At 39.3% G+C, this 266,219-nt stretch overlaps 4 protein-coding genes and 1 long non-coding RNA gene across 15 annotated transcripts; 1 reads left to right on the top strand and 4 right to left on the bottom strand.

Moving 5' to 3' along the window:
• Nucleotides 1-5,920: 5,920 nt before the first annotated feature.
• LOC136360888 (uncharacterized) lies at nt 5,921-7,777 on the bottom strand. Its single transcript, XR_010743531.1, has 2 exons — nt 7,744-7,777; nt 5,921-6,319 (listed from the first exon to the last, which is right to left on the bottom strand). It is a non-coding gene; the product is annotated as an uncharacterized lncRNA (long non-coding RNA).
• Nucleotides 7,778-27,031: 19,254 nt separating this feature from the next.
• Nucleotides 27,032-39,512, bottom strand: NDUFA12 (NADH:ubiquinone oxidoreductase subunit A12). Its single transcript, XM_066319284.1, has 4 exons — nt 39,358-39,512; nt 36,057-36,139; nt 34,998-35,085; nt 27,032-27,303 (listed from the first exon to the last, which is right to left on the bottom strand). Exons 1-4 carry the CDS (start codon nt 39,444-39,446, stop codon nt 27,123-27,125), a joined length of 441 nt encoding a protein of 146 aa, XP_066175381.1. The 5' UTR covers nt 39,447-39,512; the 3' UTR covers nt 27,032-27,122.
• An 11,231-nt stretch (nt 39,513-50,743) lies between these two features.
• On the bottom strand, nt 50,744-98,785 carry NR2C1 (nuclear receptor subfamily 2 group C member 1). 8 transcript variants are annotated; one of them, XM_066319286.1, is made up of 16 exons: nt 98,678-98,784; nt 87,604-87,660; nt 84,159-84,234; nt 79,586-79,693; nt 74,957-75,187; nt 71,513-71,594; nt 69,467-69,646; nt 67,249-67,396; nt 67,057-67,147; nt 65,699-65,883; nt 62,194-62,356; nt 60,654-60,775; nt 57,469-57,608; nt 55,512-55,649; nt 51,824-51,929; nt 50,744-51,297 (listed from the first exon to the last, which is right to left on the bottom strand). In XM_066319286.1, exons 3-16 carry the CDS (start codon nt 84,210-84,212, stop codon nt 51,123-51,125), a joined length of 1,923 nt encoding a protein of 640 aa, XP_066175383.1. In that variant the 5' UTR covers nt 84,213-84,234; nt 87,604-87,660; nt 98,678-98,784; the 3' UTR covers nt 50,744-51,122. The 8 variants fall into 8 exon arrangements, with proteins under 8 accessions (XP_066175383.1, XP_066175384.1, XP_066175386.1 ...); XM_066319291.1 differs by lacking the exon at nt 50,744-51,297 and adding an exon at nt 55,101-55,158; XM_066319287.1 differs by lacking the exon at nt 87,604-87,660 and having other exon boundaries at nt 98,678-98,785.
• A 2,909-nt stretch (nt 98,786-101,694) lies between these two features.
• FGD6 (FYVE, RhoGEF and PH domain containing 6) lies at nt 101,695-175,189 on the bottom strand. Of its 2 annotated transcripts, XM_066319308.1 has the most exons (21): nt 175,061-175,189; nt 163,304-165,704; nt 145,746-145,893; nt 142,951-143,018; nt 142,828-142,858; nt 134,217-134,368; nt 133,314-133,470; nt 132,566-132,653; nt 126,420-126,470; nt 123,392-123,450; nt 123,183-123,254; nt 122,614-122,682; nt 120,925-121,008; nt 119,697-119,776; nt 115,284-115,386; nt 114,649-114,795; nt 113,727-113,829; nt 111,706-111,833; nt 110,013-110,141; nt 107,305-107,453; nt 101,695-104,765 (listed from the first exon to the last, which is right to left on the bottom strand). In XM_066319308.1, exons 1-21 carry the CDS (start codon nt 175,071-175,073, stop codon nt 104,729-104,731), a joined length of 4,269 nt encoding a protein of 1,422 aa, XP_066175405.1. In that variant the 5' UTR covers nt 175,074-175,189; the 3' UTR covers nt 101,695-104,728. The 2 variants fall into 2 exon arrangements, with proteins under 2 accessions (XP_066175405.1, XP_066175406.1); XM_066319309.1 differs by lacking the exon at nt 126,420-126,470.
• A 268-nt stretch (nt 175,190-175,457) lies between these two features.
• Nucleotides 175,458-226,285, top strand: VEZT (vezatin, adherens junctions transmembrane protein). Of its 3 annotated transcripts, none has more exons than XM_066319294.1 (12): nt 175,458-175,557; nt 191,548-191,682; nt 196,843-196,932; nt 198,938-199,113; nt 201,555-201,830; nt 207,222-207,359; nt 211,497-211,644; nt 214,423-214,754; nt 215,395-215,588; nt 219,711-219,811; nt 220,997-221,204; nt 225,112-226,285. In XM_066319294.1, exons 1-12 carry the CDS (start codon nt 175,522-175,524, stop codon nt 225,672-225,674), a joined length of 2,397 nt encoding a protein of 798 aa, XP_066175391.1. In that variant the 5' UTR covers nt 175,458-175,521; the 3' UTR covers nt 225,675-226,285. The 3 variants fall into 3 exon arrangements, with proteins under 3 accessions (XP_066175391.1, XP_066175394.1, XP_066175392.1); XM_066319297.1 differs by lacking the exon at nt 225,112-226,285 and adding an exon at nt 224,328-225,076; XM_066319295.1 differs by lacking the exon at nt 225,112-226,285 and adding an exon at nt 224,328-225,075 and having other exon boundaries at nt 207,210-207,359.
• Nucleotides 226,286-266,219: the final 39,934 nt, after the last annotated feature.

Below are 266,219 nucleotides of genomic sequence, written 5' to 3' on the forward strand. Positions count from 1 at the left end.
AGCCTGAAGTCTCAGCCTCATTTGTCTTGGTCCCCTTTATATCCTTGCCACTATCAAGTCTCCAAGCACAGGAAAATTTTCACCCCATTTTGATCTTTTTTTGCATTATAGACACTGTTGGAAGGGATGAATCCTGCTGCTAATCAGTTGAATCACAATTCAAAACAATTACAGCAGTGAGGGGAAAGATGAACTCCTTAGCAAAGAGGAGCACTTGAGGTAAAGGCAGGAAATCCTTCTAGGCCTTCAAAACCGATGCAAAAATCACTTAAATTCACACCTGTCACAGCATGCTCAACTGTAGAAGAAATCTGACTGTCTGCTTCTCCCGAAGGTGGGAAACCCCTGCTTGAACTGCCACTCTATGTTTGGAGCCAGGATTTATTCAGGGCTCCCTCGTGCCAGGGTGGCCTGTGTCTCAGCCAGTTCAATTGACTGCATGTTAACTCAGCTAAATCTAATGCTTAAGTAAGTTATCTGTTGTCATGGATTTAACTGCTAACACATTTCATATTCCCTGAAGGCAGTCAAAATAGTAGAGCCTCTAAAATAGCTGAAAAGGAAAATCTCTGTATTACCTCAACCCTGAAATTTAGTCCTTGACTGACACTCTCATATACTATTTGAAAGCTATTTCTGAGCAGATAAATATTACAAAAGGGCATGCTTCTTCCCCAGAAGAGCCACGGTGCCACTCTCTCCCATTAGCACAAATTGTCCCAGTTTTTTCCCAAGAAGTTGTAAAGATCAGATAATGACAACTTGGTTTAAAAAAAGCTTTCATTCTGCTCAAACACCTGATGAATAAATTTTATAGCAAACACTGTTCTGTACCCGGCAAGGTATATTTGTCCCTCCTCACTAACTTTTCAATTAAACAGAGCATTAATAAGCCAGACTTTTTGAGTATCAGAACACAAACCCATATAAGAGTATTAAATGATACATAATAAAAACAGAAGAAGCACACAACTTCATTTTCATTATAGACTTTGTTTAGCCCAGCCTGGATTTTCAGTATATTCTGCTCATACTACTTTCTTCTTTTTGTTGTTCCTAATTACTAATTTCTTGTTGATGTATTTGATTTTCATTAATTTTCAAGTGTAGGTGCACCTTGCCTGAAGAAATAACACTGGCAGTATCTGACATGTGAATTTGTTTACCCTAGTGAAAATGAACAAGGTACACAGAGCTGATATTCAGAGAGATAATATAAGCAGACACTAAGTGAGAATTTGTATCTAATATGTACTTCAGTGATCTGCTGAGACTGAATAAATTAACTCCTAATACGGTCAATTAGGACAGGTAGGTCATCTGGCAAGAGAAACTGAGAGGAATAAATCCAAAGAGACAAGATGTTGAGGTCTGGAGAACTGGCTTTCCATCTGTTACCTGGAAATGTAGTCTGTCCTCTCTGTTACCACATTCCTGCAATATCTAATAGACAGCTTGTCTCCATTAACTACAATGCCAGTCTACGTATTTGAATGACCAGGAAGGAGGAGTTATGCAAAAGCAGGAAAACAACCTCAGGGATTTTCCTCTAGCTTATACACGCATTAGTATTTTACTAATAAGAAACTAAGTGAGAAGAGGGGCATATAGAAGAAAAAGAATCAGATCTTTCATGTGGAATGAAATCAAGTGGACCAGCCTCAGCTGACATTAGTTGCACATCCAGCCACAGCATCTACATATTATGCAACAGGGTTCATACAAGCAAGAAAGTAAGTGTACATGTCTATGCTATCTATGTCATCTCTATTTTGAACAGCTTGAAGAGCAAGAGAAGCAGTGGTGGCCAGGAAGATCTGTACACACAGCTATCACATTTCTGAAATCTGAAAAGAGTGTGTAGAGACAAGGAAAGGGGGGACTCTATCTAGAAAGATCAAACTCCCAGAAAGCATTTCAAATATGGTGTTAGGTTAGTTACTAATCAGTGACCTCACCAGTACTCCAAGGGTTTTAGAAAGTGCTGTCTTTGTGAAGAACAGGTTGGACACAAGTAGCTGGAGGAGCCAGAAGGGGTGGTAAGCAGAGGCAGGCACTTGTTAAGACCTGTTGAGCTAAGCTCCAGGCCCAGCAGAGAACCTTTAAAGCAGCATGCTAGCAGAGCATTGCTACTGCCCATCCTCTGTCCATGGTGCTCTCTGTGCCGTGCTGCACAGCCCTGATACAAACCGTGTCAGATCTCAGCCTGGACTGCTCTGCTTTCCTCCACAGACTATGGCAGGGACCTGAGGAACACATGGAGGGCTGTCTGCCTACGATGTGCTTCTGGAGCCGGCAGCAAAAGTGCAGAGGGTGCTGCACAGAGCATGGCTGTGTCACTCTTGAAGGACTGCCAGCCTCTGCATACCACTGCTGGCCTCAGACCACCAGCACCTGAAGGGCTTCATCCCCCTTCAGTGGCTGAAGCACAGGGAGCAGGCAGGCTCCTCAGGGAGATCAGCTCACCTGGGGAGCCAAGGGCTCACCTTAGGGAAAGCCCACCCCAGCCACACAACTCCAGAGCAGCTCCCTCGAGGCACCAACATTTCACTGATTCCACCCATCTTCACAGATCCATTTTCTCTGCATTACACTTGAAACTCAGTACACCCCAAACAGAAAACGACATTATTTCACACCTCCAGCCACAATCCCCAGGTTGTTGTTACGTTAATGAGGCACTCAAAACAACTCTCTCACTTATTGCTCTTTTATGAGCACGGATTGCATTGGAAAACATGAACCAAATGGAAAGTGTAGATTTGACACAAAGGTTTTGACCCGTACTAAATCCTGTGCAAGAGCTTGAGTTTTCCAGCTCAGTGGCCCAGCTTTTTAATTATTTATTTACTTACTTTTGAAGCAATCACTTAAACATAAACTGCATTTAGGGACAGCAAATCAGAGGGGTCTCAAATGTCAGGCTTCCTCTTGTTGGCAAAAAAATCATATTAAGGGGGAACAATAGAAAAACAGGGGTTTCTCTGTGTTTATGTTCCCTTTCTGACAGATAGAAAAGCAAAAAAAGGGGATGTTAAGATGGAAATGGTAGAAAATCCTCTGGAAAAGCAGAGAACAAAGAGGAGACAAAGCAGTTAACACTGAAGTTTCATACTCCATCCTAGAGAGCCATGACATGAAATTAATTTTACTGTTGGTTCTGCACATGATTACTGTTTTTCCAAGACATGCTAAGGACTGTGAACTCAGTGAGGAAGGTTGCTCAGTGGGATGCCTAAAGTATAACCGGAGCACTCCTGATTCAAAGTCAGAGCTGCAATTCCTTTTTATTTCGTGCTCCATTTGCGTAAAAGGAGAGTTCCTTTCTCAGACGATTTGTTATGCAGCCTTCATTAGCGCTAAGGTGTTGCCTAAAAATAAGGAATTACAAATTTTATCACTTTAAGCTAAAGTTAGCTTGGTTTAATGCCCCTTGGCAGTGCTCTAGTTGTGTATAGTAGAGGAATTTAGTACAGGTGGCCCATAATTCACATGGAGGTCAGTCCGTGATGAACAGCTCATAAACATGCAGCACAGAACAGGCTGACGGCATAAACCAACATTCAAAGCCCAATTCAGCCCTTGAGCAGCCACAAAATTTGGTATGAAAGAAAAACAAGGCTCAAATACTTTGTATCTACAACCCCCAAGGTAATTTTGCTCTTTAATAAACCCTTAATTTCAAATCTTGACCATATCTGCATTTCCTCTCCTTGTAGCAAAGGACTATGATGGGCAGTGGAAAAAGATAAAATTCAGAAAAAGCATTTGTTCCACATCATTCACTAAGAGAGAATGGAATTAATCAGCTTTCTCTTAACCAGCTTGTCCAAACCATCTAACAAACACACAATAATTAACACCATGTGTAAAATACTGCTATTTGTAAAAGAGATTAGCAATTATCAGGTTTAGGGAGTCCAGCTAAGCGGAGGATTCCTCCCAAAACAAAGAGAAATCATCTTGTTTCTCTGTTCCCTGGGCTCTGCCAAACCAACAGCCTTTGCAACCTGGATCTGTGGCTCAGAACAGCTGAAGAGGAACCCAGGCTACAACCACCTCATTCACCAGGAAGTGATGGAAGAGATTTCCCATGTCTTTTAACATGAATTTTGTGAGATGTCTTACTCCTCCAGGTGTCTGAGCTACTGCACACTTAGGCTGATGGGCCTGAGAACGTAACAACAAAATTTGGAAAGATCACACAAAATGGGAGCGAGACAGGAACAACAGTGGGACAAGAAGCCCGAGCAGTTATGTGACTCACTCTTTTGATAACGTGCCTTCTACACTGGCACTATCCTGTTACAGCCTGTTTCAGGACGCAGCCCAAGTCTACCTAAGAAGGGGAGCTTCCCTTTTCGGAAGGAGCAGTGAAAATTGTGATTGGAGGTGAATGTCAGGGAAAGGATCCCTACTGCCTTTAATACCCTTTGGTTGCAGTTCCAAAGTGGGGTCTAGTTCAGTACCGCGCTCTCCTCAGCTAAGAGCTTCGGGTTATTTTTCTACACCTTTTAGCAATGCCTTCGGCAGTCATGGGAGCCTTGCGTTCGCCTGCACACAGCAGCACCAGCCGCTGTCTAGTGCGGATGGAGAGCTGTTCCCTTCGCCCAAGTCTATCCGTGCCCGAGATCTCGCAGCCAAGCGACCGTCTGCGGCCGCGCAGGGAACAATAGCGGCGGGGGAAGCCCCCGGCCGCCCCGCCGCACGGCCGCCGCTCGCTCCCGCAGCCCCGGGCGGCTCCGGGCGCTGGCCGCTCGCCCCACGCCGCAGCAGCAGCGTTCGCGGCCAGCGGCGGCGGCCTGCGGGGGGACCCCGCGCCCCGGCCCTCCGCCGGCGCTGGCATCCATGGCAACTCCGGCCGGAGCTCGGCCCGCCCGGGGAGGCAAAGTTTGCCGGCACCTGGGACCGCGCCCGCGGCTCCGCGCCCCGCCCGCCCTCGCCGGCACAACTGCCCCGAGGGCCGCCCGGCGCCACGGCGCCACCTGGCGGCGCCCCGCCGGCCCCGCCGCTGCCCCCGCTCCCGTCCCCGCCAGGGTCGGCGCCCGGAGCAGGACGGCGGCCCCGCGCCTCCCGCGCCTCTCCGGCCAGCGCCGTGCTTACCTTGCGCAGCATGCTGGGCGGGCAGCGCCGGGGGCTCCCCGCCGCGGCGCCGCGCTCTCCCGCCCCTCACGGCGCGGCGGCCCCTCCGCGCGCGCCGCCCGCCTGCCCGCACTGAGCGGCGGCGCAACGGCCGCGCCCGCCACGAGGCAGCGCGGCCGCGGGGGGGCCGGGCCCAGCCTCCCCCCCCCGCCCGGCCCCGGCCCCAGCCTCCCCCCGCCCGGCCCCGGCCCCGGCTCCAGCCTCCCCCCGCCCGGCCCCGGCCCCGGCTCCAGCTTCCCCCCCGCCCGGCCCCGGCCCCGGCCCCAGCCTCCCCCCGCCCGGCCCCGGCCCCGGCTCCAGCCTCCCCCCCGCCCGGCCCCGGCCCCGGCCCCGGCCCCGGCTCCAGCCTCCCCCCCGCCCGGCCCCCGCCCGCCCGCCCCCGCTGCCCGCCGCCGGGGCAGCCGCGGCCGGGGAGAGGCGCGGAGCGGGCGCCGGCCGCCTCCTTGTCGCGCCGCGCGGGCCCCCGGAGCACTGTGGAGAGCCCCCCGCGGAAAGCGGCGCGCTCGCCCCCAGCCCACCGCCTTGGCCGGTCCGGGGCAGAGCAGGGCAGGGCTGGGGCTACTCCCTCTGGGGAGCGAGCAGACGCCGGGCTGGATGGTCCGAGCTGCTGGATGGTCCGAGCTGCTGGATGGTCCGAGGTGCTGGACAGCTGCACCGCCCCTGCCTCAGGTTCCACCGTGAGAAGCTCCTTGGACCACGCTGCTTTTGGTGCTCGAACCCCGCGAAGCAAACCCGCTTGTTTCGTAGCGAAACAAGTGTCACCCGAAGCAAATTACACGCGTTCCAGCAGCGATTTACTTTTCCTGAAAGCTGTAGTACACTGCCAGAGTTACTAGCTGTTCTGAAGTTAAAATAGAATCCGATCTCAAAAAGGTATTTATTGTTAATTATTACACACTTTCTGTAATAATGTTAAATGCAAGAATCCAGGGCTCCCGCTGTCGGCTGTGTGGAGGTGAATCGTGGCATGTTCCATCTGCACACACGTGCCCCGGGTGAGCAGCCGAGTGTGTGCCGAGCAGCCAAAAATAGAGCAGCAGGTTGTGCTGTGTCTCGGGAGAACAGGACCACACATTTCAGATTCCGAAGGATGTGACTTCTCTTAGGGCGACCCATTATTTCAGGTTTCTCTGTGTCCTGGTACATTGTTCAGGTAACTTTTCATGAAACTTCAGTCCTGTGAGCATATAGCAACCCACAGAAATTAATTTCTAGCAAGACAGTTAACAAATAAAAAGCAGACAAGTTAGGGCGAATCGCCATCACATTTACACTTGAACTTAGTTTGACAGGAGCAGTTCAGCTGAAGCAAGAGAATATTCAGTGGCAGATTAGTATTAGGTTTGTAACATTGCGTCATGGAGAGCAGCAAGCCAAGAGTACTTGGCCATCAAATTTCGGCCATCATGTTTGTGATGCTGAGCCAAACGTTGCTGCTTTTGATCTTGTGGTGTCACTCAGCACAATGTTGCCTTAGGGCAAACGGAGGGGTTGTCACTTGAGTGGAAAGTGCATGACTAGCGGTTAGTTATGTTGGATATGGTCAGTGTCAGCTCTTGGGCTAAGATCTGCTGTGCTCATTTTAGCATGTTGATTTGTGTCTCCTGATGCTGGTTGTTAGGTACTTCTCTCTCTTCTGCCATCCAGCTTCAGCTCTCTCTCTCTCTGCTCTACAATCGTCTGATTGCACAGACTTCAGTAGTGCTCCTATTCACTTGCTCAGGTTGCCTCTTCCCTTTCTTTTGTCTCCTGAAAATGAAAAACCCTGAGTTTTGTCAAAATGTCCATATTACATGTACAATGGGATGTTTTCAGAGTCGCTGTAGATGACTATGCACAGAAGCCAGTGGTGTTTCCAAGAATGCTGCCTACTACAGTCATGAACTCTTCTTGCTCACTTCCCAGTGTAAAATACTGAGACACATCCCTCTTCATGTACCTGCTGTCACCCCGCTTGGGATAGACTCTCAAACAGATTTCTTCCAGACATTTCTCACTGAATTGCACATGTCTTGTTTGCATAAGGTTTGATTGTGTAGGCTTGATACAACTACTAGTTTACCAATAAGTGAAATAGGATAGTAACAAAGAATAAGAACATCAGCAATAATCCTAGACCATAGGCATAGGGGAAACTTCTCTGGGTATTTAGCTTGTTATCTCTGTAGTTACACTTATGAAAATATATGTGCTCTGAAATCACTGTTTTCTGAAGAAAATCTCAGAATGTGATTAAAAAATAGTTGAAATGCTGAGATTTAGATGTTGCAACACTGAAATTACCTGTAGGGGGTTCTTAGCATCCTCCAAACATCAGTGCTTGGTACCTTGGCCTTTTATCCATTAGTAGGGTTCAATACTTTGGAACAGGTTTCATCTCCTGATAAGCCAGAAACTATCCAACTATCCAGCAACTGAGAGAGATTTTTCAGAAAACAACCTCCTTGGGATACCTAACAACAGATTGTGGAAGTCTGGTTCCCACCTCAAGGCCAGAGCTTCTGTTTTCTCAATTCAGGGCTGAGCCATTTGCCCTGGAGATGGATCCTGATGTCCAAAGCTGTGTTAGATAACTCACCTCAGTGCATGTTTCTAAATTACTTTCTGGTAACAGCTCTGTCTCTTTCTCATGCTGACCTCTGCATTTTTTTTTTTCCTGGAGATGTAAAAATTTAAGTACATCACTTTATTTTGAAAACATAAGCATTTTAAGTTAGATGAGAAGTTTGGAATCCAGACCTATCAAGAAATGTGGTGGGTAGGGATTTTTGATACAACTCCAGGCCATCTGGCCAAACAGCAGCAAATAATTGAATTTACTGACTTGTCTTGTCTTGTCTGACATAACATCATTTCAGGGCCTCAGGACTGCTTATGTTTCCACTCTTTCATCCCATCACTGTATTTTTGGTTTTTGTGGTGTTTTTTGCTGTTTTTTATCAGTTGTTATGACTGTACATAGCTCTTGGCACCGACGTTCTCCTGCCCCTCTGCTGCTGTAACTTTATGTTTCTCCTCAGTACGCTCATTCTTAGATCAGTCCATGTGCCCCTTTTCTCTTACAGTTTTAGCCCACTAATCATGCTTGTTCAATACCAGACATCTTCAGAGGAAGTCTGGACACAAAGCAATGTGTGATTTGGTGGAATTGATCCACTGTCTCCAGGAACAGACCCTGTACGGAAACATACTTCCTCCTCCAAAAACCCTCTAATAAAAATTATGACCTATAAGAATTGTATAATTATTTTCAAGTTTGTTTTGACAAAGTCATGTTAGCTTGCTCTTCTTCAAAGAACTTTAGCCACATGCAATAATGCCACTTAATCAGAATATGACCAGTGGGAATTCCACCCCATGCTGGACAGCTCAGATAAGTCTGGATAACTGGAGAGCAACCAGCATTCAGTATGAACACACCTGCTTCTTACTTCCTCTGACTTTCACTCATATTTTTCTGGTGTTTTCGTTCCACAAAACTTGTTAAATCATTCTGTCTGTATTTCCTTCCCTCCAAAAAGCTTTAGGTAACAGTTTGCTGCCTTCTCATATTTGAGTAATTTTACAGTTTTTCATTACTAGCTGAATGGTGCTACACTATAGTCCTCTCAACTTGTTCCCACTAAGAAATTTGCCAATAACACCAACTTTTTGTTATTCTTAATGTCATACTTTGCATATCAGTGCCCAAAGCCAAACATGAAGAAAAGGTGATGCAATTTCCCATAAAATATCACTGTATACTACTGTAATATACAATTCTTAAAATACTCAAACAATACCCTATATAACAAAATACTATCTGTGTGCATATTGTTGGCAGTTTTGTTGGTAGTTTTGTCCTTCTGGAGGAATTCATCATTTTTTCCTGGACCAAACCACTGTGCTTCTGACATGTACTGTCCCACTGAGCTGTTTATCTGCCAAAATGAAATCCTGGATAAGTACATGGAATCTCCCAGTTCTGCCTGAACAAGACTTGTGCTGATTGAGAGAGTCTGTCTAGAAAAATACAGCTGGATGGCAGCCAAAGAGGTAGGGCCAGTGTGTATCATCTTCCCTAAAGACTACTACGAATTTCTTCTGCCCTGTCCTTATTTAACAGTTTTTCACAAATGAACCAAAAGTCCTGAAGCAAAATACATTCCTTATATTGTCCCTCTGTCATTGAAGTCCAATTCCCACAAAAATTACCCCTGCTACTGTATGATCAACATTGAAGGGGTGAAAAACCCAGAACATAAATTACTTTGTTCCTCCAATCTTTGTCCAATGGTGTCTTCCTTCAGCAGCTCCTTGTATTGGGAAACACTTTTTTTCTTTCATCCTGTTGGTCACTTCTGCAAGAATTCAACAGCCCATCCCCTAGTGCTGCCCCACCTCTCTGATGTAGAACCTTACACATTGGTTTTACTCTTCCTCAGCCCATTAGCCAGTCCCCTCCAAACATCTTGCTCAGTGGTATTGACTCCACTGAAGGTAAAAGAACTCTTACAAAAGTGACATCTGAGCTTTGGGCTGATGGCTTTTTACTGAAAGTTCTGGTGTCCAGAAAACTGATAGTACAGAGCATTCTATGAGAGCAGTCCAAGGGGTGCCCTAGAGCACACCTAATATCATCAGACTCTAGTTTCACACATGTGGATGCAAAGGTTTTTCTTTTTATTTTTTCCTCTGGTGTTTGCTGAATAATTCTGTCAGATGCAATTTTGAAAACACATTGTAAAGTGCAACCTGCTCTTTAAAGGCAGCACGTTTGAAATGCCTGTAGCCAGCCTCATTTCTGCAGGTTTGGATGCAAAATGTTGCTATGGGAACAAAACCATCTCTCCACCCAATCAGCTGAAGCAAGAGGTGGGGTTTTTTTTAAACAACGTGATTGTCTTTATCTGCCCTTCACCTAATCAGTCAACACAAGAATAAGAACAATGATTTTCACAGCCAAACCATTGAAAATGTGACTCACTGCCAAAAAGCCCTATGAGCTTCTTAGGTCTGTGAGACTGACATCTTATTGTAGAACATGAACAGACAATAAGACAAACTGACAAATCAATCTCATTTGACAGTGCAATCAGGGAAAGAAATGGGTGTGAAACTGTTCAAATCTAAGTAAACCTTGCTTTGGGAGGGAAAGCTTAAAGAGGTCTCCAAAGGAATTGAAAGAAGAATGGTGCTAACAGAGGAAAAGACTTTAAATGATTTTGTGTTTGCTTCCTTTACCTTGTGCATGTTGAGGTTGGTTTGTGTGATGATTTTCTCTTCCATAAGCTGGTCCTGCCCATGCCACTGTCAGCATTAACTTCCCTCAGTGACCAGTGGGACAAGGCTTGGGTCCGCTCTGTCAAATCCTTCACAGTGGTCTCTAGCATTAAACTCTTCATTAATGTTTTAATTCAGTCAAGGTGAGCCAGAGACCTCCATCCATGGCAAATTAAAAGTAACATAACCTAGTTTCATCCTCTCTTGTCTGGAATGGTGTACTAGCCCTGTGGCTCTGCTAAGGTTTTGCAACATGTTTAACTACAGCGAGCATTTATTTAAGTCCTGCCTCTGGTCATTCTGTAAGCAGAAAAGATATTTCAAAAAAAACCCCAAGCGAAGTGGGGTGAAACAGTGAAACAGATCAGTAAATTTGGGGTAGTTTTCAGACTAATTCAAACTCTGTTTGTTGACAGTGACTTTTAAAAACTTTTATATGAGGGGAAAGTACTAAATATAAATATTAATATCAATATTATAATTATTATTATGTTTTTAAATCTGACTAGCCGTTTCATGAATGGGAATAAAGTCAGTCTTTATTAATGAGTGACTGAACTGTCAATCTTCACTCCTTCTTAGTTATTAAAATGAATAAAAGCATACCCTTATCAATCTTGGATTCTGTACACATGTCACATGCTGTCTCTCTCCTCCAGGAGCTGCCAATTTAAAGCTATGAGACAGCTCACAGAAGAAAGGAAGTAGCTGTCTGCTCACAAGGCCCATAATAAAAATAAAATAACACTATATGCAGAAATACAAAATAAAATGTGAGCATCAACCTAGTTACTTTCTTCATACTAAATGTAGAAAAATTATCTGTCCTTTGTCATTAAAAATCTGGGAGGTACATGATGTTTTTCCTGCCTGTATGAACACTCCCACCTGTATTTACTCAAGGAATTTGACTGTAACTGTAAAAATTTGGTGTTACTCATTGTTCACAAAGCAAAAGAATTGGCTCATCCTTGCTAAACAGTGTGTTACCACAATTATAGTATAACTGTTAGCTTGGTGTGATTTTTAGCTGTTGTATTCAGGATCAATGAAAAGCACTTCATGTTTTCACTTTTCAGACAGCTATTCAGGTGCTTTTGCTGCTACTGCTGATTCACCTAATAATTTTTTATACACAAAGCCAAATCCTGCTGTTATTTAGTAAAACTTCTGCTCCCGTTGAAGGCAATCCAGATTCATAATACCAAGACATTTTGCTGATGGCATTGGCTGAGACAAATACAAAGCTTCTCATGCTGGGGCTGAATTCAGGATCTTGTTAGATCCCAGAGTATTTCAAGTCAGAATAAAATTGCCGTATTTCAAACAGAAACTCAATAGATTGTGTGTTTGCTGTGCCTGCAGAGGAGGGAAATACTACAATATATCCCTTTCAGCCTCTATAGAGAATGGAAATTCTAAGAGCTCCGTTAGAGATGCCTCACACCTTCCTCAGTCATCTCTGCTGCTTTTGGCTGGAATAGAGTTAATTTTTTCAGTGCTGTTAACACAGAGATGTTGTAGCTATGTGTGTAGCTATTGTTGATCAGTGATCACACAGCATCAAGGCCTTTTCTGCTTCTCACCCCACCCCACCAGAGAGAGGCTGAGGGTGCACAAGGGGCTGGGAGGGAACACAGCTGGGGCGGCTGAGCCCAGCTGAGCACAGGGATTTTCCACACCATATGGTATCGTGCTCAGTGTATCAGTCTGGGGAAAGGAGGAGGCAGGGGACATTCAGAGCAATGGCATTCATCTTCCAAGTCGCTGTTATGTGTGATGGAGCCCTGCTGTCCTGTAAGGCTGCACACCTGCCAGCCCACAGGAAGCAGTGAATGAATTCCTTTTTTGCTTTGCTCGTGTGTGGTTTTTGCCTTCCCTATTAAACTTTCAAGCTGTTACCTTCTGATTCTCCCCCAATCTCACCGGAGGTGAGCGAGCGGCTGGGCAGGGCTCAGTTGGTGACTGGGGTTAAACCACAACACTGTCATTAAACAGATCATACATTCGGAAGCATATGTTTGTGTTCACTCACCTGTGAACTCAGAGCAAACGGCCAGCAGTAGCAGGGAAAGCAAAGGAGTCCCAGCAGTGCCAGCTGGGCTGACTTAGCTAATGAAGTGTGCGTAAACAGCAAACATCCATCATCATAAATTATCCTCAAAGTCCCCTTTCACATCCACTCATCTCCTCGCATCTAATGCTTCTTAGACAACCTGTGACATCCGTGGCCTGAATGCTGCAAATGACTAGACTGAGTAGGAAATGTGCTCTGTAAACATGCTGTTCATTACAGCTATTTTACCTACTGCCAGATGGATTGATTTGCAATGGTGTATTGCTTACTCATCCTTTTGCGTATTTGAATTAGAAGAGTTAACAAATTGCCTAGTAGTCAGGAATCAAGAGCTTCAGGCCAGCAAAATTATGAAACTGCCTTTTCTGCCTCCATAGGCTGTTGCAGGGGAGCTGAAAATTTTACATGGGGGTATTTTTATCTGAACAGAGTTTGGCTTTGTTAAACAAGCTGCACGTTGCAAATAAAACCTGTACTTCAAGACTATTAGTAGGAAAAACAAATATGAAAAGATTGTAGCTTATTAATTGTCTATGGTGTTGTTATTTTGATATATTTTAAGCAACAGACATAAAGAACTACATAGATAGACTTTAGTAAAAGAACTCAACTGGACATAGAAAGTTGATATTAGAAAGATATTTTTTCCCAGAAAAGACAATAGTAACAAACATATATTCATTCAGTATCACTAGTTCAACATCATCCAGTACTCATGAGAACAAACTTATTTCAGTGATGGCATTAGTACCAGCATCCAGCACTTATTAGTAAAGCAAATACAGACCAAGAGGACCAGATGAGTGTGTATTTTGAAGCACATGAGTAAGCTTAAGGAGCAAAAACCTATTGAAAGGAATAAAATATCACAGATAGGTAGAGCACAGCAGAGTAAATTGAAATACATTATCCTGTGGCTAAAGAAACAACCTGAGCCAGACCTTACACTTGCCTCCAACATTTTCATGATGGTAGGAATGATGGAATGATGGTAGGTAGCTACCCTGCTACTTACAAGATTAGCTGCATGTAACTTCACTGAACTCAGCACACTGAGCTGCATTTGTAATTTCAGTAACTGCTATTCTAGTTCAAGTCTGTAAATTTTCTAAAAGATACAAAAATATGTTTGCATTTGAGTTTACCTGCTCCATAGATATAGTTAGTCTCCCCTCAGCTGCTGCAAAAATAAGCCCAGCTTTTCCCAGAGTTGGCTAACTCAGATACAGAGCTGGTGCATCCAGGAAATATTTTCTATCTCTTAACTGCAGAGACATTTGAGAATGCCTGCCCTCCAGAAGGCTCCCTGGGCTGTAGATCTTTTATCAAACTGGTGTTTGCCTTCACTTTGGCATTCTCTCTGAGCTTACAGAATTTTTGATTTTATTTAAATGAACAGATATTAGTCCCAACTCAGGACAGCATTAAATAATATCTTTAATCACTTTCTTAAGGTGCTTAAAATTTACTCTGTGTTGAAATGCTTTCTTGTACTGACTCCATACAGGGCAAGACTGTTCTGGAATGACTTTTGGTCTTTCCTAGCATTACTTTACCTGCCTCTGTAGAAGAAATGCAATTTGGAAGCGTCATTCACTGTATTCCTTCCCAATCCACTAGCAGTATCTTCTCCATGTGAAGGGTATTTTGAGGAGCAGATCCTCTTTCATTACAACTTACCATACAGGGCATGGCTCTCAACAGCCCAACACTAAATCCACACCAAACTGTGAATAGGACATAAGATAGGGCATTGAAAGCACCATGGTTCACTTCAAAATCATAATTATGACCTACTTTTTGTAGCAGCAAGGATTTGAGAACATGGCAATTCACAACAAATATTGCAATTCAGAGAAATATTGTTCTGCCTTTCCCAGTTGGTACCTTCTGGTGGGTATTTTCATATGAGATGCTTATTGTGTAGCTCAACTGATGGAAAGTTGTTTACCTCTACCTTGCCTACAGGCAGGCTCCTTTCATGAGAAATGAAGAAAATTTGCTTAAAATAGGTAGAAGAATATCCACTCCACTCAATACTCCTCCCCCACCAGTAATTGAAGCTGGTTCCCTTCTTACAGAACAAAGACTATTTTAAACACCAGGAGTAATAAGGCATAAATTTGGCCAAAAAGGTGTGACTTTTTCAAGAGCCATGGGAAACAAGAAAGGCCTTTTAATTACCAAGTAGAAATAAAGCTGTCAGGCATTTACTGACAGTTTTTCAAAATAATCTTTAGCACACAGCACAGAGAAAATGTAACTTCAGTGCCCAGTGTTTGATCAAAGTTTGTCCACCCTCGGTTAGAATGAAAGAAAATATGAAGTCTGAGTGTGACATCTGGTATTTCAACACAAAAACGGAAACTCAGGCTTCAAACATCCTTTGTCAAGATAATCTCAATTTAAAGCTCAACAATGTGACCAGACTGAAGGCTGCAAACACTAGAACACACAAAAGTGAGACACTGAAAAGATGACTTTTATTTAGCTGGCATTTTCTTATCTGTTACTACAGTATGCTGTGAGTGGTATATGGGCTGTGCAGAGCAAAAGGGAACGCCATGGATGGCTGCCTTGAATTACCCAAGTAGTGTAGTTTACTGCTCCATAAAACCCATCATATGGAAATTAATTCCGTCACAGAGGTGGTTGTTATATATTTTGGCTGTTGAATTGTAAATCGAATAGTGGAAGATAAGTTCAATATATAATGTGTCTTAACATAGGAGTTTCTTTTGTTTTGTTTTTAGCAGTTTTTAGCAGTTTTAACTGTTTTTAGCAGTTACTTTACACAGCTATGACTTATTTTTTTGAACTAATGCAAAATATAGATAGTCTGTGGCAGCATGTAATAAACTCATTCAACTCTTGTAGTCTGGCAGGAGAAGGGCAGAGAAAGGCCATGTGCCTATTGCAGTGGCATTCAGTCAAGCCCTAGAAGGCCATTGCTTTCTGTTAAGGAAAAGTAGGTGGGATCTTGGCCAGCATGAAGAACTCATAATGATGAGGCAGCCTTTTGCTTCATGGTTTGGTTTATTATTTTCAAAAGGTTACCTGTTAAATGTAGGTAAATACAAACACTGTTCCAGAAGAACTGGAACTAGGAAAACCCACATGGCCGCGTGCACCCACCAAAATAGCTCCAGCTTTTACTCCCATGAACTGCTCACATGGCCTGTCTCCTCTGCACACCTGGAATTCCACCACCCCCCACCCCACCCCACCCCCCGCTCCCAGTGCTCACTGCCTGCAGTCCTCCTGGCTCACACCCCATGCTGACTGACCAGCTGGGACATCTAACAGCACAGGAAAGGCCACAGAAAGCAGAATCTAATGAGATACCTGGCTTTGACTTTATTTTAATTCTGACTTCCCATTTTTCTGTATGATTTTAAACTGATGGGGATCAGTGTGACATACAGTATCACTGACGATCTGGGAATGTAGTCCCAGCATTGCTCTTGAGTCTGTAGAAATGGAGAAAACTGAGGACAGCAAGAGACTAAGAGCAGAGTAGGAGTTTCCATCTTTCCTTAATGGTCCCTTGACTCTACCTACCCCAATAAAAAGCACTTGCATATGAGTCATCAATCATTTTAAAGCCTGTACTAGCTTGTGAGCAGTTTATGAGCTGAAATGATTAACAGTCGTCAGAGAGGGCTGGGGAACAATTGCTGCTCCATGGCCTGTTCCTCCCCACAGAAGTCACTAGCCTTCTTGAACCTCTAAGAGAATAGATTGCCTAGTTCACAGGTTCCCCTGAGTGGAAAAATGAGGTATGCAAGCACTTATCTTTCTCACCATTGCTTCTAAAGGTCAGACAGCTCCTGCTCAGGAGATTTGCATGCCAGGTGTGAGGTTAAAGTCAGTACAGAAGTACATAAAGAGCCAAACGTCTTGGGAGAGTAGCTGGTTCAGAACTGAGTAGTGAAATAGTAATCGTAGCTAATAAAACAGAACAGCTTATTATTTTTATTTGAAAAAATATAGGATTCCTATAATCCATATAAATTAGAGAGAATTTGTTCTTTGATCATCGGGAATTGAGGAAGTTGTGTAGGATGAACATGTAGGATAACTTGGCATGTTTAGATGCCCATGAACCTCAGGAGTAATAGAATAGTTGGCTGAGGATTCTTTTCACTGACCTTGATTTTGAAGGCGCTGGGGGAATTCCAGGAGACTGAAAGGTATTTATGCTGTGCTAGTATAGAAAGTTGAAGCAACTTGATTCAGATAAACATCCCCTAGCAGTGACAGAGAGTGTAGAAAAAATGCAGTGGTAGAAACAACTAAGAATGACAACAATCCAAGAATGAACAATAGGCACAGAATGTCAATTCTGGTGATTTTTCTGAGACTTGCCAAAGAAATTGTCTTTCATCATTTCAGATTACAGGTTTATACAGGTACCTGTGGAGATGTAACACACCTAGGTGATTGCAAGAGGGTTAATTCTGTCTGTGTAAAACCTAATGAAAAGTTAGCAATATACCATGTCAGAAAAGCCCTTGCTAAGTGATTTAGAAACAACAGTTCCCATGAGTATAGTTTTATTTAGCTCTTCCCTCTATATTTCAAATATATGCTCCATGTTGTCCTCCCTCTCAGTGTTTGCTAACATATAATTCAGGATCTCTTAGCTAGAGGGAGACGTCTGAGAGTGGAGCTGGTGCTGCAGCCAGCAGGATATAGGTGCGATGGGAATGTCAGGGTATAGGGTAGGTCTGGAGCACATGGTGAGCAGTACTCTGCACTGGAACTAGAGGAGCCCAGGCCTGCTCCCAGGTGCCCAGACCACAGCCGAGCTTCTTGGATGGACCTGTTCATCCACTGCCTTCAGAGCAACCTGAGTTCCCTGTGCAATCCTGCAGCAAACAAACAAAAATGGCTAGTATGTCCTTGAGTACTTGCTGGAGGCTTGAGGGGAATAAAGCAAGCGTGAGGAAAAGGATGAATTTTACACTTTTTATACAGGATTGGTATGATAGGTAGTCTTCATTCTGAAAAGATTGATGAAAAAATAGAGAGGGTAGAGAGCCACAAAAAAAAAAAAAAATGACAAGGGCAAAGTGCTTTTCATGGAGAGATGGAAGATTCCATCTGTTTAGCTTGTCAACAAGAAAAGTGAGAAGTGACTGGCTTACAGTGTGTGAGTGCTTTCCTAGGCAGAAAATACGGGGCAATCATCACTTCTCATGGCTTGCAGAGAAAGACAACAGCAGGATCCAGTGGCTGAAAGCTGGAGCCAGCCAAATTCAATTAGAAATTAGGCCCAGCTTTGTAAAGATGCCTGCTTAGTAAACACATGAACAAGGAGAGACTGTTCTACAGAGCAAGACAGGGTGCTTTGTGAGAGACATGCTTGAGCCAAATAAGACATTTCATTCAACTTTGAATAAAATAAATGCAAGTTAGTGATTTCTAAGAGGAGGGATTAAATTGCAAAACAACAACTTAAAAAAACCCCCAAATCAACATCTTAGGTCTACTTTGCTCAATTCATGGACATCTGTCAGACTAGAAGAACAAGGGGAGATATTTCCAGTCTCTTTTCCTAACAAAAGAATCACAGACAGCTGAGAGGGAAATGGTCAGGAATGACGTGCTAGGAGGACAAAATGGAAATCTTACATCTCTTGCTCCTTCATACTGGTAAGCAATCATGGAACCTTCCTGTTAGGATGTCTGGGAAAAGAAAATGAAAGACCATCTTTAATTATATTGGCCATTGTATTGATGCATTTGCATTAAGCACTCAGCTCCATTGGTGATGAGCATAGCATCATTGACATCCAGAAGGGGCAGCCTTGCAGGATTAGATGAAAGGAGGGAGGCAGAAGGCTACTGTTGTGGGAAGAGACAGCAGATCCTGGTGCAGGAAAGTCAGGGGTGGCACAAAACCACTTGGCTGTGGCTGTGGGGAGATGGACAGCAGGCAGAGCTGCAGTGGCAGCCCCTGGAATGAAGCAACACAGGATGGAAGGTGGCCGATAGTGTGCAGGAAATTGAAGGGAAGCAGGAAGGATGCGCAGATGTACCTCTGAGTAATAACACAAGCTCATTGACTGTTCAAGAGAAGCAAAATTATTACCTGCAGAGAGCTTCCCCTGCTTTGCCCTCAACTACAAAATCTGTTTACACTACTGGCCTCCCACTGCCGGCTACAGTCATCACTGTAAAAGCAGTATGTCCTGCTGTGAAGAAACCAAGCTGCCTGGAAAAGTTTGCTCCTGGATCTCACCAGCTATTGCTACAGTGCTCTCAGCACCATGGGGCTTCCCACCAAAAATTGAACAATCCAGCACAGCGAGTGAAAAGCTTTTCAGAGCTCTTGGAAGCTTCACTAAAATGCAGAGACAAAACATTTATGCAACTCATGGGTTAGGGCTTTCTTGACCTAGTGTGGCATGGCTTTTGGGGATTAAAGTAAGAGAAGGGAATTTCAGGCAATGCTGGAGGTGAGAATGGCTTCCCTGTAGACTTAAGATATATAAAAGCTAAATAGCTACCAAAAGACAATTACAGCCTTAAGCAAACTCATGTGATAAGCTCAAACATTCCTGTATAACATGTCTATATAAATGAATATGTGTTTATTAACTCTAGGAGGTTACTGTCTTTCTTAGAAGATTTTTTTTCAATTGATAATTCTTATTTAAATGTTATTTTAACTGAGGCAGAGGGGACAGACAGAAAGGAGAGGACAAAAAGGAGGACAAGACAGTCCTACAAATTCACTCAGGGCTCCTTGTTAACACTGACAAGCTCAGAAATTATCTGCCTGCTGATGTCTTCTCTGAAAGCCCTGTATGAATTACAATACACAAGTGCTAGTCTACAGCAGCTTTTAAACACTTGATTTTAGGCAGCTTACCGTGGCTGATAGAAGTGGTTTGTTTCCTTAATATCTTTCTGTAAGAAGATGCTATTTTGTTAATTGCAGAGCATGAAGGTAATTATACTGTGGAATCACGGGTTGTGACATGTGGGTGTTCATTTTGCCCAGCCTGGAGTTAGACAAATGGATGGTCAATCATGGCTTGCAAATTTCCCTGTTGCTGAGTACCAGCAATTACAATCCTGATTAATAGGAGCTACAAGTACAGATAAAAACCCACTTGGGCTTTAAAAAAAAGCAAAGTTTACTAAGTGTAGTTAGACAAGTCCTACAACACAGATTAATTGCTGCTCACTGCTTTTCTTTTGCAGATACATCACTGCCCTCACAGGCTGGGTTTAGAACATCCAATCAGTGCTTCACCACGACGGACACATTCACTGGTTTTGATGTTTCCTTCTTGAAAAACAGTTTGTGCTTTTCTTCAGCTGCCAGAAGCAAGCCTGCAGCCATAGCACGGGTGAGTGGGTGGCAGGGTTACTGCCAGCTCCCAGTAGCTCTGAGGTGGCTGTTATGGGGGTGAGTTACTCAGCATCACTTGCTGTCCTTTCTTTTGTAAACTGCAGTGCTGAGTGGCAAGCAGCAGAGAGGACTGTGCTTTGGAGAAGCTTTCCAGCTCTGGGGAGGAAGGCTGTTATTAGCACAGAGTTGATAGATGTTCTAACAATTGTTTATATCCAAGTGAGGGGCTGCCACCTTGCCAAGAGGACAGATTTGTTGGGGATGAAGGGTAAACAGAGCCAGGTATCCGCTTTCCAATTCTGTGCTTTGTTGGGGAGTGGTTGCTGTGGATTTGTGTGAGCCACAGCAGAGACAGTGCATGCAGATCCAGCTCCAGTGGGTAATACAATTCCCCAGTCACCGGGCAAAGCTGCACGTTAGACTCGGGGTTAATCTCTGTGCCTCTGTTTTGTTGTTACAGATGTAAACAACCACAGGGAACTGCAGAAGAGCAGAGCAGACAGCCTTGGTGCCGAGCAGGGGCCCGTGCTGCTGTGTCCTGAGCAGCCCCTTCCCGGGGCAGGCACAGCACTGCCTGCAGCCAGCGCCGGGCCCCCAGCCCGGGGCACCCACACATGCACCTGCCTAGGACTCACTGCAAATTTGGCAACCCACTTTGATGAGTGCAAACAAAAATATCCATGTCAATTTAATTCTTCATGCAGCTCTGATGATTGGTCACAGCAAGTGATAGTTGGGTGCTGAATTAATTTTTGCCCTGTCAGGTTCTGTACTTTAAAATATGTCAAAAGACGTGTTGCTATTTGCTGCATTTGAAGTGGTCTTGGAAATACCAGCATCTGTTGCTGCTTTACAAATCCTAAACTTCAATGGGTAATTCAAGCTTTAAAAACTCAAAGACTAACAGATGTGTAAGGATTTTTTTTTGAAGAAAAAATCAATAGGAAAAAAATCAATCAGAAATTATTTGAAGTCTATGATTTGAAGTCTATTGGAAAGAATTTCAAGTTGATAAAACACAAATTAACTTTTGCTGTCAGTATTTACAGCAACAACACTCCAGGACAGAGAGACCCAAACTGAAAAATCTTATTTATAAAAATGATACCAGAATCCACTGGAGAGGAATGCAAACCAAGTAGCAGGAGTTAAAGGAAAGCCCAGTAGATTTTGGTGGTAGATAGCCACCATGACTTCCAGGTGCTGGGCAGAGCACTTGGTACCACCAGCATCTTGCCCTATCCATGAAACAGAAGAAAGGTAGTGTGAATCCCTTGTTGGCCTCTGTTTCCATTTCCAGACTAGCTCTTCTGCTTTGGATTCACATTATTAATGGGCTTTCTGGGACACAGACATCCAGAAATTAAGCTTTGCTATACCCAGAAGGCCAAGAGCACTGCCAAGAGTCGGCATCTGATTTAAACTCATGGTGATGAGACTCAGTTTGAGATTCAGAGGTGATGCCTCCTGTCAGAGGCAGAGATGTCCCTTTCCCAGGGTGGCTTTGTGCTGAGTGGACTGAGCCACCTCTAGACTGGGTCCCAGAGAGATGTGAAGGTCAGACTGAAGATGTTCAAGGTCAAGTGAAGATATGCTAAATAACAAAAATGTCCTTCCTGTGCCAGTGATCTTGCTGCTGTGTTGCAGGCTAGTGAACTGTATCTGAGGCTCATGCATTTATCTTTTTTCTCTGGAAAGTAAAGCAGATCCATGAATTCCCCAACATCCAAGGTAAATAAATCCTTTTTTTTTTTTTTAAACACAGCTGCCTCAAATGAAAACATGCTATGATTTTCTTGATTTCTCTGGCCACTGCTAGACACAAGCAAAGTGCCACACACATATTGCTGAATTTGGTTTTGCCTCACTGGATTTTTATGGATGGTTACTCTCAAAAAACAAACTATTAATAGGCCTGTGTCTGAATGCTCAACCATGTGACACTTCATCTGTTACATTCAGGCTGTGTTTTGATAGATTGTTATTCCATTAACTAAAAATCCTTTGGGCTATGAAGGATATAAAACAGTCCTACAACCACTTACCCTAAAACTAATATTTAAATACCACAGGGAAAAATGGAGTAGTCCATTAGAGGAATGGGAAAGGAATTACAACATAGACAGAGAGAACAAAATAGATATGACTTCTAGCAGTAAAAACTAATGTAAAACAAAAGTCTTTGGAGGTGTGATTTGTTTAAATGATACTAACAATACTACAGATAATTTAAATAGATTTTGTAAACTCTGTCGTTGTTACAGAGTTTAAATTACACTGAGATAATAATGTACTTTTAGGGTAATTTACATAAAGATAGGCTCCTAAAATTTCAGTTCTCTGCATATCCTTCTTAATGGGAACAAATTCTAAAACAATTTTGATTTTAAAAGCAATTTGTGAATCCATCCAGTGATCATTGCTCCTGCTCTGAATTCCCAGGCAGAAATTAGCCAGTAACTTTTATTTTCATTCATTCACACAAACAAAAATTCGTGCTTAATCTCTTCTGCTTTTTCTGGTTTATAGTGCAGGACAAACCACTTTAAATTAAGAGATTCATGATTTTAATTAACAAGTGAGAAGTTTTGATTAGAATATGAGTTTTTAACTTGCATTACACATCTTTGTAATTTGATTTGAAGAAAGTTTAGCATTGTTTGTTGGAAACTTTGTAACGCAAATTTCCACCTAAATATAATCTTGATGCTAAATGTGGTATGTTTTTTCCTACCTATGTACCCATGCACATTTGTGTATACAGATCTTGCTTGGTGTACATGTATTTGTGTTGTAGTTCTTTTTTACTCTGATAATATTTAAAACCAAAGAAATCATTAATCAGAACCTTTAAGTAAAATGCAGAGAGATGTATAAATCTAAGTCTTAAAGTGCTTTTTCAAAAAAACAAACCATCTCATAGATGATTATTACATACATATATTTTGAAAACAATGCCTTTTTTTTTTTCTCTCAAAATCCTGGTTCAATTCTGCCCTTTATGTTTGTTGCCTGTGAACAAAGTTAAGACCTCATCAGCATGTGAAGTGACATTGCATGGGTTCAAGATTCATGATTCAAAAACATAAGGAAATAGCCATAAAACCCCAAACCTGGTTTTGGCTCTTCAGCAAAGGGAAGTCTCTGGCAGCTCTGATTTCTTCTGCAGATTGAGCACGGTCCTGCTGGCAGCTGGGTATGGTGCACACAGCAAAGCACTCCCCTTCCTGGCTCCATGCTGGAGCTAAGTCACCATCAGCTCTGGCACCAGAGCCTTGCTCTGCTTGGCAACAGAGGGTGGTGTTGAAAGCCCAGCAGGTCTCCAGGACAAAATGCCTGCTGGGCTCTTCCCCACTGACATGGGCTGCTCTGATATCTTCACTGAGATAGGCTTCCCCTTGGTGCAATCCAGCATTTACTGTGGGATTTGCATGAGGAACCTGGAGCGCCCTTTGAAGGTTGCCACTGTCGCCCACACCTTGAAGTACGGCTTTTGTACACTCCTCATAAACACCACGTGAAAGCAGAGCCTTGAGATTTGCACGCTTTTTAACCTCTAAGCAAGCCAAGGATCTGTTCCCTCTCTTCCCCCCAGCTGCCATCAGAATAATAGGCCCCACAGAATTAGTAAATCAAAGGTTTCACTCTGAATGCACTACAGCTGTGAAAAACATATACTTCAGTTTTCAGGGCTGATGACTTCCAGCTCTGTCCAAAATAATTGCCCCTGTAATTCCCAATCAAGACTGCTTCTCAACACCAACTTTAGCAGTTGCTTAGTTGCTTCTCAACACCAACACCTGAAGGCTGAGGTTTGATGACATAGAAATACAAGTTAGTGAATCTCTAAATGTTCTCAGTGTGCCCTCAAAGTGTCAGATGGGCACTGTGTGGGAGTCAATAGTACTGCACAAGTTGGGGAAAAGTGACAAGGCCTCCTCCCCTCTCCTTTCAGCATCCTTAAATGCTCTAGGATGTCCTTGCCTGTCAAAAATTTCTTCTCTTGCTGTAGCTGCAATGGTTATGAGATGGTCTCCTGAAGCTCCTTTCACCATTGTTCTCAGCTGCAGCATGTTTCAGCAGGGAGGGCAGAGAGGTGCAGTGGCAAGGCAGGATGCAGTGCCCCATGGAGGGAAGGGTTGGCACAGGGCTGAGCACAGCAAAAGCCTGCAGGCAGCTACAGCAAAGGGCTGCCCAGCACCCAGGGGATGTGGAAAGCTACGGGTACAGACACAATTTCAATATAAAAGTGTGTCTCAGCATTCTGCTGCTCCTGGAAGAGGTACCTGTCTTCTTAATGAGCCTGTTCCCATATCAGAATTTTGTGTCTTTTAAAACTCACTTTTAGTGCAAGGGGAGTAATTTCTGTCAGTGCTTCGGTTGCACTTGAAGACACTGCTGTGACACTTGGCCAGCTTGGCATTTAAAACGTCATTTAGACCAGAAGGCAACTGAACCAGACTACAGGAGACAGATATCATGTGCAAAGGTGAACATCCATAGCCGAAAGAGGTTGCTGATAAAAAGACTGATTCTTCTGCATATGCTTTATTTCCTGTATTGTGCAATTCACCTTGGAGGAGCAATGGCACAAGAGATACAACTGAAATTTTGCATTTAAAATCCAGCATTTGTGGTCTGCTGGTTAAAGCAGGATGAGCATTTTCCTGTCCTCTCCAGAAATGGGATTGATGATATTTTCTAAACCAAGCTACTGAGTCCTAGACTTGCTTCAGCCCAGCAGGCCAGGAAGACCTGCCCATTTTTCTCTCTTTCTGTGTAGCATTGCTGCACACAAAGTTGTTCAAAACTGTTTGCTACCTCAACATTTCTGTTCCAGATGACAGCAAAAGGACAAGCAAGCTGAGATATCTTCTTTCAGCATCGAACATGTAGGAAGAGTTACTGCCTATCCCCTAAGTTCAGAATCTCATTCCCAAATGTACCTCCTGATGTGTGTTTAGGATGCACTCCAAAAATCCACAGGTCAAAGAAAGAACAGGAATGAAATTGGTAGATAACGTATTAAAGAGAAATAGAAGAAAAAAAGAGTTAATTGCTTTACCTGTGTTTGAGCCCACAGGGCTTGTATAGATGAGTGTTGGCAATGAAGCTCTCCATTGGTGCTGGGGCAAACGTTGTTCTTAAGGTGAAATAATCTATCAAGAAAAAATTGCTAAACAAGTCCTTTTCACTTATGCTTCTCAGTATGGCTCAAATTGCTTTTCAACTGTGCCCAGTGCTTTTGCTGACATAAAGTAAATTAAATGTTATCCTTTTTTAATTAGATAGGTTAGGAGATGTTGGTGCTACTTCCTACTAATTTAAAGACTAGAACTAATTTCAAGAAATTAAAGCTAAAAACCCCACCTTTAAACAATTAATTAATCCAGAATTTGATTTATTATAGGAAGGAAGCAACTGAGGGTTAAGTAACCCAGGCAGGTGGGCATGCAAAGGAAAATCGGCCAGTGTAGAGTCAGTGGTGCAACCACTCTGGGGGTTATTGGGAAGCAAAGGTGGTTTTTTCTACTTGAGAGGTAATTGCAAGCATGTAATACATCTAAGCCCTTTCTCAGTCATCTTTAACAACCATTTCTGTCAGTCGTTACACGGAGTGCAATTGTCTAGGTGCTGGCAGCAGGGTCTGCAGGAGCCTTGTTTGGGAGAGGCCAGGGCTGCCCTGTGCTGGATGCAGCCACTGCACCACAGGGCGCGGCTCAGCCCGGCTGCCAGACCGGGACACCTCTGGGAAAGAGGATATGAGGTGGGGAAAAAATATTGCACAGGCAGAGGATGAGGCAGGAAGAAGTGGGCAACAGTCACTTGAACACCAAGTTGAAAGCAGGAGGAGGGTGAGGAGGTGCTGCAGGTGCCAGAGGTGAGATTCCTGGCAGCCCCAAGAGGAATCCACACCAGCAAGCAGGCATTTCCCAATAGGAACCTGAGCATTTCCCAATAGTGGAAAACCCATACTGCCTTTGTCCAAAGGGACTGCAGCTCATGAACAGGACCCAGGCTGAAGCAGCGGGCAGGAACAGCAGAGCCCACAGCAGCTGTTATGGACTGAGCACCATTCCCTGAGGAGGAGGCAGAGGAGTCAAGACTGAAGGTGTGAAGCAGTGGGAAGAGAGGGCAATGTTTTACAGTTTTTGACTTTGTTTCTCACTACGTGATTTTAACTGGCAATATATTACAGTCTCTTTTGCTCTTGATGGTAAGTGGCACACACTCTTCCGATCTTTCTCAACCCATGAAGTTTCTCTTTTCTTCCCCAGCCAGCTGAGATGCTGGGGTGAATAAGAGGCTGGGTGGGCACACCCCCCATCAGTTTTCCAGAGAGTAGGGCATCAGGTACAGGAAGCCTTGTGGAGAGGGCAAGCTTGGCTAAAACACATAAGGAGACAGGAATATAAGTCAACCATTAGCAAGATACAGAGAAAAGCCACAGATCCAACCAACTCTCTTTCAAACGTGAACCTGCCAGCTTCACGTTTTTGAAACTGGATTCTGGCACATTTTGCTTCTTTACCTCCTAAGGTGTGCAGACCTTTAAGACCTTTAAAAATCTTGCCACAAGAGAGCAAAGAGTCCATCTCAAACCCTTATGACAACATCTTGTAATGAACCTGCACAGCAAAAGAGATTTTTGTGACAGAGGGTCTTCTTATGGCTGAGTTCCCTTAGGGGTGAGATGTCATTTGATTAATGTGGCCTTACAAGTTTTATGTTATGTTTCATCCCATACTGGAATACAGCAATGCTTTTTGCATACTCATGCATATACTATGAACATTTTATGAATGAAACCTATTGTCCTGACTGGTCAAACTATTCTAACTTCTCTTATAAAAATTTGAAGAGATGGCTTCCCAAAACAGTACGTGAAGAGTGGATTATCTGCCATGCAGAGACAGTAAAAGGATAATGTTAAAGATGAGAAATCTGTATTTCAAATGCGTATGTATATTCTGCTGAATTACACAAATATGAGGAGTAACTATCACAGGAATGGTTATCATGCTAAAAAGAGTTTAAGAGCTGCTTATGTGAAGACAGGACACCAACAATATGAGAAAAAGCACCGTATCTTGATGAGATTTAGACTTGTCATGTATTCTGTCCTGGTCCCAAAATTTTCTTACTTGTTCCCCTGCCCCAAATTCAATAAACTAAACTACAACTGCTATAGGAGGCTTTTATTCTGAACAAAACCAGTGAAAATACAATTTACACTGAAAGCCCAAGCTGAGACAAGTTATGTTGTTGCTGTTGTTATTCACTGGCTGTTTTAGGTGGGATCCACTCGTGTATCTTCTTGCGAGTAGTAGAGTAAGGCACATACTGCTCAGGAGTGCCACTCACATTGAATTTATGGTTCTCCCAGATAAATTTACGAGCAACTGGAGGATGAGTAGTTGGAGGGTCATCCGTCATTGAGTGCAGCCAGCGATGCCTTAAGAGGAAAAAAACATATTGTTACTAAGGAACATCACATGATGTCTACCAATGCCTATCTCCTGACTTCCAAGGGTCCTCCTTGGAAGAGACACTAAGTATTTATTCTGAGAAGGGAGAAAAATAATTTTAATCCAGTGTGACTTTGAGACTACAGGATATTGGTTTAAGTTAGTTTCACAAGCATAACTGATAAATAACACTTCTGCTTCCAAACAATTGAAAGCACACCTAAGTTCAAATTTCCTGTTCCTCTGTATGCTCAGTATTTAGGCAGAGTATGTTGTCACTTGTTTGTACAGCCTTCACCAGGCAGCCAGGTTAAGGCAGGCACTACAAATGACAAAACCACAAGGTCTGGGTTTGTTGCCTGAGCTTTTTCTTTGTTAGGTTATGGAGATTTGTTTTGTTTTTAATTACCAGAGGACTACACTGCACAACAATTTCAATGCCATTTTCAAAGCATATATGAGGCTGCCACTTGGGATACAGATTAATGACGTAAGTACACCTAAAACAAGCACATAAATATTTACTGACTGCACAACACAATGATTAATACCAATCAGTAATAGGATAATTAGCAAGTGATTCCAGTGATTAGCCTTTACTTATGAACTAAATGTCAATTTTCCTCTGTGCAAGCAACACTAATGATCAAGCAAAGCATTCTCCCAACACTGCAAACACTGCAGCAGGGACCAACTGAATTGATTTCATCCCTTTCCTATTTCAGTGCCTGAAGCAACTTTCAAATATGAATTATATTCTAATTATCTGTCAGTTTACATGTACTTCATACTGTGTGTAGCTACGACAAAAGTGAAGTTATGACATTTTATGCAAGCTTATGTATTTTTTAACTGAGGTAGAATTAAGGAGACTTCTGCTAATCAGCTTTTGCAAAGACTTGACCTAAAAATATGAAGTTCTCTTTTCTGGTTCTATTAGAAAACCTAAAAATTGCATCTTCAGCCCTTAGCAACAAATCCAGCACACTTCATTTGTACAGCAAAACAAAACCATGGCAAAGGTGGTGAGAAATAGACTGACAGGTATATTCTAAATCCAAAGAGCTCTACAGAAGGTTGGTAATCTTTTCAAATTACTTCTTGACATGTATTAAAAAAAAAGAAGAAAAAGATCACAATGCTGGCTATAACTTTAGTACAAAAATGTCACTTTAAAAAAAGTGTCAGCCTAAACTTCTTCTTCTAGAAGTAAAAACCAAACCAAAACCCCCAAACTAAAGCACATATTGTAGCGCTAAGTCCTGCCAGGAAACTGGCTTGAATATCAAACCAGATAGTACCATAAAATCATTTAAAACTAAGAAGAAAAAATTGTGTTTGGAGGCAAAGAACATCTTCCTGTGGGAAAAATGATCCACTTTGGAGTTTGTAAGTCATACACGAGTATAATGCTCTCCTTTGCAAATCTGGTCTCATGCAAAGTACACATTTTCCACTGCTTTTATTAAAAGAAAAAAAGATAAATGGCTAACAATTTTTGTCTGGAAGAAGGTGGCCCCACAGCACTACTAATCATGACGTGGTCTGATGATACAGGATCAAGTCTTGCTCGATTTTAACCCTGGTGTTTTAAACCAGCCTCTGAAATGCCCTGGCCACACCACACAAAGCTCTCACCTTGGGCGAACTCTCTTGCCCGATTTGCACCTGTCAGAAGAATTCTGTGTACTACATCACCTCAGGTATCACGTGTCCTACGACAGCCTGCAGCAAGGTTGGCAGAAACGCTGCAGAAAAGCTAACTTGACAGAGCAGGGATCCTGTGCTCACGCCCAACAAGCTCTCCATTGCTGACACAGAAACACAGAGTTTGTGGCATGAGAGAAAGGGCAAAAGAACAGTCCATTCTGCAAATACTGACTCGAAGACTGCATTTCAAAATGCTTTGCAGTATCACTCCATAGGAGCCCCAGCTTTTCAAAACTGCTTACTGTAACATTTTATGCTGGCTTTAGCCAGAGTAGAGTTAATTTACTTTTTAAAAATAAAAATTAAGGCTTATTGCAATGTGCAATGAATATTAATAATGTGAATGAAACTTTTATGTGACCGTATTGCTTTGGGCTAGGGTACAGTTAATTTTCCTTACTGCTGGCTGGTACAGGGCCGTGTTTTGGATTTGTGCTGAACATGAGGCTGGACAATACAGAGATGTTTTTGTTATTGCTGAGCAGTGTTCACACCGAGCCAAGACCTGCTTTTTGTACTGCCATGCTGTCAGGGAGACTAGGGGTGTATGGGCCTTAGGGGAGAGACACAGCCAGGACAGGAGACCCCAGCTGATCGAAGGGATATTCTGTACCACATGGCATCATGTTCAGTATATAAAGCAGGCAGAAGAAGGAGGTAGAAGGGGATGTTTGGACTGATGATATTTATCTTCCCAAGTCACCATTATGCCTGATGGAGTCCTGCTCTCCTAGAGATAGCTGAACACCTGCCTGTTCATGGGAAGCAGTGAATAAATTCTTCTTTTGCTTTGCCTGTGTGCAGCTTCTGCTTTCCCTACTGAACTGTGCTTATCTCAGCCTGCGAATTTTCCATCCTTTTCCCTTCCTGTTCTCTCCCCAGTCCCACTGGAGTGGGAGTGAACAAGTGGCTGCCTGGGCCTTGGTGGCTGGGCCTGGGGTTAAACCACTACACAAGATACTTAGAACACACACACGTTCACCAGTGATGCTTCTGGTAACGGTGGATAAGGATCCTGCACACAAATCCCTCTTCAGGCACCTGTCAGGATGCCTCACCATCCTCATGCTCCCCAAGTCACACACACCACCAGGACGGACAAATCTTGTCAGACAGAAATCCAGTTACAAAGGCCCTGAAAGACAGGCTGGAGCAAGCACAGCACTAGAACTGTAGTAATGCTCAGCTAAAATCAACTACATTCCAAGCTTGAGTGATGCCTGGCACTTCTGTCATTACAAGTGTACCTGTCACACATTCATTCCTTGAAACACCAGAAAAAAAGTTTCACAATATCATTTAACAGAGTAGCTTTACCTGTCATTTAAACTATTGCTTTGCAGCTTTTTAAGACTAAATCCATAGTCTTCTAAAATACAGCATTTTTGAATAATTAATAATAATTAATATCTTTAGGATTTTCTGGATTTCTATAACATCAACAATGAAACCAGGCTCAAATTTAAATAGATCAGCAAGACCAATCATCGAATCACATTTTCTCACTGGAAAGAAAAAAAAATATTGCTCACTGACAAGACATGCCAGTACAGTTACAGGTACTGAAAAACATGAAGAGATTTCAGAAGTTTGTTAAGACAATCAATCCACTATGAATTATGCTTATGCTTAGGAGTTTCAGGGCATAACCTGGTCACAAAAAATTCCCCTTAGAAGCACATCATGTGACTTACAAAAGCATTTTGGTTTGCTGAGTCTGTTCTCTTGAACAAAACCTCCCTCTTTCCACTTAAAATCTTGAAAACTTCATTTTGGGAAGACTTTCCCCTTGACACCTGCCTCAAAAAATGGTTTGAAGCTCTGGTATCTCAGACTCTACCCCCAGATGCTCAAGAAAAGCTTTTCATGCACTAGATTGAACAGCATGAATAAAGAGATATGACATCCTGCAGATGGCCAGATTTCTATACAAACTCCGCCTATAAATCCATCTTAGAAAAAAAAGGATTCAAAAGCAATTAATGACTGAAAACCTACAAAGCAGTCAGCTTGCACAGAGCACAGAAAAATCAGGAGGATGCAAGCAGCTCTGAAGAGGCTGAAGCAGCTTCCTGAATCACTGAGCAGTCACTAGGAAGCAGATTGAGGCCAGCAAAGCCTTTGCACTTTTTCTCGCATAGATGGATAAAAGACACCTCCAAGTATCTTCAAAAGCGCTCAAGACTATATAGAATTTTTTCCGAAGTTTTAACAAACATTTAAAAGCAAGTAGATTTTAAACTGAAGCTACAAGGGACTGGAGCCAATTATATGATGTACAAGCTGTCAAACAAGAACTAATGCGACACAAACTCAGCAGCCTTTACCATATGTGCATCTGCAAGGTTCAGGCACAGCCTGCGTCAGCTCACCATGTTTGCCAACTTGCAAACATCCACTTCTTGCCACAAGCTAACCATGTTGCAATGAGACAAGAGTAATGAAGATGTGGGTTCAGGTCACAGGGCGGAGAAGGAAAAAGGGAGAACAAATGTGTTTATTTGTTTACACATGAGAGATAACTTTAATTTCCCATGCAAGCTACTACACCATAGTAATGAAATAGAAAACACCAAATTAGCATTTAATCAATTTATAGAACCCCACAAATTTATTGTGAAACTACAAAAAGGATGGAAATTTTCTCATTCCCCTTCCTTTTCTGTTCAATCCTTCTGTTTTGTTTTCCTTGAATGCAGACTTGAAAAGCAGCATTTTTACAGGAGAACTGCACATTTCCTTACATCTTCTAGTGCGTTGGCACTTTAGGCCTGAGGTGCTACATTCCTCCCTGTCAGATCAACTAAAGAGGATGCAGACTATTAAACTGAAAGTAAATTTGCAATAATATGAAGTAAACCCTCCTGGAGCTCCTTCCAAAGATGTCAGATTTGCACCATAAGGAAATAAACCTCAAAATACAGGACAGACACCGCAAATACACAGGACAGTGCTGGCAAAATGAAGTGTCCCTACAAAAGGAAAAACTATTCTCATATTACAGCTCTTCTTTCCCCAGAGGATGACACTGAAAGAGCAATTTATTTTTAACTAGTCCGTACACTTACACCAGTTGTCAATTTGTTTGTTCAAAAGATTTGGCCAAAATGCAAACCAAAGTACATTACACCAGAAATACACTAAACAAATAACTTACACACACAGGCCAAGGATTAGTGATGCTGCAATGGAGACATCCATGAAAGCACTAAACAGAGTCCCCACAGGCATGGCTATAAAGGGATTTAACTTCCATTGTTTATACGTTTGCAGAGCACACCCGATCACTGTGCTCAAAAATGGAAGCATTGAGCTCCTGCAAACAACACTGACTAGTAAGAAACAAATCACGCATTTGGTTTCTCTCACTGTCTAAAAGTGAAAAAGATGGATCTGTGTAGGGAAAAAAAATTGTGCCAAGTATCTTGTAAAGCATTATAAGAAGATTAGTATTTGTCATTCTCAAGGCAAGTATTAAAGAACTCTTTAAAAAATCTAATTAACTTGTCTCCGACAAAGTAGATACCAACATCTGGATCTTGGAGACCAAAAAAAGAATAAACCCAGAGTAAAAAAGAAGTCAAATAACAACTAAATCAGAATAAACCACAAGCCTACATATTCTAGTGTGGAAACATTTTTAAAAAGCAACAGTCTCGATTCCCTGGAGAGTAGACATATGCCAAAACAACACTCTGATTTCCTTTAGACTGTACAATTTCAGTACATCCGTTGTCAAAAGACATTACATCAATTATTTCAGAATACTGAAAGTACTCAGTAGTTGTTTCCAGAACTTTTCAACATACCAAAATGTTTTTTTTTTCAGTTCATCATTCATGAGCTTCACTTGATTGCACTTGAACAATCATTCACATTCTATAATCCTGAAGGCACACAACTTACTGCAAGAAGAAGATACAGCAACATACCCACAAAACTTCACTGAGCTGAGCTAAATTAACTGAATTCCAGAGTAAAACCATCAATATTTAGAGGAAGCACTCAGATCACCTCTAACAGCAGTACTTTAAATACTTCCCAGCTGACCCAAGCATGACAAACTTGTATCATACTATTATACTATGGACTAATTACTCTCTTTGTTAATATACGTAATTTCATGCAGTTTATTTCCAAGAAATTTCTGGGTCCAAAATAACCACTCATTACTTGTTGCACAAATCTAGTGTTACACTGACAGCAGCTTGTGCAAAATATTGTCAGTCTCAATTCAGAAGTCTATGCCATGTTAAAAATTTAAGGCAGTATAGCATCAGATTAAAAATTTTTAAAAAGTCTTAAAAGACAGCATTTATTCCCAGTCAAATATTTCTACGTTTAAAGATGTCTCTAAGCTGTATGGAAATACACATCAGTGATTTAGATGTGTCACAAGGCTAGGATTCCTATGTAAGAACAAACATGTATTATCATGGGACATACAAATTTATCAGCAAGAAACACCACTCCCCACCTTATCCTCAGTCCCTCCAAAAAAACCCCAAACCTGACAAATCCGACTGGCACTGCACGACTAAGTTTCCTGACAAAAAATACCTTAGAACACAAGACTGTTTACCCTTTTGTACCTCATTACATGCACCAGTCTTGAAAATAACAAAATCTTTACTGCTTCTTTTGAAAGAATTTTTTTCCACATTGATAGGAAAACAAGTTTTTCTACCTCATTAATTTCTGTGAAGTAAACAAGCTACCTAACCCTTGTCACATCACTTTGATTCTCAAGAAGCAAACCTTTACTGAGGTTTGTAAAGAGGCAACAAATATCCCACAAACACAAGCAAGGGGAAAAAACAAAATAAAACCCAAAACCTGTGTGAAACAAAACCTGTGCCTCAAAATAAAGAAAATCTTAAAATCCAGCACTGTCTAATAGTGGATAACAACCAGAACCAAACAACAGTTATGCAGAGAGCAAGGCACGAACATCCTGGTGTTGGAGATTCTAATGTCACTTCCAAAAGCAATGCCATTCAGTTCTTAACAAGTAAGACAGAAAGAAGCGTTAACCATAAACATTAAACATAATGTAAGGCTAGGAAAGCCTGAAACAAAATTGACCAGCTAGAGAGTCCACCCACACATACCTCAAATGTTCCAGTGAGAGCCACAGTTTAAGAGATTTTATAATCAATATGAGCCTTGGCACAGAACATCTGTCACAGGAGTAATAGAAAACAGTGTTTGCTCAGTCTACCCAAACACTTCTCTCTTGATGTCACCTTTTGCTGCTTTGTGGCTGAAGTGCTATTCCTGCTCCTTAAGAATTGCACAGAGATTGTTTTTACTAGTATACACTGCTACTTTACATGGTGTGTTTTCTGGGAAAACAAAAAAGGGGTTAACAGCAGTGGCCAGAGACCTTCTGGAACTCAAGCTTGTACAGAATTATTATTGAAATGCATGAACTGAAAATAAAACCTCAATACAAATTATACTCAAGTAACAGTCAACCTATGGAGCCACCTAGCCCATTAGTGTTTACTACCATATCAATGCATATAAATTGAAACAATTATGCTTTTAGTGGCTGTGGGTTAAGGAATGTTGTTCCATCATTGCCATATGTTCCTCAGGCTCCTGCTTATGATGGCAGTAACAAATATTTTATTTCTGGTGGCCCAAGGCTTTGCATGAACAGGAAATCACAAGCAAACAAGAAAATTAGAAGGTTGTCTTGACCTGCCCAATCTGGCTGACAAAATGCTTTTCTCAATCCAAAAAGCAGTGAGCGCTTCTGCCAGGACGGCAAGCAATAAACATGAATGCAGTTCAACATTAGAAGTGACGAGTCTGAAATCTTCTGGTTGTAGATAAGACAGATTAGAGAGATAAGACAGCTACGACCACAAAACCTTTTTTTCTAGTATCCTGCTTTGTAATATAAGAAAACATAAAGCAATTACACAATTAGTATCTGTCCACATCATTAAGCTAAATAGTTTACCATTCAGGGGGCACCATGCTTCCATCGACTTCCCAAAAGGTATTTTTGCCATTCATTTCCTCAGTATACACAACCCATCTGTGCCGACCTTAAGTAAACAAACAGAAATACCACATTAGCTCCAAAAAAAATTTTCTTATGAAGGAAAGAGTTCAGGAAAACCAAGGAAAAACATTTTGAGTGATAGTATCTACCATAATAGGCACTTATTTCTAAGCCAGCACAGCTTTTATTTTTCCAAGTTTTCTGTATTTACACTGTTACTGTAGTTTTAGATGATTGAATTGAATAGCAAATATTGGCTATTGTATAAATAATGGGAAATAGTTATAAAAACTTATAAAATTTTTAGGCAGAGAAACAGGCTTAGGGTTTTTTTTCACCCCGTTTTGAGGAGTCTTTTCCAAAAGGACATTGCCACTTATAATCTAAGACTAAACTAAATTTTAGCTACACAAAACTACCAAGCAATGTTAACCAGCAAGTGCTTTCCCTGGTTACACTCCAAGTGAACCTACAGTCAGCAGTTAGCCTGGCCTGACCAGTGAGTCAATTGCTTATGTGTCACCTGTGTTGCTTTAGGCACTGCCTTTTCCAGTACTCTACAAGCTTGACTTAAAATCCCATGACTGAAGGTAATAGTAAGTTTAAGGTAACCTGTGCTCTTTTCCCTCAAGGGATCATATAAGCGAGTAAAGCTGTGAGGCAATTTTAAATGTAGTTCTCCTCCTTTCCTCACCTGTTAAACTACCAGCCTTTAGGTCAAGGAGCAAGTTCAAGTCCCAATCACACTATCATATAGCTTTACCTACACAGAAACCATATGACTGGCTTATATTTATCTCATATTCATTGTTTCAGGTTGACTGTTTTTGCAAGTGAATTGAGGGATGCATCAAAGAAGCAAAAGCTGTCAAAGCACTTCTATAAGTCTAAGATTCACACAAGACAAGTGCAGGAAGTCAGCCAGGCAACAAGTTGTATTTCACTAGCAGAAAGCACACAAGCTACGTGGGAGCTGCACAGTTGTTTGGGAGGTGTTCACATTAGCACACGTACCAAAGAAGTTTCTTTTGTCTTCATAGTATTTGTTTCCATATTTGTCAATTCCTATCAGATTACCAGTCTTCAAATCATTGACCCTGTGAATTATCAAAACAACAGTTTCAGTTGGTGTTCTCTCAGAATGAAATTGTGACAGAGGTTTCTTAAGGATTACTAAAAATCTGATTGCATGTATGCAACGATATTTGTAAAAAAAGCTTTTCAAGCTTATGGATTGCAAAACAGTCCCCAATTCCTGCAGTCAATGTGCACCCCACTGACAGGATGACGAAAGCCATAGGAGACAGCTTTCAGGCGCTCTTACTTATTTAACAGCTCATTATAGTAGAAGATCAAGCATCTCTAAAATATAACAATTTAACACCTTGAATACTGTGAGAATCCCAGAGACAAGTTAATCCACTTAGTAGTTAATGTTACCATCCTTCTCAACTATTAGTAGCTATTATTTCAGCCTGAATTGCCATTGGAAGTGGTCAGCACTGAAACAGCACAAGAGACCTCACATGTCTGTGTGGGCAGTAACTTCCAAGAAAGGAATAGTAATATTTTAGGCCACCGCAGCTGCTTGCCAAGGAAATACGTGCTAAACTCTAAACTATAATTGTTACTTTCTTGTTTTCGTATAATTGTAAAAGATCCATGCATTTACCCTGCAACTCTGAGAGACTTACACTGAGCCAGATAAGGTACATATGAGTTCCAAATCTCTATACAGAACATATTTTAATGTTATTGTAGAAATCAATAATTAAACTGGACCTGTGATTTGCATTCTAGTGATAAAACCTTAAAATTAACCAAAGTGCTCTACTCTCTCTATATTTGCAATTTTGCTCTTCTTTTTACTGGCATTCATTCCAGGCAGAATTAGATAGGGAAGTTTCCTCTCAAAGGTTTTAGTTGTTTGTAATATTAAGCACACTCTCAATCCCAAGTGAGAGGAGGAATGTGCTCAGATGAAGTTTTTTTGTTGTCTTTTCTCCCAGAGAGCATGCAGGTGACAATCATTCCAGCAGGTACTCATTTTAAACCCCTCTGGGGGCAGGCAGAGAGATTCTCTGACACATCTCTCCTCTGTCAAAGAAACATTCACAGTTCTCTGGCTCAAGCCTGAGCTCCCAGCTTCAGAAAAAGAAGAGCGATTCCACTGCTGCTCTTCCTTCCTTTTTCCCTCCCTCTCTTGTGAGAGTTCTTACGCCCTTGTCATGACTTCATGCCCTGAATACCAATATCAGACACTAACAGTTATTTATGGCTTCTCAAGAATATTTTCCAGCCAATTTCACTGAATTTTAAGTAAGGAGAATGTTTCCAGCCACAAAGGCTCTTAATAATTTGACTTGATAGTACATAAATCTTCTGCAGCTGCCTCAGTGGAAAACATATAGAGAAAAGCAGGGCAGTTCAGAGAAAGAGTCTCCTGACTTGGGTAAACATTTTTTTTTCCAGTTACCAATGATTACTTCTGAAAATCGACGGTTGCAAGAAAGAACACCTTGATAACTCTTCCTTCAAACACCAAGCCTATTTCTTGAGCTGCAATGGAGGATTTAATGCCTTGAAAGGTGAGCAGGAGGCAGCAGCTGTTTCTGGTTGGTGTGGTTGTGAGGATTGTGTATGATTCCCCACCTAGTCCACCTACCTTCAGTCTTCTGAAGGAAAAAAAAGGACAGCACTGTCTCCAGTCTAGCCTGCCCTCTTTTTCTGTGTGGTAGAAAGGTATCAATACAGCCTGCGATCTCAGATTCACAAAAGATCTCTGAGGAGACATTCATTAACCTATGCTTAGGAAGAGGCACTCTGATGACGCCTAATACTCAAACTCTTCCACATTTTCATTTCCCCAGCTCTATTTCTTCTTGAGAACTGTGGGAGTAAAAGCTACAGCCTGAGAAGGAAAACAAAGTGGAGGAAACAACCTGGGGGAGGGAGGGGACATAGGTGTGTGACAGAAAATAATAATCCTAGTAAAGCACTAACCAGAAAAATCACGTATTGTCTAACTGCTCAACAAGGACTAAAGCCACTATATGAAAGTACTGATGAGGCCTCATAAGCAACTGCATAAATGTTATGTTTAACTGTTTAAAACAGATCAATTGAAGCCACAAGAAATAACAGAAAAATGGCCATTATGTGTATGTGCAGGGGGAAACCCTTCAAGACAGCTCAGAAAGCTTCGCTTGTTTGTTCCAAGATAAGAAAGCCCTTAATAAATAGCAGGGAAATTTATATTTGCAAATCACCCCTATACCATATTCCTGACTTCCCAATATTGATTAAAAAAGGCTTTTAAGCATGTGGTCAGGCCTAAAACATTTACTGGATAATAGATCCTAATATTTTTCCAGGACTAACTACAAAGATAGCACAGGTTACTGACACTGCTGAATTTGGATCATGTACTATTTAGACTTCCACCCCACATTTCATCAAGGATCTGAATGAAAAAGAGTACCTTCATAAACCTGAAGCTCCTGTTTGGGAGCAGCTTCAAGCATGCTGTATCACAGTTCAAAATACTTGTCACAAGAAAGAGATGAGATGTGAGTGAGGGAAAAATCAGGATAAAGTTTAATGTGGACAGACGCAATGTTCTGTAGTTGGGGCAGAAAGTAACTCAGACATGAATGGAAACAAAAGCTGCAACTTATTTTGCACTACATGCCACTGGGGCTGGAGGGCATCCAAAGCTGAGCATAGGTCAGTGGTGACAGCCCATTGCCAAAGAGCAGTTGTGACCCGCAGTTTGAAGAGAATTAGAAGAAAGAGAGCCAGGTAATTCTCTTGCTTTACACCACGGGATTTCAGCAGATGCACGGCTTTCAGATTTGTACAGTTCAAGAAAGCCACTGCCAGAGTGAGGTGACCCAAAGCACAGAAGCACTGACTGCAGCTACAGCAGAGACGCGGCTGTGGCAACAGGACCACCGACTGGGGCTGGACACCAGGACAACCGGCCCGGACAACACCGACAGCTCAGCATCCCGGAACGCTCCAAGGCGCCTCGAGAAGAGAGAAGAGCCGTGGGCCCTGCCCGGGACCGCTCCGAGCACAGCGCCCACCGCGGACCGGCGGCCGTCGTGCCCTCGGCGGAGCGCCCTGCGGGCGGGGCGGGGCGGGCTCCTCCCGAGGCCTGGCCCCCGCGCACCGCCCGCCCGACGCGGCGGCCCCCCGCCCCCAGCCCCGCCGCCGCCGCTTGGCTCCTGCCCGGCCGCCCCCTCAAGGTGACCCCGCGGGGCGGCGGCGGCGCAGCGGGGAGGGCCCGCCGCCCGCGCCAGGGCCGCCTTACCTGAGCAGCTGCAGGATGGCGCCGCGGGCGCCGCCGTGGCCGCCGATGTGCTTCAGCGCCCGCTTCAGCACCTGCACGTACTCCGCCATCTTGGGGCGGGCCGCCCCGCCCGCCGCCCGTGGTGACAGCCACCGGCCGGAAGCGGAAGCGGCCCGGGCCTTGCCCACGGCACTGGGCGGTGTCTGCGGCCGGGCGCGCCGCCATTGGGCCCCCGAGGCTGCACAGGACGGATTCGTAGGACAGTTCCCTACTGCTTACACGTGAAGGTCAGCAAGATACAAAGAACTTCAGGATAGGGAGAAAAGCCTCTTTATAATAGAAATATCTACTGACGGTCCCATATTACATACAGGTCACAAGATTTGCGGTGAGACAAGTTACCAAGACTTGGCAGTAAGGAGTCCAGGACTGCCCGGGGGCAGGACAGGTGACTGCGGCTGATGGTCAGAGGGGAGCTGAACAGTCTTGTCTCTCCTGGCTCTTCCCAACCCTGGCAGGCCAAGGAATGTGTATCTGTTGTCTCTCCCACCTCTCCATCTTGTCCCAGTGCCTTCTCTTGGTTCTGCACCAGCAGGAGGAAAGACTTTTGATTGCTCTGCTGTGGATGTTGGTAGGACTTTACTATTGCTGCTACAAGGCTGAGTAGGCAAGCTGCAGAAACTTCCCCTGACCTTCACAAGGCTACTGCTACACAGGCCAGGCAAAAATATATCCACTGTACTTTGTCAGAGCAGGTAGGACTTGGAAAAGCACCTGGTAAATATATTATTAGTCTGCAACCACTGCTAGCTGATGAGCAGAGACCAGCTGTAAAGCATGGAAAGGCCAAGCTGCTGGACACGGTCACTATCGGAACTGGGGTTTGGGGAAGGGACAAAAGAGAAGCTGGAGTGAAAAATTAAGTAGGTAGTGCTGAAATTGAAAGGAAAATGAGACTGGGAAAAACCTGTGTCAGCCAAGTTCACAGTGTGGAAATATATCCATTTCAACGTGAAGTCCAGTGGTCTGAGTTTCCACTCAAAATTTTTTAGTTTTAACACAAGTGGTTTTGTTTTCAAACACAAAACGTAGGTCCTGCCTATTCTGTGCTCTGTGCTCAAACGACATCATCTCTTTTGCTACAAGTCTTAGGCTTCTGTATACTCATGGCAGGTTATTTGCATTTTCACAGTCCAAAGTTAGAAGATTTATTCAGGATATTAAAATGTGGTCAGATCAGTGTACATTAGGAGGCATATAAACAGGGAGAAACATTTACAGTCAGAATTCACTCATTGTCTTTAATTTCATCCACAGATACCATTATTTTGATAAAAACTGATGATGGAGTGTAAAATATGAAAGAAATGTAGTTTAAATTAGGAAGCCAACTTTGGAAACATTTTATAGGTTCAGTGCTTATGCCAGTTTCTAAGCCTATTCTCGATTAATGTAACTGTGATAATTTTTACTGACTGTGAGTATAGTTCCATGAGCATTTTCTCTGCTGGCAGTGAAATAATATAGTTGTTATAGGGTTTTTCCCCCAGGAGTTAAAATTATCTGGATCTCGCTTCACTGATCCATGTGGCACTATGGTTCTTTGTCTTAGAGCACTGTGGAGGACAAGGCATTGTGACATGAAGCTAGATCAACTTCTTAATGTGACTTTCATGCTACAGAAGATTTTGTGGGGAATACTGTCTTAGCAGGAACATTTTACAGCATCTTCATCCAATTACATTTTAAATATTTTTGTACTATTTTCTACATTACTTTAGTCAAGTGAGATCTCCACTAAGAATTTCATTACCTCCTAACTGCTGAAGTCCCATCACATCTACTTAAATTGCTTCTGTTAGTGCGTCACTGTGCATGAAAAAGAGAATCTGACTACTATGTTTAAAAATTCTTCCTGAACTCAGTGCACATGTCACAGTTGAATACAGGAATGCAAATGCAGCTGTGTCTCCCTTAAGGATTTACTGGGACATCTCTGGGAGACAGCACTGAAATGCTGTCTTGTCACTCAAGATGCTTGTCAAACTCATGCACCCATACGAAGTATTTAATTCCCAGGATTTTTAAATTTAAGACTCTCAGAAGATGTTGCCTTTTTACCCCAAAATTAGCACACTGAACCTCACTGCCTCAAAAATTCTTGCTAAATATATTTAATGCTGCCTTGTTTTTCTCCTCTAGTTCAAATACATGTCACAAAATTAGCACCAGAATTCTTTTTCAAGCCTAAAAACCCCCTTTCCAAGTCTGAACACAAGTAACTGGCTTCCTTCCTAATAAAGCATAACAAACAACATATTTTTTGAAAAGAAACAAATCAATTTCCTGAATTACTCAAAGAATGACTTGTAACTTCCCTTCATTTTGTTAGCACACGGCCATCTCACTAAATCCTACACAGTTCAGTTTCTCCTTTAAATAGCTTTATTCAGTGGTACAAGTGATCTTGAAAAACTTAAGTCCATATATTCTCAGAAAGTACAAAAGTCAACTGATCTACAGAATAATTTAGTGTTTATATTTTACCTTAGAAGAACTCGTTTTATTAAATTTGCCTATTTCACTGCCATTTCCTCCATTCTTAGTATGGAAAATCATGTAAATTTACAATTTACACTCTGCAGTGGTTCACAACTGTGGAACATACATTTGCAACAATAAATGGAAGTCCTTTTCTTAATTAAACTAAGAAAAAATCCAACAGAAGAAAGACTAACAAGTAAGAGTATACTATGCTCTTATTCCTGTCCCATCCTTCTAAAAATTCTAAAATTCCAGAAGCAAAGTCCAATCCACAACACACATCTCCACAATTCAGGGTCCAATAATAATCTAGTCCGGTCTCTAATCACAGTGTCCTTCACTTAAGTCTAAACAGTGAAATCTCTAATGCTTTCATTAAAACATTTTTTTAGTCCTGTCATCCATATTTATTTCCCAAAAACACAGTGGAAGAAGTTTTTGTCACTTGGGTTCCATTAATTGAAAAAGTTAGAAGATAACTTCATAACCTGGAACTAAGTGAAATGTTACCAAAAAAGTACATACCTCATAATTTTCAAAAACATTTGAGTATGTAAACTGTGAGAACAGTTTAAGTTAAAAACACCTAGAATAATAAATTTACTGGCACTTCCTGAAAAACACCTGCCACTTTCTGGGAATTGTCTGGGTTATTTCTTCAGCACTAACTCCACCTTTGATTTTCCAATGGCAAAATTCTCCTGGTTACAGAGTGAAAGAAAAATTTCTTTGCAACTGTTCCTCAGGTAGCTTTCATTAGCCAAACTACATGGTTGTTCAGTTTGCTCCCTAGAATGAAGGAGAACTGAAGTCATCATAAAGGAGCTCAGACTCCTCATGAACAGCTTATTAGAAGGGATTAGACTGCAGGTCTGCAAAAGACCAAAGCCACAGGTTTGGCTGCTCACGTCTCTTGCCAACCAACATTCTTGTCTGGGCAGTTGCCAGGAGGTTCAAAGCGTGGCAGTTTGGTTCTCTGGATGTCCAGCAGACAGTTCTGAGTGAAATACACTGTATGAACTCAGAAGAACCCATGATGGAGGAGTTTCATCTGGTTTCTCTGTTGTCACAGGCAAATCCACCAGTTTAGTTAAAAGCATTCCTATAACATCACTTCTGTGCTATCCCCTTCCCCCTACCATTTCACACAGAACACAAATATTCCTGTCTCCTTAGCACCCCACCACCTCCCCTTAATCCAAGCAGAGTTAACTTGAAAATATATTTGAGCAAGCATTATTACAAGATCCAGCTACTAAAAAAATCAGGAAATGCATTTGTTCAACCATTAACAACAACAAAATCCCTTAACTGTTCAAATGTTGATGCTTGAAGATGGTGGTGATCTGGTGGTCCAAATGACTTGCTTTCACCTGGAGCACAGTGCCTCTGAGGGCACAATCACCTTTTACGTTGAAACTAAATGCACAACCCTGACTTCTTCTCATAAAGATTCACCTAAGAGAAAATTCTATTCTGTATTAGCCGTTGTGTATCAGTGAGGGTAGGGCTCACTGCATCCACAGCATGCAGTAGCACAAGACTTGGTACACATGGGAAGAAAAACAAAGCAGCCATAGACGGATTCCTGTGATGAAATAGAAAGGTTCTCTGCAGTCATTTGACAAAGGTATTAGGTAAAGCAAGACTGGGGTCCAGGGATGTTTGCTGACAGAAAAAGACAAATGCCGCAGAGGTGGCCAAAAGGCTGTAGAAAGTTATTATTAGCAGAAGAAAGAGTAGTTCATTAGCAGACTGACGGAGGAACAGGGCCCTGTAGAAGTTAGTGGATCCAGAGTAGGGCCACAAAAATGGTAAGAAGGCTTAAAGCCCCTCTCCTATGAAGACAGACAGAGAGTTGGGGTTGTTCAGCCTAGAGAAGGCTCTGAGGAGAGCTTCTAGTGACCTTTTAGTAATTAAAGGAGGTCTACAAGAAAGGTGGAGAAGGACATCAGGGCCTGTAGTGACAGGACAAGAGGCAATGGTTTGAAACTGCAAGAGGGCAGATTTAGACTGGACACAAGGATGAAACAGTTGGATTTAATGATCTTAGAGGTCTTTTCCAACCTTAACAACTATGATTTTATAAAATTCTATATGATAAGGGTAGTGGGCACTGGAACAGGTTGTCCAGAGAAGTTGTGGATGCCCCATCCCTGGAAGTGTTCAAGGCCAGGCAGGATGGGGTTTTGAGCAATCTGGTCTAGTGGGAGGTGTCCCTGCCCATGGCAGGGGTTGGATCGATCTACATGATATTTAAGATTCCTTCCAACTCAAACCATTCCGTGATTCTAAGTACCAAGAAAGGTTAAGTCTTCAAAAAAGAGGCCTGGAGTAAAATTTCTTGGGAAAAAGACTCTAAATTAATATTTCCAGTTCTCATAAGTAGTAAACTGATGGCATTATCCAAACTTTATCTTCTACCACTCCACCTTATATTTTCTCTGCAGTGTGTCAGTGGGTAATTAATTTACTTCATGATAAAAAACATTTCAGAATTTAAACATGGAAAGAATGGCAATTAGTTTCTCATTTGGGATAACATTCTGGGTTATCTGCACATCCATGCAAACGCCACATTCATCTATAACAGAAGACAACAACTAAAAACCTTACACTTTTAAAATTATCATAGAGAAATCAGTTCTGAAATACACCAGAACTTGTGCTGATTTCACAATTTTAAACATTAATGAATTCATTATTCATCCAGTACTATTTAAAACTGAGATAAGTTTACTTGAACATTTGAAGTTTGTTTCTTTGAAAAGAAAAAACGCTTTGTTCAACCATACTGTAACTTTCAACCTAAAACTGATCCATAATGAATCAAATAGCAACTTCCAAATATCCATTATTGCATTATATGACATGAAGATCCACAATCGAGGTTCATTACAATACATATTTCCATACAGCATTTTAAAATCCAAGACACTGGTAAATTAAATTTTACAATAAATTATTAATTGTCAAATGCATAGGCCAGAAAGTAGTAAGCATGGAAACAAAGGATTAATTGCAACAAAGATTAGCAAACAGCAAGATATTGCAGCTACCACAAATCCCAGAGACAGAATATAACTGAGAATACTACACTGTGTAATAAAAATGTGAAAGATCCACAAACTATTTGTAATCATATACAGTGTTCTAGGTTCATATGACAATCTGTATAAATCACTAATGAAGTAATAGGATATTGCAATTGTTTTCTATAATAGAAAGTTACAATTTATTTTTAAAAATACATCCAAAATAGAATTTTCCAATTTAGCCAAGTTTCAATACATTTAAACTGATTTCTTTTATACAACACCAGGACAACTACAGTGACACTATTGCTTACACTGAAACTGATGTACTAGCAAACCACAAACGCTGAATAAAGTGAACAGGACCAGTTTCAAAAACAACAGACTGACTTTCACTGACCCTGAAGGTCACACAACAAGAATAAATGTGTGGACAGATAGGTTTGTAACTATGGAAGGTATTGCAATGAAGGTACTCTTGAAAAAAGTTTAAAATACAACAAATATTTGCACTAGGAACTTCAGCAGTATGAAACAAGCAACCTAAACCCCCATACACGTGTGCAACATAGTTTCATGAAAAATATTTGAACTAGTAAGCTTATTATGTAATAGTACTATCATCATTAAATTATAGGACTCTAAAATGTATAAAACTGTCTTTCCTTTCAGGTGATTTTTATTAAAATTATTTTCTTCCTCTCAACATTGAAAATTTTAAAGCTGTTGAAACGAAACTTTTCCTTTCATTGGCAAAGACTTTTTGGTTGGTAAATGCCACAATTTGGTTAAATCCTGACTGGCTCTGAAAACTGTCAAGGCTTGTAAAGATCAAAAAATTGACAAGTAACTTAAAGCTGAAAAGAAATCACAAAAACAATGAAATATACTAACATGCATGGTGGAGCAAGTTTATGTACTCACATTTTTGTTACTGTATTGACAGTGGTACTGACAGAACCCAGTAATATTAGCCAGTCTGTCATTCAGTGCCAAGGAATATTCATTCACAAGACTATAAATGATGATAAATCACACAGGTGGTGAGATCACGTAATCATAAAAAAACCCTGTTAGAAACACTAAGGGTCTCGGTTGAAGGTAACCTGATATATTCCATTTAACTTAGAAGCAGTTATCTTAAAGTAACCAAAACAACAAAACCAGAACTTCATGGTTTGGTTCTTCATGAGCTGTTGCATTGCTCTTAGATGACTGTAATAGTTAACATGGACGAATAAGTATAAACCATGTTATTCCTGTGTTTACCTGTTTTAAAGCTCCCATTCCTGAGAAAACTCCACTATGCCACATTCCTTACCAAAAGGACAAATTTATAGTTTAAGAATGATTAATGAAATAATTTGAAATAATTAATGAAGATCTTACTGAGCAAAGTGAGTAACACTGAAGCAACAAACTCCTGAATAGGATGCATCTCTTAGATCATTATAAAGACAAAAAAGATTACTTGGCAGGCAGCATAGATCAGCTGCACTCCACATTTACATCAATCTTGAAAATGTATTATCATAAAAATGTAAAACTTTGGGGATAAAAGGTCACTTACCAGGAGCCAGAGCTGTTTGCTATGTGTGGTATGTATGCACTTTGGCTCTTTAGAGGTCCAAACGTCAGAGGTATCCAAGATCATAAAATGCAGGGGTTTTTTGGCCCTCACAATATACAAACACCTGAATTTAAACAACCTGATGTGAAACATGACCAACATTTCTCTGCTTACGAGTTAACACATCCTAAGCACGTAGTCTTGACCCAGCAGTCCGTGGTAGTTGCAGTCCATGTGTAACTGAAGTTAACTTGCATTTAAACAGACTAGGGCACAAAGAGGAAACAAGGACAGGAATCCAGAGGAAAAAAGGTTCTGAGGACATTGTCTCCAAAACAGTGCTCCAATTAAAATTAAAAAAGGGAAAGAAAAAAAAAAAAAAAAAAAAGACATATACTAGCTATGGAAAGGCAGCCTAATACCCATCAAGGAGTGCAAAAACCTTGGTAGGGGAAGCAGAGATGCGGTCAGGAATGCTAAGGCTCAGCCAGAACTAAAACTGGCCAAAGATGTCAAGAATAACAAGAAAGGTTTCTACAGATATGTGAGTAGTAAGGAGAAGCACAGGAAGATACAGAGCCATTGCCTAATTAGGCAGGGAAACTACTCACTAGTCATGCTGATAAGGCAGAGGTTCTCAGTATCTTCTTTACTTCCACCTTTACCAGCACAGCTGGACTGCAGAGCACCGGATCAAGTATCTGCAACGCATGTGTCAACCCAGCAGTAAGTGAACAGCTGGTGTGCAGCCTCTTGCAAGGGCTCAGCCCACAGAAATCCATGGGCTAAGAAACCCACCCTAGAATATTAAAGGGATGTCGCTGATATTGGTGCAAGGCCACTCTCTTTAAGAAGACTTGATGATCTTTATAATAGACATTTCTCATGCTGACAGCAATCAATCACCATGAGATGAGATTGGACAGGGTACTACATAGTCTCTTCTAGGGTCCTGTTCCCATGAAAGGTTGGAATGAAAGATCATTAAAGGTCCCTTCATGCAATAAAGATGGCTGAACTGAGGGATTCAATTGCTAAAAATTTACATCTGTAGACACACTGCTTCCAAAACTGGACAGTACCACATGAGAGGCTGCATCAGCTGCACCTTTTGGTCAGCTGTAAACAAAGTACTGCATATCACACCTGAGGCTCAAGCTACGGAGTGAAAAGTTTCTTCAAGGATGTGAGAGAGATTTGCAGTGTATCACATTACAAAAGGAAACAGGTTTTTATTTCCATCTTACTATTACCTGGGTTTCATAAACCTGGAGAATATTAGAATAAAACTCTTCCAAGAGTACTGTAATGCCTGGAAAACTACCTCCAATATATTCAGGAGTAATATGTTGTCAGTTTCCTTTAAACTTTTAATGTAGAGGACTGTAAATCTCCTGTGCCTGCTAGGGCCAGAAATGGTCAGGGATAGCAAGAGATAGAAAGCAGGGTCAGAATTTCTGAGGAGAGCTGATCAATTTCTGATGAGAATGATCAACCTCCCATCTGCAACTTGGTCCTACAGATCAAAAGTGGGCCTCTAACCTGTTCAGAGAGAACAAGCACAGCAGGTTGGCAGCAAGAGCCCTTCACACTTCCATAAACTCTGATGATGACATGCACACCTCCTGAGGCATAGGATAGTCATCTTCATACAGCTCTCCAGGAAACATAGATAAAGAACTTGAACCCTAAAACCTTCAAAAGGTGTAACATGAGAAGAGCTCAGTGGCCATGGCCAGTTCCAACACTGAAAGCAAGTCAGTAAGTGCCAAGGCACAGCAAAGGCCCACACACATTGTTCCATGCCATCAGGGGTCCCCAGCACTAAGTGCTTTGATCTATGGGATTAGATATGACCAGTTGTGTAGTACTGTCCTCCACAACATTCTTTCTGAACTGGAGATGGATTTGACGGGTAGACTGTTAAATGAATAAGAAAGTAGATGGATGGTCACAACCAGAGGGTAGTGTTCATGGCTCACAATCCCAGGGGACATCAGTGATATGTGGGGTCCGTATCAAGGCCAGTGTTATTTATTATCTTCATTTATGACACAGATGAAGAGATCAAGTGCACTCTCAGCAGATTTGCTGATGACACCAATCTGAGTGGTGTGGTTGACACACCTGAAGGATTGGATGCCATCCACAGAGACCTGGACAAGCTCGAGGAATGGGTCCATGGAAATCTCATGAGGTCTAACAAGACCAAGTGCAAGGTGCTGCACCTGGGCCAGGGCAGCCCCTGCTCTCAGTCCAGGCTGGGCATGAACAGATGGAGAGCAGCCCTGCTGAGGACTTGCGGGTGCAGGTGGGTGAGAGGCTGGGCATGACCCAGCAGTGAGCACTCACAGCCCAGAGAGCCAAACGTGTCCTGGGCTGCACCCAAAGCAGTGTGGGCAGCAGGGGAGGGAGGGGATTCTGCCCCTCTGCTCTGTTCCTGTGACACCGCCCCTGCAGTCCTGCATCCAGCTCTGGGGTCCCAGCACAGGAAGGACATGGACATGTTGGAGAGAGCCCAGAGGAGGACACCAAGATGATCAGAGGGATGGAGCACCTCTCCTGTGAGGAAAGGCTGAGAGAACTGGGATTGTTCAGCTTGGAAAAGAGAAGGCTTAACTGACCTAACTGCAGCCTTCCACTACCTGAAGGGGGCCTACAAGAAAGGTGGAGAGGACTTTTTACAAGGGTGTGTAGTGACATGACAAGGAGGAATGGCTTCAAAGTGAAAGAGAGCAGGTTTAGATTAGATATTAGCAAGTTCTTTACTGTGAGGGTAGTGAGCCCCTAGAACAGGTTGCCCAGAGAATCTATGGATACCCCATCCCTGGAAACATTCAAGGCCAGGTTTGATGGGGGTCTGAGCAACCTGGTCTAGTGCAAGATGTCCCTGTCCAAACAGGTGGCTGGAACTAGATGATCTTTAAGGCCTCTTTCAACCCCAACCATCATCTCATTCTGTGGTTCTATGATACAGTCTCTGATTATGAATCTTTGGTAGAACAAGATCCAAGCAGCTCAGTTAGTGGAATTGAGAAGAACACAGACATTCAGTGTCAGAAGCAGTTCTCATTTTTTTTGTCTGGTAGTGATCCTCAGGTGCTGAGAAAAACTCAAGAATTTTAGAACCCAAGCCTCACCTAGCAGTCTCTTGGTGTTAGGGTGGCCTTGGAACTGCCACTGCAGAGTGGCCAAAGGCCTCCATTTAATCTGATCTTCTGGCTAAGAAATTTCTGGTGCAACCATGTGTTTCTTGATTGGGTGAGGCTCTTCCTCACTCAGTTTTACCAGAGAAAGAAAGGGGTCATGCTAAATAGAACTCAGCCTTGACCCACGATTCAGAAAATGGTAAATACTAATGTCTGAAGAAGACCATCACTTTCACTAGGATACTTCTCTCATTTTAACCAACAGGAAATAAACATGCCAGGGGTGTGTAACTTCCTGTTGCAAAAGGAAGCAAGAAGCAACTGCATGTCGGTGTTACTTGTCAAGTGAGCCACGTCCTCAAGACAGAAGAACATTTAAGATTAAGAACTCATCCTTCGATGGAGCTATGGAGAATGATTTGGGCAACATGTATGGAGTGTCCAGACCCATTTCTAATGATGGAAGGAAAAGCAGCAGAGGCTATGCTCCCATATGGAAGGACACTGGATTTGACAAACTCAAATTTGAAAAGTAATCATACAGGACTGGTTGGAAAAGAGAATTACATACTCAAGGGCTAGCTGTAACAAAAAATAAAGACATGGACAAAGGTTAAGAGGCATCTAGAATACCTCCATCACTGGGCACTGAGTATGAAAGAGGAAGGGGTAGGGTGAAAAAGCTTTAAGACCAGAAAACGCAGGAGTATGCTGTCTCTGAATGCCTGCAATATACACTTCTCTGTTAGTTCTTTGTAGTATAAAACAGCTGGTGTCTACCATGTTATTGCTACAATACAGTATTCTGTTGCATCTGCAAAACAGTCACTACTGCCTTCTCAGCCGCTTCTCTTAATCAACTGCATCAGTGTTAACATCAGAATATTTTAAAATGTGAACGTCCTTTACTTTCCCTGCACTTGTAATGGTATCCAGCAAGAATTCAGCAAGAAAAAAATTCAGCAAGAAAAAAAATCTCTCTTCAAAACAACAGCCAAAACTAAGTTGGGTCTTGTCTGCATGGAAACTGCCCTTTTCAGGATGTTTGATTATGCATTTTCAATTTGATACGTGAAAAAGAACTAGTAGCAAAACACTGAAAACAAGACTCAGAGAGGAAAGTTAATTTATTTGTCTAAAACATCAAACTAAGTTGAGATACCTTAGTTCAGTCAAAGCTTCTTCAGTTTCCTCATGAGCCTGAACTTCATAAATATTCCAAGTCTATCTACCTACAAAAATAGGTAGATCAAATTCTTGACATTCTTCAGATATCAAGTTAATTTACAAGTCCTTGAAGACAGAGGAAGAACAGGAAGTGATCCTATATTCTAATACACTCCACCGTATTTCCCAAGTGTACTGGAAAGGAGGAATATGAGCCTTCTTTGGAAAGGTGCACTGGAAGGCTTATGACCATCTCTTGGAGACAGGGTATGCATTTACATCACCATGATTGCCATGGTACAGAATCCTGGACTGCTACTTTTACACACCATGACCTATGATCTGAGAGTTGTAGTCTGCTGTCTCCATTCGCAGAATGTACGGGATGATGCTGTCAATCTGAACATTTCCAATTAGTCCTGCGAAGAACAGCTCCTCAGTGATGGCAGCACTCATCAGCCTAAGAGCAGGCAATCGGAGAAGAAGTCTAGATAGTCTGGAAAATAAGTTTGATGAAAAGTGTTACTTAGCAGATCACAGATTTTGCTGTTGTTCTCCATGCTGTTAATAGTAAAAGAAGAGAAAAAACCGACAAAGGACACTACTGGTCAAAGTTAGCTACATCTAGTCCATGAAAGGCTTAAATATATACATCAGTACAGCATTAAATTTATGTTTACTCATATCTTGAACAGTATGGAAAATGCACAAATGCTTGTCAACTACATGTACTATGTATGTTTGGATTTAAAACTAAATGAGGAAATAGTCCAAATAGATGAAATTTGAATTAAATGCTTCTAATATTTATTTCTGATATTTAATTTTAGGAATTAATAATGAGATGAAAAATACCACTCGTAATATGTATGACCACAGGCATAATATTTGAAGTGTTCTAAAGGTAATTTCTTAACTTTAAGCAGTTAAGAAGAAACTGTATATGTCTATTACATGCAAAACTGTACAAATTAGTGACTCCAAAAGGAGAATCAATCAAGTTGGCATTTAAGTTTACAGACCTGTAAGTATCGTCTGGATACGCCTTTGTTACATAGTCTTGGAACTCCATGTAAGCTTTTTCTTGAAATTTCTCAATCTGTACCACATTTTCTAGACCTGGGTGATCTAAAAACAAAAAACAAAAAACAAAAAACAAAACTCTTCTTTGTTATATCCGTTCTACACAAAATGAACTAAAATCCATACAGACTATCTAGTTGCCAACGTACTAAAATAATTATGTGGTAGCTGCAGCAACTTCAGTTTTAGTGGTAGACACTACTTGACCTCCTTGTATTTCTCTTTCTTCACATTTGTATTTTACTTAACTTTCCATAAATAAAATCAGACATTTTAAAGGGTTCAAATAAACTCATTGCTTGCAATGTTTACATTAATCTTGATGATACAACTCTGTTCTCGGTAGCAGTAAAACAGGATTGTTTCAACACATGGACATTTTCTGGAACACTGTATGCACAAATAGTATTTAGGTGAAAAGTGAAGGATAAAATTAGGATCAGTGGAAGAAGCAAAATAAAAAGCTGTGAACTGTCTGTTTCCTAAGACATCTAGAAAACAGCACTGAATCTTAGAATATGCTGAGTTAGAAGGGACCCATCAATATCATTGAGTCCAACTCCTGGGCCTGCACAGGACACTCCAAGAACCACACCATGTGCCTGAGAGCATTGTCCAAATGCTTTTTGAATTCAGACATGCTTGTATGTAGCAGATTGTTCTTTCTCAACTATTTGGTGCAAAAATTTCAAATGTGCTAATCATAATTTTTAGCAGTAATTTGAAATGTAAGTGTTGCTAAAATGAAAGAACATCAACCTAACTGCCAAGTCTCTCTTGGAAACTATTATCCAGTAATTCTGAGCTCTCTACATGGTCTATAATTCTATTATCCATCTATCTGAACATAAAAATTTTGCTGTCATACTAGCGTGACAAATTATGTAGATGAAGAGTTAGAGTTGATGTGCAAAATGCATCACTTCATGCTGCTGCTTTTAGAGCCATGTCAGGAACACAGTGAGAAGTCAACTTCTGGAAACAGTAGTTTGAAGGCCACTGCTTGTACATGCCATTAACTAAGATGTCAAGTCTTCTTGGCACACCCTTTATACTAATCTCTTTGCCCAAGGCTGTTTTGCGGCAATCAGCTGGCTTGGCACAGCTGAATCACTAGGGACTACTAAAGCAGAGGTTCTTACACCTTAAGGCTCTGCTGCATGAACAGCCCAGCCCCATCCTGCAGCAGAGCAATAAAACCCTGCGATTTTAATTTCTGGCCTGTGAGTCATTGCCAGGACATCCCTTCTCTTCAAGGTTCCAAACATGACTTTCATGTATATGATGATTTTGTTCTATGGCTCAAGGATCAAGAGTCCTGACAACATATTACCATTAAAGCAACTACTCATCAGTATTATGACACTGGACAAGAGTTTTTTTCCCAATGTATTTTTCCTTCTACCTTTTGTGTTGTCAAATATAATTGGAAGGAGACAAACTTCAGACAAAACAAACAGTTTGCAAGTGCGAGGTTCCTAAAGAAGTATTTTTTGGTTTCTAACAGGACTGATTTTTCCACACAGGCCAGAGGATTCAATCATAAATCCTAGTGGACATAATTCTAAAAAACGGACTTGAGGTATTCAGCCAGAATTGTGTTTCTTTTCTGGAGTAACCTGCATCGGTTCTTAGTATAAGAATGCCATGAAAAGGATTATTTTGGGGTAGGGAACAAGTGCAGGAGAATTAGATTTCCTGCAAGTATTATTTATTAAAATTAAGTCAGCAAACATCCTCCAATCATCCACTTGGAGAAAGCCTCTTCTGTAATAATGGTGTATTTACAGCTGTTTGGTCCTCAGCAGAAAAGGAAAACTGCAAAGGTTTTCAAGCATGCTTAATATTATGTTTAAACTTAGTGGGTTTAATGGTGAGTCCTGCTTATTAGGAAACTGAAACTGTTTCAGTGATACAATGAACTGTACAAGCGAACACATAAAACCATGCAAGACTCTCCTAATCATAAGGACTAGCAGCAAGATTATGTTTTATTATAAAACATCCAGGATATGATTTTCCTTAGTGATCCACAACAGAAAAATATCTCAATAGGAATATCCTCTGGAAATTTATTATCTTTCCTGAAGGGTTCTGACTCTACTTATACCACCTTTTATTTGCATTAATGTCTTTCATCTCAGAAGTCTTCCATTAGTGATATATATATATGCATATGTATATATATGTAGCAATGGAAGATATGCAGGGTTTTGTTTGTGCACTTCGATGAATACCATGAATTCCTGCTCATGCTGCCACTTTTACTGGTAGATACTACATATAGAAAAGATCATGCAAATCTGAGGAAAACTGCAAAGTAAGAACCTCACAATACATGGATTCCATATATTAGAAAACCAGCTTAAAATTTACATTTTGGAAGTGCCCAAGTATTTTTCTGTGTAAGGGTGAATTGCAACTGAATGCAAAAAGGAAGTTCTTGGATCTAATAAGTCTACAGAACTGACAAGAACCAAATACCCAGATCTCTCCATGCCCTACATTACTGACAGGGGTCACTAAGATTCTATGAGCATTTCAACATCTGCTCCAATCTTTTCTACAAGACATCAGCATCTACAAAAGGCAGAGCAACAAGGATTAAGGAAGCTGCTGGTGCTTTTAAAACCTTCTAATGCAAAATGAAGTAACTGAAGACTTACTTTCTAAATGTGAGAGTGAAAAATTCTTGGAGATAGAGGAAGTTCTTGACATTTGTACATTTTTCTTTAATCAAAAGACTTGGTTTTGGCTTTGTATTAAATCCCCATTCTGAATGATGAATCTAAGGCCTGCAGGATACTGATACACAATACCTGAAAGCCTTTTGTGAAAAGTGAATTCTACAGGTTTCAAATATAGAAAATTAATTTTGTAACCTTCTACAGTCCAGGCATATGGGTTACACAATTAATTACCCAGTAAATATCTACTATAACCAGAGACTCTTTCCTCCCTACTGTAAACTAATCACCCAGAAGGGAAATTAAGTTGTATTACCTTCACTGTCTAATGTATATCTAGTAGTGCTACTGAGAGTACTACCCTAAGCAAATACTATTTAGAAGACAGAAATAATAACAAGTGAATGTTTGTGGTGTTCATTCATCAGAAATGCTATATGCTTTGTCTGTGTGGAGGGAGATGATGCTTCTGTAACTCTGAATGTGAGAATTGATGCCCAGATAGTCATTCATATATTAAAATGCCAACCTCAATCCATCTCATCTCGATGTGCAAGAGCAACACTTCAGAAAATTAAACTGCAGGTCTTCAGAAAATATACCCCAGGAAAGAGACACATAATTAAAAACAATAAATAAATGAAAAGAAAAAAAAAGCCTAAACCAACCAAAAACTCAAACCCAAAACAACAAAAAGCATGAGTGGCACAGCCAAGAATAAAAATCTACAAATAAAAAGGATCAAAGTCTCCCTGGGCAAAAAACATCCCCAACGCAACATTCAGCTGTTTACATTAGAAGATTAACCTTCCTCTTCCTAACAATCCTTACACACCTTCCAAGATTCCTCAACAGTTGAGGCAGTAACTGCATGTAATGAAATAGTTATATAGCAACAAATAGCACAGGTTAAAATTTTACATTTGGAATAATTACATACCAGGACTGAACAGGACAATTGCTTTCAAATATGCATATTCATATCCATCTAGACACAGTTTAACCATGCTGTTACAAAACTCTTGCAATTTGAAGACATGCTCCATTACTAGTCTTCCTCTGTCTGTTGGCAGCTTATCTAAATCAAGACACACATTAAAAAAATATCCCAAGTTAACACACAAGCAAAAAACGTGGTCACACTGGATTTTTAAAATAATTATTTTATTAGATTCAAACAATGGGAAATCTATGGCATCTATAAATTCCTACTAGGTCTGAATAATCTTGACAACAACAATTATGGAGTATTTTTTCCACCTCTTCCATTTAGGGCTCTTCCTGCCACTAATGCTTCCAGTAATCAGGCATGGATTAGAGCTTGAAATGATCAAGGAAGGAAGAGACTACTTGTAAGTAAAGCATACACTGCTACTGCTGGCCTGTGCTGTGTGTCTAAGGTTCAGGTGCCACATGGTAGGATAGTGTACAGCTTCCTGGGCTTAGTCAGAAACCATGCCATTGCTGGAAAGGTGAACACCTCCCCTGATTTGCACTGAGGGGAATGTGGTTGGTGCAGAGCTGTTCCCCTTGAGTCAGAAGCAGCCTGAAAACCCCATTCCCTCCATAACCTATCAAACAAGAGTCTCTAGACTCCACAAACTTGGTATCTCCTGGAGTTACTGCAGCTGGCATACTGCACAACTGGTTCTTGCAGTCAACCTGAATTCTCAATTTAAATGGCAGAAATATGTATTTGTGATAATGATAAAAACATTACTAATTACTACAATACCTTTTCTGGTAAACATACTTGAAATATTACATAGACCAAAATTTCCAGATTCCTTTTGTATCTGCCCTAGAGACAATTACATATTTGTTAGTATCTTCAGCTGACCCAGTACATCTTGTGATTTGATCAGTTTGTTTTAAGCTATCGTTATTTATAGGAGGATCTTGTGGATGTTTTTAAATCACAAAGCCCCCTTGGAAATAATTCTTTTAAATTACCTTATCATAAAAGAAGATGAAAAATCTATAGTCTGGTAGGTTGTTTTTTTCCAGTTTACCAATCTGCATTTGCATAGCATCAGCAACAGTGAATTTTCATATCCCTAGCAGCAAACAACTCAAGAATTTAGTTAAATCTGAAAATGCTTAGATTTTTGTATGTGCATCTACCTTATGAATAATGTGTTATGACTATGACTATGAACAAATGAAGACTATACTATTATTGACTGGTTAGCTTTTAGTGCTGACAACCTTGTGAGTATCCACAAGCACACAAAGCTTAGCTGAAAGTCTCTCCTCCTGCTCAGAAGAACAGAATTAAAGAGGCCAACTGACATGTCCTTAATTTGAATGAAAAATATGCCAAAGATGCAGGACATAGGATTAACAAGGAACAAAGTATACTTAGTGGAGATCTGTTGAAGATTTCCGTGTAGACTAAAACTGATACATAGAAGTCAATAAGCCATGTTACGTAAAGGAACTGTAACACCAAGTTGACATTCAGCTGCTTCCTGTCACAGCTATGAAGAGCAAGGATAGGTGTGTCATTCTTTACTTTGTATCCTTCATACACAGGGATCATGTTCACAGTACTCTTGTGTTCTTAACGTTGATACTGCCCAAAATATTCCTAATTTGGGCTGATGATATAAACAGACAGCAGAACACTATTAGACATTACAACACACACGAGTAAAAATGGGGTTTTTTTTCATTTGGAGGTAAATATTAGCATAGCTGACTTTTGCAAAATTGCTAAAAAGATCTATGTTGCGGACTGTACTTGCTAATATAATTTTGTTTCAATACCAACATGAAATTCTTTAAATAGTAAATTTACAATAACAACTGAAGGATAAATAGCTTCTGTGCACTTCAAAAATTAAAAAACATCAAGTAATTCCCCAAGTCTGGCATGTGCACAGTATATAGCTTACCTTGTTGTAAACTGCCTTGAAGGTGATTAACAAAAGCAGCTAAGATCGTTGCCACATTCATAACTTGTGAGCATTGTGCTAGACCAAGCGTAAAAAGTTCATTCCAGCAGGCTTTTACTAATGATATGCTGTTATCCTGTCTATTAAAAAGCACAGTAATTTAAGAAAACCAGCTATTTTCATTCATACATTTTTTTAACATTTGAAGAACACTTCATAAAACATTAATCTAATTCAATCATTACAACCAACACCAAAAAGAAGTTTTGCATCACTTTTCTCTGCATGCCAGAATTCAATTACCTGGTTTAACGTGACTTTTGTAAAGCAATAAATTTTTGTTCAAATTACCTAAAAGGAGATATATTTCTATTACAAAAGCAAGCTGAAGTTACAGTAAAATGACAACTGTCAGTGTATTCCACCATGCAAGTTTTCTTAAGATTTGGGACAATATTTACATGCAGGGACAAAAAAAAGAAAAAAAGATTGCACTGTTCCTGTACTGTGGACATAGAACAGACTCAAGAGTCTTTTTTTTTTTTTAACTTGGAAACTGACATGTTGGTATGATTTTTTTAATTAAAGATACAGTTGAAAAGGACCATGTGTGATCAAGCTTCTGAGGTTCCTGACTGCTACTTTCTGCATGCCTTTCAAGTTTGGAATAACGTTTGAAATACAGACTTCAAAGTATAAATACCAGTCATAAGGATTTCTTTGCTGTAGCTTAAAATTAAACATATCAATTCATATTCAGCCACTTCTGTATTAGTAACCTAACTTACAGTAATGCCAAGCATCTCTAACTCACAGAGTTTAACAAGAGCTCAATACCTTAGAAAGCAAATCCCACCAGAGAAGAGTCAAATTCAGTACCACATTTCACAATTTTAGCCAGTGAATGTAAATAATGGAAATTTCAAAGAAGTACAAGAGCTATCAAAGAAGAAAAGCATATTAAAGCTAGGACTTCAACTACAAAAATACAGTGGAATCCATTTTTGCAAGAATGTTGATGTAATCTTCAAGAACAGTTCTGACGATTTGGTGCAATACTAAGATGCCAAATGATAGGTGAACACAGACTTGTCCACAACTGAATTACAGGGAGCTTACTGAGAGCAGTATTTTTGATTATGATCAAGTTCTTGTTATGGTAGGCATGATACTGTACATGCAGCTGCTGCATGTATTTGTCACATCTTTGTTCATCTCCTTTAACGTAATCAAAGGGACTGTTGTGAGCACCCCTGAGAATAGGATATACTGACTACTCCTCTGATATTGTGTGTAGATAAACATATCACTTACAGCATCTTTATGCCTAATCAAAGTTACATCAGAACCAGTTCTTAAGTTTGCTTAAGCAGCTTCACAAAACCAAGAGGCTGTAACCAGCTTGGTGAAGGCTTCAATAGGAAACTCTCTTGTGAACAAAGATGCCCATGCAGGAAGATGAACTAATCAGTATCTGGCATAATTAACTACATCATTAGGTCAAAGGCAACTATTCTGCTGTGACTAAAGGAGAATGTTCCTTCCTGTGGAGGAAACAACTTAGGTACAATTATCCATCTTCCTTACAAAACCATTACTCATCATGCTCCATGAGTTTTCTCTTCAGTTTAAAAGTGAAATGAGTCACCCTTCTGAAAGTCAAAATTATAGGATATAATGTGTTCCAACTATAAAGGCTGCATTAATTTTAAATAAATCTCCACTTGAAAATAGTTTACATCTTAAGTGCTTCAGAGGAAAACTGTGAATTTCTGCCATTTATATACTGTTGCCCATGATCTTGACTGTGTCTATAAATGCTATTACAGGTGAATATTAACACTATTATGGCAGCTTATTCCTCCGTATTTTTTAAGCAGAAAAATATATTGTGAAATAACAGATAAAAAGAGCATATGCAGATTTTTCTTGTTACATCTTTTTGGAGAGAGAGGTCTTCTGTACTACATTTTGTTTTTAAAAAAGCAATTCCCATTTGTTGTTAGAATACCAATTTGTACTAATTTGCAGTGTCTCTGTAACAAAAACCTTTTTAAAACTTAGAATGACATAATGTACTGTGTTTATTTGCGATACATTTTGCAATTCTGCCAAATTACCAAAATAAAACATCATATTTACCTATTTTTTTAGCCTTACTATTCTTTAACTTTATATGATACTCCTTTCTCCTTCCCCACACAGGCTTAATTACACACAATACAGGATCTTTCCTTAAAAACTGTAGAATCATTTGGCCGAAGCATCTGAGTAAACACGAAAGGTAATCACAGATCATCCTGCTTTTGAAAGCTTTCCTGGAAAAGGGGACAATCCCTCACTTTGAAAAGGAATTCTCTTTGCTGCCAGTCACAGGCTATTTTGATATCGAATCAAACAGAAACACTGCAGATGAGAACAAACGAACATGATTTATTCACCATTTGTGTCAGAGCTGATACAGTATCTTTATTTGTTTGATGTATCTTCATAAAATTACTTCTGAATATAACATCAATCAGTTTTTCCCATGCAATTTGGACATGTTTTTCATTATGATCAGCCAAGGACTACAAAATTGAACTTAAGAATTTTAAGTGATACACTGAATTATGATGGAGAAGCAGAATGTTACACAAACTGTAAAAAGAATAGTCAGAATTATATTTTGGTTACAGGAGTCATTTATTGTTGGCAAATCTTCTGAAATTAGACAACTTCATTCTGAGTGTTTGCTGAATCTAGCTAACCATTTTCTTCATGTAGGTTATATTAAAGGCAAAATTATTACAAGTAATTCACCTTGTAAGGATAAAAATTTTGGGGATTCAGACAGGAGCTTCTTCCTTGGTGATTGCCTGATAAGCATCAGGATGTAGCATAGAGCTGTAGCTATTAAAAAGCTGATAGAAATTCCTATTTTCTCAAAATATATTTCAGACGCAGCAGTGTGAGGGCATTTGATTGTTTTAAATCTCCTTTTTCTTACGAAACCCAACCAAAGTCCTGAATTTGGACTCAAATTGGGAGTTGTTTTGATTCAGAAAATTTACCTTACAATAAGATTTATAACACTTTTAATTAGTAGTTTTTTATTTTTAGAAGTCCCTGAAGAAGACAGCAAAAACCAAAAATTCAGAAGCACATATCCACAATATAAGTGAACAGAGTAACTGAACACTTACCCCAAAACCTGGAAAGATGGAATGGAACGTGCCCAGTGCATAGACAAGAAAAGCAACCTGGAGGCAGATTCGCAGATATAGTGAACATTAAGATAATCAGGCATAGGAGAAGGCATGGTGAGCTGCAAAAAAAAAAAAAACGTAGGAAGAAAAAAGAAAAAAAGAAGAAAGTGTAAGACAGTTATTTTACTTTCTTCATGATATGTTTAGGAAGAAATCCATCTTTTGAGTTTCTTTTAAGTGAAAAATATGTTCTTTAAATAAAAAAGGTATAATCCTGACACAAAACGGAATGACTGCCTTTTGCATTATTAGCCACACCATTACACACTCTATGTTATATAACTACAAAGCAACAAAGCAAAAAAGACACAAAGTTTGATTTGTAGATAAAAATTCACTTGTCTGGGACAACTGGACATGGAAAATCTCACAACTCAACTTCTGAGACATTCTCAAAGAATAAGAGAGAAAAATCATTGTAACTAGAATGAGTTGCTTGCATTAGAGGAGTTACAACTCCTGCAGTGAGAGGGAGGGAGGGAGAGAGAGGGAGAGAGCGAGGGGGTGTGTGAATTCTATTTCACGAAACATCTTTTTTTACTTTTACTAAATATTTTACATGAATAAATACATGAGGAATCTTTTGCTGTTCAAGTAAAATACCTAATACACAGGTGCTCCCAAGTCCAAAAAATATAACCAACATACATCAGGAGAAAGACCCTTCGCAATGTTAGTAAGTAAAATTAGTGATGTTACCTGCATATGTGAAGAAAGAGATTTGACCCAAAACAGCTTAGAACTTGTAATTCTGTCTTCAGAAATTAATACTTTTGAATATAATGTTCTGGCTAATGCAGTTAAAAAAAACCCCTGACATTTCCATTAGAGATGGTCATTTGAATGATCAAAACAGATCCGAGGGTTAAAGTTGAACCAAATGCCTGTTACTCAGGTGACCAAGTATTTTGATTTGTCCATGATGACGAAAGATAATGAAAAAAATAGACAGAAGGAATTTCTGCAAGCTTGTAAAATGAGAAATAAATCCAGAAAATATATGGCTAACTAACACACAAACTGTATTTAAGTCAATTACTACCATGCTAAAATATGGTATCTACACAAACAAGAAACTGACAAATACACTTTCAAGTCTCAAAATCTAGTTGCAGATTGCATCAGATCCACCAGTTAACAAGTGAGAATGTGGATGCTGACTCTGCTTCATGCAATGAAATGCTGACTCTGCTTCATGCAAATACTCCACCCATGTAAATCCTTTTGTACAGATTGCCCAGTATTTTTAAGGTAAGAAACTATAAAATAACCAGTGCTGCTAAACCACTTCAGAGTGCAGTACTTTCTGCCAAACAAAGAATTAACCAGTGAACAAAAGCAGTTCATTAATTGGAAATGAATGCCAATACCTGAACAAATACACCTCTGTGAAATTTAAAATAAAACTTAGATCATTATTGTATATCACTATGTCAAAATAGTTATAACCAGTCAACAATAAGGTATTATTCAGTACCCTGAATGCTACGTGAGCATCACTGAGTAGTGGCCCCTCTATTTCAACGATGTTCATGCTTGTTTCTCCACCAAGCAGCTGTGCATTGCCATCAATACTTTCAGAGTTCTGGCATGCTGCACTCTCTCCTGGATTTAATGCTTTTGCAAGAGTATCAAATGCCCTGTAAGATCACAAACAGAAAGAAATTTATGTTTCACAACCCACAAAAAGAAAATTATGTTTTGGAGACCATTTCAATTTAAGAGGAATCTGCACAAGTCTGAAACCTGTTTGTGGAAGTCTGTTTCAAAGAGTGAGATTTGGAAAACAAAAATCAGTAGCATGCTTTTCCTGCCATTCCACCGAACCCTGAAACAAAAATTAGCAGTCTGTTTACACTAGTTGCCAAGAAATTCACAGTTTTGACATACTGGCTGTGCTGCTGAATCACAGTTTGCTTTTCAAGATCTCTTCCGTGATGTTCACTGAGAGCGCTGGCATGAGCGTTTTGAGGACATGCTCACCAGACTGCTGTTACAGTCACTTAGTGCAAGTATAAATTTTACAGGCTTTTACTGCTATGAAGCACAAACAGAGTAAGATTTATTTTTTTTGTTAAGTGACGAGTTGTAGTTAGATTTTTCAACTTAATTTGAAAAGACTGCTTCAAAACATGTAAAAGAAAGCACTCCCATGCTTTCAATACAATCCTAAGTACCCTCTGCTGCGTGGCAGGGACTCTTGGCTTTCACAAGCACAGATGCTGAAGGACAGATGTCAGGACAAACACAGATATGCTACTCAATATTTTGCTGCTTCATAACACGTGTTGTCTTTCTGTTCATAAATACACCTGAGAAACACAACTGACACACCTTCAGTCAAAAATACAGACTTGATCACTGCCTAGAGACAGATGACATATCCTGGGAACAGCAACATATACAGCGTTGCATGGAAAACTTATGCACTGAGGGTTGAAAACCTTACAAAAACCAATTATCCGCTTGTATGTAGAGTTCATTCTCAATTTATAGACATGTTTATTACCACAGAGTCTAAAATCATTGATTTAATGCCAAAACCTGGGACAGAACTTGGCCACCTTCTCTACCCCCACACTCCAGCTATATGAATTCACTAACATGCTAGAAAAATCGAGCTGTCTGACATAACTATACACAACCAAATGAAATATCACAGTGAAAGAGCTGCTGACACTGCCTCAAGGCTCGGGATGGTAAATGAACTACTTTTTGGTCCTCACTAGCCTGTGTACCTTGATGTGTACACATGAGGGTGACTGGGGCACACAGGAGTGGACTACACAGACATACTTGGGCCATCTTCTGTCTCTGGTATGTGCAAAGCTGGCACAAAGGGAAGGCATTCATGGCTCAGCTCTAGAAACTATACTATGGATTCCTGCTAGAAGATCTGAGTTTCAGGTCTTCCACAATTCACTCTTTTGCAGTCTAAGGTAGAACAGGCAAACACAGCAGCTCAGTGACAGCTGCTTTTTAAGAAACAACAGAATCTCTGCAGGGCTCTTCATGTGGCCGGAACAGAAATTTAGGAGAGGAACAAGACTTCCCCTTTCCCAAAAAGGTAAATATCATATGCATCTGTTACTATCCTGTACCTATTCTAGCACAGGCTGAGGAGTTCTTTTTAAATAGTGTGGGCATGTACACTTGTTAACCATGACACTTTTTTCCCAACTCATTCTTCAATGTTGCTTTCAAAGAAATCTTCTCCCTCCTATCTCATAAACTGCCAGCAGTAAGTCAGCAGAAGTCAGTAGCAGCTTTGCTTCTTCATGGCTCAGTAATGTGAGTCCTTTCCTACACAAAGCCCCAACATGAGCAACGACTGTCAGATACACCATGGAAAACAGAATCCAGAAAAAAGCCTGCCTGGGAGCTATGAAAATCAAGCCCACAAAGGGAGAAAACAAGACATAATCAACATTAAAATACATAGCATTGATATCCTTTGCTACAAACAATTTTCGTTCTCTTTTTGTCAGGCTCAATCATCAACAGATATATAGGACTGCAGATAAACTGCAAAGAAAGAACATTATGAAGCATTAGAGAACAAGGCATGTACAATTACAATGTAAAAGCAGTGGGGTGCTTGCAGCAGAAGTTGTACTCTATGTCAGCAAAAGTGAAATTGTAACTACTGCAAGCAATGAATATAATAAATTACATGAAAAGCATGGATGGATGAAATGTCTCCAAAGTCCCTAAACTCTACTTCCTCAATAAACATCTGTGTCTGTTAGATCATGCTGGTACAGGGAAATCAATAATTTAGAGAAAAAAATTAGTTTCTGTTGGAGTAACAACTTCCCTTTCACAGCAGTGTTTAACCTGAACCTCCCCACTGTACAACTATTAGCTAACTTACTTGACAAAGAGGACATCAAGTCAGAGCTCTTTCAAGCTCTCTGGCTGAGAGAACCTGATGCCTTTTCATAAACAGATTTTTAAAACTGAACAGAAACCCCTGAAGCTGGCAAAAATCAGTATCTAGAATTGCCAGCAAATGAAAGATTACTACATCTCTTTGAATAGCCACAGTATTGAATGATGTCTGTCAGCACATGCAACAATACTACTTACACAGCATATTCTTTACATAGGAGGACACAGCAAAGGCCCAAATCAGCATCTGTAAGAAGTCAGACTGACTTTCTAAGCAGATATAAAGAAAGGAGCAGAAAAAATGTAATCTGCTTGCAGTTTTACAAAGCAGTACAGACCACAGGCCGAAATCAGCAATTTCAGCCACTATATGCCCACCTTTTCCCCTCTAATGGATTTACTCCACACACTTTCACAACAGCATGTAAAATGTAGATGGTATGTAAAAGAATATTGCTGGGACAGCAGTCAGAAGCTTGTATGAGATGACAACCAAGGAAGAACACAACTGTGATCAATGGAATTAACTGTGGGTATTCTGTATAGTTCTGTATATACATCTTACACATATGCTCACCACAATGGCTCAGTTAAAACCAGTGCAAGACACAAGTCTGTAAGACTCTCTGTGAATCCACTGATAGTGAGAATTCTTTTACTTCTCCTCTGTAGAAGGAAAATGCTTTTCAAGCTTTAGAGATGATTAATAGTTACAGGCACTTAACTATCACACAGATGAGATCTCTTAAGAATAAATTTTCCAGGATGATGCAAAGTACTCAGACTATAATAAAAGACCTAACATACCTTAGTATGGCCAACCAAAAGGTAAGAAAACCAGCTGTAACATTAATACTGAAATTAATTTCAAGTACAAACAACTAAAATGATTTATTTCTCTAATGGAACTTCCTTTTGATTTCACTTGGAAGAATCTTACAATATTTATTTTCTACATGAGCTTATGCTGATATTACTATTACTTTTAAAGCAGATAAATTTCCTACATTGTGATGATTTAACTAATGAACTGGTCCGAATTGACAGAGACCTCTAGAATAGGATGGTATTTTAAGTGTAACATGCCTTACCTTGTAACATCACTACTAGCTTGTTCTTCTTGCTTGATTTCAGATAATGATGCATCTCCATTACTCAAACTCTCAATCACAGATAGCTCTGTACTGCTTTGTGAAATGTCTTTGCATTTACTGAGGTTTGCTAATGAAGTCACCACATTTGCCAGTGTACTTAAATCTCCTTGACATGCTTCTACCTAAGAGAAAAAAAACCAGCCTTTAATTCTCAGTTAACCTGGAAGAGAAAAGCCTAACTTTCACATAAATGAAGAACAGAGCATATGCAAAGATATACCTGTAAGAAAACTGTTTTCAGTATATGGGTAACCACAATACAGCAATTAGACACTGCACTGCACCTCAAATATGGAATATTTTGACATTTACTTGTAAAAGTAATAGCTATCTACTTCTTTCAGAAAGAATACTGCTGATGGTAAGCAAATGCAGGAAGACTTCACATCTCTATGCACTAGTCCCTCTCCAGGATATAAGACTGCTCTAGATTGTATTTTTAGTGTCTCCCTACCCTTCATTACCCATGTAAATGAGTCAGTAGTAGTAGGGTAGGAGAATGTCTGAGAAGAAGGAACGCATGAAAAGTCACCTTTATAAACAAAGCAGAAAAAGAATTCTGCTGTAGCCTTTATGGTGTTTATGTCTTTGTTTAACTGCAAAGGGAAAAAGTGATTCAGCACTGGCTAGCAACTCAGAGAGGCAGTAAGACGTGTCCCACTCTGTCACAGCAAAAAACAAACACAAGAAAAAAGAAGTACAGACTGCTGCTAACACCAGAGAGAGCAAACAAAGCAAAATGCATGAAAACAGTATGAAGTAATTTGGTATCAGCTAGCAAAACACAAATGCTTCCTACTGGGCATACGTGAGGAAGCTACCACATGGCTTTAGTGGATCAGTAAGTGCAACAAAATAAAACCAGCTCAGAAATAAAACTATTGATGACATAGGTCTTATTAGCTTTGCCAAAAAAATAGTGATTCAGACAACAAAAAATCCAACAACTATATTTACACATCACACGGTGATAGTGCCATAAGAAGTTCTGTGAACATCTCACTTTATTTGTACAAAAGAGCAAGCCAAGTGTCAGGATTATCCCAACATAAAAATTAAAATAATACAGTGCTTAAGGGTCTCTAAAAATGTGAAGGAAGGGCATTTACTTTTGTATGTTTTTAGAATTTTTACTGTGTGAGGCTAACAGGATTCCTGAAAAGAGAAGGGCATTTTTAACACCAGTGAATGTTGTAAAGGAGTGTTTTAAAAATTAATTTAACCAAATAGAACACCCTTCTCTCCTTACATATACAATTAGCTCTACTTATTATATAAATCATATAATCACATACCTTATCTGGAGTCATCAGCACAGTAGGCTCACTTTTTATTGCAGATGGATGAATGTTAACAAACATTCCCGATTCCAGCAAACCTGTTGATCTGACAGAAAACAGCGTAAGTTTTAACTTTGATTAAATTTAAAATTGAATTTTGATTTTTCAGAAGACAGAGATAGCCACTTCTGAATACAATTTACATACCTTGCTGTTTCATTGTCTGTTACAAAAGTTGGGGTTGCAGCTAATGGACTACGAAGATCTTTCCGAATGTAGATCTTTTCTGTAGAAGCTGCACAGTTTGAAGATTTTTCTCTTGACACTTCAATAGGTTTCCTCTCACACTGTACAGCTACACAAATAATACCCAACCATTAAATTACATCCTGAATTACATAATAATTTTTCTCTATTTAATATTTTATTTTAATTATAATTCCAAAAATTACTAAAATACATACAGAATATATCCCATAACCAACAAGCTAACAAGCTGGATAAAAACCAGCACACTGAATTGATGAGCTCTAAGTGAAATGATGTGGCAGTCAAAATCTCAGATCAAACACATATAACATTTTTAAGTTACAATTAAGGGAGACATCCCCTCATTTTTAATTTGAACCAAAGTGGGAGCTTCAAGCATCTCAATCTCTCAGCTTCACTGTCTCACACTCTCACGTCCTTTGTAAAGGACACGTGATATGTTTTTCTATGGACTGTGGGTCTGTGTTGAACCTGCGTAACTTCATTGTTCACTTAAAGAAGGAGGTTAGGACCTCAGAGGGAAAGGTACATTCACAAAGTTCAGTTCAGACCATTTAAAATCAATCTGGGCAACATCCTGACCCTGACTTCAGAGAAGAAGTGGATTTTTAATTTGAATGACTCAGTGAAACAAGTTGGAATGAATCTGGGCTTTAGCCTACAGATATATCACCTTGCTTTGAACATTAAAAATGAAACTTACAGTATTATCTCCAATGGGGAAAATGTGGAAATGTGAAAAATGTGTAACTTCAGATAAAAAAAATTTAAAACTTTTCAAGATAGCAGTAGACTGTGATGCTATCCCAATTTTTACACTGACAAGTATCCTAAATTCCAAACGTTGTAATACTAAGTATCGACAATATCAACAGCCTGCAAACCACAAATAGTGCCTTAAAGGGTGGGAGATGGAGGCAAGTATTTAATCTTCCTTTGCAAATGCTGTACTTTACAGCAGGGTCTCACCTTGCTGAGAAAAGGCCAAGACTTCTTCAGAGGACAAATAAACCTCACTCACAGCGTCCAAGACCATGCTAAGTTTTCTTTCCTTTCCCTACCTCATTGAGGAATGAGACTTCTTATCACCACACACTACCCAACTCAGTATTCCCTCATGACTCTGAGATTATTTTCCTGCCTTCTGATCTCTAAGCCCAGTGATCTTGTTCTGCTTAAAAAGTCTTCCATGGAGGGGCCTTTTCTTACTTACTGCCAGCTGGACTAGAGGGCACTTTCACTGCCCCAGCTTTTCCTCCCTTTCTAAATTAATTTCCTCTGTGTTACTGATTTCTGCTGACAGAAGCAGCGGCTGTAAGGAGGAAAATGTCCACAGAGGTTCAAGAGCAGTGCAGGATGACAGAGAGCAGAGAACAAGACCAATACTGTACGTACTGCAATAGCGTCACAGTATCAGGTCTGAACAAGTAGACCAAATGCAGGATGTAGAGAGCAGGATGTAGAGACCAAGTGCAGGTTGTAGAGAGCAGGATGTAGAGACCAAGTGCAGGATGTAGAACAAGTGCAGGATGACAGAGAGCAGAGAACAAGACCAATACTGTACGTACTGCAATAGCGTCACAGTATCAGGTCTGAAGAATCTGTGGTTTGTGTGATCTTCTGTGTATTTAGTATTCTGATACAGCTGTGATATTGCAATACCACTACATCTAATGTATGGAAAGATAAAAAGGAATTTGGAATCTGCAAGAATCTGTTAAGCACTGAACTTTAGATCACTATGGATCTGTCTTGTGAATTACTGTCTCTTTGCCAAAAGTGAACAGAAATTGCCAGTAATCTCAGCTGCGGAAAAACTGAAAGGAAGGTAGAGTCCAAAAAGTTCAGTAGTTTAATCTACACATTAAAATGCTGAACTGCACCAAAAAGAAAAAGCAAACATGTTTGATATTTGCCATGTAGTGCCAATTCATTCACTTTCATCACATGGGATGGAGCTTATTAAGCTTTTAAAGCAAACACCTGAAAGCATTTAATATTTCTGATACACAAAACTTGTAAAATTCTTTAAAGGAAAAAGACACAGCCATTTAAAAATATGTAACTAAGGTAACAATTTGTATCTATACAAAGCATATCTTTTGTAGCAGGAAGTGGTTGCCAAGTAAAGCAGTTTGCTGTTATTCACACTTACAATCTTGTTTCATCCCAAAGGCGATGCATCTCTGCAGCCTACAATACTGACAGCGATTCCGGTGGTGTTTGTTAATGACACAGTCTTTTGTTCCTCGGCAGGAATAAACTAAATTCTTCCGTATACTCCTTTTAAAGAATCCTTTGCAGCCCTCACAGGTTACTGCTCCATAATGACGCCCTAGTTACAAAATAACAGAAAATGTGACATTAATTTCACAGTGTATTTTTTTTTTTTAGACTTTACGATAATTAAAAACAAAGTATTAGCTATTTTACCCAGAAAAGAAACACTTGTTTTTCCCCATGGATTGCAGATCTTAAAATATATTGGGTCTATAAAACAACATAAAAAAGCAAGTGAACCATTTTTCTAGTTCAAAGCCTTTAAACAGGATTTGACAAACAGGGAAGTTGCTCATTAAATTATTTCCTTATCTGTTGACAGTAGTGTTAAAAAAGGCTAAGAAAACAGGTTAGCAAGAACACAGAAAAAAAAATTGTAGATTTCTCTAGTAATTTTTCCTACAGACAAGCCCTGTGATTGCTCATTACAAGTTCAGCTGTTGAAATTGTATGCATTAAATCTAATGGAATCACGGAAAGTGCACACATGGCATTTGACAGCATGAGGCAATTGCTTCAAGGCTTTACTTTCACCTTTCATTTTCCTAACAGGGTAATGGTACGTCTGTAATTCTTGCAGTAAAAAAATCACTGAAAGAATAATCTAGAATAACTACAACTTTTTTTTTTTTTCCTTGAAGACCAGTTTTTCAAGTTTTCTGTATAACATAAAAAATTCTAAGATATAGTACAAAAAATAAGTTTTAAAATTATTTTTAGAAGTAAATTATTTTGATTTTGCATAAGATATAAACATTACTAAAAAGGATTGATGAAGGCATGCTTGGCATGCTACAACAGTTTTAATTTATGAATCCTTAAAATACCTATGGCACATTACAAAATAAAACACAAATATGACCTAACTTAAGAGAGAACACTTAGATTCTTTCCCAAAATTTCTTGAAATTCTGACACAACCTTTTTACCACTACTAAAATTTCAAAAGCATCAAATGTATTAAAAGAATAATGTCTGAAACATTTTAGTGGCAGCAGGATTACAAATATTCATTCTGCAAAATAACAGGGCTGCTTCTTCATCTACTCTTTTGATGTAGCTTAGATTCCAGTTTGGAAGTGTCTGCAAATCAGTTTTCATGACAGTGCTTGTCACATGGGAGGCTTCCCAAAAGCTGCAGCCAGAGGAACATGGCACTCTACCCAAAGTCATTACCACTACCCAATATTCCAAGGGAAAATCTCCTTGGATCTCTAGCCTCTCAAGAGCGACTCAGCCCTCCTCTGGGGAGTCAGAGAAGTTTTAAAAATTAGAACACACCAATCAGATCTTTGTCTTGAGTTTGGCAGAAATTTCTGTGAGATGGGTGAGGTCTGACAAGTATTTTGAGCTCTAGCAACTGTATTTTCTATGTTAAACTTTGCCAATTTTGGGGGGGGGGGGGGAACTAATACATTTTACTTTCTAGTAAGTTTGCTCCCTGCTGAAGACAAGCAGACACTGACCTATTGCCTCTGTGCCAGGACCCAAGAGAATGGCATGAAGCTGGTCAGGGAAATTTTAGGTAGGATATTAGGAAAAAAGTTCTTTACCCAGAGGGTGGCTGGACAGTGGCACAGGCTCCCCAGAGAAGTGGTCACAGCACCAGCCTGACAGAGCTCAAGAAGCACTTGGACAATGCTCTCAGGCACATGGTGTGACTCTTCGAGCGCCCTGTGCAAGGCCAGGAATTGGATTTCAGTAATACTTGTGGGTCTCTTCCAACTCAGGATATTCTATGATTCTATGTAAAACAATGATAAATCCTATCCACGGACACTAGAGTACCATTTAGTGAAATTCTGCACTGCATGCAGAGAAATTTATACATGTATATGCATGCAAACTGTTACACAGCTTCAGAAGAATTATAAACTGCTTTTATAAAATTTAAAAATAAAGAAAGAAAGAAAAAAAATACCTGATGCTTTGTCTCCACATACAACACACAGATCAAATACTTTATTTAGGCCCTGTTCATTGGAGGAATTGTCTGTTAAAATCTGAAAAAAAGCATGAAAGAAATTAATTTCTCTTGCCATCTAGAAATAGTAAAATATATCTCATGCTTGTGGTTTTTGTCTAAGATAGGGAACTAAATCTACAAGGCATCATGTTTTTCTTGATTATGTCTAATAGTCTTCAGAGACACAAAGTCACTACCTGCCATGCCACTGTGCTCCCTTCAGGAGGGAACAAGAATTTTACTTGTAATGCTTTTGAGAAGAATTCAAGATTTCATTTCTCTAAATACTACTTCTCCAAAATGGAGTGACATTTTGAAAAACATTGAGCATTTGCATACTCTTACCTTTTGTTCAATTTTATATTTAAATACTAATGGCTCATTCACAGTACAAGAGAGACAGAAGCACTAGACAGATGGAACAAAAAAACCCTTGTAAAGGCTACTAGAACTACACAGAGATTTATTAACTACTTTTTTAATAATACACATAAATATGGACCAAAAGAGAATGTACTCTGGACGCTAACATTAACTCCCAACTGGTATAAAACTTGGCTTTCAGTAACAGTTTGACATTATTAAACTATCTTGTTTCATTCAATTATCTCTGATACCTGTAAAGCTTTGTTAAGCACATAATTTTAGAATCCCACTACTACAGGGCAGGCACCAGAACATTTCACCTCATCTTTGGGAACTATCCCACCACAACATAAGTAAAGCACAGCAAAAACTCCATTTAGAAAAGGAACACACAAATCGCAAGTAACAACCAAACATCATCTTGACATAGAAAAGAAAAAAATATTCTTCTCATTGAAAAGAGAATATAGTTTAGAATCTTGAAGAGTTTTTAACTTCTACTGTGCCTTAAAGGGAAGCAGACTCCTCATTCTTGCTTCACATATTCAGAACAGGACCTCTGATAAAAAGGGAAGTAACCAAAACAGAAAGTACTCTCTCTTCCACAAAGAAAATTTAGAAATTTGATTTTCAGAGTTAGGAACAGAGTACAGATGATATATGTAGGAAAGTTTTAAAAGCATATTTTTCTAGTTAGCCTTGTTAACAATACTGCCTCTAAGATTCATCTCTTAAGTTTTCTTTAAAAAAACACCAACTTTTTAAGAAAAGTAAGATGATGAGTTATTTTGATCCTTCCAAATTTTCAGTATTAACATTACGTATTTTCATGATATTATATAAAATATATAAAAATAAATTCTAAATCCTTTTATAAATTAAAGCTGCACTGAAACAGGAAATTCCACATAAGGAAGGACTACAGAATCGGCCCATGAGGAGACAAATTCCCCAGACTCAGATAACTTATTAACTAAAGAACATGAAGAATAAAAATTGATTATTAATATGAAGAAGAGCCACTGAAGTTAAAATAGATGATGGGGAAAAAGGTCTTGCCAAATGAGTCAATGTCAAGATAAGATGCAATAACAGGTTTTTGGCAGAACAAACAAATGGGCAATTCAAGTGAAGGCTACAGAAGAAGGAGAAGAAAACAGATAAAACTGCAGATGGAAAGATAATTTGAGGGAGAAAATACAAAAGACCCCAAAGGGATGCAAATGAACAACAAATGAATGGTACTCTGTATTCCATGAACTCTTAAATGGGCAAAGGAAATCTTTATCCATACATATCAGTGGACAACAGAACAATTAAACTGGAGTGACAGAATACTCTGCTTCCTCTCAAACTGACCCATTTTGCCCACATGATACAATCAGAACTATAGCTTTCAATTTTTGTACAGATTTCCTCTTTTCCTGAATTTTGCATTTAAAACCAGTGTGGCACACTTCTCATCTCTGAAGTTGTCTTTGAAAATAGTTTTTATGTGGACTACTCACATCCCACTGGTTTATATTTTTGTTGAAGCTTACGTAAAATACAATGTGTATGGTTACACTAAGCATGCTTCAATGCCTCTCAATAGGATTGGCTTCTGCTACTGGTCCCCTATTCACAGTTACCAAATTCTTTGGAGCAAGGACCCAAGATGTCAATTTGCAAAGAACTGTGAGTTTCAAAAACAAAAGTACTATATAATACAGAAATTCTTTCAAACTTACACAATGTGTGGATAGTGAATCAGTGGACTGGTTCACAGAAGAGCACAAACTAAACAGTTTAAGGGTATGCAGCTGAAAAGAGATTGCTTGAAAGAGGATTTTGTAGTGATTTATAAACCCCCACACAAGTCCTTAATAGTATCTTATAATGCAAGAGACACCTAATTAAACACTTCTCTCAGATGGTCAAATCATCTAATGTATTCTTTGTACACCATACAATACTATAGGATATTATACAGACTAAAGCTTACATGCTCTATATAAATAACAAAAAGGGTTGTTTAATAGCAGCTATCAAATATGATGGTCTTACTGCAGTCTCCAAATCAGCAGGTTGCTCTGTATCATCAGCTAATGGAAGTAAAAGGATATGCTCAGAAAAATCATTATTTACTTGGCCATCTTTTAATATTTTTCCTTAAGCAGCTGTTTATGTTCACAATGTTTAAGTGTTTCACTTGAGACTAGAGAGACTGCAGCTATCTGAACATTGTCTGGCCTACCACTGTATGCAACAGCAGCATAAATGTCTGTGGATGAATTATATGCAGTAACTGTACTTTAGCTAGAGTGCAATAACTTCCTACTTCATGCTGAAGGAGGGCCTATCTCCCAAATCTTCTTGCATGTTTTTGACATTGTTCATATCAGTGCCATCCCACCCCTACCAGGCTGAGGATATGGGATAGAAAGCTTGCAAGTTGGAAGTGGAAACTAAGGAAGTGGCACATACAATGTGCATGGGAGTAAGGTGCAGCGGGGACCAGTTCAGGGGTTACAACCCTGGCTAGTTACAATATCACATTAGTAAACCCAAAATCATTAGTGTTATTTTCTCACCCCCATGAAGTAATGTATTTCTCTACTAAATAGTCTGAGCACTGCTGTGGACTACAATTCTCACAGCTGAACAGCAGTTCCAACAGTGTACAAAAAGGAAAATGAGCAAAAGGAAATGTTAAATGAGAAGGACAATGGAGAAAAGTGAATATTTTTCAGCAATACATGAAAACAGATGGAGAGTTAATGAGCAGAAATAAAGGACTGTTGGCAGAATCTGGAAATGACAATAAAAATAACTGTATTCTTCCTAATGTTATGAGCCAACATATAAATTTAAAAGCAAGAAATTTACTAAAAAAAGATTTTTCATAATTTTTAAGTATCCACAATGAGTCGTAGTGCAAGGAAAATTATACTTTTTAAAAAATCAAAAAGGAGAACCCAGACAGACTTATCTGGAAATAAAACATCTTTTCTTATCCCATTTGAAATATATGAAATAAAGTGGATTATCTACCTGGATGTGTTGTGCAGATATGTCAGGGGATGCAAAAAACAGTTGGTTGACACCTGCAGCATCTGGAGTTGCTAGGATAACTTTTCCTGGAGTGGAATCTTGTCTGGCAAGGATCACCTTGCTTGGGGTAGAGCCATCATGATTTGTTAAGATGAACTGCTTGCCTGCTGAGCTCTGATCAAGTGCTGTAACAATCTGAATCTTCTGGCCCGTCTGCTGATCTGTGACAATCTAATAATACATTTATCTCAAATTGTTATGGCGATTTAAGTTAACTTTCTGGACCCAATCCGGGCACTTGAAGAAAATGGGAATTTTGCCTTTCACCTTTGAGAAGCAGGATCATCTTCCCCTCCATCACACAAGAGCAAATTAAACTCAGGCAAAAACTTGGATTTTCATTGTATTTGAAACACATTTCAATCAAGGGTGTTAGAAGTCAAAACCTGAGTTTGTACTCAATTTTACAACTGGCGCATGCTCTTACAACACTACTGAAACTCTTCACAATTCTACCATCCAGAACTCAAGGCATGTCTGTAGCTGAGCCCTAAGACTCATCAGGTTATAAGAAATCTTAAATCTTGAATTCACTGCATTCTACATGAAGTGCTTGCAGCACCTCCAAGGTTTCGTTACTTAGCAAAAAAATTCTTAAAATCACAAACATAGATGTCCAAGTGAAAAAAGTAAGCAGCAAACAGCAAGAAAAGCAATTATATTGTTGCACCTGTGTATACATTTTAGACTTCATTTTGTGGGGACCTTTTTTTACATATACATTTCTAAATAAAGTGAAACAGAATCTCTTTCCCTGCCTTTTTTTTCTTTTCTTTTTTTAAGGAAAAACTGATTTTCATTTTATAATCAAGAACTGATCAACAGAGGGTTTTTTTTTCCATTTGATCCCTATTTTAAAGCATAAATTCAGCAGAATTTTATTAAGTAATTCTCCACTTTCTGCCAACTTTGTCAAAAGATTATAATCCTCAGAGAATATAATCAAGATTATATATATATATATTCCATTCTAAATCTCACTTGTAGTCACTTCATTTCTCCATCAAAATGCCTACATGGAGAAGTTTTCCTATGCCAAGAAAACTGCCTGGTTTATTCTGGAGACTCAGGAGAATTATCCTATGAAGACTGTTTCCTGCAAACTATTTGAATTAGAGATCAATAAAATAGCTCCTATTAATTGTTTTTAAACTAAGGCCAAACATTTATGTTTATTTACACATTCCCAACATTCATATTAAAAATATGATTGTTATTTTTGTTACAGATGACATTTATTTCATTGTCCAATATTTACCATAACTAATTCCATAGTAATTGGGGAGCCAATATTAATTCTATTTCCTAGGTGGAGAACCATGGCACAAAGAAACTGAACAGGGCATAATTTCACATGAGTTTTTTATCAACTTTACTACTGCACCTTCACAACAGGCTCATTACTTTCTCTAAATGCTCAGTACATGCTCAATACAATACAGTAAAAAGATAAGCAATAACAAGTATCCAATTTCAGCAGTTATAATGCAATCAGAAATCATGAGTTTCAATACAGAAAATAAATCTCTTTCCTTTAAGTAGCCTTGTGCTCTTAACATTTTAATGGATCAAATATGATCAAAATCATATCTAAGAGAAAAGTGCAGGTAAAATGACAAAATTCTAAATGCTAAAAATTATTATGAGATTTGGAGTGTAGGGTGAGAAGATAATGCTAAAGCATGACAACAATTATCAACATGATAAATTTTCTGTTCAGTTTTTTCACATATATATCCACGTTTGGGACTACAAATGGCTACAGCAGACCCTTATTTCTTCTTTAAATTCCTTTAATGATGGTTGTATAGTCTTTAGAAGACAAACTTCCTTGCCCTTTTAATTTCCTTTATTCCCTAATTTCCTTTTCTTTGTTCCATTTTCCTTCATTTACAATCTTGATTTCTCCTGTGTTATTTTTGGCTATTTTCAAAGTAGCTGATATTCCATTCCCCTTCTTTCCAAACATCTATTTTATTTGGATTAGGAGAAATCCAATGTATGTTATGCTCAACAAGGTGCATAGCTGTACAAAAGCCAAACAGAAAGAACACTGTGCTGTTTTTTTGAATTTCCAGACCTGCTCTTGAAAGACACCCTTAGCTAAAATCTGTCTCCCTATCAAATCTTAAAAGCACAACTATGTGTATCCCAAAAAAGGAATATACTCCATCCAGTTAGGTTTATACACAGTATACTCAAACCCAAGCATGTACCAAACAGTAAAGACACAAACTTGAACTACAGCTGAAATTATTTTTGGAACATATATACTAGGTTATCTTTTTCCTGTTGCAGCCCAGCTATGTAATTTAAAAAAATGTATCTGCTTGTAGATAAATATGGCAGGACAGCAGGCAGAAGAATCACTGCTACTTCATCCAATTCACCTGACTTCTATTTAACAAATAGAGTCCCAGTCTTCAAATCGGTTCCTGCAATTCTAGGAAAATGTCCAGGTAGTTTTCACTACATGATTTGGTAGGTACAGTGTTACATTAATATCCTTACAGAGCTATTCACCCTGCACAAGTGAGTTCTGCAGCTGACAAGGATTTGACAACTGACAGGCATAAGCGAAAGCAGTTTGAACAATTAAGGATGTTCTGTCTGCAGCTGACCTCTTAGGGCCATACACCTGCAAAACCTCCACCTACATTGCAATGGGGACACTGAAAAGTGGAGCAGTTCACCAGAGTACAACTTGCAATACCTAAATGTCAAGGTAAGAGAAAAAAAAATCAGAGGGAAGAGGAAAACACTTATCTTCTGACCACAAATCAGTGACAACACATTATCTTTCTTAATAATCTGAAACTCAATATTGCTAAAACAATAATACTATAAAACAGGAATATATAAATTCAGGATTGACTGCATTAAAAATACACTACCCTCATATATTTAATTTAAGCACTCTAATGATAAAGGAAGGTATTATTTTCCTTTACTGCTTTTAAGCCTTGTCTGTTAACAAGTTTTGATTTCTATCTGAACATCATTTCAGTAAATTAAACACCTCAGTAACTGTGTGTTCCTGTTTTACAAAAAAGAAAATGTCTAAACACAGAGAACTAACACACCTGTGTATAACTGCCAATGTTGAGCAGAAATACCTGTTGAACAAATGTAAAATTTGACTATTCTCCCTGAAGAAATGCTAGCATTCCCTAAGAAGAGTGACTAATGAAACATGTTTTAAAGAACCTTTTACTGAGGATTTTCTCTTTCAATATTTCAGATAATTAGGTGCATTTAATAATAATAAAGGAAAAAACATCCATTGAAAATATAAACTCAAAATTATTCAATTTGTAACATTCATGGTGGACATTTCACTGAGGTACTTCTATTCCTACAAAGTACTTTTCTCTTCACATAAATTCTTCTCTGAGCAAAGTTTTATTACTAAGTTTGATATTAGTGATATATTCATAGATGTCTCTTGCAGCATGAAGGTTTTGACTGAGTATTGTTCCACACATATCAAGAGACAACAACCAAAGAGCTTATTGTCCTTTTTGAAGACAGGATGACGGTTAATTGATGAGCACAAATTAATTAATGAAAAGTACGGCTGTACACAGCTACAGCTGAAGTGTAGAAACGTGGTGGATGTAGCTGAAAGAATGAAGACCTACTGGATTGGTAAGACAGATACCACGACTAGAGCACAGGTGGGGGTAATAAATCTAAAAAACCCCATCATGTATGGGGAATGGTTGTGAAAAGTCTTGGAAGGTTGGCAGCTTGAACATAATGCACCAGAACAGGGAAAAAACAGAAGACAATGTTTTAAAGTGAAGCTGGTAAAAGAAAAAGCAGCCAAGATTATACTAGCAGCTGGCTCACTTAAATGTATGCTTTTGTATGAACAACATATATCTGAGAATATTTCTACATTTATTCTGCAGTTGGCATTTTTTGCTACAATGAAAATTCAAAATAAAACTGATGTGCACTGACTTCTAAGGCATAAAATATAAAACTTAATTCCTCAAATCTTTCTAGTTTCCATATACTTCTAAGTTGATTTAAGTATCTACATTGCCAAAACTTCACTACCCTCACTTCAGCTGGAGGTTATTACTTGGCCAGGCTATGGATTATAATATCAAGACATATAACATGGGTTAGGACAACCAAAAACCAGTATTCTTCTCAGACACTAAGTTTTCCTGCACTTTAACACTTCAAAGATAAAATGCAGTATTTCACACCCCACTTCTGCTCCAAAATGTAGAAATCCTTCCAACTTAGTTGAACTACAAAATCGACAAAATATTGAACTTTGCTTGACTTGCAAAAAGTATTTTTTCTGTTCAGTGATTTTTGGATTAGGATTTTTGTAATGTTAAAATTCTTTCAAGGGGAAAAAAAAAAGGAAAAAAGAGAGGAACAACTGAACGTTGTTTTATTCCTGTTTATATAGAAAGGGTCTCTGCCATCACGGGCTGAATATTTACATTAAAGCAAGTAACATGATGAAAACCAAAAAGAATCACACGTGAAAACTGGCAGAAGTGAATAGGTCATCTCTGCTTTTAAAACACACCAGATGAGGCATACCTGTATACGCTGTGATAACGAGAGGCCCGAATCTGCAGGGACAATCTGTATTCGTTGTGCTGTCCCATCCATCAGGGTTTGTGTACCACCTTCCTGGGAATGTGTCACCTAGAAAGAAGAAAAAAATGTAATGGACTGACAACAGACGTACTATTTTACTGGATCCACTATCTTAATGGATTAAACCTTAAGGTTTCATCAACCTCTAATTTCTGTGAATAAGGCCATGGAAAGTCTGACACTCTTATTCTATAAAAAATGCGAATGCTTGTAAATCTAATTCAACACCTTAATTTTTCTAGTTAGAAAATTCTGATTTAAACCCATTTTGAAGTACCTTCCAATGTGAAATTTACAGACACTTTAAGCTACTCATTGCTGACAAGTCCATGTATGTCAACCGAACTGAAAATTTACTACTGTTGATGTTCATGAGACACAATACCTATCATCATAGCTGTGCTATGTTTGCAATAAACATACGTCAATGGCTCGCCTGAAATGACAGAAAGGTTTTTTGTATGGAAACACAGCAATTGTCAGTATCAATTCTGTTTTACGTTAAAGAATTCTATACTGGGGAACAATTAATAAAGGTAGGGAAGACTAATAAATTGCCTGAAGTTTGTAAACAGTGTATCTTGTATTAAAATATCTGTGTGAATGCTCTTCATGGAAGCCTATTAACGATTATCAAGATTTTTAAAATTCTTCACATCCTACAGCCAACGACATATGGGGGAAGGTATTAGTCATTACATTACCTGTCAATAAAAATTAAGGACAGCTGCTATTTGTAGAGACTTGATCAGAAAGGCCAGACTTTTTGCAGTACAAAGAGAAATTGTCTTCACAGAGTTTACAGACACCTTCAAATTGAAATTTTTGTCTTAAATTCCCAGATAACTCCAAAGCCTTTTTGCTATTTACAAAGCTGCCTGCAACATCTTGCAGATCTGTACTACCAATAATTCCCAGTATTTACACCATTATACAAATACTCCTCTGCACCTGATTGTCCCTCTGCCCCTCCCAATTAATATAGAGAATATATATGTATATTGCAGTAAAGGTACTGTTTCATAACAGATTGTGAGGGTTTTTTGTTCCTCCTGGACCAGCTTTCTGATTTTGCAACCATACCAACATCTAAATGGTAGCACTAGCACACAAAAGCAGGCCAGAACATGCAGCTAGAGATCAGTATGAGAAGGGGACAGGGTGGAGGATAAGACTTCTCCTTACAGCAGAAATATAAGCTCCCATGAGCCTATGTTGACTTTGAAATTTTGCCCAAAAAGGTGTTACTTTTGGTAGCAGTCTCATAATCTACTTGCTCCTCTCCTCTCAGTTTGGCAGGTAAAGCTGGCTGGTGAGTCATTCCGTAATCTGGAACAGGACACCAATGCAGGCTGAAAAGCAGCCCAGCAAACAAAGGCTATTCTTAGCACAGATCAAACCTTCAATCCAGTCTCCACAATGCTCAGAAGCAGATGCATAAGAGCAAAGGAGTGAGGCTAAGCTGCTGGGGAGATTGCTTAAGCTGCCAGCACCACCAAAAGAAATGCTTCTCAAACTACTGCCCAAGCCATTTCTGGACACTGCTTTCTAAAAATACCCGATTTTTCTGAGTACAAGTACTTTTAAACAATTCATCCACTTCTCTGCTTAAGTAAAGGACAAAAACCTGCTCATTACACAGCAGCATTTTCAGTTCAAGAGAGATACTTTCAAGCACTGAAGTTCTGCATCAGCCACCCAAATTGACAGGTACACGAGGTGATTCAGAAGCAATTAAAGTTTTACGTGCATTTACCTTTGCTTTACAAACTATGCTACATTTTATAGAACTGCTTTACATTTGGTCCCTTAAAATGTCATGATCCACATGTTGTGTAAGGTAAAATGGCTTTTTAACTCCACAAAATGTCAGCCTGACAGTTTTACTTCTATGCAAAATGCAAGTTCTTTTATTGTGGTTAATACTGATAAGAGTAACTGCAAAATTTGTCCTGAATTGTGATTTTTATGCATGTGACAGGCAGTTTCAAACCTATGTAGCTTTCCTCTGTTACAGTAAACTAGCAGAACTGTGGAAATGAACTGCCATATATTTAGTGTACCCAGCCACAGATTAAAGAAAGAATAATGCTGCAGGCTCTTGGCAGGTAGCTTCCCTACATTAATCAAGAAATGTGGTCTTGATGTAGAAATAGGAATTATCTCGCACTGAGCAAAAGATGACTAGCAGATGGCAGAATCTGAGCAATGACAATCACTGCACAATGCGTCATATAGACTATTGAAGCTATTTTGCTTCAATGTTTTGGTTTCATGCAGAAAGTCCTAAATTAACTGAAGTATGTTTGTAAAATTGTAAAATTGTTGTGGTAATTTAGTGATTTAAAATGCTTCATGAAAAACAATTAATATTAAAAAAAATCAAAATCTATGTACAAAACACTTCTGACGATTATTTCAATGAGACACAGAAGCATTTCCACTCTCCTTGATATTGGAACCGTTTTCCTTTCAGGTTCTACTAATGTAATATTTTCTTGTAAATTCAATTAAAACTACTTCTACATTCAAAAGAATTATAAATGGTAGTAAAAATACTGCTGAAGTTCTCTAGATCTTAAACTATGATTTTTCAGTGCTTAGAGTGATTAGGAATGTCACCAAGCAATTACAGCCTGTAGGTAGGCAGGAATGTAAGTTATTGCATGGAGGCCCTGGTGAGACTGCTTTCCTTGCTGATTCCACCTTTCAGGCAGCCCATTCATGCATGGCATGCACCTTTGACAATAATTTTGGCTTAAGGAGTTCCAGTTTGCACCGCCTTCAGGGACACTTTTCAGCCCTTCCAACCACGTGTCTGGTTGGGCTGCACCTTGTATGAAACAAGGACAGTGATCACAACCAACAGGGAGATGACCTTGCTCCACTATGTTGTAATTTTTTTTTCTAGTTTTGTCCACTGAATGATGACACACGGAGCTTAACATGAGCAAGACTAGTACAGCGTGAGAATAAGTGGCTAGGTGAGGACTGGGGAATGGTTAAGCTGCACTGCTGCCAAATATGGTGTCACCATCTCAGACACAGTAAAACCTTGCTAAAAGACAAATACTAATCTACACTGCTGACAAAACAACAGCCATGAAAACGGTAGAGCTGTGACTTCACCATGAACAGGAACAGCTACAGCTCTCTGCAGCACTACACCTTCACTCTATGTCTGTTTTCTCCCCTGCCCTCCTTTGGCTACCAGTCATCTTCTTTGTGCTGGCTCTGGTAGTCACTGGAGCCTTCTCAGATCCTACTCTATGCTAACCCAGCAGAAAACCTTCCACTTGTTTTGGCTGGGTTATTAGCTTACTGTTGGTGGGGAAATTAGTAAGGAAAGAAACAGAAAAAGGACTGTCTCTCTCTTATGATACTGCGATACTAAGTCACCTCAGTGTCTTCTGGAATCACATTATGAAACTGGGAAACAGCCCCCACAGAGGCTAAACACCATCACCACACCATTCTCTGAGTGGAATGTACACTTCAAGCCAGCTTTGACTAGATTTGTACTGTCAAAAACCCCCAAATTTAAACAGGAAACACAGTCCTATTTAGACCTCAACAAAGAATTATAGTCCCAAAATGAAACTGCATTGAACATGCGTTCTCACCCAAAGAAAAAGACAATAAAACCATCACACATCCCATAGACCACTTATTCCTTTTGAAATAGACTTAGCAACACTCAGATGCTACAAAAATGAAAGCTGAGAGAATTTATGCAGAGTAGAATTAACCGTCCCATTCCCCACTCCAACCTTTCCATCTGAAATTTAGGCTGAGAGGAAATAATATTAGTTGAGAAGTAAGTCTATGTCTAAACAAAAACCCAAGAGTGGATATTTCAAGCTAAAAAATAGTATTTATTTAAGATAAATAAATTACTGCCTCTATCTTATTTAAAGTGATGCTAATTTTAAATGGTCTATGCTACACTGAAATTTTATAGATAACTATGTATACTCATATCCACACTCTCAAACTATCTGTGCATCTCTGGCAGTTCTCTGGCTGCAGTACACAGATTCTGCACACAGGTCAACAGAGAACCAAAACTAGAAATCTGCAGAAAGAGGAGCTCAATCTTTCTTTTGACACATAGCAAGCATATATATCAAAAAGTGAAGAACATGGCAAAACTTTACTAGTGAAAACAAAAATGACAAATTAAGTAATTGTATAGTTGTAAAGTAAAAGCTGTGTCCTGACTTTTTTAACAACCAGATGGTTCTCTGAAAACCACTACAGGCTTAGACAGCAAGCTGAAAAGCTAGTGACTTACTGGAAACACTGCTAGATTGTTCTTAATTTCTCTGGGGCAAACTTTGACAAAAAAGGCTTTGCAGCATAACTTTAAAATGGACATAGCAGGTTATTTTGAGGGAAGTGTCCAGAAGTCTTGTCTACACCAAAAATTTTCTCCTGTGATTTTGATTTTTACGTATCAGTCTGTGTATTTTATTATTCAATTTCTCTTAAACAGGACTCAAAATTTATGTACCTCTCCCATTTGCTGTTCAAAAATTTGATGGGCCAGTTCCTCTATGGTTGCCATGATCTCTAATCACCAGAATTTCCTGTCAAAGAAAGGAAAGAAGATGCTTAACATCTGCAGTTTCAAAAGTAAAAATATCCTGGGGAAAATATAGTTTACATAAGCGCATTCACAGTTTTATGAAGATGACATCCCTGCAGAATTTAAAGTTGGATTATACTATAAAAATAAATAATTTGCTATTTGAAAATTTTCAATTGTTTTATTCAAATAACTCACACAGAGACTTTCTATTTTTCCTCTTCTGCTTTTCCAACAAGGAACAATATAGTAAAATCAGAGTGAGAACAGAAGTCTATTACTGACCTTGACATCAGCAGGTACATATTTAACATCTTATAAAACTGGAACTATTAACTCTTTTGTTAATGCAAATCAAGAGGGGCAAATCTAACTTCTGAACTCATGCAGATTTTTTTGTATTAGCAAGAGTGCTTGAAGTTCAATTTTGTAACTAACAGGAGACAGTACTTGGGACACAGCAAATAAATGTTTTAAAAAAAGATGCTGTTTCGTTATCAATGCTGTAGCTACAGCACAAGCCTAAATCTTCACAAGAAGAATTTTGTGGGGTTTACAGACACTGCTACATTAAAGCAGTACAAAGGATTCATTCACACGCTTGCCTTGTTTATTTGGCAAGGCATATATTATTGATATACAAATATTTGTAGAAGGGACTACAGGCGACCTTGCCCCGATGAGTAACAGTTGTGTTAATTACCCAATACAGCCTCACCCCTAAGTCACAGCTGTATCCCATAAAGACAAGTGTGATAAAAGGCAGAGAATCAGTGCTGTGGGGTCAGTCTGGGTCTGCAGTTTGAGTCTGTTGTTGGGACCTGCAGTCATAGTCTAGCTGGGTAAAAGCCTGCAGTCAGAGTCTGCAAACTAATACCTGCAGTCACAGTTCAGCAGGAAATAACCAGCAGTCAGAGGCTGCAAGGGAAACCCAGAGATGGAGCTTGCTGCAGCCAGAGTCAGCGAACAGTTGGAGTCAGGATGGTTGAGCTGTAAAAGAGGAATAAACCAGCACCCTTTCCATCCTGTGATAAACAAGAAGTCTGTGTCTTGGCTCATTTCTACCCTCTTACAAGACAGCTGCTGCAACAATATTCACTAGGCAGTACTTAAAAAAGAAAATTCACAAATTATAAAGCACCATATAAACAACTGTAGTGACAAAAGCAAATTAAAAACACTGTAATGCCTACTTCTTGTATGAACAAAGACAATACTCTTACACATACTGGGTTTTTCTTAACTTTTCTGGAACTTCTAGGAATTACTTCCTCCTCAGAATCTTGAAACCTCCCCAGTGAGCCATGCAAGTAAAAAATTTAACTCCCTTTTAACTTAAGTTTGACTCAAGCTGATTCTGCTCTTAAAATTGGAAAGAACTATCCTTTTCAACTACAGCGAGAACTGCAGGCCTTGGAGGTGTGCCCAATAGTATAGTAAAACCTAATTAATGAATTAATGTGAAATAGGAAATGCAGAAATGGGCATAATATAAATAGCAAATACAGAATTTGGGCACTGCAGACCATTCTTAACCACTCACTAGCATGCTGCATTATTACTTAAATTAGGACAAAAGATAACAGGCATGCATAGAGATATGATACTGAAGCTTATGCTTAAAAGCATTATTGCCTATGAAGATCTAGGTGTCAGCATCATTGCAGGAACACTCTATTAGCCCACTCCTGCATCCAGTGAACTGCAGCACCATCACTATTCAAAGAGCACTTGGAATTTTCAAGGCAGGCAATGTGTCTTGTCAATGTTTTCTTCTTTTAAATAAAATACTGGCAACAAAATATTGTACTGTTTACATATAGAGTGACAGAAATGAGTGCTACCTCATTACAAAATAACAAAAAAAATCACTTTGAGGTATTAATTTGCACCAGCTGGTTAACTCTCCTAATTCAGATGCAACTACCCTCGCAGCCAAGATGTATTAGGAAAAAAATTAGCTTGAAAACTGAGTGATTTAAACTGACATGTTTCACCTTGGAGTAAAGCAGTGAAGGAATACAAATGTATTCAACTATGATGCACCAGTTGTAGCGAAAATGGCTCTCAGAGAGGCATAAACCATTAGCAGTGAACTTTCAAAACTTATCTAAAAGAGACTCATTTGAACTACACTTGCATGAACATAGGCCATCAAGTACACAAAAAAGACTGAACTCTTATGATGAAGAAGAACACAGAGAAAAGGTAGAACCCGTCCTACCTCTTCATGGTGTCTGGAACAAGCATAAGGAGATTTGGCTTATGGATGCAGAACCAGCTGTCAAAGTTACACAAAGCACCTGAGTTTGAGTATGTGAGGCATAAACACACAGTGGAAAACCAATGTACTCACTATTATTGACAAGAATTTAAACATTAATCACATGGTGCTTTATATTTTGACACACTTTCAATTTGCATAAACATTCAGAAGTAGGTTCTTTTGTGTGTTGTTGCTCTATTTAACTCAGTGATCCCTATACCGAAGGGCACCGACAAAACTAAAATATCTTAACTGAAATCACCTCCAATAAATCGTGCAACTTTGCTTTGAAGAGCGCGTATAATAGTGAAAAAAATCACCTTCAATATTTCAAGTATAAACTTTTAGACAGCATTTCATGTTACAGGTCAACTACAGATATGGAGAGCTGAAATAGATGTTCCTACACTGTTTTCCATTTTTGGTTTATAATTTTATCTCTTCATGTTCTGGCATACACATAATGCTTGAGAAGTCAGTTCATGCAACTGAACTGGGAGAAACTTCTTTCTTACTTGCAGAGATGAGGAAATTTCAAAAGCAGTTGGAACAGAATTTACAGCTCATCCCCAGGAAGGAGGTCCTGCTCACCCTGACCAAGCTGCAGTGGTCTTTACCACACAGTAGGAAAATTCAACTCACTAGAAGAGAGAAAACTCAGCTGGCAGACATGCAGCAAACATCATCTAGACACGCACACTGAACTGATTTCTTCTGCTGTCAGATTCATTCTATCGCAGACAAAAGGGAGAATATGTTGTTGTAAGACAAGAGAGGGAGGAAAAGAAGGAAGATTTAAGGAGGAGACAAACGTCCATTCCATTATTATCAGTAGGATGCTGATAATTCAGTTGAACTGCACCATGAAACTGTACCCATTTCTTTGGGCCCAGGCTGCCTGATGCAGCTCACTCTGGAGTCAGACAAGCCCACAGCCACTTAAGCAAAGAAGCAAGGTCACCTCTCTGAGGAGCAGCTATGTGTTAAGCTGTGCATCTTCCTTTGGGGACAGGGGAGCAGGACAGGTCAAGGAGAACTATATACAAATTCTCAGCCAACTTTGGGACAGCTGTAAAAGGTTTTGTAGTTCATATTTTTGCTTACCTAGGGTATCTGTGTTAGACTTCACATCAGGTATGCTTAATCACTCTTTAGACAGCCCTGCAAGGAATTAAGGAGAAAAAAAAACACTTCAGCTGTTTTTCTTCTATTCTGTGAATTTTAATACTTAGCACATTTTTCATGTTTGTAAAAGCTTCTTTTCCTGAGTTACTGCAGCAAACATTCTCAGTGGCTGAACTGTTTCACATGAAATGATACATATACTCTAAATTCAAAGCTACCTGAAACTGAGAAATGCTATCTTAACACATTATAACCTTCATTTCCCAGCAAAGAAAACTACTTGGGGGATGAAGGAAAGGTCATGGATGATGTCTACCCAGAGCTCAGCAAAGCCTCTGACACCATCTCCCCCCAGCACTGTCCTGGACAAACTGGTAGCTCATGGCTTGAACAAGGGTGCTGTTCCCTGGGTAGGACACGGGCTGCCTGGCTGGGCCCAGAGTGGTAGGAAATGGAGCTACATCCAGCCCATGGTCAATCACCAGTGGTGCTCCCCAGGGCTTAGTATAGGATCAGCCTCATCCGGCATCTTTATCAATGATCTGGATGAGGGAATTGAGGGTACCCTCGCTAAGTCTGCAGATGAGGCTAAGCCAGGCAGGAGTGCTAACTGCTGGAAGGTAGGATGGCTCCGCAGAGGGACCTGAACAGGCTGAGGCCTGGGTGTGCTGGTCAACAGTGGCTGAACACAAGCCAGCTGTGCTCAGGTGACCAAAGGCGGCCAATGGCACTGTGGCCAGGATCAGCTAGAGTGTGGCCAGCAGAATGAGGGCAGCGACTGTCCCCCTGTACTCAGCATCAGTAAGGCCACTGCTGTGTCCACTTCTGGGCCCCTCACTGCAAGAAAGACACAGAGGTGCTGGAGGCAGTCCAGAAAAGGGCAGTGGAGCTGGTGCAAGGTCTGGAGAATAAGGTGGTTGAGTAGCAGTTGAGGGAGGTGGGGCTGTTCAGCCTGGAGAAAAGGAGGCACAGCAGAAACCTACTGCTCTCTGCAAGCACCTGAAAGGAGCTGTACCAGGGGAGGTTTGGATTAGATACTTGGAAAAAATTCTTCACTGAAAGGGTAGTCAGGCATTGGTACCGACTACCCAGGGAAGCAGTGGAATTGCCATCCCTGGAGGTGTTCAAAATGCATGTGTGTGTAGCACCAGGCTTAGTGGCAACCACAGGGATGCTGGGTTAACAGCTGGACTTGATCTTTTTTCAACCTTAATGATTCTAAGTATCATCAGTCTGAGTTTTGATCTTCAAAAACCAGAAGTGATCTTCAAGGTGTTTTCATCTAATGTGAATTTTCTTGAATTCAGAAATGCTCTTTTCCATGCTTGTCAAAACCATGCCATGCACATTCAAAGGACACACAAGCCCATATATGAGAAATGTTCATTACTATTATAGGAAAGTAGATGGAGTCAATTAATTGACAGGTTTTTCCTTAGAATACTCTCTTCTCCTTTCAAAATGAATGAGACAAATCATGATAAACCAAACTTTATTCAGATACTTAAGACTGCTAATCACATTTTTTATTTCCCTTCTAAAGTTATCTAAAACACTGAAAGGAGGAAACCTGGAATTCTACAAGACCAGAGACCACAACATTAAAAAGCTGCACATACTTTTAGGGTCTGCTTTATAAGGTCCAACAGTTAAAAGAACTGTAATAATATTCGTTACATTATGACTACAAGAGAGAAAGGAGAGTCAAGGCTCCTGCCAACCCACAAACAGGATAATTACAACAATAATTACATTGTTTACAAACATTGCCCAAATAATTTTTACCTCATTTACATCTCACTTTGAATACTCTTGCAAAAATTATTTTCAACCGCTGCTGTTTCAACCAGCAAGCCTATAGCTGCTTGTAACAAGTACTGCTCAATTGCTCTGCTGGTTTCACTTTTTCACATCAGACTAAGATCCTTGCCTTTAATTTTACCACAAAATTTTTGAAAAATGAAGTGGTAAGAAGTGCTTTGTCCCATGGCTATTTAGTCAACGACACTGTCACAGCTTAAGCTCTTCTTTCTAAAACCTTCTGCAGTTCTACCGTTAAGATCTGACACACGGTAAAACTACAGAACAAACATAACCTTTCTAAAATTTTCCTTTAAAAAGACTTGTTGCTGACAACTATATTAAATAACAACGTTAAGACTGTCAATATGATTAGACTTCTGCCTCTGCAAACGTACAATACATTCTAGTTTGGCAGCCTTGTATTCCCTTAGTCTGTGATGAACCCTTTGCGCATTTTCTTATTTCTGGGAACAGCGAAAAATCCCCTTCTCAGAAGATCCACAGCACAGAAATATTTTGCTTCTGTTGCTCTAGGTACAGAGTAACACAAATATCAGCATCTCTACTTACACTGATTAGACCTGCTTTACAAGGATAATCACTGCACTTGTTCTCAAATTTATTGAGCGTTTGACAGCATTACTTGCCACATAATTAAATAAAAAAGGAAGCTATTTAAAAAACATTTGAAAAAATAATAAACAGAATTATACAGCCATCTCTCTTCCTTAAAAAAAGCTCAATTCTCCCATCCACTAGAAGCAGCATCTAAAAGCAGGCATTTTGAAAGAAGCCAGGCATTAGACTTCCTCTCAAATGCATTAAAATGCATTTACTGCTTTTCTGTTCAATCTTCATACTCAAAATGCTACCAAAATCTTTTTGTCTGTAAGTTACATATTGTTAGTTTATGTCCCTAGTAAATGAGTTAGGGAGCCTTCTTGACAAGACTCAGAATTATTTTTAAATGCATCACTATCATGACTTATTATAAACTGGTTGGTGGCAAATCTGACATAATCAAGACCAGTGGTGTTCCACTGCTACTTCAGATAAGCACTGTGTAGGCCACCATAGCAGCGGAAAACTGTCATTAGCTTGCACCAATTAAACCCCTCCTCTCTACTTCTTCCTCCGCTTTTACATGCCAGAGTTTTCTCAATGTTTTAATCAAAATAACTTACAAAATACTTACTTTTTTAAGGTATTTCAGGCCTACTTCAATTGAAATGGGTCAGGAAACATTCCCATGAGGGCAGACAGCAATTTTGAAGGTTGGTAGTCAGAAGCACTAACCTCTCCACTAGTACAGTTAAGTTATACCCAGCAGACATCACTGTTTAACTTATCCTTCTCCAGGGAGAAAGTTATACAACTTTAATTGTCCTAGTAGGAGGTTTCTATTAATAGTATTTTAAAATATTACACCAGTGTAGAGTAAGGACTTTAAAAGTAGTAGCAGAAAGTATATTTCTTTATGTTTCAATGCTCAATTTGATATAAATAACAACATCTCTCTTTTTATTATATTACACTGTTGGTAGAGCTGCCTCACTATCAAGTGCCTTGATTCTGACATAATATCTTTTAAAAGAACAACATCAGCATGAAGACACAACATGAGAAAATTCTGTTCATTCCAAAGATCTTCAGTATACTTTGAAAAAAAACTAAATAAAGTAAATAAACTGCCATACCCCTGACCAGTTTTACCAGTACAAAAACAATGCAAAATTTTAGTAGTTTAACTTACCCTGCTGGCACTGTTAAACCAGTTTGACCCTGCATTTATGAAATTAATAACGATTTTTCTAATTACTATGTACAGGATGTGTCCTAATACAGGGGTCTTTCCTAGATGAAATTAACCCATTAAATGAATGAAGTTACAAAGTATGTTCTAGATACTCTAGAGGTACAGGTACATTAGCTAGTTATGACTGCAGAAGTTACCCTGAACTTAACTTTTTGTTCTTTTACCAGTGTGCTGGTTTGGGCTGGGGGAAAAGTAATTTTCTTCACAGTAGCTGGTACTGTGTTGCCCTGATTTTTTCCGCCCTCTGATGTTTATATTTTTACACTGGAGTTCTCACATATTGTAACATAAACAAAAAGTGATGTTTCGAAAACTGTGCATTCCTTCCTGGAGGAAGGACAAATTGATGGACATCTAGTTTGACCAGTGGGGTCAGAGAGGTTTCAACCTCATCTTCCAATCCCTGATCAAACTCCAAAAGCTATGTAAGTCAAAATCCCAAATAAACTCCCCTTTTTTTCACTCTGACACTGACTGTGTGAGTGTCCTTCTTTTCATGTCCTCTAGCAACAGTATGGGGCTGTTTTGGATTTGTCATGAACACAGGGCTGATGATACAGAGATGTTTTTGTTATTTCTGAGCAGTGTTCACCGCCAAGACCTTTTCTGCTTTTTGTGCTGCCAGACTGGTGAGAAAGTTGGAGGTACATGGGAGATGTGTAACAGATACAGCCAGGACAGGTGACCAAAGGTATATTCTTTACCATGACATCATGCTCAGTAGATAAAAACAGAAAGAGGAAGGAGATAGAGCAATGGGATTTGTCTTCCCAAGTAACCATTATGTATGATAGGGCCCTGCCATCACATCGGATATTCAGCCAGCAACCAGCCTGGAGATGGCTGAATACCTGTCTGTCAGCTGGATACAGTGAATTATTTATTCCTTGTTTCACTTTGCTTGTCTGTGTTGCTTTTGCTTTCCCTACTGAACCTCAAACCCATGAGTTTTCCAGCTTTTACCCTTCTGACTCTCTCCCCAGTCCCACTGCTGCGGGAGCAAGTAGCTGCCTGGGTTAAACCATGACACACAGTAAAGACAAATACAGGAAGGTCAACACGATTTTTAGGGAAGCTCAAAAAGTTAATATAACAAAAAACTAACTGCAAAAGAAGAGGAAAAAATCTCTCTCTGTAGTCATACTGCTCCAGTACTTAATGATTTCAATACACCTCAAAGTCAACTAAGGATTTTACCTCAGGTCATCACACTGGGCTTACAGGTACTCTGTACCTTAATATGGAAACTAGTCCTCACCTTCATTACCAAACTAATCATATACTAATTAGGAATTCAGCACAGCCTGTGCTGAAGTTGTTTAACAAACTCCTACACATAAGATAGAATGCACTTAACAATCCCTCTATGATTAAATGTGCCTGAGTTAGTTAGTGCTTAAGTAAGAACCCCCCAAGAGTTCTTTATACATTAGAGCAGTTTTCTGTGATGCCTTATAGATAATAAATTAAGCCAAGGAATTCAAACACATTTGTGAAACAAATGATGCTACTGTGCTCAGTGCTTCATACAGGAAAAGCTCAATGAACATGGCAAGTTAAATGAGCTATTCTTGGATTACTGTTCTATAAACCACACTGTTCAAGAGGGTAGAACAGTTGATATATTTAAAGGAATGAGATTGTCTTTATCAATGAACTGAGGAATATTTATGACACCTTTGACACTCAGATACTGGTTTTTAAATTCACATGATATCAAGATTTAGACAGTGCATATATAAGGGACAAGTAACAACACGAAACTGAAGCAGCCAGACCTGCAGGCAAGCAAGGGAAAATGAGATGACTGCAAAAGCATAAGGGACTAATTAAAAGGCACAGAGCAATACAGAAAGAGAGGCATTTATAGGCATGCCTGTGCAATTAATTTAAAATCAGTGCTCTCACTACCTTTTCTTGTAAGCAAGTTCTGCAGTGGGAGGAAACAGAAGCACTAGGATAAATTTTCAGGTGACTGACAAATCATTTTTACAGTTTGGGCCACCAAACCACTTTTAGGCCTTGGCTCCTGCTTCTTTTATCTGGTATCACCTGTCCCATCAGCTACAGGTGAGCTGACTTACCTCACTAGTCCCACAGCCAACTGGGAAAAGAAGGAAGAGGAAAGGAAAGGGGGCTGTCTGCAAGTGGAGTCTACTCACAGGAGCATGGGCTACATGCCAGAGCTAGGTAAGGAGACAGCCTGCCCTGGGTACTGTCAGCCAGAGCCTGCACCTCCACCTCAAGTCTGCAAGAGGGAAAAATGAGAAAAAAACCCCAAACTGATTCCCTGCACTAGAGCTGAAGCTGCACCACAAAACAGGACCAGGAAGCTCATCTGATTGAAGATGTCCCCACTCAGTGGATTAGGTTCAGCCAGGTCCTTCTAGCTGCCACAGAAAGATCACCCTAACACAGCACAGCAAGGGCAAATGCTTCTTTCCAAACCCTTGGAGACAGTACATCCTCCATGGTACAATTACAGTATTTCATGAGAGGTAGCCCCACTGCTGGTTTCGTTCCACTCTGCATTTGCCCTCATGGTTGTATAGCTGTAAACTCATCTTCTGACTTTATTCACCCGGCACCCAAAAACTGTTACACACAATACAGGAAAAGCAAGTAGAAGCAGAATCAAGACCATTTATTTTTGGAAAAAAGCCAAATGTTACACCAGCCTCTCTATAATGCCAAATTGCCCATTCCAGTGTTATGCAAGATGACCATTTGAAGTATTCACTGAACTGCAGCCATAAATGAGGTAGTTGATACATGAAGGTACTCAACCTATTCAACAGTACTAAGACAACCCTTACAAACTTGCACATCTGCATATCCATGGAAGCTTCCTTCAAATAAAAAGGAAAAACAAAACAAAAAACCCAAACAAAGAAGTAAAACTTCCAATACAACAAAACTGAGTTTCTCACACATCCTTCCAGTAAATCACTGCTGACATTGTCCCATGTAAATATTCTGGGAGATGAACTGATCAACAGCAGCCCTGCCAAAGAATTTAAGGGTTTTCCTGGATGAAAGGCTGGACCCAGCAGTGAGCACTCACAGCCCAGAGAGCCAAACGTGTCCTGGGCTGCACCCAAAGCAGTGTGGGCAGCAGGGGAGGGAGGGGATTCTGCCCCTCTGCTCTGTTCCTGTGACACCCCCCCTGCAGTGCTGCATCCAGCTCTGGGGTCCCAGCACAGGAAGGACATGGACATGTTGGAGAGAGCCCAGAGGAGGCCACCAAGATGATCAGAGGGATGGAGCACCTCTCCTGTGAGGAAAGGCTGAGAGAACTGGGATTGTTCAGCTTGGAAAAGAGAAGGCTTAGGGTGACCTAACTGCAGCCTTCCACTACCTGAAGGGAGCCTACAAGAAAGGTGGAGGGGGCTTTTACTTTCCTGTCCTATAGTGACAGGACAAGGGGGAATGGCTTCCAAGTGCAAGAGACTAGCTTTAGGTTAGATATTAGGAAGAAATTCTTTGCTGTGAGGGTGATGAGGCCATAGAACAGGTTGACCAGAGAATCTGTGGATGTCCCATCCCTGGAAACATTCAAGGCCAGGTTTGATGAGGCTCTGAGCAAACTAATGTAGCACATGGCATCCCTGCCCACGGCAGGGCAGTTTGAACTAGATGATCTTTATGTTCTGTTCTAACCCAAGTCATTTTGTGATTCCCTGTTTTTTTCCTTTCTTATCAACTACACAGGATTAGATTTTGTTAAGAGGGTGTGGGTGTGTATTTGTGAATTTGTTTTGTCAGGTTTGGGATTTTTTCAATTCCACAAATATGTGAAAGGCACTCTGAAAAAATCTTCATGTTAAATCCAATTAAGAGTCATGTTGACACACTGTCCAGGTAATACATCAAAGGAAACACATTACCACAGTAAATGGGGTAGTTCTCACATCACAAAGTCACTGCTAAATTATTAACAGCAACTTCAACTTATTTGGAATGAAATAACCATTTATGAGGGCTAATATGACAACAGCAGAGGGTTTGCTTTAGTTTTTTGGTGGTTTATATTTTTCAAGTTTCTACTTTGACTTCTGACAAAGGCATTCAAATACTGAGCTTAGTCCAGCCTGACTTACTATCAAGTTGAACAAAAGTAATTTAACTTAAACAAATGTAAACAGCCTTTTAGAGAAGGCCTAGCAAAGTGAAAAAAAAAAATCTAAATATTGATACAGAAAGGCAGTTGTTAGACCATGGTTTTCAAGAAGGAACGTATTTCCTTACAAAATCTGAAACGCTGCATAATCAGATACATGGGACTCAGGCAGCACAAGCCACCTTCCAGTCTCAGAGAACTGGAATTTTAAAGAGTTTGGTTTTACAAAAATATAAATCCTTTGCTAATTTAAGATTTTGGAAAGTAATGCAGTAATCTCTGGAATTAAAAGATGATGACTGAAGGATAAAAATATGGACAGGTCTGCCTACACAAGAGTAAGAATCTAAAAAACTGTACCTCTGCAGTTTTATCCATAAAATTCTACTGATATAATTCTGCTTTGCAGCAGGTCACTTTATCCTACTAATGTACAGGCAAAACTTTAAAGTGCTAAAAGCAGCTCAAAACACCACTAAGAAAAAAAAATAAAGCTGCCAGAAAGTAACCCAGGTACAGTTTAGTTTCCCCTGATAGTCACTGTTGGTTGCACACTGCAGCCTGTGTGTGACAAAAAGCAGAGAGCTGTGCCAGTCAGAGCATGTAGGTAACCCTCCCCAGCAGGTTCCTGCTTCTTCACAGGGGATGTTAAACCCACCACAGGCGAGAGCTAAAATAACCCAGGTTAGCAAAGGTTACTATTCAAAGTGCCTAAGTCAGGATGGCTGCTGGAGCAGGACAGACACACACCCCGTGTACCACCTGCAGCACTTGCCAGCTGAGAGCCAAACTTCATCCACCAGCAGAACAAACACGGACAAGCTAAGATGTGGCACGGCCTAGTTCTTACATACAGTTAAACTCCCTATTTAAGCAAGAGGTACTGCTTTTATTGACCCAAACACTAGACACAAATTACTTTCTTTAGGGAGTATGCTTTCTTTTACAAACTCCAGGGAAACTCTGGCAAATTCACTGGCTGCACAAACTTTAATTACACAATACAATAAGCGCACGATAAATTAAAGCAAAAATTGAGTAAAAGCATAGGGAACAAATTAATCTTACTATTGTAAATATGAGATTTCACATAATGGATCAAAGTCAGTTTTCCCTGGACTACCACATTACCTACAAGCATTCCATAGCTGCATTTCACAGGTGAGCTATTTAACTGCATGCTACAATATCAGTGGGGTTTTGTTTGGTTTTGGTTCCCTGCACACCTGTCTGCTCCCCCTGACCTTTAATATCAATACAATCATGAAATAATTAATGTTGAAAGGTACTTATGTAGGTCACCTGGTTCAACTCCTTTTCCCCCAAAACAATGTCAGCTTCAGAGTTACATATGTTGCTCAGGGCTTTCTCTTCGCAGGCTAAGAACCTTAAATTGTAAACTTAGGGCCGACTTTTAAAAAAGCACCAAAAACATGAAAACCCCAAACAAAAAAACCCCTCCTATCCTGAAATCTAGCCTGACATGTGACTACTTTTAAAGATACCAGAATTCCCATGAAGCTTGTTCCCTTCAAGAGTACGTTTCACAACAAAATACAACCAGTAAGAAAACCAGAAACATTAGCAAGAACTGAGGAGAAAAGTTAATTTATCTGTGAGCTTCTGTCTGTAATAAGCATCTTGATCTGTTGCTGCAGAACGCAGCAGACTCAGCAGGCGGTGCCCACCCATGCCGAGCAGTGCGCAGGAAGCGCAGAAGCAGCCGAGCACTGCACACCCCTCCGGATGACCTCGGTTACCTTCCCTGCATTATCACACACGTGCACACATACAGCTGACCACCATCACATGAGAATACCTCGTCCTGCGATAACAGAGGTTCAGCAAGATCTCCGGAGAAAGGGCGACAGAGAGGAGCAGGCAAACATTTCCCAGACCTTAAGACTTCACTTAAACAAGTGTCCCTGAGTCAAGGTGTACAACAGCAAGGAGCAAGCCATGGGCTAAATGCTCTGTTGGACATCTCATGTCACAATTGCCAACCATGGACTAAAGGGGGTGGAGAAAATATTCACAGAATTATTTTCAGAAAAATAACTTACAGAAAAAGCCATACAAAATTACAAAGAGTCACCAGATGAACACTGTCTGAACTGGCACAGAAATTGTAATGTTTTCCCACCAATCAGATACTTCTATTTCTACTTGTATAAGGCTGATTCCAAAACCAGGAAGCTGTCCTACAGAAAACTATTGGAATTTTTTCCCATCTTATTTTTCCATGACAAGTGTGGATGCAGTTCTTCCTGCTACACCACTTTCCCGAGTCCACTCTGCTGACATTAGTAGCTTCAAATCAGAGATTTCACATAAGAATGAATGCCTAACTTGGTTTTTCAAGAATCATGTCCACAATCTCGTTTTTCAGTAAAACCAGTATCAAGGCTTTTTTTCCCCTCTTCTGTTGCGTAAGTTCACTCGCACAACACATGGTATCTCCTCTAGTCTCTCCACAACCTGCAAATGTAAGCGCATCCTGGGGCGCGCGGCCGTGCTTTTTACACTTAAAGCAATATATGGTAACAAATAAAAATTAAAGACTCCACAAACTCCGCAGCTTAGAAGAAATACCCCACGCAACGAGACAAAATAAGGAACAGCGACAGGGTCATCTGACCCAATAAAAATAATTGGGCGTTGCTCAGGTCTGCCTTTATCCAAATAAACCCTGATAGCCGCCAGGGATACACAAAAGGAGCAAACCGGAGGGGTGATGCCGTCGGCAGGCAGAGAGTGGCCGGGGGGGTTCGGGGAAGGGCACGGTGACCCCCCGAGAACGCTGAGGAAGGAAAGGGAGGGGGAAAGGGAGATGCGCCGAGGCCCCGCCGCCCCGGCTCGCCGCCCTCACATCTCCCCCGGCCGGGCCTTGCCGGGGCGGGGGCGCGGAGCCGGCGCCGTGCCCGCCCCCGCCGCGGCGCTCCGCACAAAATGGCTGCGCGGGGCCGGGGCCCAGCACGAGGGGGCATCGCCCATCGCCCGCCGCCGCCTCCCCCCGCGGCTCCTCGGCCCGGCCCCCGCGGGAAGCGGCCGCCGGCGCCGCCCGGATGCGGGGCGGCGGGACACGCAAGCGGTTCCTGTAGGTGAAAGGTCGGGGGGCGCAGGGCCGCCCGGGGCCGGGCCGGGCCCCGAGGCGGGGCGGGCGCGCTCCGCTCCACGCTCCGCAGCGGTGGCGGCCGGGAGCCGCGCGGGCCCGCACCGTTACAGCGCGGCCGGCCCCGCTCCCCGTGCTCCCGCCGCCGGGCCGCGCCCGCTGCGGGGGGGCGTCTCTTGGCTGCCGAGGGTCCCTGTCTCACCTGGCGGGCCCGGTGGCCGCTCCGGCGGGTTTCTTTAGCGGCGGCGCGGCTCCGGTTCCCGGGGGTCAGAGTTCGCGACCCCGCCTCCGCCGCCGCTCGGCCCCGCCCCGCCGCGGGCTCTGCGCCTGCGCCCGCGCTCCGACTCGCGGCCGGGCGCGCGGCGGTGAGGGCGGGGCCGCGGGCTCCGCGCGGGTGGAGCCGGCCTTTGGCATGGCCCGGTCCCGCCGTCCGGCCGGCACTGCTGCCACTGTAACGCCTGGACCACACCACCCACCGCCACGTCCTCTTCAAACACCCCCTGCCACGGTCACTCCGACGTCCCTGACGCAGCCTATCCCAGTGCCCGACCATCCTAACTGAAAAAAGATTTTTCTGATCTGGAGATCTCTCCTGGTACTGCTGAAAACCACTTCAGTTTTCTCACTGCAGGCGCGGTAGAAGAGACCAGTCTCTCACATCACTACACCCTTCTTACAGGGAGTTGTGAGACAGCCGTGAGGGCCCCTCTTAAGCCACCTCTTCTTGAGGTTAAATAAACCCAGCTCCCTCAGGCCTTCTTCATAGAGCATGCTTTGGAGACCTTTCATTGTTGACCTCTGGACGCTCCTTTTTAGAGTGAGGGGCCCAAAACGGAACACGGTTCTCAAGTGTTCTGCCCGTCAAGTGGAGAGCACAAGCCTCCAAATGCCCACTGCAGTTCCCAGCAGAGGAATGGGACCAGGCTACATTGAACATCACAGGTGCACAGCACTTGGGCTTTGGGGAGCTTGCTGGGCTCTCCCAGCTGAGGCAGATCCATAGGCAAACCTGGCAGATGGGGTTTGAAACATGCAAAGTGACGGAGGCACACACAGTGCTTTGCACGTCACTGTAGTTCAACCAGCTGAGTCTGGAAGAGCTACACTTCGCCTGCATGGCAAAAGCAAGTTCCATGCTTAAATGTCAACAGTGCCCTGAACAGCTCTTGGGAAGGCAATGGCCTGGCTGCCGATGAGTGCCTGTTCTTGCTGGGGTAGTGCCACAGGAACAACTTGCTGCTGTTCTGGCTCTGTCTCAACATCTGTTTGGACCAAAGTTGTGTTAGCTACTTACTTAGTTTGTGCTAATTAAATTACCTTGATTTTAAGAAAGAGTTTTATACTTAAATACAGCTTTTCCCTTCTTCCTCTTTCATCTGTTCAATGAAGATGGGTCTAGCTGTGGTCAGAACTGAGCAGCAACTTCCAAGGTCATTTAGGTCATTTGGGCTGTATGTGCATTTCCATGATCTGAAAGTCCTTTAGACCATTTAATGCAATTTCTGCTGAATCAAATGACATACGTATCAACATCTGAGCAGCAGTGATAGGAAAAAAAACCCCAAAGAATACAAGTAAATTTATGTGTTAACATTAATAAAATTATGCACACTCTTGTCAATTCCTTTACTCTTCCCACTCCCAGTCCCACAGCTGCACTTTTATCTATCAACCCTAGCTCAAGATCACTAGTTCAGTCAGTACTTGGAAGCATCTTATTTTGCTTTTTGATCAAAGACATTCTCAAACACCAAATGCAAATGAACTCAGTGAAGAATTTTTAAGTCAGAATAATTAACTCTAAGCAATTCCTTTAAGTGTCAAATGTTCCAACATTCCCAATTTATAGTACTTGTCACTTCCCAAACTAGCTTGAGCTGCACATCCACTTTCTGAATGACAGAGCTTAGAGCAGTTTAATTTAACAAATGCCAAGTAATTTGCACCAAAGCTTATTTAAGCCAAGAATTCTGATATCCTCAGTACATCAGAAATATCACTGTAACCAGTAAAACATACTTTTTTTTCTTAGCAAGTGACCCAATTCATACTTGATCTGTATATGAAGGCATGCCTCTGTAGCTGTGTCAGCCAGGATTACAAGAGACACATTCCTATCAAAAACACACAGAGAAGCAAAACCTTTTCTGCTATTACTGCAAATTTAAAAAAAAATCACTTTCAAACATATATAAGGAGACAGCATAACTAACCTGACAGAAAAATCTCTCCCTTACATGCCCTGCTAAAATACTTATAGAATGAAAGAATCATGTAGGTTGGAAAAAACTTCTGAGATCATTGAGTCCTACTTAGCCCAGCAACTGCTAAGTCCACCACTTAAACCATGTCTCAAAGTGCCACATCTGCACATCTTTTAAGTACCCCCAGGGATGGTGAGTCCTCTGCTTCCCAGGGCAGTCTTGGTGACCAGTGCTTGGTGACCCTTCAGATGAAGAGTTTTTCCTAATATCTAATCTAAACTTCCCCTTTTCAACTTGAAGCCATTTCCTCTTGTCCTGTTCCTTGTTATTTCAGAGAATAAGCTGAGCATGTGGCTACAACCTCCTTTCCAGGTGCTTGAAGGTCTCCCCTGAGTGTCCTTGTCTCTAGACTACACAACCCCAGCTCCCTCAGCCACTCCTCATCAGACTTGTGCTCCAGCCCCTTCCCCAGCCCCATTGCCCTTCTCTGGACCACTACAGCACCTCGGAGTCTTTCTTGCAGTGAGGAGCCCAGAATGAACACAGCAATCGAGGCGCAGCCTCACCAGTATCAAGTACATGGGGACAGTCACTGCCTGGCCCTGCTGGCCACGCTGTTGCTGGTCCAGGCCAGGATGCCATTGGCCTTCTTGGCCACCTGGGCACAGCTGGCTCATGTTCAGCTGCTGTTGATCAGCACCCCTTGGTCCTTTTCCAGACACTCTGCCTGCCCCAATCCTGCTGGGGCACCAACCCCTGTGCAGGACACAATGCCAACAAATTGTGATTCAGGCATACTTTGACTGATACAGCAAAACTTGATTTTGCAAAAGGATTTATTAATGTAAAACCCTTCATTTGACCTTTACATAGACATTAACACCCTTAATTCTTTTGAATGATTTTTAAAGTAAGACTGATGTGCAGGTAATGGCAACAAGTTCTGCTGTCTGAAAAATCACTGAATACACAAATTACATAATACATAAACCTGAAAATATTAAAAGACACAGACTCAAATAATGTGAATTTATTTATACAAAAATGATGAACATCCACAGGAATATTTACAACTTTAAACTGTTTTCAGTTACAAAATAAAAATTCTATTCTTCCATTTAGACAGTATGATTTAGGACTGCTCCAAATGAAAGCCTATTTGGATGGTAAATAGGAGACAGCAGTTACAGCAAACAAATGCACTGAATTTGTCTTTCCAGACATCTCTTTACATTATGATGTAATAAACATAGTTGAGTAATTGAGTTTCCATGCACAAAATATTTAGTAAAATGTGTTCCACAGCTAGCTGCTCAGTTCGTTTTAAGTCCTTTGGGCACACAGTTTTAAGTTAAAGAGAATTCAAGATCCTAGAAGCTTTAATTTATCTATGAATAAAAATGTTAGAACTAATACTCAATGCTAATGTTTGTCTCATACTCTACTAACCCATCTTAAATTGATAACCAACTATAGATTCTTATAAGAAGAGGTAGCCAGGTGTCTAAAAACTTCCAATCTTGTTTTAGTGTTTAGCCATATCGAAATGTGAATATTTTACTTTTGATGGTAATGAAACCAATTGGGAGGTGAACTGGAGAAACAGAGCAAGTTTGAAAAGCAGCCATCTGAAAATGTTGTGAAAATGCTTGTGTTGTGGGTTCTTCAAATGATGCAAAGCACTAATGCAGGAGAGAGGAAAAGAAATATTCAAACATGTTTACAAAGACAATTTATTTCACACAGTATGTGTCTGTAATATGTATATACTGTTCTAAATATTTCTGTCACAAATTTTTTAATTGATCAGCCACTTCTGGAAGACGTCCTCTGATTTCCACAGAACACTTTAAACTATTTTCTCCCTCTGCACCACAAACTAGAGGTAGTTTGACACCATATGAAGCAGAACTTGGGCACCTTATTCAGTGTGTGTTTTGAATTTTATTGCTCTGTTTTGCAGCAGTGGATGTATCAAAGCATAAACTGAAATTAAGTTAGCTTGCTCCTAGCCAAATTTCTGATTCATTTACTGCTTCAGGACTTGCCATCTTCATTGGTGCGCCGTCCCTATGAAAGTATGGAGAAGCTCTTCCCTTTGATACTATAAACTGGAAGAGACACATCACATCTATGTTATATTGATATCAGTTTTGTTTTGGATACAGTAAAAAATCATGTCAGAAATCACCCTGAAGAGACATGGTAATAATTTACTTAGCTTCAGTCAGCAGTTGTTTTTGAAAATTAAGTAAAAGCCCTTTGTATACAACAAGAGGAAAGTATTAATTTAGCACATTTGTATTACAATAAAGGAGAATAAAGGCTTTGATCAGACTCCTACTGCATTCCCAATGCTATCTGGCCAAATCTCTAGCGTTCCTGAGGGAAGTCAGATCTACAGCCTTAAGTCCCTGATTCATTACTGAAATGCTGTAAGTCAGTGAAATTTTTTGTATATTTGCCTTCCAAGCCCACTACTAACTTTAGAAAAGCGCTTGGCAATTAAATTTCTTCAGAGCTCTCTTAGTATCTTGGACCTGACCTTGAGGTATATCAAGGGAATAAGAGAATTTTGGTTTGCATTTTCATTCTTGGCCTTTTTGTGATGAATATTAACTGTTCTATCATCTCTTTCTGCTGTGAGGCCACAGAACAGCCATTAATGTCAAACTCAAACTATTAATTAAAAGTTAATTGCTCTTAATTTTGTTACCATGACTAGCTTGATTCAGGGGACTATGACAAGTGTTTCATACACTAGAATCAACTGACTACATATGCATTGCATTTGACATAAAAATGGCTTCCTTTCATGTGGGTTTCATAGTTCTGGTTCCATATATGCTATTACAGTGTTAAAATTTTTAAAAAGTTAAATAAAATAAATGCACCAGAATCATCAGTAAGTATTTCCTAATGAGGTATACCGATGATTTTCTTTAAGAAAAAAACCCCAAACCCCAAACACCTAAAGCTGAATTCTGTTTTAAAGTGTCAAACAGAACAAATCAGGTTGCAAACAAAAGGTGTTTCAAAGAATGGTATGCATTTTCAATGCCTTCTGCACTTCTGTCTTGGTATGGCAATTCCAGTTTAAACCTAATATTTAAATATACAGTAGTTTTAAAATTTTCAGAGAGGAGGGTGCACATATTTGCTTACTGTTCTTTGAACAATAGCTTATACAGTGTTTCATATTGTGTACAGAACTCATTTGACATGAAGTTTTGAGACAAATAAGATATTTTGTCTTTGATTATCAAAAGTGTTTTTTTACTCAGCTTTGAATTCTTACTGGAAACATAAAAAGATAATACACCCTGCAATTGCTGGAAGATAACACATTTAGTTTCTTTGGCATCTGTAGTACTGTAACAGCTCTAGGTGCCTCATCCCTGTAATTGTAAATTGCTTTTTAAAATATTTTTCTCTTTTCTGTTTTTTAATAATTGAACTGTATTTTGCTTTTGTGATACAGAATTGTTGTACTGTTTAATGTACTGGTATGCAAGATTTCAACTGCCATTCAAGGAAAGGGGCATTGATATCATACAACTTCTCATCAAGGAGCTTACGTAGTCAACAAAGATCCCAAATCTGTGAAATTCCTATACCAATCTGTTCTTGCTAAATTGCAAAGTGAACACCAGCAGCTCAAGAACCTATACACAAATCACGAGGAAATGTACAACTGCAACAAATCTGTTTTGTGGGGTTTTTTTTTAATAAAGCATCAAGTTATGAATCTGTTGACCAACAATCTGCCATTCTGAGGACACTTTGGACTTCAATGCACAAATAATTCTGCCCATTTAAGTAAACATTGGAATTTAATAAATAACACATTTTGTATCAACACAGAAATACATACAATTCTTTAGAAAAATATTACTTTACACTAAAAATGCAACAACTCCTAATCCTGACAAATATACAATTTTGTGTAGTTTGTGATGGATTCTGTTTCTTTGAATAGTTGTTGTAGTCTGTTTTATGACCATCCTTGGATATTTTCCTTTAAACTTGCAGACACAGTGCTGATACTGCTATAATACAGTGCCTTCTTGAAAAGCTTCTATCCACCTGTTAGAAAATTAAACATTGTTAGGAAGTAGCTGATAAAATAAATCTCACTGCTGTCACTAGCTACAGATTCACACAAGAAGTAACATCATACTTCTACTACCAGTTGGTCTGTGAGTGCAAATACCAAAAGCTACCCAAGGAGCCCAACCATACAGAGCTGCCTGGTACAAGACTATCCAACAGGAGCTTTTCTCTGTACCTCTCCCATACTGAAGTTACATGCACAAAGAACTGGTGAAGCTGGGAAATCAAATGCTCAAAAATAGGCTATGCCAAGGTTCTGCATACCTTTAAAAACCCCCAATATCCCATTCTCTTTTTCACTGCAGACATGATCTGGGAGGAATGAGGACACTGCTGGAACTGAGGCAAGCATCTGCACAACCCATGCTCTCTGCTTCTGCAGCAGGTAAAAGCCAGGACTGGTGGGGCTGAGGGAGGAAGTCACATGGATATGGAAAGGTAGGGAAGAGCAAAGAGGCACAGGAGGAAGTCCCAAACAGCTGATCCAAGGTTTCTTAGACTGAAATTCAAAGTTAGTATTCAGACATTTTGACTCCCTATAGCTGCGCTTTCTTTTCCTACTTGGTTAGGAGAGTAATAAACATCCTCAGCTTCTCAAGGACGCAAAAACTAATGTTCCTGAAGCACTCCGATAATTCTACAGAACAATAATTCTGTTTTCTGAGTGAATGCTGAAACTGTCTGTATGTAAAGGTCCCACAGAGTAAGATTATTTTCCTGAGAAATCCTGGAAGAACTGAATGAGACAAAGACTGTAATTATCTTTATCATGGAAATTCAAACTGGTTTGGTATTCACAGGGTATCCAAACATTAGTCACAGATGTTGGCTCTTTCTTGCCCTGAGCATTTATTTTTTGTAACTGTGTGCATGTTCTTTAAATTCAAGCTTTTGGCATGAACATATTAATCATGTATTAGTGCTCATGCATGTCTGCACACACAACTCAAACTTCTACCTTACTTTTTTAGTAATATTTTTAGTATTTTCCAGTGCCATGTATACATTAAAAACAACTAAAGTGGAATACATCTGCAAAAAAAAATTCATAAGCAGCTTAAGCATTGAACATAGCAGTAGAATTTAAAACGATATCGAAAAGTAACCATGTTAAAATTTATTACTGCACTTAGACAAATACATCAGATATTTTTTTGGTCCTATCAGGAAAAAATAGTGTCCACTGATGCAAACAGGCCAACAGCATGTTTTTGTTTTTCCTTTTAAGGCTGTAAAAGCAGTATTTATTCTGAAGGTTCTGCATAAATCTCCTAAGGATATTAAATACTTGGAGAAAACTTGTAATTCAAAGTACTTAATGTTATTCCTAACCTCAGTAAAATACACTATATCCAATTTCAAGTTTTCTTCTGATGAGAAGAGCCACTGTCTGAGTAGAAAAATAAATGTATTGAATGTCTGGGGTTTTTTTAGTTTGTTTTATATAGTAAAAACGAGGATATAGGGGTAACAACAGGATAGTATCTTAATTAACAAAGAAACTTTTATGCACATCTGCACAAAATACTCCCAAAAATCAAATAAAAGACTTCCAGATTTTTATTCTGTAGAGAAGTGTCATTAAGCATGCTCTCAGCTGTTCAAAATTTCCTGCTGTACTGGATACTTTGTTTTTAGTATAGTATAGTATAGTATAGTATAGTATAAGAACTTTCTGTTTCTATTTGCAGAAATCTAAACCTGCAGCCATTTGAATGTTTAAGTAGCAATAATGGACCTGTAAATACATTGAATCTACTTAAATGTAAAATTCATTTGGGGAAACTGCAGTGAAACCCATCAGATAAGACAGGTGTATAAGAAAGACAGCTTACATATATTCCTTCTATGCTCGTTTCTAGTTTCCTTTATGAATCATGTAATGAATATTTTTTACTGATTAATGACCAAACTCCCAGGTTATTTTATATGAAACTGACTCAATACATAGCTTGATAAATATGACTCCAAATTCAGACAGGACTTGAAACAAAACAGCTTGTGTGAATGTTCTTTGAATGCGAGCTTTTGAGTGGATGCCTAGGTGCTCATGGGCATCAGCTCACAACACTTCAAACCTTGGCTCCCCAGTTTTAGTGTTTGCTTTATTTTTCACTACCATATATTGATTGAAATTAACTACTATGAACAGGTGAAATCAAAAAAGGAGCATATCAGTTAATCCTTAAAAACCTTTTCTGGATTTCTCCAAAGGTAACATTCAATTTTCACTTGAGTAGACCAGGATGAGAGGAATGGGCAAGGAAAGATTTCTTATTTTATCTTTGACTTTCTTGTTCTACATTCAGTCCTTTGCAGAGGTGAGTCTACTTCCTTAATTTCAGAAGCCCTAATGAAACCAGAACCTTGTGTTTAAACAATTTAAAACTTTCATTTTCTTATGATATAATATGGATCTTTTATACATATGCTTAATGTGTGAATATTAACATTCACCACTTCTGAATTTTCTAGAAATAGGTAACAGAAATGAATTCAAATAGTTTCTTACTTTTGAGCTGAATGGGGATCATCTGCCTTGAATATGTAAAATAAAGTGTTTTTGTGCAGTAAATGGAACACTCTAGACTCTGAGTTTTCGCCTTTTACTTCACTGACTGTGAATCCAAGTAAAGGCTGGCTCTCCAATGCTGCTACATCCTATGTAACAGGGAAAAAAAAGGAAAAAAACCAAAATTAAAGCTTGTACAAAACATTCTAAGGCATGCATTTAGGTTTCATACACCATATCACCGCAGCAGACAATACAACAAATTGTAATAAATGACACGCACACAATGCCACTTTTCATATCCTCCACACATGAGTCAGGGGGCAGGAAATAAAACCTTGCAGACTTCAACATCGCTGATCCTCTTTTCATTTCCCTGATAGCATCTACCTTGGCTTCCACTGCATGGTTTTGTCATTCTTCCTGACAAGGACTTCTTGCATCAACAGATCAGCCACCACCTGGCAGCAGCCCAGAGGCCCATCAAGCCCAATGCTCTCTCCAGCAAGCTCAGAAATGAAGTGGGATGCTGTTAACTGCACTGAGTATGCTAAAAGGAGGAGCTACAGAGCAACCTATGTTCTCCAGTACTGAAGTAATTTCCAAATCTTTAAATGGCTGAACTTATCTCACTTTCTTTTGCTGGAAATTACCAAGCTAGGGGAAAACAAGGTTGCTGAGTGTTCACAAACAGTTGACTAGAAAAGACCCTTCCTCATTTAGCTCAATAACTTTATTTTTTTTAATACTCTTGTCTTTTTATTAAAGAACGCAATACACACCATTTTTGGAAAGGAAAAAAAAAAAAAGTATTTTTATCCTGTGCAACTTCCAAAACTATGTTTTGTAACTAGGCAAGGTCCTGCAATGCTTATGAACAGAAAAAAAAAATAGCTAAAACCTCCCCAAATTTACACAAACACTGACATACCAGGTGAAGACTTTGGTAATTGCCTCTACAGTGAAACAAAAGTGTCCTGTGACAGCAGCATTTCTTGATATTGGAAAAGAGTCATGTCAGGCTGGACAATCTGTTTTACTGTCTCAGGTCGTCATATCACTGTTGCCTCAAGTTGGCCTGCTTTTCACTGTTTGCATTTTGTTCTCATGCAGCTTCAAGTAAACTACGTATGTTTTTAGATTTGTTTACATACTTTTCCTCTGGGAGGAGAAAGATGATTGATGGTGATGTTCAACAACTAGGTCGAAGAGGTGGCTACCTGTGAAGCCAATCTTGGCCGGTTTCTAAAATTGTATATATATATATGGAGTCAGGAAAATAGAGAGCTTTCCTGCTCGACCTCCTGCTGCCTACTTTGTCCTTTCGTGTTGCTAACAGCGACATACCACTAACAGGTGATTTCTTTACCATTGATCACTTGGAGCAAATATAAGTAGCCTAAGTGGCCAAGGCAACACTGCACCTTCCCTTTACACTCCATAAATAATGTCCCCTGCAATGGCTCACTGAGATGAAAACTAAGGACAGATATTCCTCAGTTTAAGAAAATAGGAAAGAATTAATTTTGTGATTGTGAACTGTAAACTGAAGCTTCTCTGATATCTCAGAGAAAGCAAAGCGAAAGAAAATTTAAGGTGACAGTCACAAACTTTGCTCTTTTTTTACCTCTGCCAAAGTTTCCTTTGCAAAGGCCAGAAGAGACACAATGCTCTGAAATTATTTTCTAATTAATGTAAAAGTAATTGTTTTCTACATAATTATTTAAGCTATTTTTAGAACTACTTGGGTTGTGTTTTTTTTAGTATTGCCAGTGCTGTAGTGGAAATAACATCACAGGTTTTGGACATAATTCAGAAGTTCTAAAATAAAGGTTGGCAGGAATAACCCAGGAACAAATCTGAGCACAAACCAGGAAATAACTAGAGTGGGGATGGCGTGGGTGAATAAGGATAATTTTTTACATGGCCAGGATAGGTTGGGCCTTACATTTTGAAAGAAAGTAAGGGATAGCAATACCTCAAAACAGATGCTTTGGATATTTTGCTCGTGAAAGCTAGTAGTAAACTAAAGCAAACAATATGAACCTGAAGTCCAAGATTCATGTATGTTACAAAACATTCTAAGAACATTCTAAGATGCAATAAAACTACATTCTCAGCACATGTTGGGATACTATATATATACACCATTTATACACATATATGTATACGTTAAGAGATTATTCCACACTGCAATAGGACCACATATTCTAAATAAAAAAAGCAAATACCACTACATAAAATGCATTTCTTTTATGTCAAATAACAATTCCAGGCTGAAGAAAACACTTTGAGGAGAAGTAAAGAGATTTAGTTTACTTCTTTTGCAAGCATTCAAAATACCTTATGGTACTGCAGAACAAGATAGTTCAAGATGCATTTATAATGTTGCCTTTGCCACTAGTACATTGTGATGTGTGCAAATAGATCCCCCATGTACTCAGCTGACTCAGAACATACCTACAACTGAGCAATGGTGTGCAGCGCAGAGGTACTGAAAGCTAGATCTAGAGTCACAAACAGCATAGCTGGATCAGTGTATTATGGTTTCGAGCTCACCAGGCCTTTTCAAAACACTGCATCACAATCAGATCAAATACTGTAAGGTGATCTAATTTTATAGCCTTTTTCTAGATCATAAGAATAAACAACTTTTTCGAAGACAGTATTATCACTGGATATTTAATTTCTAATATGTGGCCTCTTACCTCACTAGCAGCATATGTGTATAGCACCTTATTTTTTATGACAAACCACAGGTGTTTCCATGGTTTCTTACTGCCCTTGGATCTGTGTAGGTAGCCACTCATTGTTGAATCTTCTGTGTTTGCTGAAACCTGAAGTGGAAAAACAAAATGAATCAACAAACCATAATTTCACAGTATGGATTATTTTTTTTTTTTTTTTAACAGATTTCCAGAGCCCTGCCTGTCAGAGACTGAAATTCTTACCTGATCTCAGGTTAATATTGCTAATTAACTCAGGTGGATGAAAGACAAATTATTTTACCTGCTACCATCTATCTGGTTTGGAAAAGAGGTTTCCAGTAAATAAAGATTGGAATTTAAGTTGGATACAACCCGACAAGAGAGAGCTGAAACACTGAGGAAAACGTACAGCTGGAGAACACACATTCCTATATAAGAAGAACCACAGAATCACAGAGTAGTTTGGCTTGGAAGGGACCTTAAAGGTCATCTCATTCCAACTCAACTTTAATGGGCAGGGACACCTTCCCCTAGAGCCTAGATGGCTCAAAGCCCCATCTAGTCTGGTATTGAACACTTCCAGGGACGGAGAGTCCACAACCTCTTTGGGTAACCTGTTCCAGTTCCTCATCGCCCTTATAGTAAAGAAATTCTTCCTGATATCTAATCTAAACCTACCCTCCTTCAACTTATGAAGGGTGCCCCTTGTCCTATCACTAAATGCCCTTGTAAAAAGTTCCTCTCCAGCTTTCTTGGAGGTCCCTCTTCTGGTACTGGAAGGCTGCTCCAAAATCTCCTTGGAGCCTTCTCCTCTCCAGACTGAACAATTCCAAGTCTCTCAGTCTGTTCTATCAGAAGACGTGTTCCAGCCCTCCCTCAACTTAGTAGCCCTCCTCTAGTCTCATTCCAGCAGGTCCATGTCCTTATTATGTTGGGGAGCCCAGAGTTGTACTGCAGGTGGAGTCTCACCAGAGCAGAGCAGAGGGGCAGAATCCCCTCCCTCACCCTGTTGGCCATGCTGCTTTGGATGCAGCCCAGGACAGGTGGTTTTCTGGGCTGCAAGTGCACATTGCTGATTTATGTTGATCTTTTCATCTACAAATAGCCCCAGCTCTTTCTCCCCAGGGCTGGCATCAATCCATTCTCCAGTCAGCCTCTTTTATGCTTGGGATTTCCCTGACAAACATGCAGGACCTTGTGCTTAGCCTTGTTGAATTTTGTGAGGTTCACATAGACCCATCTCTCATGCCTATCCAGGTCCCTCTGGTGTGTGGACTGCAACACACAGCTTGGTGTCATCAGCAAACCTGCTGAAAAATTACTTCCTCCCATTCCCAAGACCTACAGTAAGTAGGGATTCAGTCTACCTTCCCTAATCATAAACCAAGAGCTGAGTTGGTGTAGGAGTCTTGTCATTGACTGTTGGTACAGTGATAAATCACAATTCAGGGAAGCAAGAAAGAAATTACAATTTTAACTATAGCTCTGAATCACAGTCTCACAGGTTTATGCAGTTTACACAGTGCTTCATGGTTCATGTCCCTGCCTATTTAAAACTAAGGCTCAAACCTCAAAGACACATTTTGACTTTTAATTCTAGATAAGATGGTTAAAATAAGGATTTTTTTTCCTACTCGTAATATTGATGATATAATAGCAACAAGACACCACTTTTGACCAATAAAACACTTACTTCTTTGAGGGCTGCTGGAATTTTTTTCTGCTTTCTTCCAGAGGGAATACTTTGTAATACTGTAGACAAGGCACTTGATGGAGATTTATGGTTGACTGGAGATCCGCTCTTAGGAGTGCACAGGTTATCTAAAATGCATAGGATGAATATATTGATTTCATGCCACAGATGATTAAACACAGACAATTTATTCCTGGACTTTTCTTCTTAAAAACAGCTGGCAATTTTAATTCAGATTACAGGGTTACAATAGTAACACCTAATTACATTAAATTCAGCATTGAATTAACTTTTCAGTGTTATCATCAACACCATGAAATAGAATCCCCCAAATCACAATCATACTAAAAAAAAAAAAAAAAAAACCCACAAGAAGTTTAAAACTAAACAATTTGGTCTTGTTTGTTTTCATAGTCCATTTTCTGGGTGTTGAACTGCCTTTTCTCATAAAGAAGATGATAATTCAGTCTTAAATATCGCAGCACATTTTTACAGCTGTTCTCTATGTTGTCTGTACTTTCTCTCTCTTTCCATTCTCTACATCTGTTAACTTCTCAACCTTATTCAATAGGGATGCTTCTCTTTCAGCACATACTTCAGGACGTTCCCATCTCCCAGCATGTCCTTTCTTCACTGCCACAGGCAGTTACTTCATCTCTCTTGGAAGACTTCTGCAACACTTCACATCTTCAAAACTCCTTTTTCTAGCAATATCCACCACTTTTTTTACAGCTGCACTCGGAATGAGTGATTTCATAAAATCTACTTCTACAGTTGGCCCTGAACTTGGTAATGGTCTGCAATAATGAGAGCAGGAGAGCAATGTGATTGCCAGCTGTACGGCACCTGCTCCCCAGCCCTTTTCCCAGCTTCAGGCAGCTGCAACTGCCTGCAGCACAGCAGCCTCTAGTGCCCAGCGCAGACACCTGCAGGTGGTTCAGACAATGGCCTTCCCATCACCGCAGGCTCCCTCTGTCACTTCCAGGGTTATCCATGCTGCCTTCTGCACCCCCACGAGAAATGTCACCCCCAGTGTGCTGGGATACATAGCTTTATTATTTCACTGGACACCACAGATTTCCCAATACCCTAGAGAGCTTGTGTCACACAGGAGCTTCTGTCGCGATGGCAGAAAACTCTTTCAGTCTGTTTACAGCTCACTGGTGTACTTTACACTTGAATATTTCGACTTAATTCACAGCAGGTCTTGTGAGATGGGACTCGATTCCCACCTCATTGGGAGGTGCTTCCATTGTTTTCCACTTGTTTCTGCAGAATGATATGAAGCTTCTTCAAAAAGATGTACTAGAGTTTTCTCAGGATGAGGACACTGACCCTGGACCTCCTTTCTAAGTAAATGTTATTACCATTAGGCTATCCAGCCACTGTTTTCCACTAGGCACCCCATTCCTCTGAAAGCATTTCAATGAAAACTGCTCTAGCTGTGGTGTTTTATGTTCAATTCCATATTGCCAGTGTTTAGTAGGCAATGGTTAGCTTTCTTTCAGAACTGAGGTACGGATATCCTTGGATTCCATCTGAGCTGAGGCTTGAGAGTGGTTTGAGCCCAGTTTATAGACCTGAAGAGACTCAGCTTCAGAAAGATTAAAGCTTATGTTTCTACAGAGCCCCAGAACTTTAGCCATCTCAGCAGCTTAGCTGGCAAAAATGAAGTTTACAGACATACAAGTTACAGAGTGTAACCATACACATGAACCCCCTGGGAGGTCAGGATAAACTGCAAGAACTCTAATGTACACCTGTACCCTGTGATTAATGAAAAGCAATGTAACGCTTGGTATTTCAAAAGGAAAACAGCATAAGCTACATGTGATTACCACAGGGTAAAGGCAAATTCATTTCCTAGCTCACTCCACTTGTTTAGCTGAGAATCTCAGGTGCCTATCGTTTTTCAGGCACAAGCAGAATTAAGTGTTTGAACCCGGCAGTAAAGATAAGGCACACACGTACCATGTTATAAAGGCCACAAAAGTAAGACAGTTTGTGAAGGTTTTATTTACCTTGCTTTTGTAGCTCCCTAAAGCAATGATCACATACTCTAGCTGGCTGGTTTTTCATATAGTCTAAGCCATGTTTGTTTGACGAACAAGCTTGACAGACAATCTGGAAACAGACAAACAGGTAAAAGCATTATTGTACATGATGTGCACCTAAATCACCAAATACACAAAGACATTCACTTCAGCACTTTTAAGCACATAAAAACCTGAAATAGAAGCTATTTTACAGAGCAAATGTTTTAAGATCTTGGCTTTTTCCCATGTCTTTATGCTTAACATGCTGTCCTTTCCTCCTCTAAAGGATAAAAATTTAATCAGTGAATTAGGAGTCAATAAAACAACATTAATAATCAGAACAAGCCCACTGTGTTACTGAACTGTTTCAATCATAAATTTTTGGAAATAGCTAAAAAGCTATTGCTCTCTTGATTTTTTTTTTACAACACAGATGTCTCAGCTACATTGCATTCTAATTTTGTATTCCCACTGGATTAAAACAAGAAAGTTAAAGTTTATTAGATATAGCTTTCATAAGTGTAAAATATAAAAGAAGGCTGGTACTAACTTAAAATCAAAAATCATTATTTATCTTATGAAAATTAGCGAGGAAGATACTTCTTCATTTCAGCTAACATACGTGAGTATTTCGTAATTGCAAAATAACCATAAATACCACTCCAGAATGCAAAACATCTAACATGTAGCATGTTGAAGGTTGAATACTGGTTTGTCATAACACCTGTCCAAAAAACCCAAATCCCAGCCCCCAGCCCACCAGCCCAAACATGTTGGTTCTAACCCACAGAATTGTGTCATAGTACAGGGTTGCTTAGGAGACTAGCTGGGGTGCTGAGGCTCCACCTGAATGTCACACAAGGAACTTGAATGACCGACTGAAAAGGTAACCACAAAATCACCCAACCTTCCCACACGCCCTGCAGTGGTGCCTTCTCCATGTCAGTGTGAATTCACTCGTACAGATCATGCACATCGTGGCCCTTGTGTCAGGGATCCAGATGGGAGCCTTTGATCCCAGAGGACTGTCCTCTTCCTGTTTCTCTGGATCTGCCTGAGAGAACATAGGCACAATATCATTACATTCAGTGAGAAGTAACACTGTAATATTCAGCAGTCATTACAGAATAATGCTAATGATGTTGGAAAGTCTTCTCCGATAAATTGTCATGGTCTTAAATGTTATCTACTATTTCATCAGTGACCATTATAATGCAAGCCTGACAAAAGAGATGCATTTAATAAGTTTCAAGCTTTACCAGCCTACTTGGATCAATAGCTGCTTTATTTTAAAAGCTTTTGATTCATCTTTCTGTGCACAAGGCTACAGAGAAAACTGAAAGCTGATTTAGCTTTTTTAAAGAAAATAATTTTAAATTTTTGAAGCAGATAACACTATGAAATATTTTGTTCTACCATCTGTTCAATTATTTACCATCCTGCTTTATTATTCATCATGGAATACTTCTTGTTTCTCTAAGCACCTGTCAGGAAACCTTACATTCAAAAAGGGAACAAACCAACAATTATGGTGGGATATACCTCTTCAAGACTTTTGCTCGGATTAAATGTGATTCTCTTTTTTGTATATTCTTCAATCGACTTGGAGATAGCTTCTAACCACTCATCTCTTTCTGTAGCAGAACTGTTGGAGTAAAAACCCACAAAAGCAATTTATTATTATTACCATTCTAAGAAGCAAGTGTTGATTACTAGCATTATTGCACATTGGAGTAACTCTCATGCAATTTCAGTTTATAAAATGTCTACAACTCCTACTGCAACTGGCATTATTTTTTAACCTTTGGCATGGTGTTATTTGTTTATGTTGACTAATACTAAAAAAGATTTCTTTGTCTGTTGTTATCATGTGGATTCCCTTCTTCTCTTCCCTCCTTCCAAAACTCCTGTGATTCTTTTAAGGCTCGTCTGTCATCACTTCCTCCTCCTCCCCAAACCCTTGAATAGCCTTAATAATGCTTGTTTAAATTATGCTCCCAGGACAAAGGCATGGGCCTTCCTTCTTGAAGGCAACCTGAAATTTCAACAAGCTTTTTTTATCCCCACTTTCTTCTGTCTCAGCATGCAGTTTTTTATACCCAACCCTGTGGAACTCCAACCTTCTGTCAGATAAAAACACAGTAACTCTTCTCCTGCCCTGTGCTCCTATTTGCTCCTACCAGCTCATGCTACTTTCAAATAATAATTTTTTTTCCCAAAATGTTTCCATTGGATGAGCTAGCTCAAAGAGACAGGTGAGCTTAGTCCATCTCTTTAATCCCACAGCTGGTGAATCACTAATTGAGTGCAAAGAAAGCATTAGGCTGAAGTGGCAAAGCACAAGGAGCACAAGTTGCACCTGGTGCAGCAGGACCCTGCAGCTATCCTGGGTTATGTGCAGTGCCAAAGCACCTCCTGTGTCCATGGGCACAACAACATCTTCATAAATCTGTGCTGTTCCTGCTGCAAAGGGCAGCCTACTATCCTTTCTCTCAGCCACTAGATCTTACTTTCACTTGTGCCAGAACACACAGATATGCAGCGGGCTGCATTGGGAAACAAATCCATATTAACCTGCCCTTCCTCTGGACCAATTGACAGACTAGGTTCATCACACAGCGAAACAACTACTTGTGCCAGCAACACAGAGAAGACTCTAAGGATGAAGCAGTTTTGCAGCAGAGGAACAGCTGAACAGACTATTTAAGATGCCATGCCAGCTTTAAAAGGCCTTCTAAATTTTAAACAAGAATCCACTCCCAACATTTTTTTCCATTCCTCATTTTTTAATCGGTATCAAATAAATTAATTGGTTTAAACCAAGGAATTGAACACAAATATATAGAAAGGAAAGTTAGGGAAGAGGTGAGCAATAACTTACACAAATGAGGTAACACCAATTATTATTTAATGGTTTTGTAGGTGAATTTGGAAGCTTTTATCATCTTTGGACCTTTAAGGAAAATATTTTGAATATTTTGAGTGGGATGAAACTGAGTACTACACAGAATTAGAGAGGACAAATCTGCCCAAGTAAACACACAGGAAGCCTGTGAGGCACAAGCTAAAAAAAAAAAAAAATCTAGCACACACAGCAACCAAATCAGAACAAAAGGAGAGCATGCAAGGGCAAAGCAATGCATTAGTGTCTGTCCCAACATCGCACATTCTGAGTGGAACGTTTTGCTCAGTCTATTTACCTTTGCTTTCTCATCCAGAAAGAACAACTGGTCTGCATTAACTACGTAATATTCATAACTCTAATCAACTTTGGCTTTTTCAAAATCTGCTTACATTTAATTAGATTCCTGTAACTGTATGAGTTAATTGAATTAAAAGTTGACACAGGTTTTGGAGATTATGCACGACCCCCTGCCCCGCCATCATGTGGGAACTGTTCTGTATGCAGTAGCTTGCACTATGAGCTACAGCCTTACATCCTAATATTTCACCAGGAACCTTGTGCTTGCTAGGTTTGCTAGTGGTAGCCTTTAGGATTGTTTACAACCCTTCAGAATGTAAGAGCAAAGGTGCTGCCACTGGCAAGGGAATTGATGTAATGGTTTGCTGCAGCAAAATCGGCAGTTTCTTCTGCTGTCACACCAGCCCTTCCCCACAGCTGCCCAGCCCTACTGCTTCCTCTGCTGCAGGTCCAGTATTTGTTGCATCCTTCCAAAAGTGATTTTGTTAACTTAAAATTGCAGGAGTTTCTTGGGGTTTTTTAAACATTATTATCTTTATTTATTTATTTAAGATTTAACATCACAGTAGAAAGTCTCAAATGGATTACAGAGAACCCCAGCAATGGCTATTACTGGCAAATGCATGTGCTGGGGGCACACATCCAGCTGCTCACTGGAGCCAATAGCTCAGTGGCCCCAGGAGGGCACTGGGGAAGCATGTCTCTCTTGTTTCCAGGATCAGAGCCTCAGGGTACCTCTCCCAGCTGAGCCAGTCTTCCCTGACCATCCCTAGGTAGGATAGGAAGAGATGCAGCTCTATCTGCCGGGAGTAGCTCTTCATCACCTTTATTGAGGTGCTAAACCTGAAGTGACTAAAGACTCTTGTCTAGGCGTTAGTCTATATTTGTTATTAACTGGCCAGTTTTTTATTACCAGCAATTTTTCACCAGTTTAATTTTTCACCTCCCTGTCTCTGCTCGCAGGACCATTTCAGAATCTCTGGTGTACACTCCACATAATGCTTATTATTTGAAAAAACCCATGGAAGTGAAATTTGTCTCCAGTGTCTTTAAGACTAATTTGAACAGTTTTGAAATTATGGTGGGGGTTTTTTTCCATATATTACTTATATGATAAGCTGTAAGAATGAGGCATCATTTAAAGGAAGATGCAACCTACATTGATAAGATATGAATTCTCTTCACATTTAAAATATTGATCAATACGAAGAACATATGGTTGATTGGGACAAATATATGCAAGCACCTGTTGCTGATAGTGTTTTCAACTGCTTCCCTCCCATACCATAACAGGCCCAGTTCTGGTGACAAACAGAAAACAACCTGAAAACAACCTGAAAACTGTAATTTACATCTGGAGCCTCTAGCATCTCCTTCATGCCATGCAAATGGAACCTCTGTCTGCCCCTGCTGTGTAACTCAGGGCTCCTGAATATGCAAGGCTCCAAGCAAGTATAAAAGTAACAGCGCTGAATGGTCCCCAAAAACGCAGTATCAACAACACTAAAACAAAAAAAGCAAATTGTAGCAGCCTCAGTTGGTAATATGAGGTTAATTCCAACAGCTTCAAGGTTAAGACAAAAGCGTATCACAAGCTATGCAGAATTTGATGAGCAGATTATATATAGGGGTTTTCCCCTATAGACCAGCACATCTTTCCCAGGAGTTGCTTTTAATCTACCACTTAATCAGTTCATCAAAAAGACTAGTCTATCCTGTTTTGTGGAAAATAGGTAGCTTGTATGTTATGATAACATTTTCAGAAGTTTCAATTTATCTTTTACAATTTTTTGAAACTGAATTCAAAGTGAAACACTGTTTCAAGTCAAGCAGAGAAAAATCCTCATTGCATGCTGCCATCCCCTGAATGCTTTTTTTTATGTGTCTGTGTGACCTCCAGTCGCCAAGGCATCTAAGCAGCACAGAGCTGTTCATATTACACTGCAGCAGAACCATACCCTAAACTGTGAATTGCATTTTTCCCCCAGTGTGCAGAAGACTTATAAGACACATTTAAATTTGTTGAAGAAATACAGAATTGCCCATTTCAAGTGTGTTGTTATAAATAACTACTGCTCTGACAACTGAGCTACTTCCTTTGGCTTCTTTGACAATGTTAACCTTGGTCTACCCCTCAGCTACAGATACTGCTATCTTTGTGCATTCTCATGTCAGTATTTACTGACATGAGGTCACACAAAAAGCAGCAGTCTGCGCTTGCTCAGCTTTGCTAAATAAAAGAGAAAACATGTCTTTCTTCATTGGTATCAACACTGTCACAGATGTCAGAACACATAAGACTTCAATTCAAGCGCTGTAAAAACAACAATCCACAAAAACAGACCTTTGCTAAAGGCATCTCAGTGAAGGTGACCATAGCTGCCTAGGCTTAGTGACCATATATCCTTTTGCTATTACTTAGAGAATTTGGTAACAGAGCACATCAGTAACTTTAGAAGAACAAAAAAACCCTGAAAAAGCCTAAAATGAATTAAATTTAAATCCTCTCAAGGAAATGCAGTGCAAGGGTAGTATTTCAACTTACTTGAAGTTCCTGAAGGTGTAGCTAAGGTGAAAAAGAAGAACCAAACAACGGTTTTCTTCACTCTGATTTACTGATTCCCTCTATTCTGTAATCACTCTAGCCAAGAGTAACTTTTCATAATACTAAGTGCAAAACAAGCTCTAAAAAGGTTGTGTGGCCTGTTTGAAAACACGTAGTTTTAAAATCACTGTTTATTTGAAAGACTTACCTCGCTGAAAGAATGAAGGATCTCTCTACACTTTCAATGTTCAGTTCATTCTGATACGCTTCCTGGCTTGGCTTCTTAACCTTCAGCCCAGAGAGAGAACTTCGTAATCAGACTGAAATGGTACTTTTGTCATTGCTTTAATTTTATTTCCTGTAAAATCTCTTCCATTTTTTTTGCAGAAGGGGAACACTGGAGAGAATATTCTCAGAAACAGGAAATCATACACCAGTCCAAAGGGCCCAGCTACACTAAGATTACATGCAGCCCATCCTTTTATTTCACTGGCCCTCATACAAACACCGGAGATGTACAGGGGAATGAAGCTCAAGAGCTGTCAGACACCTTCCATACAGGCCCAGGCATGTTGCCTCCTCAGAACCTCCTGCAACTGGACAAAAAAAAGGCACTACTGCTGCTGCTGCAGGATGAGATGTAGCCCACTGGTGCACCCCAGAGTGGGCCAGGGCTGCACTACCCTGTTGATCCTTCTGAGCTACCGAATTTCAAACACAAGGGGGCTTAAAAGTCAATAGTGGGTTTGAGCCACCACAAGGCACCTGCTGGCAAAAGAGGTTTTGTATTTCTGCTTGCAAAACTTTGGACCTGAGTGCCAAATCTGCACTGCAACTGGACTTGGTGATTTTTTCTGACAGGACTGGAGACAATGATTCCCAAGACAATGATCTATTGTTCCCATTAACTGTCATGTCAGTGACTGAGCCATTATATGGCATACATGTCCCTTATCATTACCCACCAGAGCTCAAGGCTTTACTTGGATGCTTTTCACAAGGGCTCAGGAAGAAAAAACCTGTCTTCCCTCACAGTTAGCAAACCTCTATAAACCACAGAGAACTGATCCACCAGGATCTTATCAGCCAAAGATGCCTAATCTCTGGGTGTCAGCAATAAAAATTAAAAGGCAGAAGTGAGGCAGTCTAAACAAAATGCAATGCAAAACAAAAGTCCGCAGACCTTTCCAGAGTAGGACAACACTGGGTGAAATGCCACCAAATGATCCTGCGGCAACAGAATATTTAGGGAAGCCTAGACAGCAATCCCACAAGCTACATTATGCAAAAAAAAGTTAAGCCTGTAGGACTGTTCTGGAACATAAGCATATTTAATATCTCTTGCCAACAGTAAACGCAGTTGCATTTTCAAAATTTGAAGGCCTGAGTTTAGGTAGCTTTGGAGAAAGGAAGGCTCACTTTAACAGGGCACTCACCTTCATTCCAGCTAATGACAGCATGTTGTTGAGTTTATACATCCCTGACTGAACTGGAGTAGTATACAACAGGGCATCATTGAACTGTAATACAGAATGCTTTTTACTGACTGAAGTTTGTTAAAAGACATAATTTCAAATAATTTCAGATACTTTTTACTGGAAGTACAGAACTCCTACAGCACTGAGATAATGTCCAGAAGGGTATCCTCTACTTCCTATTATTCCACTTAGAATCCAATAAACATTTTCATGTATGAATTTAGATAACAATAGGTATCTATTTATATCCTCCTTGTATAAATATACATTTGACACATGAGTAAACAGTGCACGGATGTCAGAGAACAGGCTGTCAAAAGGGACAAAAACGTTTTTCATTATTATTATTATTATACACAGGTACATAATATAGCAAACTACTTAAAAAGGATATTAGAATTAACCATTCAAACAAATCAAAGCAATCCAGAAACTAGGAGATAGCAGAATGGATTAGCAATTTATAAGGACAAACTTAACCATACCTTGTGAATTTTACCAGTTTAAAGCGCATCTACTGTTTATTTCCTGTTCTACCGGACTTGGATTTGTTCAGTCCACTTACTAAACAGTGACTGAGATTTTTTTATTTTCTGTGCTGTTCAACACATGGATCCAAACTTCATTTACTATACATAAACAAATACCAAAACCTGAATTGTCTCATAAGCTTTTGCTATGTAATTCTTTGCAAAATAACCAAATGGTTCAAATGATTACTAAATTTTCATAACATGATAAATGGAAAAATCACTGTGTGTAATGGTATGAATGCAACCCTGTACCATTTCTGTCTAAGAAAAACCCCAAACCAAATAAACCCCTTGCTTGATAAAACAAAACACAGAAAATCCAAGATACAGACACTGAAATTAGCAATATCTGCTTTGGGAAGCTTGAGACTGCACCACATTTTTGAGACTATTTCCATAACTGGTATAATACACACTCTAGGACTGCCAGGGAAGTATTTCTTCATATGAGAGTAACTACAAGACAGAATTCAGCCAGGACTGTGGACCAATAATGCCATAAACTACAGGATAACAGCTGCTTTACTGTCTAAATAGAAGAGATAAACAAAAGGTTCAAGGGGAAACAGAAACTTCAGAGATGCACAGAAGTTTCAAAACAAAGCAGTAGCAAAGACAGGAAGAGAACCCAGTATACTTGACTTCCACCCAGTGCTCTGCTCAGAATGCATGTGGGCTCCTCCAACGGGAAGGAGAGAGGAGGGTGAGCTGGGGCAAGGAGAGAGGAGGAGGGACATGGGAGGAAGGAAAGGAGGGAGGGAAAGACGCAGTAGGAGTGACAAGAATTCTAAGTTTTAGGATCTGGTACTGCTAAGAGGGATGGAGTAACTGTGCTACCTTCTACAGTACCACAGATAATGTCTCCTCATGAAAACTCTCAGATTTCAAATGAGAATTGCTCGAAATAGTACATTTTAGTGAGAAAGGGTTTTCCATTAAAATTAGTGCATATGCCATAGATAGTATCTCTACATTAGAACTGACTGAATAGGACAGCAACAATTAATAATTTTTTGTACTACCTATAATTACAAGTTATATTTGCAGTGTAATGTTTTAACTACTATAAAACTACACTGGGATAAGGCCCATAGCAACATACATAGCATCTTACCAGAAAAAACATTCTTGGCTGCATGACCTTCCGTGATAGCTTCATCAGTGTTCCCTCTTTCAAAAAGACCTAGTAAATTAAAACAAGAAATGCAAAACTTAGCTTTTTAGGGCACAGGCCATGTAAATTTTAATGACTTTTTAATAATGATGATGATGATGATGGTGATAATTATTACTACACTAGAAGTGCTGCACAAGTTTTGGGATTCAGAGTTCCCTTTTTGAGAAAAGCTGTTTATCCTTAGGTTTCTCTAAAAGTGAGTGTGGATGACTGCATTAGTTTCCATGCTGCATGTGAAACCATGAGAAATACAGGGTTAAGCTTGAGGACAAAAATCTGCCTTCAAGATCTGGCAAGGAATCATATACTAAAAATTCTAAGTTTCTGTCAGATAAATGTCTAAAAAAACCCTCACACATATGGAGTGGCAGTATTCATTTGACTTTTTGAACCTAAAAATGAAGCAATTGACCAATTTTCTTCTTGGTATATTCCAGCGTCAGTCTTTGCTGGCAAATCATCTTCACTTTCATTCCAATCTGCTGAATGCCATGTGGGGCACTTACTCTTCCTGGCTGTACAATCTCATGGTGTCCATTTAAACTGTATTGGATCTGCATGAGTTTCTGAAAGTTATCCTATGAGGGGAAAAAAGCAGAAGGTAAGTACTTGCCCTTGCCTTCATGATTTTTTTTTTAAAGGGACAAAAAAAGAGAGTAAAAGAGAGAGAGAGAGAAAGCTTTAATCAACCAGCTTCATAAGGCAAAATACTTACTCCCTGCTTCATGATGTCATTGGCATGGTTTGCAACTTCTATGACAACAGCTAAAGCATCTGAAACATGAAGGAATGATGGTTTGGTTATACAGACTAGTTATCGTTGCTATAGTGTAAAGCACAGATACCATACTGCATTTCCACATCATTCCAAGACTGAAGGATTTTATTGTAGTCACTGCATTCAGGAGCACTTCACAAAAATTCCAGAGTCTTTGGATCAGGGTTTAATAAGCATGCCCTAGCAAGTCATTACTTCAACCAACAGTGTCAATTATTTCTTACAGCTACTCAAAACAGTCCACAGGCCAAGTTAAATTCCAGTTTCTCACACAACAAATTACTTACTATACTTACAGTAGAAAAGTTAACAACATTTTAACAGACTCTCTAGGGACTAAGTTTTTGCCATTTTACCTAAATGCCATCACTGCCATTCATGGAAGACTACCTAGAAAAATTATATAAAACTTTATCCTTTCTTTCTTCTGCCTTTAGTTTTGCCTCTTAAAATAACAGTAAAGTTCAAATTTCTAAATTTTGAACTCGTAATACCAAAAGAAAAATAAATCTCTGAAGAAAAGTTACCGAATATGAGCAATTTTATTAAGTACTGATATTTAATCACCAGGAACTCAACTGTAAAATATCCTATGGTAAAAATGCAAAAAGCAGTTATATAAAATGATTATGTGAACACGGTGAATATTCAGTCCAAGGATCCATCCCATATATGGATCTTATCCAAAAACCTGCAATTTCTTAAGTAGAAAAAAGACACGTAACAGAAAGTTAGAAAAACTGTTCTGATGAAACATAGCCTTGAAAGCATTTAGCACCTTCTGAGTAACTGAATTATAGTCAAGTACTTCAAAGAAAGGAATAAATTTGGTTAAAAGTCTACAGAGAAGTCTACCAAACCAGGAAAAACCAAGGCCTTTTGGGTTTTTTCCTAGATAATCATTAGGGTATTAGTACTGTAGAATGCATATACTTCCCTTACTGCTGACTCATATTTGGAAAGGAAGTATGTTAAAAGACTGAGCTTTCTGAAATGAAAGGTTCAGAGGGTCATGAAACCATATAAGAAACTAAACAGACATGAACAAAAAACTCCTCTAAAGCCAATCAAAGGAGAATTTTTGTAAAAGATTGTCACAAACCAAGGCGATGCAAGCACAAATACATAGCACATATCAAGCATTCGATCAAAATTTATATTTAGACATAGATGTCATGGCATCAAGCAAGCCTGCTGAAATGTAGCTGGTGGTCTCTTTCTAGGAAATGTTGGAGCTGCTTCAGGCAAAACCTTCCCCAGCTCCCACCCACGTGGAAGAAGATGAAGGGAAATGTAGGAAGATAGGAATGAGTACCCAATTCTCACTGTTATACTTTCCTTCATCTCTCAGTTACTATATATATTAAAACCTTAAAATTGTATTCATTGACTTCAAGAAGGATTGAAGAATTTCAGAGAAAATCATAGATTTTGCTAGCTATTGAAGGGAAAGTTCCAGGATCTCAGGTCTATTTATACAGCCAAAACCAAATGAATCTAAACAACAACATAAAATAATCTATAGGGTCAAAGTCCATAAACAAAGTGCTTTTTGGCAGGGAAGAGCATTCCACTTACACCACTTAGCTGAAGTAATGTATTCAAATGAAGGTCAGCAAGAAGAATTCTGCTATTTGGGTTTTTTTCCAAGAGTACTAATCACAACCAAACCTAGTCTCTCTCTCCACTCCTCCCCTTCACTCCCAGACCCTGCAGTGGAATTAACCAACTAAGCAAAGTCAGAAGTAAGTCAAGCTTAATTATTGCAAGAAAGACCTTGGTGACTAAAGATTAGATTTTATTTTCTTACCCAAGTTTTAAGATGGACTACCAAATACATTAAATGGCAAATTAACACTTAATTGTTGTTATAACTTAGCTTCAGCTTCTATCTTTGATATAAGAAGGGAGAAAAAAACACTGCGAAAGATGTAACTACAAAAAACAGAGAAGCTGGAGAAACCACAAAAAAAAGTGAAGTATACATTCAGGTTGCTCTCTTTTCAAGTGGTCAACTATTTAATAAGAAGTGCAAGTATTATTTTGTTCACAGCCATAAGAAGTGCAAGATGAACTTTTCTATCTCTTGAAGAGCCATCAGTTAAAATATTTTTGGCTTGTATCTTCAACATACTCAGACATGTCCAAATGTCCTGAGAAATATATTTACTCATATATTTCATGGTATTGTACTAGCAAACAAAGCAAACTTGGCTCAGTACATTGAAGGTATTAATTTATTGAAGTTCAGTCAACTACATCTGCACAAGCCTTCGAAAGGTAAGGGACTTGCACAAATGTGACAGGATCTCATGCAAATGAAATAGAAACATTGACTGGAACCATTTTTTGCACTGCTGAGGCACACTCTTAAGAAGGAAACAGCCTGAATGTGCATTGATATGCTTGAGTTAAACCACCTTAATCCTGCACTACTATGAAATGCATGGTCTTGTCCTCTCCATCACCAACTAGCTCTCATCTCCTTTCTTCCCACATGCAGGCAAACCTGTTTAAGTAACTTGGTTTGTGCAGCTTCTGACAAGCCAAACTGGAGAACTCCTCAGGTTAAGTATTACCCATGGCAGCTCCTTGATCTTGCTCACTTCTGCCACATGGATGCTTGTCCTGGCACAAAGATGGAGGAGGAGGCCAGAAAGGCTCATAGCTGGAGAGAGCAGGCTGCCTATTAAAGGTCTACAGATGCAAGGGACTGTCTCCTTCAATTGCAGTTCCTAAAATATCTGCTTAAACTGCCTGTGGAACTTCACTCTTATCTCTTGGTTTCAACTCAAGTGTGAGCTGATATGACTGCCAGCTCCAAACCTTTTTGAAACATAAGCCTGCAATCTTTTAGTATCTCTGCTGAGAAACTTAGAACTAAATAGAAAACATTTCTATTACTGACTTAGCATTTTGCATTTAAAATCGGGAAACATTGGAACATAAGCTGTTATTTCATTACCTTGAGTATCCCTATAGTCTGCAGATTCTTCTAAAAGATTCTTTAAATAATCTGTATAAAGAAAACAACAAAAAAAAGAGAAAGTTTTGTTAAATAAATAAACAACACCAAAAAGTAGTAAACCCCATCTTTTTCCTGGAAATCAGGTGTTCAGCTCTACTACTTAATCAACAAAGATCTACTACCTCATCTTTTAAATCTGTTAAGGTAATAACAAAGTGAAAACTAGTAGATCCATAATGAAAATATATCAGCAAAAAGATAGGTTACTGAAACTTCTCCAGTGAACAGTGATATATTGTGTACATTATTGCAGAAAAAAACAAGCAAGTGAAAAATTAGTAGACTACTTGCAATCATTTACATTTAAGCTGATGCAAAAACTTTTGAAGACTATGGATATTTGAACACCTAAACTACTCTACAGAAGCTAATAAAAGAAGTAGTCCATTACAGAAGATCTGATAACGATTAATATTTTTCCATAATAAAAACAATACACTTCCCTCAATATTCAAATAGGTATTTTCTGTTTTCAATGACACGCAGTTCAACCACAAGATGGCACCCTCGATCCATTAAAGTCTCGGTAGTTTTAAAATCTATTTTACTTCGCTAAAATTAACTCCAAATGTATTATTGCAAGAAAACATGCCCCTCGAGTTTCCATTCCCTGGTTGAGTGTCTAGTTCATCAAAAAGTTCAACACCCTGTCAAAGATTAATAAATATCCTCAGTAAAACTTCAACTGTTTACTCTCTAAAAGCTTTGACTTCTTTAAAATGAAACTAAACCAGAAACATTTCAAGAGATATACATTAGATTGATAAAAGCAATAAATACTGATTTATAATTACCTTTTAAATGAAATACTAATATTCTGGCAGATCTAATGAAAACTAATTACATGTAATGTAGCAAGTATTCAATTTTAGCTTCTCAATTGTACAAGCTTCATGCAGGAGTGAAATAATTCAACTCCCATATGCTTGCCCTACCCAAATTCATTCTTTCATTCAAATGGGATCAGGAGCCAATTGTTCCTGCCTTAAAAAGATGTCTTGCTTCATGTGTGCCCCTCAGAGACCATTCAGTGCATTGTAATCTTTTCCTTATGCACAAAATTAAAAGGGAATTATGAAATATGTTTCTGCAGCAGAACTGCTACGAAGAGTAAGAGAACTTGTTACAGTTAATTAAAGCTTTGAGAAAAACAGAACTACATGAAGAGAAACATTTGGCACTAATGTTTTATTGCTTGGCAGAGACCTAAGGGAGGATCCAAGGGAGAAGCATGAAGAGCAGGTTGGGGTGCAGAAAGAGGAACCGGCTGGGAGGCAGGGAGGGAGCTCTGGGAAGTATGATTGGCTAGGCCATGGGAACACTCAGCTTTCTGCTCTCCTCAGAGCTCTGCCTGATCATTAGCAGGCTTTGGCTAACACGTGATCTTTTAAGACTAGTCTGACCTGGCACCAAAACTTCTCCTACTGTACTACATGACTATTGCATCCTTCACGTCCCTGAAAATCTCATGCTGTAGTAGCTACCAGCCATTCCAACACAATATTTAGGTAGCCATCTATTTCACTGAAAAAAAAAAAAAGTAAATCTTGCTTCACCTTGGGTTATTCTGGTAAGAGGCTTGTATATGGGAGGGGAAAAAATTAACAGGTACTTTGAAAGCAACTGAGAAGAGTTCACACTGGGTTTAATTTGGTTTAACCTGGAGGAACCTGTCACAGATACACCACCAGTTGCCCTCTCTTGCCCTGCCTGTGGATGGGTGGTCTCTCACATTGGAGCTGTGCCATGTTGCTGAGGCAGAGCACTCTTTGGACTCCATCATTAAGCCAACAAATTAAAGCTTTACAATTGCTACTTGATCTTCATTTGGGCCAGCATAAAAGACTCCAAAGGGAATCTCCCAGTATAAAAAAATGAGTCCCTACAGCTCATACAGAAATAAGGCTCCCAAACCACACACTCACCTCTACAGGCTGGTAACAAGAGGTAAGGTGGGTATAATTTCCTCATCTGCAAATGTACAGCTGGCACTCTAAGACACTGCCCCTGGTACATGAAGACATCCAATTTAACATCCAAAGTAATTGCAGTGGAAACATAAAACCAGAGACCTAAGATGGGAACTAATTATTTATTGGCATATTCATGCTTTTAACGTGTTTCCCAAAACACCACTCAAATCCATTTTTGGATGGGTATTTTCTAGCCTTTTTAATTATATAATCAGTGAATAGAAGAGGGAAAAATCAAGATTTTAACATAACTGCATTCATTTAAAATTATCTATTTAAAACAGAAGGCAGCCTTTGCCTTAGAAAACTGCAGCAGCCAATAAAACAACTGTAAAATCCTGGAAATGATAAATAAGTAATTTTCATCTTAGTACTCTCTTTATCTGGTAAGTGGACTTCAGTTCACAGCTAAAACTCAGCTTCAGAGAAGCACCAGAACAGATATTTTTAGTCTCTTCTGTGAATACACACTGGAAATTCTGTCCTCACAACGGCTTTCTGGAGGTACTGGCATAAACTATACAGACAAGCTGTTTTCACAGACATGAAAAATGTTGCAGTAAAATTTTTGCAAAAGTATTGCTAGATGAAAGAAATACAGAAGTCAGATAATAAGGTGAAATGGCATCTAATGTCTTTGCAAAAAAAAAAAAAAAAAAAAGAATTCCTCTCTGAACTGAGCTTTCGTTGCTCAGACTACAAAGACCTTAATCATGCCTTCGGAAATTCTTAATTCTGCTGGATACCCCAAAGCACAACAAAAACAAACATAAATGTACACTAGTACTGTTTTTGCGATGAAAATTTCTGTATGCTTACTTCTACCTGACAGCAGCCCCCAATTCTCTCTTCCCACTTGCTGGGGGCAGTGGCTATCACTTCTGCTTAAAATTATCTTCTGCGTCATTCACTACTTTTTGTCTTGGGCTGTCTAATGTAATTGATTTAAACTCGAAGGAATTGGTCCACAACATATAATTGCCCTTGAGTCTGACAACTCTATTTCCAACCTGCAAAGCTGCAGAGTGCAAAAAGGCTAATTTTTCATCCCACTCAGCCTCCCCTAACTATAACCCAGTTAAGGATAATAAAAGACACTCTCTGCCAACCTTATGCTGTGAGAAAGAGGAGAGAGGCTTATCCTATGACAATCAAGAGCCTGTTCATATAGTCTCAAGTCATCTACTCAAATTAGAGGTTTTTGGAGGAAGAGAATCACCTCTCCTTCATTTCTCTTAGAAATCAGAGGCTTCTGATTAGCCTCCTCCATAAGCTATCTAATATTTACTGTACAGCGCTCAGGGCCAATATGTGAAGAAGTGGAAGTCCTCTTACTGGACTGGAGAAGCTGTATAATTAAACAGAAACAGTGCCGAGCTGTGCGTCTCCTTGGCTGATTTAGGAATCCACCTGCTCCTGCTTTTGTTAGCACAAAAGCAATTCCACTTCAAAGCACTGCAACAATCTTGTGATGTGACCGAGTAGCAGCAGGTTACCAGTACAAAGCTGCCCCACTGACACAGAACATCTAAATAGGAAGAAATCCCTGCTGACTCAGGCCTGACAGCTTAGTTTCCTGGATAATTTTTATTCTGCTGCTCTCGCCCTCCTCCCCACAGATCCCCCCTCCTCCTGCCCCATCTTTGGCTTAAGCAGCTGCTCCATCACTACATCTGCCCCACTGCAACAAAAGATACAAATGTTTTGCATGTACTCCTGATGTTCATATAGCTCAAGTTTATAGAGGCATTGCTCAGTATTATACAGAGCTGTTGGAAGGTAACTAAGCAGATGGGTTGTCCACAGAGAAATGGAAAAGTCACAACTCAAGGGCAACATACATGCATGAAAGACTGAACAGGCTGAAAATGAAACACATCCAAAACATCACTCTCCAGTTCCAGCATAATTAAATTCCTGACCTGATCTCTTTTATTATCCATGTGGAACAAGAGAAAATTACATTTCTAAATTTGCCACCAGCACGGCAATCCCATTCCTTTCAGCAGCATTTGCAGCTGTATTTAAAGCCGGGCAGTCACAGTAAGGTCTGCAGACTGGGGACGCCCACAATAACCCACATCAGCACAGGATGAGGCTTTTTCCAGGTCTAAAACAGTCTGTCTCAGCCACAGTGACAGACAATCACGAGGAATTCTCCATCATCATCTGAATTTTGTTTCAGTGCCATCCATCCCTGACATCTCTTGCTCTGCTGTGTACATTGACAATGGCATTTGCTTCATCCATCTATTCAACTAAACTCTGTTTCAATTAAAACCTTTGAGCTTACCCAAGGCTCCAGTGATTTTGAAGTGTATAATAAAGTATACCATGTCCTAAGTGTGTATCCTTTCAAAATAAATCAAGTCCCCAGATCCCTTTTTATGGGTTGATTTCATCAGTTAAGTGTCATTAAGACTCTCCCCTACAGAGTATTCCATTTAATACGAGTTATCCCCCTTTTTTCAACACCTTGAGTTTAATCAGATGATTAAAATAAAAAAGTCAATGTTAATAACTTGGTAACTGCTCTATAACACTTAAGTCTGAATCTACCACAGCATCATGTTATAGATAGGTAATGCGATGGCTTGCTCTTGCAATTAAGGGATTAATATTGTCTGTATGTTAAGAGAAGTTTTACTGATGTATAGTTATGTAATTGCGATTTGTTGTTTGGACATCCTCTGCTCTTTCCATAGTCCCCTTTCCCCCATATGGCTGCCAAGGGACGGCCTTGGTAGTCAGGACATGTACCTGTGCCCCTTGCATGAGGCATTTGAGGGAGGGCAGGCTTGGGACCAGGGATGTGGCATGGCAACAGCTGACCTCCAATCAAGCTGCAAGAAAGCAATATCCACCAATAGACAGTGCAGAAGAGTTGATTCACAGATTTTGGGAGGTGCCAGTGTTACCTGATGCAACACCAAAGGTATCGGAAGGCAGAGCCTCCATTTTGTGGGTGAGCACATGGCAGTTTAGTTCCATGCTCTCCATGCTGTAATTTTTCCTTATTCAGTTCTTTGATGCATTTTGTAAAGGTTTAATAAACCTTTGAAATTTTTAAAAGTGAGCGTCATTTCTCACAATCACTAGTCTAAGTACATGCTGGGGAAATGCCAATGAGCTGCTACGAGCCAAAAAAAAGGTCACAGAGCATTTTATTTTGCAGTTACTACATAAACAGAGGCTATTTTTATACTGCTCATCAAGAAGCAATGGCTCTCAAAAACAATGCCTTAAGTATTTCCAAATCCTTACAGGAGCCATCCCCCTCTTACAACAAACACATCTCAAAATACTTCACAAAGGAGGCCTCTGTCACTGCCCTCCCTTTACAGACAAAAAACCCCCTCTGTATCGTGGAGATGACTTGCTCAAGGCCACCCAAACACACCAGTGCCAGAGCAGGGTACAGAGCCAGATTTCCTAGCTCCAAATCAGCTCCTCAGCTGGCTCTGGTAGCAAGTCTTAAGCACTTACTGGTGTGCACTAAAAACATGTGTTTTGCCTTTAAAAGAGAATGGATTTTACAGACAAAACATCTGGGTGCGGGAGAAATGGAGAAGCTACTTACAGAAGTTCACAGTTGCATAGATATCATTCTTCTCCTTGCTCCAATTTTCCAATTTTTTATTTGTTAAATCTCCATCCCCCCGACTCAAAAAAAAAAAAAAAAAAAAACAAAAAAAAAAAAAAAAAAAAAAAAAAAAAACAAAAAAAAAAAAAAAGCAAAACTCAAAGCAGAACAGGAGCATTCCAACACTTTGAGGAAATTACAGGGTTGTCTTACTACAGAATCAAGTAAAAACTATCACAGGTGTCATGTTTTCCATGTGCTGTTGAATCTACCATCAGAACACACCACAGTACTGGAAACATTAGGACCTTGCTTGTGTATCTCACCACAACCAATATTAGCAAGAAAAGCCTCTAAACCCATGCCATGTTTTAAAAAGAGCTTCACATATTGTGACATGTTTAAAAACGCCTCACATATCTGAAGTCAGATAAACATGCTTTACAGAGGGATACAGCTGTCTGAGGACAGGTGTCCTGGGGCATGTGAAGACTGGCTTCTTAAGCTTGCAAAAAGCTCGACTGTACCTGTCAACAGGAGCCTGTATTGGGGAATCCTCTGAACTGGCTTGAGCAGATAGTGCTTGAGGGCCAGACTAGCACAGCGGGGGCTCATCTGAAAGAAACACCCAAAATAAATAAAAATTCCACAGCAGTCAAAGGTTCCAGCAAAAGGAAATATGCCCACAAACAACTACTGATTATACTGGATAAGCTTTTTATCTTTGAAAAGTGCTATTGCCACAGTGTTAAGCACCACACTACAGAGCAAGTATTTCCATATGGAAGACTGCATGCAAAATTACCGATTCGTGAAAGACACAAGTAAGCACTCATATTCTGTAGATTCAAAACAGGTGCTTTGACCTAGGAGGAAGAGAGGTGAAGCTTTCCAGAAACAAGGGAAACAGGATAGCAAGGGCAACATGCTCCTTAGTGACTGCTGTCAGTGTCCATTAGGCAAACAGGCAGAGAAGACAGGAGTGCTCACTGCAGAAGTTTTCATTAATCCACACCTCAAAGACAACACAGAATTAAAAGATCCATGCTTCAAAAGTGCTAATTATCTTGAGTTTTGAGTTTGCACTCAAAATAATCTGAAATATTGAGTCTTTCAAAAGGCCTCGTTTTCTTCCTGTCTTAAGCCAAGACTGCAGAAAAAAAACCCCCACCATCAAAATACAAACAAATTAAGAACAGTTTCTAAAGCCCAGTGGAGGATCAAAACTGCTAAAAAGTCACAAAACAGGATATATCTTAAAAAAGAATACAATACCTCGAAGTCTTTGACTACTGATGCAAATCCTGCATTCTTCCTACACTGTTCATCTAATAATGCAACATTTTTATCGAATTCTTTGATGTAAGTTGAATACATCTTTAGGTAGGGACCCTTTTTAACAAATATATCAGCAATTCTTTGATGCTCAAGCCTAGAAACAACAACAAAAAAGATGCAATTAGAGCTAAAAATAGCATACATCTTAACCCTACAGCAAAACATCTTTTTCAGAGGAAGATGTGCTAGTTTATGTTTTGAACAAAAAGCTTACAGCAGATAGGCACCCATCTCAGTTGCTATTCTGAAAAACCTTATTAGGCACACATCAACACACTAGTGTTAGATGACAGCCACTTAATACTCAGTCTTTTTAAAATGGTCTTGAACTGTTGAACACTTTAGTTCAAAGTGAGCAAAGTCTTTACCCATTGCTGTGCCTTTGTCAGTAGGTTTTTATAGCTTCACCCACCAGTGGTAACTGAGAATGGTCTTCAGGGGGATTGTGGCTGTCAATCAGCCCTGTGCCTGATCAGCAGCTCTGGACTACCTCTAAAATTCAAACCAATCTTCAGAACAGCCTCCTTTTCCCCCAATGAAATCAGTGCACCTATCATGCTCATGCAGGGACCAGAACTTTCAATTAAAAATGAAATTTCAAATAAAGTATGTGATTGCTACAAAAACATACTGGCATGCCTTCTGGACCTTTTGGAATGCATCTAAATGGCACAAAAATCACATCTAAATGAAAAATTATCTCCTGTACTTTCAAAGTAAATTCTGACATTTAGGAAGGCACACAAAACACAAACAAGAGTCAAACTGCGATCACATGAAGTCACATCAGCCAGCTAAATTTCAACATCAAAGGAGTGGAATCCCTTTATTGATAGTCACCAGTGAGATAATCTCTCTTCCAGTTCCCTCAGGAGGTCCCGATTGAGTTCGTAGAGCTGAGGTAGGTAGTAGAGGATCTGATTCAGGATTCTGTCCTCAATCACTGGCTTTCCAAGTTGCCTAGAGGCATGCGCCACAGCATCCCGGAAATCCTGCCGGAGTACAAAGAGGACAGAAACCCCCCTTGCCATGAGTGAACTGCCTTCAAAGCACCAGCACAGAAAGCACAACGGAGTTCTCATCGCAGACATTCCAGGCACTGCTCCCTATTACCAAAGGCAAGGCAGGTACCATCTGGGTTATGTTTTTCTGCAGCTCCAACTTACTCCCTTGGGACTGCCTTAATCCTTTTGGTTTGACACTGGAGCTTTACTTTCTTGGTGCTGTATGCATAATATAGAAGTTGTTCATTATTTTCACAACATGCCCTTAAGAAATGTGTTACGATTACTTATAAGGAAACTAAGGCAGGCTAAACAAGGCTTGTGTCTGCAAGGTTATTGGCAGCCTTGAGTGTCTTCTTGCAAACATGTAAGTCAAAAAGCAAAACTTTTAAATCAACTAACACAGTCATAGTATCTTATTTAAAAATCATCCTAGTGTTCATAATTCATCTACAAATACCATTTTGGAGGGCAAAAAGTAGGGTCAAAAATTACTATATGTAGCAGCTCTTCTATATACAGGAAAATGAACATCTAACAAAAATATACCATAACAACATGGGAATGACAAGATTTCAAATGTTAGCAATGATCAAATACAACTCTGACTGGTACCTTTGAAACATTTACAAGGGAGGAGGAGCATCCTACTTGCTCTTGAAGGATTTTATAGCATTTTTATGCTATAACCAGCTCCCAACATGAAAGAGCTGAGGCTTATTGGTCCTCATTAATCTATTCAAAATTAAAATCTTGATCTCGCACAAATCAGCATGGCCAAGATTAAAACTCAGTACCCATTATACAGGGTATTTTTCCCTATTCACAGGCAAACAAATCTTTCAAAAAGTTTAGCAATTTAGCATTTCATTTGAAAAACAACACTGTCTTAACTGACAAAAAAAAGAAAATATAAATTACATAGTGTTACATATTACTGTGTCTTACTTAAATTTGGGCAAAAAGAGGATTAATTCAAAACAGCTCTTTTGGAGTTTGTGGTTAATGAAACCTAATATCACATGCACAATCTGTAGGTATCTTGAGAAAAGTGGCCAACAAAATGTTCTGAGTACAGTAATAAGTTATATTTTAAGTGTGCATAAGGTCCATGCCTGTCTTTGGAAACCTGTAGGGTCCTCAGGTTGAGGAAAAAAGAAATTTTAATCCCCCTTTTTCCCCCTCCCCAAGTCTACTACTACAGCTCTTACTTGCTATCCCATCAGTCCAGCATCTGGCACTATTTAGGGTCTCTCAAACTGAAGCCTCAACTTTCCCCTGCTCTCCCTCCTCATTACATCAGCTCTGGGCAACGTGAGCTCCAGACATGCTTTCTTGCTTTGTGACCCTGTGGGTCACAAAGGCTGTGACTGGGCAGTTCTGACAAGAAACTGAAAGGAGATACAGGGCACTGGCTGTAAGGGGGAAGGCTGAGACCTAAATGCAAGGGAGTTAAAAAACAGATGGCATTATTCATATGGAAATGTTCTGGTTTACATCCTCTGTGCAGACTAGTGACACATAGGCTAACTACCAGCTGCATCTTATGGGTTTTTCTGACCCTGGGGCATTGCTTAACACTGAAATGATACATGGAATTACAATGGCCAAAGCTCAAATGAGGCATTCTGGAGAGCTTCATGCACAATGCACCATCATATTATGACAACATTCTTCCCCCACCCCCAATTAAATGCACACTCAATATACTGTATGTATTTTGCCACAGGGTGAGACAAGATTGTAAGGTGACTTGCATGATGAAAAGCAAAGCAGTTTTGTCTGTACCATAATCAACAAGCCAGGCTTTGCCCTGATCAAACAATAAAAGGAGATCAGGGAGCCGCGTTTAAGCACCAGTAGATAACACAGGAACGTCAGCTGTAGTTAAGAGCATTTTTTTAACTTCTAGATACAGCATTCAAAGAGACTGCAGGGCGTTTTCCAAATACAGATTTGGGTTTTCAACTAGCTTGACCCAAAGTGCATCAACTTCATCATAATTATAGATTATTCCATGAAAGGCTCTATCATTAAGACAACCAACCAAAACTTTACTTCATCACCCTCTATGTCCCCTTCCACAACTGAATAAACTGAGGAAGTACTGCAGAGAGGAAATACAGGGAAGAAAGATGTGAACCTTTCAAATTCCAAAAGCCTACAAAACAACAAGAGCTACATTTCAATGCTCTTTTTTTATTTTTTTAAATTATCTTCACTACTGACTATGCATTTGTCACTGTAATCATATAAAGATTTATTTTTAACCTGGCAGTGGGCGTGAAGTAACTGTCATGCCAAGTTCATCTTGAGATAAACTCAAGAGTTGAATGCAGAGAGCACATGCCTGGGGATTTGGGGGTGAGAAAAGAAAACAAATGTAACAAGGTTGGAATTAACAGTGTTTACACTTGAAGGTACTGGCCTTCTGAGAAAGTAATTTCATATTCAAAACATAGATCAGGCCTGTTTTAATTACCAGATACAAAATATGCTAATTTACAAACTAAACCCTGATATTTCACCCCAAGGGGTGGAAAGTATTCAGATGACAACTTTTAATGCAAGTAGGTGAATGACTTAGAAATTAGAAACTGCAGTAAAAATAATTTAAAGTACCAGGATCTAGATTCTTCTATACATAAATCAGTTCACTGCTAAATAAAAGCAGAATTGCTCTTGCAAATAATATATACATTGCTCTGATATCTATACATGCCTGCATGATGTGATTTATACTACAAACATATTTAGCACACTGTCCTATATAAAACTGCTTTCATCAGCCTGTTCAAAGGCAATCACCTAGGTTGTCCTAGAAATAATTCTCTTTGAACCAAGGCAGCAATCCATTACAACTGAATTCTAAAGACAATTTTTCTAATTAAAAATGGGTCTTTCAAATACTGAAATCTTACTCATCAAAAAAAAAACACCCCTTAAAAAACAAGAACAACAAAAAATTAAAAATACCAACTTGCCACACTTTGGAATTAATGTGCTTATTTCGCTGTAAAACATTTACAACTCTAGACATGTTTCATATGCCGCATGACAAACCCCCAAATATTATGCTAGTTATACTGAATCATCCCAGCTTCTTACCAGGATTTTTTTTTCTTTCCTTTCAGAAGTGGGGAGGCTATTGTACACTTTCTGAAATGCTTGTTTAAAGTTTCTAGTTATACATTATATTCTGGTCCAATAATAATCTTCTGATATCACTTTTTATAATTAGGTAAAGGCAACTGTTTTCACACAGCTACTTCAAGAGGACAGCGTGCACCACCATTCCTGGAAAGAACATTGTTTCCAAACCAGAAACAGTTTTGGTTTATGCTAGGCTGAGACAGCCTCCCACTGGGTACTTGTCCATATGAAAATCTAGTCTAGGCATATTAAAGGCTTATGAGTACATAGTGTTGCTGAATTACTGCCTGACAAAACACCTCCAACTTAAAATGTGTAGGAAATTCTATTTATCCTGTTGGTATACACTCCCCTTAAAACTGTGAAGTTTTTAAACAATATTTGAGGAGGTTACCATCATCACTGCTTCTGTTTCCTCACACCACTCCTTAAATGCAACTTCTCTGAATAAGCTAAAAGGGTGTGATATTTGAAATAATCCTGACCCTGTTGTGAATCATTTGCAATCAGCCCATGTACTTCCCCTCTGCAAAGGCCCTGACTCACCATCCCTCAGTTCTTCCCATCAGAGGATTCCCAGCCTGCAGTGATCAGCCTGTGTCAGTCTAAGGTGCAAAGGACAATCTTAGATGTAAAACAAGAGGCTCCGAGCAGACTAAAACCTCACTCAGCTGCTGACTGGGTCAAGTGCACCTTCAGGTATCTGACAGTTGAATGAAGATAATTTCAAACAGGTGAAATTAAAACTTCTTGCCAATTTAACAGGAAGACAAAGTACTACATAATCTAAGCATAGTCACCTATTCCACTCCTAAAGCTTCAACCAGTATCATCTTGGATCTGTTCTCCCAGAACATATCATGAGCAAAAATAAAATAAAATAAAAAAGTCATAATCTCTTCCACTGAGGAACAACTCCCCCAGCTAAATACACCCTCAGATAGCTCAAGTATCAGTTTAAGGAAAAAAGTATGTTTGCACTTGGATGCTTTTCAAGGAGTACACACACAGACATCCTATGGGGAAGAAGGAGGGAAGAGAAGGAAGTTTTCACAACAGCCAGGCTGCTAGATGTGACAAACTGTAAACATGACTGCTTAGCAATGCAGCTACAGAAGATTTCACAGATAGATTAGTTAAAATATAAATAGGTACTCCTAGCTACAGTCAGACTATCAGCCATAAACTGTTAAGTTAAACTACAGCACCTATAGTTTATCAAGACTATGACCAAGTGTGGATCATGACATTTTTCAAATATATGCCATTACTTTTGGAATGCTGCCAAGCAGTTCCACACCTTTTTTCTCAGGTAATAAATAAGTCATTAATGAAATAATGTAGTTGATTTTTTTTACAGTAATCAATGATTTGCCTGTGGCATATTCCTAGAATGCTATTTCAGGCAACAGGCTGGGGAGTAGAAAAATACTTCCTTCTAAACTAAAACTATGTTATTAGTCTTCTTAGTAAGAGGACTACAGTTGCAGCTCATTGTCATATGTCTCAGCAGTTCTAAAGTACTTCAGAGACCAAAAATTTATCAACATATTCACCTCAGACTGGTCAAATATTGAAATTTTGCAGATGGAGAAGAGAAAAAGGAGTTGGATGTTGAGAGAATTTTTCACAGTCAAACAATAAGTCAGTTGTAAGCCAGGATCAGAGGTCAGAACTTTGCTCCAAAGGCCATAGTATTTTTTTTCATTACATTCTTTTTCCAAATGAATTATTTTTCATAATACCTGGCTACAATAGACATCAGTTTCTAAATACATAAAACTATATATAGTTTTTATATACAGAATTTTGCCATTTTCTTCTGAAAAATGGAAACATTAAATCAGAAGTTTTTGCTCTTGAGTCTCTGGAAGGACACACAACAGGAAACGATGACCTCTTACCTGCCTTCTACAACAAGAGGTTGATCTTGTGGTTGCAGAAATGCTAACAGGTGCCAGCTGACAAGCTCCTACTTACTTGGTCTCATGGTCCAAATATGGACAGAACAGAAGGCTAAGTCAGAAGCATAGATTTAAAGCCTCAGGCGAAAGTCCGCAAGCCTAAGCTTTTGTTTTTACACAGCATAAAGTTACACACACACTAAGCCTTGTAGTGGAAAGAGTAATCTCAAAAAACCAAGTATCTCTTCTGGGCCAGAAGCCTTGCTGCTTATCCTACAGCAGCAGGGAGGAAACAGAATCAAAGAGTGGGAAAGCAAAAAGAGCAGAGGGTTAGGAGAGAGAACAAAATTCAGAACAAAAAGGCACAAAACAAAAACAACAACAAACAGTAACAACATCAACAACAAACCAAAGAAAAAAACCAACCAACCAACAACAACAACAAAAAAGAACAAATAAGCTGCTTACCCTCACAGCCCAGGGTGCTGCTGAGGAAGTTCTCTCACTCATGCAAAGTAAACCATCTCCAAAGAACCCCACAACAAAAGCACAAAGGACACCAATCCTGCCTTGCTCCTTTTTCCAGGAAGAGTAGGTGTTTTTTAGGCACAGGGCAACTCAGAGAGAAGTGATAAGCTTGTTTCTCTTATGTCACTTGCATTTTACACCCAGTTCACAGTTTCTTTTTTCTGCAAGTGTCCTTAGGAAAAAATAGTACTTCTCCCACATTCCCAACCCTTGTTCACTCTCAGGAGGCAATGCATGAACCATCTCACAAACATGCATGTAGAAGATCTAGTTTGATTCAAGCTTCTTTGATTCCAAGAGTTTCTAAAAGCATTTGCTGGAATCTCACCCTAAAAGAGCACTAACAGTAACAGAAATACCAAAAATCCAAAATTATATCTAATGTTTGACTACATCCTCAAGCAACCCCATTTGCTGAGTCTGTTTGAGACTCTGTGTGTTGTGTGCAAAGCCAGGTGAGCCCCTTATCTCTGTTATGATCAGCTTGTTTAGTATTTACAGAAGTAACACCAAGTGTTTGTAATTTTGCAGTGTGTCTTCAACAGAAGCAGTCAGATGTATTTATAGTGTGTGACAGGTCCACATAGGCTGGCACTCTGCTATCTTGCAAGAGTTGTTCCACCTAACTTGACTTTGTCAACATAAAAGAAAAAATGCTAAAAAATGTCAGTGGTACTTGTAACCAGTTTGCAGTCACATTCCTACCTCCTCAACTGCTTTAGATTCCACTTCAAAGGCTCTAAGATGAAGCAAATTAAGAAGTTTTTTCTTACATCAACAGTCCTCTTCCTTGGCACCACGTGATGCTTTTAGCTGACGGCATTCAGCATTTTGGTAAAATATGCTGAGGAGAGTATTATTCGTTTCAGATCATTGCTAATGGAATTGGTCACTAAATTTCAAGTGGAAAACCACTAACAAATGGCTCACAAGGTGCAAAGGAGCATCCTCCAAAAAGCCAAATCTTTACTATGTATAAAAGAGCCCAGCCTGGGGAGATCTAAGTTCTAATTCAGAAATTTGTCAGAGGTTACTTGACTGGTAGTTAGTAAGCCAAAGTGGTTGGTGCACATGAAATCAAACGGATAGTTTCATCAACATTAAAATATTATGCATAAGAAATATATTATTAAATCAACTGATTTAATAATGTGTGTGAAAAACATGCAAATCTTCAGGCATACCACGCTGTGGAAATAAAAAACTCTGTGTCTGCAAACTTTCTCAGCTATGGCAGTTTTTATTTAATGAAGAATGCACACACACAGTGCCTTCTTTTGAACATATATTTTGAACAGTGCCCTCTCTGACAAGGACAGTCACCAAGGTTCCTGCTGCAGGCCAACTGACAAGTTAAGGACAAAGTATTTCCTAAACTCCTAGCCTAGCATCCTCCCTGCTAGACCAGGCTGAATGCATGTTGATTGTTACTGCTAGCCACAAAAACAGTTTTTATTTGGCAGCTAGAAAATAGCAGACTGTCATGAATAGAGTTGCAAGTTATCCATTAAAGGAAAAGCAAAACACGTCCTACACCACTGCACATCAACACTGTGGGGACAGCTTTAAGTTTATCCTAGAAACTTCCTAAGCTCTTCACTCTTCCCTTTTTCACACTGTTCTTCTGCTTGCCTGCATCCTCCATACCAACAGCCTTTCTTCCAGCACTGCACATACTGCCTTAAAAAATGGTACACTGAAAAGCAAAGATACCTTTAAAAATAAGTTAAATGTCTGAAAAATATGATCATTTAAAATTACACAGCTTAAAACTTGCCTAGGAAACTTTCTTTTACCAGTATTTAAGATTGAGCTCTGTATTAGAAACCATGTTGAATATAAATTATATATTGGCTGAGCCAGCTCTTAAAAACCAAGCTTGAAGAGAATCGGAAAATCAGTTACTAGGAGGAAAGCAAAAGAGGAATCAGCAAAAGATGTGGTTGAGTTTTTTGTTCCCTGAAAAAAATCTCAATTACAGAACTGTATACAACCATCTATAAGAGCCTTTGTTCCCAGTTTCACAGAACATGCTTCTCAAGAGACTGAGACAGACCAATGCATCTGTTTGCAATATAACCACTTCTATTGCCTAAGGAAAAAAAAATCTATGTTTGCACTTAGTACAGTAACAAAATGGTACAAACACGTATAATTTCAAACCTGACAGAAAACACACAAAATAGAGCTAGAGAAAGAAAAATTCTTCATTAATTTCCTTTATCACCTTCAACAGAGCATGTTTTACAGATGACTGATCTGCACAAATACAGATGAAATACTTAACCCTTGCTGTGTACAACACATTGCAGGTACTACAATAACAGCTATTTTCAGAAAGCAAACATCTGTCGAGGAACTGCAGCCTCCAAAAAATACACTGCCATGGTGATGGGTGCACCATTACAGCTATTAGCTATTAACTGGATTACTTCAAGAATGTGCATTTTAATGTACCATTTCTAAAATAAATTGTTCCTGCCTCCCCCCACCATTTAAGCAGTTATTCTCACCAAAACCTTTTTGTTGCTATGTACATATTTATGAGCCAGTACAAGCTGGCTTATAAATATGATTCTGATTAACATAAATTGATATATATTCAATTTTCAGTATTCAATACCCACACAGAACTGGAAAGTGCATAAATTATTAAGCAGATCCAGAAGGAACCACTATAATATTCATCCATTATGTAAAATGTGAAACTGTAAAGTTCAGCTTAATTAGGTTGATTTTTATATTTTGAATATGTATATGCAGTAGAAAAACAGCACAGTCACTACCATAAAGCCTAACATAAAACTTTAATAGATTAAACAAATAGAAGAGGAAACTGCTTGTTTTTTTTTTAGTACTTACAATGTGTAAGAGCTTTAGCACATCCACAAACCTATCAGAAAAGCAAGAAAAAGCAAATAGTTACATTTTAATTGCCCAATTAAAATAAACTGAGTAGTTATTAAGTACAGCATTGACACTTACACTTTCTCTGAGCTCATGATCTCCTTGGCAATATGGTATACCTTTGTTTTCTTTCCAGCTGCCTTACTCTGCAAATAAAATTACATGTTATGCTATGCACCTACTAAAACTGTCATAAAGATAATTTCCAGCTATTAGTTCCTTAAATTCAATGTAATTGTTTAATAGTTACTTCTAAGAAACACACTTCATACTGCTTTGAAATCTCTTGGCTTTGACACCTTCTGGTTCTTCAGGATCCGTGAGAAAATCAATTTAGCTTGTATCTGGAAACAATATTAAGTAGAAGGAGTTTTTACAACATTGCTAGCCTTTTCTTTTAATTTTTACAGGAAGCACTGAAGCCCATAATGAATGAAGTCCTAGCAAACAACAGTCACTGTTTCAGCATAAGTACTCAAGTACAACAAGTATTTCTATCTTGGTTCCTTTTTTCTGATTAATACAGCAACAGCAATATTTGCAGCGAACTCAAATGTGTTTTAGGAACCTCTTAAAAGAAATATGCATTTTCTTATTGAAAAATAAGACAACAGGAGAGAAAAAAATAAAGAAAAAATCACACTGAAGAGAAAAGCCAGTTTCTGACGTTCTAACGAAGCTGCTGCTGGAATACATAGCAACTGTACTCCAAAGATGCAGATATGTGAGCCTTGTCATCCTACTGAAACCCTGTGGAGATGATTTTGGGTCTCACATGCCCATTTGGCTTCCAAAAAACCAATGGCACTGTCCAACATCAGACAGAGGGAATAGGTATAACAAAGCAAACAGGGCAGGCATCGGGAGCAAAAATGTTTGCACTGTGTACAGTGTTAACTTCCATGTATAGTTTCCCTCAGATGGAACACCTTTCTCAAAAACAGCTCTCATGGTTTGCCATATGTTTCTGTGCTGCCAGCTGTCACCACATCTATTGCACATTCAGGCTTTCATTCTGATGGGCTGCAAAGAAACAGAGAATGAGGAGCCCTAAAACATCACAGGATATACAGCTCAAGTGAGGTGGAAGTCTTGGGATGGCTGTATTGAGTATGGTAGTACAATATCGGCACTGAACAGTTTATCTAGAAAATCAGGTATCAGTGGCATTTTACCCACAAAATTTTGGTTCCTATGCAGTAATGCTGCAGGATTTCTCTGAAGATTTAGTTCTTCTCGAAACCTATAAATTAGTCTCAAGTGCTGGAAAATAAACCATGGAACAGATAGTACTCATAGGTTGGTTTTAATGCTATTGTTGCATTCAAAATAAAGGAAGTCTAAATTAAATCTTTTTATTGGGATTTAAATGACACTGCGCCTAATTTACTGAATTAAAATTAATTTCTAAATTAAATAATTTTATGTAGCACCACAGACGTGCAAAATACATTATTTATTTTATATACTGTCTAGATAGACATCTGCACACACATCTGGGATTTTACTTATAAAATTAAACTTATTTCCAAAGAACACTGAGATTTATCCAGTGTGGGTCAGTTGCTTTAAGGCGAGATTCTAACACCTATTCTCAGGCCTCTGTGGCTATTTAGAAAGCACAGCTGACACCCTCCCTGCAAGACTGAATTTACAAGTAAGTCAATTATGTAAAGGAAGGTATCTGCCATCACTGTAGATGGCAGTTGTGTCACTTGCAAATGAGATGAAAATTAGTATTTTGAGAACAAGATGCTACTGCTAAACAATTACAAAATGAAATATCACAGCCTGTTTTCAACCCCATTTGAAAGACTTTTCACATACCAGCTGGCGCTGAAAGGGCCACTTCGCATTTGCTCAGATAAAGATACTCTGGCTCTGAGAGTCTCTAATGCTAGAACCAAAGGGATATAAGAAGGCTCTCCGGCACAACACTGCAAAGAAGCCCTGTAAGTCCCCTAACAGATATAAAGCATCAAAACAGCCAGATGCTTGTGGTAAGGAAAAATAAAACAAGCCCAGCTGATGACCGATGCAGAGACCGCTTCATTCTCCTCTGCAGCTGCTCTCGCTGTGAGGAAGTTGGTTGTTAATTCCCAGCTGCTGGCTGCACGTGCCACAGGCAGCTGAAGCCAGCGACAGCAGATGCTTCACAGCAAGAGCTGAATTACTCCATAAAACCTGCCTGAGAACCCTCCTAATGGGGACACTTCCCTGTAAAACTCTGTTGTGAAAGGTTGAGGGCGTTTCTAGAGGCACACAAAGTAAGTTAGCTTCTGAGCAGGTAAAGTCTTGTTTAGTTTCACAGGAACAAGCTTCTCCCTTGACTCTTTTCCCTTCTCAATTTAGTCCTCGCATTTGGTTTAAGAACATTCAGACCCGACATGCCAAGTCTTCTCTTCCAGCACTAAAAAGTTTCATTGAGTTTTTCTGCTTATCTTGTTGGGGCTTTGTTTTTGTTTTGTTTTGGCTATTAATTATTTTTAAAGAAAGGAAGCAGATATAACTACTATCAAAGGAAACAGCTGCCGGGACTGGTGCTGAGGAGAGGCACTGGTCTACAGGCAGGCTGGTTTTAGGGTGTCCAGGACTGAGAAGTAAGAACATGGGTACCCCCAAAGGGAGGGGCAGGACCCTCATAACTTCATTTCATTCAGAGTAGTTAACACTGTCCTCCTGCTCTTCATTTGAAAAAGAAATAAGATTAAAATAAGGAAAATCACTCCAAGCTGGCACTCACAGAAGGTAACAGAAGGTCAGACCTTAACCTCAACAGGTGACAAGTGGTTTACATTTGAAAACATCCCAACAGATTACAACTTACAAAATACTGCAACAGTGAGGAATAGTTTCAGAAGATAAAAAGATACCTGTTTATCTTCTTGAGGATCAGTCTCCCCTTTGCTGGAATCAGAATTTGTGTCATCATCTTCATCAGAACTGTTCATGATATCTTCTTCATCTGACTGAAGATCTCCCATTACCACGTTGGGATGATCATGGTGTTCTTCTAAGGACCTAATATTAAAATATATACATCATACTTCATTTATGTAAAGAGCTTTCTGTTTCACCCCACAGTAAATTATCTACTTGGTATCAGAGATGCCGAAAACAGTAGTGGGTAGTCTGAAGATTACAACAGTTGGAGGCTTTTCCACAGTGGACTCAACTCTGCAACATTTTATTTATGCTAGTATTGATACAATGCTCACTGACAGCAAGGAAAAGCCACAGTACTTTTGGAGTACTTATACTATTCATGTCCATCAGAGTTTGCCTAACAGTGTCTGACAAACCCTTACTGCTATGCACATGTATAGAGCAACATTTGTATTGTGTACCAGGAGAGAAAGATCATAGCCATTTTGCTATCCTCTATCTCACAGCAGCAGATCTTGTTCCAGAGTACTCACACCAGAGCTTTCTGTGTGAAATTCTAGATGCATGTCTACATAAAGGCCTGTTTCTCAATGCATATGCTAAACAACTGCATCAGTGACGGCAATATCACAACCATTCTGTCCAACCATTCTTAAAAGCAGGAAAGCAGAATCTTTTGCAAGTAAGAAGACCCATCCCCCAGAAACAAACACCTTTTGGATAGCTGTCAAAGCTATAAAACATAACCTTGTTCTGCTGCTATACAATCATTATAGAGGTCTCTTTTTATTAACTTCAGCTGTATTTGCAATACAGGAATTGCATGAGACAGGCACACAATCTCCTTCCTCTAACTAGCCTTGACAACTTCAGACGAGATTTAAGAAACGCAATTCTAGAAGAAAATAACAAAGGTGGTAGAGAAAGATAGATAGGAAAACTGATTAGAGAAAATAGCCTTAAGTATTTGAAAGGTTACATGGAAACACAGCAAATTCCTGGGCTCCTACTTTTAATCCTTAAAAATATCTAATACTTTTCAACTACATTAAAGCTATCTAAAAATTACATAATCTGTGTTCAAGGTCTGCAAAAAGATGCTGGGATGCCACAGATTTATTTTGACATGAGCCAAAACTGATTACCTATCCTGCAAAACAAAAAAGCAAATCCAGGAACCCTTGTCCACCAGCTGCTCCAGCCAGCAGAGATCTCACTGGGCTTACCAACACCTAATTTTGCAACAACTACCAGGGCTACACACTTCTCCATATACTGGTCCCTCTGCCTCCCAAGGCAAAGAATAGTTACAACTGGTTTTTCTCCTTGCTTTGAATCAGAGAAAAGCAGGGATTGAGGGCAACTATTCAGACTTGCCATCTCTATCTGTGATAGCTACCAGAAAGAAAACTTGTCATCATGGCTCCCATGGAAGGTGTCTGCCAGCAATCTGAAAGCAGAAGTATTCCTCAGGGCTTGGGTTCAGTATTGGGACTGGTGCTGTTAAACAGGTTTGTCAGTGACATGGACAGTGGGACTGAGGGCACCCTCAAGCAAGAGTGCTCAGCAGGTCAAGGAAGAGGATTCTGCTACAGCAATAAACAGAAGTGTTTATTACTCAGTGCTCAAGATAGAGTTAAAAACAAACAAACCAATACAAGAATGCTGATCACAAACAGAAATATATTTGGAGGTAACGCTTAGCTGGCCTTTGGACAGATCTTCATCAACCATGAAGACACATAGAAGATTAAAATAACTTGGTTCTATTCTGACAACACAGGAAGGACTTGGGAAACTCCCAAGCAGTTACTGTCTCCCAGAACCAAACTGGGGGGGTGGAGGTGGAAGGAAGGCGACTGTAAGGTCATCACCAAGTTCAACAAGGTCCTGAGCCAAGACTGCAGCACCCAGGGCGCAGGGAGACACCCCTTTATTTGGGCTTGGAAATTATCAGCTTCATGCAGGAAGACAGCAGCCACCAGAGAGATGAGTGGTGCTGACAACAGCATATGGTGTATGCCAGGGACAGTTCCCATACAGTCCCCAGGAGTTTCAGGACGGCAAAAAAGCAGCTTTTTACTGGAGCTTTCTGTGAAGTCGTGCTAGCAGGAAACTTAGATTTCTACAGTTATTCATTAACTTCAGCAATTCAGAAAACTCCTTGTCTAGTTCATATAAGTCACAGTCAGCTGAGAATATTTATTTGAGTAGACGCCACCTCATACTCTTTTATAATGACAAACATCTTTACTACATCAGTAACATGAGGTAGATATATGCCCCAGCTTTAGTCAAAACCTGCAATAGGAATTACTGCTGCTCCTTCCTTTACTAAATTACTCAGCTTTACTACATCTGTCACTGAATCTATCTCTGATCAAGGGTATTTTTTCCCCCACTGCAAAATATATTAAGTGCTTTATCTCTGACTGCACTGGAATACGCTTTTTAGTCCATTATTCATTAATGTCCATTTTTTTTACTAGACATTTTATTGCCCTTTTTCCTAGCCTTAATATTTGTTTTAATTGCTGTTTTAATTTCCTTTAACTGAGATTCCTTCTCATGAAGAAAACATTGTTTTCACATCTGTGACATCACTGTTCTTTTGCCTCAGCATATTCTACTGGATGCCCACTCGAGGCTTTGCTGTCATTTTCCATTTAAACTTTTCAGGGCAGCTGTGCCAAAACTTAGAAAGTTTAGAAAATCCACCCTTTTGGAAGTGAAAAACAGGAATACTTCCAGGTGAAGCTGTATTTTACTTGCACAAACACAATCCCCTCACCACTGAAGGATGAAGAATAAACTAGCTGGCTGGTGTTGTGTGGATCATTTTCTAAGTGTAAGATTAATCAGCTTATCTAATAGAAAGTTTCAGTTTAACAAAACAAAACCAAAAACAAACAAACAAAAAACCAAAAAAACCAACCAAACAAACCACAACACCAAAAAACCTCAAATACTTTAAAATTTTAATAATTAACTTGTAATAATTTAGGATGTATAGTAAGTTGTCTACTGTATAAGGGTTTCTTCTTCCCATAAATCACAATGTTTAAGCAATAAGCTCCTTTCCTGGCCTTTGTGGTGTTTATGCACCTACTATTCCCGTAAAGGAAGCTATGACAGCTGAGAAACCCATGTATAAAATCCCACATAGAGTATCTACTCCACTTTTATCCTGTATTTGCTCAGTTCACAGCTCTCCAGTTCTTCCACATGATACACCTTGTTGAGGGATTTTTAGTGGTATTTTTAATATGTCCCCCCTTCTTTTCTTTGCTTTTTAAAGAAAAAACACATTGCATGATTATGTGATTAACAACTAAGAGTCAGTTCACACTCAGCCATTTTCCAGAATCAAAGAAGCCATCAGTTCAGGGGTAGGATGCAATACTGGAGCCGGGGTACATGCCTTCCTGGCAGCATCTGCAGTTGTGTCCTCTTCTTCATAGAAAATGAGGACAGAGTTTGTTTGTGTTTATCAAGCACTTGCTGAAGAACACGCAATTCTGCTCACACATTACAACTTAACCTTACAAGATAAATGCTACGCCTTTTCTGGTGAAACAGAAAGCAGATTTGTATTCACTGATTACTCTCTTCTGTACTTTTACCTCTGAAGTCATCTATAACATAAGCGTATGTATGGCTCTCCTAAAGTTATCTCTGGATAAAGTGAAATTCCTTGCACTTTAACTGTCTTTGGAAACAGTAGTAAAGCTTTAAATAAACAGAGTAGTTTCTAACACATATGAATCCCCCTTTTCCAAAATACCACAAGCATGCACTAAGGCTTATTTTAAGTGGCTCTTCTGATAGGTATTTTGGGGATACTGTGAACTGTCTCTATCTTGTTCCCTCCTCATCACGATTCTTTGTCCTACCAACAGAAACTTCTGCGTTATCAGTCATGTGAAACACCAGCCCTGCCAACTCACTGTGCTGTGCACTGAGTAAGAACATCTTGCCATATCTCGTGAGCAAGTTATCTAAATATAGATGTGGGACTTTTTTATTTGACACAAAATGAAGGAATCATTAGTTTGCCTTGGAATGAGCAGCTTATGGGATGATATGTTGTGCTGTATTTTCCTATTGCAATAGTAAAATACTAATGAAATAAAACATGCTTGTTCTAGCAAGACAAACTGTCAATACTTAAAAATTGCCATCAGACTATTACCACTGGAAATCAGCATAAAAACCACCTATTGTCTTCAAGAGATGACCAAGACTAGTTCAGACTTGAAACTGTCTTATTACAGAAGTTTCAAATACACCTGTGGCTTCACTTTCAGACACTGTTGATTTGGACTCTGCATAGGGCACTATAGCCTGAAGTCACAATTAACATTTTAGTTTCCAACTCCTGTAGAAGGCAAATAGTATTTTAAGGTTGACTGAAATCATTCAGAGAGATTCTCTGCCATGGAATGCTCCAACATTAAGCACTTTACAGTATATTGGAATGACTTCAAGTGTTAGCATCACCATAACTACTAAAAACCAAGTTTCCACAGCTCTAAAGTATTTGCTAAAATAGATTCATCCACGCTACTGCTTTACACACATTTCCTTGTGATCTTCATTATTTTTAGATCTTTTTCCTACTTTCAGCAAGTAATAAAAATATGTAGGAATGCTGAATGAACAGAGCCTTGCACACAACACTCTGCCAAACTCTTCATTTCTCATCCTTTTGTTGTTTTAAAAGGAATCTCTGGTATACTCTGCTTTATCCTTCTGTCTCTTCCTCCAGTGTTTTATTGCGTGTTTTTTTGTGGGTGTTTATGTTTGTTTATTTTTAAAGCAAGCTTTCAACATGCAAGCAAAATTACACAAACTGAAGTTCCTGCTCAACTAAAAAAATACACACAAGAACTTTAGAGAGCAACAAAACACGCCCTAATATTTCATCTCAGATCCTTTTCATATCATTACAGCATTTCACACTCTTTTCACAGCTGCTTGAACCTCATTTCCCCAATGAGCAAGCAACTATTATTAGTGCTTATCCATTTTCAGTTTTTAACATCACCATTCCCTGCAATCAATTTTAGTAATTAAGGCATATTCAGCTGCTGGTTTTTAAAGACCTAAAAGCACACTGGTTTTTTGTGAAGGCAGTGGCTGATAACATTGTTATTTTTTTCATAGCCCCTCATACTCCCAATAGCTGTACGCATACCTCACTAACTGATTCCCTCCATGAACCCTAGTTGTACACTTCTGGGAAAATGTAATGGTAAAAGAAACAAAATGTTCTATGAAATCTTTTCTGTTTGGTCCTATCTAAATTCAGAATATTTTCAAGGAAGGACTGTAAAAACAGAACTCCAATTAATATCACAAAACAATTTAGGAAGTAATTCCTTGATTTTGGTGCTCAAACAACAGAAGATGCTCCTGGGAGGTCAAAGCAAAAGTGAAATGAATGCTTGGTTAATAACCTTTTGTTTTGTTTAGTGAATTTCTTCTGGTTTTATTTAATGCTTCTTTTTAAAGACAGCACAGTGTCTTTATTATTTAATTACTGCAGGTTTTTGAAAAAACAAAAAAACAAACAAAAAACCGTTTTAGAAAGCAAGCATACTTGGCAAAGCACTAAGATAATAAAGGATGCCAACCAAGATCACGAGTAAGCTCCTCTGGAAGGTTTAAGGAAGTACATAGAGAATAGTGATCAGCAAGATTAGTAAAGGCATCAATTACTGCACTTTTGGTTGAGTTACATTTTTCTGCAATACCTTCCCTCCACAACCAACCTGAAGAAATCAACACCAGCACATTTCCTGTCACAAACCAGTCTAGAAAGCATAAAGATGAACTTCCTATCACTCTAGATGCACCTGGAGCTTAACTGGAGCTTAATATTCACCCCTCTTTTGAACTTGAGATTGTCTGAACAACAGTGGCTGTTTACCATTAGAGCTAAAAATATCCCATCCCTTGCTGTTGTCTTCATGTTTCCCCTGCTTTTCATTTCTCCTTTAGGCATACTGGACCATGAAGCAGCAGCAAATGAAGATGAAATTCAACCCAGGCCAGGGGGATTACTTCCCTGAATTACTTCTACAGCATCAGTCACCTCTCTGGTTTAATGACAGACTCACAGATGACAAAAGCTGAAGCTGAGATCCCATCTCTCTTCTCTAGGTGTAGTGGACAGTGTGAGAAAGGCTGGTGATGCTGCTGTGTCTCTCGCAGTGCTGATGTGGCTGCCAGCACTGGAGACTGGTTGCCTTATTGCAGCCAAGATGCTTGGGCTTCAACTTCTCTGCCAAAAATGGTGCCTTTTCACAGCAAGAGAGCAAGATAGCAAGGTGCCCTCTCAAATATGATTTTACACAATAGCACTAACATTATGCCATTTGTTCTTCTGCAGTTAGAAGTCAATGATATTAATACATTCTTAATATTATTACGACTAATAACAAGAAAAAAAGCAACCAGATATGAATTTTTATTGGTGTGATCCCAAGGAACATGAGAATTGATTTTGATTTTCTTTTTCTTTATATCTTTTAACACTACCTAAAACAGATCATGCCTGTGAGATTCATTAGTTCCTTCTGCAAGCGATCCTTCCACAGGTGGCGTGGCGAGGAATAAAACAGATCTCTACAATGGTCTTTGAAATAAAAAGCACCACAAAACAAGGGGCAAACAAACTAAGCCAACGAATCCATGACTATCTGGATTTAGAACAGTTTAGAACTGTTGTGCTATATTCTCTCCAGGCTGGTTAGGGAATTTTAAGGATTCAATTACAAATATAAACACTCCTCAAGAATCACAGCTAGAGAACAGAAATTGCTTGCATCCAACTGAGCAACTACAACTGAAAATATTTTGTGCACTCCAGGTTCCTTTTATCAAATTTCAATTTTAAGACTTCAAGAATTGAAACAGAATTATTTTAAATAATATCATATGTACAGCATGCACTCATTAGTGTCCACTTTTTAATCAAAAGCCAGGACCCTTGGTGACAGAAATACACTATCAAAAGAAAATCTCAATACAATCCATTGAAATGGATTTTCATTCAGAGCCACTTGCACTTTGAAAGCTGTCAGCTGCCTCCTGGGCAATGAGTTGGCTGCTGAGAGAAGCCATCTGGGAATGCCAGGAGTTTGCTCTTGCCAGGAGAAACACCAAGAACTACCCTCTTTGTTGCAGTCCTTACCTCTGGCACTCACTGGTTACACCTGGTACTTTTGGGCAAGGAGGATATCACAAACACTGTGAGAGCTGCCACCACATTTAGTCTGTTAGATCATGCCAGTGGCAGCTCCTTCTATACCTGGCTGAACATGTTGCAAACTTCTGCACCTGACTTGCTTGAACCAAGTTATCCCAGCATTTGCAGCCAGCAGCATTCAGTTTCAGTATTTGTTATCCTCAGGTGAAGACAACACATACTACTTTCCTCAAGGAGATGCAAGAAAAACACAGCTGACTCACATCCTAAGTTAAAAAAAAAAAAAAAAAAAAAAAAAAAGGCACATTTGTTATATGTGCTTCACATTAAAAAAAAGTTACAAAATTTATGAAGCAATCTTTTCTCTCAGTCACCCTACTTCAGGCACACAATGATCAATACAGTCATTACCATATTTCCATGGCACAATCTTAAAAAGCACAGTTTAAAAAAAAATGCAAACAGATCTCAAATTATCTCCTTATTTAGCTGTGATTTGCAAACATGAGCTCCTGAGGCCACAGGCACCCAAGGATGGCTCACCACAGGCAGCCTCTCTTGCTCACCGAAGTCATCTTCAGTGAGACCGTTTGTTGACAATTCTTCATTTCCTTGGAAAGTTCAACATAAACACACATGCATGCTTCAGATGTTTCTACACTCACCACAGCAAAGCCACATTAAAAAAGAAAAGGATAAGAAAGAGAGAGGTCTCAGTTCAAAAGTCTGCAAGAAAACTGGTGCCCACAGTGGGACAGCTCAGCTCCTGAACACCATGGCACAGCTGACATCGTGACAAGCAGGACAGACACTCAGATTGACAAATAATCATGAATACTAACCAAGATCACAACTGGGTTTCTACGGAATGTTCAAGAAAATATATAACAAGATTCGTGGTCAGCAAGATTAGTAAAGGCATCAATTACTGCACTTTTTGGATGAGTTATATTTTGCTGCAATGCCTTCTCTTCACAACCAGCCTAAAGAAGTCATCACCAGCATGTCTGTTTACAAGCCAGTCTAGAAAGGATAAAGATGAATTCCATATGACTCTAGATACACCTGGAGCCTAACCCATCCTAAATCCAGGACTGTCGCCTGAACTTCAGATTCTCTGAACAACAGTGACTGTCTACCATTAGAGCTAAAAAATCCCCTCCCTCAACGTCCTCTCCATGTCCCCTTGCTTTTTCCATTATCCGTTGGGCATATTGGACCATGAAGCAAAAAATGAGAGTGAAATGCAGTCTAGGCCAGGAGAGTCTTACTTATCTTACCCAACTCAGCAAAGGTGCCAAAATAAGATGATGCCAATGTAGTAGAATATGATCCAGGAGGGTACAGCGGGACAGTCTCGAGTACTGGTACTGGAAAGTGAAATACTGTGGCACAACCTAGGGATTTAAACCCTTGGCTGGAAGCCTGTAAAGGGAAAGAGGTTCCTGCATTGGTGCTTTCTGTCACCACCGAAAGTTGTGAGTGATTACCTGTCTCCCTGGGTAGGTAAAGAGAATTTACAGTCATGAGCATGCTTTGCAGCATGACTTTAGAACACACAGTTTAAAAAACGTGTGAACAGGTCTCAAATTATCTCCTTACAGAGATTTACAGCAGAATTTAGAGCTTTTTGCCTTCCCCTATCATTAATTCTTATTTCACAGAGAGAGCTGCAGTACTCATGGGCACGACCTTTGGGAGAGGCTCCTGGCAAAAACAATAGAAAAAAGGACCAGAAAAATACGGCACCCCTTCACAATCAGGACCTCTTATTCTAAATTCTCTCAATTCACAAAACAGACCCTAGTGGGATGAAGTAGATTGAGAAAGGACAGCAGGATCAGAAGAAAAACAACACTGTTTTCCAGTCACACAAAAAAACGAGAAACCACAACAGAACTTGAGCACACACTAAATAGACTTCTGGAAAACTATAATATAATTGTGACAAAAAACGTCAAAACACATATATCAAATAGGAAAGAGATAGCTCAGACCAAGTGAGAACAAACTATTAATACTCATCTCAAATAAAATTGACTGTAACCTGCCAGAGCTACCATGACATTTCAATGCATAGCTACTGCTCACTATAATCAGAGTCAATGCAAGGCCCTACCCAGTGTCTTCTGTATTGACTCAGCATTAGTTTTATGATTTTTGCATGACTATTCCTGAATCAGGACTCCAATATCTCTCTTCAAACAGTTGCTCATTCACTTTAAAAATAACACATATCCTTTTGCACTCAGGGGTTTTTTACATACCAGATACTGAGTAGATGACAAAAGAAAGTTGAGTAACAGATTACTCAAAAGGTAGTGACCTAGATCTGAAATAAAAATGGAGTGGCTTAGTTCCTAAACACACAACTCTCTTCATGCATGAGAGCTGATGCAGCTTCCTGGGCAGTATGTCAGAAAAGAGAGGATGAAATAGTTTGGTCAAGAGCAACAGACTAAGAGTAAAGAATAACTGAGCTGCTCGCAAGATAAGACTTGTGCTATCTCTTCCTCTAATCTTTTGCACAAATTAGAAGAAGAATGGGATTCGGACACTCTTTATAAACTTTTCAGCTCATCTAAAAATCTGCCCACCTCCACAAACACCACTGGGAAAAAAGCAACAAGAAAACCAAGTGAACTCAGAGCAGTTGAAATCACTGAGCCACAAGGCTCAGGTTGTAGCTTTCAAAATGGTAGGTTTGGTCAAAACTACCTTTTTTTACCATTTATATGCACCTTAAAGATTTCTTTAATCTTCTGCTTGAATAGAAGAGTTTTCCATAAGCACAAAGATATTTTAAAGAAAAAATAAATCTTGTATAAATCTTATGTTTCCAAATGAAACTCATTGGATTCTAGCACATAAAATAAAACCAGCATTTCTTTACCTAAATTTTGCTAGTGCACTGAAGCTGCACATTTTCATAAATCTAGTCATTAAAACATCTTTAACTAGGTCAAATAGTAACGCTGGGCAAACATGACATATTAATATCCCTGCTGGCATTTAAATAAAAATCTAAGTTTAAATTTTGATCACTTTTTTTACACATTTTTTTTGTGCAACCCAAAAATGTTACTGTTTTACACGTACTATTACATTAGAATGCAGTTGGAATATCACTGTGCCACAGAGCTCCACAAGCACATTTCCTGAGCTGATGCTGAAAATAACCCACAGGAAAAAGCTGCTGTTGAGCATATAAATGGGTCTTTCATCAATTCTCATATCACATTTGACTCTCCACTCTGCATCTGATGTATTCTCTAGAGCTACATTTTGCTAATTTATATCATGGTTGGCAAAGGGAGACAGAGCACACACACGTTGGAGGCGGGGAAGAAAGGCCAACATCGGTGACAAATATGCAGCGTTAACTTAGCTTCCTCCGCCTTTAAGAAAAGGAAATACATATGAAGAATCCTCAAATCAGGAAAAACACAACCGTGGAACAAAAGAGGAAATAAAAAGATAAAGCACTGCAGATTAATTCACGAAAGTGCGCGACACTCGAGTTCCTGTCACCCACGAGCGGGGGTGAGGAAGGAGCCTGTGGGACACAGCAGCTCCATGCGCGGCTTTGCTTCCTTCGGGCTCCCCCACGGCACATGGAGCCAGCGCACCGGGCTCAGGGCAGCGCCGCCGGAAGGACAAGGACATCCTCGTATTGTACCGGGCCAGCAACGGCAACACAAGTTGGGACATTCTTCATATCGGTGGTGAGCATTTCTTCAGTGGGAAACAAAGGATAGCACAGTTTACCCTCAAAATGGCTCTTTTAATGCATAAGGATTGCATGTGCATCAAGGTTAACACCATGTAATTTTCTAGACTGCACAAGACTGTTACCAAAGTACCCACCAAATCTTTTGGAGACCAGATGAGGATTTACCCCGCAGCTGAGCACTGCTCACAGCAGCACCTGCCTCATCACCACTGCCACCATCTTACTGCCTCTTGTACTTATAAACACACCCAGCCCTAACTATATAAAAAAACATCAAGAATTGAAACCACATCTGTTTTCATGTAGCACTTGTAAAACCACCTGATAACTTTCAAGACTTTCATTATCGCACCTCCAACTCTGCCAGAAGTTTCCCTGGCTGTGCCAGCCTTCTTCACCCACCTCCTTCTTTTACTAAAACCAAGAAGGAGCCCTTGAAAAGAGGGATCAAAAAATAGCAAAGAAAAAAAATCTTTTTCATAACCATCCTGGGGATCTTCAAAATTATTTGCATGTCATAAGACATGTTAAATCTTTTCATGACTGGATTGTACACCAGAATAACAGTATTGGAAAAATGTAGTTCTCCAACTTCTTTCTCTCAAGATGGAGATAATCAGACCTCAGAATTTCTCCCACTGTCAAAACAGATTAAATCAGTACATCTCAACACATATTTGCATGAGAATGTGTCAAGATTCTAAGAAAGTTCCTATTTATTCTGATTTTAAAAGATCTTAAAAACAGGGAGAGGCATCAGGGGAGAATATCAGTATAGTTCCACCAGTTTGCTTTAGAAGATTTGAGTACTTTTCCAGAGTGCCTATTTTCTTCTTACAGTATAAGCATTTTATTTCAGGTTGTATAGACTAAACTATAAAGCTGTATAACTGAAAGACACTCCAATGCTAAGTAAAACTTCTCTTACTGGAAAAGCAGACCATGAAGACATTGACTCACATAAAGTTTTTTGGAAAGAAAGAGAACCCAAAACAGTCCATATGCTCTCCTGAGTAAAAAAAATTAACTGCAAGTCTTCCATGTTAGTTTCCCATACCCTAGTGTACAAAATAATTAACTTGACACTACAAAAAAGAGGAATTCCAGATCCCAGGTTCCCAGTGCCTGCACCCTCCTTGAAGTCCTTATGTCAAACATCAGTATTCCCAAATAGCTGTACTACTACCACTTCTCACCAACATTTCCATGCCTCCCTGATTTGACTCTGATTAGACACGCCTAGCAATCACAGGATTTGTTTCTTCATAATCTGTAAGAGCCAAAAGTGACAAGTCAGCAAAACAGCTTATTCCTTATATCTGATAGGCAAGAATTGCTTTGTCCATTCCTGTCCATTCCCAGCTCTGGGCAGGGACTGCCAGAGAGGCTCTGCAGTCAGCCTTGCGGGGGACTGGGAGCAGAGCCCTCTGACTCATTCCCTACTGACAAGAGCTCAGAGCTGCCAGAGGTCTCCCTGCTGCACCAGAATGAGAAAAGGAGGGAAAGGAAAAGAAAGGCAGGCTCAAGGAAGCACAATGCAAAAAGAAAGCCAATGATAACACATGACCAAGGATAATAAAGCCTGATAGAAAACCTAAACAGCTTATTATCAAAGCTATTTCATTAAAACCTGATGGACAATTGCAGAGAAAGAATTTTATGTACAACGAAGGGTGGCAAAAGCCAGCTAGACAGAGAGGGGGGGATTGGAAGACAAGGCAAAACTGCAAAGCTGATGCAGAAGGAGGAAGTGACCTTCAGATCAGAAAATAATCTTTGAGAAACAGATGAAATAATAAAAAAACCCCACCTACATACTTGGCCTCTACTTATCAGGAAGTTGTATTCTTCCAAAAAAATCAATAAAAAGAAGATATGGGTATAACACGTCCAATACCTAAAATGTATTTTGTGCATCCAAATCTCAGCATAAGGGTTTGAACTTGCAGTATTCCAAAAGCTATTTAGATCTTGCAGTTTTTATTAATTTAGTGTTTCTGAATGGGAATTTCACAATTGCAAAAGAAAACCCAAAAAATATGCAAAAAACCCCCACAAAACACACAAAAAAACCCCTACCACAACATCAAAGAGGAATATGTATCAAAGCAAAGTGCTTAACCAGGCAGATTTCAATATGAAACTCAATATTCCACGAAGATTTTCATAGACACTTAATTGACCCCTGGGGACTCAGTCTCCAGAGCAGAATTTAGTACAGAAAACTAAACTTGTATGTTGCACTGATATGCTCATTTCTGGAAAACCAATGGATTATTCTAAATCAGCAGGTGGAGGTAAAATACCAAGCAATATTTGATTAAACCAACACTGAAATCATAAAGGACTGTTGTTACACGGTATTCCCCCCTCCCCAGGCCTTTCCAAAGAAAAATCCTAGCTGGAAACACAATGACACAGTCATAAATAAATTAGTAGTCATGAACATTTGCAACATCTTCAAGCAACACTGTCAAAAGTAGCCAGTAAATACAGTCTGCTATTCCCAGAAGGCTGAAGGAGTACACTCACTCAACCTAACACACAACTGTCTTGCCTACAAAAATGTAATACTAAAAGGATGGCAAAACCATCCAAAAATGTTAAAGTTTTTTATTTTCTGCAGCATGAGATGTTCCAAGGCACATTCATTGCTCCTTTGCATCTTTCATTCACTAGACAAATGTACACTCAATGTTATTTTCAGATCTAAGGAAGATTTTGCTGTCCTCCTCAGAATAAAGGTTTGACACTAAAAATAGGATAATTAATGCATAAATATTTCTCTTTCATTTAGACTTTTGAAAAGAATGGTTACTTTGAAACAATCATTACAACTACTGGTTTCTGACAACACTAAATGAATTGTGGTACCAGCATGGCTGACTTTTCATCTCACTTTTCAGGCCTGAACCATCATTTTCTCAAAAAAACCCCCAAACCCCAAAAGAAACAACAAACAAAACCCCAAACAAAAACAAACAAAGAAATAAACAAACCAAAACCCCAAACATAACCCCCCCACAAAACCCAGAGAGCTGCATTTCCTGTTGTTATCTGACTGGAAAATTGTATTTTCAACTTCTTTTACACTTAACAGCATATTTTCTATCTCACAGCATCTAGTCTTCACTCACTTTGTTTACAGAGTCCTCATAAAAACACATTCATCTAAATTAGCCATTTTAAATTGGCAGTCAAACAGGTAGGCTAGACCAAAATAAACAATCCTAAAACATCATTTCGAAAGACTTCTTTTTTGTATAGTGGAAACAAAACATAGACTATTCTCTCTGCTCCCAAGCTATTGACATTACTTACTTTATTGAGAATATTCCCCTGAACTACTTAACAAAACCCAAACCCATTCTGACTCCCATCTGCAGCACCTGTTCCACCTCAGTGGTTCATACACTGGATCAGGACCCTGACTCTCTCCCTTTCAAAGCCAAGCCTTCTCTTTTCAGTAGAAAGGAGGCTGACATCAAATATCTCAGAAATGAAGTCTTGACAACTGATACCTACTATCAATTACCCAGGCCTGCCATTTGTATTTAATTCCCTGTGGGAAGGCTCAAGCAAACAAAACATAGCTGAATTAAATGCAACATACGAAGTTCAGATAAAAGTGTCAAAAGCTATTACCATTTTCCATTAAAGCATGCTGGTTTCACCAGATAGGATTGTGAGGAAATTCCTCTGTAACCACCAAAGCATTGAGCAAAACATTATTAAAATTTTATTTCTTCCTCCGGAAAGAAATGTAGCATGAGTAAAGACACCATTGAACTCTTCTGGTAATGGCAAGACTGGCATTCAGACCTAATATACTGAATGCGCTATTATGACTACAAGTGTCAGCAATTGGTCTGAATTTCTCAGAAGAACAATCTCATTTGTACATTAGCTTTAACTATAATATGATTTGCTTTGAGATCCCCATTAGCAGTGCATTACAGGAGTCTGTGTGCCACAATCTATGAAAAAGAGCTGAGTGCGTGTTCTGACGGGCTGGAGAAAATGCAAGAGGCAATTATTTCAATAACAACAGCAGCACTGTTTCTCTAACTGGTTTTATAATACAGCCTGGCCCAGGAAATGATAAAAAGCTCTTACAGAACTATGCAGAAAGGGTAAGACAACATTGATAAGGAAGCTTCAAAGGATTTGAGATAATACTGGATGGGAAAACTGGAGAAGCTGCCTGCCTGGCCTTGTCTGGGCGAGGACCCTTACACCTCCCAAGCAGAGCCAAAACGAATATTCATCCCTGCTCTCCCAGCAGCACTGATCCAAGTCAAGAGACTACTGTACTGTTGCATCCCCCCCCCTTTTTTTTTCTAGGGAATTCTTTATTCTCTGAAGTCTATTGAAGTGACGATATGCATTACTTGTTTCATAAGGTAGTTTCCAACTATTTCATTCAATTTAAAATAAACACATAAATGGCTCTAGTTCTGGTTTTCTATGTGTGCTTTTTAAAGAAAAACAACACAAATCCAGCTGTGCCAAGGACATCCAACTTAGGGAGCAGCTTGAGGTGCAGATGTGCAAGAGAGACCATTTAAACCCTTATATCACCATCAGTACTGGCGAAGATTTGTGTGGAGATGGAATAACAATAAATCTCACATATGTAGCCAAATAATAAAACTAGAGAATTTCAGTTCAGGAGCAACTGCAATCTCACATCTACCATGCTTCATACAGCAAGACTGTCCTCTTCCTAAAGCAGACAGATATTCAGCTGTATTTAGAACGAAACAACACCAACCAAAATGAGTCATATAAATACATGAGATGCATCCTTATTCAAGTTTGGTCTCACCCTTCTTAGGTACACCAAATTGAGGGAATACCAAGAGAGCGTGGTCAAAATCCACGAAAGATGCTCAAAGATTAGACTTGTGCAAAAAGCATGCACTTTGTCAGGAACTTAAAGTATACCAAAGACAAAACTAAGAAACACCCTGATGTAAACTGCTGTAAGCTATAAATATACTCAACAACCACTTGAATAAATGTACCAGTACCTAGCCCATAACTAGAAATCCTACTTTCCATGATGATTTCATGCTTTCCAACCAACAGACCCATGTTGATAATGTTAGCTATAAACCAATTAACATAGGATGCCCCTTAAAATATTTGTCTCTTCCTATGTAAGAGAACACAGATTCTTTGGAGCATGTGTTTGCTATACACACATACAAAAAAGAAACAAAGCTTAACTCTCAGTGAAAAAGGAAGTTAAATGTGACTATCTAGAAGCTAAGTAATTTATTCTTGTTATGCATATGTTCTCAATAGCGTGAAGAAGTTGGCTGGGGACTTTGAAATATACAGGTTGTACATTTTATTCAAATCCTTATTGCTGGTTTGAGAAATCTTTAGGATCTATCCGTAAGACAAAGTGATCAGCTGAAGTAAAGAAATTGCATTATATCATACTGGGACAAAGCAAAGCTTTACCTGTTACCACACTGACAGACACACTGATGCTGTTTAGGGAGAGCACATGAGTCTGGCCACTCTCTGTGGCCCATTTCTCTTCTCAGCATCCATCACAGCAATACAAATATTAAAAGATCTATTCCTGCCTATTCCATTTAGCAACCATTTTGGACATAGAATCACAGAATAATTATGGTTGGAAAATACCTCAAAGATCATTCAGTCCAACTGTTAAACCAGCACTGCCATGTTCATCACTAAACCATGTTCACAGGTGCCACAGGCAGACATTTCTTGAACAATTCCAGGGATAGTGATTTCACCACTTCCCTCAGTAGCCTATTCCAATCCCTGACTTCCAATCCTTTCAGTGAATAAATTTTTTCTAGGGGCTAGAAAACACTAAAACTATCTAAACCTCCCTGGGGCAAATGTAGGCTGTTTCCACATATCAGCAGATTCAAGAAGGGATTGGACAGGTTCATAGATATTATCTATCTGTACCACCTCCTGAGCTAAAGAAACACAGCAGCAACCTGCAGAGTTACCAAACCCCATCACACTAATATTCTATGAGTCACACAGAAATTGTGCACCACTACCATCTTGGCTGGGAGCACGGGCAGATACAGAAGACTCACTGTATTTAGAGAAAGGCAGTAGCTTGTTATACCCGAAAAAGCTTCCCAGACCTGATGAAGAATTTGCATAACCAAAAGCTTGTCTGCTTTTCCCAGCTCTATCAACTGATCTAAAAATATATTCATTCCCCCTACAAACCTAGCAGCTATGCACTCTGGATAGTTATTCCACTTCATCGTGAGACTGGTAAGGTTCATTCCTCCCCATGAAGTATTCTTGGTTACAAATACATGACTGTATCTGTTTTGCTTTAATTAAACCTGGAAAAGGTTCCCAAATTTTGAGGAATATATGAGGAATAATGAGCTTGCTTTTCCTCTTGACTCACTGCCAAGTGCAAGCAGTTTTCGAAACAACAAAAGCCTACAGAAAGATATACAGAAACAACTGTCCTGCTGACATTTAACGAAAGAGGTACAGCCTCTCAAGTTATCATTTAAGCATATTTACAACCAACAGAGTTACAAATGCAGCTTTTTAACTTCTCTTTCTTTTTGTTTTACCTGTCAAGTCTCCAACGCCTACTTGTAGCTTCACAAGGCTCCTCAACTTCATAGAAGTCAGTGCTCTGGTCTTCCATGCTGCTGGAGTTCTGCCATTCAGAACAGAGATTTCTCCTAGCACCCATAGCAAAAGGCAAGTTCTCATACTCAGGTATTTCCTCATAGTGACGCACATTCTCGTACTCTGGATCACAAATGCTGGTTACAGAACTCAAAGGTATTTGGGACAAATTCTCTCCCCAAAATCCATGTCTTTCTAAAGACTCCAGCCTTTGGTTATTTCGCATCTCAGGCTGACTTCTGTTTCTCTGCCTCTTCTTCTGTAATGCCAGACTATTTATTTCTACGGAATGCACCTTGGCAGATTTAGCTTTCCTTTCACTGCCTACAGACCCTATATTCCTGTTGTTATTTCCATACCCATCCCCACTGGAAAGGTTGGCAATAGCATTCTCCACTGACTGGCTGCCTTTAGACAGAAATTTTTGGAAGTCACTTTTCTTTAAGCAAACCGACAGTTTCATGTTGAGAAGCTTTTTCAAGCTATTTTTCTTGTGATGGTCTTTGCAGGGCTTGTCTGTCCTGTCCATGTCCACGGCAGAGAGAGACTTGGCCCTAGGCTTCGTCACAACAGTCAAGTGGCTGAAGCTGGTAGCAGTTTTTAATGATTCAGAATTTCCTGAAAACGGAAGAATAGGATGAGGTAACTTCCAGACGGGTTTTTCAGAAGAACGTTTGGGTATGTCACAGGATGAAAGTGCATCCTGCTCCTTGGCTCGTGGATGTGTGAAATGAGATCCTTCTAGAAGGCTGTTTGATTTGTCCTCACTGGAAGTGTAAGAACTTTTGTCCACAAGCTCTGCTGATGCAGCTTTTTTCAGCAGGCCAGCAGCTGGAAGGCCATGCCTCTGTGGTTTCTTAGGAATAACTTTTGGGGAACTCTCAGCCTTTGTTTTAACCTCCTTATTTTCCAAGTTTTGTGGGGAAACACGAAGGCTGTTGGAAGCAGATGAGTGCTGACTGCTTGCCAATTTGAGCTGCTTTGGCAAACTCATGGACAGGGTATCACACCTGACAAAGTCAGTCCTTTTGTCCACGCCATCTGGCATACCGGTGTCATCTGTTACCTCATCCATAGAATTATGGTCTGCATTTAAAGAAGATTCAGCATGTCTCAACAAATCAGGACTTCTGTGTGAAAACTGAGGCAAAAGGTTTTGTGAAGCTGAGTCTTTCACAGCAGGCTCCTTTTCCTGAGGCATTTTTTCTGCATTGCTTTGAGTTACCTCACATTTTTCAGGATGAAACACTTCTGCATTATTGTTATAACAAACACTTTGACCAAGGACATTAATTCTTGCTGGCTTTTTTAAGCTTTGGTCCACAACACCGTAAGAATCTTTCTCAGAAATAGATGGTTCCCTTGTTCCTTCTCCTGTGCTGTCTATGCCATCCTGACGGACTAGACATGCAGCACGTGGCTTTCTTGGCCTAGGGACAGGAAGCACTTTGGAGCTCAGGACTGAAGATGTTTCAGGGGAGGTTTTATTGGCATCTGCTTTCATCCCTACTTCACCCGAAAACATCCTATTGCTACTTAAATCTTCATTCTCTCGAGTTTCCTTGTCCAATGGGGAAGAACAACTGTGATTATTTTCAGTCAAACTAGGACAAATTTCAGATACCTGAAACTCATCAGCATTTTGCTGTTTCCCTTTAGCTACCTCAGAAGATGACGAAGATTGTACGAGTTCCATAAACTCTATTTTAACGTCATTCTTGGAACCGCTGCCATCTCCTTTGTCAAATTTGTCTGCATACCTGTGCCTTACAGGACTGCTGTTAGGAAATACACCATGAGTTAGGACATCCTTAAGTTTCTCTTCCAAAATGCTGGCTTTCAAAACCACCTGACTTCTACTTCCCAATTTTTCATCGTGACTATCCCCCAGAGATAGTGCATTTCCTTCACCAAGCTTGATGCTCTCTAAGGTGTCAAAGTGCTCAAGAATGATCTGAGTTTTACAGGTGTTCTCGCCATTTCCAAGTTTATGAAGGCATTCAAATTTGCAAGGTGACACAGGTAGAATATATGCTGTGTTTCTGGTACTCCCTTCTGAGGTTTCATTTTTATAGTTCAAATGGTCTAGAGTCTGAGAAGAATTTTCCCTGTGCTCCTCAAAGCTTTTTGTGCTTTTTCGTGTAGACGATGGAAGTTTAACTTCCGGGATGGAGGAGCTCTTGAGAACCTTTGGTTTTGGTGCAATTGCTGGCTTGGTTTTCTTTGCTGCTTGTATCCCAGAAGAAAGTACAATATCAGGCTTCGGTGCAACAGGTGGAGGCGCTGCCTTGTGTCCTAGGACAAATTTTGGTTTTGGGGCCACTGGTGGCTTCTTAATTTCTAGGAAGGATGGAGAACAAAGACTTTAGTAACCATTGCCCACAGAACAACTTCACCTAGAATGCAGTAGTATTAAAAGGTTTGTAACATTAAACTTGTGAACTACAAGATCTCAATTCGCATATGGATACATTTTTCTTCTAAAAGCATGCCTTCCTTCCCTACCATCACTTCTTTACTAGTTGCCTTTGTTTTAATAAGCACATTGTGCCACATAAGTGGCAGGGAAGTTTTCAAAGTCTTTTCATAAACAGTTTAACATAATATTAGTACATGTACTCCCTCAGATGCTAAAGTCTGATGCCAAGAAACGCAGAGCAGATTGGCCTGGTTTTGCAGTTTTAAATGTAATACCATTTTAAAATGTTGCAAGTATGTTAAGTGCCACACATATAATAAGTCACTAAGACAACAGGACAGCCACAATAGGGACCAGGGTAGTTCAACCCCTTCCTCTACCACCCTGAGAAATGTGGAACCTAAAATTCCTCATTCCCTTCCTCTCCAAACAATACTGAGAGGAATTACTGTACCAGTTGCAAAACCGGCATGTCACTACCAACAGTTCAGTTAGGCTGTGGTAGGAAGTTAATGCAGCAACTTGTAGCAAGGCAGTACCTTTCTACTGTAAAACACTATTTCTGTGCCTCATACAAAACTACTCTTCCCAACATGTCTGACCTAGGAACAGTCACCACTATTATGATTTATGACCCATTTGGCACAAGAAGACGACAAACCCCAGAGAGAGTGTACAGCACTCAGGAAAAGGAGCTCATGAGGAACTTTGAGATTGTGGAGTTTTGATCCTGTTGTCTGAGTGGTTTTGGGGTTTTTTTGTTTGCTTGTTTTGTGGTTGCTTTTTTTAAAAGTATGTCTGAAACATCTGAATATGTCAGGAGATTATTTATGACCAATTCATTTCCATATGCTGGAATATTTTCAGATTTCTAAGTGCTTTGAGTGTTTTTTGGTATGTGCAAATTTATAAAGTAAACAAGTTTCTCACTGTTTATGTATTACCTCTGTATTTACCTCCTTTGTTTTGATCAATATTTTGGTATACTTTCAGTAAATCATATACATGTTAAGTAACACCCTCAAGAAAACACATTAGTTAATGTTTCACATGCAAATAGATGGGTAGGCCATTGATTTATTACTCCCTTTGAAATGTGGGTTTGGTGTTTGGTTGTGTTTTACCACCATTATTACTATAGATATGCACACTATCTTAATCTCTAGCCTAGAAATGCAAGAATGAAGTTCTTTGTTTAAAGTTTACCTTGTTTTGTGGGGATTTGTTTGTTTGAAGGAAATCTAGATGGGTTTAAAAAAAAAAAAAAAAAAAAGTGCCAGATGCCCTCAGTTGCAACTGTTTCCTAAACAGCAAGCCACTGCTCTAAGCAGAGAGCCAGAAACAGTAAAGCCATGTTTTTCTAGGACACAAATCACTAAATGGTATACCCGGACTGTTTCTACCTACACTCAGAATGGTTGCCCTTGCTGCCATTATATTAGTGAAGAGAGAAAACTCTGATGGCAGAATCTCGGATGTCTCTGATGGCAGAGACCGTTTTCAAGAAATTTTGCAAGAGGGAATCCAGAATTTCTTTCCAAAGGTACAGCAGCTCCTTATAGCCCCTGAAAATAGTGGCCCAACTTACTGCCAAGGCTATCCCACCTTCTGCATCCCATCTAAAGGCAGGTTTCCCACACAGAGATGAATCAACAATTTGCTAGGGAAAAAAAAAAACCCAACCTCTTTAGGTGGATAACTACTGATCTAGAACAGCAGAAGAGAGCTGTTCACTCACTTTCAGACAAGTCAACTATTTATTCAATTGGAATATGAAGTGATGGCAATAAAGGAGTTTGTATTCCACAGTAAAAAAACAAAGAAAGGATGCCCAATTTGTCGCAGAGCACAACACAGTAATAGACCTGTGCCATGTTCAGTAATATTTACTAAGTTATTCAAGTTCCCTGGAAACAGGAGAGAGACAGGCTGCTTTGGAACCCTTCCTGATGCCCAGGTGAGAGAAACAGATTGAAAAAGACACAGGAGATTAAACACTGTCTAGGTAAGCAATACCCTGTGGATTATTTTTCCCACGCACAAACTGAAGTCCATAAACCTTGGAAGTTTGTCTCACTACAGTGAGAGTGTCTAATATTTTGGATACCACCAAACTAGATTACTCTCCAAGGTTTTTAACTAGTATTTATTAGAGAGCACACTCAGAAGTTATGACATCACACCATTACCTGAATATAAACTATCAACTCACCCCATGGTTTTATTAAAACTAAACCATAAAAATGTAAAGAAAAGAAAAGCAAATAGATAAGTTGTTTTTAAGCCAGTGAGGGAAACCTGAATAATGAACAGAGAAAACATGACTTCTGATAGTAAGTGCAATTCAATGTGATTTCTGAAGCCTACTAGAATTTTTCAAATTACTTCAATGTTAAAAAGCATTGAGACAGACAGAAGAGACCAGCAAATTGTGTGGGATAATAAAGACACCACTGTCTGCTTTAAACTGATTGCACATTACATCTAGAGTAGATATGGGTCAATGTATTAACAGGCACATTATAGTCTCGGTATCAATACAGATCTGTAGTCAACCCTCCATCAGAAAGGAATGTGATGAAGAGCCCTTTCAAACATAAATGTGATGTGAGAGCAAAGACTCCAAGAAGGGAATGCATACCAGTAGTTTTCCTCAACAAAATATCTTTAAGTTCCTAAAGAATACAAGCAATGAACTAAGAAAAAATATTACAGCAGCTGATAAGTATGGTAGATTTACATTAGAAATCAAGAATAAAAGTTCAGTTGCTTATAAACTAATTCAATTCACTGTTGGATGAAAAACACAGTTCTACTCAACAGTGCTCTAAAAGGGACAATTTCCCATCCAAAATAAAAAGAAAACTAAGTAGGAGGCAACTGTTATATATAAAGGTGTAAGGAATGACTGGAAGTCATATGAGAATGACTTTTTAAATGACAAGCATAAGCAAGGTGAAAACCAATAAACATAATCAAGGAAATGTTACAGAGCAAATGCATGGGGTAGTTAGTTGTTTGGAGAGTGGGATTTTTCCTGGTGCCATATGGCACTAACTACTCACCAAAGGACAGAGATGGTTGGTTATGCTTAGGAGCATAAAAATTGAAGAGAATTTGGAAATCATTGCACGTAATTATTTTATGAGAGCTCCATGCAGGTCTGAAGCTAAGCAGTGAATAATCTGATAAGTATAAAAGATGAAAGGAGTTGAAAATATTTCTGTTTATAGCACCTGCTGTGCCATGACTGCGACAAGGAATGTCACCTTCCGGCAATCTCAGAAATAACTACAGAATCATCCAAGGTCTAAAAATTATGCTTCAAATCCCAAAGAAGCTCATCCTGGTTAATTTAAAAACTAAGTTGGTAATAGAATATATACTTATGCACATGTAAAAGGTTTGTGATAACAGGTGGTTCTCGACTCACAAAAAACACCCCAAAACCAAAGCCAAAAAACCACCTAACCCTTGATGAGATTCCTTAGCTGACCACTGAGGTTTGACAAGTTCAAACTAGAAACAAAGCTGTAAAATTCTTATGAAACCTAAAGGACAATTAACTGCAGAAACATCTCACCTAGTGCTGTGGGGGAGCCACAAGCCCTTACAGGCAACTTAAACTCAGTTTCTGACACATGTAGAATTTTCAGAGGAAACTTTGGACTAGACATTGGATTCTCTAGCCTGTCTTACTCAGGAAATTAGAGAATCACTATGATTTTCCCCACTCCCACCTCCAACCTAAACCCATTTCTCAAAGAGAATCCCTGCATCCAGGCATTCCAGTAATAAATGCAAATCTAAGAGTAGAAATATAAAATTTTATTTACATAAACAGATTAAATGTATAGGATCCAGAGAAACTGTCAGAGACATCCTCCAACCTCTTTGACTATGCAAAAGAAGAAATCCATAAATAAAGTGACTAGCAATGCTGCCATCACCAACAGGAAATCTGTTGCTCACGTAGGAACAGCCAACACCATGCTCAGTGCTGAAGGAAAAAAAAGGTGCTTAAAAATACCAACACCTAGCCCTCTCAGAAAAAGTGGACTTTCAAGGGCATTATGTTGCTAAAATAAACTGCCATTAGCACCACCTATGCAGATCAATGCACATGCTCTTTGTCTGACTTCAGGTCACAGCACAGAAAACAGACATTTCTCTCTCTGGTGAATTAGGTCGTTCAGCATGCTGAGGGAAAACCAAGACCTGTTCCCGTCCTGCTGATCTCCTCTGTGACCAACACTTGTTATTGCTTGACTGCTAAGTGCTCCTGTTCTTCCTTTGATTTGCTTCAGAGGATGAGAACATCCTGAAGCAACTTCTACTCTCAATCCTTTGACCCTAAAGTGCTGCCCATTTCTGTTCTTCAGTTGATAGAATCTGACAACTGAGGACCTCACTTAAAAACACTTGTGTGTCTTCTCCCATGCACTACCATGAGAACGAACAGAAAAGCCAGTAAGATATTGCAATCTTAAGCATTATTATTACACAGCTTTAAATCTTTTTACTTTTTTTACTTCTTGTTCTCTTCCCTTGAACTCTTCCTGACATAAGAACAAGGAGAACAATGATATATGAAGGTGAACTGAGGCAAAAAAATCGAATAGCACTACCCCTTCTGTAATAAACCCCACTGTTGCTAAAGAAATGTTTTTCCCAGTTAATTTTTATGCTAATGCCTTTTGAGATCATGTTTACAACTTCCACATTTAGGAACAACAAAAGAACAGGAACAAGTCATGTTGACTTGCATCTGTCCACGAAAGGGGACAAATGGCTCTACTGTCAAGCTGACATAACCTGATATTCCTTTCCTTACAATGCTTTACATGAACAGAGGCTCCTCTCCCAGTATTCAGGATGTCCTATGGGACTATCTCAGGTCACTCAACAGCTACCCTGGGCAGGATACTGCAATGTACCCTAAAGCAATGTCCTGGATGAAGCACGAAACAGTAGGAAGAAAGTAAAACATTAAATCAGTGTGGCATCAGATTTTGACAGCAGCTCAGTCTAAAATTAAGATAAGGGTACACAATCAAATTACTACGGGGTTAGCAAAGGTGTGAATTTAACAAATCTGCTGTTTTATAGAAGCTCATCATATACATACTCTTATCTCACTACACAATATATATGGCAGTTTATCCCTTTTCACCTCTAAGGTTACATATATTTCACATACTACTTCACAAATCTATTTCACACAGTAGGAACAGAAAAGGGCTTCAAACAGTTACCACGCAGGAGCTGGCCTAGAGCAAACATATGCATTGGCTTTCTTGTGGCACCTTGTTTACATATGCACATAGTATTCTCAGATACAGCAAATCACATCCTTAGGCCATATATGAAAATAATGTGATGCCCAGAGGGATCTTACCAAGAGATCAATGTGCTGGTTTTTTTCTCACATGAAGGAAGAGCTTGCTCCAACAGCCAATTTGCTGATCCTGAGCCTATTTCTGGCATAAAACAGTACAATTCACAGTCTCGAAGCAAGAAAGCCGATCTGGCTTTTAAAGAACATGTAGGGAGAAAGATAATTACTGCTATATTTGGGATACGCTGAGAAATTATTGCATTGGCACTCAATACACTGCAGAGAGAAACAGATAAAGTATTTTAAAACTCCTGTTCTCCAGCAACCAAAATTTTAAAGACTCATTACCTGGCTCTTCAGGTCAATTACTTTGCTTTCAGTTACAAAAAGAAAGTTTCATTAGGTAAATACCCCAAAAAAGTATTGTGAGATCATTAATTTATTTCCTGCAAATGTTTATTTATTTTCTCATTATGGAGAGGCTCTGATTTTTTCAGGTGCCACAATGCTCAAAAGAAACAAAAAAAGGAATGAGTCATAACATCCCGGAAGATAACACACGTAGTTTTAAAGTACAAGGGAAAACTGTGGTTTCCAAGTCACTAGTTTTAGAAAACATTCTAATTAAACTGCAAAAGGAAAACATCGATTTCAAAATCTTAGGTTGCTCACTGACTTATTGAAATGAAACAGGAAAGTTAGGGATAACTTCAGAGTAAGGGCAAGAGATGAATAAACAACCTTTTAAGATCACATGCAGAGACAGAGCTGAGTAACTCTAATGAGACTTGACACATTTGAGGGTTAAAGGGACATTAAGCCCTGCAGGCCTCATTTTTTTTCAATCCTTGAAAGCAATGAAGTTTGATTGGAAAAGTCATGTTGATTTTGTTTATTGTGTTCCCACTATGTTTTTTCCATTTGAACTACATTTCTGACATTAAAATACATTTTTCTCATTGTTATTGTCAAATACAATTTCAAGCCTAAGTTACACATTCTGCCCACATTAAATAAGCTCTATAGATTCACATATAAGGACTGTTTCTTCAGCAAGAAATAATAAATGTCAAACTCACAACTCCGAGCTTTTGTTTTTTCCTTTTAAAGGCAAAGTACATACTTGAAGCCAGCATAATACTTTCAGGCAGAACATGAGGAAAGGGACATTCACTGGCATCATATACATTGTGTGCATATATAAATATATCTTGTGCAGTGCATGAGAAAGCAATGGCATGAGTACAGCTGTAAGGGAAGATGGAAACCAACAACAGGTTGATCACTACAATAAGATAATCTTAAAATTATATAGAAGTATTTTTAAAAAGTGCTACAGTTCTTTACTTCCAACAATTCCAGACTTACATATACATTTTAAAACATGTAAGTGACAGCTGTGGCCAAACTCCATCACAGAATTATGTTCATCTCTGGACTGAGACATAACTGAAATAATTTTACAGAGGAAACAGAAAAGATATGCAGCAAGACATTGAATATGTACTGCATTATTTAGAAAGGCAGAAGGTAAGGTGGAGCGAGGTTCAGGCTGGGTTATCAATCTCAGACCTTTTGTAAACTTCTGTCCTCGGGGAGAATCCATGTTTGGCATTTCTCCCCATACCACAGTCCCCTCAAACAGCGCAGTATTTCTCTTAGAGAAAGCCCTGCATATCAAGCATACACCTGCAAATGCTACTTAAAAAATATTAAAGCAATGCAGATGATGGTGTACCATTTTGCTTTGTCCTAAAGGTACAATAAAGAAAACACAAGAGAGGAGCTTTGGCCCTCCAAGCCAAACTGAAGGAAAGATTTCTAGCATTTCCAGTTCCACCTGAAGCCTTCACAGACAATAACATTTTTACTGAAATGCTATATTATCAACTAGGTGTCAGAAAACTGGCTTACATAGCACAAATCAGAGTAAGAACTGAATTCACAATTAAATAATTTCAATGTAGAAAACGGATTCTATAGATCACAGGACTGAAATTCAAATACAGGTGTTGTTAAGTTTTTATGTGAGCAATAGCTTTATAAACAATGCCTATAAATTACAGGGCACTAAGTTCTGCAGCAATAACAAGAGAGGGATATTAAACCTTCAGAAGAAACTCCTTAACTGAAATGTCAAAAGCTGTCAGTAGGATCATGAATCTCTAATCTTGTTTCACCTGTTCCCCATTTATTCTTTAATCTTCACATAATCCATCAACACAAAATACTCTCCATCCCCTCTTAAATACCCCTCATCTTCCCTCTTGCTGCCTCAGTACTCTTTATGCCTCCCTCTTGAAAAAACTTGCTAAAATTTAATTTGCCATGAAATTGTCCCACTTTCTGTTCTGATATTCCTCAGCATCCCTTTTTCGCTTCTGCTTATTTTGTTCGCCAGAACCTCTTTGTCCTCACCTTCCCCAAAAACACCACCACAACGTACACTTAAAACTGATTTAGTCACACCACCTAACATCCCCAAGTCCCGAAATCACTGCTTAGTACTGAAACTACCCAACTTTCTGAAACTTAGTATAACCTATCAGTTTTTAACAGCCCAGCTCATGAGCACCCCCTAACACTTATTTGCACTCTTACAAGGTATGGGGTGAACTGCATAATCAGCGGCACTCCTAAAAACGGGAACGTACAATGCAGCTGGTTAATTAACAGCTGCTTTATTACATGCTCTCCAAAATCTAAACAAAGTGAGTTCTGTCAAACATATTAAAAACGGGAATGTTTTAAAAGAAGCAGAAAGCTGCATTAAATCACCTTTCTTTTCCTTGTAAATTCTGATTAGCTATGAGAGCTCGGATAACTTAATTAACGCTGGAGTGAATAACAAGTTGAGATTACTTGAGAGGCCAACACTGAGAACTGGGTTGGTGTTTCCACTTGATGACTGTGTATTGCTTTTTCTGTAGAACACCCACCACCCCAATCCTTACAGGAAGTACTTTGCTGCTTCCCGTTTAACCCTACTATTAGCTGTGTTTCCATCCAATACATCATAATTTACACGACACGTTTTCAATACAGAAACTATTTCTGTTCTCGTCTTGAGGCAGATAAGAAAGGAATCTATCAGTCTAACAGATGTCTGAACGAAAGTGCTCAGTTCGCACACAACTTGCAGGCAAATATAAATACGAGTAATTCCCTTAAACACGGGGTGCTCTTGTTCTGAACGAAGAATTTGCCTTGGAGCTCTTTTAGTCACTAAATTGGCAGCGGCCGAGAAACAGGGGAGGAAAGGCAAGGAAAGCACTGAAGTCGGTCAGTTCCAACCCACAGCCGGAAAGGCCAGAAGCGAACGCTTTCCAGCAGCCCCGTGGGGCTCCTGCTTGCAAGGTCTCGGCCAAGGCAGGTACATCCCCGAAGCAAAGCCGCAGCGGACAAGCTCTCTCAGCTCCGCGGAGCCAGACGGAGCGAAGCCCCCCCGGCCCGGCGCTGCCTCTCCTGACAGAAGCCGGCCGCCAGCAGGTTTCCCCCGCCGTGCGCTCAGCCAGGCGCAGGGACCCGCTCGAACCCGCGGGGCGGTGAGCGGAGAGCCCGGCTCAGCCCGCGGAGCCCTAGCGCCTGGCAGGACGTGCTCGGACGGCCGAGGGGTGCGGGGAGCCCGTCGCGGACCCCGGGCAGGGCTGCACCGCGGCGAGGGCTGTCCCCGAGCCGGGTGCGCCCCTCACCGCTCCGCCCGCCGCCTCCCCGCGCTGCCCCCGGAGCGAGCCCGGGGCGCAGCGAGCGGCGCTGCCGGGACAAGCAGCGCGCCGGCGGCTCCGGCTCCCGTCCGGCCGCCAGTGCCCCTCATCCTCGCGTCCCCGCCGCCGCGGGGCGAGCGAGGCGAAGCCGTCCGGCCGCGGGGGCACGCGGATTCCCCGCCTGCCGCCGGCGGGGCGGAAACCGCCGCTCCCCAAAGTTTTCCCGGGCACTCACCGGCGGAGCTCATGGTGCTCCCCAGCGCGGAGCCGCGCTTCCCCTCGTCCCTTACGCCACGGCCCCTCTAAGGGCCGAGGAGAAGGAGCGCATTGTTCCCCCGCGCCGCCACCCAGCCGGAGGAGCAGCCGGAGCAGGAGCGGCTCCCCCCGCCCGCCGCCACCGCCGCATCCCACCCCGCGGCAGCGCCGGAGCGCCCTCAGCCACCGCCCGCCGGCGCCCCCTACTGGCCCCCCGGCAGGGCCCTCGCCCCGCCCCGGCCCCGCCCCGGCCCCGCCCCGGCCCATCAGCGCCGCCCCCATGGCGCCCGAAAGCCGGCGCTCGCTATGCTTTCTGGGAGCTGTAGTTTTCCCTGGCGCCAGGCAGCGCCCAGAGGGGCGGGGCGGGGCCGGGCGGTCGGCGGCACGGCGGACTCGGTTTCCCAGCGTGCCCGCGGGAAGGGGGTGGCATGGCGGGCAAGGATGACACCGGAGTTCGACGAAGAAGTGGTGTTTGAGGTGGGCGCGGGGCGACCCGGCGCGGGCTGGGCCCGGGTGTCTTCTCCCCTCGTTGCGCCGTGGCCCCCGGGGGGCGGCGTGCACCGGGCGGGCCCGGGTGGACTCGGGGTGCGAGGCGGGCGCGGTGCCCAGCCCAGGGCAGCGCCTGCCGCGGGCGGGCGGCGTCGGGCGGGACCGGCGAGAGCGGCGGGTCGGGGCGGTGCTCGGCGTGTCCCGAGCCCCGGAGCAGCCCGGGGCCAGCGGCGCGCCCTCCGCGCAGGCCGAGGGCGGGACGGCTCGGCGGGGCCGGGCGATCCTTTGTGCGGCGGTGGCGCGCTGCCCGGCCCCGCTGTCGGGCGGCCGCGGTGGCAGGTGTCGCCAGGCCCGTGGCGGCGGGGGCTCCCTGAGGGCCGCCCGTGAGCTCCGCTCGGGCTGCGGAGCGGCGCCCGCCCTGCGGGGCTGAACTGCGGGGTCAGGGCAGAGGGAGTGAATAGCCAAAAAAAACCTTGCTTCTCAATCGGTGTCGCTCACGTAAAAGGTGTCTTTCAGCACGCACGCAGCTGTGCAGCGAGCACTGAAACTGCTTTATCTCTGTAGTATTTGTTTTATTATTGGATTTGCATAAACCGTGTCTAGTTATATCACGTCTTGTTAGAGCTACAATATCATCTTGGCCTTATTTAAATAACAGTGGCTAAATAGATCAGCTGTTGAGGTTTGGTAACAAAATCGACTCTGTTTACAGCAGGTAAATGTAATTGTGTCGTAATGGAGGGCACACCTGGTTTTGCAGGTGTACAAAGTGGTTATAGAGAAATGCTGTTTTTAAAAATAATAATTATCATAATAGCAATAAGGCTTCTCCTTCAACCAGGATGCAATACACACCTTACATAAGCAATCCATTTTTTGTCAGCTGTGTAAGTAGTAAGTCTTTAGTCTTTGGTCTGTACCACAAAGTTTTGTGTTCATTCACAACCAACCTTGGATCCTAACAATAGGATTTGTTATGTTGCTGCTATGTTAAATTGCTTCCTTTCATGCAATAAATCTGTAGTGAGAATTTATTTCACAGGTATAATGCCTACTTTCTGCGTTTCTATCTTCAGTAAAAGTGGAACTTGTTTTTACAGTTTCACAGTTCTTCAGTTCATGCAGCAACTACCACTTTGAAAAAGTTCTGCTGCATAGACAGTAAAAGATCTCATTGCATATGCTCCTCACTGTTATCTTTGTGTTTTGGGAACAGACTTCCATTACTAATAAAGGCTCTTGGATACATTTACTGTACCAAGTGTGTGTGTGTGTATCCGTACACACTTACAGGTATACTGAGTGACACAGCAACAGACCTGTCATATATTATAGCACATCATAATAAAATCAAAAAAGCAACAGTAGGACAAATACGGGCTGTTTGGGTTATGTCTTGGTTTGGAAAGACAGGTGTCTGCTAAGGAAGGCAGGAGCCTCCCCTGAAGATGTAAACTCCCTCCTGCCGAATTATTATAGTTTTGAAATTAGGGGCTCTCAGGCAAAGATATGGGAATAAAAATAACAGTTCTTTACTAGAAAAATTAAAATAAAAATGCAGTAGTACAAAGAAAACACTGTCATAGTCAGAATACAACCTGACGCTCTGTTGGTCAGGGTGTTAGCAGTAGTCCAGTTAGGATTGTGGCTGCAGTCCTCCTGGAATGACAGATGTGGTTCTGTTGAAGCAATGATCCTGTAGAAGGGTGTAGTTTTCCTCTGAAACTCCAGTGGTGGTGTAGATGGGTCCAGGCCTCCTCTGGGAAATCCAGTGGAAACAAGCTCTCCTGGTGTTCTGAATCTCAGGTTTTATCCAGGTAGGAATGCTTGGCTCCTCCCTCTGGGTGGAGCATCTCACAATGGAATGATGTAATTTTATCAGTCATGCAGTGAGCCTTAATGATCCATTAATAGAAGATATCCCCATGGAGGGAGGATAGTCATGACAGAGATGAAGAACACTTCTTCAGCTGGTTTTAACAGATGGTAATAGAATACATACTTGTGGTTACATCTTACATTGCAACCCAGGACACGTTGGCTGATTGGTTGAACTACAAAACTGGGTGGGCTGCCAACTCATAAAAATGGGTACTCTGAATTGCACACCAAAATTATCTTCAGGAGTACTCAGCAGTGTTCATGCTGTTCTGAAATGAAGGCTCCACAGAGGATTATGAGCATACTTCACACACCTGAACCAGAGATGGGAATTGGCAAGGAGCCAAAAAACATTGGTGTAGTTAATGCTACAACATATTTGTATTTTTAATTTTTGTTTTCTTGGGCCCCAAACTCTCCCCCTTAATTATTTGTTGTTTCTAGCAGCTACATTTTTTTATGCACTTCACTGTGCATATAGGTCACTTCCCATGTTCTTCAGCAATCACTGTTGCAAGAAGACTTTTAGCATTTAGACCTCAGTTGCTGTGAACAGCTGTTTTCTCTGTGCTTTTGGAGCTGCCTTCAGCAAGATATCAATAGATATTTCAAGGAGTTGTGTGCTAAGAAATGTGTAGTCAGGAAAGAAGTGATCTTTCATGTGTCTCATACCCAAAAGGATGGGTAGGAAGGAGAAGCAAATGGAATATACTTCATGTCTTCCATACAATGGTTATGCCTGGATTATTTTTTGCGTGGTTTTTGGGTCATAGCTCTGTCCAGTTGGCCCTGAAGATACAATAACAGGTGTCCACATTAATAATTTTGCAGCATCAAACAGATGATGGCCAGCTGATATGTGTTTCTGAGCTTCCAAGGACCAATCATTTTTCTCACTATCCAAGTATCTTTTACATTAATTTATCTTTGAAAGCAAGGAAGCACAAACACTGCATTTCTACTCTGGGAAAGCAGTGTTTTCCATCAAGTTCAAATGCCACTGCAGATAATGATTGAACAATAGTGAATGATGGACAGTTACTCTGTCCAGTAAATGCTGCTATATTCTATCCAATTTATGAATTAATTCCGGAAGCAACTAGCAATATTTATTCACTGACTGAATAGTCCCAGCACTTCAGTTCTTGCATTTCTTACAAGCAGTTGCTCTTCTAATTAGAATACTACAAACATAGTAGGGAGGAACAGAACTCAAGAAACACAGAGTCTGATATGCTGGGCTTGTCTACCCAGCAGTGTGACAAATTAAAAATCGTGGCAGTGTAGAGCAGATTGTACTAAACATTGGGGAACAATAAATGGTCTTCTTTTTTAGTGTCTGTCTGAATTTTGTAGGGGAGATCATGAGATGACAAACTGATGTTAAATTGCTTAATATGAGTCTTTATACAAAACCTGGAAGACCGTCATGCTGCAGTTACAGTGTACCTTGGAATTCTCTGGAAATTTTCGGCATTTTGTGTATTGTATAAGACTGGAATTGTGTTAGGTTTTTTATTGTTGTGTGGACAGTATGATCTCCTTTTTCTTTTATTTTTATCTTTTACTGTAAAATTTACTGTAAATTAAAGAAACTTCTTGTTCAAACTAGCTAAATTTCTGCATCATTATGCCAGTGGAGGGACTGTGTCAGAACTCTGATCATTTATAACTGCCATCTAATTTCTGACTGGAAATTTATTCATGGCCACTCCATACCTACTTGCACATCAGCTAATATTTTCTGTTATCTTATATAGTTCTTAACTGTCTCTAGAATTTACAGAATCACAGAAACATTTAGTTTGCAAATACCTCTGAGATAAGTCCAACCTTTGACTGATCACCACGTTATCAGCTAGGACCATGGTCCAGTTGGTTCTTGAACACCTCCAGGGATAGTGACTCCACCACCTACCTAGGCAGTAACGTTTACATACTCTTTCTGTTAAGGAATTTCTCCTGATGTCCTACCTGAAGTTCCCCTGGTGCAGCTTGGGGGTGTGCCCTCTTGTCCTGTCGCTGATTGCCTTGGCGTAGAGGCCTGACCCCCACCTGGCTACAGTCTCCTTTCAGTTCTTTGTAGAGAGTGATGAGGTCACCTCTGAGCCTCCTTTTCTCCAGGCTAAACATCCCCAGTTTCCTCAGCCAGTCCTTACAGGACTTGTGTTCCAGACCCTTCCCCAGCTTCGCTGCCCTTCCCTGGACATGCTCCAGCCCTTGAAAGTCTTTCTTATCTTGAGGGGTGGCCTCACCAGTGCCATGTACAGGGGAAGAATTTACCTCTCCTAATGTGTTCATAGAAAGCAAACTTGTTCTGGCTAGGCATTATGTCAGGCTGGATAAACCAGTATATCTTAGCTTCCTTTCATAAAACAGATTTTTCTGTCCATCATTTTTAGTTTGGTTTGTTGGGATTTTCATATCATTTCAGTTCATGTTTCTTTGTCACATCTTGTAGGTACTTGGCAGTCTTGCTAGGGTCTTATACAACTGTTTTTACATTTTGCTTCTAGGAATACTTTGTTTTTTGCATGCTAGGCCTACAATGTTTTAAAGTTTTCATGCTGTTTGACTCAGATATGATAAGGGAGCCACTCGTGAAAATGTGTCCTTGATTTTATCAACAGCTTCCACATTATTGGAGAGTTTGTTTTTATTTGTCCTTCTGTGTAAGGTCTTGCTGTTGTCTGTTGTTAAATTGCATGCCATTATCAATACCCACTTAAGGTCCTCCAGTTCTTTTTCTATTATGTTTCATTACTTTTCTGCATATGTGATGCTACTTAGTGTTATCAGGAAATGCCCTTAGCAAAGTTTTTGATATAAGTTTAATTATGGCAAATATCGAAGTTTTTAAAAATGCAAAAGCCTTGACCAAAGACTCATTTTTTATGAACTCCATTAGTAACTTCTGATCCAATAGCTTTCTATTCAGTGTAGACCACTGTTATCTCTGCTGTCAACACACTTGGTTCCTTTCCCATCTTTTTTATCTTGACTGATATGACACAGTATCAAAAGTCTGTACCCAAACAGTGTAGTGTAAAAAGTCCATATAAACTTCCCCCATTTCCTTTATCTATAAAAATTAGCTGTCTTATCAAAGAAAGATGTCAAGTAAGTTTGGCACAGTCTGCCTCTGGTGAACCCATGTGATATCTTCCTTGATGATAATTTGTTTTCTTCTTTGTCTTTGAATTTTGCAAGAATGAATAATTACTCTCAGTAGCATGCTGGGTTTTGATCAAATTCATAAACCTGACATATTCTTGATTGCTTTTTCTCCTTTTCAATATAGGCACTGTGCTTGGATTTTTTCTGCTTTTGAGTTCATAGATTTATTAAAAATCCTTTCTGCTGCATCTTTCATCTCCTGTGCCGATTCTTTCAAAACACTGCGATGAAGGTGATCCAAATACTGTGTTTTCAGCTTCCAGTTTCTGCTTTCAGCTGTGTAATTTGTCCTATATTTTAATGAGTTTGTGCAAGCTTGTGGTTTTGGGTTTGTTTTTGTTTGTTTGTTGGTTTGGTTTTTACCTTTGGATAAATTTTCAAGCTGTGCTCATAGAACCACAGAATATTTGAGATTGAAAGGGATCTCTGAGGCCATCTGATCTACCACCCTACTCAAGTAGGGTCATGTAGAATCAGTGGACCAGGGCTTTTCTGGACCAGTGTCCAGATGGCTTTTCAGTGTCTTTAAGGATGTAGAGAGATCTTACAATCTCTCTGGGCAACCACTGCCAATACTTTGTCACTCTCTCACCAAAAAAATTTCTTGATGTTCAAAGGGAACCTCATGTGTTTCACTTAGTTCCCATTCCTCTGGTTCAGTTATTGGGCACCACTGAATAGTGCACATTTTTTCTGTTTTCACTCTTTCTTTGGATATGAGACCCACTCCGATGTTTCCTCAGCCTCGCCAGTCCCAGCTCTCTCAGCCTCTCCTCATGTGTGAGATGTTCCTTCCTTCAGTTTCACCCAGACCATTGTTGAGATCCCAGAAAGTGATCCTTGCTGTGTCAGAGCAGTTCTGGTACAGGGGGTTGTAGGTGACATTTGTTATTTTCTGTTTTAATTCTGTGAATTCAGAAGAAAGTTAGTCAGACTGCACAAATACATGATTTTGACACACACAATACCAAACTTCCACCACTTTAGATTTTAAAGGCTTTTTGCATATGCATTGTTTGAAATACAAATTTACATGTAGAATTATATACATGTAAAATTGTGTAATACTGAATTAATTTGATTGGCAAAAAATCTCAATTTTTAAAATTTTTAATTAGGAAATAAATATTTGCTCACTTGAGACATTGTTTTAATTTATTCATGGATCTTGTGCCATTCCTGCAACCAGTTGTGTCCATATTATTTACTTAATACTGCTATTCATTAGCTATTTCAGTACTGGTAGAAATACGTGTTCAAGAATAGCTGGCTGTGTGTCATGATGGTTGTATCACTATGGAATCTAATGTTTTGTTCTAGCTCTAGAGGATCTGATCATTACTGCAACTCCAGACTTTTCATTTTGGAATTGTTTGGCCCAGTAGAAATCCCGGGCTGAACAATGCCATATAAATTGCATGTGTGTTCTTTCACGACTTCAGATTCTCTTTTGTCAAGTGGGATAATAATACCAAGTTAACAAAATGAGTGTTTCTTTGGTTCACCTGTCTGCCTCAAATTGCAGAATCTATGCTAATCTATATTTATAAAGAAAACAAGCTGGAGTTGAGCACAAAGAGCATCAAAACCTTATGTCCAAATTCAGAAGTTTGTATCTGTGTAAAATATTGAACACAGCTGTACTGAACCCACAAACTCAAAGATTTTGAGCATGTAACAGATTACTCCCATGTCACAACCAGCCTTTGTTCAAGCAATCTTCCCATTGCCGGAGCAAAATATGTACAGAAATGCAGTTACCCTTCCCAGAGTTTGAAGAGACATATTCTGTGCTCTTTGTCTTCTTGGAGTAGTGGAAGAAATTAATGTGAGAATTGAGTTCTGAAAATAGTGGGGAAGTGGTTTCCAAGGATCACGCCATCCTAAGAGAGAAAGGAAGTACCAGGGCCCAGCAGAGGTGGCAGCTACATGGCACTGGGTCAGGCCTGTGTGAGGAGGTAGGAAAGGTGGAGTCTGCTTAACAGGGGCGTGGCACAAAAGGGAGGTCCTGGGCAACATCTTAATGTCTTCCAACGTCAGGTTCAGAAAGACAATTCTCATTGTTTATTTAGGCATTAAACCTAGATGCTGCTTGGTGCTGAGGGGCACAGAGGATGCCTGCATATAATGTTCTGATCCACTGATTCCTGTAAGATTTGAAAGAGATTCTAGGAAGAAGCACTACCATTTCCCAGCATGATACACAGTAAAGAGCCTTTAGCTGATGCATTTCTCTACATGCCTACAATAGTAAAATATGTCTAAAATACGGTATTTCTTAGAATATTGGTGCATCACTAAATGTTCAAATCCTTTCCAGACCCTTGTAAACCATGTTTAAGAGGTTGAGCTTTTATCGTAACACTCAGTCATGTGTTTTCACAATTTTTTTTTCACCCAAATAAAATGTTCTAAAATAATTGTGTTTAAAAAATTAAACAAAAACTAATGAAAATCCCAGGGAATCTAACCTCAGAAACTTCATGTTGGGATCAGAATTTAAAGTCGCTTTCATTCAAAAACTTGAAAACTTTAGGACTTGCAAAATAATGTCATTTTTGTCAAGCATCAGGCTTGTAATGTTGTATTCTAAAAAATAATGTCTCAAACACATATTAGGATAAAGAAGCTGAAAAGTAGCATTCACATACCTTCAACAATGCTCCAATAGAAGGATTTTTCTCACTGAATATTGGGTGGACTAAAGATCTAGTACTCTTATTTTTTACATATGCATGAAATAAAGCCAGTTATAAATACACAGCTCTGTCAAAGCCACAGTTCACTTGTCACTCTAATGAGCTGGTTTTGTGACTGTGCTTTGTCTGCCTGAAGTATGGGCTGTTGGCAAAAGCAGTGTTTGGGCTTCACTCCTCTTTAGCAGTTTATTCCCATCCTCTTTCTTATGCTGGCCCCTGGATTTGTGGGTGATGCTGCACAGTGGCTCAGGGGACTGATTAGATAAACTAACTTGGCTACGAATGTGAAAAAAAAAATCCATCCTAGTTTTTTTCTATCAGATTGTTTCCTTGTTCCATCTCACCACTTGGCTGCATAAATCCTACCATCCATGTTCTGAAGTGGTACTGTAGCTTTCAGCTGCACCCACTGGTAGTGGCAGATTAAATGGACCATGTGAATGCAGCCTGGGGAGATGGCTCTGCTGAGGATTGCAGTGTGCTGTTCAGGCACTTGGACTGCTGACGGATGGACTGTTTCAGATATTTTGCTTCGCAGCGGTTTGCTGAGTTGAAGGGAAGGACAGACTTTGCTCCTTTTCACCACATGACTGGGAGCAGGTGATACAAGAGAGAAAATAAAATAAACTGCAAGCTTAAAATTATGTGAATAACAGTCTGGTTATTGTAGAGGCTGAGTCAACTCATCAGGCATTTCTGGATGTCAGAACAGATAAATAGAAGTATTGTATGGACTATATAGTGTGTAAATCTATATTGTCATTACTATTTTTAATAGAAAAATTTAAGATTTTCTAAGGAATTCTAAGAAAGTACATGATGATTCAGAATAGATTTTGAGATCTGTTTCTAATCCTCCTCTGTATTAGTTGCTCTGGAGTCATTTACAGAGGGTCAACACTGCAGTACTCCTCTTACAAGTTGGTCATGAATCAACTTCCTTGAGACAGTGGAATAGAAAGAATTGCTTGGTATAGTTTTCTTTTAATCTTCATAATGTGACTGCCTTTTGTTTCTTGAATGCCTTTCTATTCACTAAGGATGTTTGCACAGTGTGTTGTTGTTAGGAGTGAGAATTGACATGATCTGTAATAGATAAGTTGATTATTTGGAGCTAATGTTTTTAAGAGGTTTTAAAAATGTATCAGAAATATCGCACTAGTTTACCAGTCAGATGCATTAATTTAATTAACTGAGTTTTGAATGTAAATGAAGGAATAAATCTGTGAGTTAGTGAGTTAGCCTTGCTGTATCATCAGTCTAGTTTGATAACCAGCACTGTGAGCGACTTCCCACCCAAAACTCCAGGTACAGAGTCGGCTGGCTTGTTACCTTGTCCTTCAGGGAAAGTAATGTTTACTGCTTTTACTCACAGTTTTTCTGGTATTTTTCATCTCTCTCTGAAAGGAACTTGTCAGCTTTTCACCTGCAATTGCAGGTCTGCTTTTGAACGGGTAAACAGTGCAGAGCTCTCAGTGAATTTCAGTGCTTTGTCTGTATGGAATGTTTTTTTCTAATGCTTTTCCATGACGGCAGTAATGTGCAACCATCTGCTGTACAATGAAAAGGAAAGAGCATTCCCATGTCAGATACAGCAATACAGAAATATACACAGGCTGTAAAACTTCCCAAACTCTTTAGGGCATGTGACTCCGTGCAAAATAGGTACATGTGGAATCAGAGAATATACTGAGTTGGAAGGGACCCAACTGGGTCATCGAGCCCAACTCCAGGCCCCGTGCAGGACACCCTAATAATCACATCATGGACCTGAGAGCATTTTCCAAATGCTTCCTCAACTCAGATAGGCCTGATGGCTTCTTGAGGAGCCTTCTCCAGTACTCAGCCAGTCCTGAGGTGAAAAATCTCCTCTCCTCATATCCAACCCAAACCTCCTCTGACCCAGCCCCATGCCACCCGCCCATGCTGAGTCCTGCCACTGGCCAAGATATTGTGCATCCAGATATCAAAAAATATCTGGGAACAGTAATAGATTAATGGCTTTTAAGTAGTTCTCAGAGCCTACTTGTAAATCAGGTGACACTAGTGCTGGAGAAACCAAGGTCTGTGCTGCTGTGGCAGTGAAAGCAGAATAGGAAATCTAAGTGACTCTTTGGCTGCCTTGAAGTCATTGTCTAATATTAGCCCTGTCAGCAGCGCCTGGCTCTTTGTCAGTCGGTGCTCAGGAGGAGGTGGTTACCAGCCAGGAGAATATGACCAAGGCTTTTAAATACTGTTGCTTGGAAAGTCTTATTAATAGCTGAATATGAGATCAATGTGCAATAATTCTTTCAAGCAGCATCTTTTTAAAAGCCTTTAGCAATCTGTCATCCTCATCTCCCTCCTCCCAGTTAGAAAGGCACATTAGTCAGGAGAAATCGCATGATCCTGGGAAGTTTCAAACTGCATCCGCTGATGCTGTGAGGAAAATGCCACTGTGCAGGGACACAGGTGCAGTTACACTGACGGCTTCTCATCCTCATCTCGGATCATCCTGGAGGGACGAGCAGAAAGGAACGGGGAGGTGGGCGAGATTCTGTCAGGTGCATGGGAGCAGTACCAAAGAGAAAAATGGAATACTCTCTTCCAGGAGACAAAGACTGCACTGTCTGTGAGTGTTACCTCAACTTTTTCGGATGCCTTTTGACAGAGGGGAAGATTTCAATACTGGTAATTTGTTCTGAGTTTAGCCACCTGTTCAGCGTACCTTAGCCTTCGCTGTCATTCTGGTAGAAATGTTTAATATTTTGGAATTTTAAACTGATAATTCATAATTTGTAATTATTTTGGGGGTGGCTTAAGCTCCCACAGTGTTTTTTGACGTATTGGAAGCCTCATATTTTAAGAGATCTTTAAGCCTCCTATTTTGTGCAGTGTCAGTAAATACTACTTCCAAGGTTAATCTGTTTCGTTAGCTACTAAGTGGCAAATTGTATTATAGTAAAGAACATGGGTGAGGGATGCCCCTCTGTTTACTGGAGAAATGGTGAGTCATTTACTTCATGATGCATCAGCAAAAATAATTGGGTGTGGTTTTGGTTGTTAGCTGCTACTGTAACAAGGCTAGGAAGGCTAACAGTGTCTTAGTCTGATGTGTGCTTGCGAAGGTTTTGCTCAGAATATGCACAAAATGCCTCAAATATTCAAGTGTGATATGTGTGCTTGCAAGGCTGTAATAGATGTAAGTATCAGAGTATTTATGTATCAAAAGCAAACTTTTCTGAGGCTAGGGAATTCTCTACTAATACAGCCTTTCCATCACATAGTAGTAGGCAATTTTGTGTTTTATTGTCTTTTAGTGTTTGCCTTGATTTCGATTTTTTTCATTTTTATTTTTACTGTCTTATAATTGCAAACACAATGCTTAGTCTTCAGTTTAGAAGATGGTTTTTCATAACCCAAGCCAGTGCTTTATTAAAATAAGCATTGGGGAAGTGTTAAAGACCCACAGTAATTTAGTGGACTCTTCTTTAATCCTGCACAAATATCTTGGGTTTAGAATGTCTCAACCACTTTCAGCAATGAAAAAAGAATTGTAATTAAACATATGTATGTGAGTGAAATAATTTTTAGCAGTATAGATCTAAAATAAATATGCTCATTAAGCTGTGAATGAGAAGGAAAGGATTTTCTTTCTTGATTCTCTTAACAGGAGTTTAGATAAACCTATACTGGACTGTATATGGTTAGAAATGAATGACTTTGCAGTATTAGTATAGTGAACTAGAAAAGTCAAAAGATAAGTGGTTTTTTTGTTGGTCTCTGCTGAGTCCATAGAAAACTCTGATTCTTCAAACTTTTAAAAACCATGTTCCTACTCAGTACATCAGCTGTTTCTTGACTATCTCACTTGATTTGATAGCAAGTTTTTTATTATAAAATCTGTATGAAGTTCACCAAAGAAGAATGTCTTTTAGTCTTCTGTCTGTTCTGGAACTGTTTCATTTCCAGCACTCATTTTGGACAATTAATATAATTTTTAAAAATGCCTTGGCCGTGAATGTAATCCCTATCTCCTGTGTCTCAGAAAGTGACTTATAAGAAGCACCAGCAACTTGGAGGAAACTTTAGAAATAAATACAGCATATTGCTGAAAAACCTTGTTTTAGAATCACTTACTTTAGATAATATTTCCTATCAGTAACTGATAGTATGATGGAAACATAATAATAAGCTTACTTATTTTTTAAAATTTCCTCTCTACTTTGTGCATTATTCATTACCATGTCATTCTGCCAGAGATAACTAGAAATAAACAAACAAACCTGAATGTCAAATGGGAGTAATACTAATGATTCTAGTTATTATCTAAGTTGAGAGGGGTTGAAAGTAAAAATTCAAAAGTACTTGGAATAGATTCCTCTAGAATAATATGCTGCATTAATAGGAAGATGAGATTTTGTATTTAAAATTCCCTCTTTGTGCCATCCACTGAAACAAACTTGCTGTCCCTTTACCTCACATTCTAATATAAAAGCTTTTTCACAGGTCTTTTTTATTACCACCTATTAGTGCTTGCAAGGATAAACTTTCTGGTGTATCCTGAATTTCTTGAAATAGAAGTGTAGCATTTATATCACATGAAGAAATGTAAAAGCTATTGTGCTTTTTTTTTTTTTTCCTTTTTAATGCTGGACTGTTGTAATAAGGAATATATGAATTGTGGGGAAAAAAATTGGGAGGAAACAAGGCAGAGGCCTCCTCTTTTCCCCAAACAATAAGTATATTTTTTAAAGATTATCATGATATTTGCAGGGGAAAGCAGCTGTGCCTAGCAGTGCTGATGAACAACAGCATGAGCTGAAACCAAGGAACTTTTCTCACAACTGGAAGTGCATGTTCAAGAATATGTGCATGTCTGCGATCTTTTTTGTGGGAAAGGCTTTTAGGAGTGACAGGTTTGGGTAAGGATCTAAGCTAAAAAACTCAGAGCTATACTTTGTGATACATGAGATACATTATGAGATTTAAGTATTGCTTTTACAGCTTTGTGAGGATGAAACATGCTTTGTAAACATTAAATGTAGTACTTCTGTCTCTTGTACTGCAACACAGTATACAAAATAGGATATTTTAATGGTATCACATTGCAATTGTGTAGTTGCATAATTAATAATTTTCCAATTCCTTGATAATATTGGAAATTCTGAATGAATGTCCACACATAAAATCTACCCTTTGACTTTTAAAAATTGCTTTAATGGATTTTCTTGACATTGCTTACATGTCATGGGACATGTTATCTGTAGATTGGTGGAGACATCCTCCATTTTTTCCTCTTTTGATTGTAGGCAACCATGAGTTATACAGACCGCACAGCTTTGCAAGTGACAGGCTTATTAGGCATAGGAAATGAAATACAATAAATAAATAAATAGTGTGGGTTTATGTTTGCATAGACTAATGTATGTATGCCATCTGTGGTATTTCTAATAGGAGTGTAATCTTCAGATTTTTCTAAGCAAAATGTGAAGCTGCCTACACAAGAGACCTGACTCTTAATGGAAGATTTTTGAGATTAGTTTGTTAAGATTCCTAATAATCTAATTTCAGAAAGGCCTCAACCCAGTTCTTGTTCACTGCTTTCTTTACACACATCTTTCATGCTTCTAATTTATTCAGAAAGGGGAACAATGGTGGTTTAGGAAGTTTAGTCACAACATAGTTCTTGGTCATTGAAGTTTATAAAAATACAGCATTTTTCCAATATGCAAGTAACTTCTGCTAATAATATTTTAGAAAAATGGGATAGTCAAAGCATGGGGGGCCAAAAAATCTGTTAGAGGAAGATTTTGTAGCCTGAGTACTTTCTGAGAAACTGAAAGAGAAAACCCATTATCTAATTAAAGGAGTAACAGTTGTGAAATTTTTATTAATTTTCATTTCCTATGGTGATAGTCAGAAAACTGGTTTCCAGTTCTGAACAGGGATAAAAAAGTGTAAATTTACCCATTATGAGACCATGTAAAAGCCTTCTAAGAGTTAGTCAGAAGGGTGACTAGTAAGGTGCCCATATTCTACCTTAGTTACAAGAACAAATAAAATTATTCTTCCTAGTTAGGGGCTGAAATTTAATTAACATTTGGAGACATGGTGCATTTTTTACTGTTTCTGTAGAGTAGAAAATCTACTAATTACAGTTAGATGGAAGATTGTGATGTAACTAGGTAACCAGTAAAAGGGAAGAATTGGGCATTCTTACGTCTGTGCCATGTTTCACTTACTAGTGATGGCTTTCAGGATTTTAGATAATTCATTTTCCAGTGGATAGTCTCTGTCTGTCTCTGCTTCTCATTCTGCTTTCTTTCATCCATTTTTCTGAGGAAATGAAACTAATCTAAACAGCAATAGATGAGTTTTCTTGATCAACTTTTAAAAAATTATCATATCATGGATTGCAAAGAAAGGCACATGCTAAGATAATAGTAGAAAAACTCCTTAGTATTTTTGGATTATTTTCCCAGCTGTCTGTATGTTGGTGAATGCCAATTAAGTACAAGAATAGTCACATGTCATATGATGGCTGCTTTGCTCATGGCAAGTATGGTCAAGATGATGGTCAGGTTTGCCAAGAGCCTAGATATGATTTCCTTGAAATTCTGCCTGGAGTGAGCCTTAAAACTATGATTTTTGAAGAAAACATTCTCTGTTCACCCTCTGCTTTGTCTGTGTCCTCATCTAAATGGGAAAATTCCAAGCTACCCTAAAAGCTACCTCTTGTGTGGAGGTGTTCAGGTTGTTCCAGGTGTGTTGGCAGTGCACAGCCTGGCTCTGTATGAGAGCCATTTCAAGAAGACAAGGTTATGCATCTCCATGCATGTTTTTAGTTTTGTCCTGAAGTTATTTGGTGAATTTAACAGTGTCTTAAATAGAACAAGTGTTCTAGTCTATTACATTTTCTCTTCCATTTTAATTAAGGAAAATAGCATGTTCTACTTAGAAACAGCCAGTCCAGAACAGCACAGTTTAATTAGACTTGGATGCATTTTGAAAAAGTCCTCAACCATGGAAGAAGGGTACTTGGAAAAAACACAGGATTGTGTCGTCACACTGCGAATATTCTCACAAGGAAATGAGTCATTAACCTATCCTAGTGTTTTGCACAATCATTGTCATTGTGGGTGAGTGTGGTTGTCTGTACCTGTGAGTTGGTAGGAATGTTTAAGTTTCAGGTAATGACTGGATGCTGAATCTGATGTAACTGAAACAGAGTAAACACAAGTATGATTTTGCATGCTTTAAATAGATAAGAGGGATTAAAATAGCACTTTTCTGATAGGGTTAACAAAATTCCTAAAGGTAACAAGTTAATTTGTTCATCTGGTATGAATGATGGCTTCCAGGTTTTATTTCATGATAGGCAGTCATTTGAGATTGAGCTGTGCAGGTACATAGTCAGAGTTAGGTGGGTCCCTTCACAAGCACTTGTACCAGCAAGGTAATGATAGTTGGTGTGATAGTTAGTGGAAGGTGTTCTGTTGGTGGTTATTTCTGCAGACCTCCACAACTGTGCATCATTTGCTGTGAAGTTTTTATATACAGTGTTTTGCTTGATAGCATGTGAAATTAAGATGTTGATGTTTTTTCTATGCAGTTGGCCAGAGTTTGCCTATTAACTAGTACTATAGTTAATAAAATTTTTCGGCGGTCAAAATTAATCCTTGTCCAACTAGGCTGTATCAGATGACTTGCTGAGAGTTTCTCTTAAAAATGAAGTCTCTTTACTTGTCCTGAGTAGAACTGGAGATATCCTAGGTATTGTTTTCATCAAACATGTCCTATACTGGCATATATGTAGTCGTAAACTGAAAAATAAGAGTTAAGTAAATCTAGATACCTGGTGCAGATGACAAGAAGAAATTTCACACATCTATATAGATAAATATCTAATCACTCTAAATATCACTGTTCTATGGTGATCAGAATTCCATACTTCTTCTGTTTTATTAAGGACTGTGCAAATCATTCATTTTGCCAGCAATTTTAAAAGGTTGAGTTGGTTTTTTTTTTGTTTGTGTGCTGTAGGATTTTTTTGAAGCCAGAATACTAGTACCATCCTTTGGAGAGAGTGGAAGCCTTTTTCTAATTTTTTTCCCCATTTCTCAATCCATTCGTTGCTGGTTGTGTGGTTGCTGGATTCACAGTGGTGTTTTGTGGGAAACACGAAATGACTTTTAACATGTTTTTTTTCTCCTTTTTCTTTTTATAACTCCCTTTTCAGAATTCCCCACTGTACCAATATCTGCAGGATTTGGGACACACAGATTTTGAAGTATGTTCCTCAGTGTCACAGAAGGCAGAGCAATGTGCAGCAGCAGAAAGCCAAAGGGAGCAGACTGTGCATGCTGCCCAGAAGGTGAGCACTCTCCTGTTGTTGAGTATTTATCTTCTCACAAGAAAACTGCATTGCTTCACAAATAGGAGAAATCAGAACAGAGAGAAATCACTTCCTGTATTTAAGAAAAAACAAAGGCAAAAACCCCCAGGCAATGAACCTCAGCCCGTTATTGTATCTTGAAGTTGTGGTTAATCAGTAGTTTGGGGTGTTTCTTTGCCCTTATGTAAGCTAGGAAAGGAAGACACTTTGATAAATAAACTTTTGAGTGTTGAAAATTATCTTATATAGTGGATCTTATTATGTTAGCTTAGCATGACATTCTGGGAATAGAACCTGTAATTTTCTAGAACAGAATATTTATAGTTTCCAGCCCTCCCCAGCCATTCAGTTGCTAAGTATAGTTTGTCTGTGACAAAACATATTAAGAAAGAGGATTTCTGGGAAGTAGAAATGCAGTAACCAATCTGAACAACATAGTTAATGTTGATGGCTATTGCATTTCTAATAATGATTACTTCTATCACTGGTCAGAAAGCAAGGCAGAATTTAAATGAGAATTTAGCTCACAATTTTCTTTATTTTGAGCTACCTTTAAAAGTATTCATGGAAATATTAGGTCTACCATTTTTGCTTTTCAGAATTGTCAGCTGGCACTCACCATAACCCTCAAGAATCCAGCTGAAAATGTGTTTTCTCTTTAAAGCTAATGGCTGTTTTGTGGTATGTTTACACTGAAGATACCTATTCTGACTTAGTGTAGAAAGACTTTGATTAAGTATTTATTTATTTATTAAATGTTAACATTATTCCCTGTAAATTAAAAAATAGGATGACATTTCATTGGTTGATACTCTGTTGGTTACTATGAAGTAATGCATGGACTGTCACTATATTATTTTGCATAGTTACTTTTGTGGCAGTCAGAAAATCAGTATGATGTTGTGTTTGTGTATGTAATTTCCACTGAATTTTATACAAGAGTTCTGTGGGATTAAGAACCTCAAAAGTATTAAGATATGCCACTTTTAAAAACCTCAGGTATTCTGTTTTTCTCCCCTCCCTTCCCCTCAAGCATTTTAGTGTTGGCAGCAATTCCTCCAGTATTGTGTCAGATGTAGAAGTAATTCTTCATGGTTTGCCTTGCAACTTGAAGGGAGTGGGTGTGTGAAATCAGGCTGTCCATTTCTTACAAACACTAGATGATGTTCACATTGTCTCATCTCTGTCTAGACAAGGATATGGAGTGGAAGTGAGGACGAAACCTGTAATTTTTAGTGATAAATTGTCATAGGTTCTTCCTGCTGCAATTCCAGTACCAGTTGGAAGAATTAACACTTTTCTTTTGTAATCTGATATCAGAAAGTCTGGTTTTGTCATTTGATTTCTGTGTCCCATTTTGGTAGCGTGTCTCAATAGGAAAGAAAATGAGGGAGAGGCAGCTGGCCACACATTTAGAAAAATAGACTGGATTTAGGGGATCTGAGGCTTGGTTGCAACTTTTTTATGACATACAGACAAATAATTTGCATTCCTATCGAGTCATTTCCTCAGTTTTACATGAGACTGTTACCATTTCCCTTCTCTTGGCCTTCACTGACCTAGTCTATTGAAATGATAAAATGTCTGGAAAAGAAATAGTTTCTGACTTCTAAATATGTACCTACCCACAGTCCTAATATAACATGATATTCCTTGAGGCTTGATGTAACTATGATTACAGGGAGCAGATGCTGTTCCATACTGAGTGAATCCCAGTATATGTATATCACTTTCCTTCTGTTCTGAAAGTCAAGTTTCCAAATGCCTTGAACACTTTATTAAAATAAAAATGTAAAAGCCAGAGTATTGCTTTCTCTTTGAGTTGAGATTGTTTCCTCCTCTTGTGTTCAGTCAAGTGGGAACCCTCTGCAGTTGAAAGCAAGTGACACACAGCAAGAATTTTGGCATGGCAAAGGTCTACTTCGGGATCGCCAGGGACTGAAAAACAAATCTGGGAAGAAAAAGAGATTCCTAGTGACTGATATAAATATTTCTGTTGTGTCTAGCTGTCCTGCCAAGCAGAGCGCGTGGTTCAGGCATAAGGAAAGGCAGAGGCACCAGGTGAATTTGAAGAACATTTTAAAAACTTTTTAGGACATGTAGTTTTGGTGGCGGTTTTTGATTGGAATATGGTCTTAATAAGGATTGAGTTAAAAAGCTGCAAAGCCTGTGTTCTGGGGGCTGATGAAATGCTAAGCTCCCATCTGAGGGATTATGGAGATGTGATTTAGCATAGTAATTGTAGTTGCCATGTTCCTGGCTGTGCCAATCTGTGGAGAAAGTTACAGCTAAAGTCGTGGTCTCATGATCACTTGATACTCAAAAGTACTGCTAGTCAGAGCTCCTAGACTTGTTTTCTGGAATTAAATCCCATTTGGGTATTAATCAGAACTGCTTGATCTGAACCCAATTTATTACTTCCCATTTACATCTTACCTTTCTCAGCCATGTTCCTAGGCTGCTGTGCATATCTGAATGTTTAAATTGATTATAGTGTCACACGTTGTCCCACCTTAGATATGATTATATTCTGTCATTAGAACAGAGCTGGTGCTGGAGGCAGCTTCTGAGGATTGTGTTGGGGCTAGCTCTCAGTAGCTGTGCAGGTGCCCTGATGGCAGAGGGACCAGTCCTTTGCCTTTGTCTAGGTCTCCTGTCCACTTAATATAAGGTATTCAATGTGTAGCATTATCTTCTTCTGAAGAATTTCTCTACAAAACAGAAGTAGACCTTAGAATTCTTTTTTAGATTCAAATTAATTTACCTAAAATGTGCATGTACTATGCTAATATTTTTAATGTAAGCAATTTTTAGGAGTTATGCATCTTTGTTATTTAGTTTACAGAGCGTTTTACTGAGTGCTGTTCTAAAGCTGTTAGAATACTCCAGAAGCATTGGCACCAAGACCTGACTTGTGTGTTGGTGAAAGTAGTTTTACTTGTCAGTAATGCTCCCAGTGGGAATGCAAACTGAGAGACACTATTCCAAGGATGTGAATAATTCAGTATGTTGCTGTACTCTGTTGGGTCACAGCCCAAGACAGTAGGTTGTCTTGTTTTGTATTTTCAAGCACTGACTTGCCTGTTGAGTGTTTATGCAAGCTCAGATCTTTATATTTAAACTAAACCATGGAGAATAAACTTAAGGATTGCTTATGTGGCACACTAGGTTTGGGCTTTTTTTCAGTAACTCCACAGTCTAGTTTAGTAAGCTGGTAGGACTTTAAAACTATCCTTGGTGTAGCTTTAAATGTTCTTTCTATGAATCCAGATTTACAAAGGCTAAGCAGTTGAAAATGATAGGATTCAAGAGGCATATTCTTAAATTAAATGGGTGACTCTTTCTGTATCCTGCTTTCAATGTACAGGGAAAAGTACTGTTCAGTGAAAAACCTGTTAGAAATTCAAATGCAGAGCAGGACCTTTGTTCATTTAATTTCAATTTTCTACAAATTGTAATTAGAAAATTTTATTTCATTTTGCACCACTCCACAAGAAACTTGAAGGATAATCTAGTGCTGCACTTAGTGACATTCTTCTGACTTATGTCACTGCCCTTGAGCAACATCAAAATACAATCACTTGGATTTATTCCATAGTCTTAGTGTGAATTGCTGGGATAGCTCCTCCTAACAAGCCACAATGATGTCAGTGTTTCGGGAAGAGCTATCATTATGAGATCCCTGTTACTGGTTCCCTCTTCATTGACCTAGAAACACTTCCTTGTGGCATAGATCTAAAAATCTAACTGTACACAGAAAGATGAGACATTTGTAAAGAAAAGCTCAAGTTAAATTACTTAAATGGGCACTAAAATAAGTTATTTCAAAAACTGTAGAAGTGTAAGGGCTTTAGGGTGAGAGTTCCTGATGTTAAGGCTGTTCTGCCCTGGCTTGCTGCACCAGACTGGTCTCACTGCCTTTCAGAAGGCTGTCAGGCTGGTCACAGGTTAACTACAAAACTCTGAGCTCTTGTTGCTCATATTTGTTCTTCTGTTTCCCACCTTGTAGCTGGAGAAAAAAAAAAAAAAAACCAAATAAGAGGAGAATAAAAACCAAAAAACAACCCAAACAAGAGGGAGAAACAGATGCTGTCACCTTTTATAAATTGAGCTATTACAGTCTGTATGGGGTTTTGCTTTATTATTTTGAAATAGTATGCCACAAAATGTAAGCACTTCTCAATTAATTCTTTTTTGGCATACATTTTATTTGATTGTTATATGTCAGCAGTCTGAAGATTGAGACAGGGCCTCAGAATTCATGAAATATATATATATAAATATTATGAAAAATACTTCCTGTCAGTTCGGTCTGAGGAAAGTAGATAGAATGGTGTGTCAAAAGCTGCTTTTTTTTTGTTTGTTTTGTTGTTGTTGTTCATAGAATGGCTGCAGACTGAAGCAAAACCATGCATCTATTCAGTTATAATCTGTCATGCATCCTGTTTTAGGAGGATACGAGAGTAGAATGTGTGGTGACTGAGAGGGAGTCCCTCTATTAGTGGTGTCTGAAGTTATGTTTACAGCTCAGACAAAAGTGTGCCTTTAGATTGTGTGGGAAGCAGCACAAAGTACCTGGCGGTACACACAGTGGTGTGGACAGGGAGTTTCTGGGGTATTTCCTCTTCTTACCATCACTCTCCCTGTCTCTGTTTACAGCTCTTCTGGAGTCTTGTGCTCAAGCTGCAGTGGGCTGCTGAGGAGAGGTTGTCCCTGTTCCAGTCTTTCACTTTTCTAAAGCCTGTCAATCATTTAACCTTTGAGTTTTTTCTCTCCCAGGAGAGAGAAGGTCTTTCATATCAATACAGCATCTGCCAGCTTGAGATCAATCTACTCTTAGCTCGAGTTATTTTTACCAGAACAACATAACAATCTATTATGCTCCAAATAGGTGGGGTTACTGAAGGTTTTATTTTATTCTCTTGCTCACAAGCAAACTGACGGGAAGCAGATGTTCTCTTAGTGTACTCTGAAGTTAGGCCAGACACAGTAAGTGAAACTTCCTTACAGGTACTTGGGTCTGAGTTAACAAGAAAATCAAATGCAGAAATAAAGGCTTTGTCTGCTGTTATTTATTTAATTTTGGCTTTGTTTTTTTGTTTTTGTTTTTTTAATTGGAGTAATTTCTGTTCCTTTCAGCAAGGCATCCTGTCAAAACTAGTTGAATTTTTTAGAAGCTGGTTTCCTTTTCCACAATATAAGAAAAACAATGACATACTTCACCGACTGGTAAGCGATCACTTTTTTTATTTTTCCATTTCCTTTCCTAATCCACAGGTCTTCCTCTCCTCTGTATCTCATCCTCTGAACAACATCTTTGGTCTGTATTGTTGGGCTTGGCTCTAAGAGTATTACTTATTCTTTAGATAATACTAATTGTGGTTTTCAGTTACTGTGCCAAAGTGGACACAAAAGGACAGGAGCAGTATCAGTAGCCAGGTTGCAGATGTTCAAAATGTGGAAGATAATAAAATATGTGAGAAACTAAAGAAATTCTTGAGAGCTGAAATGAATTTAATTGCAGTGTAGGTACCCCTTTGGTGGAAGGCAGTAGGGGATGCTGACTGAGAAAGTCTAGGTGTGGTAGCCTAGTGCCTTGTAGAGACCACCTAAGACAGAAGGTTCTAGAGCTTCAGCTGAGTATTGCTTCACCCTCTGTTTCAGCTTGTTAGCTTAGGCACAGCACTGCCGCAATGCAGCTGTACTGGTCCTGGACCCATCCTGCCCTCTTGGTTTCAACACTGCTCTCTCCAGGGCTTCTGCTTTTGGGAAAGGCAAAGCAAACTTTGCTCTTTCTCTGCAGCACCACTTTCCAGCCTGGGCTTGTCTCAGATCTGCCTTAACTTGTACCCAGCTCTTTCACGCTCCTCGTATGGCTTGCAATTGTCACTTTAGTCAGACTGTTCCAGAATCTAGAATTTTGATTTATTTTTTCTGCTGTGATGTAGGGATGATGTCTTCAAATGGAGTTTCAAGAGAAAATACTGAAAATGAGAAGCTAGAATTTTCCATTTCCCCTATGAATTGAGAATATTATCTTAACAGCAATTTTTAGCTTTACTTTCTTGAGATGCAGACATAACCAAAGAAGATGGAAAATATGTTTGTCCTGCTGCATACTACAGTAGAGTACTGAAGTGACACAGGATGCATCAGAGGAGGGCAGAGTTTCCTCTTGCACACAGTCCTGAAACAAATGTTTCCCATTAAAAGTAGAATGAAAGTTATCTGAGGTGACATCTGTGCATGGAATGAAATTTCTAAACTAACTATCTTATGGTTTCATAGAGAATCTCATTCTGTCACTGACAGAATGAAACAGATTTTGTACTGTGAAATGTCACACTTGTGTTAAAAGCTTCTATTAGGGACTTTTCATAAATACTCTCTTTTCCCTCCTGTAGTTAGCTAGATGCAGGGATGCACATGTTCAGTATTTGTTGGGTTTTGTTATGACATTCTTAACTTGAAGTAATTACGGTTTGATGCAGTATGCAAATGAAAATTTCAGGGTCCTTCTCTGATGGCTGTATTTGTCTTCATGAGCTGCATATTTATCTTGAAGAGCTCTAGTTGGGGAAAAAGTAGAAAATGCTTATGGCATCAAATTCTCAACTAAGTAACTTCCTAAATTTTGCCTGAGGTTTAGCAGGATGGGGTCTTTAGAGCCCCATGCTGTTTGATGTTTGGGTTGAGTTCCCTTGGGAAAGGTACAGAATCCTGCAGGAGGGTAGTCCAATGCCTTGGCTTGGGGCTTCAATCCAGTGCACTCATCCTACTGTTATTAAGTGACATTTGTTGACTAATTAGCAATATCTCTCTTAAGTTTTGTTTATTAATGATATAAAGGATGTCATGACAGTAAAAAAATTTATTTTTTTGGTTTTTTAATGGTCTTCTAAAATTCAGTACCTTTCTTATTCTTATACAAATATATTGGCATACTCTGTGGCCTGTTTCCAGTTATTGTTACTATCTAGGTCAGATGCAGTGTGATGCATCCTGCCAGCCTGAAGTCTTAAGTAGTGCATGAGCTTTTAAAGTTAAACAAATTTAATAATAATAAAAAAGTAGCTACTTGTGATATATCTGAAACATTCCTGTGCTCTGGGAACAGATTGTTGTCAGTAAAGTGTAGAGTGTATGTTTTCCTTCTTCAGCTATCTTAATTTTAAGAATTTGCATATTCTTTACTAATGCCTGTTTTTTCTCGTGCCCATTTGTATGTGGTAAGGATGTTGGATTTCGATTTGACACGCTCCGTACCATCCTGCAACAGGAAGTTCTGCTGCAGGAGGATGTGGAACTGATTGAATTCCTTGACCCCAATATCCTGTCTGCAGGGCAGTGTAAGCAACAGGAAAACAGACAGCTTCCAACTCTTCGCTCCCTAGCAACTCCTAATATTTGGTATTGTATTGAGGATAATCTACCATTATAGTCACTCAGAAACGAGCAAAAAATATATTGTGCATTCTTGATATAAAATGCAATATTGAAGTAACTATATTTTTTCTCATGTCCTTGGGTCTTTATTCTACTAGCCCCCAGATTTTTGTATAAACATGTTTTTTTTTTTTATTAGGCATTTTATGAAAGAGTAAATTTTCATCTGAGGTAACTACATGAACATGAATGAATACTCTCTAATATATAGAATATATTCTATAAGGAAGAACTAGCATAGTGGATTAATTCATTAATTTCTGAAGCTATATAGAGGTGATTTTGGTAATGAGACATGACTGTGAAGACTGTATTGAAAAGTGTTTATTTTGGTATGGTCTTTAAAAAATATGTTGTGGGTGGGGGGAGGTGAGGTGGAATGTGTAATTAATTTTCAAACATAGAATATCAGAAGAATAAACTACAGAATATTTCAATAAGATACATTGAAGTCAGCGGTTTTGTGGAATTTAGTCAAGAATACTGAAGGAGCTGACTGCAGCAGTATCTGAACAGCTACTACCTGTGTTTAAAAAACAATGCCAGTGGTTGTTCTGACAATGCCTTTCTTGAAATGTGCTAATCAGTAGAAAAAAAAATCACGTAATATGGGCTATTTTTTCATATATACACTAAGATTATTATAGAGTCACACCTCAACTGTTTAAGTTATGTCGTTATTGATGCTGTCAAACAAGAGAACTTTTGAGCCAGATTTTTCTGGTCCTAGCATTATTCAGTTTCTTTAACTTTCAGCTGGTAAAGTACATTTACAAAATTTGTTAATGTTTTTCACCTTCCAGATGACACTAAGTTTGTGTTTTCATAGACTATAGTTCAACAGTAGCTTGGAGAAATGCCTTGAAAATGATAGAAAATTCATTAAAGACAGAGGTTTAATGCTACACTTGGAAAGGAAAACTCAAGTCAATAAACATCAAGTGGGGAATAACTGGATATGCAATACTGCTCCAGGAAAGGATCTGCAAATATGGAATAGTGTTATGATATATAGAAGGTGGTGATCAATTATCATTTATTCAGTTCAGAAAAGGGAAGGATATGAGGAAGAATAATGCAATTAATCTGCAAGTGATTCAAATTGGGACTTGGGGGAAATCTTTTGAACTCTAAGAATACTTAGGAGTTGGAATAGCCATGGAATGGGTTGTGGAGTCTCCATTTTCATCTTTGGTTTGTCCATGACGATCTGGGTTAACCAACCAGAAGCTTAAAATGAACAAAGTGGGCTATTAAATCCCTTCTAGTCTTTCATTGTTAGGATTTGATTTATTTTATTTGTGGGACTTTATTTTTTAACGTGCCAAGGAAGTTAGAGACTGTGTGCCTGTCCCTTTTAGAGGCAGTTACAAATTTGGAATATTTTATTGGACCTTTACTGAAACCTCTCAGTAGCCAGTAGCCCTAAAGAGTTAACACTTGTAAAGCTGGTTGAAATTTGACCACAAAACTGTCCAGGAAATAGAAACCCAGAGATTGTGCCTTATTTTAGAAATGGAAAAATATTCCATGTGAATACTTCCAAACCTAAATGCAGGATACACAGCTTTAAGGGATGAAAGAAAAAATGTTTTTCATTGAAAACATTCTGGAAAAGTATAGTTGTAATGCACCTTGAAGCTGGTAACCCATCTATCTCTCTAACGATTGTGATTATTTTACAAAACCATATCATACTATATATGAAATGCAGTGTATTTTCTAGCAGTTACTTATTTATGTTGAATTTTTGTAGAGGAAAGTAACAACTTTATAAGCTTTTTAAATGCCTTTGAGAAATAACTGAGATACTAGGAATTCTATTTTTTAAGGATTTTCAAAAGGTGCTAAATTATTTTAAGTGATTATGCAAGCCGTCTTTATGAAATTAAGTGTTAGAAACTAGTGGTGCACTGATGTCCAAGTTAAATGAGTCAAACGGTAGAAAAAATACAGCTGGCACTAACTGAGGGATTTGCTACCAAAAGAAACATGCCCTTCCCTACTGTACTCTTGAACCTGGAAGTACAGATACTACAGTTCCTACACGCCCTGGCTTAAAATGCTGAGTTGTCAGGTTTTTTCTTTTTTTAATTTTCTTTTCTCTTTTTTTTAAGTAGTATGTGTAAGAGATACTGACCTTTCAAAGTGGTATGTTACTCTCTTACTCATACTTTAAAAAAGCTGAAGAAAGGTTTCTTTAGAGTGTACCAGCCAATTAATATCATGTACACATTCATCTAAACCTGTCTCAAGTAGTTTTCAGTGTTCACAGCTCCCTTCAGGACCTACATAAAAGCCTCACAATAAGGTGTTGTAATCTCAACTGTAACTGCAAACTTAGTAATTTTCCCACTTGTTTGCCCTTAGTAATGTGTGGCTGGTGGTACTGTGTCTGTTTGCAGGGATGTCTCGCTGCTCCTTGCCTTTGTAAGTGCGCTGCTTATGTTTCCTTCCTGGTGGAAGGAATCATCATGGCTGCTCTGCGGACCCGTGCTGCTCCTCTATGCAGCCTTTAGAGTGTGGGGCACCTGGAGGACAGCCAAGCTGCAAATGTCCCTGCGAAGATACTGTATCCAGCTGGAAGAAACAGTGGCTAATAGCCGAGCATTTACTAACCTCGTCAGGAAAGCTCTGCGACTCATTCAAGAGACTGAAGTGATTTCCAGAGGATTTACCCTGTGAGTCTGTATTTCATTTTATTTAATACACAGATCCATTCAAACCAGCTGTCATCTAAAGTTGTCTTGTTACCCTGTCTCCCATAACAAGTGGAATTACTGGAAAACATGATGCATCAAGGTTTTAATTTACATGAAATAGTATAATTATTATTCATACTAAAAGTATGAATTCTAACAACTCAGTGTTAAAAGTCTGCATCCTGAAGGTGAAGTAAGTCTCACAAAACTCATATGCCTGTGAATGTCCTGCGTTGCTAGCAATGAAATGTATGAACAAACGGACTTTGAACTAAACTAAGTTAACTATTTTGGAGAGTCATTTAGAAAGTTTTTTTTAATCTTGTATTACCGAACTGATGTAAATAAACCAATCTGTAAGTAATGATTCATGTTTTAGAAAACAAGATGACATGAAAACATTCTATTTTTACATAACAAATGTCTGAAGTAGCGAGAACACAGTAATCAGCAAAAACCATCAAACATCATTTCCCACCTCAAGTAAAGTTAACATGAGTCTTTTTTGCTTGCATACAATTGTTGAAACATGTAGATTCTTAAATTATTTACTGTTGAATTTGCCTCTCTTCCACTTAAAAGATGCAAAATTGACTATTTAGCTCTTGTAGTTATTTGATAAGTTTTGCTGATTTGCTATGTGAAAGGACATCAGAAAGTATTCAGTGTATGCAGTGATTCCAAAGCCAACAGGCCTGTCGCTGTGCACTGTCATTGCCGTGGATGCTTTCGTGTTGTAACCACCTATGATGAATCCATATGTGCGCCAATTCCGCTTAAGGCTAAGGGAGATGGGAAACACCAACACCTAAAATACAGTCAACTTCTTTCTAAAAAAAAAAGCAGAAGTTCCCTTGGGGGCAACAAGATGTTTATCTGTGCCAGACCAACTATTCTACATTCAGACTCATGTTCTTACATGCAAATGTGCAACTTTAGATTTAAAATTTGGATTATTTTTTTTGCTAGAGATACCTTCAGTGTATTTCACTGAAGAAATGTTTTATTCTCCCTTTGGAATGCATAAGCATGTCTTCAGTCTGCCTAGCTATGTGGTTTTTGTTTTGGTCTGGATTTTTGCTGAAGAAGCATATACTTGAGCAACAGGCAGTCTTATCTTTGCAAACGGGTTCTTAAAAAAAATTATTGTTCGGGCTTGTCCAAATTACAGATTAGAAAAACATTTGGATTTTTGCCTAAGTTTAAGCAAACGAACTTGTGGTCAATGTCTAAATTGCTGCTGCCTTGTTCTTTTACTACATATCTTAGATAACAGATTAACAAAAAACAGACCGGTCTTTAAGCTGATGCTTGATCTAATAGCTTCTTTACTTGAAACTTTGGCAAGCTTTTCAAAAGACTTTGGTATATGGATAGAGTGGGAGAAGTCTGACTGTGCCAACATCCTCACTGGAATAACTGTACAGTATAAAGAAGTCTGTGCTGCACAAATTTTGGGTTGGTTTAGCCTAGAGGAAGTTCTATCTCCACAGTGTCCTTTTCTGCATCTACATATACAAGAGATGTTGCTGTGCAGGGCAGTGTGAAATTCTTTGCTTTGAGTATCTCTTTGAGTATGGTCCAAAATGCCAAAATGCTAGTTTCCTTTTTTTTTTTTTTTTTTTTTTTTTCCCCTAGAATTTTCTTCAGTAAACCTCAGCAGAACAAAGTTTAGTATGTTCTCTCATAGTAAGGTTATCAAAATCTTAGTGCTTATTCAGAAAGAGTCTCATGGCAATTGAAATGGTTGCATTTGAAAAGTTACTGAGTATCCTCTTGTGTTATTTTACATCCTTGAAGGAATGAGGTTTCAATCGGGTACAGCATCCTGGTCAGTGTTACATGTGCAGCTGTTTTAAGGTACTGCTAACTCAGCATTGTTTGGTCTGTGCATTGACCATATTGTGAGTGGAAAGGTACTGAAGCTGTCATTAAAATAGTACCAAATTCAGAATTTGACTGGTTGTACTTAGCTAAACTCTGACAGGGCAAGTCCAGGTCTGCAGCTTTGGCCTGAAGTTCCTTGTGCTCCACTGCTGGTTTTCTTCCCTGTGACACCATCCATTGCTGTTCTCATAGGCTAATTTACACATCCATTGAAATATCTATGGCTTTGCTTTCTTCTACCCTATTTGCCCCTTATACCAGACTGTCTCTGTAAATGGTAGATTATTACTAGAGGTTTTGGTCAATTCTTTATAGGTTAAGTTATACTCAAATAGCTGTACTCAGATAGTCCAACATCCTTTTGCCTTCATTCCCCTCCAACCCAGTAAAACTGACTGCAGCCACATACATCAGGAACTAAGAACTTGAGCAGGGAGCATGGATTAGGTGACCTCCAGTGCTCCCTTGCAATCTTAACTATTCTGTGATTCTGTAATCCTGTCAGGCTTCTCTTACATTAGCTGCTCTCAAAGACAACTTGATATTCTGATTCCAGCATGGCCTTTGGAAGTGTTTAATGCTCTATTGGAATTTCAGGTGTGTCTGTGTGGTACGAGCTCTGTGATGCAGAGATGGCCAAGGCCTCACGTGGGTAGCTTGGATTACAGAAATTGTGGAGCAAAGGTAGGGCAGTGCTCTACTCAGGCAGAAGGGCAGTGTTTCTGTCTAATTGCTTCATTTGCAATTAGCCAAATGAAGCTTGATCACAGGTTGCAGCCTGGAATTTCTGGAGGGTAATGAAAGTATGCCTATTGTCTTGCACATCATAGAACAAGAACTGAAGGAATACATTATGAAAGGCTGCAGCAGTAAGCAGTGTTTATTCCCTTGCTTGTCACCAAAATAATTAACTTTTTTTGTACTGTATTTTAAACTAGCATTAACTGTGTGAGCTAAATACATATGGATGTGTATTAGCATCTTTAAAGAACTGCAGTAATAGATTTTTATTAATGTGTTTATATAAACTTGTTAAAAGTTGAAAGCAAATTAAAAATGTGGCTTGTAAAATTAATGAAGAAATATTTTGTTGTTCTATACAGTAAAATGGGTTTGGAGCTGTAGGAAAGAGAAAATTCACCCTTAAACTTCTTTTGATTCTTTCTTCTTGTGGCTGATATGCAAAGCTGATAACGCTTTGATAACATATAAGTCCAGTTAAAATACATAGAGGATAAGAGAGCCTTTTTACAAGGATGTGTGGTGATAGGGCAAGGGGGAATGGCTCTAAACTGAAATAGGGCAGGTTTAGATTAGGTATTAGGACAAAAATTCTTGACTCTTAGGGTGGTGGGACACAGGAACAGATTGTTCAGAGAAGTGTTGACTTACTCATCCCTGAAAGTGTTCAGGGCCAGACTAGATGGGGCTTTGAGGAGCGTGGTGGAAGGTGTCCTTGCCCATGACAGGGGGTTTGGAATTAGAGCATCTTCATGTTCCCTTCCAACCCAAACCATTCTGTGATTCTGTGAAGATAAATGAAACACTAGGAATTTAGGGATGTGACATGCCTGACAGAAAGACACATAATAGATTCTACTAATCTTAATTAGTAGAATAAGGAAGAATTTTTTTATAAAAAGCACTGAAACAATCCATTCCAGAAGGAAAGCAGATTGTTTTGCTGAATACTGGCAGTACATGCTGTGCGTGAGTTACGCTATATTTGTTCTCTATAGGAGTTGGAAAAGTCTGCATCTGTGTAGTAGAACATAGATCTCTGTCTCTTTTATGGTAGAAGAATTCTGCTCCTTTTCTTTGAGCTTTCTTCTGACAATTCACATGGGCTTGGGTCTACAAACTGATGTGAGAGTTCATATATAAACACTTCCAGTTGTTACTTTCAAAAACTAGGGAAAGGTTGGAGATTGGCATGTACTGCATTACATGATGTGTTCCCTAGTGAAAGATACAGCAAGGCTAGCATTTTAAATTTACATTTAGAAATGGAAATGAACACAGTTTGGTTCTATTTTTTTTTCAGATTTTAAGGTAGTTTATGAGATGTTATATAAACCATTTTAGTAACACATAGTTTAGAATGGTATGCACATATTTTATATTGTATTTCAGCTAGCATATTCAATACATGGCAATATTTGGCATGAATCTGTTTGTGTTAATGGTGTTAAACATACTGATAAGTGGTTCCAGCCTTGCTCACTGGGTGGGCTGCCCTGGTTTTCATATTTGATAGTGAAGGGCACAAGCTATTTCCCTTCACAGTCAATGTGCAGCACAGTCTAGCTAAGCACATGGGGTAGGGCTCACATTTTCCCAGCAGTGTCAGTGTACTGATTTGGTCAGCTTTTTAGTCAGATGGACTAGAGAAATAGTTGCCAATGCATCAACCCACCTCAGGCTTACCAGATACCCTGTATGCTTTTCCCTTTTAAGTGCCTGCTCATGAAATCACCTCTTCATTGTGCCCTGGGAAAGGTGAGAGCAGAAGCAGGCTTCCAGTCCCCAAACAATTAATCACAACTGACTCACCTGTTGTTCAGACTATGTTCATTCCTGAGTTGATTCTAGTAAAAATGGTGCCAGCAAGCAGAGTGCACCTAGGCTGTTTCCAGAGTGTCAGTCACAGGTTTGACATGAGATTGTATATGAAGAGATACAGCTGGAGCTTAAAGTTCCACAGACCTGTTCAATGTTCACTCAGTTCACAATTCATTTTATTTCCAGATGAGCCTATTTCTTACAGTGCTAAAGCCAATCTGAGTTATATTCTAATAGGCAAATGGCATAGTTTCTTTTAAATGGTATATTCACTGAATAGCCAGACACCAAATATATTTTCCAGTATGCTTGTGTGGTGTATACATTTCATGTGTTTACCTGTCAAGACTCACAAATACAGCTGCCATTCATTGCATGATGATAAAATCAATGGTCACCTCTCAAATAATACTTCTCTTTACCTAGAAGACTTCCTGCGTCAGGAAGATTAAAAGAATACGATGTTTTGCATGAAAAGCTATGTATTGGCACCTTTTTTCTGCAAAAATTATTGAAAAAATAAATTTGGATATAAGGAGGTATATGTTAAATATTAAAACTTCCAAAGCTGATAGTGGGCTTGTAATAGTTTTGTATCGTGATGGAGAATATGTTATGGTATGTCTACCATTAATGTACCATTTTGGAAAATTTTAGAGAAAATAAATGTGCTCAGACATTTTGCCATAGCTCAGATGAGAATAGATTAAGGCTATTTACTGAGGAATCCTGGCTGCTGTCTGAAATTTCAATCAAGTGAATCATTGATATCATCAGGTTTTTTTTAGTCTCATAGTTACTGAGTGATTTGAAAAAGCTTTCTAAATAATGAAATAGGAAAACTGATGTACTGTTCTTTAAAAATACTTTAGGACATCTGTACAGTTGTATCACATTTTACTTTTCAAGTTTGCTTGACAGGGTCAGTGCCGCTTGCCCATTTAATAAAGCTGGACAGCATCCTAGTCAGCACCTGATCGGCCTCCGGAAAGCCGTGTATCGATCCGTCAGAGCCAACTTCCGAGCTGCAAGACTGGCTACTCTGTACATGCTGAAAAAATATCCTTTCTGGAAAAACCCACCAGTTCACATAGTCCATGTTGCCTACCTGCAACTGAGCCAATGTTTAGAGTCAGGATGTCTAGAAACATTCAGTATCTAATTAGGTATCTAAACAAGGGAGAAAAAAGGTAGCTTAGGAAATAGGGGCTTGTGTTTGGTTTGGAACATGCTTAAAATTTCCCTTTTTGTGCACTTTCCACTGTGAGATAAGGTTCAGTGCACTGAAAACATTGTATCATTATTGACACCCATGCTTTGGGTATGCTGATGATGTGTTTCAGAGCCCTTCAAGATTTTGTTTTATAATTCCTCTTAGTCCAAAATATCCCTTGCACCAAAATACCCTCTTCTCTGATCAATATGGGCTTTCACTCAACATGCCTTTGTTCAAAGGTAAGTTGGTTTTCTCCTACCAAAATTAAGTGCATCAAATTAAGCTTTTTTGTTAATGTATGTCTCAAATATGTTAGAAGGAGATCATTCTGATGAACTTGTGACAGATACAATTAAAAATTTTAGGTCACAGCTTTATTCATGGAGATACAAATTGCATAAACTTGATATGTTATCATTCTCACTCTGTTCAGTAGAACTAAAAGTTCATCAATATTTGCTTTTGGCTAGTGTACCCTCTTTTAGTTAGATAGCTGCTTCAGTGAGTGCAGTTAAATGACTTTGCCCGAATTAAAATTTATTCCCATGTAGAAGAGAAGATACACAGTCATATTTTACCCTTGCACCAGACAGTTGTGTCAAACTTGGTAGACCAGTAATTTAATGAGATGGAAAGTCATATTGCTTATGTTTTGTAAGCATGAGCATTTTTGGTTGGGTACTAGTGAAACAACTTGGCATTTTCTTACACCATTTTTGCTCTGATTTGTTCATGTCAGCAAGAGTGAATTGCTCAAAATCACAGAACAAAATGCTATAGAAAGAGTATTTCTCTTTTAATTCAGAATCTAAGGTTATAGCAGGATGCAATGGCTGAAAGCCTGAAGTAGAAATTAGGCCCTTTGGGTTAAGTATTTACAGAATGTCATGAAGACCAGTTCAAAAGCTCTCTGCACTGTCCACTGAATTGTGTGGTAACTCAGGCAGTACTTCCCTCAGCATGCTAGTTGCTTAATATTTTTATTCTTAAGAACCTTGTGGGTTCTGCATCATGGGAATCTGATATAATTATATACAAGCTGGATGGAGGAAATCTTGTAGCTTATGTTACTGGCTGATGTTAACAATCTCATCCTCAGCTGATGCAGAATGGTCTGATACTCCATCTCCCTTGAACTATTTTGATAGGTAGGACCTGGGCATTGGACAACATAAACTTAAAAAGTTTGGATTTTGATGTGAGGTGATGTTCCTTGCTGTCAAGGCATAAATAGTGTTACTTTTTTATTAGTGATAAAACCAGATATTGGTTTTTATTATTGATAAAAACAGTATATTACTATACTTATAATATTTTAAACTGAGTGGTATCTTACCCCATTAGAATGGAATGCATATAAAATGCATTCTATGTCTTTGAGATGCACTGAGCACGAGGAAATTTGAAAATTTCCTGTAGTAAATCTTATAAAAACTTGTTCCTTCTCCTGCATAAAGGTTTAGCTATTGCATCATGAACTGTTAGAAAAACATACACCTTTAACTAGGGAGAGGGAAAGTTCATACAAGAGAACAAGTAAGCTAAACAAAAAGTAGCACCCTCTTGAGAATATAAATGCCTAAATTGCCATGCTGAAAGGTCTGAGTACAGACACTTGGGCATTTTTTAGTGCAGTGTTTATTCCTTGACCAGCCAGTTCATCACATGCTTTGCTCACCCCCTGGTGAGCAGGCGAGAATTTTGTAGAAGAGCAGCTTGGATTTCCCAGGATTCCTGTGAGGCCTTCCTGTTAGATCTAGATGGGAATGTGCTTTTGAAGACTAAAGTATGAATGTTAAATTGTTACGTACAGGGATACATTAGCATTCTTCTTTTTCTGTAGGAAAATAAGAGTGTCTAACCTGATAAAGGTTAGACATTCACTGTACAGGTATTTTATTCTGGATTTGACAGTTCATTATTAAGTAGCATTGCCTTCTTTCAGGCTAATAAGGCGTGTGAGTTAAACAGATGAATGAAATATTTTCACAGAAACATAGACAAATTTAAGTAATCTGAGATAGTTAAGCTTTAGTATTTTGGCTTTAACAGAAGTGCATTAGGGCTAAAAAATATTACGAGATCAAAGTGCACTAAGGAAGTGTGTTCCTGTATATACTGGTGTGTGAATATGTTTAAACTTCCTAAATGTTTGATCCATGGGAAACTAATGGGGGCATGGGATCAGTTCTCTGCTTACATCTGTCAGAAATGGGTGTGGAAGGGCTGCAGTAGAGTAAGACAAGGCAGGCAGTGCAGAAGGCCACTGGGAATCCCTGGCTGAGACACAGTATGGGTAAGTGGCTCCTTAAGTGGTCAAACCCTGCATTTGAGATGTTGCCTGGAATTTATTTTTAGCATGACTTAGAAATCCATATGTGTCCAAACTGCTTTTTGTGGCATTCATACTGTTGGAATGCCATGTTGCAGGAAAAGGCTATCAAGGAGTACAGGTAGTCTGTAAGATGAGTGGTCCTGAAGGGTTTTGACGTGAGTTTTCAATTTCTGATGGAGTTGCCATCCTCATCCTATGTGCTCCCTCTGCTGGGCATGCTGTCGGGTTAATTTAGAGTAGACACTATTTATGTGAGGCAGCTGCTGGTGACAACAGTAGTATTTTAATCCTAATTAATTTACATTGCAAGGTTTTGTCTGAACACTTAATAGGCTTCTTCTTTTCCGGACATTAGGGATAAAGGAGGGAAAAATGTGGGTTTTTTACATCCTGGACACATTGCTTTACTGTTTCGTGCAATACAGAATATTACTTTTTCATGCAATGTTCTGCTTAACCAGTGAACATCTCTTGGGTGAATCACTTTTGCAAGTTCAGTCCTTTGAGAATTTAGCACGCGGAAATTTTGGGTGTGAAAGCAGATGGAACTCATAGCTTCTCCCAGAAAATACGTTAGTTGGACCAGAGACAAGTGCTTCTAATTGGCTTTATGTGCAAGAGATGAGGGCATTCAGTTTCTAGATCTAACTATAAATGAAAAAAAAATGTATTTTAAATGAAGATTGTATTTTCATTAATGCTTAAAAATATATATATATTTCTGTGGAACAAATGTGATTTTGTACTTATGGCCGTAAGTTTACATACCTGTTTTAAAATGAATTTTACTGTTTCGTGACTGGGTAACTATGAAAAAACATGCAAAAATCTTGAACTGTTCCTTCTCAACCTGAGGTTAGCCTAAAATTAGTTCTAATTTAAAATAATGCTGCCTAGTCTATTAATTCTTTTATCTGCCTTCTGGTATCAGTTATATTTGGCTTGCTTCCTACTTTTTAAGCATTTTTGAGGACTAGAAATGTACATTTTCCTACTGAGATTTTAAATGTGCTGAATGGTGTTGATGGATATCAGTTTGCCACTCATCCTGCCAAGACCATAATGTCTTTACAGTGATGTAATCAGTAATGTTATGACAGTCAGGGAGCTCCAGTTCTTCACAGAGCACTCTGAAATGTCAAAAACCTTTCACTGTAAAGACCTCTGAGCAGTCCATCCACAGACAGAGCTCTCAGCGAATTCACATCCTGAGGTTGGTCTATAACACAGACTACCTTTAAAACTTAAAATTGCACAATTGTTCTCTTTCCTCTGTTAATTTCTGGTTTAAGATTGACATGAACTCTCTCTTGGAAACTCAACATTTCAAAGTAAGCTGTTTCACTCATTCAAAAGGGATGCAGGGATTTTTCATCAATCTACTTTGTTTCTTTTTATGTGTTTGTATTTTGACTTAGGTGTTTTGTCAGTGTCTTATCTCTCATCCTTCTAAGAGCCTTTAAAACTTGTGCTTCAAATAAGGATTGCAAAATTTTAAATTAAACAGGATTCAGGTGGATTTGGGGTGAAAGTATGTGCTTTCATAAAAATTGCCTGGAATAAGAAACCTTATTAAGTATTTCTTTCCTTTTCTGTGTGTTTAATGCAAAAGTGGCTTTGTTTACCACCTTAACTCCAGCTAAACTTACCCTCTGAACTCAGAGAGTGACAACGTGACCAGCTACATCTGTGTGGTCCCCTTTAAGGAGCTGGGTCTGGGACTGAGTGAAGAGCAGGTCTCCGAAGAGGAGGCACACAATCTGACTGATGGCTTCAGCTTGCCTGCACTCAAGGTAAGCTCTCCTAGAAGGGCTTAATGCATCCATGCAGGCTCCTGGTGAGAATCTTTCTGTTGTCATGAAGTCCTGTGGCTTCTACATCCTAGCCTGTAGCAAGACACTGAATTGAGGGTAAGGTGTAACCAGTCAGGCTCTTATCATGGGTTTCTACATTTATCAGCATTCATGTGATTTCTTTGTGCGTGTAGAAAAAGAGAAGTTACTCAATACAACGTTAGGATTTTTTTTTCTGCAAATCATGGAAGTTCAAGTCAGTGTTCTATAATCAGCTTGAACAATCCCCTTTAACATAATTTTTTGCTCTCTGATTTCACCTGATCTCAGCTGAACAAAATAATTTCAAGAATTATACTTAATTTTTTTTTATCTAATCTCTTGACATGAATAAAAAGAGAGACATCAGAAATCACAAATTAGTTGTAAATGCCAAAGAGAGTAGCTGCATTTAGTCACACTGAGGAGTAGAAATCATAAGCTTGGACCCCTGCTGCCATAGGCCAGTACAGTTCTTCAATCTTTGAAAAACTTTTAACTGAACAGAGTGACAACCATATAATGGCCTTTTTATCTATTTTGTTTTGAGATGTTAGGTATTTTTTATCTACATGAGTGAATTGGAAGGAAGATGTAATTTGAATGCAAGCCTTCTATACTCTAATGGTCCTCTGCCAGGGCAGTTTCCCTTTAGCGTTTTTTCCTCTTTTTAATGGAAAATTCCATTATTATATGACATCTGTGTTTCTATGGAGTTGGCTTTTGTTGCATTTTCTCTCTTAATTTATAGAAATTGACTTCTTTTGTTCTGACAGTAATAGTAATTACTAAGCTTTGAAGCTCTGCCGAATTGGTTGTAAGCTAAGAGCTACAATAAATAGAAGCTTTGGGGATTTTTTTTCTTGCATTTCATTAGCTGAAGTTCTAATTGCAACCATGTAAGCCTCCTAATTTACCCACTTCTTGTTAAGCGCAAGAAGCCAGTGAGAGGTGCCCGAGCTTGTAAACTATGCCTTTATTTACCTGCAATTTGCAGTAATTTAACTGATCTCTGTTTTAGTTAAACTGGTTAGGAAGCTTTCTAGATACAGTTAAGCTCACAACTACTAGTAAATCTCAGTTTATGGTAATTTATAACCAATGTAGGCTGGATGTGGTATAGCTGAACCAAGCTAAATAACATACATCAGTCCTCAGCAGGTTCCTGTGTAGGGATTACCCTGGCACATATTTGTGTGGTGAGCCTTGAATGTATGAGCAATCCTCTTCATTTTTTTTCTTTTTTCACTTTGAGAGAATTTGTCTTTATATTAAAATGCAGGTCATGCTAAGCCATATGACAAATGTCGCATTTGTCTTTTGGTTACCTTGTCCTTGAAGTAAAGCAATTTAGAGTGAAAAATTTTCACTTAAGAAAAAAATACCTGTTTAAGCTGAGGAGACCAGTTGGATATTTTGTGTCAGCAAAGATCATCAGTAGTTATTGGCAGAGCAAGCTGCTTGCAACCATAGATACATCTGGAATTTCCATTTCTCTTGTTGTTGTGCCTTTTTTCAGGTAGGTTTTTTATTATTATTATCAGTTCCTGAAGTCCACTCTCCTGTGTGCTACTTTTTTACTGCCTGTGATTTATGTCTGGTGGAAGGGATTGGTCTTTTGTGCTTATTACAGCATGAGCTTTTGATTTTTTATCCAGGGCGCCACGCATTCAGGGACACTGGAGTGATAGCTGCCCATTTGTTTGCTTTGTATTTTTGCACCCAGCCAAATCAGTCTCGCATGTGTGCCCCAAATTAATTTCATGTCCTTCATGCATTCTTTATTCTCATGAGCATCTTTTGTAAATTGAAATTTATTTTTTCTTTTGGAATACTTTATCAGTTTGCATCCAAGTATTTTTGACATGATGAGTAAATGTTTTGTCTTCCTTGGTCTGGAATGCATCCAAACAAGTTTCAGTCTGCACCTCATAATCACCTACAGCCTTTTAATAAGGACCATTATTGCAGAGAAAAGTATCATAACGTTTCCTTTTCATTTTAGACATAAAAGGTGCTGCTATACTGTCATGGTCTATTGTGCAAACTTCTCCAAACTAAGAAAACAGTTATTTTCATTTCATTGGAAGTGGAAGTTCTCAAGAAATTGAAATTTTGGGCTGCCTTGCTCCCAGATGGACTGGCTTCTTTAGTACCATATATAACATTGTGAATCAGTCCATTTCTTAAAAGTCTTAGTGGTATTGATGCAATTTCTTACTTTGGCTGAAAAAAGAAATAAGTTAGCAGCCCAACTTTCTTCAGATGTAGAATATTTTTTTGTTGAAGTACAGTGCAATTGGGTTCATGTTTCAAGGTTGGGTGAGGGGCAGTGCAGTAGTTATTAGACTGTAGAAATGACAGCTTGGCCCCATAAAGGGAAAAATGTGTTTGCTGCCACTGGAATTTTGGCAGCTCTTTATGAGCTGTAGGGTATGTGGAGATTATAGCAAATAATGAAACTGGCCAATGGGAATATGAGGTTTTGGACTCTGACAACTTTCTGAGTATAATTGCATTTAATATCCTTCATCAAGGAATTAACAGTCACCTAAGGTCCACAAGATCTAAACCTCACATGCTCTGGAATACCCTTCAAAAACAGTCAGCGGATTTTTGCAGTTTTTCAAAGTTCCTCTTGCTGGCCAGGGAATGTTTTCCTATGGTGTATCTGTACATTTACTTTGGAAGCTGACTGCCTTCCCAGGTGCAGAGAGCTAAGCCTGCCCTGTTTTGCAGGTCCTCTTTCAGCTCTGGGTAGGGCAGAGCTCAGAATTTTTCAGGAGGCTGGCGCTGCTGCTCTCCCCAGCCAACGCATCCCCCAAGGCCGTGGTGTCCCCGGAGCGGCTGCCTCACCACGTCCTGTGCGATGTGACCCGGGGCCTGCCCCACACACACGCCGCCTGCCTGGAGGAGCTCAGGAGGAGCTACGAGTTCTATCGCTACTTCGAAACGCAGCACCAGTCGGGCTTGGAATGGCCAGCCAGGACCAAGCAGGAGTCCAGAGAGCTGAACAGTCTCCAGACAGCGGTACGCAGCTTGCAGCTTCATCTCAAGGCGCTGCTCAATGAGTAAGTTTACACATGAATTAACAGAGTATGCAGAAGGCTTTGGACTTGAAGTTCTTTGGGTTGTCAGCTTGTATCCCCAAGTAAAAGCAAAAAGGGCAGATACATACAGTCTTTGCAATCATGGCTGTATCTTTACACAGGATGGGCTCAAAGATCCTTGGTTTACTATGGAATCTGATACTTTTCCTGAGTATTCTTTGAGTATCTGGTGAAAACTTGAAGACAAGCAATGCACTAGGATCTTGCCTTGCTTTTGTCACTCCCTTATAAAAAATAAGAGAACATAATTATCTTCCATTGATTTTTCAATATATCAGATGCTTTATAAGAACATTCAGCTCATAGTAACAACCTAGTAAATATCCTTAAAGATTGGTCACTGCCTTGGTGAAACAGTTGAGACTGTCCTACTCCTTTAATCTTACATATAAGAATTACTGTAACAAATGCAGGTAAGCGATGTATCTTGATGTCGAAAAAAGTATTTTTATTTTAAAATTTTATAGCATCTTTGGGGAATTGACTCAGTTACGTTCTTAAAACTTGAAGAAAACAACAGTATATTACATTAATACACCATTGAAAGAATGGTGAAGTCAAATATTATTTATTACTTACTGCTGTCTGTCTCATCACTTAGGGTAATAATTCTTGAGGATGAACTTGAAAAGCTTGTTAGCAGTAAGGAGACAACTGAGTTGACAACAGAAGCCCATCAGGTTCTGGAACAAAAACTAAAGTTTATTCAGCCTCATATCCAGGCAAGCAACAGCTGCTGGGAAGAAGCCATTTCTCAGGTGGAAAAACTGAGTGGAAGAAACCCAAACAAAAAAGGTAAATGTGAGAGATTGAGGACTAAGCAGCTAATGAGATATACTTCAGAGATTAAATGGTCAAATGCATCAGTGACAGTGTTCAGCCTATGTATCAGAATTTTAGCTGAAGAAGGTCAAAACCATGCACTTTGTAAAGCTGTGTCCTTATATCAGACCTTTTCACTGTGATGGCCTTCAAGCATTTGTTTCAACAAAAAATGCAAACATTTTAACTCAGTCCATTAGACTTGTGGATTCCGATGGTTCCATTTTCAGGCGTAGACTGATGATGGCTTTTTGCCTTTGGTGAATCACCTGTGAAGGGGTAGGATTTTAATGAATCGCCCTCAAGATCTTCATTTATTTACTGCATTAAAATTCTGCTATTAATTGAAATGATAATGGCATTGTTATGAAATTTTTTTGACAATCACATTTCCTGGAACATTTTAAATCGTGGAGGATATGTTGAGCATATAATACCCATTTACTTCCTCTCTCAAAGAGAGTGAGCTAATCTTTGGTGTTCATAAAAGTCTTAGTGAGCAGCGTATTCCCAGCATTTTGTTTGTTGTCTCTCTCCTTAGAGATCTGTACTGCCCATGCTGTTCTTGTGAAGCATAACCAGCTTAGATCACTGAAATGAACTTAGGTTCTCCTGACATGGAATTGAACCTGTAATTTCTAATCTTTCTTTTTTCCAGGAGCATTTTTACTGTCCTAGGGAGGCACAGCCCAGCATCTGAAAAATGCTGGTAATGGAGATTGCACTAGGAAAATTGGCGGGGGGGAACTTGGGGTATCAGTAAGTTACCTACAGAACTCCCAGTCTGAAGTGCACTGTGCTCTTAATGATGTATGGGTGGAATATCCAGTAGATGGATAAATATTGCTTTGTGCCTAGAGGCAGGCACGCCAACCTTGTTCATGCTTACATCAGAACTGGGAGCACTGTGAGGCTTCTTTGCAGGCTCTGTGCAGGTCCAGACATGGTATAAACAAACTCCTGTACTTTGTCTGATAGTGCTGATAGTCTTACAGCTTCCCCTCAGTGCTGCATAAAACAGTCTGTGAGGATATTAGATGTAGCCTGCTACATCTGCATGTGCTGACCTGTTGTGTTTTGTCGATGTCCTCCACAACCTGCAGTTCCACTGATCTTTTTTCTCCTTTACTTAAAAGTTCTTTCTAGACTACACACCATGGTATTTTAGTTATTTTAGTTTTATTTTTACTTCGTGTATAAATTTCACAGCAGGCCTTTTATTATAACTTGCTTCCTTTTAAAGTTCAGTACAAAAATAACCTTGTGTGTGATTTAGAAGGAAGGGATTGCGTGGGAAATAAAAAATAAAATAATCCTTCACTTTTGCCCACTGGCTTTCCTATAAATGTGCTGGGATTGAACCTCTATTTTGCAACAAATTTACTGAACTACTCCACAGGAGCTACTTTAAATTATTTTGATCATTGAAAACTATTTTTATCTGACAACATTTGACTTTCCTGATATATTTCTAAGCCATCGAGCTTTTGTGAGTTGAACTTGTCAACCTGTACATGAAATCAAGTTCAATTCTTTTGCTGTCTTCCTAAAAATTTTAACAGCTGGTCTGTCAGTCATGTTATGTAAATTACTTCAATAAATTGTCTCTTTTTTTTTCCCAATACTTTCTGAAAACTCTCTGGGAGAAGATACCTTCCTGTTGAATTAATATAAGAGCTCAGCACAGCTTTTATGTTTATGCATTATTATCCAAAACTAAATAAATCTTTTTACAAGAGCTGTTTCATGAACCCCGTGGGCTTAGAGCATTGTGTCTAAGTGGATGCTGAGCACTTTTGCTGCAACAGATGTTTAGTTCAACTAACTAGTTCAGCCAGTCGAGCATCTATATAAATAGATGAGTCGCTTTCAACAAGCAGTACATGCTTTTTGCCCTGAACCATTGTATATCAGAGCTGATTTCTTACAGGTATATGAAACAGCCAAAGCAAAGCCTTTCAGGGTGACAGACTGAACACTCACACCCTCCTGTCAGCCTGTCATTGGTGGTACTAGCATGTGTCTTATATTTTTGCACATGGTTCCTTCAGGGAATGGAGTTTGGCTTCTTCCTTTACATGATTTGGTGTATTTCTAGAATTAGTGCCTTTACTCACTGATCCTGTCCTGTACAGAGCAGAGCCTCAGAACAAGTGGGGCTTTAGCACATTGAAGGGAATTCAACTCTATTTAAATTTTTTGGGCGGTGATGGACCTATCTATCATCTCTGCTCATTTCATAGAACTTTCAGCTTCTTCTCTTTATTCTTTCATACTTTTTCATCACTGATAAAATTTACCACTTAAAGCTTCAACAATTTCAGTATGTAGTAATCTACTGCTAATATTACATAATGGAGTACTCCTTATGGCTGGTTACAGCATTGTATTAATGATCTTTGAAACAATGACCCTCAAACTGTTTAAATTCCATCCTTTTTCCTTTAAACTGTCTCTGTCTTTGCAAATGTACACAACTTTTTTAGATGTTTTTAAGAGCAAGGCCATGATACTCTGCTGCAATCTCACTATCCCTTAAGCATTCAGTGTATAAATTAGAAATGGAAAATAGGGTAGTTGGGGCTTGGCAAGGTCATTGAACCCATTTCCCTTCTCAAGGGTAAATTAGTATTTGTGAGTAAATGCTGTTTACCTGTTCCTAAAAAACTCTTTTCTTAGGAGACATTTTACTGCATTTCCAGGCATCTATTCCAGCACTTAATTCCATTTCCAGTAGAATGTTATTACTGAATAGAAGTACCTCTTGATGCAATTTAAAAGTAGTACTTCTGATGCACCCACAATGGAAATCCATTTCCTCTTGATGGCTCTTATGTTCTCAAAGATGATTATTATGTTTCTTTCTGTCTTCTCTACATGACACCCTATGCTTCAGCTCTTCCCTGATGACTATACTTTATTTAGTCCTTTTACAATTTCCAGTGTTTTCCTCTATATTCCCTCTAGTTGGCCCACTGTGTTACTGAATGAAGGGGCCCCAGACTGGGCACAGTGTTCCATCCACAGCTTGATCAGTGCCAGAGTGGAAATGTTATTTCATGTGTCTAAGAGTCAGTACTGTTGCTTGTATGTACTAGTTTGCAGTTTGGCTTTTTGCTTGCAGTGGAGTAGAGTTGACTGTGAGGCTCCTCACCTCTTTCTCAGTGCTGCTCCCCGGTCAGTTGTGGTGCATTTGCACACTTGGCTGTTCCAAAGCACAGAAATTTGCAGCCACTGTCACCAAACTGCTGGGTCTGAAATCCATTTCTCTCTGGGTTGTGTCTCTGATTTTCCAATATTATGTTTTATTCTAGTGGTGCCCTTCAGTGTTCTTGCAGATTATCCCCAAATCAGCAGATTTAATGAGATACGACACTTCTCTTTCACCCATTGGAAATATTGGAGAGTGTTTGGACTTAAGACAAATTCTCACTCAATGTATTCTGGTCTGAAAATACTAACCATGCTGTGATGATCCAAGAGACTGTTCTGTGCACCTAACAGCAACTTTTGCTGGACTTCACATTTTGCTTATAAGGATGTCATGACACCATGTCAAAAGTCCTACTGAAAACAAAATGCAGGATTGTCTTTGGTTCTTTCTATACACAAGACTGTTATTGCATGGAAGAATTAACATTACCTATTTTCAACAAAACCACACTGGCTGTTGCTTGTCTCCTTGATACCTCACAAATATATTCCTGTAAACTTTCCTTCATTATTTCTTCCAATATTTTCCAGTTTTTTGAAGCTATTTTACCTATAATTTTTTTAAAACTTCTGAACAAAGTCTCTTCTCTGGTTTTACTGATGTTCCTTGCCATCTGCAGGTTTTCAAAGTCTATAAAATTTCCGAGATTTGTTAGTTAGAGTTTCAGCACAATTCTATTGGACCCAGCTTCCATCAAAACAGCCAAGTTACTTAAGTACTCTCTAACAGTGTTTCAGTGTAACCTAACCAGCCTTCTCACCCTTTTTTCATGTGTGCAAATCCTGCTTATGAAAATACCTAGACCCTGCTTGGCTGAGTCAGGAACATCATTCAATTCTCATTTTTCTTTTTTTAAATCCCTTTTTTTCTTTCCCCTAAAGGCAAAATTGAAGTTTCCTGTGACAACCTACAGCATACTACAGTACCTTTAACACAGCCTGCCATATACATAGAAAACAAAGATCCAATTCCTGAAGAGCAGGTAAAAAAAAAAAAAAAAAAAAAGGATCATTTAAAATGCCTTTAAAATAATAAGTGGGGATTATTTGCTGTATCCATTCTTTTTTCCAGTTCCTTGTGCAGTGACCTTGTTGTCTTGCCGAAATAGACAGCTAAGTGGCCAGTGCCACTTCAAAATTGGAATTGTAGAAAAAAATTATGTACATTCCTTTTGCTGTTCCATGGGGAGGTATTCCCCATCCTGGAAAAAAGAGCACTAGTATTCAATCTCATATATATCATTAGAAAAGAGTGACCAAAGGAGAGCAGCAACACAAGTCAGAGTAATAAATAGTGAGAATTGCTGAAAGGCAGTATATGAAATAGTCCTACTTTTGCTGGCTAAACTGACACAGCTGCAAAAGTGACAAGCCCGAGCACAGACCATCCTGCCTTCAGTTTGCTTAGTCTCTGCATTTTTGGATATCTTTTTACTGAAACACTGAACAATTTTGTATTGTTTGAGGAACTCCTGGGTGATGGTTGGGCTGTCTTGAAGAGAGGTGGGCCTCCTCCATCCCAGAACTGAGTGGCAGATGCATTCTGAAAGCACAGTGAACACCCATGCTCTGCTCTGTCCTTCCCTTGCTTCTCTCCCACATATATTCTCTCTAGATGTTTTTCCATATCAAAAAGCTGTGACTAATTACTTTATTGAAAATTTGTTAAAACATAAGTGCTGCTCTTTTTTTTTATGCTTGTGCTCTGTTTTTTTATGCTTGTAATCCAGTATATTTAAAATTGGAAGAGAAGTTTGCTATTCTCTATATCCCCTTAATAAGGATTTATGTAAGTTAAATTAGCAAGATGCCGGACTACTGGCATTGGTTGCAGTGTAAATTTTTAAAAAAATAAACCCACACCAGCACTGCTTATTCCACCTCTAATTATGGAGAAATGGTGTCCTATTTTCAAGGTATATCACTTGATCCTATTTGTGTATGAAGGTAAATCTCATTAATGAGTGGACTTGCTAAAAAAATCATACAGATATCACCAAGAGCAGTGTCAGGTCCACTGGCTCTGCTCAAATAGGGCTCCATCCTATTACTGTGGTTGGTTTGTGTGGGCATCACTTGATCATGAATCACACTGTAGGATTGAAACCATCCTGACAGTGAAGATCAAAATTTTCTTCCTTTGTTTCTTCTTTTCTTTCTTTCTTTAGGAACTGGAAGCATATGTTGATTATTCAGATACAGATAATGAATACAGAAGGGAAGATTTTTACTGCTTCTCCCAAGAAGAAAAAGAGAGGCAAGAGCGAGAGAGACAGGAATCTAAGAGGGTGTTACAAGAATTGAAATCTGTACTAGGATTCAAAGCTTCAGAAATTGAAAGACAGAAGTGGAAACAGCTACTATTCAGTGAACATGGTAAGCATTTCTTTTGAAAATTAATTCTTTCCTTAGAAAATACAGATGTCTGTTTGCCATGAATTTCTGACTGTGTTAAAATTCAGACAGTGCTTAGCTGTAATAGTGTCTTTGATAGAGCTGTGTGGTCTTAGTTGCCATTCCATGTCTTTATATTTTGGCAATCATTTTACTATATATTGAAATGAACTCATAGAAGTGGCAATTTGGCTTTAAACAAAATACTGAGCTAAAATATTAAACATACAAAAATATTAAGACAGCATAAAGAAAGCTGTCAGGATATAAACCATGCAGATTGAACTGACTCTTTCATGGCTTTCCAGTAAATATGCATTTTTATCAAGGTGCATAAATAAATTACTTTTCAGAATTTAAAGAAACCAGCAGAAAATTATCTTGGACATACAAAAATATATAGGTTAAAGTGAAGAGCTAGGCTTTGATGTGTTAGAGAAATAAAATAATAAAACCAGCTTTTGTTTCCATGAGAGAGTGAATACAGACTGTTCAAAACCCCACCCTCCCCACCCCCAAACATCTAAGAAGAAAAGGTATTTCAAACTAGCCTTTAGTAACGCTGAGGACTGCTGGGTAGCTCCATCCACTTGCACTTGAAAGCAGGAATATGAAAATTTCTCTTGCCTCAACAAGACAGTTTGTGTGTTACAACTTGATTCCCCTCACTGCTTGAGCTATTTGATTTACTGTCTTTAAAATCGGCAGGAGTTTGTCTTTTCCTTATTTTCATTTCTTCCTCCTAAAGACAGGGTAGGAAAAGCTTTCTAAAAGGTTTCATGTTCTATGTTGCAAAAAAACCCCTCAAGTCTAGCACTGTATCCAAGGATTCTGCCTCTGACAGTGTCTACCAGAAAAATGACCATGGACAGCAATTTTTCAGTAATTTACTATGAACACAAAGTAACAGACCATAATTGTTTATGAGACTGTCTCTTTTGACATCAAACCATCAAAAATATCTGTTCTTAACAATTTTCTTTATATCTGTTAAGGTACAATTGTGGTAAAAGAGATCACTTGACCATTGGTACTGATTTCTCTTCTAGTAGTGTTAAAAACCCCTGCGACATCAAATTGCACCAGAGTTTGCTCAGGAGTAACATTTTTGTGTTATCCCTCTTGGGTTAGATACGACACTGTACAACTCTTCACATAAATTTCTTTAAGTCTTCCTTCCCTGAGTGTTGGAGGAAGAAGAGATCCTATGTCCAGTTCAAGTCTTGACAGACTTAGTGAAACTCTTGCAGAAAGATTTTTTGTCAGGAGGACTTGCCTAGGATATTTCCTTACCTAAGCAGCTGATACTTGTCCATATCAGCATATCCTCAGGCCTTCTGTGGCCATAGCTGGAAAGAGTCAGCTGATTCCTGTAGTTTGCAGTAACAGCTCACCAGAAAGCCTTTGTGGCTCATGTTGGTTCCTTTTCCTTTCCATGCATAGATATTACATTGGTTTAGGATTAGAAATAAAATGGTGAGGAGGGAATAAAGTATGATTTTCTCCAGCTGCATAGGACTAATTAATCTTTGATTATTTCCATCCTGTACACACCTGGAAAACATGAGGGCAGTTTATGAAAGTAAATAATATTGTCTCCTTTTAGCTCAGATTGTATGTGTCTAATCTGACAGATTTACATGTATCTCAGATATAACATCTTCTATGGTTTCTAAGGAAATCCTTCAATATTTCTGCAAAAGAAACACAAGTCAGTAAATATGATATCATGGACTCTGGAATATTATGGTTTAGTTTATCCATATACAAATCAGTTCTTAAAGACAGATTTATGTGATCTGCACTTTCCACATTTTTGACTTGCCTTATCTTTAATGATTGAAACCCAGAAAAGTTCATATTCTTGTCCCGTTGGCCCAAGCCAATGGATGGCCATGATACCACTTTTCCATAGTCCTCTTGAATCTTACTTTTACAGGATAATCAAATTCCAGAAATTCTGTGTTTTCCTAACTTGTGATTACTGTTGAAAAAGATCCTGAAATATTCAAAGGCTTTAATCTATTAGGCAAGGCATCCAGCTAGCCATTCTGACTCGTCCTAATGAAGACATGAAGGTCTTTGGTTTGTTTAAGGAGGGACTGGGGAGGGTTTCCACATAAGAGGTCAGCTCCAAACAAGCTGATATGTCTTAAAAACAAAACACAAAGTCAATTGGAGATGACAGGTTGGATTCCAGAAGAAAAAAATACCATCTTAGCAGAACACTAGACTAAAGCAAGTTTTCCAAGGCCCAGTACCATGGTAATACTTCTTGCTGTCTGGGTAGTTAAGTAGTTTATGGGAGTGTAGGTGAACTTATGTTTCTGGTCCTTTGGCCTCCTGTTGAGCCACTACATGGAAGTGCTTTTGAAAAGGTCTACTAAGTTTTTAGTAGCCTCATTTCCATTTGTCAAACTCTGTAAAACAACTTTCTTCTGCTGCAAAATCACTTCTAGCCTTTCCCTAGCCTCTCCCCTGCAAAAAAGTTCGTTGTGTCAGTGGTTGTGTTGTATCCAGCTGTTTCCCCTTCTCCCACCTTGTCCATACAACAGTTGTTAAATAGCTATTTATCAGATTCAGAAAACCATGCTATCAAAACGGATGAATTTCACCCTGTTTATTAATTCGTCAACTGCACAAATTGGCCAGCTACCAATCTCAAATATCTGTTTATTTTTGGAGAAATTTTGCCTTTCAAAGTATTCTTTGGAGGAAGTAGGCAAGAAGTTTGCTCTCAAATGATGAGATTACCATGCATATTCCTGTCTCTTCAAGCAAATGGGCAGAAATAAGTAGCAGCATATTTTTTTATGAGACAGGGAAAGAACTACTCCATAACCAACTGAGACAATCTGGTGCAGTGGTCCTTTGGTATATAAGAGTTTAAACAAAAACAGTACAATACATATTCAATGCCACAATCTTTGAATGTAGTTAGGACAATAATTATCAATATGACAACCATAATGATGTGTCTGCCTTCAGCTAGATAAAGTGAATATTACTGAAATAGGATGCGGTTGAAAAATCCTAATACCATAAATTTTGTTTCCCTTGAAAAGTTTGTGTATTTCCCAGAGTTATTTTCATCTCTGCTTACAGGAGTAAAGTCAAAATGGAATTAGAAAGGGAAATGCAACTTGGGAATCTGCTGTTGCCTCTCTCATTTATATTCGTGCTGCTGCTATAATGGAGCTGCTGCAGTTTAGGGAATCTGTTACTTGGAAATGGACATTATATCGTTTCCTTAAAATGAGAGACGTCTGTTCTTCAAGGAGTGATTGTACCGAGTTACACTAACCCTTAACACTGGGAGGAGAGACTTCCTGGCAAGCATCCCGTTGCAGGCAATGGGACTCGCTGCTGCTACTAACTGCAAGAGAGGCTAAATTAAACCACTCCTTATTTGTGAGGACACCTGACCAGACTGTGTGGATATGTGTTGTATTCGTATGTTGTGGTGTATGAGATCAGATATTGTCTATAAGGACTTTTTCACATACCAGCTGTCTTTAGTGGATTAGGTTAACTGTTGTTCAGAAGAAGACACTTAAATCTGTATGCAGTATGGTAGTTTTACTTGGGTTTTGCTTTAACAGTGAATACTTCCTTTGTGTTTGATGCTGGCTTTAAACACCATCAGTTTTGTGCTGTCTCTTCACATCACAGATTTTAAGGAATAATTACAAGTAGCTGTCACATTTCACTTCAGCTTTGTGATTAGAAAACACTTATTTTACGTTTTGGTGTGGGTTGTGTTTCTGTTGCTCTGGGATTTTTTTAAGTAATTCTAATTCTTAAAATCTTGCATCTTTTCAGACAAATAAATTATTTATATATAGCAGCTTGCTTTTAGTTATCATTTAATTTTTTCCCCCTTTTTAAGCTGCAGTGAAACCCTTGTCTCCTGTAGAACCATTGAAGCTACTAAATAATGTGGAATCACATATGAGTTCAGATACAGAAAAGCAGGACTGCAGCCAAAGTTGTGATAAATCTGAAGAAAAAGACTCTAATCCAGAAGTGAATGCTGCTGACAAAAGCAGGACAGAATATTTGTACGAAGATCCTGAGGTGGAGAAAAACAAAGACAGTACTGCAGATAAAGATGTTTCTACAGGGGCCGCAGAAAGAATGTATTATCAGTGTGAAGGGGATGCTGAAGAACTCAAGCCAAGCAGTGTGGATGGAGTAGAGGCTTCACAGCCTCCCTCTAAGGATGCATTACATTCAAAAATCAAGGATAGGCTGGCCCAGCTCCACATATCAACAGATTTTAACTTCACATCTGGTCTGGCTGCACAAGTTGCTGCCAGGTCTTTCACTTTTACTACAATGCAGGAAGAGACTTTTGGAGATAAGGAGGAGGAGGAGGAGGAGGAGGAAGAAGAAAAGACACGGGAGAATGAAGACCTTGTGGAGAACTGTGAAAATGAAGGGAGGCTCTGAAAGTGAAGGAAAAGTATAAGTCTGAGCTGAACTTTATTAAACCAACAGCACACAGTTTAATGGAAGAAAAACAAGGTAGGGGGTTGAAGCTGAAAATACTGGATGGAAAAAAAAAGAGACCTAAATATAATACATCATGTTCCCTAAGACTGATACACTAAATAGGACTTCTAATTTGAAAATTTGCAGGTAAGAGAAGTTCAGGCTGCATCCAAGAAATAGATGGCTGTTCCCTTTTTAAGATCATAGTGATGGGGGTTGGAATTTACCTTTGTGTTTTCTGTTTTTTTATTTATTTATATTATGACATACTGTAGTTTTTTGTTTCTATAAGGAAGGAAAAACAATATTTTGATTTACAACAGACTCCATTTTATTTCTCTCTGATGCTTTTGTCATGGTATCAGTGTTTGTTCCAACAAAAAAAGCCAGGACATTTATTTTGGAAGAACCTGAACTGTTCCCTGTGATCTTCCCCTACCACTTTTGTTTCACTTCTTGTGTCTGCAGTGTGTTGGCTAAGCCACGATAGGCATTTCCAATTCTGCGACTAGTGATGTGGCATCCAGCTAAAATGTAGAATTTTAAATAAAAACTTGAAAGAGCTAGTATTTGTGTCCTGGGGTATGGGGCTGAAATAGTATAAAGTTAGTCATGCTTCATATTAAGGTTTATTTAGAATTTTATGAAGGGTTAATAAATGATTTCTAAATTTTATGAAGGGTTAATAAATGATTTCTGTAAGTTGTAATTCATGTTAGAGAAATGTGTTGTAAGTAAATTTTAGGGAAGGTTATAAGCACACCAGTAGAAAGTACTATAGACAGCTAGAAGCTATCTGTTGGATTGACAAGATGAAAAGTAAACACCTATTTATTAAGCCAGCTATTAATTGTTTGTTAACCTTTTGTAAACTGAACATTAATGTAATTGTTTGATTTGATATAATGATCGATTGTACATTTTTGCTTACGTCCTGAAGTAATTTTCTTAAAGGAAATTATCTGAGAGCTTAACAACATGCAGTATTTTGCCTGAACACCATATTTGCTTTTCACTATTGTTCTCTAACTTTTCCTTAGATCACAGCTTCTACCTGTGGGATTAAGAATCCATGAGAGAACTACAGTTGTGTATTTTGTTTCTGGTAACTTAATTAACTGATGATGAAGTCTGGATGTTTGGTATGAGGTTATGCAAGTTGCATTTTTCTCTGTGGTGGTTACAAGGAACAGGAAACTGATGTTTACCTCACAGAAGAGCTGGTTAATGGTTTCATTGCCCTCTCTTCCTTTTGCTCTCTGACACAAAATGAAGCAAAGCTTGTGTGCCTGTAATGGCAAGAGCACCACTTCTTTGTGTGGAATACTCTAGTTGGACCTGGATACCCTTCCAGGACAAAACACTGCATCAGTTACTCAGAGTATTTATTAGGTTTTGCAGATTCTATAGAGTAAAGGGGGTTTTAGATGCTGGTCGTGCAGAGCAATATCTTTTCTAGGATGGTGTCATGGAAGGTAACGCAGGTCAGCAGATTAGGGTGGAACTCTTGGTGGTATGTGAGAAAACAAGTGTTTCCTTTCAACTCCCTGGCCTCTATTAGTGATTTTGCATGAACACTTTTCACAGATGGTAAAGAGGGAAATACCAACTGAGAAGGGAGTATGCCTTACAGTGTTCTTTCACTGTATAATGCCTGTCTTCTTCACACACAGGTTTTGGGAAGAGTTTTGCTGTTTTTCATTGACCAGTAACACTGTGTTCTGTGCCCTTTATTTTGTGTCAGTGACTGGAAGCTGAGTGGTTGATGTCTTGAGGAGGTTATAGAAAAAATCTGATGCTTTTCATAGTGTATTCAGAAGATAAGCCTCCTCTTAGTGGTAGAGTATATTCTTCTGTAAATAAAGATTAGGCTAAGATGATGGAACACTTATTTTCTCTGTGATAAGCAATTTTTTTTACCAAGTCTAGAACAGCTGCTTTGGATAGATTGTGTTTGAAGCATTGTCCATGCTTCTGAAGAAGAAGTCTTCCTCATTCTTGACTTGAGGTCCTCTAGTTCACAAAGTGCCCAGATATTTTTTGTTCCTAGCTAATTGTTCTGACAGCCTAAATATATCTTCCATTAATATTTTTCCATGAACTCATCTGCTGTCATCTCATGATCTGATGTTGTGTATCCCAGAAAGGGTACTCCTGACCTTTTTCTATGGGATTCAAATCATAGTTGACAGTGTGTATGGCTATGATACCAACCTGGAAATATGATCAGATTTAGGGTATGAATTATCACTGTGCTTACAGTTTCAGATGAAGTCAGTAGTAGCCTGACTTCAAAAATCTGTTACAGATCTCTCATTTATAAAAGCTGCTATCTCTTTATTCCTTTGCTGCAGTCCTTAGTAAAAATCCTGGAGAATCTACTTTGGTGGCTCACTTGGGGCCTAGTTTTATTACTTGCTGGTCTCAGTAATGAAACTGGCCTTAAAAAATCCATCCATCATGAGTTTTTCATCTTCATCCATGTGCGGATGTGTCAAGATGGGGTTTTGTGGCCATGTTATAAACCAGTTCATGAGTCCACCTGGGCCAAAAATTCACCCTTTTTAGGCTTTTTTGCTTTTCACCATTCTTACTGCAGGAATGCAGTAACAGCAGTAACCTCCAAATAGCTGTATCAGCACGTACTGTGTTGCTGGCCTGAGACTCAGGATTGCCCACATTTACACTATTGGCAAAGATGGTGTAGTGTGAAATTACAGCCTTGACATTAGACATGACTACGACCAAATGATGACTTTTTGGAGGAAGTCCTGATCCTACTTTGAGCAAATAGATTTTCTATAAGCAATTTAACTGACTTCCATGGTCTTATTTAATGCAGTCTTAGAAGCTGCCCATAAGAACACCTGGACTCACTTGTTTTCTCTCCCTCTCATCACATGTATGAAACAGCCATGAGGCCATTTATTTTGATCTATTTAATATTCTCCCTGAAGAAAAATATTGCTAACAGTGTACAGCACACAAAGCCTGTCTTCTCTTGATTTGATAACTGGGTTCTATCTATGTATGTCATACACTCTGTTATGATCCAGATTTCATCATAATTATGTGATTTGAAATGACTGTATATACATGCTGTAGGTTCCTTCACGAACCTGACACATTTTTTGGCATAATTTATTGCTGCCTTTAAAATAATGTTAATGAACACACCAAAGTGTGCATTAGCTCTAGTGAGTTGTCTTAATATATTGAGCATGTCAAGGTCTGAGTGCTGTTCTGTGTTCTTTGGCGCGTTACCCGAGATAGGGATTTTTGTGAAAACAGAACATTCACTTCTTAGAGCTTTGTAACTTTTTGAAACATTTAGCAGGAAGTTCATACTAAATTATGGGTTATAACAGAGAATATCAGCAGCCAGAATCCTTTGTGAAGAGCAGAGCTAACAATAAATGCATTTTCCCTATCCCATTTCCAGTTAGTAGTTCTGTGAAGTAAGGAAACAAGTAATTATGTGGGGTTAAATAATTTTTTCTTCTTCTGTCCTACCTGAAAAGCACTCCAAAGACAATCTTTGTTTCTTGGACTGGATTGCAGTCTAACACTATATCTTTTTATATTGCTTCACTTTACAGCTAAAGATCTAGGTAAAGGCTTAAATCTAGGCAAAGATCTGTGATAAGAAGGTAACTTGTCCCTTTTGTTAACTGTATGTATTCATGACAGAAATTATATGGTTGTCATAGAAGCAAATGTAGAGAGGTACAGATAGTAGAGCATATTTCAAATGCAATTAAACATGACTCTGTCAGCTACAGGCAAGATCTGCAAATGTGAAGGCTTCTGCCATCAGTCATAGAAATCAGACGCTTTTAGTCCCAGCAGAGGATTGCTGGACATCACTGAATCACTGCGCTTAGATTTCTAAATGCAAGATGGAATCTGGTAGGTAGCCCGTTTTACTGAGATTTCAGACTTTGTCCCAAGCACACCTGTCTCCATGTGACTGTTACGATATTGAAAATCTTAGGTTTATCAGAAGTGCAAAATTTGTAACTTTCTCATTAAGTTGTTTGGTAGTAAAAACCCAGTTATATGGTGGACTGTGTGGAGGAGTTGTTTGCCCACACTGAATTTTGTAATCTTGTAGGTTAACCCTTTCTTCCTTTTTTTCCTTTTTTTTTTTAACAAACAAGAGGACAAGTACACTAAACTGCCCTTGTCCTTTAAACTATTTTGTGAAGGGTGGCTGTTGTTCTGCAAGTGGCTTGTTCCCAGGGCTAATAGCTTTTTAGAATTAACAAGTTTCATAATATCTCATCTGAAACAGCAAGCAGAGTGTGAGAATGGCACTTGGTCAGTGTAAAGGGCCAGGCTGCTCTGGGATCTTGTCTGAGACAGGGACTAAGCAGATGCTGAGGGAAGACTATGTGCAGTGTTACTTCTCCAGGCTATTCCTCAGCAATTTGTGGCTCAGGGGCTTCTTGACCTAGTGGTCGTGGATGTCAGCTTAACAGGTTCTGATGGAATCCTTTTCCATGGATTTGCTCAATCTCATGTTTGGTCAGTTATTTCTAGTTCCAGTGCCACCATGTGGTCATCTTTACATCAGTCATTACCATCTTGTACACATGAGAAGATCTGTCAATAAACTTTTTTGATTTTTCCACTTTCCTCAGTTCTTCTGCAGAGGTCATGCTTTCTGCCTTTTGATTTTCCTTAGAAATCTCTCCAGTTTTAGATGTATAATGACCAAAGTGCGGTGCAGTACTCCAGACTAACCTCAGCAGTGCAGAGTATAGAGTAATAATCATCTCCCATAAAACACCCAACCATTCAAATATCATTTGGGTCCATATAGAAAGAAAAATACTTTCAAATCTTTTAGCCCTAGCTATTAGGATGGCAAATGAAAATATTTGGTCTGATGAAGAAGAAATATTTATTCACTGTCAGCAGGATTTGGCTGGACAATGTTTTTCTTTGCTAACAAAACAAAAAGTTGTTAAAACAAAATGATCTCCCAACAGCTGCCACCTGGTCTAACACAAACTAAAGCTGCTAAACAACACTTGTTTAAATTTCAGCTTGACTTTTCAGAGCTTTTTTTGGTCTCTCATGAATAAGCATGTATTGCAAAATACATTATCACACAAGAAACATGGCAGTGGATATATGAATATCAGAGATCAAACCAAAGGCCTCTGTGGCTAATTTTTAAAATGCTTGGTGGTGTACTTCATTCATTTTCTCATAATATTTAATTCCCTCCTGTATATGTGTTTATTTTGCCACCTTGAATTTTAAATGCTAAAAAATACATTGATTTAGTCATCTTGGAAATTTGTGCAGAAATCAGGTAAGAGGTAATGGTAGTGTAAGTGTGATAAGACACAGTCATAGCTAGGGGTGAAATCTACCTCCCATGAACTTTGCTTTGTAGATGGATAAAGCAATCTGGCTCAAGCTACAGCTGGATATGAAACTGTTCCTGATGTGCTGCTTCCCCTTTCCCAATAACTGCCATGGCTTGGGTTATTGCAGCCTATCAGAACACAACTTGGCTCAACAGCTAACAGCGCACTGTTAGCCCATGTTACACTTTCTGAATTGAACACAGGATTCTGAATAAGTGACTACAGTTTAGTAGACAAGGAAAATGTGGCTTATTGTAAAAGGGTTGAATGGGACCAAAAGTTGAATACTTTCATGTGATCAGCATATTTGGACCCTTGTGCCTTCTCAGCTTTAAATCTTAAAGGCCTCATGGACAATTTACTTTAGGGGATGCAGTTCTATGACAGCTTAAATCACTTCATGGCCATGAAATCCCAATTCCTTATCTAGGCTGGCTTTTGTAACCACTCAGTGATTTAGGATATGGATAGGCCTGGACGTGCATCAATGCTTTAACTTGCAGCTGGCTTCCTCTTTCCTAATGAGGATGATGCCACTCATTTTCCTCACTCATTTTGATTCCTTTTGTTGTTGTTGTTGAAGCCTAGGCTGCCCAAGACCACTTGTGTCTTATTCCCCAAAGTTTCTAGGAACTGTTTATTATACTGCCAGTAAAACTGAAATTATTGTGCATGGTTTTTTCTACTTACTCGTTTCACCCTTCTGGACCCTCTGACACCCATGGTCCTCTCCCTTTACCACCACTCTTAAGAAGTTCATGTTTTAAAATAACACACAAATTCTTCTTACGTGTATTTGTAACAGGAGTAATTAGATCTAGAGTTGTGTACTGACTTTCTCAAGAACTGAAACTGAAAACAGGCACCATAATGGGGAGCATACAGTCAAAAGAGAAGTAATAATGTATAGCAGCTCAAATTTATAGCACACTCTTGGTGTATATTGGCTCTTATAAGTAATTGTGGCTTACTGAAAAACATTTTAAAGTTGCATTTTAAAAATAACTGCAACTCTACTACAAGGTTCCAAAATAAGTGTCATTAGTTGGCTTGATTTGTGCTCAATCTTAATATTTAAAAATTGCTTCCTGACCTTCTCCAGCTGCATGGATGAGAACTGAAAACAATCTCAGATTTCCAAAAGAAAGAGTGACCAATCTTTTCTGTTACTTTCTGCCATTAAAGAAAGGCCCATTCCTAAAAAAGCAAAAATAGAAACATCAGTGCTTAATATCTTCAGTAGCCGCTACTGACAGAGAATCATGCATTTGATCTCAAAAGAAGCACCACGAATGTGGGCTATTTATGATGTTTGTTATGTGTGTTTCAATAGTAATAAAAGGCTTTGACTATATTATGGGATAAAAGCCAGAAATCTACAAACTGGCCTGTAGATCTTTCATCCAAAGGCACAGCTGGTGAAATTTAAACAAGTTCATGTTGGCTGTTCCTGCACTGCTCAGTATGATGTAGTCCAAGTTTTTCATGTCCCAGTATGGGTGTTCACGGGTGGTCTGCAGGCACCTGTGTGCTCAAGGTCTGCAAAGCTTGCAGTGATCACAGAACAGTGCTGAGTCAAACCTAAATAGGAACAAGATGCTTCACAAGCATTTTGGGTTTATTGTCTGTCTTACTCTATTGCAGCATCCATGCCATATGCAGTCGCACTCATGAACTTTTTCCTTCCCACCTTTCCTTTTCATAGGCCACACAAACCAATTGGGGAGAGTTTTATAGTTTGTTTCTCACCTATGGGACTATCTGTATTGCTCCAGGCAAGTTATCCCCAACAGAAACTTAAACATTAGTGGCCAAACTGCAAAAGATGGGCTGGATAAGCTCTTCTGGTTTGACCACTTCTGCCAAGGGTTCTCCTGAGGTGGGTGACCACGGGAGTGCTGAGCTAAGTGCATTGACTCTGCAGGTGTCTTTGAAAGCTCTGGTTTTTACTAGTTCTGTCCTTTTCTCCGATCATCCTTCTCTTCCCTCTTAGCTGCCCTCAGCTCTTCTCCAGTATTCTGTTGCCAACTGCTGAGGAATTTGGCTCCTTTTTTTACCCTCAGTTCTGAGGCCTTTGTTTAAACTTTATGAAATGATAGACCAGAGGGAATCCACACCAAGGTGCTGCTGTGCATTCTCAGTCATAAACTTATAAACAGAAGGGTTCTTAGGGCTGGTGCAATGTCTATCCTGTCATTCCTTCCAGGAAGCTTTGACCTACATTTCAACCTGGCCTCCTGATTTCTTCCTGGACTTCAGAACATTCACTCCCAATAATTTCCTTCCCTCTTTAATGATTGTAAGATGGTATTGCCTCCCTCAGCAAGACTGCCCCTTAAACACACGTTCCTCATTACATCAGCGTTACTTGCTCTTTCCCACAGGAGAGTGGCACAGTCATGGCAAAGTCTGCCTTCCCCTAAACAAGCTTGCTGCTTTCAGCAGTAGGGGCTCACCATGTACTCTCCATGTGCTGTGCCAGTGTGCTTTGTCTCCACAACTGCCTGATCTTGAGCTCAGGAAGCACTAGGATCTAGCAGCTGTGCTTAAACCTTTCCCACAGGTAAAGAGCATGTGTTTTCAGAATACAAGTATTACTAAATCTTCCTGAATTGAACCATTTTGAATTTTTATTGAGGAGCATAAACAAATTATTTCTTAATTTAAGAGGTTTGAATAAGCTTTATAAATATATATGTGTGTGTACATACATAGATACATAGATACATACATAGATACATACATACATACATACACACACACCCCTTCATGATATAGATGTGTATTGCCAGGTATCCCACTACAAGGCTTGTCTAGCAAAGAGGTTGTATTTTTCTCATATCAAACTATCCAGTTACTTACTTGAAAGGTAAACAAAAACTTGATTCTTGCTATCCAAAGGCAAAAGAATTGTATTCTACCAAGCAGACTGTGTAGAAGTATTTCAAACCTGATTTTACATCTTTTTTTAGAAGAGCTGCTTCACTTTGTTTTCACTTATCAAGGCTTTGCACCTGAGCTGCTGTGAGTGCCTGTATGCCCATTTGCCCTGTTTTAAACATGTAAACAAATACATGTTCCTCAGCGTCTCCTGCCTGCTAAGTCTTAGCATTTCCCAAAACAGGGCCTAAAAGCAGCATATATTGCCAAGGAACCACAGGGAAGGGAAAGAAAACAATCTTGATAAGCTGCTGCTTAATTGGCTAATAAATGAGAGCTAAAATGTAAGAGGTTTAAAAGAAAAAACTGCAGCAAGAGACTTCTGGCAGGGCTACAGAGGGAAATCACATGATACATTCTGAAGTTTGCAGACACTGAGAAGGATCCACAATTTCTTGTCCATGTAGAGACAGGAAATGCTCACCAGACTGGTAGTCTTAAGCAGCTTTTTAAAAAGGCTTCTATTTTATCTACATTTCATTTCCACAGAAAGACTTGGTGCTGCTGTCTCAAGCTATGTCTCTACATCGCTTCCTTTGAGTTCTGTGTGAAGTCCCCTTCCTTCCACTGCACTGAAAACTCATGTGCTTCGGCTCTGTAGAGTCTCCCCTGTACCTGCCCTGCCAGTTGCTGATGCTGCTTTAAACACAGTTCACTCGATCGGCCTCAAGGAGGTTCAGATCAGCAGGTCCTTAAAGCAGGTATGAAGCCTAGGGGCTGGCTGCGCTAGGGCTCCAAGGGCTCAAGTTCTGGGTTGGATGTAGGCAGTAGCAGGAAGACATTCCTGGACGCTGACCTTTTGTTGTGATAGGGTTTCCTGCCTATGATATTTTCCCAAATTATTTTGTTTCTCTTTTTTTGTACTTTCATTTACCTCCATTATTTTCCCATGGATATGAATCAGGACCTAGAGTCTTTTTTATGTATTTAATAGTGTACATCACCAGGATTATTTTTAAGCCATTTTAAAATTTGTGCCTGAGTTTCCCCAGTTTCAGAAGTAGTTTTCTCAACTGTAATGCTAACCACTTTTAAAGTCCTTTTAGTTGCTATTATTTCTTCAGCACCTGTAATAAAATTCTGCCTTACTAATGCCTGTATCGTTTTTTCTCTTTATCCCATATCCCTGACAGTTGCCTAGGTGGAGTGGATGTGGCTTAACCATCCTCCAATTAGTAATGATTGAATGGAATAGAGAATGCTTATACAGGGATGCAAAATGCTGTATTAGCACTTTGCTTGATTTTTTTTATACAGAATTTTATTTATAATTCCACTTTCATCCTGAAGATGAAATTAATTTTAAGCAATCCTGGCAATAGTTTCTGCAGTACTTTTTGCTGACTCCTTGGTACAAGCACTTTAGTAATGAGCACTGGTTACTCTTTTCTGGGTAAGTAATGACTGAAGACAGGATGTTTTTCTGCATGTCATATGCTTCCCCTTGTACCTTTCCATCATCCTTCAGAGACCTCTGTGCTGTGGCAGCTGTTGGCAAAACCCCTTTTAGCATCACCTAAATGCCTGTGTAGATGGGGCTTTAGGAAGAAAATAATGTCAGTTGAGGACACTTGTAGCAGATAGATCTTTAATCCAGGAACAGGTGCTCTGCAGGAGATGTATTCTATTTGTGTGTGACTCCTAAGAGACAGGCTTCCTTTGTAGGCCTTGAAAGTGCTAAAAGAGCCACAACAAGACAGAGTGGCTCCTTTTACCTGGAGTGGATCGTTTTGTCTTTTGGTTCCCTCCTAATGCTTAGACTTTTGTATCAGAATTTGTCAAAGGCTGTGTTCTGCTGCTATTAGGAGCTGGGCCTGATGTGCACCTATTCCTGTAAGCACTCCCTGAACTGGTTTTAGGGTTAACAGCTATTGACCACTCTTCTCACTTAGGTATCACCCACTCTCACCTAATTCACACCCCCAAGAAGGCAGGCTTGAAAGGTTACTGGGAAGAAGGGAAATAATTTGATCATGAAAGGCAAGAGGTGAGGGAGCAGTATTTTTCTTATCTTTTGAATCTTGCTGCCAAATTGGTGCATAATTCATTGTGCAAAAGGTCTTGCTTACTGTTTGCTATTTTCAGGTTTCTGTGTTTGTTTTGATATTGAATACTGAACAGATTCAATTGCTGCTGTTAGAAGGAGATGTCTGTCTACCAAAAAGGAATCCATAATGTTTTCCTTTACTTGGAGACTTCTTGAATGCTAAATTGCCTGTGTGTATACTTCATAATGTACCATATGCAAATACTCTTCAGGAATTGACACTACCACTTCAGTCAATATTTTCTATGTTAGAATTGTATGTTCCTATACTGCCAAGAATGTATCTATATCTATGAAGACTTAAGATTGTATCTTTTTGAGCAAGCCTCTTTCTTCAACCATCTGAAACTTTCTTCCTGTTTCTCAAGTTTTCTGCAAATTTATTAGACTCTTGTGTTATATTGTGTACTTTTTGTATCAGTTGTATTGCTGTATTTCTTCTTTCTTTCATTAAAACCTGTTCTTCTCATTCTTCTACTGTGCTGCTTCATATTGGAAGTACTAAGACCATATCAAGCAACCTGATCTAGTGTAGTGGGTCAGCCTGAGGTGGATCCAGACCAGTCCTAAAAAGCCAGTCATTCAGACTTCTATTATATTGTTCCACCGATCCCAACATGTAATTATTGTATTAAGCTTAATTTTGCAGTATAATATAGTAAAGAAGAAACCTGTAATGTGACTCTTAAGGTATAAACAAGTGGACAAGATACAAAAAATGTACTGAATGATGAAGCCTGTAAGTCTTATGGATGGTTGTTTCTGCTTACATTCGCTAAGATACTGGTGGACTTTCTGAGGGAAGCAAATTTTGAGGAGATATTTGGAAGTGGATTGCAAGGGCTATTTTTTCTAAGAAATATGGCCATCAGCTTAAGTCAGTCAGTTATCTGTGCCATATCCATGCTTAATTCATCTTTCAGATAAAGGAAGAGGGAAAAAAAAGAATGTTTGCTTACTTGCATTAAAGAAACAGCTGATTTACAAAGAAGAAAATGCTGTCTCACAAGAAACCACTCCATGAACAGATAAATTACAGTGCTTTCTTTAACGTGCCAGTGAAAAGCAAGATTTTCAGTGTTTCACTGATGCTAATTCCTTTTTAGCTGTGTAGTGTCTTCCCTAAACAGGAGTTCTTAATAAGATCTCTTCACCACAGAATGATATATAGGAAGAAAAAGTTCAAAGGTCCTGTACAGTGGGCCCACGGTATTGAAAGAAAGGAAGTGAACAGAACATGCACATGCACCTGTGTGGTGAGTATCTGGCAAGTTTTGAGGCTAGGAGATCATCTGGGAAGATGGGAAAATACCAGAAGCTTCTGCTCTTGGAAACTTAAGGATGAAGTTAATCTCACCTTCAGCACCACATTTATAATTATGATAAAGTATGTGGAAATAGCTATGTCACCAAGCTATGGAAATAGCTTGGTTTTCACTCAGACTTCATCACCTTCTCCTTCATTAAAACTATTCCTGTGCCACAGTTGGATCTGTGCATGAAAGAACCCCATGGAATGTCCCATTTAAGGATTTCTTGTCATGGTGGTGTGATAGCAAGAAGCAGAAACACACATGTAGAATAACCATGCTGGTTCTCACCACAGCTGACATAGGTTATGAATAGGTTCAGGTTAGGCCAATGCCTGTCTGTGCAACTGCACACATTTGCTATTTGCTTCTAAAGTTGCATTCAGGGGTGATGCCACAGTGAAAAATATTAAGGAAAATGCTAGTGTAGAGAAGAACTAGCACAGGGAATTCCACAGGCCAGTGTAGCCTTTTCAATCACTCACAGAAGTGTTTGAAAAACCACCCAGCCTAAATCTGATCTGTCCAAACTTCAGTGAAGAACATGACTTGGAGAGAAAGCATGGTAGGCCAGTAATTAACACGTTTGAAAATGCTATTGTTAATTATCTATTATATTTAATCCCTGACTTCACTGCCACTCCAGTATTTGTTTTGTGTGCACATGAAGTGACAAGCTTCCTTCAGAGATGAATGGGTTGCAACTACAATATTTGCCATAGTTCAATACAAATTAAATAAATTGTTTTCTTAAGTTAAAAAGAAGTCAAAGGAAGAGACTTTGCATGATCTGTCTAAGCTAGCTGAGAGCATCTCAGCAGAAGACTGTACAATTCATTTTGGCCTATATTCTGAGTTCTTCTTTCTTGTCACTGTTATCACCTGCTTCTCAGCTATTAACAGTAGACTAATAAATCATCATCCTCATCCTCCTCCTCATCATTACCTGCCTGATGTATTGGTTAAATCAGGAGGGGAAAACAGTGACCTTTGCATTCATTCTAGGAACTCTGAAGTTTCAGTTTGACTGCTTGCTTGCATCAGCCTTAAATTGAGAATAATTATATGGTTCCCAAAAGCCATGAAGTAAATAAATTGCAGAAGTTGCAATTATTTCCTTTTCCTGCCTGTCTCTATTTCTGCTTTGAAAACTCCTATGAGAGACTCAACTGTTGCCGCACATGCTTTAGCTCCTGGGAATGCCCCCTCCAGGAGCTGTATGCTCAGTATGAGGATGTGAGGTATTTGACCATCTCCTGCTATTTCTCTAAGTAATATTTCTAAAGCTTCCCTGCAACCATTAATGAAATGAAGAAGCTAATTGCTAGAAAATAGGTGGCTAACGTAATTGCTCCTTTAATTGTAATTAAATTTTTATGACTAGTGCCAAAATGTAAATATAACAGCCCATAAAACGAGTAGGTCTTGGTCAGACATGCACAAAGAAACAGGATGAATCCAGGACCTCCCTCTCTTTTCTTCTTTCCTCCATGACAGTAAATACCAGTAAAGATTCCGTGACTCAGCAGCTGGGTTTAGACACCCCAAACTGTTAAATGGGACAGGAAGAAATATACAAGATGGAGAACTTGTAAACACACCAAAAATGTCCAGGTACTTTGATACTGAGACTGCTGGGCTTGCTGCTCTGAGTCACAGTGCTTTTTATTTAAGAAACTAAACAAAGAAGCCAAAGGTCTCAGAATGAAATTATTAAAACCAATGCTGATGGAAAGTAAAACACCTGAACGTGAAATCACTTGGAAGTAACCCACGTGATAATCACTCTTTATTTTAGCTATTTTTTAAGGTCTTTAGTAGACTGGCTGTACCCATTGATTATAGAGTTGGCAAAGAACAGCTTTCCTTGGATATACATGTGCCAAAGAAGAGAACAAAAAAAAATGCTGAATTGGCAGGAGCAACCTCTTATTCTAAATGAAGATGATCGATTGAAAAGCAAAGAGGGTTATTAGGAAGCCTGACTTACAACTTCATTATGGCTTTCAGCTTTCACCTTTCACAACTTTTTTGTATAAAATACTTTATTTAAGAACTAAAAAATAAAACTCATATTCTTCCAGTCCTTCCAAGGCTTCCAAAGAGAATATGGGAGTGTACAAAACAACATTTTGCATGCTGCTTCATGGACTTTCAAAACCCACCATCTGTTCTGGTAACATTACAGTTTAGGTGTGTCATAATATGACATATTTGAAGATGAACACAGGAAAGTACCTTAGACATAAGGAAAAACAACTGTTTGGGTTTTCTCTTTGTATATTAACAAAATGGTTTTCTCTGTTGTTGTATTGTGTTTTTAACAAGAAAGAGTAAAGTAGGATATCATGCTTCTAAACTTTCGTAAGTATCAATAAACTTTCCTGTTTAAATACTGTATCTCTTAGGAAACTTTTCTGGAGAGGAAAGGTGACCAAGGTTATTTTGACAAGTGATTATAAATCTATAGGAATTAACTAGGCTTGATATTCAAAGCCAAAGTTTTCAAAATGTTGGCAAAATCTGAAACTTTAGCAATTTTTTCTCCCTAGAAAAGTGAACCACAAAACTAAAGCTAACTCAGAGCTGTTCAGAAAGATCCAGAAATATTTCCCAGCTCTTATTTCCACAGTTTTGAATTTTATTTTGATTCTGAAGTGAGTTTCATGATGTCTCAACCAGTTGAATGTTTCCTGAAGCTGCCATTTAAAGACTTCTATCACATCATGACATTCTCAATAAAGCATATGAGTTAAAAACCAAATTCTGTTTTCTGCTAGAATTCTTAAATAAACTAGGTTAATGATGCATTTTTTAGTAAGATGTCAACAAATGAAAGGAGGCAGCCTTCTGGATTTTTAGAGTGTTTCTATTTGCTTTGGGTTTTAGTCACAGTATGACACAATCTATGTGATTGTGTGACACTAATCTCATGTCCCCAGATTCAAAATTACCAGAACAAGTTCAAATAAGAGAAATAATTTTCCAACATATTTCAAAGACTGTTCCAGACAGATATAACATATGGATGATGTCAGACTTAGGGCTTGAGGAGAAGCCTGCTGAAATACTAGATACAAGAGGGAACGTGAGAGCAATAGCCTTTTCTCAGTCAGTGACATAGCTGGGCCAGATTCCTCCTGACATGAAGGCCCCTGTCATTGTCCTGGCAGTGTAAAGGAGTCTTTGTTTCAGAGAGAATTAAGTGAATTGGATTTGAAATGGTAAGGATGATTGAAGCTGATGTACTATCCAAGGCTGCTTCTGTTGTGGGATGTTCCTGATGTTGAACAATTGGAAACCTCTGGCTAACTTCAAGGAAGCTGTCAGTGTGCAGGACTCCATGAACACTTCAGGGTAATGCATATTCAAGCAACAGTGGATGTATTTTTCACTAGAAGGAAATCCAAAGGACCACTGAATTGCCTTCATTTTACACTCATACCAGTATGTGTTAATCTGTCATATAACCAGTAATGAATGTAACATAGAACACTGCTTTTACTTATGGGTAATGGGGGGGGGGGGGCATTTTCAGTTTTATAGGCAAAAATAATTAAAGTATTGTTATACTCAGGAACATTTTTCTTTCAGTTGAGTAGCATTAGTCTCATTACTATGAAGAGCTTTATTTACCTGTGTGAGAGCAGCATTCAGAGCAGCACAGATTTGGAAGTGATGAACAGTTACATCAACATAATACATGTCACATTATGGTAAAAGTCCTAGTTTCTCTAGTCCTAGTTTCTCTAGTCCTAGTCCTCTTGTTTAAATTCACTGCTGGGAGCTGTCTCAGCATCATAACAAAGAGAATCCTATAAGCTCTCCTTGGGGTACAGTTTTGAGTGTATGTCAGCAAGTGGAAATGACACTAGCACTTGGCTTCAGCTACTGATTCTCTGTTTACATGGACCCTTTTATGTCTTTGTTCTTTCCCTTGAGACAAATTCTTATTCATTTATTCTAACCTTCTTGAATCATTCTTGATTTCCTTATTTTTATTTCATTCTCTTCCTCATATCATGTACTGTGTTTCTCTCCCTGCTCTTTTTCTTTTTGATAATGCCTCATCCTGCTTCCCATAACTTCCCCTTCCCTCTCCTTCCCTATTCATGTTTTTCATTACACAGATCATTCAGATTCTTAGTTCTCTATCTCTCTTATCATTCTTCCTCAGTTCTGCACGTTTTTTCCTTGCCTGTGGTGGGAGCACAGAGAACATGAGAAGAAACCCCCAAACACTTCCAGCCCAGCTTACTTCCTCTGCTCCTTATACCAGTGATTTGCACTTTGACTTGGTCCTCACTTGTAGAGTTGTCCAACTGAGCCTTTCACTGCCACATGGATGAGGAAGCCCCAACACTACTCCCATGTTGGCTTCGTAACCATGGGCATTATCCTACTGCCAAAACGTGGTGAGGTGCACACTGGGTGTGTTGTTGTTTCATTTGGAGCTCTGACAGCATTTCAGTGTGGCTAACAATGGAAATGATAACAAGCAGATAGGGAAGGAACCTTCTGCCACTGTGGGATTGTCTTACAGAGTGCTTTACAAACAGCACTGCTGTTCTCTGATATGTGTGGGCCATAACTGTACAAAATGAAGAGGTTGATAGAAGGGTTAGGTACCTCTGTTCCAAAAATGATCTGATGCATGAATGCACACTGCATTGAAACTTTTCTAAGTGAATATAAATTAGAAGGCTGCCTCTGGCAATTACTATCACTGTCAGAGGAATGTAGCCCTTTCCATTACAATTCACCTGGTTGATTCTGTGATGTTATGACATGGAGGAATTTCATTATTCTTTCCACCACAAGCAATGAATTTGTGCCTTCAAGCATAAAATTCAAGTATGCTTGAAGCTTTGCTTTGCTCGCATGGTACATAAATGTTATCAGTCAAAGTTTTTCAGTCTTTTTCAAGTTCCTGTCACCTTTATTACAGCCTTCTGTAACACGTGACTATCACAGGCTGGCATTTTATGGCGTAAGTAAAAATTTTACTTTCTACAGGACACCCTTCTGGCTTCCTTCACCTCTAAAACACCAGGAACTTATAAAATAAGAAGGTTCATTAGCAAGCAGCTCTCAAGGTCAACTTTTCTCAGTAAGTATAAACTGGCATAGCAAAACTTTTACTCCTGCTGGGATAAATTTAATCCAGAGTGTTTTACACCCCAGGTCTTAAGTAAAAGCTGAGATATAAATTTGGATGGTGGCATTTTGGAGAGGGGAGGAGATTTTTTCTCCCCTCAGAGCTAAACATACTTCTGGCAAATAGCCGCATACTGAAATTCTTGAGAGAGTCATAATAAGCAAGCTAGGGCAAAGAGGAATGTTTTTTTTCTCCCTAATTCTTCCACATAAAAAGGTGAAAGGTCAAAGATGAACTTCAATACTAATGAAATTCTGAACTTCTGTGCAGTAATGTGCCAGAACATTTTAAAAAAAGTTAAAATAAGCGTTTTATTGTTGGCAACAGTAGGTTGATTTTATAAGCATATATATCTCCATCCTGATTTCTTTTAACCTTTGGGAGAATGGGAACTTTGAGATATTAAATGCAGACATTAAGCAATGCACAGCAGGGTTTTTGTGAGTTCAGCCCAGCCCATACTTTTCCTCTTATGTGCCCTTCTGCATCATTCCAGCTGGCTAAAGGAGTCAATTAGGGCTGTCTTCAAGTTATCTCAAGTCCTCTTTCCCTAGCGTTGTTTGACCAAGATGGTCATTCTTGAGGTTAATTTCCTTCTTCCTTCTATCGAGGAATATTTCATGTGGATTACCAAACATCACATGCTCTTACAAAAACAATTCTGTTGATTTAAACTGCCCCTTAGAGAGGCAACTGGACAAATTCATATGTATATGTGCATGCACATTCAGATGTTCAATAAAAAAGATTTGCTCATGCTGAAGTTTATTTAAATTTAATCACTATAGCTGAAATCCATTTCATGAAAGCTTTGTTACCTCTTTAGGTTTTGTAGTACCAGCCTTCTTGGGCTGGTAATGTGCAAACAAGATGGTTGAGCTGTCCTTTTCACATTATACATTATCTGTGCTGGTGATGGTGACGTACAACTTTTAATCATTGTGGGGTGTGCAAATAGCAATCTAACCCGTGAAATACAAAGTATAACTTGTAAGTTCAGCAATGCTGGAGTGGCCAAATGCATATCAACCAGCATGAATCTACAGGAAAGCAAGGGGAATGGCCAGAGCTCCAGAAGATATGACCAGTAAAGAAGGGTTGCATAACCTGGGCTTGTTTAGCATACAGACATGAAGACTGAGTGCAGGAGTACAGTTATGGGAGACTGAAAAGGACATAAAAATATGACCTACTACAGAAAGAGACAGAACAGCCTGTTCTCCATGTCTATGTAAACAGAGCAAGAAAGAACAGGTTTTATCTATAGGAACTAAAACTAGATAGGAAAAACTGCCAAGCAGTAAGAGAATAAAGCATTCAGATGTATTTTTGTAAAGATATTGTGGCTTCTCTGTCACTGAGTCTTTACAAACAGCTTAACCAACAAGAGTGGATTTCAACTCACCTGAGGCTGAATCCCACAGAAGAGAAACAGGCATTTCCAGCATGTGATTCATTTGATCCACTCCACTCCCAATGTACATTGGAAGGAGATAAATTTCACTGTGGAAGTGCCTGTTTTTCTTCATGGGCTGTAAAAGACTCTAGAAAATCAATTCAAGTGTAAAGGTCTGTTTTGTAGGCGTCTGCAGCTCTGTCAGGACTGTACAATCTCTTGTCTCTGTCATGCCACTGATAGAGTTGATTGTGTACCAGTAAAAATGGCAAGGCTTGATGACCTCTTCAGGCTATTTCTGGACTACGGAGAAAGTCTGTTGTTACAGGTTTTCCTAAACTAAAGCCCTAACTGAAAACCAGATCGCCTGTTCAGTAGGATGACAGTAACAAAAATTCATTATTGATTAATGGCTGCTTGGCTGAGTAATTTGGAATGAGATAGTGAGTAACGTAATGGTTAATAAGCAAACGCTATCACCACAAAATAAACAAAATGCCATTCTTAATCAGAGAAACCAGAATTTCTTAATCAGAAAAATAGCAGAAGCAGCACAGATTTCCCTCTTACATTCCTGACTGTCCTTTTCAAAATACCATTTGTGAAATATAAAACTGTACAAACAGTTGATGTGTGTATTGTTAGGTTCTCTGTATAAATAGAGGATTCCACATCCTGGGCTTATTTTTTAAGCATTGCTTTTACTGGAGAAAAATTACTAAAAACAGTGTGATCTTGATTATCTGCAGCAAAAAATGTCAGAAACTATTTTGAATTATTTTCTCAGAAGAGTCCCATTCAACTCTTCAATCCAGAAAAGTCCAAATTCACTGGCACAAATTCCTTCCATGCAATTGACAAGCTGCTGAATCAGCTGAAAGCATTCAGCTTGTCTCACAATGAGTCCACTTTGGCAAGGCTAGAAGGCTCATGCAATTACAGAACCAAGCCTTCTTTTAAAGAGTTTTGGATCCTGAGAATCAGCTGAAATGAAATGAATTGGTGCAATTTTCCCTAACTTTTTTCAGGGCAGTATTCTATTTTTCAAAGGAAAAGTGTCATGAAAACCTCACCTGTAAAGTTCATCATGTTGATAAATTAGCTTAGCTGGTACAACCAGTTATAAATGTGTACTGCACCTTATCACTGTGCTGTCTCCATATTTTCAACCTAGACTCATCTAGAAACAGCAATGGAAAGTTACCAGTGGATTGAATGAAATCTTTGTTATGTTTCCCATCTCAAACCTGCATGCTACAACACTGTCTGGGGTGAGGAAGTTTGGGATTGGTTAAGGTCTCACTGGTTTCACCTAACCTTTTATGGGAGTCTGGTACATATTCCTATCTTGGGCAGAACAGCCATGGATTCTCCTCCTCTTCATCCAAGGCTTTGCATCTATGCGTGAACGGCTGATTTCCCCACAGATGTCTGTTTATAGGTATGTATGTATTTCACCACTTATGGCAAATGCAGTAGCTGTTACCGAGGGCAAGCTTTCTCCTCTTCCTGCTTTGTTTCCTTTTTATTTTTCCTCTTCTAGCTTCCTCACACATTTAGTGAGCTTGTGACTGGTTTTCACACTTAGCAGGTTGCCAGTGGCACAAATGAGTCGCTCTGCTGCTTGCTGGAGAGGCCTCTGTCATTGTTTGAGATAAATGGGGAATCTGGACTAATGGACCAAACCCATCTTGTTTACAGTTAGTGTCAGTAAGTTTCACAGCCCTTGTTGCTTTCTTCAAGCACAGGAACACATTTCCAGACCTATGGATATGGGTTAGACTTCAAGTTGCTTTCCCCACTCCATCACGTCATGGTGTCAGTTTGACATGCTCCAGAAACTGGAAAATGCAGTTGTTGAGAATTGTGCTGCTAGAGGTAAGTCAGTCACATCCAGAGGTGATTATACATCTAGAAATGTAATCATTTAATGCCAGTGTCTCTCAGCCAGCTCTCATGATATTTAACCATTGTTCCATGCAGTGTGGCACCGATGGGGGAAAGAGGTATCTTGGCTTAAGTTCATTCTTATACTTATAAAACACTGTGTTTTGCATGTGCGTATGCATGTAAGCGCACTGTGTTTTATTATTGTAGGGTCCATTTGTTATCCTCATAATTTCTTCACAAATAGTGCATGATTATCAAATAGCAAACTACACAGAAAAGGCATCTACTTTGGAAAAAAAGAAGAATGAAAATCCTACAGGAAAGAAAATTGTGGGAATGTTTGGCATTTGGTGGTTATTTTAACTCAGCACAAACAATGCTTTTGAAAAGCCACTTCTTGAAAATAAAATGTTGGTTCCCTTCTGCCTCTTGCCCCTCAAACACACAGCTCCCTTAACATTTTGAAAGAACAGGAATTAAATCCTGGCTGAAGATCTTTAGATGGGGGCAGGGGGAGAGACTGGGATTGTCCATATGGCAGGAAGTACATGCCACAGTCAGGAGAAACAACTGCCCCTGGGAGCAACTACGTTATTGTGATGCTTCTGTAAAACAATTTCCTTGAGGCATCTAAGAGACTATATAGAAAGCTGTCTAAAGGCAAATGTTTCATATCATATAGCATTTCTTTCTTGCCTAACATGTTCATTCAAACTTGAACTTAATTTTTTTTTGAGGCCATGAATTCCTTCTCTTAAACTCACTTGTATTTATTTAGCTGAACAATAATTTTAGTAGGAAATTAAGGATGGACTCTGTCCTATATGTACTAAGGCTAACTTTTTAAATCATTAGACACGGAGACAATTGTGTTTCATTTTGAAGGGTTTTTTTTTCCCTGATCATCTGAGGAAATTCCAAGGACCAGAGGAAATTAGTTATTTGCTTCTAGAAGAAAGTATGTAAAATTAAGTAGGTTTTTAATCTTTTACACAGTTTGAGAGAGACCTTCCCCTCCTGGGAACATTAGTTTTGCTTCATTGAGGCTTTACAAATTAAAATATATACAAAATTGTTTGATATATGTTGCCAAGGATGACTTCAGAGGTAAAGAACCTTCTTCTCATGAACTCTGTGCATTCTCCTTCCTAATCCTAAAATCTTACCCCAATTAAAGCAATAACCTTGCACATACTGGTATAAAAACAGATGTGCAGGATTATACTAAAGGCTCATTTAACTTGTCCACCATCCTGTTCCTGTGAGCAGCTGGTAACTGGGGGAGAAATGGAACAACATTTAGAAGAAAATCCTTCTTTTTGTGATCCATATCAGCCATAAGTAGTTAACAATTCAGGGGACTTCAATTACCAGGGGATTAACAACTGAGGGATTTCCTCAAACAAAAGCTGTGTCTGGGCATCATTTTTCACAGTTGCCAACAGAGCCAGCCCTCAGGAACGTATCTAATTCCATTTTGAACACACACTTTTGGCAACATCCTGTGGCAAAGCGTTCCACAATTTAATGACGTGCTGTAAGAAAAAGAACATCCTTTTGTTTGAAATCTGCTATTTATCTCTTCTTTGATATGTCTGATCAATCTGTGTGTTCAGAAATAATCAATAATTATTTCTAATTCCTTTGCCACACCATTTTTGCTTTATAAAGCTCTCTCTTACCTCAACTCAGCCTCTTTTGTAAGCTTATTTAGTCCTTCTTTATATGAAGAGCCATTCTATATTTATATTCCTTATTGAGATGTGGTGAAGACAGTCAGGTGCTGTGTATCAGAATCTCAAGAATGTTTTATTTACCCTTTGACTAACATTGTGCTTCCATTACAAAGAATGATCAAAAGTTTTCAGGGATTTGTCAATGAATGAGTCTTAGATCTCTTACTTCAGTGTTAATAGCTATTGTTTCCATTTTGGATCTTCATGAATAATTCTAATTCTAATACTCTGCACTTAGTGACTAGCAGACTACTAATTTCATACACCAACTGATTATCAATTAGTGAGTATTGCACAATGCTTCTGGAGCTGTCTGTAACAAGCTTTGAACATTCCAGACAATCAAGCGTGACCTGAAATTCTGTCATCTCTGGCACATGACAAATTTTTCAGAAATATAGAAAAGGGGAGTTGTAGTCTTCTCTAAATGTAGTGACTTCATTCTTTATGACTAATGCTTTTGAACTGCAATCGCCAGTCCCAGATCTTCAGCAGAGGTTGTGCTGTTGTCCAACAGAAAAGTACCATAGCCTATTTTAGAATCCAGAACTTCTGAATATTATTTATTAGTTTGCTTTTGAGCTGCTCTGGAAATGACTGCTACCCTTTCCAATTTATGACTTCTGTCAGAGTTGCATTTGACAGCTTATCTTTCTTCTGGTATCTGCAAGTCACTATTGTATGCAATAACACAAAGAGAGCTGGAGCTGCTACTTCAAGGAGGTTTCCTTAGTGCCCCCCTATCCTCATAGAGTGTCAGTATCCTGCAGTATGGCTTTGGTCAAGTGCAACAAGCCAGTTCTGGGAAACTCTTCTGTACTGCTACTGCTCGTGGTAGGTTAAAGCTGTTCCAGCTGAACATAGGAACAGCTGGGTGAGTCTGTCTGGAATTGCGTGAAGATGGGTTGAACACACCCATGGAAACAACAAAGAGAGCTTCATTTTTATGGGATGTTCACTCTATCAGCCAGAAGGCCATAGGAATTGTAACCAGAAGAAATAGGCTCATGGGCTGATTATTTACCATCTGAAAGACATTGAGAGTATTGATAGGAGGGACTATTAACACATTCCTTCTAAAAACAAACTCAGTTTTTCCTTAAACAACAGCTTCTTGTTGAAGCAGAAGAACCAGCCACCTTATCTTTACCGTTCAGTTTTTAAAACAAGTAATTAAAACCCTGCTGACAGGATATTAGGTTTTAGGTTTTACTCCTCCTGCATCTTTTGTTTATATCTGTATCAGAGGAGGACTAAAATCGAGCATTACTGGTGGCTAAACTTCGTAGCAGTAAATTACATGTAAAGTAAAAGTAAAAATTATAAAATCAACTGCAAAATCAAACTAAAATGTTGCCCATATTTGAGAATGTCTTTAAATTATTTTAAAAAGTAGTTTGTAAGCTGTTCTAAGGATAAACCAGTTTATCAGCCAGAAAAACTGCATGTTATCATGATCTTTCTTTCAAAACTGATAAATTATTTCCATATGGGAATGCAAAAAAGGTAACATGGGACAGAATCAAACTACATCTCAGTAATTTGTTACGTGAGATACTCAGAGCTGTTCACAATCATTTTCATCAGCTGTGGGCCATTCATATTAAAGCATGTCCTCTTAATGGGTCTGTACAACAAACCCTCAGTCCATTGCGTATTTTATGGAGTATTTTCTCACTTTGTCTCCTTCAGCCTTGTAAGCTACATGTAGTAGGTTTGGAAGATGTTTTAGGTTTTTTTTCCTGCATTTTGGTTTTCCTATTAATTTATCTCACTTTTCCACCAGAGAAGAAAGACAATGTTTCTAGTGTTACCAGGAAAAAAGCAGCTCTGTGGTTAAATCCTCTCGATATGTGGTCTGTGGTGCTAATCACAGCTAACAATGTCAGATAGGCTGCTGGTGTCACCCAGTGGACAGAGAGGTTGATCACAGATAGCTGTCATGTAGAGAAATTTTTCTTTGTGCAGGAATAGCTTGTTCCTAAGTGACAAAAACAGCCATAATTTTGCTGTAGTGAAGATGATTAAAAGTACCTCTGTTCTATTGCCATGGCTGGTACTAATATGTACAGAGCAAAGACAGGAAGCACTGAACGTTCCTCACCGTTAGTAAGAATCGAGCAAAGAATAACCAAACAACAATTAGAGGGTGCTCTCTCCTACTGGGAAAAAGTAACTAAAATAACCAAGCAAAACAGTGTTTGTGCTGGTGTTTACAGAAAGGTGTGGGGATTACCAAAATCCAATTTAATGCAATTCTGTGCAATGCAAAACATGTTTGCATTTTTGTAGTCTAATAACAGCTGGCAAAAGAGGTAAACAGCTTGTCAACAAGGGTGAACAAGATCTGGAGAATCCTCTTTTAACAGTGTTACAACAGTAATGCATTTCAAAACATGCAGTGTACACCTTGCATGCAAAACTTCAATGGAATAAATCACCTATAAATCAATCTCTTACAAAAAAATTCTAGTGTTTCCAGATCACGTATGAAAACTATATAAGTACTTAAAACTAACATCAGTGCATGTTCCATCTTACACTTTTTCCTGATTTGCAATGAATACTTCTCAGTGTTGGAAAATGGAAGGTTTCTTACTCTTTAAAAAACTAAAACATGCTGTTGAGTGATGTACATCAAGACTTTTTGCCAGAGATGAAGCAATGGGGATAAGATGAGAAATGGGGATAAGTGCACACAGATGGCTAGATCATATAAATCATATTTATTTTCTAATGCTGTGGCAACTGGGATGTGCTTCTTGCCCCTTGCAGGTGGAACGAGAATGACCTGATGCATTGAAATTGCTGAACTGCTAATAGATAAAGAAGAGTCAGGGCTGCTGGGACAACAGTCAGTACTCCTAAAACGAAAGATTAGCATTCTGCTCTCCTGATGGCTCAAATGCTCTTAAAATGCAGTCACTCATTTGTAACCAGATCACAGAAGTGGCATTGAAAGTTAAATAATGACTGTAATAGTTTTAACATCCCAAAAACCTGCCAGGAGCTATGTTAGGTCTCTTTTCTAATAAGGAACCTTACAATCTGAAAATGTGTCTGCAGAATTGATCCTGTATGTGAGGGGGCGAAGGGAATCTGGACAACCCAGAAGCAATAAGGGAAGTACAATTATATAATTAAGTAGGTGGTAAATTCTGCTGACCAATTAAGCTGGTAACATTCCTTCTAAGTAGGCCCTTATGAACTCAAATTTCTCTTTCAGATCAGATAGCAATGGTTATTTACACTGTAAGTTTGATGACAGGGGCTTCTAAATGTCTCAATTTCTCTTTGCAAATCTATTTAACTCTTCCAGACTTAACAGCTCTGATTTATAAAGCTAGACTTAATACTTGTGAGCACAGGGGAGGTATAGGCTACCCCTGTGCAACTTTCTTAGAGATTTGTTATAACCCTCTGGAATTTAGGCTTTCAAAATCTTATGTTCCTAATATTAGTGGACAGGGGCCAACTGAACCAACACTGTGAGTTGAGGAGGCAAGACACAAACCTTTTTTTCCACTTATTCCCCAAACAGGTTTTTGAGTCAGGCTTCCAGGAGAAAGGAAAAATATGAACATTTAGGTCTGAAAGCATCCTTACTTTCTTCCCCTTAAAGGTAGATATTTAATTCAGATTTAGCCATTAATTCTTGGGCTAAAAATCCTGTTTGTGCTGAAATGCATAGGAATTCTCTCAAAGACTACATGAAGGCCAGAACATCACTTCTTCTATGCTAACTTTTAAAATGCAAATCAGAAATCATAGTTTCTGTATGACCAGTTTCTCAAGAACTGGAAAAATAGGACATAATGAAAGAAGTAACTTAAATGCCTTAATTGGTACTGAAGCTGCATTTATGCAGACTCAAATCCTCTTAACATTTAAATTTCAGTGCAGCTCCACTCATATCTAGTGACAGGTGGAATATTTTGAATACAGAAGTCACTGATTATTACTGTCATGCCCTCTATACCAACAAAATAAAAATGCCTGTTCAGTCTCTACCACCAGTTCCAGGGTTAACTCTGTAATAGAGAAATTTTCAGGTAACAGACAATATTCAGGGATATTTACAACACCCCCCCCCCATTCCTTGTTTTAAAGTGTTCATCATATTACTTATCTTTTGCTTTTTTAACTTTCCAAACTTCAGCTTATTCATATTTGTAGTCCTTCTACATACAGACTTACACAATATACTTTGCGCTGTGTAATTCCTTAGTACCTAGCCATGTGAAGGGAAGATGGTGTCTTTTATTAAATCACTACTCACTAAGTTTAGATTGTAAGGAAAATTGCCTGGTTTGAAATTTTCTAGCAGTATGCTTCTGCGTGGAATGTTTTTTCACTCATTTTTATTAGAAAGTGCTGATTCCTGGAAACCAAAACAACAACAAAAGACACTTTGTCACAGTGCTACCAAATGACAGATTTCTGCTCAACTGAAGCAAAAGCTTCTTGTGGTTACTAATCGTTAGGTCCCAAATGCCACAGAAATCACACACATACCAGAGAGTTTCCTGGTACTCTGCCACAGAGTTCTCAGGTTTTCAGGTTTTTGGGCCCTGCTTTACACTAAGGGATTGTTCAGGGATACTCCCTCAGCTGTTTCAGAAAAAATAATTATGTGATGAATTCATCTAAGCTAGAAATGGCAATTTACTCCATCTTCAAAGAAATGGATTCAAGTAATATTTAGTTTTCAGAAACAGGATGGTTTTTTTGGTAGGAAAATCTTGTATTTCTAAACTTTTGTTCTCCTCTGGAAATATTTTTTTTAATAGGAATTTCCTAATTTCCTGTAGAACACATATTTGGACTTGGTGCCAGTTAGACATTTCTGGTGAGACAACTTTTTCGACAGTTTAGCAACCAGATAAACAAAGATTTTTTTTTTAAAGCCTCTTAAAAGTTTTTAAACGTCTGTTGGGAAACTATCTACTATCTGGTAAAACCCACCTGAACACAAGGCATACTTCTGTTCTTGTTCTTCCTTCATACAGCTGCTTTGCTTTGTCCTCACAAGTGTTCTTGTTTATTTTTGAAGATGAGACAGACTATTTTGATTTGCTCCTTAATGGACATTTGATTGTCAGTGAGGTGATCAAACTCCAGGTGTGGCAGACAGGGAATCTGATGATTACTTCAGCTGCACATCTTTCCTTCCTCTCCCATAATTCTGCAAAGCCGAGTAGGATAAGAAGCCTGGGATGTCACCCACAGCTTGTCCCTGCCATGAGGAAGATAAAGTATCAGGGGAAGTGTTACCAAATTAGATTAACAAATAAGTCAAGTACAGACTGAAGAGTAGCATAAAATTGTCTGTATAAATGAGAGGCCTAGGCCCAGTCATCCCCTATTATCTAAGGTGTGCAGCCATCTCAGCATTTCAGGTGTTTCTTAAGGCCTGATGCAACCAGGAGTGCTGCAGATCTCCTGGCTCCTGCCAAAACAGCCTCTGAAATCCAGCCAACAGGAGAAAGAAGGATGTGCTTTAACTAGATGAGCTAACCAGGCAGGTTTTGGTGGCAGCCAAGAGCAGACTTCAAAGCTTACTCTCTAATTATCTGAAGGTCTCATAGGCACCTCTTATCTCAGGCAGTTCATTGTAGTATACCCATTTTATATTCGCGTGAATGTGCTATGTGTGTTGGCATTATTTGTCTTTTACAAGTGTGGTGAAGACTAATTTGTTTAAGAAGTCCTTTGTAAATTGGAGGGGATTCTGTAGGTTGCCTGATCATGTAAAGCAGGCAGCAGGGATGCCAAGATCCATAGCCTTAACTTTACACCTCTAATGAAGACATCATGTCATCAATAAACACCTGCCACTCTGTTCTTGTTCACTCCTCTCTTGTTCCTTTGATTTTGCTCATTTTTAGACATTGTGGAGTTCGTAAAAAAACCACTGTTGCTATTCACCCATAGGAAAGGTACCAATAACAGCAGATTTGCCTCAAAACCTTGGGCAAATGGGAAACTTGAGCCACCAAAGATGCAGTGAGAAATCATGCCACCTTGTTCTGTTATGAGAACCTGCAGACACAACATAAAGGACAGCTGAGGATTATTTAGGTTTGAAAAGCTAATACTGTTCTTACCCACACACAATTAATCCCATGCAATGGTGTAATGGCTTGGAGGAACAGGTGAACTACTCAACTATGTGCAGAAATTAACTGCTGGTAAACTCTTACCAGCAGTGTTTGCATTGGAGCCATCACTGTCCAACCTTAGCTCAGATTCCTTACGGTGAATTAATGGTAACAGTACATTCTTTCTCTTATTTACACAGAGCCCAGCCACAGGCAGCTCCTCTGATTTGATATTACTATTCAGTAAAACAGAAGCCCTGCATGAGAAAGTAACAGTAAATAAGGGAAGGTTTAATGGCAGAATGAAACAAATGAGCAACTTGCATTAGCAAGATGTGCTATGTCTGGATGAAGTCAGGTTTCAGAGGATTGCCAAGGGTATTGCAAACCTCTGCTTTAATGGATTGAATGAAAAGGCATTCATCTGAGACTAGCAGATTATTTAAAATCAAATATAGACTATCTTGTACTTGAAAAGGAAAGGACTCAGGAAAGATGCTGTAAACGATATGCCCTCTGTTTTTCTGACTGCCCTTGCACATTTTTAAGAAGGCAAACGAAGTAGTATGACTATGACTCTAAACAAACTCTGGGAAAGCAAGTCTGAAGCTTAGATTTTCTATATATTACACTTGTCAGGTGGTGGCACTTGAGAGCATCAATCAAGCACAAGACACATTGGGCTTGTGTCTTCATAAATGCTGGTTTAGGGAAGCATTGCTCCCAGAGTTTTTTGGAGACTACTATCATAAATGTGGCTGAAAATAAAAAAAAAATCTTATTTTCTAGAATAGTATTTAAAGATTTAATATGGGCATTTTTCCAAACCTTCACAACTGCAGCTTCATTGTTGTTGTAGCTTTTAGAATAATGTCATTTGAAGGTTCTGAGGTACTGATAAAAACACCTCATGAAAAAAGAGTGCAAATCCTTCCTGTGTGGCATAAGTAAGCAGTCAGAAAAGAACCAGTTAGTGACGAGGGTTAAAAGTAGTTTATTTATCTCCTCTCCTTGTCCCTCTCATTCACCTGAAAGGGTAAGAGTATGGGTCCTGCTACATGCTGTGAGGAGGAGCATCTGATCTATAAGGAGAGGAGTTTCTTGGTTGGGAGCTTGGCTGTTCTCTTTCCTCCTCCCTTGTGATCTCTGCATATCTGAGGTAATTGAGAGAGCATCTGCAGTCTGAATTATGCCCTTCCTTAAGGGCTCCAGAGGAAGGTCAGACATTTTCTAAAGGTGTATGCAGTCAATTCCCAAAATACACCACCACTGCTCAAATGAGTGACAAAATAGGCCTTGATTTGGGAACTGATAGTGGTTTTGCACTACTAAATGTAACTCATCTGTGGGGGTGGGCGGAGCACTCATCTACTTCATAATACAAAATGGAGAGCTAATAGTGAAAGTTAATCACACAATTACAGAATCACAGAAATAGTAACTATGTTTTACCTCTTTTTAACAAAATCTGGGTTTGCATGCCAACATTCTGTATTTTCTAAAAATGTTAGCAATTCTACCATGAGACAATGTGACTAGTAATTTAAATCCTGCAAATACTAATCTTTTTCAGATTTGCATCTGTGAATTACATCTTATATAAGTCCTTTCAGAAGAAATTAATACAAAGATTCTGTGGCTAAACATACTTAAGAGCTACATAGCCAAGAATTAGAAGAATTTTCTCACCATGAACTCTAATCCTCTAAATGTTGATTTTTTCCAATAGTTTGCCCAAATAATAGCAGCTTTGAAGGAAAGTATTTTATGCTAGTGGAAAATATGGATGCAAAGAACTACTAAATGACAGGTAATGGCAATCTATCTGGTTTTAATGATCTCTGGTTATGCTATGCTTGCTTAGGGCAGAGGGAATTGAAAGGATTAGCTGGTATCTAAAGGTGTAGCCTGGAGCAGGATATGAATTATGTTGCCTACTGCCCAGCTCTTCATAATGATGACCATGTCTAGTGTGGGAGAGTTCTTGGCATGCAGAACCTTCAGAGACAGATATGAAAGCAGACCCGAACAGGACTCCAAAAACAAAGGTAATAATCTCAGAATCCACTTCTTGAAGAGAGACAATCGCCAGCTATACTTGAATTCAAAGAGAGTATTTATCATGCCTGTTATGATTACTCACTGATTTCATTGCAAGGCAATTAAATATTTGCTGGTTTATGAAGTTTTGCTGCATACTCTCTGTAACTATTTGGATTGCTGACAAGTGGAAAAAAACTAGAGCTGTTTCATTGCTACAAATAAAAGATTATTTGATTTTTGTAAGAGAAGAATATTAATTGAGAGATTCTTTCTGACTAAGTAAGAAGCACTGTTTGAAATTCAGAGGGAAAGATCATTAACAAGAAACAAAGGGCAGAGAACAAACACAAGTTCTGATTTATCACAAAGTTAGTTTAGACCATTCTTGGTGTTTCCAGCTAATCTATAATGAAATAACAGTTACAAGTATTTAAAATGCCACTAACTACAGATATTATGATGTAAGCAAATATCACCTTCCATATCCATTTTCAAAAACCTAAAGATTAGCTTATGAAATATAGTTTGATTTTTTGTTTACAAGCAAATAAAAGATAGGTTAGATTTTCAATATGTTCATTTACTAGTTTATCTTCCATCATTTAGACTGTTTCCTTGCTGATGTAAGCAGAAAGCGGTGCCAATGAGAAGTTGGGAGGTTTTTTTGCTAAATACAGTGGTGTTAGTAGTAGTAGCTTCATGGATTGTGTTCTAATATCTAAGTCTGTGAGCTACACATTGTGGACATCTTACAAGATGCCATTTAATAACTGAAAAATTGAATTTCCCAGAATTTCAGGAGTAAATCAAAATTCCTCTTCAAAATAATAAGATGTATACATACTTCCTATATGCAATGCACGCTTTTACCTTTTCTAGGCTAAATGGTTTCATACATAATAGGAAGATGGAAATAAAATCGAAAAAAACCAGAATTCTAGTTTTGTTTTACTTGATTCACAGATTTTTTTTTCTTGGTTTCCAACTGTTTTATAAATACATTTTTCCTGACTGGCAAATCACTCAAAAAATCTGTTTCACCAAAGCATGTTTTAACCTAACTGTAAGACAGCCTCTGTCATAAAGATGTAGAGTATAGTTAACCTAAATGGACAGATTGCACACTGCATGCAAGTAAAGACTAGAAAGATATCAATCAGGATTTCTTGGGGCTTCCTTCCCACCAGTCTGACATCACAAGAAATTATAGCTACCTCTGAATGGGCTGTCAGTATACTTAGTATTTTCTCTGGCAGATCAGAGAATTATAGATAAACTACAGATAATATTTAACCATCCTTTCAGAAAAAAAAAAAAGAATATTCAATTGTGCTCTGGCTGCACCTAAATACACTGGATGTACAGTGGTAGAGACTTAATAAAAAATTGTGAATAGAGAACAATTAAATAATTAAGGAAACTAGACTGAAAAAAAGCCAGGAGTAGGAACCTAACTACATAGAAACAACTGTCCCTTTGGGCCAGACCTATAGTACGTGGACATTGGCATAAATCCACTGGAGTTTATATTTCATCTCTAGCTCTTAACTTCATTAGTCAGTGGCAAGGAAGTTAGCACATGTAAAAGGATATAAACTTGGGAGGTGTATTTTATGGGAAAGCTCATCAATTCCAGAGTTTGCAGAGAAAATAATATTCTTAAACAGCCTTCACAAAATGCAATCCTGTAGCAGTTACAACACACCAACCCTTGAAATCCTGGAAGAGCTTCACCCTACAGCAGTGCCAAAGACAAGCACACACCTTCATGTTGCTACTTGTAGAAGAAGCTCATTGCAAAGCACACTGCAATCCTCACTGTGATGAATTCACTAACTTTAAAGGGCAAAAAAATATTTACTAACTCAAACAAGCTTTCATATTCATGTTTGGACGGAAGAAGCAGACTGAAGTCTCAAAGGGTGATCCAAGACAGTTGGTCAGAGGTGAGGAAATCATCAATTACTCTAGGCTTAAGTCTACAAACAAGTTTTAGCGCTATCATTCTCATTTAAATCCCGCAAAGTTAACTTGTAGCTTAAGAACTGTGAACAGAGACATCATTTGTCTGATCACTTCTGCCTAAAGTAAATGTACTGAGACAGTGCATGTTTTGGAAGGTGGTGCTGTATAGGAGGAAGACCTGACCTCTCCTACCTCTCAAGACAGGTATACTTATGAGGCAGAGGCTGTGGAGTCAGACATGGACAGACTTGGAAACCTCTAGTCCTTGCTTTCCCTTTAACCACAGTGGGCAGGATTTAGACAGTGTTTAGACCCCAGGAAAAAGATAAAAAAAAAAAAAAAAAAAAAAAAAGTAAGGCAAACAAGTAAAATTGTGGTAACTAAAGCCCTTAGCATTATCTGTGCACATGGACCATGAAGAATGCCCGGGTGACAGCAGCAAGCAGGGGTCTTGGAACTGTTGCTATTTAATCCAAAAGTCAGTTTGCACCAACCTTTTCCAGCCTCTGGCACTCCTACCCATTCAAATATTACATTTGAAAACTAACAGCTTTACTAGACTCATTAACATTTTCATAAGGCTCCTGAAAACATCAAATTAATTTTATATATTTGTTAAATCCTATGATCTGTAACATTGTGCAATCTGTATTTGATAACACAAACTCTTTCAATAATTATATGCCTTCAATTTTGCAGACTTAATAAAAACCGAAACTGTAGATGCAGCATGAAATTTTCAAATTTCATGAAGATTTGAATATGCCTGCAGATTTTACAGAATAAACAAAAGTCAGTTTACAGAAAAAAAAAAACCCAAACAAGTCCTAGTAAGAATATTCGCCTGTATGAAACAGTCATGGCCGCTGTTCAGAATTTTATTACCATTTATTTGGAGTTATTCCTTTATATCAGCTGCCAGTCTGGTAGTATGAGCCAAGCAAAGAAATGAGTATGGGTCTGGATACCTGTCATTCTGACAGGGCCTTATGTAGGCCTGGTATAAAATACTCGGCATGGTGTCAGTAGCTCCATAGTGGGTAGCAGGAATTTAAAAAAATCACTGATGCAAACCCCATAAATAATGGGCTTGTTTACAAACTCCATGCCTGAAGGCACGCTTACTGACCAGGGTCAGAAAAGTTCTGCCTCTGTTTCTGGTATTTTTGCAGCATGTTAGGACCAGCTCTGGTAACTAAAACGCAGTGAGAGCCTTTTCATGTACTTCAGTGGAAAATGGATGACGCCTGAAGTAAGGCAAACAACTGCCTGCTAGTGAATATGCCCAAAAGCAAAATGAGGAACGGCTCATTCACTTCCCCAAGCTCAGAAAAGACATTTACAAGACACTTTCAGCTGGGAGGATGGACCTCTGTTGAAATCCTGAATTAAACAGTCCCAGGCAATTTACTTTTCCTTCTTTTGCCAAGATGCTACTTGGTAAAACAGAGGTAAAGATAGCCACTCATGTAGGTGCTGTTTGGAGAGATGTTCTTTGTAAAGAACAGACTGACAAGAGAATTTGTGGATGCCCCATTACTGGAAGTGTCCAATACCAGGCTGGACGGGGCCCTGAGTAACCTGGTCTAGTGGAAGGTGTCCCTGCCCATGGCAGGAGGGCTGAAGCTCAATGATTTGTAAGGTTTCCTCTGATCCAAACAATTCTCTGATTCTATGATATGCTAAAGAAATACAAGCATCATGTTCCCTGCAATTAAGACACCTCAGAGAGAACAGATGTGAAATTAAAAAAAAAAAAAAAAAAAAAAAAGAACAACAGCAAGAAAAGTAAAGCAATAAATATTATCTGTGCTGTACCTGGCAGGGTATGCCCACCATCCCAAGGTCATTTCCATTCTCTGACCATTCATTTTTATTAGTCACCAGACCTTCTTCCTGATTAAGCATCACAGTTAGACTGTTGCTGTAAACAAGCTGAAATACGAAACCTGTTTTTCCTGGTGTATTTCAGTGAAACCAACACAATCCAAGAAGCTCTCTTTGATCTATGAGTCCTTAATCAAAGAGCCACTTTGCCTATCTGCCCTTCATCTGATTTTCTCATGGTACAGGCCTGTGAGGAAGGTACAAATTTTTATCCCTGTGATACATATTAGAGCTGGGTTTAATTCTTGGTTTAGTAATTCAAATTAAAAACTAACTGTGTTAAAGTGCTGTGACATTAATGCCATTTCCAATTACTAGTAAATTTCTAAGAGTTCTAAACCACTTTAAAATCTATTGTGAAATTTAAAGGAAGAAAAAATAAGGTCAAATAGCATGTAGGTGTGATGCATATATAAGCCCTCAGTTTGCCATTTCAGCAACATTTTTATGTCTCTTTATTTAATATTTATCAAGAATAACATGGATGCTGATAACATTAACCAGAAGAAAAATGCTGTTGTTCAATTTACAAGGTCTGGTGGGCCTGAATCTTCAGAGGAAATCACCTGTGTGCTTGCTTTCGCACAAGAAAGGACCTGTTTTTGCAGGTGCATTTGAAATTGACACAGAGGATATAGAAAATGCCAGTGTTCATCCTGCAGTTTAACAACAGACCCCTTTAGAGAGGAGACCCACCCTCATAGTGAAGAAAACTGTATAGAACAATAAGCATCCAAACAAATCCTTGAAATTGTTTTAACAAGATGGCATAACACAAACCTGGGAGAATGAAAGAAACAGGATGAAGATGAAAATAGAAAACCATGAGCAACACTTTTAAAATTACTTTTCTTAAAATAGGCATCTATTTAGATCTCAAAAATTTCTATCCTTATTGAAAACAGACTAGAAAAAGGAGCTGGAAGAGACTTACAGAAGTCTCTTACAGATGCATTTAATTAGAGGAGACAAACATCTGCAAGTATTTTGTTGTGGTGACCCACAAATATCTCTGTCCCTTGTTGTATGTAAACTTTTCGGGGTTAGGTCAGTAGCCTCACTTTTTCCATAAAGTTACACCAATTATTTTTAATATGAAAAATCATAATTATGACTGAACAATCTATAGAACAAATAGCATTCCATCAGCTCTTTTTATGACCTATATGATGCATTGTGCGGCACTAAGAAGTGGTGAAGGAGACCAGAGTGTGCCTGCAATTTGTCTCCATGAAATATCCATCTGGAGCTCATGTCATGTATTCCAGGCACCCAGAAGGCTACCTCCCAATTGCCTGCTGGTCTCCTTTGTATTATTTAAATTTTCTAGTAAGCCAAAGTGCATCATGTCCTCACACCAAATGGGAAGATCATTTTTCAAAGCAATTCGCATCTAGCTTAGCAGTTTAGATAACACAGTGCTTTAGGGCTGCTTGAAGAAATGGTGGCATTTCATTCCTAGAAGGGACTTGTAAAGGGGACAAGATCCTTCACCTCCATGTTTCTTCACCTCCACCTGACCTGCACACAAGATAGAAGTGGTATTTTTCCTCTTCCCTAGTCAATATTCTCCAACGCCAAACTCTCCACGGACTATTCATCTGTCTGCCCATCGAAGACTATGCCCAGTTTTATGTTTTTGAGTGAAGAGGGTAGATGAAAAACAATCTACCAAAATAAACCCAGCCCACTGTTAGACACCCAACTAAGATATGACACCAGGCTGCACTAAAAAAGTCGGGTTGCACAACATATCACCTCTCTCATGTCCATTATTGTTCACATCCTTGTATGGATTCATGCTCTCTGTACTAATTTGCAGAGAGCTTTAATTTGTGCTCATAGTGCACCTCCCTGCCTGCTAGGAAGGCAAATGCTGCCATGTCCATAAGGGGTGCAAGTTTCAGCTATAATGAGACCTGGATAGGGGCTAAACATACTGGTATGGAAATCCACCTTGGAAGTTTGCAGAGCTTTGGCGAACAGCAAGATGCTCAGAGGACAGCTAAAATGAGTAAATGAGTCAATATTCTCTAGTTTTATGGTTTCTGTTACATGTGCCTGCAGAGAACACAGCGACTAACTCCCTATCAGCTCTGTATCCTGGGTATTGCGTCCAGGTGCATACGGATAAGTGAAGCCACTAACCCAGTCATGTCCTTCCTTGAACAAGCAGGTTGGGAGGAATGGAGGATGAACACAGCTCTCAGTACAAAATCCACCCACTTGACTAAGCACAACCTGCTGATCTCCCAGTTCCCCCCCAGTGCTGTTGTTCACCACAACAACACAAAGACTCCGACTTCAGAAGGCTGAAAAATGACTCCTTTATTGTTGGGATGTGTCTCCCTTTTAGACTATTTTACACAGACCAATTTGATTGGTGAAGCAAAGACAAACTTCTTCAATCACATTGGTCAGACCAGACGGACATCAAGAAGAAGCCCCTCCTAGGGAAAAATGTAAACCAAGTTACAGTTACCAAAACATGTCTCTTGTTTACAGAAAATTCCCTAGGAAAGGAATTTCAGAAAACAAAAACATCTCAGACACTAACCAGGGCTACTCCCCCCTGATACAACAGTATCAGCCTTAAGCAGCAGATTTCTGTTATGTTTCATCAATGACCTTTTCTTAAGACCACTCTACAAGGAATTATATGATTTTGCAATCTTTTAAATTGTGTTTCACATGAGATTCCCGAGGAGCTTTTTAAACATTGATGGTAAATATTATCAAATACATTAGTCTCAAATAGAAAGGGATGTAGTAAGATGTCCAAGATCACGTAAGTTGCCTGTGGTTAAGCTGGCACCAGAAACGACCACACCAACCTACACACGTACACAGCAGAGATCCTTTGACTGTAAGGAGCAGTCAACTTTGAAAGTCTATCTGATTTTTTTACTTTACCTTCACCATTTTGTATTCCATGAACCTGTTGTGCAGCTCTTCATTGCTATTGCTTACTTCATCTTTCTGAGAAAAAAAAAAATAAATATTTTAAAATTTCTTTATTTAACAGCCAAATTTATATCTATTTCAGTACCATGACTGATCTTGAGAAGGAAGCAGAGAGAGTTTGAGGCTGGCTAAACTAACCCAAACCTAGGAGGCCTTTGGCTGACATCCCTTTCAATCAGACACTGTGCACTGTTCTACATGTATATATATGAGCACATGCCTCCAGTACTTTCATCTGTTAGTCCTGAAGCAGTTATAAAAATGTGCAGGTCATCACAGTAGCATTAAGGAAACAAAACCATTAAGGGAAAAAATGAGCACAGAAGCTGGTCAATTTTGAGGTAAGCTAATTAGATAAAACATCAGCTGACAAAAATCAAAGTAATGCTATTTCTGCAAGCCAATCTTTCTTGCTGTTCCAATTTTGCCATAAAATATTGCTCAGTTTAAACTTTTTGCTGACCAGGCTAAGCATAAATATTTAAAAACACTAAGCCAACTCTCATGGCACTAACATAGGAATCTGGTGACAGCATCAGTGTATAGCAGCATCAGAAGCCGCATTTTACTTCCAACCTGATGGGCCAACAGGGTCTACAAATCCTTGCAAAGGAATTCAGGTCCTATGAAAGGGAACACTTTGCTTGCAGGGAGACCTCATGATCTATTTGTGCCACAAAAGTTATCTTCAACTAACTAGATGATTAAATCAGCCAATTTCAGAGCTTTGAGGAACATGGTAATATGGAAGACCCCAGGGCAGCTGCACCACAGAAAGTCCACTGGTATATTCTCAGTGCTTGGATGAGCTCTGTGCTCTTCTTGTAACAATTGCAGGTCAGGATCCAGAATCCATGAGGGTAAATGACAGATAAATTTCAGAGAGTTCTCTAAAACAGGTAATTCTAAGACATGATAAGTTTCATAGGTGGGAAGACAACAGTCCTCATTTAAGTAATCAGAAAATATGCTGTTTCCTGTGTAAGCCCCAAACAAAAAGCTTTTTTGTTGCTATTCTTTTTCTTGGCTTTGCAAACACATTATATAGCAATTGGAAGGTGACATACACAGGCCAGCCAAAAAATGAAGTTCTGCTTCACACATGAAAAACTGCTTGACTTTATACAGCCACTTACCACTAAACCTATTACTATGAATGATGATTTTCCATCTAAGATTAAATCTGAATACGCTTATAATTTTGTCAGTGTACAGGAACTGTCAGTTAAATAGCAAGATGTAACAGTAGAAATTCAGAAACTGTGCTGCAGGTACAAAATTATGCAAGTTAACTTTAATAACTTGTAAGTGATTAATACTTATAATTACTTACCAGCAAAGATTTTTTTCATTTAAACCAAGCCTGCTATATAAACGTCAATGTTTCTTCCTTGGAGAATTGATCAGACAGTGTAAATCTTAACTATCCTGATACCTCCTCCATTCTTTGGTACTATTTAAGCACTCTAGTTGGTAATCAGAGAATGGCTGGTGTATTTGGAAGCTACCATACATTTTAAACACTTGGCCAGTTCTGTATTGGGATCCTCCAGGGCGTTAAGGCTGTCTTGTACTATGATAGAAGGCTTAAACATAAGCAGCATGAAGAAGTCTAGAGCCTGTCCTGTAATACAACTGTGGTTGCAGCTGCACTATGGCAGGTATATTTTGCCGAGTAAATGATTCAGAAACAAGAACTTAGGGGTAAGACTTGTAGACACAAGAAATCCATGACGTGCTGCTGGGCATTCCCTTTACCAAATTAGGAAAATAAACCTGTGATGACAGACCAAGCAAATGGGAGCTCCCAAGAGACAGGAAAGAGTATGGACAGGTTAGTGGAAGCTGGTTGGCTCGACCCTTTAGGTGCTCATCTGCGATTAGGAAAACTCCAACAGCTGCCAGACGATACAGTGCACTGGCAGATGTGCTGGCAGAGTGCTGAAAGGAAGTGCGCACAATCTGGAAATGGCCCACACAAGAAGAGTAAGAGGCTGCCTGTGAGCATGAGAGCTAAGGGTGGAATCAATACTCTTGCAAACTCAATAGCTCAGAGACACCAAGAGCATGCAGCTCTACACCAGAACATTTCAGAAATGATTTGTTACAGCCAGAAGGAAGTGGATGCCACATTTTCAGAAAACAACCGAAGAGATGGTGTAATTTTGTTCAGTGCCCATTTATTTGGTCATGGAGCTGGTCCTCCATGCTAGGATGCTGGATGTCTCTGCAGCACTTTTAACCTTCACCAGCCAAGGAATTTCAGTTCTGCAGCCCCAGTGGCACCTGACCAACTTCATGGCCAGCATTAGGAAGAAAATGAACAAATGATTTTTTTTTTTTTTGAACATGGCAGTGTCTTTAAAAAATCAAAAGATCAGTGCAGAGTAAGCAATTCTTCCGTTTGGATCATCAAATCTGTCCATGTTTTAGGCAGAACTGATATAATGCCTTTTGAAGAACTTTTCAGTTAGTCCACTTGTTCTATTTAGAGCAAAAGTGGAATTATGTCAAATATATGTGATCAAATGGTTTCCAGTAGGAAAAGTCTTAATATAACATCTGAAAACAGTTAGTTACTCTGTATTCCACTAGGAAAGAGTAGTGGATCTGCAGATCTGTAGAAAACCTTGTTGGCAGATGATCAGATAATCAGAGAAAGACTGGATATTTAAAAAAAGATTACATCCAAAAATCAAGGAGAGTTATTGTTTTACAATTTCTCCCTTATGCTAATCCACACTTCAGTTAAATCAGACATTCAGAATAGTTGTTCAGCTATTGTGTAATTCTAACCACCTCTGCTAAGAGCCATATAACTCTTACCTCTTTCTTCACAGATGTTGGATGAGAGTGAGAAGCTGATTGTGATGGGTACTTGACCGGCATCAATTTGCACAGCAGGAGCTAGACAGGAAGAAAACAGATTGCAGTGCTTAGGATCATACACTGAAGGGTGAGTCTGCTTTCAAAACATAAACCCAGAAGTTTTTCTGGTTTGGGGGGATTTTCTTTGTTTTGTTTTTAAAGAGGAAGACTGCAGTAGCACTTAGGCAGCTAGAATGGGCTTGACCCCGATCTATGGTTCTGCACTGAGGACTACTTACACTTGCTGAATGAAATGCTCTGGATGCAAATATTTTTGCTGGCGCAATATGTTATGACTCTATCACTCACCTTGAAAGAGGAGGCTAAAAATGCTTTGATAAATGGTTTGAAACATTGCCCAGTTTCACTGGCTTTGTTCTTCTAAGTGTTTGTACCTCTTGCTTCAGCTGCAAAGTTATTTCATCATGTCCTAAAACACTGCTATGCAGAGAACTGCAGTATAACGAGCTATAAAGTGGAGCATGTTGGCCTAATCAGCCAGCTGAGAGTGTAGACTTAACAGAAAGTGCTTTCTACCCTTTGGAGGCCAAACATTACAACATAGCATGTTTACACAGCATGACCTTACCTTTACTTCCAAGAGACATGTTTTCTTTTATCCTCTGTAGTGCAGGCTGGTAAAGCAAAGCTTTTCTTACACTGTTCTCTTCCAATGGCAGTGATTTCACACTCTACACATTTGGATTCAAGAGCATCCTTTTCAACATCCTCTGAGACTTGGCTTCACCTGGTTCCCACACGTTGTACTCTAGTGACTTCTGGGGCTAATTATGGTGATCAGTCCCCTCACTGAGTT

Source organism: Sylvia atricapilla, chromosome 5 (genome assembly GCF_009819655.1).
Source record: "Sylvia atricapilla isolate bSylAtr1 chromosome 5, bSylAtr1.pri, whole genome shotgun sequence".
NCBI lineage: Eukaryota > Metazoa > Chordata > Aves > Passeriformes > Sylviidae > Sylvia > Sylvia atricapilla.

What these genes read in the sequence shown, in the direction of transcription:
- NDUFA12 (XM_066319284.1), bottom strand. Translation starts at nt 39,446, where the DNA reads ATGGCGGAGTACGTGCAGGTGCTGAAGCGGGCGCTGAAGCACATCGGC. An exon ending in AGACAAAAGAAACTTCTTTG is followed by an intron (nt 35,086 to 36,056) that starts GTACGTGTGCTA and finishes TGTTTACTTAAG; the next exon opens with GTCGGCACAGATGGGTTGTG. An exon ending in AGCATGGTGCCCCCTGAATG is followed by an intron (nt 27,304 to 34,997) that starts GTAAACTATTTA and finishes TTTCCTCTTAAG; the next exon opens with GCATCGCTGGCTGCACTCAA.
- NR2C1 (XM_066319287.1), bottom strand. Translation starts at nt 84,212, where the DNA reads ATGGCAACCATAGAGGAACTGGCCCATCAAATTTTTGAACAGCAAATG. An exon ending in CGTTATCACAGCGTATACAG is followed by an intron (nt 75,188 to 79,585) that starts GTATGCCTCATC and finishes ATGTATTATTAG; the next exon opens with ATTGTCACAGATCAGCAGAC. An exon ending in ATGTGGAGACAAAGCATCAG is followed by an intron (nt 69,647 to 71,512) that starts GTATTTTTTTTC and finishes TTTTGTAACTAG; the next exon opens with GGCGTCATTATGGAGCAGTA.
- FGD6 (XM_066319308.1), bottom strand. An exon ending in CAGTAGTCAAAGACTTCGAG is followed by an intron (nt 132,654 to 133,313) that starts GTATTGTATTCT and finishes TGTTTCTTTCAG; the next exon opens with ATGAGCCCCCGCTGTGCTAG. An exon ending in TAGGGAGCTACAAAAGCAAG is followed by an intron (nt 111,834 to 113,726) that starts GTAAATAAAACC and finishes TATGCATTTTAG; the next exon opens with ATAACCTGTGCACTCCTAAG.
- VEZT (XM_066319294.1), top strand. Translation starts at nt 175,522, where the DNA reads ATGACACCGGAGTTCGACGAAGAAGTGGTGTTTGAG. An exon ending in CTAGCAACTCCTAATATTTG is followed by an intron (nt 199,114 to 201,554) that starts GTATTGTATTGA and finishes GTCTGTTTGCAG; the next exon opens with GGATGTCTCGCTGCTCCTTG. An exon ending in CTCAAGGCGCTGCTCAATGA is followed by an intron (nt 214,755 to 215,394) that starts GTAAGTTTACAC and finishes CTCATCACTTAG; the next exon opens with GGTAATAATTCTTGAGGATG.